Source organism: Pimephales promelas, chromosome 19 (genome assembly GCF_988280905.1).
Source record: "Pimephales promelas chromosome 19, fPimPro1.hap1.1, whole genome shotgun sequence".
In the NCBI taxonomy this organism is placed as follows: Eukaryota; Metazoa; Chordata; class Actinopteri; order Cypriniformes; family Leuciscidae; genus Pimephales; species Pimephales promelas.
In genome coordinates this window covers 25,478,533-25,709,953 of record NC_142787.1, presented here as the reverse complement: position 1 = coordinate 25,709,953, position 231,421 = coordinate 25,478,533, and the positions used below count along the sequence as shown (strand labels likewise).

The following is a 231,421-nucleotide window of genomic DNA, read 5'->3' as shown; positions in this document are numbered from 1 at the left end:
CTTTGAGAGCACTCCCCCTTTATCAAGGCTTCTGTAGTAAGTGTCAACTAACCTCAGGTTGTGCATTATTAACTCACTAAATATTTAATTCACTTGTACCTTTGTCAAAGTATTGCTGTGTGAACTTAAGGACAAATTGCATACATAGCACTTTTAACATGCGGATTTGGCTATTTATTCTCACGTATAATCCAATATAGCTTTGGCACCGTTTATTCATTAGCATTGAGATCTTCAGGATCAATTGATTTGATTACTAACAATGCTTTGTCAGGTTAATTTGACTTCTCAGAAGAGATGGATAAACCAAAAAATGCTCTTCAGACAGCTAGAAGAGGGATTCTGTCAGGAAAAAGCTGAATGTGCATTACTCTTCTGTAAATCTGGTTCATAGGTATTTGAGTGAAGATTAGGACAATCATGAAGCGTGGTGGATTTAAGCTCACTGACAGTATATTCTTAGCTGGTTTTCTAAGATGTGGAGTAACATCAAAGAGCAGCATTAATATTTGTTCCAGCACCTACACGAATATCTAGAGGACGGATCCTCTTGTAACCAGGATGTAAATGTGCTGCTCTCATTGCGTAGTGTTTACTCCACCAGGCCCAGCTTCGTGTGGCTCTGTAATGTTGCCTTGTTCCATACTCATATTTCTGTAAACCTACAGCACCTAAGACAGAAAATCAAACACACACACAATTCATATGCAGATTCACAACCTTCAGTATATTCCTACTTGCTCATACATATAGCATCTGTGTAAATCATAAAAAAATCCTATATAATTGAAAAAAATAATAATAATAAAAATAAATTTCAATGCATGTGTTTTAAAAATGACACTGAAATTGTCCCAAAGTTAATTACATTCTGAAGCCCCCCAGTTTACACACATAACATAACGTAGCAAACCACACTTATTTTATTTACAACATTAATGTTTTATTTATGGATGTTCAATAATTCATTTTTTTTTTCTTATTTTTATTTTTTGATTCAACTAACTTGATGTAACTCATGTTCCCGATTCCCGTTAGGCATTTTCTCGGCACTCGCCAGTGCGACATAAAAAAACATGAATATAGCGGAGTTTTTCTCCTTCTGTTGGTATGCCAAAGGGACTGGAGCTCCACCACACTATAATTGGTCTGTGTCATGGATGTTAATGTCATTACATCCTAAAGTTGATGAAGCCGTCTTAATTATAAAGGGCTATGTCTCTGTTAATGTGTCTAATCTGAGTGGACAGTTCTCATCTTCAGCCCAATGTTATGATTATATTAAGCACTGTAGTTTTAAGAGCATACTTGGATGACTGAATATTAGATAAAAGGTGTGTAAAAAACATGGACTCTGTATATATAAGGGCCATGTTTTTGCTTGTGCATTTCATTGGAACAGTGTAAAAAAGCCTAAATACAGAAAGTGCTGACAGATTCAGTCTGTGTATTACATGTAATATAGATGTGAATACAATATCCATTATATTTATTAATTCATGGAATGGTAAAGGCGCAATATTTTCCATTCTCTGCTGTATTTGTGTGCAATGCAATTATACGAACCTCAGATTCATTCAAGGGCTTTCATAGCATAATTTAATTTAAGTGGAGTGTTTTGTGGGCTCAGCCATGTGATTTTATCCCAAAAGAAACTGTTTTGTGAAAAGAGATGTTGGGTCAGGGTGATTATTCAATGCACTGGCTCAGAGTGATGAAATAATTGTCTTCTGTTAGTAATACTTTGGGAAAAAAGTAAAGGGGCAAGATAACTGTCTTGATGACCTACCTGATGTGGGGTTTTCCCACCAAACTCAGTGGAAAAGAACTAATTGTCTGTTTGTTTTTCTCTAGATGTAAATGTAGTTTGAGTTTAAGATTCATAATATTAATTACATTTTATTCCTGATTTTGAAATGTGCTATTGAAAGGTAGTTTTTACAGAGAGTTACAGAGATTTCAATCTTTCAATTGGACTAAATGTTGGAAATAGCTGCATAAAAATGTGGACTTGAGGGAATTTGATCAAATTGAGAGAACTTCTTTAGACCCTCCATAGTATGTCAAGGTAAATGTCATTTTACATGTCAAATTTATTAATTTTTTTTTTGTAAAAAAATAGTTTCACATTGAAAAGTATGTTAAATTGTGTAAACGCAAGTGCAATTAAAGTGTTACTTTTTTTTAACTTGATGACTTTACTTGACATTAACACAATAGTCAAAATGTTAATAAAGCTCAGACTTTGAGAGACTCAGTTGCTTTATTGGAACATTAGGCAAGGCAAGGCAAGTTTATTTATATAGCACATTTCATACACAGTGGCATGTTTGTAAAAAAAATGTTTAAATGTTTTTTTAAGAACTAGTTACTTTTAAAAAAAAGTTTTTAAAAAGAATTCCCCTCAGATACATGGCACCCTTACAAAATATGTGATGTGTTTGATTTCTTGTTGGATAACATTGTTCTGTTGCCCAGAAGCTTTTAACTGATCAGTCTCGAGGCTTCTCTACTCCCAATACATCAAGTTCAAGAGTTTTTTTTTATTGTCGTTCAATATACAATTAGTACGGTAACGAAACGAGCCAACGTTCCTCCATGACCATGCATAAAAAACAACATAGGACAATCACAAAAACACATGAGACTACAAGTTTCCATAAGTGCACGTGCAAACGTGTGCAAAAGTACAGGACAATACAATAGCCTAAATAATTACTTAGAAACCAGACAATAGGCATATAAAAGAGTGCAGCGCCAATTATGATCTGAGATGTGAGTTGATACTTTCTAAAAAATATAGGCTATATTTATATATTAAATATTTATTTAAATAAATAAATGTATTTTGTAAGCAGTTTAGATTGAAGTAACGTATAGCTAATAATCTTACATAGCTACTAAGCAACACATTTGGCAATTGGAGAAAATCGTGCTTTTATAAAATGGTACAGTCTGCGACTCTGCGCACGGATTCAAGTTTACCCAGTCATATGCTCTTCTACTCTGTAATAGACCGAGAGTAACGAGCTACCGAGAGCGCACGGTGATGTTAAGAAAGCGATCGAGAGCGCTTTTTCTTTCTTCTGCTGACACTACAGAGAGTGTTGTGTTCATTTGTAAGTAGCTGTCAGAGACGCGCTTATTCAGTCACCACCGCTATTGCCAACAGGACTGACTGGGATTCACTGCGCTCAGCTGGCTCTGTGTTACCGCTATGGGCTCAGTGTGATTGAAGAGACAAAGACTTTGGGATATACGTACATATATGTTTGGCATTTGGTCAGTTTCTCAAATGCAAACGGAAATATGCGGCAAAGCTTCGTCTTTCTCTTAACCGGTTTGCTTGGGTTGTGTTCATGTTCAAGTTTCCCAAGTAACATCAACATAGGTGAGTATAGCCTACTCGGCGGCTATTGTTAACCGTGTCCTGACAGAGATTTAAAGTTTCAGTCACACAGGGTGAGGTACAGTTAGCTATTTGGGTTTGAATATTCACATTCTGCTGTTATTTTCCCTGAATTACTTTTTTGTAATCTCGACAGGAGGTTTGTTTCCAACCGACTCCCATGAATATGACGTGTTCCGTTTCGCGCTCTCTCAACACAATGATGTTCCTAAACTGGTACCACAAGTGGACATGGTGGACACGGGGAGCAGCTTTGCCATGACATACGCCTGTAAGTTCTTTATTAATAGCCTAAATATCTTATAGGTCTGTTATTCTTCCAAAAGCCAAACCTCTGCAGTGCGCACGCGACCTGTTTCTATCAACCTTGTTGCTTAGCTAAATCTCCGACTCTGCACAGATGATTTGTGCCAGTGAAATAGTGCAGGCTTAGTCAAGTAAACGTGTCTTCACTAACAGTCTTAAACCCAGCTGGATTACTGTCAAGTGGAACTGCAAATCTGGCAAAATGTTCTAGAACACCTGAGGTTGATTTTGACACGAGACGAGCCAGTGGTGTTTGTTTGATTTCACTACTTTCATAATCCTGTGCTCTTTACGTGTTCACAAAATAGATTTATGCATTTATCATGCTTTCTTATTTTAACTGTTTTTGTATGTTACCTTAAAAATACTTTAAAACTTATATTAAAATAATAAAAATCTTTATTTATTAGTCTTTGTAACTAATTAGAAGACACTCCCAAAACTCCATACTTTAAATAGTTATGTTCCCGCTTATTTTTGTTATCATTTTTGTAAGGATAGGCATTTTATGTTGTTTAATGCATTATTTTTGGCTTTAGTTTATTTCTGTTGAAATATTGCCTGAAGCATCATCATCAGCACCACATTTTTTACAGCAAATTTCTGGCACCACAGTTGTTACATTTAACATCTTTTTTAGAGTGTACTTGACAACATATTTTCTGTAATGAATTGGAACGTATTGCAAACATGAACATTTTTAGACAAGCCAAACAGAGAAAACATCCTCATTCCTGCCTCAGCTGGCTGTCAATCACAAATGTTGCCCTTTGATGTCTGAGATTGACACATGCAACCTTTCCATGTTTGTGTTCAATCCTGCAAGCGTCGTACAATATAAAGCTTAGCATGCAGACAGCTTCTGATGAAGAGAGAGGAGATATTTCAGATGTTTGAGATACTTCGACACTAGCAGAGCAGACTGATCAGAAGTTCAGAGAAGTCTCTCCCAGATGAGTACGTGTGATAAACCTCTCTCATGTACACATCACTGGTGCCTTTTTAAGTGAGTCTCAATACCTCAAAGCAGACTATGCTGTTTACTTTAAAGCTGAGCACAGAAACTGGGGCACTGATGTTTTCCATTTTAGGGGACTCCTCAGGGCATTTTTATAGGGTGACATCGGAGAGGGTCTTGGGAGGCTATCAAAGGAAAGTTTAACGTAAGGGCTGAGTACGTACTATGTTCTTGTCACAGGGAAGTGTGAAAGTAATTATATGGAGCTAATTACATCTGCATGCAGAGAGTTGGCTCATCTGGGCCAATTGTGCGTGGCTGCTGTCTTATCCTCTAATCGCTGTATACACCATCCCAGAACTAAACCCAAGAGCACTTCAGCAGTTTGTGTGGCAGAAAGTGCAACCAAATTCAGTTTGATTGTAATTTGATCATTTTCCTCTTTTGCCGCAAGAAGAAAAACCAGGGCTATAGAGAACAATGAATGGGTCTTTGAGAAACAGAACAAAAGAAAATCAGCGTTTTTGTCCCTTGATTGATATATTCATGAAAACCTCTGGGGTAGATTTTTGTTAAAAATTACCAACCTGCAGTAATGGCAATGCAGACATGTACATTTAGGCCTATTTTGATCTGTTTCCTTCAGTGTCCATTTTTGCCCAATAATTACTGTAATAGCCATTGAAGATAGTTGAGTTCTTCAAAAACAGCATGTTTACCCTTAATGTGCTCATCTCGACAATGGTGCCGTCTTAAGTTTTGTTTACACCTGGAATTACCTTTCGTCTTGAGTGATCCAATCACAAGTGGTCAGCTGAGACTGAGAACCACAGTTTTAGTGCAATGGTTGATTGACAGGTGAGTGTGCGGTGCTTGGCTGTTGTCTGGGTTGACATCAGGACAGATTAGCGTCTATACCACAAGTGCAATGTGGTCACATACGTTGCTGCTGCAAATCAGATCAGCTAAGATTGATGTTTAATATCATGTTCACGTTATCTGTTATAGTGCAAGACTATTTTTGTACGGTCAGATAATCTGAAAAGAGCAAAGAAAAAATACAGCCTGTCATCTTTACCCAAAAAATGTTTTTTTTGTTTTTTTTTTGTATAACATGTAAGGGCTTTATATTTTATTAATAAGACATTTAGACATGTTCCTATAACTGTAAATCATTATGTGTTATCATATTTATAACACCAAAATACATGACATGCATGGCAGAAATGGCACACAGAGCAGTACAGACTCTTATTTTCTTAGATATACGCCTGAACCAGTTGCCGAAGATGCCTTAACTACAGTAACCGTTTAGCACAGCTCAAAAAGATTCATTTAATCTATTATTCATTGCATTAGCCAAAGTGATTATTTTCAGGGGGTTTGATGTATGCATGTGGGAGCAGAGCCACAAAGGGAGTTATCATGAAAAATCCACTTATGTGGGAGGGAATTGACAATATTTAACTGGACAGGTGTTCTTCTGGGGAAGGAAAATTGTTCCCCAAATTACCACATAATAGTGGGATTTATCCAAGATAAACATTGTAGAGTGTAAAATCAAGATTGCTGGAGTGTTAAGATTAGATTGCAATAGACATTTGGTAGAGTACTGTTCTGAAAATGTCTTCAGGACTGGGAAGTTGAATAGTGAAAGTGCTGATGGGAAAAGAAATTAAAGCTCAGTTATAGAGGACCCATGATGTAGTGTTTATATAGGGCAATGTGATCCTCCTGTCATCGTTTTACTCACTGTCATGTTGCTTTAAACCTGTCTGGATACACTTTTGAAAAACGTTTTGTGTACATATCCACCTTATTCTGCACCCGTTCTATTTCCCATGATTCATTGTGGTTTCAACTGACTAAACGGTTTTCCACTTCCTATTGAAGTATTGTTTACATAGAACGCTAGCACTCTAGTCCAGACCACTCATCTACGTATATACAATGATATATAAAATAGATCTGAGGTCCAGACATTAGAAAAATATCAGTCTACACATGCGTTTTATATTCACGGACATGACCGTTCTGAAAGCGACTTTAAAACTTTCACAGAGATCTTAAAGAGAAACCACAAAGAAACCTTTCTTTAAAGTGAATTATTCGTTTTTATTAATTGAATCTTAATTTAAATCAATGTTTCATCAACCAATTGACTGGTTTTAATAAATAAGAAGTATAAACACTAGATGATCATGACGGAGGCGACAGCGCGCAAACTGGACTTTGGTCTGAAACTCGGCGCAACGTTATACCTAACCTCACAGGCCTGAGTGAGAAATAGACTATGTATCTTTGAAAGCAGAAGTAGACAGTAAAGGGCTCACCAGCCTAACCTTATAGTACTGTTATTCTGCAGCAGTCGGAGTGAAAGAAACTGTCGGATGTTCATTGCTGCATTAGGGAGATCGTGCAGTCATGCATCAGCTATCCTTTGGAAGTTATGAAGAAAAGAAAAACGTTCATTTTGTTTTTATCTGTGATTTAATAAAAAATAACGTGATCACATTTGATGAATGTTTTTTTTTTCGATTTAGTTTAGCGATGTGAGGATGTCACAATCCAAAACACATGGCAAAAAAGCATAGACCAGACTCGAACCGGAAGTTGACAACCGGAGTCGTTGTCATTGCGGCGCGCATTGTTTAGAGCAGAATAAGGTGGATAATGGAAGTCATTGAATTTTACTGGAAAGACAAACACTGTTTAAACATTCCTCAAAATCATTCTTTTGACTGTGAGTAAATGATGACAGAAATATCATTTTCAGGTGAACTATCCCTTTAATATGATCTCAATTGGTTTGAATGCAAGATTTCAGCTTTCATTTGGAATGCATCACATTATTTCACAGTAAACAGTTTATCAGAATTGGCTTGGCCCTTGGATGCAGTGTTGTAGTCGAGACCAGCTCACTCGAGTCCGAGTCGAGACCGAGACCATAGAGGGTCGAGTCCGAGTCGAGACCGAGACCAGAGAGGTTAGATAACCTAAGGTTGGGTCTCAAACCAGACTTAAAGATATCTTCAAGAATATGTAAAATATTTGGTGGTAGCAATAAAATTGGCAGTAAACCAAATATACCATGGAATCATGTACACTGTAATGGTAAAAAGGCCACATAGTGGTGTAAAGGTAATTTTATTATAAATATGACTTACAATTTATACAATCAGCAAGTGCTCTTTCACAGAACATTACTGCACACGAATTCTGAGTTGCTCTCTTATGCAAACTGAATTAGGGATGATAAGGCAGACATTTTCAATACATAGTTGAGCTAGAGGCTCCACATCACATCTGACCTGGGTCCTGCTGCATTTGCGTGCCGTGAACATTATAGTCTTAAGTCATGCGCAGTTGCGCACAAGAAAGTCAGCAATCATTGGACATCTCAATCAAACTACAATTTAAAGAAATATTAACATACAGTAATAATCATGACATATTTTGAGTGGGACTTGAGTGGACTCGGGAATAAGACCGAGTCCGAGACCGAGTTCCAGTCTCGAGTGCACAACACTGCTTGGATGTTTTCAAACCGAATATCAGGCCACATGAAAATTGCCATACAACGTAAAAATTGCCATACAATTTTCATGTTCAAGAATTGCATGCACCTTTGATTTGAATTGTCAGTTGCACTGATGTATAGTGAGTTACATGCATTGCGTCGACCTCTCCAAGACAGTTGAAATAACCAGTCAACGTCTGTCATGATGGTGATGAGTTTTTCTCCTCTCGCCTCTCTAGTTGAATAAAACCGCTCATCACATCATTTTAAATCTGGCAAACAGGCTTTTGTCTGTTGTGAATAGGACAGATTCCTTTTTCTTCCATACATGAATTATTTTAAGAACCGCTTCTGCTTTTTCCATATCACAAGCCTTTATGACAGTCATTTTTTGGCATTAGTCCCAATCGGCCCCATGGTCCTCCTTTCAGCATGTATCAGTCCTTTCATCACATTGACATGCAGTCGGGCCAAATGTCCACAGCATGTCAATCAGGCGAGCTCCAAAGAGACCCATTGAATCTCATGTCACAGCGAGTTCAGGAACAAACACTGTTTTGTGTGTCTTCCCTGTGGAATTCACATAGACCTCTGAAGAGCTTTTACCTGTGTGGTTGCCTTAATCTGAAGCTACAAGTGATGGAAGACAATAAGGCAATAAGCTCCTACCCACGTTAGCATCAGCTGCATAGCCATTAGCAAGGACTTCCAGCCATTAGAAGGATTTAACACTAGAAGTGCCAGAATTCCAAAACTACTAGAACGGACACAAACGGTCATTTTGACCGTTAGATTCAAAACAGTGTTGATGAATAATTTTCGTAATTATTTTTGTCAACCACATTTTTTCAAAGACGAAAAACGAGACGATAACTAAATAAAAACTAGGTTTGAATGACAAAAACTATGACGAAAATGTTAGATAGTGACGATTTGCGACGCGGTCAAGGCTATAATAATAGGACTCGCAGAACTAGTGAACAGCCCATGCAGCAAAACAAACAGCGCAGGACAGGGCAGCAGAGCTCACCAGGATCATCCGACATAAATAGAACATCTGGATCCGCCGTGTCTGATGATAGCAGCCGTCTCTTTTTGCTTGATGTGGACTCTGAATCACTCTCTGATGAGGAGGAAATGTTAACTTGCACCCACGAAACGTCGCTGTCACTTTCCACCTCCGATTGTTCCCCTGCATCCGAATTATAGATAACTGTAGTCCGGTTTTATTTGCTTATTTCTGATCAACAACTAATGTAGAAATTATTATATAGCAAACACCGCTACAGAGGTGACCGGACGGACCATTCTGTAGACAGTTGAGAGAGAACATGATCAACCGCGGGATATTTAACAAAAAAAATACCGCAAAATTTAGTGCGGTCAATATGACCGTCTATGGCCGAAATAGGTAAATATGTTCATTTTTTTTGTTTTGCCTTACGTTTACGTAACTTAATTTATATGAAAAGCATTTTAAATGAAAATACAGACAATTTTAGGAAAAGTCAGGTACCAGCAGGATTTTATTATTTTTTTCAACAAAGTTATTATAGATATAAAATTCAAAACGGTCAAAATGACCGTTGTGGCCGTTCTAGTGTTAAAATGATGCATTGTGAAATATGAATGGCTTTTTTGATACCAGTGAGCTTTGGATGCTTGATCGTTGATTATAGATGACGGGTATGTCATTAGCTTCATTAGCCGTTAGGAACTGGATGCAGTTCAGAGGGAATGGCACTGAGGTTAGCAGTGGTGATTTCAGGATATGTGCCTGTAGGGCTACATGCTCCCCGACCTTCATTGGGCTGGAATGATACAGTGATAAAAATGTACCTTATCAGATATATCATCTTGCAAAGACTGAGGCTACAAGCCGCTTAGAGGACACCAGGGACAAAATCTAATTCTGTTAGGTGACAAAAAGAGGCCGCTTGGCTGTAATCTCTGAAATGATCTAGGTAATGTTACAGAATTCATCCACCTTTTCATTCTTTTGTAAGGAGCAGTTTATCTAAAAAATGAGAGTTTAAAAAAATTAACTTAATTTCATGACGTTTCAACCTTGTATTATGTTCTTTGTGAAACATGCAAGGAAATCTTGAAGAAGCTTGAACAAAATCTTGACATGGAAATCTCGTTTCATGTGTGTACCAGGGCCGTAACAACCATCGGCACTCCCCCCCAAAAATGTGAAATTAATTTTTTCAAAGAAATTAATACTTGTACTGAGCAAAGATGCATTAAATTGAGCAAAAGTGAAAGCAAAGACATTTATAATTTAACAAAAGATTGTAAATAATAAAAGAAACCCGATTTTTTTCCACAAAAAATATTAAGCAGCACGACTGCTTTCAACATTTATAATAATACATAATGTTTGTTGAGCTTCAAATAAGCATATTCGAATAATTTCTAAAGGATCATGTGACAATGAAGACTGGAGTATTGATGCTGAAAATACAGCTTTGCCATCACAGGAATAAATTACATTTTACAATATATTATTCTAATTTGAAATAATATTTCACAATAGTAGTGTTTTACTGTATTTTTGTTCAAATAAATGCAGCCTTGGTGGGCAGAAGAGGAGTCTTTCAAAAACCGATTAACCCAAACTAAACTTTTAATTTATTTTTAAGATCCCAAGTCTTCTGAAGATGTTTGATAGTTTTGTGTGACACTTGTTTTGGTTTGCTGATAATTTTCTCCTCTGCTCCAAATATTTCTTGGTATCATTCCCATTAAACCGGAACACAAATTCAGATATATTTTATTAAATCTGAGAGCTTTCTGTCCCTCGCAACTTTCAAGGCCCACAAAGGTAGTGAAAAACACCGTAAAATACATCAGAACGTAGGCTCTCTATTGGCCGACACTATTCATGTGTGTGATGACCCAGGAGCTAGCCAATAATGAGTCGATGGTCTGACGTTGAAGCCAGAAGCACTGCATTGTTTACACTGTCAACAGTGTAGAAGAATGACTTGGAGAGAAGAGATTGTTGAAAAAATTAAATTGAATAATATTTTGGGGTGGGTTTGCGCACAAAGTATTCTCATCGCTTCATAATATTAAGGTTGAACCACTGTAATTAAATGGGCTATTTTAATGATGTTTTACTGGGCTTTGAAAGTTGATTTGATTTTGATCCAAAATATCTTAATTTGTGTTCCGATAATCAACGAAGGTCTTATGGGGTTGGAACGACCTGAAGGAGAGTAATTAATGACAGAATTTAAATTTTTGGGTAAACTATCCCTATAAGGTAACTATTGCCTGTTACACTTTTTTGAGTAGTACTGTATGTCTTAAGAAGAGCATAGAATAATATAGCGCATGAGTCATATGGACCACTTATATGGTGCTTTATTTTTGTCTTTTTTGGGGCTTGTCAGTAAAAATAACCATCCACATTTAGGAAAACAGATGGTGAAGCTTGAACATTCTGCCTAAAATCTGCATTTTGGGTTTCATGCCATATAAAGAGAGCGTGAGAAATGAGAATGGCATGAGGGTTACTAATTTCAAAATGTAAATTTTTGGGTAAACTATACCTTCATCAGCAATGACTCATTTTAGTTCAAATATCATCAGCATAAAACCGCATCTCTGATTAACCATGGCTGGCACAAATGGCTCCTGTCTCCATTTTGGTTTATCAGCCATGTCACAGCTCCCGGCCTGCACATCAGTTCAAACACCCTTTTTTACCTCAGATTCTCAATAACCTAAGGCAAGGAGAACAGCGGCTGCTGGAACAGATTGATGCAGCAGAGCTCCTCTCATCTTCACTGCAGTGACTGAAGATCAGACGAGATCACTCATACTGGACCCACCTGTCACAAACATCTTTCAGCATCGTGGAGATCACTGCAGGCAAAAAAGTTGTTTTCTCCTCCCGAACCCCACTATACATTCATACACATGCTATGGACCCGAACACAGAGATTCAAACCCAGATGCTTCTTTGCGTTGTTCTTTTCAACCCCCAACCACAACTCCCCCAACACATAAGGCATGAAGATAGGCATAGGCATGAAGAACGCTGATAAAGAAGATGTGCACAGAAATCTTGCGTTATCTTTCCAAATGGTTGAGATCAATGCATTGTGCAGCCTCGCATTGACTCTTTATCGCCTGTTTTAAAAGATGCATATCTCGCAGTGACAATACATTTGTCAATCATCACTATCAATGCTGTGGAGGGGAGAATGAGGGTCATTATTAGTGGAGAATGAAGCTTAAATGGTGAATGCTGTTGTAGATGCATAGGCAGAGAAAGCTATCTGCCTTCTGGGTTGTGTTCTGAGGCTGATTTGAAAGTTTGCTCGCCTAAGGGGAAGATTTGGAGCTGAAGAATGTCACAACTGTGGCACATCCCTCATTCACATGCTCAAAGCCCCAGGGAACTAATGTCTTAACGCAAATGGCACGTATCTTCACTGGAATAATGGAAGGTGTTAGCTTGGAAACACTTTTGAATTGCAGCTGCTGAGATTCAAATTTATGGTAAGCGAGACTCTCATATAGTTTATAATAAATGCGCAATAATTATGTCTAAAAACGCCTGCATTATTATTAATGAATGCAGTGTACAAGGGTTTAAAAAAGACTGTGGAGCAGTGAAATGTCCCAGAGGAACATATATATATAATTACAGAATATAAGTAAAGGGAACGAAGTAGGATACAGTTTGGAGTTGAGGTGAAAATGTAGGATATTCAATACGCTCAATGTTTCCAGGGTGTTCTGGTGCTTTTCTGTTTGATAAGACCCAGATTTGTCTCTGTCCGCAACAAAAGACTCACAAGTAAATGAAACAGACCCCCTTCTGGAGTGCAATACAAATCAATTGCCATGTTCCTCTTAAGCACACAGGGTTTAGCCGGCTGTGAGGGGGCTGGAGGAGAGATGATTGGTGGGTGGAAGTTTCACTGTCACTGTAATTACAAAGAAGAATGCCGGGCAAGACACATTGAGGTCTTGTTTTTTCAGGAGGAAGTGCTTTGGGGGTGATCATGACAGAATTTTAGATAACATATTGACTTGCTTTCTTGTGTAAACCCTGGGTATTGATTGATGTTGGAAGTATGCTAATGAATGTTTCACATTTTTATATTGTCGATGTGTTTTAATTCAGATGTATATATGCAAGGTGCAATCGCAACAATTTTCATAATTTTTTTTGTTTGTTTGTAGCAAAAATATCCAAACATCCTTAAAACAAAATGCAAATTTTTTTTTTCAAAGAGGTTTTCATGTTTTGAGGCCATAAGACCAGGCTTTTTGTGAGCTAACATAAACATAACATAACCTAGACATAAAATACAAAATGAAAAACAAAATATAAATACTTATTAAAATATATTTAATTGGCTTGTATGTGGTCACTGTAAAGCCAGGCCAAGTTATTAAAATATGGTATAGAAAATATTAGCATTTTTACTTTTTTCTTCATTTTTTTTTATCACATTCACAACACATATCGTTCCAAAGCAGCATTTACAAAAAATAGTTTAAAATTAAATATCCCAAATTACCACAATAATGTTGACGGTACTAAAACTGTAAATTTTATACAACTTATTTTCACATTCTTCAAAAACGCATTTTATAATACAAATCTAATGTCCATTACATTTCTTCTGTTTTCTTCCCAGTTTGTTCCCAGTTCTCCAAAGGAGTCTACGCCATAATCGGTCTGTATGACAGGAAGACTATGAACATGCTCATGTCGTTCTGCGGCTCTCTGCACGTGTGCTTCGTCACGCCCAGCTTCCCCATCGATACCAACAACCAGTTTGTGATCCAGCTGAGGCCTGAGCTCCAGGATGCTCTGATCGCCCTTGTCGAGCACTACAAGTGGACTAAGTTCGTCTACATGTACAGCTCGGACTCAGGTTGGCTTTTTTTCTTGCTAATGTGCCGTTTCAAAAGTACAATAACGGAAACTGAAGTTTTCAGGGTGACGTAAATATTTCATTTTTTTCGTTTCATGCTTTTTTCTGTATCTGCATTACCACTGCAGTTGTGATTAAATCGTGTAATACTCTGTAAGGTTGCTCAGGATGTCATGAAGATGATTTAGTGATTTGTGATTTAGGAGCTTTAGAGGATATTGCAGGGAAAGTTTAAAAAAACGTGATGATTTGGTATAATCCTGTTGAGGTGCTCTGCTTGTCTTGTAATAGGGTTATACGTTGACATTTCCTGTGCCTCGGGTGTAGTAATTTTACTTATGGCTCCCTGATTCCTGCAGGATTGCTCTTATGCTGTAATCTGTTTGAAGTTCACTGAAAGATCTTCTATTGTGATTTAAGTATGGACGAGCGCTGGCTGCACCATATTTCTCCTGTGAGTGGAGACACGTGTGTGGTGCTTCATCATATTTGCCATATCCAATCATTATCAAATTGCCATGTTGTCATTAGAGAATAACTCTAAATCATTACTGCAATCATTTACACAACCCCACGACCAGAACAGTGCAATGCAAATAAGAGCATCAGACAATAGGAAGTGAGTGAATCCATTTAACATTTGTGCCAATGTCGTGCACAGCATCAGCACAAAAACCTGCGTCTTATCTATTAACCACCCACAATCCAGTTTAACCAGGTGCTAAATGCTTTGGAATAGCATTGCGCCATTTTTAAATTAAAAAGTCATTGTTTTTGCACAAACATGCCTCATTTCTTTGTAAATTAGGCTCATTATTGATTGTGCCCTTTTCACCAAACTCAGTGCTGTAGAACTATTCAGTCATGAAATCAATTTGTTGACAAACCTGGAAGACTAATTCACCATGGCCTCCCTTGGGAATTTCCTAAAGGGGTTTTAGAATAACAGTCTTCGATTTGTGAGCAAAATAAGGTCTGTGGTTCATGTTACTTGAAGAGACTTTAATGTTCTGTTCTACAGCATACGTTACACACAGTCGGACCTGGATCCTTAAGCCTCTATACAACAGTTGTCCATTCCCTCAAGCATGTAGCCTCACATCTTTATGGTAGTTGTAGTGATTTATGGCAGTTTTTGTTTAAGATGTAGTTTTTGGTCTTTCGATGAAAATATCCTGTACTACAATAGCATGTAATTTTAGTAAAAAAAAAAAACACATTTTAGCTGGCAAGCAGTACTGGGAAGTAATTGATTACATGTAATCTGGATTCCAAAAATGAAGTACTTAGTAAGTAATTAGATTATGTTTTAAAATACTCATAATCAGACTACAGTACAGTTACTTTTTTTTATTGATTACATGATTGTTATTCTCACAATGGCAGTAAATTGTTCCTAATTTTATATGTATCCTTTTATATGTTCAGAAGGTATTCTATGCCTTAGACCAGCCACTCGTCATGTGACTATCACTGAAAACTGAGACCCACACAGAATTTGTCCACTGGATTTACAGAAATCATCTCACTTAAAGAAGTGTTTTCTCAACAATCCAACATTGCATATACTGTATAATCAACTCCTAACACATTCAGATATATTTGAATAGTTGTTTTGCTGTCTTTGGAAAGCTTTTGTCTTTCAAACACAAATGTACAAATTATGTCACACAATTTTTTTTGTCACCTCTTTGACCTAACATATTTACTTGATTATTCTGTTCAAATCAATGATAAACAAGTTATGTCAAAAGTAACCTAAAAGTAATCAAGTGGTCAGATTATATTACCATAAATGCAATTGATTGCATTACTAACTACAATTTTTGTGACGTAATTTGGAATCAGTAACCAGCTACAATATTTTATATTCCGACAAGAATATAAAATATGTTTATCAGTTAATCTGTTATACTGTTAATCAGTTACTTACTGAGCTGTCTAACACCATATTTATTACAGAACCCAAAACACTCACACATCGGCGAGCAAACATTTTTTTGGGTACAGAAAGAGTGACACTCTTTTGTCTCATGACACGATTTTGTGTTCCAGTAGAAGTTACATGTATCTCTCTGCGCCATTGTCGTCATCTTTTTATTTTCCGTTTTATGAAGGGTGACAATACCACCACTCACTCTGTTGGAGTATCAACCAGATTAAATTATTTAGAAAATTATCAGATGTGTAGTATTAACATATCATCAATATTTCATTTTTTTCAAAAATATCTTGGTTATCGTCAATACTAGTATATCGTGACATCATTAATTCCATTTTATAAATTAATTTTTATAAACATCAACATGCAAAAGTGAAATGGACTTAAATAATAAAATGCTAATTTTAAGTGCAGACCTCGTTTTGCTAAAGTTAAATGCTAATCTACAAGTTCCCATGGGACCCCATGACTGGAAAATGCAAATCCTCTTCCCGGTTTTAAGACTACAAACTGAACAGCTCTGTTTGCATGGTGAAATTAACTTCCCATCTCATCATTACCATTCTCAGGAAGCAGTTGGTACACAGGACTTCATTTAAAACCGGTATCTATGTGCATTGTCTATTCATTATGGCAGCAATTACTTATCCAATGATGGAGAAAAACGTTATAACCGGCCATATATCCATATGTTTGGGGTATAGTCGAGCATTTTAAAGGGTAAATTCAGGTGTCTGGATTGCAGTGGTTGAGAGATGCTGCACAGTGATGTTTAGATTTTGTGGCAGCATTTGTGCCATTATCTGATTTGCATAATTCCTTTAGTGAATCAGCACTAAAACAACACAGAGAGCATGTGTAAATAACAAATTAATCCCCCCATAATGAATCCCCCCTTAATGTTACACAATATTACATTTTTCGACACTCTTGATAATATAAAGTTGAGGGAAATTAAAATCTCAATCATGAAACGCACGTTATTGAGTCACATGTTTTGCAGATGTTTGCCAGTACTGAACTAGGAACATCAAGGTCACTGAGTGTTTTATCCACACACAAATATAAGTACTACCTCTAGAAGCCCCCACTGCTCTCCTGTTGCCTAGATACAGCAGTACTCTGTCTCTAGGTTATTTTAAACCTTTTAAGTAACTCGTGTGTGTGTGTGTGTGTGTGTGAAATGTTTGTCATATGTTGAACATGGTGGATATAATCATAACTATACTTTGTTCTCCTTGTTTTAATCAAATTATTTATATGACATGCCGCTTAATTTTTTATGCATACTATATTGGTAATATATCGGTTAGCGCTAGAGATTTGTAACATTTTATTTACAATATTTAAGTGTGTTTCCTCTAAGATGTTTGCTGTCGTCTAACACTCACTTAGAATTAGTCTTTAAAGACACAAACAATTTGAATCACTGTTAAATGTAATCTTTAGTCTCAAAACGAATATCCATAGTTCATATTGTACTTTATAATGTATAATATTATTTTTTTGTCATTTATTTCTATACTATTAGACAAAATAACCTAGAATTTTAATATTGGCCATCATTGCTTATTACCCATAACATGAATATCTCTGCTCATCAGTAATCGGCTGAAATTTTAATACCACACATTCCTAATTCATCTCTCATGTAGATGTTTATTTTTTATGGTAGTGCTGTCATTAAATGCAACATGTCATGGTTAAATAGTCCAACCTTTTAGAAATGCTTCAAGTCTGTAATAGATATTTTCAACATGCAAAGGTGTTTCAGACAAGGTGTTGTGTTTTCTCTGTAAACACTGCTACAATAACCTGGTCTCCCACTAAAATGTTTACTGCATCATTTGTCAAGGTGCTCAGAGATGACATCTCAAAACCGTTGCAGATGGGACCAGCATCATCTGTAGAGCTAGCAGCAGTTTAGTGATCACAACCCCCCAAATCTGCCCTTGCCAACTCACACAGATGTCTACCAAGCTAAAGCACGATGAGTCTGGCGCATGTGCGCTATCTCCTCAAAGATAATAGAGTTAGGGCCTGTAAACACACAGCCGGCTTTGTTGAAGAAGGCAAGGAAAACGCTGCTTTAAACTCAAACGAAGATGGAGGGAAATTCAATTTGTTCCTGTATACGTGAGATATTTGAAGAAGCACAGAGAGAACAGGTGATATCAAGCCAGTTCCAAGACAATCCATACTCTCATCTCCTTCCCTTTTCCTGCCTTATCATCAATGGCGCAGTCGTGCTAGACAACACTAACAGAACGCACTGTCCATTTCTCCCTTCTTATCTGGGGGTTAGTGCTGCTCGGTGGAAGATAAAGCTGGTTTGCTCTGTGGCACGAGACAATTTCATAGCTGCCAAGATGCAGGCATCAGGAGAGGGTAGAGCGTTGGTTGGCCAAGGCTGGAGAGGCGTTTCGAAAGGCAATCTGATACAGTCTTTTAATGAATGCCAGTGAATGCAGTGGCTGTCTCACCGCTCCTTCAATGACAAACCTAATTCTGGCTTCAGTTGCATAATAATCCAAGTACTGATTCTATAATTAGAAAATCTCTTTTAATCTGTTATTATTTTACAGAGAGCTGTGGAATGAAAGATTTCTTTAGACTAATATTGACAGCAGTGAAGGGAAGAGTGTAGGTAGTATGCAAAATTATACACAATTTTTCATCCTGACAAAAGCTTTAGTGAATATCAAGAATATCTTTCTACGTTTGCTCCAATACAGTCCAGATTGTAGTCTTGTTTTAGTTAACGATATGCATTGTTAATATATTATGCTAATAGAATGCAGTGAGCCAAGATCAGTGTCTATATTTATCTGCTCATCTCTAGATATAGTTTACTCTGTGCCAAAAGCATTTTTTGCTTGCTCAAAATACATGGTGTTAACACAAACGGACAAATCTTGATACATATTTTGACAGTGAAGCAAAATGCATTATGTTTTTTTTTACACCAGCATTCCTAGTTGGAGACTGGGCCGTAATGTACGTGCAAATGTGATGACGGCACCAATTATTATCCAAACCCATGACAGAAAGTGCAACCAAGCATTCACGATAAATGCAAATAAACTGTCTTTTTAACTTTGCCTTGGATTAATTTCTTTGAGTTTATGTTGCTTTCCTGACCCATTTAAATGTGCCAGCTATATTGCATTAAAACATCTAATTTGCTGAACTTTTGCATGGCCTAATTTTCCACAGTCAGGCTTTATTAGGTGGTTGGTCGTTTGTTTTTTTGGGTTTTTCTACATTTGTGCTGCTCGAACACTGATGTGTGATTATAGGGGTCCGCATTGATCTAGCTTTTGCTTTGAAAGCAGGTTCCTTTGGATGAATTGGAGATTTGATGTCTTTGAAGTTGAAATTCTGCTGCCTGCAGAATTCGTCCTTCATATTGACCAGAAAACTTATCATAACGCTGATTGTTGTTTCAAAGGATATATATGTATATAGATGCACAGGCTTTGATCCTATTCCTCTATGTAAAGGACAGGGACAGGGAACTTATTTAATTCAGTCAGCATGATTGAATGAGATTGTCTGTTGAAGTTTGTAAGTGCAGCATGACCACCCAGATCTCTTTTTATACAGTATCACTTTGATCTGCATTTGTATTACTGATGAGATGACTTTTAAATGCTCAAATATTTTAATTTAACACTGTAACGTCACTTAGCAACATTTTGTTTTCTAGTTGTTATTAGTGGAGATTTAAAGACATTAGTCAATAAAATATATAAAAGAATCCATGCTGAAGAATCTGATATTTTGTGAGGAATTTTAAAATAGCATTTTTTTATGTTTGAATAATAATCATTTCTGAATTAAGTCATTTTGATTTTTTTTTGTGGCATAAAGTAAAACATTTCTCATTTAATGGATGAAATTCTTGAAAAAAAAACCCCTTAGGACGAAAGCAGTTTGTAATAATCTTTACTTAACACTGCTAAGGAGAAAGAAGGAGCATTGAAGCAGATTTCTTTTTAAATATTATAAATATTTGAAAAACTTCTATCTTACAAATCAAGCCATGTGGTGTGAATTATTTTTTAAAAACTATTTATTTATTTTTTAAAATTAAGTTTTTAAACTAATCATTAATCGAGATACCCCTTAATATCAATATAGTTCTGGCATTAGCATTTTGCCAGTAACCTATGTTTCCAAACTTCTGACGATGGTCATTTTTAAGCGCTAAACCACAACGCTACAAAAAGCGTAAGAGGAATCCTAGCATGTTTGGTATCTGTGGACTCGGCACCACCTCAAGGTATCGTACTGATGAGCCATGCCGAGTTTCGTAACAATTCGTTGATGCGTTCAAAATACAGCATTTTAGCATATAATTCAAAATGGCCAATCTGGGAAAATTGGATGTCAGTCGACTTGTCATGACGCCCTAAATCTAACGAGACCACTTTTATGATTTTTAGACAAACCGTTAAGAAGTTATGAGCAAAAATAGCCATTTTTTCATGAAGGAAATGATCTCATAGGGTGCAATCGAATCTGCTTGAGCCAAGGAATAAGACGACAAAGGAATTGTGAATTCTAGCCATTTTGGTTCAAAAGTTATTTGCATAAACATGAAACTTTGGACAGTTGCTACTCAAGCCGACAGTTGGTGGCGCTAGAAGGATTGAGTTGGAGACTCGAAATTTGCTATGAAGACTTTTCAGACTGTCCTCTATCAGTGTACCAAATTTCATAACTTTCCCACAAGCTGTTGTATGGGCTGCCATAGACTCCCAGTCGAAAGAAGAAGAATAATAATAGGAACAGAAACAGATACAGTAGGTGCCTCCGCACCTCCGGTGCTTGGCCCCTAACTATGAATGCAAAAACATTTCTGAAAGCTTGGGACATTTTGTATATTAAACAAATTTCCTTTATTTTATCTGGGGAACTATGATTTGTCATTGACCTCGATAATAGTCTAATAAAAGGAGGAATTTGCTTAATTCTGTTCAATTAATTGTTAAAATCAATAGATCTGAGGAGGCTAGGAAAGTACTCACCTTAAGAATACAAATGCTACTGAGGAACGATCATCTTTCATTAAACTACCTATCAATGTGTCTGAAACAGGAAAAAAGCTGTCAAATTCAAACAGTTCCTTTTTGAGGAGCAATCAGTCTTTTTCTTTTATTAGTTTCTCTCATGCAAGATGCCATTACGTGACATGCAGGCAAGCAGGTACTGATAAACAGCCTGAAAGAAAGAGTCAAATGATCTGAAATGGTACATGTTTATTCATTCATTGCATCTCTGCATGGCGAGAGACATATAGTGAAACTGGTTGTTCAGTTCTAATGAAATTCACAGCAAGCCATCCAAAAGCTGACTCTCAGCAGAGTAAAGTCCATTAATATCAAATGGTTTAATTTCCTCTAAGAAAAGCATAGCTATCCAATTTAAACAATTGGTGGTTGTGGCTTTGATCTACCGGATTACAAAAGGCAGTTCCTCAACGTGAGGTTCAGATAAGCACCGGAGGAAAAACATCCAAGGATATTGAAGCTGAGAATCAGGCGTAAGGAAGCTATAAGTAATAGTAGAGCACTGTTTAGTGAAATAAGGGAAGGTTGCGAATCTAAATACTTAATTTAACTATGATCACTCAAGGTTTTTCTAAATGTGTCCAGACTAAGCAACTTCAAACTCGTCGTCTCTATTTGTCCTCCTCCTCACAAAAACACCCAGAATTTTCTCTAAGCTGAAGAAGGAACATTTGAAGTTCAGTGTTTAGCTGTTTATAATTCTGAGTAGGAGTTTCTAAGTGATATGAAAGCAGATGTTCATCAGAGCTGGAGCAGAACAGCGGAGACCCCCTGCTGAATGTGGAGACAGAGCTTCTCCTCAGGAGTACGTGACTCAACGGAGCATGTGGGTTTTTTTCAAATCAAGACTTTACTTCACAGAATGTTACAGTATTGTACCTCACTAAAGTGATATTCATAGAACAGCATCACTGTCTTAAAACACTGATATTTTGAAGAGGTACAGATGCTTCGACATATTGTGCTGCAACAAATGTGGTATCCATGCAAGCAGCTGCCTGTTAGAAATACTTAATTATAGACATATGAGTCTTTTTATTGGGATTTTTTTTTTGAAGGTCTGACTGTGCTGCAGAAGATTTTGGACACTGCTTCTGAGAAGACCTGGCAGGTGACATCCATAAACTTTGACACCCTGACAGAGGCGACATTCTTGAAAACCATCCAAGATCTGGAAAATAAGAAGGAGTACAAGATCATTCTGGACTGTGAGCTGGAGAGACTCAATTCCATTTTAAACTTGGTAAATGCTTTATACATTTCCTAGGGTTGAACAAAGATTAGGAATTGTGTTTTGATTTTGATAATTTTTTTATCTAGTGTATTTTACAATGACCCAGACAGAATTTTTACATTTTCTGCATAGATTTTGAGGGAACTAGGTAAATAATTTTAATAAAACACACCCACACCATATAAGAGCATTCCGCACACCCTTTTCTTTCGTTTCTCTCTGTCTCAGCAAACATGAAGCTCTCTAAACGCTAAAAGTGGCATCCTCAAAACAAGTTCATATGCAATAAACCCCTTTTAGACAGGACCTCTGATTAGCAGCTGTACATACGCATATCTGCATCTTTATGCAGAGTTACATCGCTTCTTGAGCTATAACTCTATTACTTTTTTTATATATATATATGTTTGATGAAATATATTCAAAATCTTTATCTCTGTGTTTAGAATGTCATCTTTACATGCTTATAAGGCCAACAAAAGTATGTTGTTATTACATTTTTTTCCGTAAATTTAGAATCAATTTAAGAACTAAAGTTAATGATGAATCATGATTTGTTTTTGAAGTGTTTGTTTTCAATTAAAAATGTGTGCGTACACATGCTTAGTAAATGAGGCCCATTGAAATAAATTACTTGTATAAATTGAATTAAATAAATAATATTATTATTGATTTATTTATAATCCTATTATCTAATTACAATATGTTTATAATGTACTTAATGTACAAAATTACAGTACCTGTCAATTTTGGAAACATTGCAATTAAAGGTTTCTAATGCTCGCCAAGGCTGCATTTATTTAACAGTTATATTGCGAAATATTATTACAAATTAAAACCCTTTTTTAAATGTAATTTATTTATTGTGACGGCAAAGCTTCATTTTCTGCATCATTGCTACAGTCTTCAGTGTTGAAAAAAAGCAGCACATCTCTTTTCAACATTGATAATAATAATAATAATAATAATAATAATAATAATAAATGTTTCTTGAGCAGCAAATCAGCATATTAGAATTTTTTTTAAGTATCATGTGATTTATTTATTTATTTATTCATTACTTTTTTATTAAAATAATGCATTTAATAATGCATTTATAATAAAAACAAACTTTATTAGTAATCACAATCAGCGGGCAAATATCACAAGTTGAATGTGATGGAAATGCATTAGTCAAAAAGGGTGGAAACTGCTGTGGAGTTTCATCTGACCTTAAATTTTAGCAAAGAAAAAAAATATTTTTTAACATTAAAAAAACACAGACTTAACAAACATATCAATATGCTTCCTATTACAACATTGTACTGCTTTACATTTATTCCCTTGTTAAGCGTTTATTTTGTCCGCTCTATCCCCATTTAAATTCTTAGGACATGTCTATTTTTATCTTTCAGAATGCACAGTGTATTTTCTCGACTTTATTGGCTAAAAGTTAATACGTTACTCTGGGACATCTCAATTCATTTTTAGATAGTTTGAAATTTTATGTTGGGTTAATTATAGAACATTACCTGTCGTCTTAAAAAGCAGATGATATTTCTGTACACACATCTTTCTCAGAGAGGCGAGAAAATGATTTGAGAAACAATGAATTCCTCCTTCAGGCACACCAAGGCAATTACTCTTCTCACTAGTTATCACCATCCAGACTGTCAAGATCTCAAAGAAACCACTGCCAAACCAAATCATCAGAAATCAGTATCCAATACAATTAACCCTGACAGTGTGCTTCCAGAGGCCCGCTGCTGTTCACAGGTGTTCCTGTGGTCTTCATGCACATGTAGTCATTAAGTCCTATTATTGGACTTCCCATGGTGACAGATGCCAAATCTTTCTTTACTCCCTTCCATCTCGTGTAGTTCCAACTGCCCCTTCTGATCACAGATATATTCCACACTCGGTGAGCTTGGGAGAGTGTACAATTAAGTCTCGAATGATGGGACTATTCCCGAACCTATTCATTTCTATTTAGAGAGCCAGGCTAAAATTGATACTTTAACTGGCACTGAATGAAAGAGGCCTGCCATTAGCCGATGGTGAGGGAGAGGTGCTCTTTTACACTCTCATGCATGTTGCATTTGTCTTTCAGATTGCAGCGCAAAAAAAGAACATGAAGAATTATCACTACATTCTAGCAAACCTGGTAAGTGAAGCATCCTGTCTCTTTCTGCACAAATGAACTGTGAGCCTTGAGGCTGCTTAGGTTTAGATGTGTTGTCGGTTAACCACATGCACATTGACTCGAATCGCAAGGGAACGCTCAGACATTTTATTTTATTATTATAGCTTCAGTTTTTATATTTCTATTTCGGTTTCTATTTCAATATAATTAATACTCTGCATTAAGCAGTTCAGTGGAGTAACAAAATAACAGTTTAATTGGCTGACTGAAGAAACGTCTCGGGTTATGACTATAACCCTTGTTCCCTGAGAAGGGAACGAGACACTGCGTCGATAAAATCGACTCTTTGGGGACGCTCCCTAAGCGTGCGCCTCTGAAGTATGAATGAAACTAATCCAATCCTGATTGGTGTTGCGTCGTGACGTAACATGTGACGGCATACCCGGAAGTATAAAAGTGACGCTGTCACAACACACACTAGCCTCGCGATGAAGCAAGACGCTCAAGGGTCTAAAAAAGGGGCGTGGCAACACGACGCAGTGTCTCGTTCCCTTCTCAGGGAACAAGGGTTATAGTCATAACCCGAGACGTTCCCTATCGAGGGAACTCAACACTGCGTCGATAAAATCGACTCTTTGGGGAATGAGTACCCACTAGGCCACGCACCGAACAGACCCGCCCCAGAGTGAAACTGATTAGGCACTCAGCAAGGGCCGAGTACGTGTGCACCGGGCGTACTGGGAAGGTTGAGACTATAAAACCTGATGAAAGTATGCGGGGTAGCCCAGCCGGCTGCCTCACAAATCTCCTGCAGAGGTACTCCCGACAGAAGGGCCCTAGAGGAAGCCATGCCTCTAGTCGAGTGAGCCCTCAAGGCCAAAGGTGAAGGAACCCCGCGCACCTTGTAAGCCTCAGTAATAGCCTGGACAATCCAGTTACTTATAGTTTGTTTGGTCGCCGGGAGCCCCCTCTTAGGTGACCCAAAGCATACTAACAACTGGTCAGATCTTCTCCAAGAAGCAGACTTTTCCAGGTATACACTCAAAGCTCTGACGGGGCAGAGCAAGTGAAGCCTCTCTTCTTCCGCCGACACATGAGGTGGAGGATGGAATGCCTGAAGGACTACAGAGCGAGCCGTACTCGAAGGAACTTTAGGCACGTAGCCCGGACTCGGGTGCAAAAAGGCCTTTACTTTGCCAGGGGCAAACTCCAAGCAAGCTGGCGTTACCGCCAGGGCCTGGAGATCTCCCACCCTCTTAAGAGAGGTAATCGCTAAGAGAAAGACCATTTTTAGCGTTAAGTCCTTAGGCGAAGCCGACTCTAAAGGTTCGAAGGGAGCGAGGGACAACCCTTCCAGAACTATCGCCAGGTCCCAGGCAGGAACCCTGGACCTGGTCGCCGGCCTCATCCTCCAAGCACCACGGAGAAACCTAATGACCAATTGGTGCCTCCCCAGAGGTCCACCATCTACTGGCGCGTGGAAAGCCGAAACGGCAGCCACGTACACCTTAAGAGTGGACGGGGAGAGACCCGCAGAGAAACGATCCTGAAGGAATTCCAGAACTGAAGCCACTGGGCAGTTTACTGAATCCAACCTTCGTTCTTCACACCAAGTGAGAAACACCTTCCACTTGAGGCCATATAATCTCCTGGTAGATGGAGCCCTAGAGCTAAGTATGGTTTCAACCACCTCAGCTGATAAGCCAGCATTCAGGTACTGAACCCCCTCAGAGGCCAGACCCACAGCTTCCACAACTCTGGGCGAGGGTGGAAGATTGTGCCCTCCGCCTGAGACAATAGATCCCTCCTCAGAGGAATCGGCCACGGCGGAGCTATGAGGAGTGATATTATATCCGAGAACCATACTCGTGTCGGCCATCTCGGGGCAACCAGAAGTAGACTGATGCCCTCTTGACGGACCCTCTCCAGGACCCCTGGGAGCAGAGCGATCGGGGGAAAAGCATACAGGCGAAGCTTCGGCCAAGCCTGTACCATGGCATCCAACCCCAGCGGGGCTGGATGTGAGAGGGAGAACCAAAGTGGACAGTGGGACGTCTCTCGAGACGCAAACAGATCCACTTCCATCGGTCCGAACCTCTCCCATATCGACTTCACCACCTCCGGATGAAGTCTCCATTCCCCGGGCCTCAGCCCCTGCCTCGACAGGATGTCTGCTCCCCGATTCTGAACCCCTGGGATGTACATTGCCCTTATTGACAATATCTTCCCCTGGGACCAAAGGATAATCTGATGCGCCAGTCTGCACAGAGGGCGCGATCTGAGTCCCCCTTGTCGGTTCAGATAGGCCACCACTGACGTATTGTCCGTCCGTATTAGGACGTGGCGACCCTTGAGGTCTGGGAGGAAGCTCCTCAAAGCCCTGAACACAGCCATCATTTCCAGGCAATTTATATGCCAAGTGCGATGATGGTCCTGCCACAGACCCCTGGCAAAGCGGCCGTCCATGACCGCGCCCCAGCCAGTAAGGGAGGCGTCTGTCGAAACGGTTTCCCGGCGACATGACACCCCCAACACTGGCCCTTGGGATAGGAACCAAGGCTTCTTCCATATTTGCAGAGACTGAAGGCACTTGCGCGTTACTCTGATCATACGGAACGGATTCCCTTTGGGTGAGAACCCCTTGGTCTTCAACCACCACTGGAGGGGTCTCATGTGAAGGAGGCCCAGAGGAATAATGTTGGATGCCGCTGCCATGAGGCCCAGCATCCTTTGAAAGTGTTTCACAGTGACGGCCTGGCCTAGCTTCACCCTGGATACCATCGCCAGAATTGACTCGATACGTGCGGGAGACATACGTGCCTGCATTGTAATCGAGTTCCACACGACTCCCAAAAAGGTCGTGCCCTGGGACGGTACTAGCACACTCTTCTTCAAATTGAGTCTTAACCCCAATTTTTGAATATGGCCAAGAACGACATCTCGATGCCGAACTGCCATCTCCCGAGACTGGGCCAGAATAAGCCAGTCGTCGAGATAATTCAATACCCGAATCCCCTGAAGTCTCAATGGAGCAAGGGCCACGTCCATACACTTGGTAAATGTGCGGGGAGAGAGTGCTAGGCCGAACGGAAGAACCCGATATTGGTATGCTTCGCCCCCGAAAGCGAACCTCAGGTACCTCCTGTGACATGGAAGGATGGAGATGTGAAAATAGGCGTCTTTCAGATCTATCGTGACAAACCAGTCCTCGGACCTGATTTGATTCACGATTGTTGGAATGGTCAACATTCTGAATTTGAACCTTCTCAGAGACCGGTTCAACACCCTGAGATCCAAAATTGGCCTTAACCCCCCATCCTTCTTTGGAACTATAAAGTACCGGCTGTAAAACCCAGACTCCCTGTCTACCGGAAGAACACGTTCTATGGCTCCTTTCGACAGCAGAGTCTGTACTTCTTGTTCCAGCACCTGAGCCTGCTCTGGGACCACCGCAGTGAGCACCACCCCAGAAAACTTGGGGGGGCGGTGCGCGAACTGCAGTCTGTACCCAACTCGTATTATCTGCAGGACCCATGGAGATATGTTGGGAAGATGATACCATCCCTCTACAAAATCTACTAAGGGTACCAGCCTCTCGAGGCTGGCCTCTGGTGTCTTCAGGGTATTCTCTTCGACTACCTGAAGCTGAATATTGGCAGGCTGTAGTCGATTCGGTCCCTGCGACCATAGCCGATGTTTTAAAATCGTCTTTTCGCTGGAAATTGATGCGGCCCGAAACGCTGTTAACGGCGGGCCTGCATCCTTTCCTAGAGGGCCCCGCTGCGAGAACAACCTCGGTTGACTCACTGCGGAGGGGGCAGCCCTCTGAAGTCCTGCCGTGGCTAGGACCTCTTTTCCGAAGTCCTCCTAGCCTGAATGACGTCCCTCAGGTCGCCCCTCTGGCCGGAGGACTTCGGTTTTTGGGAGCGTTTCCTCTGTTGCCAAGACCCCGGAGGGGGGGCTCTAGAGGAAACGCTCTCCTTCTGCTCTGCCCTGTGGGAGGAGCTGGCTGATGGCTGGGGCTGATCGCTTTGCCCCACCCTACTAGATTTGGCCTTCGCTTTCCGGGGGAGGTACTGCTGGAACGCCGCAGATTGTTTTCTCGACTCCTGAAACCTGTCGACAACCGAATTAACGGCGTCGCCGAACAGGCCAGAAGCCGAAAGCGGCGCATCCAGCAGGAAAGACCTATCCTTTTCTTTAATTCCAGATAAGTTCAGCCACAGATGCCTCTCCGTGGCCACCATGGCCGCCATAGAGCGGCCAATAGCGCTGGCTGCTTCCCTAGTGGCCCGGAGAGACAAATCTGCGGCCTTCCTCAACTCCGCGATGTCCTCAGGAGTAGGCCCCTCCCCCTCATCCAAATCTTTCAGGAGGTCGGCCTGGTATGCCTGCAAAATCGCCATCGAGTGCAGACATGAACCAGCCCGACCCGCCGCCATGTAAGCCCTGCCCACTAATGCAGATGTTTCCCTGCAGGGCTTACTAGGCAACACCGGGGTCTTTAGGGAAGACGCCGATTCGGGAGAGAGATAGCTCGCTAAAGCCTCCTCCACCTTCGGCATCTTCCCATATCCCATATCTCGAGCCCCCACAACATTGCTGTAATCTATTATACTGGGACTCGAAATACGGGACGAATGCGGTCTTTCCCACGATCTCGCGATCTCTTTATGGAGATCGGGGAAAAACGGCAGACCCCGGCGGTGAGGCTGTGACCTGCGCTGCAGGTAACGCTCGTCCATTTTACTTGTGACTTGCGTTTCCTGCTCATGTTGTGGCCAGCTGATGTTTAGTCTGGCCACAGCGCGCGTCACAACCTCCACCAGCTCCTCATAATTCAGGCCGCGTGATGGCGCGCTGAGATCACGGTCGTCCGCATCAATGCTGAGCACGTCCACTTCCTCAGAAGCAGACAGCTCAAGCATCGGGACCTGATCGCGGGCAGGAGAAACCGCAGCGCGGGCTCCCACACCACTCTCAGAGGCCGCGGGATCAGCCGATGGAGAGCGAGAAAATGCCTCAGCATTCTCACTCTCCTCCGCCAGATCCCGCTGCGAACCCCAGGATCTCAGTCGCCGCATCGCGACATATGCGGGACCGGAACCCTGGGGAACGCGAGCCTGACCGTGCTCGTCAAAGCACGCCAGCCGGGAGCGCAGCACTCTAATAGGCATAGCCTCACACATTTCACAAGCAGCCCCCTCGAGAGCTGCCCGTGCGTGCTGCACTCCCAAACAATTCACACAAAGAGAGTGTGCGTCCCCACCCGTGATGTAACGAGGGCAGGGATGCACACACTTCTTGAACTGCTCACTGGCCATTCTTTTCAATAATAAGACAAACAACACCAAATAAGACAAACAGTTTCAACATAAAGCGCTTGCTGAAGAGCGAAAGCTAGTGTGTGTTGTGACAGCGTCACTTTTATACTTCCGGGTATGCCGTCACATGTTACGTCACGACGCAACACCAATCATGATTGGATTAGTTTCATTCATACTTCAGAGGCGCACGCTTAGGGAGCGTCCCCAAAGAGTCGATTTTATCGACGCAGTGTTGAGTTCCCTCGATAGGGAACTGTAATATAGCACTCATGAACTGTGACTTCACAGGAAGCATTGTAAATTTATAATTGGGTTCTGTGAGGGAAGAAAAGAAAATAGTCCTCACTGCAACACTCTTTTGCCAAGTGCATTATTCAGCAATGATAAAAAAAAAGATATCATCCCATAACCAATTATGATGAAAGCAGCAAGGATGCAACACTTTGCATGATAGAGTCCCCTGGGGTTCATCGCTGCATGGGACACCCAAATGAGCAAACATACACACAAACACAGATACAATTAGCTGTTATCACACCGATAATATGATATTTACCCAGCATGCTATGTATGTCTATGCATGTCAGTCACTCTATCATTAGCTCGAACACTGATTCCATGTCATATTATACTGATAACCATACAGCCCTTGGGTATGTTTCTAGGATTTAGTCTAAGAGGATGTAACTAAGTCTAAAAAGTGTTCTGACTTTAATAATAGGTTCATATTGTGTTTTTTAGCTCTATTTGGCTATTTTCTGTTAAATTTTACTTATCACTGCAGTAGATTCTAACTCACTTTACATAATACCCTGAATCCATTTCTTAACACAGTTATGATAATAAAATTATTGCATTTGCTTATTCTTTTTTCATTAGAGTACACGTATTCCTAAAACTTTCTATGTTATACAGTGGTATGTGAATAAATGGATGTTAAAAATGTGAATAAAGGGTGATTTTGATGTGTTTGTCTTCAGGGATTTCTGGATCTTAATCTCACAGAATTCAGGAAGGGAGGTGCCAATGTAACAGGCTTCCAACTCATGAACTACACAAATCCTACTGTCAGCAGGACAATACAGGACTGGCTGGAGTTTGACAGTAAAGACTTGAAAAGTCCCAAAAGGAGGCTCAAGGTAAAGCAAGGTCTTAAAAATATGAGTCATATACAAATATAACTGTAAATGTTCTCATGATGGACTTAAAAAGCTTGTCCTTCTGAAAAGACCCATTTTGATCCAGCCTAGGTACAGTAATGCATTTTAGACGTAAAGATGATTGATCAAGGGAATGTTGCTACTTATACTAAACAAACATACCAACATATGTGGGTCTTTTCAGCAGGGCAAGATACTCACTGTGAAATCCAAATGTTGTGAATAAATTTCTTTCTTTTTTCTTTCTTTTCATTTGAAACCGTGTCTGTGGAACATCTCAGTACACTGGAGCACTCACGTATGACGGGGTGACTGTCATGGCCACTGCTTTTCAGAACCTGAGAAAGCAGCGCATCGATATATCTCGCAGAGGGAACGCAGGAGAGTGTCTGGCTAACCCTCCTGCACCCTGGGGCCAGGGCATCGACATTCAGAGAGCTTTACAGCAGGTAACCAACCCCCTTTTTACACCAAAATAATGCTAGTTCTCATGCCAGAGCTGGTACTTGTTCGGTGGACCTGTAAATCTCAGAACTGGTCTTGTATTTCTACTGACTTAGGACCGAATGATGAAATAACACACTATACGCTTCTATATAACCTGCCCACAAACAAAGCATCAGGGTCATCTTAACATCCAAAGTAATTTGATTCAGCGTGTTTATGCAGTCACAAGCTGCTTTTGTTTCATCGGTTAACTGATGAAATTCTCAGCAAGCATTCAAAGATATGTTGTTTGTAAATGCAATCATTTTAGTAAGGCTAATAGATCAAATCGAGTATTATCGATAATAAAAAGTGGCGTCTGCCTGCTGTGCTCGGAAACATCAGCCAGTCTCTTGTTTTCCTCAATTTATAACTTACATTTTATGGTTGTATCCTTATCTGTTCATGTTTGAAAGTCCCGCGAGTATTTACATTTAACATATTCTGACTGCAAGCGAGTCTTGTTATACTTCACAGACTTCAATGAACGAGCGCCGGTGCGTGCATACGCATCAAACAGACGGATCGCAATAAATCTGACTAAATATGTTTTGTTAGAAATTAAGTGTAGTTTTAAAATTCTACATGTTACATAAGTAATCATATTTATGAGAGCACTAACAGTAAAGTTACAATTACAGTAAAATTACTATGTAGAGTGAATGTGTGTTCTTTATACCTCATACAAGTTAACATTTTTCATTATAATTTATTTAATAGCTTTTTATGTTGTATTTAGGTTTAGAATGTAATGTTTGTATTTTAACCCTTTTCTTGCTTATAATGTACAGCATAGCCTACATAAATTCACTATATTTGTTTTCATAGGCTTTGTATTGCACATTGTTTGGAAGACAACATTGGCCATTAAAAAAAATCTTTTAATGTATAATCATTTTTTTATTTTTTCATCCGATAAATCAATTAATTGAAAAAATAAGTGACAGATTAATCGATTATCAAAATAATCATTAGTTACAGCCCAACATTTTAGACAAACTCCTTGTCAGCATTTCTTTTCTAATTGGGATGGTGGTTCAATCAAGACCAAAAGTTTTTAGGGGCTTGAACAGAGCCTATTTGATCACCCAGATCTGGCCATTCAGCATTTAAAATGCACAAAAGAATGGGAAATGGGAAAAATATAGTTAAGTTTTTTTTTTTTAAGCTCCAAGTTGGCTGAGCTTGTGATTATTTTTAGTTGGTGCATGTTACGTTCCCAAATGCATGTTATAAGCAGCCCAAACTCAGAGGACATGCAAAGATGAGTTTGTGTGGAGCAGAATCTACTTTGTATAAATCACACGGTGCTGCGCTTCAATCTGAAACATTAAGTGCATATATATATTTAATTAAATCACAGCCTTTGCGATTTGCTAATCGCCCTAAGCCATATGGCGATTTAAATTTTATTTTGATTAATAGCGCAGCCAAAAGATAACTGTCATTTGGCTTCTTGTACAACAATGTAAATCTGATTTTACACCTAGTGAAGTTCTGTGTGTGCTAAAATGAAATTCTGAACAATCCGATTATGTGTGATTCTCTCTGTAGGTGCAGTTTGAAGGACTTACAGGACATGTTCAGTTTAATGACAAAGGACATCGGACCAATTTCACTGTCAGTGTGATGGAATTTGGCCCAAATGGACCCAAGAAAGTAAATCAAATATTTTTTTTCTCTGCTTGTACCCAAATGGGGTTCACACTAACCAATGCATGCCAATAAATGAACATTCTTACATCTCACTCAAAATTTGTAAACGCATCAGTGCTTGACATTCTCCTGACATAAATTTGTGATGTGATGATAAACCTGAGGATGTGCCTAAAACTTAGCACTGACTGTTGTGAAAGCGATTGAAGTGTTAGTCACAGGAATGCTTTAAGAGCAGTATATGCATTTCATGTGATTACAGCTCCTCTTAAGCCATCAATATGAATATTTATCATTCTAAAAATAGTGTCTCTGAAATTCCTATGCACTGCTGTGATATATTAATCCCTTCTGCATGCAGGTGGGCTACTGGAACCAACATGAGAAATATGTGAACACAGCTACTTACAGCGCAGTACTCAATGAGACGTTCGGACTGCAAAACCGGACCTACGTAGTCACTACCATCCTGGTAAGTTTTTCAATGCATCTCGAGTTGGTATGAAAAGATAGTAGAGTTACAGTTAGTTATGCTTTTTATCCATTTTTCTTTTAAACCGTAATTCAAAAGATAGTGCCATTGTGTCTCTTTAGACTTCTTACTTTTTCTGTTCTGATCTGGAAATGTGTCACATGATGAGTGTGGATTACAAGTCATCAGTGTCATCAAGATGAAATGGTGTGCGTGTTTTCATTTTTTTTGTTTGTAAGCACATCATGATCCTGAGGTGAGTAACATTAAGCTGAAGTGTGGATTTTTTTTTTTTCACCAGTTCTCATTAAACAGGATTATGAACATGATTGTTTTGGTTATCCAAAGTTTCAACCCAAATTCTTTTCATCGGTTATCTATATTGCTCTGCAAGGCTATGAATTGTTACCAGTTCATTTAAATTACAAATGAGATATAGCTCTCTTTGCATTTTATATTTGTTTCCTCAAAGTAAAAATATAAAGGGTAATTGTGAGTTTAAAATTAAAGTAAAGGATATTTAAGTCAGCATTGTGAATATAGTTAGAGATATAGAGTCTTACTCAATGCTTTTTTATTTTTATCTACATTATATAGTTTATATTAATTTTTATTTAGTTATTTCAGTAAATCAAGTTAAACAAAATAATGAGAAATGCTGCATTATAATCTAGCTGTAATAAAATAAGTTTTATAATTTATTTCAAGTAACAATAATTATTTTTATGGTTTTAGTTTCAGTTAACTATAATAACCGTGGTTAGTACCTTTTTTTTTAACTAAGATTGAAATGGGTTTCAGTTATATTTAAAATAGGTTTTGGGCTGCTCTCCTTCAGGTCCATATTCACTCCTATTTTACTCTGTAGTCACAAAGAGCATACAACAAAGACATAAAAAGCCTTAACAATACTACTGGCACAGTGTACATTGTGATATTTTTTGCCCATGGTTGGTTATTACTTGTTTAATACTAAGAAATGATGCAAATTCGACAAAAATTGTCACCACATGATCCCACTCTCAGAATAGATTGTTCTTTGCCTCTGGGGTGAATCACCATCCTCTCAGGAAGGTGAGAGGTAGTGTGAATCTTTTGAACCATGCTGGGTTCGCTGTTCTGACATATTACGGTTTGACTCAAGAGTTTTGAGTGGCTATTAATCTTATTTCATTGGAACTCCAAAAAGAAATACCCACTTCCCTTAAGGAGTCTTCTTTGACTGTGGTTAGGCAGCTGGAGTATTGATTTTTTTTTTATAGTAGCCTACAAGACTGTTATACTACTATACCTATGTTGTTCATAGTTTACAATCATGTCACACATTTCATATATGAAGAGTTCAGATGCAAAAGCCTCTAAGTGCCATTTGACATTTTCTTCTAAAATGATCATTTTCATCAAGCTTGTATATTTAAGTTCAGTAATTTCTCTTAAATTGCAATGAGGATTACCTATTAATTGTCATTTAAGTGAAATTACTGAACTTGAATATATAAGCTTGATAAAAATGATAATTTTAGAAGAAAATTTCCAATGGCACTTAGAGGCTTTTGCATCTGAATTCTTCATATGTACTTATGTATGTATATAATAGGGGTGTAACGAGATCTCTTGCCACGAGATCTCACAATATTAAAAATGACGAGATTTCTCGCCGAGGGGAAAAGCTATCTCGCGATATCGCCATGACAGAGCGTGAGGGTGAAATTAGCATAGAATATGACACCGTAACATTTTGCTTTTTTATTTTTTATATAGTAGTAAAAAACTTTAACTTAATTTCACTTGGATAACAGTCGCCTTAATTGTAAACTATTGTAAACATCTTCTTTGCTTATCCAGTACGACCTGCAGAGTCGCACACAGTGCAGCGGGAATCACAGTTCACTAATCACGTGACAAGAGCAAGGCGAGATGACTAACAAGAAAGACCATGACGGAGGATTCATTGCACAACAGAGCCTAAGTGTCTGATAAATGTCTTATCTTGTAGAATGCGTGCTCCACACCACCGCTCCACATACACAGAGTACGAGTGATCGCGAATTTGAATTTGATTCGAATTTGAAAGTGAAAGTAAAACGCAAGCTCCCTGATGCATGCAAATTAGGCTAAATACGATAACCTGTCTTCCAATATCAAACCTATCTTATGCTAGGCTGTGTACTTGTAGTTGTGCTCTTAGCCTCTTAGCACTTTGAATATTGAGAGAGTACTTATGGTTGCACTTATTGTTTGGACTAACACTGTTTTTATTTCTTTGTTCAATTTGTGGAAAGGAGGTCACACACAGCCTCAATCAGAAGTTCTAGAAGCTCATAATTGATGTAAAGTAAGGTCTGAAGAGACTCATGTGAAATCATAGAGGAGAGGAGCCAGTCAGTTGTGTTTGTGGCAAAACCCTTTACAGTGCTTGGGTATGGTTGTCTTTCAATCCATATGATAATTACTACTCCGAATGTAGATCTGAAATTACATTAAGATTAATTAAAACATTTAAAATAGCACCTGCAGACTATTTTTCCAGTCATAAATTTTGTCATTGAGGATTTCTTAAAAATTCTGTCTCGTTCTTGTGAACCCGATCTCGCGTCTCGTCTCATGAGCTTAGTGTCTCGTCGTCACACCCCTAGTATATATATACTGTACATGTACCTAAATTGTTTTTGGATGTTTTTTTCTGTTGATGTTGTTCTGTGCATTCTATATGACTGAGCTGAAATGCAACTCTTCAATAATTTATTAGCCAAGAAATATGCACAAAACATTTGATGTAGCTGATGCAAGATTTCCTTTCAAGCCTCTTCAGCTACTCTGTCTGAATCATGGAGTAACCAAACAACTAGACCTATTTGGAAAGGGAAGTAACCTGTACCTGAAACATGTTGTTCGTCATTAGGAATCCCCATATGTGATGCTGAAGAAGAATCATGAGCAGCTGGTGGGGAATGACAAATATGAGGGTTATTGCGTGGAGCTGGCTGCAGAGATCGCCAAGCACGTGGGTTATTCCTACAGGCTTGAACTCGTGGGGGACGGAAAGTATGGAGCCAGAGATGCCGAGACATTGATGTGGAATGGCATGGTTGGAGAATTAGTGTATGGCGTAAGTATCTATTGTTGTCATTTCTGGTAAGGATTTATATGTATTTGATTATTTTAACCTTTTGTGTTTGTCTGTATTTTATTTTAATTAATTATATTTTATTTTACAGACATGACATATTGAATTCATGTCTCTAGCATACAGTACATTAAGAGTCACTTTGCCTTAAAGCTGCATTTCAGGAATCTTTTCCGAAATAAGTAGAAAGCTGGCAAAGAGTGCCGTAGAAAAGAGAACAGCACACGGTGTGTCCGAACCTCAGTGCCTCAGGTTGAACAAAAGTTTTTTGTCTCATCACTTCCCTACTGTCAGAGCATGTTGGTGCAATGTCTGACTCTCTGGCAATTTTGCAACATAACAAAGTCTTATTACTGCTAACGAAGGCAAATGGCAAATTTCTAATAGCAAAACAAAAGATTCGCTTTTCTAGGCACTTCGTTTCTTATTCAGTGGATTTTTACCCTAAGGCTGCAGCGTTAGTGGCTTTGGAATGCTAAGCGGTGTCAGATGTTATATGTCTTTATTGGGCTAAATGCGAACACTCCAGCTCAGTGTTGTCGAGCAGTGTTTGTTAGATTTCTCTTTTGCTTGAAGAAAATATGGCATTATTATGAAGCGTAGTATACGAGGGATCTCTTGAGGATGCAGCATTGAGTAGAACTGACTCTGTAGTGATTCATAACACTTGAAGTTATTTATATGTTCAGCTGCTTCTAAAATGGTGGAAAATATTTTTGTTGGTTTGCACTTGATTTGTAATTCTAGTATTTTCTAAACCTACAGAGGAACACCCTTGATGTATGCAAACTGGATCACAAAGCATTGTGAAACACATTCTGAATGTTTGATTTCATCACTTTTTGAGAAGCTGTTGAAAACATGAATGTTATGCTTGTAAGTCAATGGGCACCCTATCCATGCTTAAAAATTTTATCATATTGTCTTGTAGAAAGCAGACGTAGCTGTCGCCCCTCTTACCATCACTTTGGTCAGAGAGGAGGTCATCGATTTCTCCAAGCCCTTCATGAGCTTAGGTATATCCATCATGATCAAGAAGCCCACCAAGTCCAAGCCAGGCGTCTTCTCCTTCCTGGACCCACTAGCGTATGAGATCTGGATGTGTATTGTGTTTGCCTACATTGGCGTGAGTGTGGTGCTATTCTTGGTGAGTCGATTCAGTCCTTATGAGTGGCACGCAGATGACGAAGAGGATGGAATGGAGCAGCAAAACCAGAACCAGAACCAACCATCATCACCAGAGGCCAACCAGTCACCAAATCAGCACGGTCAAAATCAGAATCAGCGAGAGGAGAAGCAGGAGAAGCAACCTGAACACAACAATGAGTTTGGGATCTTCAACAGCCTGTGGTTTTCCCTGGGAGCCTTTATGCAGCAAGGATGTGATATCTCTCCAAGGTAGGTGGAGATGAAAAAAATAGCCATTTTGATCAGCATTGTCATAATTTTTTCATCTTGCACTGCTACTTTTTCATTTGTCTCATACTCTGTGTGAGAGAAAATGGGTTGTAAAATAAATATGATCTCTTGAATCGCCTGCTGCATTACACCGTCCCTGAAATACATCTGAAATGCACATCATGATGAAAAGATTCTCAGGATATATAAAGATAGACTATTTTATTTGAAGTGAAGGTAAAGATTAGATATTGACTGATTTTTTTTTCATGACCAATACAAATACAGATTTTATGGTGTCTGATAACCTATATGCAAAACTATATTTTTTTCAGCTTTTTGACACAACGATTATAATGACATATACTAACTACTACATGATCAATGTACTACAACAATAACATTTACTACTAATGGTAGTTTGTTTATAATATAAATATGTATTTTATTTTATAATATAAATATGTCGATGTTATATATGCCATTATGTTTATCCAATATTGTTTTGTGATTTTAAATATTTGAAAATGTATTTTTAGATATTTTTGGCTGTCTAATTGTTAAGCTACACATTTAAAACATTATTTTAAAAGACAGAGCCACTAAAGGGTGGCATTAATTGGTGCACTCAATATTAAAGAACCAAAACCTGATTAATTAAGGCCTTGAAAACATATAGCTAATGCATCTAAAAAGATGAAACAAATTTTAAAAAAAGTGTATTTGTATCTCTACCTCTCAAATTTTGCTCAAGGTCTTTGTTTTGCAGTTGTAGTAAACCTTTCTCTGTTTGTCCCATGATTCTGTGGAATTGTCCGATGTAGGAATCATCCTGAGGTTCAGAATTTCCTGACTTTTCTACTCCAGGCATCTTATTTGATTCTGCCCTGTCTCTTTGACTGAACTGAAGCTTGTTCTCACAATTTTTTTTTAGCATTAGTCATGAGGAAAGCATAACCGTAACCAATGGTTAGGCTAGTGCTGACACCCCTGATAGGGTCTTCTAGCCTCATTATGTGCAGATTGGCCTTGAGCCTCTGGGTGTGCTGGCTCCTCTGCTAGTGTTTGACATTTTGGTTGGACATGTATATCCTTGGCTTGAGGGAAGGAAGCAACACACTCAAATTAGATTACACTGCCAGAGAGCGTTTCATGACAGATGTGATTGTCTGAGTCAGAGCACTCAGCTTGACAGTGTTTCTCCATGCTAGCTGAGGACTTCCATGGAAAAATTCTTCACCTCCCCTTTGAGCTAAAGGAGGAATGCTGAAGTTCTGGGTAGGAATGGGGCCATTATAAAATCATTAGAAATTCTGTGATACGTGATCAATGCGTGAGTCTTAGATTGAATTAACATGGAACTGAATCATCATGTTATTTTTTACCTAAGTGTTTTAGACCGTGATAAGGAAACATGACCAGTCTTTCATGCAGCTGAAAAAACAGCAGAAATTGAACATACATGAAAAAAACAGCTGGTTCAGAAATACAGGGGACAATGAACTCAAAATGAATAGAAGTTCAGATGAGAATGAACACAGAATGAACAAAACATACTTATTTTTAATCCAAGAGAAAGAAAGATTAAATACACGTTTGAATAATAAAGGAATCAAAATGACACAATATTCCACACAATTTTTCTGAAGTCGCCGATTTGGAAGATATTTTAAGCGCTAAATCACAACCATGTTTGTTATCGTTGGACTCGGCAGTGATTCAGGAATCTAAGGGGATCTGCCTGAAAATAAGTCAACCACACCCAGAGTTATAAGCAATTGTAAAATTAATTTTACCACTAGGTGGCGCTGGTTCAAAACCTCTCAGGCTCCTTCAGGGCATTGTATTGATGACCCATACCAATTTTTGTAACAATACGTTCATGCGTTCATAAAATACTGCATTTTAGTACAAAATTTTTAATGTCTGATATTGGAAAATTAGATAGTAGTCGACACGGCACGACACCCTGAATCTAACAAGTATCCCCTTTTATTATTTTTGGACAAATCGTTATAAGCAAAAATTTCATTGTCATATCTCCAGACCAGTAGGTGGCGCTGCACTGAAACACAGCATGTTGCCTCAGGTCATTTGATGAATATGTTAAAGCGCTGTGGAGATACAGCCTTAAGTCTGTTTTTGCAAGCGCTACATAAAATCTAACTTGAATTCCATAACTTTTTGTTTTCACTGTCTAAAGGTGATCTGTTTCCATTTTCGTGAAAATCGGAGTAACCGTCTAGGAGGAGTTCAAAACAGTAGATATTTTTCCTGGAAACATAAAATCTAAAATATCTTAAACTGTGTTCCAAAGATGAATAATGACGTCAGGTCTAACTAACCCTTCAAGTCTTGTCTATGAAACCGGCGGTTATGGTTTTACATAAAGTTGTTTGTTGTGTGTTTTTTGTAATGTGAGGCTATTTGTCAACCATCTCAGAATCCTTTATTTACAAAAAAAAAAGAAAAAAAAAAAAAGAAAGTTATTTGGCATGAGTGTTTTGGTAATGAGGATTGTGTTGGCCAGACAGAAGGCACCAGGGTGCTTACAGTATTTATCTCTGACAGAAAATGTGTTTGTCCTCGACAAATGTCAGAGCTGCCACTCTAGAGCTCTGACTGTTCACATTGTTATTCACTCCAACTCGTCTGTGCCATTGCTTCATAAAAATCCCAGTTACCTCATCTAGCCTTTCTGATTCTGATTAGTTTCTGATGAGGTGCTTATGAAGGGATTTCATTAATTCATTATTTCTTATAAAGGTGCCAAAAACAAAGTCTCTTTGACATCTCTAGAGACAGGTAGCAAATAGAGAAGCTACAGTAAGGACACGGGCAATCAAAGCAATTAACTCGGTTCGAGCTGTGTGCCGTAATCTGAACTCATGAGAAGATGGCACAGACGATTAGCAAGCGCAAAATGTGAGTAGAGAATTGCTGACGCCCAGCAGCCTGACACAGCTCCGATGGTTTATAAATGAACTCGACACACGGTATGATTGCTGCTCCTTTTTTAGTGGTTCACCCAGAAGTGGGAATTGCAGACTGTTTACTATGCATATAATTCACTGCTATCACTGTCACGTCCACTTTGCATCAACACTGTAGCATCATTTGAGTGTTGCAACAGCTAGGCTATGTAAACCGTATGCTTATGGGAACTTTTTCAGATTCTGACTGCTAAAAACCACCTGTTAATTGAAACCGCCTGTGTTCGTCTGCAGAGAGATGTGTGCTTTATTTGAACACACATCTTGTGTGCTGTAACGTATTTTGTTTTTTAACGATGTCAGTTAGACCACAGATGTCAGTTTTTTCACCAATAAAACCCAGTGCCCTCATTACTGTAGACAGAATGACCTCTACTGAACTACTACTGTGAATCTTCACTCTTAGAAGAAAAGGTTCTATATAGAACCTGAAAAGGTTCTATCAGCGCTATGTATTTGGAACCCCTAAAAGGTTCTATACACTCTTAAAAAATGGTTCCTCTGGGTTCTATATAGAACTCTGGGGTTCCATACTTGGCCAATAGAACCTTTTATAAAAGGTTCTATATAGAACCATTTTGGAGTTCCATATATGAAGTGGGGGATGGAACCATTTCTGGTTCTAAATAGAACCATTTCTTCTAAGAGTGTTGGTATGAAGAGTACTCACCATGGGGGATGGTGTAGACGTGACTTCAAAGAAAGCTGTCACATAAAGGCCCAATGAATTTTCCAATGAGTTAAATTGGCCTGAAGGCAGTGATCTGTCTGTTCACACCTGCTGAAGAATAAACCAAGAGCACTCCAGGATATGAGCACCGAGAAGTGTGTGTGTGTGTGTTGTGAGACAGAGAAATAGAGTACCCCGAGGAAGCGATACATGTTGTGTGCCTTAGGAAAATTATTTGAGATGTGGAGTGTGTCTTTGTGTCTGTGTTTATGCGGGGTCAGACCATCAGGGTTTCAGCGAGTTCAACCCAGGCGCCATGGTGCCCCCTTCCTCCCGCGGGCCTCCGACTGTCACTTCAGCTTCGTCCAGATTCCCTTTCCCCCCATACAAAAATACTCTCCGGTTTACAAACACTTCAATACACAATGACACTAGCAGGTCACATACACATTACGTTTAGGTCACAAGCACATTAGTGTAATTTCACAATACAAACACACATACACAGGAGCCTGCAGGGAGGTCTTGCTCGGGCCTTTCCCACTGTCGAGGTGACCTTGCCATTCTGAGTGTTTGGAAATGTTCTGCAGTGTTTAACGGAACTGTGACACCGAAGTACCAAGAGATGATCAGCATGTCACAACGTTCCCAACAGCGCGCTTCACAGTTTCTGTAATGGAACGGACATTTTGCTGCATTACAATGTAGAACGACAAGGAGACTATTATTTTTAGTTACAGCTCTATTGTGGATCGTCGTGTCTCCATGGAGACGTGGTTGAATGTGTTTGAAACAGTGTTTTTCCATGAGAAGAACCTTTTACTTTGCTTTCAGTGTAGGAGTGACCCATATTCTACGGATTAGATTGATAATTCATTTTGAGTGTTCATTAGGGGATTTGCATGGTATTCTTCTAATGAGCAAGTTGTGTGTGTTCAAATATTTTAAAGCCTCGTAATAGTTTCTTAAAGGTGTTATATGACATCTCGCATATGCAGATACAGATATCCTTTGGCTATTCTGCTTTTTTAAGATTTGACTTTTTCAAAAAATTACGATTTTATGGCGACAATTTTGTTTGCAAACGCAATACTGACTTTTGTTACAAAGGTGGACGTACCTCACAAAACAGCTGAGCGGATGTGCGAAAATAGGAAGACATGTCTGGTGAGAGAGAGAGAGACGAAAGATGAGCAGAGAACACCAGAAAGAGAGACGGTTTAAGCTGAAGTAGGTAGAAAGTCGAGACAGACCCATAATTTTTGAGAGGTGGAATTTGAATTTATTTGTTACACTTTTTTGTTAACTATATATATAAATATATATATTACAGTAAAGACATTTATAATGTTTCAGAATATTTCTGTTTCAAATAAATGCTGTTCTTTGTTCAACAAAAATATGAAGTAGCTGTTTTAAACAGTGATAATAAAAAAAATGTTTCAAGAAATAAGAGCAAATCAATTCAGCAAAATAAAATGATTTATGAAGGAACATATCATTTTAACATTTCACGAATATTACTGTTTAATGTATTTTTGATAAAATAATCTTTTACAAAAGTTAAGTCCCTCTCGAGTAATTTCCCTGCATTATACAATTAACCGATATCCATTTTACTTGCTAAAAGTTAAATGTTAAAGTAACTTACATGCTAAAGGTAAATGTGTGCTGTTTTTTCAAAGATAATAGAAGGCATAGTTCTGTTAATTGCAGTTAAGTGGAATGCAGACTTTTATTAGAAAGCATGAACTATAATTCTGCATGAACTCTTGGATCTATTAACATTCCAACAATGTTCCAACAACTTTGTAATGCAGGACATTTTGCTTCCCTATAAAAATTCAAAGTGCTTTATCGGCACCTTTAATATAACTGATAATATCATTGGAGGCTGTGAAGAGAATGTTGCGGAATTGTGCGCAGCAGGTATTGGAAAGCAGAACTTTAGTGCAAGCTTGGCAGAACTGGATCTTTGATTAAATTTAAGACGGAGCATAATGTTTTTAACATTTGAGGACAGTTACGTAGATTAGTAGACATCGAGGCATCGAGAGGTCACAGATTAAACCAAGTCATTTCTTGTGGAAAAAGAGCATGAGGGGTTATATCATGTTTTTAAAATATTATTATTATTATTGTTGTTGTTAGTTATACAAGCAAAAGTCAACTTTTAATTTTTAACTATTTTTTTTATTTTATTTTTTAAGTTTCATACTTTTAATTTACTCAGCATAAAAAAGCTGGCTTGTGCATTACTTGTCTGAATCCATGAAAACAAGCTGTTTTCTCAATTTCAATCATGTTTGATGTTAATGTTATTGCACAATTTAATATATTCAAAATGAAAAATACCATCTTAAAACATGTACTTTCAAAGTACTGGGAATTTTTCTTGTATACTGACTACCATAGACTGTTCAGTTTCAGGATCAGTTTTACTACAGTAGCTCCTTTTCAGGAGAGAAACACAATTATATATTACAAAGACATTTTATTATAACTTCAGCAGTCCCCCGGTCTGTTTATTAAGCTCAAAGGTGATATTTCAGACATTTTGAGCTGTGATGATAATTAAATTCTGCCATACAAAGACTGTAAATGACTTTACTTTTGTTTAAACTCTGATCCAGATCTGATTTATGACTAGATTAGCCAATAAGAAGACTTTTTCATCATTTATGCCTGCTGATAAAGTCTTTTATCTTTCCACTGTGTGCACAGCTAGAAATGGAAAGCATATTAAAATTCAGACACTTCATTATAAGTCTAATTTGATAGGGATCACTGCAATATTCCAGACAATTAAACACCTGTTTGTAAAACTGTACCCCCACCAGGTCTCTCTCTGGTCGGATAGTTGGAGGTGTATGGTGGTTCTTCACTCTGATTATCATCTCCTCGTACACAGCCAACTTGGCTGCCTTCCTCACTGTGGAAAGGATGGTGTCACCCATTGAGAGTGCCGAGGATCTAGCTAAGCAAACAGAGATTGCTTATGGAACTCTAGATGGAGGATCCACCAAAGAGTTCTTCAGGGTAAGAGAAAAAGTATGTTACTATACTCTTATTCAAAATGTGCAAAATTTTTGCTTTTATCAGTACTCTCAAAGATTGTGCCTTAGCTTTGTACCTTATCTACCACTAAAAGGTGCTTATTAATACTTCAATATACCAATATTGACCTCTAAAGTATTAATATGCACCCTTTAGAGAAGATAAGTTATAAATATGAGGGTACTACCATGGTGAGAAGCTTTTGGTGCCCTAAAGGTAAATTTTTTGCACATTTTATCCATACACCAATAATACAAACAGAATTGTTCTAAATGTCCTGAACTGACACACTGAAGGACCACAATATCAGGTACTTTGTGTATTTTAAATTCAAGTTTAGAAATGTAAAAAAAAAAAAAAGAAAGAAGGACACCTTCAGTCTATGTCTGTTTCACGTGGTAAATTTGCTACAGTAAGCCAGAAATTGATGTTTTAAGATGTTATTCAATTATATTCAACATCTTTCAAACCTTATTCATGTACACTACATTTAAAAGTTATGGAGTTAAAGATTTTTTAGTCTCTTATATTCACCAAGGCTGCACATATTTTATCAAGAATACAGTAAAAAACGTGATATATTGAAATAGTATTACAATTTAAAATAACTGTTTTTTTTAATTATTTTTATTTTAATATATTTTAAAATGCAATTTGTTCCTGTCGTGACAAAACTGAATTTTCAACATTTGCTCCTCAAGAAACATTTCTTATTATTATCAGTGTTAAAAACAGCCCTACTTAACATTATTGTGGAAATCGTGATAATTTTTTCAGAATTCTTTGAGGTATGGAAAGTTTAAAAAAGAGGCTTTTATTTAAAATAATAAACGGTATAGGTGTAAAGTTATGAAGTTATGAAAGTCTTTACTGTCACTTTTGATCAACTTAATGCATCCTTGCAGAATAAAAGTAATATATATTTTTTTTAAAATAACCCTAAACTGTAGTGTATTAAATATGGTACAAAACAGCAGTTCTTTTAAACTATAACTTTTGATCAATGCATCGTGTACACAAAACATTTTGAGGCAAACACAGAACATCTGACTTCTTAACCTGACTTCATTATAACCCCCTTCCTCAGAGATCAAAGATCGCAGTATTTGAGAAGATGTGGTCCTACATGAAGTCTGCAGAGCCTTCTGTATTTGTGAAGACGACAGATGACGGTGTCGTGCGGGTGAGGAAGTCCAAAGGGAAGTATGCTTATTTGCTGGAATCCACTATGAATGAATACATTGAACAGCGCAAACCATGTGACACCATGAAGGTGGGAGGAAACCTGGACTCAAAGGGCTATGGAGTAGCCACACCCAAAGGATCCGCCCTGAGGTACACCTGAGCCCCCTAATAATTAAAAAAAAAAAAGTCTTTTTTGACAATGATTATGAATTGTTAAAAGCATGAGAGTTTACAATGGAGAGATTTCTGAAGCTTTACAAGTGTGTAAAAGCTTTTCCTACAAATGGCTTGCTTAGCTTTAAAATGAACATATAATTTTTTAATTGTCTATTTTTAAATTAATGTAACAAAGTAGCAACAACTAAAGTTAAATTAGACTTTGTCTTATCTTAAAGGGATACTCCACCCAAAAATGAAAATTTATTTTCTTCTAACGATGATTTCTTCAAACGATCATTTTCTTCAAAATATATTAATTTGTGTTCAGCAGAAGAAATAAACTCATACAGGTTTCCAACAACTTGAGGGCGAGTAAATGATGACAGAATTTTCATTTTTGGGTGGAGTATCCCTTTAAGAGTTCTGTAGGACCAAGCTTATCATTTTTCTAAGAAGCATCTCCTCTGTAACCTCTGTGATTTTATGTGTTGACTGAAATTAGTTATAATTGTCTGTTTATGTTCTGTACCATCAACTCTCATTAACACAAAATGTATGCTCCTGCTTATTATAATTTCATCATCAAGATTGCTATTTTTAATGTTTATGTGTGAACATCACTTCTCATACTTGCATCTCTCCACTTTGACGAAATGCATTTCGATACTTCTGTTTTATTATACATAAATCAAAGAAACATTAAGAGTTGATTTTTAACATCTAGACTCCATTTAACAATACATACACTACCATTCAAAAGTTTGGGGTCGGTAAGATTTTTTAAATGTTTTTGACTGTACCAAGATTTATTTAATCGAAAACAGTAAAACAGTTACATTACAATATCAAATAATCATTTTATTTTTATATATATATATGTGTGTGTTATTTATTCTCGGATGGCAACACTGGATTTTCAGCATCAGTACACCAGTCACATGATTCTTCAGAAATCATTCTAATATGCTGATTTGCTGCTGAAGATACATTTCTGATTATTATCAATTTTGAAAACCAGTTGTGGTAACTGTGACACTTTTTTAGGATTTTTTGATAAATAGATAACATCAGTTTATTTGGAACATTTATCCATTTTAATGAATCGCATATACCTAAAATATTGTCTCAAAGACACTTAAATTGCATTCTTATGACTCATATAGGCCTTGCAAACAGTAACGCAAATGTTTCTCTCCTACAAGTCTAAAGCTGATGAACGTAATTTTTTGACCGTTAACTTCTGCCATTTTCACCATCTTTCTCTCAAATGTTCTTCTCATGTGCTCCATTTTAGATGTTGAGATGGTTTTACCAATCATTATCCTACCTGACATCCTTGTTGTCTTGTTGTCTTGTGCAGATTTCAGATTAATGTTCATGGATGAAGTCTGGCTTTGTTTTAGTCATCCATAAGCACATCGGCCTCTTTCTCCCCCTGTCTCGGGGGGTACAGAAAGAAGTCAGGGATTTTACAGAGAAAGACACTGCCACACATATGAGAATGGGCTGCATTAAGGCCACATTTACACATAGACGGATATTTCGAGAACCCCCCCCCCCCTCCCTCCGTTTTCAATAATAACATTGTGCACACAACATCGTTTTCAAAACTGTTGTCATTTACATCAACCCGCATAAATATGCCATTGATCGCCATCATAACTATACCAAACCTATGGGCGGCAGTGTAGGGAGAAGGAAAAAGCCACGCAATCCAATCAGAATCCGTGCTCTCCTTCGCCTCTCTTGTTATAGTGGAGCAGTTGTATTTGCAAATGCAAACAGGCCAGAAGCGTTTGCACATAAGTAAAAATAAGTCCCACCTTAACAGCATACATGATCAGTAGCCAAACAAACTGTAAACATAGGGCGCTCACATGACCTTAAGTATTTTATGGTGCATAATGTGAGAACCTAAAACCGCGTTTCTCCCAGTTGACACTAAAACACATAATCGGTGTTAGCAGAAATCTCCACTTTGGCTGGAGTTTTTAGAAAAAAGAATTTTCTGTAATAAAACAGGGTTTTCGTGTAAATGAGAGGCCAAACCGCAGGGAAATATCTCCGTCTTCCCGAATTCGTGTAAACGGGGCTTAAGAGCGCTCTGGGTTTGATTGCAATGTTGGGATTTCCCAAAATATGGAACGCAACCACGGCGTATTCGATTTTCCAGAGCTAATCTACAGTAATATTGACTTTATCTGGGAATCCTCTTACGCAGACCACGCTGTGACAAAGGTTTTAAATCCAGAGCATTGCTAATTCCTCCCGTTTCCTCTCCCACAATCCGAGGTCTTGCTCAGTAAAATCTCTCATTATTTGGTCACAGTACTTTTTTTATTTATTTTTTTACACTTTAGCACAACACAAGACAACTAATATTACATCAACAAGCCCAGCAGAGCCAGGCACACAGTCAGATCAGTTTTATGTTCTGTTCACTTCCTCTACGACTTAATAGACTCACTTTTATTTAACACAACCTCTGCCTCGCCGTATCATATCACCAATGCTGACCCAGCTTATTTTATTATCATTTCAAGAAACCCAGTAAACCTGGCAGTGTTAAAACTGAACGAGCAGGGCCTGTTGGACAAATTGAAAAACAAATGGTGGTACGACAAGGGAGAGTGTGGCAGCGGAGGAGGTGATTCCAAGGTCAGCCCCAATATGAGCTATCCAGCGGGTAACCACCACCTCGGGGGGGTAACCGGCAACCTCAGTTAACAAACACCTCGGCTGCAGTTGTACACCAATTGAACGTATTACAACTCGTTTTTTTGTTTAAAGCGATTGAGGCATTTAAATGATTGACAGTCAATTGTAATATTGAGTATCATACTCAAAATTGTGCAAATCCGAGTGTTTTCGATCTCTTTTGCCGGTTACCCAAAGTGATATAGTAATACACATCTTGCAGTAGGGAGAAAGGTCACAAAAGCTAGATGGAGTATTAATGCATATCACTTTGGCAGTGACAGTTTTCAAACTCTGTGACTGTGCTGTTCTTTCCCTTTTTTTCTGCTTTTGTTTTGTTTGTTTTCTTTTTCTATTTATCTGTAGACATGTAGAACACATCAAAAAAAAAAAAGTAATTATGCGTGTATGTTTGCTTAAATGCTGAATAACATAAGATAACATGGGTAATGTTATTTATGTTATTTTCCTGGTTGAAGAATCCCCGTAAACCTAGCGGTGTTGAAACTCAATGAGCAAGCCGTCTTAGACAAACTGAAAAACAAATGGTGGTACGATAAGGGAGAGTGTGGAAGCAAGGACTCCGCCAGAAAGGTCAGTTCACTCATTGGTCCTTTCCCTCACTTAGAGATACAGCTTTAGTGCTTTACTAAAGGCCCTGTCCTCCTCTCTCTCAAACACACACCACAGCCAACGCTCTGTCTCCAATCTGCCATTTACCAAGAGAATTGTGCTTACTGTCATCACGTTGCTGTCTGGCCCCTATTACTTCCCACATTACAAAATAGATGTGATGCTTGTGGTGTATTTATAGAAATAGGCAACATAGTGTTTTTTGTCTTCACTCGCTTCAGTGCTCGGTTCTGAGCTTGCCGCATTTACAAATTATTGAGCTCATTTGGTCGCATTCCCTAATCGTGTGTACGTACATATTCATGTTTAAAACTCAAACCTCTACACTCGAAAATCATGTGTTCATCAATAAATTCACTCGCTTAAAGATGAAATTGACTGTTGAAGGTAATATTATATTATATTATAACAAATATAAAATTGTATTATATAAATGTAGTACATTTTATATACAGTATCTCACAAAAGTGAGTACACCGCTCACATTTCAGCAAACATTTTAGTATATCTTCTCAAGGGACAATACTATAGAAATTAAATTTGGATATATTTTAGAGTAGTCAATGTGTTGCTTGTATAGCAGTACATTTAATGTCCTCTGAAAATGACTCAACATGCTGCCATTATTTTCAAAATAGCAGGGCTAGACAAGTTCGGTCCTAGAGAGACTTGGACCGATATCCTGCAGAGTTTGGCTCCAAAACTGAAAAAAAAAAAACCCTCTCCTGCTTATAGCCTTAGTAATCCTGAGGAAATTGATTTGCTTGTTCAGCTATGTTTGATTAGAGTGGGAGCTAAATTCTGCAGGACAGCGGTGCAGAATTGTCCAAAGTGTCAATATTTTTTTTTCTTTTTATTGCTCTAAAATATATCCTAGTTTCATTTCTATAGTATTGTCCCTTCAGAACGTATACTAAAATGTTTGCTGAAATGTGAGGGGTGTTCTCACTTTGGTGAGATACTGTGTGTATATATATATATATATGTATATATATATGTGTATATATATATATATATATATGTATGTAAATAGTATAAGCAATAAGGAATGAGAGGCTATATTGTGAATAATTAACAGCTGAAGGGCGTTGTTTGGCATGACGCAAAGCAGAGTTAAATGGACAATAAATTAAATGGACAGTACATACATGTTAAATGATAAATGATAAAATCCATAGAATTTCAATAATTAAGAAAAACCAATATGAAACACTGAGGTGCTCAGTATAATTGCTGTTTGGTATTTTTTCATTTTTTTTTAAAGGTATCTGCTTCCTCCTAAACTCCTCCTCATAACAACAGCAACAGATAAAGCCTAAAGCCACCCATTCATCTCAGCATGAGTAAATGGCAGTCTGGAGAGAAAAGCGTTGCCATGTAATGCCCTCTAACAGGATTGCTCTTCCCCTTAGAGTCCTTCAATGCTGTCTTGTCTCTGTCCAAAGACAATGTGCATGCCAATGGATGAGACCTCAATAAGGTCACCAAACAGATGCATGTCACTGATTCCCACCACCCCTGACAGGTCGTCTCTGCCACCAGAGACAGAGAGAGATGCCAAAGAGTCTCAGTTATGACCCTTGGGCAAGAAATCTTAACACAGAAGCCAAGAAATTCTATAAACAGACAAAAAAACTTGGTTTATACCTGCATGTTTTTAAATAATAAGGACTATATTTTATATCAGAGGTATAGTTCACATGTAAACAGGTAGATATCTTTGATTTTATTCATATTTTATTATCAAATATTAATATTTTTTTATTTATTTATAATTCTTTGTTAAAAATTAAACCACTATGCCAAGACAGTCAGAAAGTAATCGTTTGATTGTTTGTTCCAAGCTGACGCATGCGTTTGCATGATTTAGGAGGGTCTTTTCATTGCTGATTCATTTGAAATACTGTGACAGAATGAATACAGTTTTTATCATAATATAAATATATTGCGAATGTATAAGTATTTTAGATTTGGTTGAGGACATTAAGTGTACATTATATCCTATAGCTGTAAATATCATGTTGTGTGTTTATTGAATAGCTGTGATTAGAAAGAGATAATTTATGTTTGCTGCTGTCTTGTAGATTTGTGTGTTAACGTGTTTGTGTGACAGATCACAGTTCGAGTGTTTTATTGTCGTCTCTGCTCCGCAGGATAAGACCAGCGCTCTGAGCCTCAGTAATGTGGCTGGAGTTTTCTACATTCTGATTGGCGGGCTTGGGCTTGCCATGCTGGTGGCCCTTGTTGAGTTCTGTTACAAATCCAGAATCGAGTCTCGAAGGATGAAGGTGTGTAAAAACCATTATAACCCATTTAGCATCTACAGTCCAGTATAGTATAGTAGCTGTATTTATATCCATACACATTTAAAAGGGGTAGTTGACCCAAAAATGAAAATTCTGTCTGTAATTACGCACCCTCATGTTGTTCCAACCCCGTAAGACTTTTGTTCATCTTCGCTCGGAACACAAAGATATTTTTGATTAAATCTGAGAGTTTTTTTAAACTGAAGCCAGAACAAGAAGAGTGTTTGATAAACCTTTTAAATGGAGGTGATGTTGTGGCCCTACTCCCGACTGGTTTTGGGAAAAGTTTAATTTATCAATTGTTACCATTAGTTACGTGTGTTCCGAAGCTGAACGGAAGTCTTACAGGATTGGAAGAACATGAGGGTGAGTAATTACTGACAGAATTTTCATTTTTGGGTGAACTATCCCTTTGATTATGGGCTTTGCATTTGGCACTTTTAATGTTTTATAACTTCTATCGTATACTGACCTCACTTCCTCTGGGGGATCTGGCAGAGAAACGTGTTGGCATTTAAGAGTAATTGTGGGTGGGTGTAAACATCATACCACCCACTGAGCCTCTCTCTAATCCTGGAGCACATTGCTCTTGAATGCTTACAAAATTGAGAAGAATACACTAACTTAGATTTAATTACCCACAAACCAATGTGGTGACTCATAATTTTAATTTAAGGTCTTTCAAAGGGAAATCTGAGAGGTAATTTTAAGACATGGTTTACGAAACACACAGCGTTGCATAAATAGACTTTTCAGACAGCATGTAGGAACCACAATTTTGGTCACACTTGACATTAAGTAGCTGTAACCTCTATGTAATAACTGCTAAAGAGTTTGAGGTATGTTTAGGAGTACGGTTAGGGTTTAGGTTTTGGGGTAATGGTTGTGTTACTGTTAGGGGTAAAGTTAACAGTGCAACTACAAATGTTATTTAAATGCAAGTACATGTCATTTCAATGCAACAACATGTATGTACATAAAAAAAAAAAACTTTATCAAAGACCACCTAATATAAAGTGTGACCACAATTTTAATATGATTAGATTGCCTTGATAACTTGACTACATTCTACATACATTCTTTTCCTGTGATTATTTCTTACTGAAACAGTACATGTTGGTGGGAAATGTAAAAATAGACCTAATATGACTGTTATTTTAATTATTTTCTTCGAAAAGAGTTTAGAAAAATCTTTCGATTTTGCCCATACACTGAAAGTCAATGAAAGTCACTTTCACTGAATGGACAAAAATAATTGAAAGAATCTTCCAAATGTGTTTTCTGCAGAATAAAGAAAGTGAACAACAACGGCATGAGGGAGAGTAAACAATGACAGAATTTTAGTTTTTTTAAGCTATGCATTTCACCTTATTTTTTGTCTTCTTCCGCTATGTGACATTCTTCTTCATTCTTCAAGTGTTAAGACATTACAATCGCATAACAGCCACATTTAAAATATCACAGTAACAAATCGCTGTTGCTTGCAGGCCAATTAGTCTGCATGAGCCCAAGCAACATAATCCCCAGCAATCCACTGAAGTGTGCTGAATTTAAATCATTTATTCGTCAAGGATGTGCAAGCCAACATCCACATCATTAGCTCCAGTTTCAAGCCTACAGGGTTTCATTATGTAAAATTGCTACATGAGAGAGTGGCTTCAAGTTAGTGTGGCACTGGTCTCATCATTGCTGCACTTGATGGCTATTATTTTTCACCATTTCTTATCATGAATCATTGCCTGTGCCGACTGGAGCAAATCCTTAGATCAAATGAAATATGTTTACGCGTAATTGAGGTCAGAGCTGGTGAGTACAGTTAGCCGACTTTAAAAAAGCTCTCTCTTGTCGTTTGTGCTGCAATGCCTGTGCAATGTGCTGAGCAGCTTCTTTGTGTTTCCCCCCCCCCCAGCAAATCATTGACGCAGCCATGCTTAGCTCCACCCTGACCAGGATGGGCAGCGGAGGTGAGAACGGACGTGTGATGGCCCATGACTTCCCCAAAGCGGCACAGACTCTGCCATGCATGGGCCAGGCGGCCGCCATGGGCCTCAGCACCACTGGGATGTAAATGGCCATCAGCCTCTCTGAGATCAGAGGACATCAAGAGACCAAGAGTGGGAGAAGATGTGAGAGACACTGCAGCGTACAGCTCACCTGCCACTAGAGTACTGCCAAACGGATTCATGAACACACTTTGGGCTACAAATGAATTATAGGAAAATTACTTTTCTAATAATAAGATGTGGTTGTTTTTTTGCTTTGTTTTTTTTTTGGGGGGGGGGGGGGGGGACTTCTCCGGTGCAATAAGGAGACCATGCGTGAGGTGTTTTTGTATGAAGCATCATTTTTTGAGAAAAACGAGTTGTCCCTCAATCTCATAAATTACTGACAATTGAACTGCAAGGTTTCTTTATTGTCTCGTTTGGCCCAGATCGCAATTTTCCAGTTGTGCTCATTTTATTATTTTCCTCTGCCGTATGATATATCTTTGACACGATCTCTGTAAGAGGAACATTTTTACACAACATTTTTCTTCAACCAGAGTTACACATCATTATTTATCAAATAGTTTAGGTGAAGTGTGTAATTTCTGTGCCACTAGCTTCACCAAGCAGAATTGCAAAATTGGTCAGACAAACAGATCCCACCCCATTCAGGTGCGTCATAATAGTTGCATATTAATCTGGCAAAGGAAAAAGCATCATAAAGGTATGGCTCATCCAAAAAGAAAATTCTGTCATTATTTACTCACCCTTGTGTCGTTCCAAACCTGTATGACTTTCCATTTCTTCTTTAGAACATCTCTTTTTTTTTTCAATGTTGTAGATGCACCTATCATATTTTTAAGAGCCTGAATACAAAAACAAAAGTCTCACCATTAAATCCATGTCCCAAGCACACAATTGTAATATATGACAGACCTAACCATATTATTTCCAATCATATTTCAATCAATTCAAAACCATAATGGCAAACAGTGTGCATCTGAAGTGTCTAAGCTGAAGGAAATAATCCGTTATTTATCAGCTTTAATATATTGACGAAATTTTCTGATCGGGCTTATTACGCTAGCATTAAAAATGAACATATATTGGCCGATAAATGTAGATTTTGTTTCTCCATTAACTGTCATTGTATGGACTCAATTTGAAACATTCTTCAAAATATCTTCACTTATGTTCTACAGAAGAAAGAAAGCCATTCAGGTTTGAATCAACATGAGGTGATAATTTTCATTTTTGAGTGAAGTATCACTTTAAAAATTATACACTTCACCTTTGAATAAAAACAATGAATGAAATGAATGTTTGTTTGATGTCATCCCAGGAAAAACTAGGAAGTGTACTACATCAGTGTGTCAGCTTCATTGCACAGTCTACAAATGTCTTCCTTTCCAACTGGTTTGATTGGCAAGCCTCTCTAGGGAAGGTAAGTTCTTCCATAGGTGCGGAGAGGCTGATTTCCAGTCCTGTCATTGTTACTGCTGTAGCTCACACCTCACAGTCTCACCCTTTACTTAAGAACACTTTGGATCAATCACCGCTGCCCCATTCATGCTGCTTGATAGAGTCTGAGAGTTAAAGACGTCAGAGAGAGAAAAGTGGGTGTAGACTAAGCTTTTTGTACTTTTTGCTTATTTGTATGTTATTGTTATTGTGCCACTTCCATTCGGTCTTCCTTTCCAGGTTTACATGACATTTTTCTTTTGAAGTAGCTGATGATATGGTCAGTACATCATTCATTCCCTCACTGAACGGCTAATAAGTTGTGACAGCATTAACAGATTCAAGGGCAGCATGAGCACCCAGCAGACAGTCTCCCTAGAAACCATAAATCTTCTGTTTGTAATAATATTGTCATTGTAATAACAGTTTAAATATTGTCACGTAGACAACGATTCCATAAAAATAATTTTATGGAAATCTGCCTAATAGCGGACACAGGGACAACAACATAAATTGCTCGTGCTGTGAGATTAATAGCCTGACTCTAACAGTCCGTTTGAGAGGAACAAAGCACGCTGGCGACGGCTTGTTTGCTACAATCGTTGCTTTATGCTCCAATAAAATGAACACACTTTTGGATACAGTGACATGAGAAAATGATAATCTATAACCTATTGCATCTTAAAGGGATACTCCACCCAAAAATGGAAATTCTGTCTTCATTTACTCACCCTGAAGTTGTTGCAAACCTGTATGAGTTTCTTTCTTTTGCTGAACACAAATGAATATAATTTTGAAGAACGTTTGGGACTTTGGCACCATTGACTTCCATATTCAATGGTGCCAACATTACATTCATTTGTGTTCAGCAGACAAAATAAACTCATACAGGTTTGCAACAACTTGTGGGTGAGTAAATAATGACAGAATTTTCATTTTTGGGTGGAGTATCCCTTTAATTGGACTTTTATAATGTTGAGGTAGGCCTACATCAGGCCTTGTGTTTCTTTACCAGACTGGACGCACTGATTCAAACACAGAACAGGATTCGAGATGGATGAGATGGACCTGATTATCAGATACTATGAACGAGCACAGGTAAAACTGAATGCCAATACTCTTAAGCACAAGATCTTCATTCAGCCATACTGGAGAACTTTCTCTGAGGCTCAGTGGTGGAGCTTTTCTCTGTTTGTATCCTTCCTCAATACTTTTTTAATTTTAATTTATTTACTTTTTTATTGCATATAGAACATACAACTAAGGATCACAGAGTATTATTATCTATTACACTCTAAAAAATGCTGGGTTGTATTAACCCAACTTTGGGTCAAATATGGACTAACCCAGCCGTTGGGTTAAATTTTTACATTACATTTTTAACCCAACATTTCGGGTTTGTCCATATTTGACCCAAAATTGGGTTAAAACAACCCAGCATTTTTTAGAGTGTACATTCATAATCCTTCCTCGATACTTTGCCAGTGGACTTTCCGCAGTCCTTACATTGCCTGTCCTTTTTATTGTCGATTTGTACGAGGTTTGTACAAAGTAGAGAGGATCAACCATGACATGACTTGGAACATTTGTGCTGACAAAACGGCACTTTGTGGCCTTTGTTTTCCATTATATGGGTTATTTGTTGCGTTTATTAAATTTTGAATTCTTTCTGGTCTTGTATTTAAAGTGAAATTCTGTATTTTAGATGTTTTTTGTTGGTTTTTGCACTTCTAGTTTTAAATAGGGCTGTCAATCGATTAAACATTTTAATCGAAATGAATTACGATATGCTAATTAATAAATCGAATTAATAGCATACTGTGTATTTCCATGTGTGCTGAGAAATAAAAAGAATTTTACATTTATTTATTAATTGTTTACAAATACAGCATTGTTGTGGCATGGCAGCGTTAAATTGACTTTACCAAAAGTAATTTATATATTGTCAAGTCATCGAACATAAGCACTCAGTCCATAATTCATTTAGCAATTGATTTGTCAATCAGGAAACAGAATTTTTTTTTTCAGTGTGTTAACTTTATTATTGCTTATTTTAATCACACTAAATCAACGTATGAGTCTGACAGCCCTGGTTATACAAAACTTTTGCACATTCACCTCACAAAAAACCTTTTAAAAACAGCAGCAAGATGTAATGTCAAGAACCAACATGTTGATAAGGAGTATTCGGAAATAAACTTTTCTTACTGAATGCTTTTTTTGTATTCTATCAATTTTTTTTGTTGCTTTTTTTAATGTACACGTCTGTCTTTTCTCTTGTTTCTCTCTTCTTAGCTAGCTAATGTTTGCATTAGTTTTAACAATGAATGATCCCAGAATCTACAGCCAAGTGATCTCTCTGACCTATCTCTGTCTTTCTGCTCGACGTCATTAGATAAATTCATGTTCAGGACACAGCTGCACTGATTCAGAACATCTTATTTGAGCTCTGTTGGCTCTCAGAGTGCTGTATTGATCTCGATAAATGCCACATTTGTTCTCTTCCTTCTGTTTCCCCCATAGGCCTAGCCTTTCACTCACTCACTCCCAGCTCATGTTCAAGACATAGAAAGTGCCAGAGGCTTTTGTGCATTTGCATTTGCAAGTGTTCATAAATTCAGCACTGAGCTAATTGTGTGCGCCTACAGGTATGCATTCATCTCTGAGAGCTAAAGCAGAGAATTTTTGTATGGTTACTGAGGTGTCTAATTTCAAGACCCAGCTTGAGCTGCAGTTCTGTTAGGTGACGTTAATGCAGCTGAAACAACAAATGGCATACGAAACACTTGCAAAACTAAAGACTTGGACATATGTTTTAACGTGTTATTAACGGTGTTAACACAAACCCATTTTGACGGCTTGTCTTTTTGGGCTAGCAAACTTTGTAGTTTTTTTCACATGCTTTTGCAAGAGGATGCGGTGCTGCACTATGAAGCCTATTCATTTGCAATAGTTTGTTGTTTTCAATTAAAAAAACAAAACAATTGCACAAAGCAAGCCGATCCACTTTTCCCATGTTGATAAGCGCATTAAATTGAGAAAAAATAATGGGACAAAAAGAAATCAAGAGACATTTAGAACAGATTAAAATGTGTGATTAATCACGAGTTAACTATGACATTAATGCGATTAATCACGATTAAATATTTTAATCGTTTGACAGCACTAATATATATATATTAAACTATTAAAAAGCCAAACGCAATATTATCATTGTATACTTTTAGATTTTATTTTATCTATAATGCGATGAGTATAAAAAGCGATAGCAATATATCATGGCTTCAATACCATTTTTAAATGTCTATATTAGCTACTAAGGTTGCAACACAGGGCTGTTTTAAGCCTGACTGATGCCTCACTCAAAACTTCATCATTCTGTAAGCATCCCCCCGCCTCCCCCCAGTTCTCCTAAAACGGTTGCCATGCCAACCCATGCAATTTCCATGCCTTAACTTGGGAAAGAGACTCCGTGTTACCAACTTCTGTCCGTAAGCTGTTTTTCACATCATTTATTTCTCCCTCTCACATATTCAAACAAGCAGATTGTCTTCAAATCATTTGAGCTAAGTGAAAACAAAAACATGAATGCTAATATCAAAGGAGGGGGGGAAGGGGGGCTTGTCATTAATGATGTTAATTCATGTTGATTGACATTGCCATCTGACCTGCTAATAATAACCTCATCCAGTGCTGTTCTGTTATTGAAATGATGTTTGCCAATCTGTCCTATAAAAGAGTAGATGTCATCTGTGCATCTGTCTGTGGCAGTATATTGTTTTTCAGATCTGGTGTGGGAGTCTGCAAGCAAGAGTAGAGCTGCGTTTTGAATGATCATGGTAATTAGTGCAACGCACACACTGAACAAAAGCCAACTTGAAAATAGAGCATGCACTGACAAATTAAAGCAGTGTATCACTATGAGTGACATGTTTGACATGTTCTATCTCTGGCTAATCTGACATTTTATATTTTACTGCATGAGCATTAATAAATGGACAGGGGAGAAAGGGTATGAAGGGACCACTCCAACAACTATGTCACAGGATTGCATTGTTTGTCAAAGAGGAGAAATAAAATGACAGGTTGATCCTCAAGCATCATATCATTTGGAGTAGGCCTATTGATTTGACAGACTGTAGCCAACAGCTGAAGAATGAAACTGAACTTACGTTGGCCATTTTAACTCAAATAGCATAAACATTGCTTGTTTATCCCCTATCTGGATTCTAATGAATTTAAAATGTTTTTCAGCACCTTCTTTTATTCATGTAATCACACGAAACATTCTGGTTTAGATGAAGCCGGAGAGCAGAACAAAACCCTATTCCACCCTGTGTGACCTTTAAAATAGATGGTTTAAAGATAATCTCTCAACAAGACAATTTTATCACCTGGTTTGACTTTAGATGATTTTCTCTTTGACGGTAGTTGAATAGCAAGGCTGAAGCTGTGTTTTCTGTCCTTTAGTCTGCAGTGACATCAGCTGGGCATTTACAGAATTGACCATAATATTTAATCCTTTTTTCTTCCTTTTCTTTTTTTGGCATTTTGCAACTAGGTGTGTTGTGTTGTGTTGAAAAAACAACTTATGAAATTCAGTGGAACATGAGGTTATCATGTAGCCAGTGTCTAGAGACGTTTGTGTGAGCACACTTGCTCTAGGTAACCAGTCTCCAGGCGGTCTGTAATGGCCCCATGTGCTCTATTAAAAAAAAAAAGAAGAAGAAGAAGATTTTGACACACCTGAGAGCAACAGAAACTGCCTACAAATCTCGTTCTAACAGGTTACACCAATCGTGTTCCTGAAATAATGTAGGGACAACGAGCGTCTAAGGGTGTTTCTGCAACTATGGGCAATTTTGACTATCCCAATTAAAAAAAAAATCAACCTCTATAAATTTAGAATAGGCTAAATAGGATGTACAAAATAAAATGTAGTCGTTAAGATTTTAATCTGTAACATGTTTATTTTTTTATGTTTTTCGGGTCATTTTTTTAAAAAGTGTCCTTACCGTGACGTTACAATAACGTTCATTTTATACATTTTTCTTTAGTAATTTCTTTAAAAAAAAATGTAATATATTTAAATAGCTTTTCCACATTTGATGCAGTTTTGTAAATACTGATATATATATAAAAATATGCAAAATAGGGAATTTCATGTTTTATTTCTATGCCATGTAAAAAATTTACAGTAACCATATGTCAATTGTTTCCATACACACAAAAGATGACATATTTAACTTTTTATGACAGATGTTGCAATTTCAATGTGTTGATCATCTCAGCATAAGTGTACAATTTTTTTTTTTTTTGCAAATGGAAATGAAAATACAGCAGTGCTGCGGTAATGACATTTTGTGTCGGTAAGGACACAATGTTAATCTGCCACGACAAAAAATGGCATATTTATATATATGCTAATATATATATATATATATATATATATATATATATATATATATATATATATATATATATATATATATATATATATATATATATATATATATATATATATATATACATATATATATATATATATATATATATATATATATATATATATATATATATATATATACATATATATATATATATATACTTCAGTACTAAAAATACGGAATATTTGTAATTTAATATACAGAACACCTTGAATTTGTCTCTACCACAACACCTAAATTTGCTGCGGTAAAGACATTTTGCGGAAATTACATTATGTGCTAATATTAGCTAATTGGCAGCTAGCAAGGCCTACCACATTAGTTTTGACTCTTAGCATCTTAATATACATGAATTCAACAGTAATATACATTTATTTTTAAAATGTAGTTCAAAATACACAATTATTAAGCTGAATGGTAAGGACGCACAAAAAATAGTAGAACAGAAAAGATGATGTTTGGTATCGTTGGTTACTTTGGTGTTTGGTATTTTTTTGGTATCTTTTGAGTGAGGTTGTGTGATGACCCAGTCTGTCACCAATGTGATCAAGTGTTAATTTCTGTTTCCATAGAAACTAGACTTGTTTGTGTTCGATAAAATTTCATAATTAAAGCTTTTTTTTCATTGTTGTGGTAAGGACTCAAAAGTGTGGGGCAAGCATATTTAGTTAAAACAAATCATTAAAATGATCAGTAAATAGGCCTAATACAAAGAATTTTAAGATGCTGTAAATCAATTTGTTTGAAATAATGTTAAATTGTAGCCTAATTAAATTAGCTTATTTTATGTATCTCAACATTGTGACCACAGGTGCGGGACATTAACAAAATGGTTTTGAGCTATGCTTTATAATTATATATTCACATTAATCAGTAATTATATTTTTTGTCAAGGTGTGTAATGGCACTGTGAATATATTTATGAAACCTAGTTGGGAAAACACCCCCAAATTGATTTGCATGTAGTTCAACAACCAAGCATATCACAATCCTTCTCTAAACGGAATGGAGTTGCCAAAAAACAAGCAACATATCAAATAGCACAGAGAGAGATTAAAGTTTAATGAGTGTATAGGCCCATGCAGTGATCAAAATATGGTAAGCCTGCTAAACTGTCTCTTTTAATATATAAACAAAACTTAACTGTGAACATAACAATGTCTTTCTTCATCTCTGCTCAAACCCGTTATAAGCCAAACTGGTTCTCCAGCTTTAAGGGAGAAACTTCTTATGTCAGCCAACACCATCACCACTGTATCAGGTTTAGGCTTATGCAGAAGTGCATTAAGGGAATTATTATAACAACAACATTGAGATGAACGGTTAAATGAATGAATAAAAGAATGAATAAATGAATTCAAAACATAGACAGGAGCACTCTCAATTTAATATATCCTACAATAACACTTTACATTGGTAAATTTAGGCAGCTCGTGACAAAACATCGTGTCTTCCCCTATGTCAATACTATATGATTCAATAGTATGTTTTAGGAAGTTGTACATATTTGAGTTCCGTTTATTGTATTACAAGGAAGGTGTATTCCTATTGACAAGGCTCACACGTTATTACGTGTGCGCGAGACGAGGCGCTGCTTGGGCGTGGCAGGCTACCTGTTTTGCTCGTGTCCGTGTTTGCGTGCGCGCGGATCTCAGGTATCGTATCTTCCACGAATTTACGCACACAGATGGCACCGATGCAGAAAGTTTATTCTAGCGTGTTCAAATGAACCGAGGCGGAATACGAAAGAAATTTGTTCCTTTTTAGTTTATTCTGATACCAAATAATGGTTTTGTTTTGTTTTTAAATGGCTTCATAACCCGTCGTTTAAATGAGCAATACAATGAAAGACATACACCTGCCACCCGATTCATGTGTCAATGGTAAGAGAGTTTGTTTTTGTTTCGTAACTACCGTCAGTAGTTTAACTTAAATTGCAAAGAATATTTAAAAAATATGTACATATATAATATTGTTAGAGCTCAAAGCTGCTTTGTTGACACTTTAGAATATTGTGTTATCATTATGAATAACTACGCTGGAACAAACGAGTAGCTAATTTGCACTATTAACATAGTAAATAATTTTAGCTAACAAGAAACTCTGATTAGCAAAATGTAATATAGTGCTTAGTTCACTATTAGCTAATCAATAAGGCTACTATTTGTGTGAGACCCCGGAGAACTAGCTAGAACTACTAAATGTTTAGAAGTCCTTCAGAAGAGTTGCTTATTATTTGGATCAGTACTCTAATGTGGAAAAACATGATAAATCTCTACTGACTGAAGTCATTGTAAACTGTTGTGGTTTTTGTAAGGGTTGGGATATTAATGACTCAAGTGTTACCAAATCCATTGGAAGTTATTACTATCCAAAAACTTACAAAACAACCTTGCAATGACTTCAGTCAATATTAGGGAGTTATCACACTTTTCATTTTACAGTATACTGATCCAAATAAAATGATTCGGTAATACATGAGTCATTACTAGTGGGTTATGACCTTCACTTTAGAAAATAATTCTAATTATGCATTATTCATTTTAATTATGAACCTGTATAGTTCTTCGTAGTCCTCTGGGAGGTATGAAATTGTTATTGATCAGCTAATAGTGAACTAACTGTTCAACTAGCACTATTACATACTAATTTATTAATCAGAGTTTCTTTTTTAGTTGATAGTTACTATCGTGTAAAAATTACATTACTCATTTGTTCCTGTGTAGTTTTTGATTTATGGTGGAACAATATTCTAATGTGTTACCGCTGAATGACACCCTGTTTATTAACATATGATATATTTTGTTTGTTTAAAGATCAAACATTATTTATTGTATGTATGATGTCAGCCTTAAATGACAGATGATTGTTTATGCCTGCAAGTGTGGTTGCATTGTTACCTTAAAACACTATGTAAACAACTTGTGTGTAGGTGTATATATATATATATATATACATACACACATATATACATACACACATATATACATACATACACTTTAAAATGTAAAATAAAAACAAACAAAATGACAAACTGTTGTAAGTATATTGTCCTTTTTTGCCATGCTGTTGTTTAGCAAAGTTGATTTAGCTGTTTCATGTCACTAAAATATCTTTGTAATGTGAATGTTAATCAATTTAGCCTTGTTGTAACATTCAGTTCCTCTTTTTCTTCTTTTGATCAGGTTCAGTAATAAGGATCTTCTGTCCCACGTTTGCTTCTGTTTGTGTGTTTGACTCGGGTGTTGGCAACACGTCTTTTAGTCTTGTCAACTCCAATAAAAACTCTACAGTCAACACAGCGGTTCTCACCATTGACAAATGGAACAACTTCAATTTCTGGATGGGCTTGACACTGGCCGTGCTCTCAGCTTTCCTCATAGGTGGAAGCATTATCCTAAAAAAGAAAGCATTGCTGCGTTTGGCCGGTACTGGGGAGACGAGGGCAGGTCTGGTCATTTACATCAGTATTTACATGATGCAAAGACTTTAAAAGCTCCATTAAATTCTGACACAATAAAGTTTGATGTTTATGCTTCAGACAGTTATGTTAGACTTATGTATGTTAGGGTATTTGGTGTAGTGCCAATTATTTTGCTCGACTTAAAAGCAATTGTGAAATTGGTTGAAACCGGTTTCTTTGTTTGTGCTCAGCTAATACTCAGAGAATTACTCAGGCTCTGTTTCATGATCCTTAATGAATGTTTTCTGATGCCTGTTCAGCTGAAGGAGGTCATGGGTACCTGAAGGACTGGATGTGGTGGGGAGGCCTTTTGACCAGTAAGTCCAATGCAAAGGTTCTGTAAATCATCTTGCTTTCATGATTTCTGACAGACTCAGTTAACATCCTGCTTTTCTTTTAAAGTGGGTGGAGGTGAAGCAGCAAACTTCACAGCGTACATGTTTGCTCCAGCCACAGTGGTGACCCCTTTAGGAGCTCTCAGTGTTCTTATCAGGTGACTAATGGCACACCCTTATTTACACTTGCCAAACAAACATCCTGAATTGCAATGTTTTTTTGTGCAATTCATTCAAATTTAGCTGAGCTAGAGCCCAGCTGAGACCCCAATGCTATGCTAACACTTGTGGGATTGTGGAGTTATGACTATTAAATGTAATTTTTCAACAATTTGGGGATAAAATAAGATAGTTTCATATTTTCATATTTTCTTTTAAAAATTGCTTTTGTTTTCAATTTGGGGTCTGTAAGAATTTGTAATATATTTTTTTTAAAAAGAAGCCTCTTATGCTCATTAAATGAGTAGTTCACTTTTAAAAAAACTTTTGCTGATAATTTACTCACCCCCATGTCATCCAAGATATCCATGTCTTTCTTTCTTCAGTCAGATAAGGAACTCCCGCACACTATCATTACTTGCACTTTTCAATCTAGTTTATTCACACACAACGTTTCGGTCATTGGGAACCAAACGGTTCAAGGTCCAAAAGACAGTTTCAGTGCAAACTGTTCAAAGGGCTTTAAACGATTCCAGACAATGAATAAGGGTCTTATCAAGCGAAGCGATCGCTAATTTAAAAAAAAAAGTTTACGTTTTATAAGCTCAAATGGTCGCATTGCTCTGTTCTGTGATGCACGTTCGTGACTCTCCTGTTCGAACTCGTTTACCAAAATGAACAAATCTTTTTCATGTCATTTGGTTCATTCAGTGAATGAAATGAACATGTTGACTAGGGAAAAGATTTGTTTATTTTCATTTTCATGGAATCATTTAAAGCCCTTTGAACAGTTTGCAGTTTGTACTGAAAGTGTCTTTTGGACCTTGAACCGTTTGGTTCCCACTGAAGTCCATTATATGGAGAAATCCTGGAATGTTTTCATCAAAAAACGTTATTTCTTTTTTGACTGAAGAAAGAATGACATGGACATCTTGGATGACATGTGGGTGAGTAAATTATCAGCAAAAGTTTTTTTTAAAAAGTGAACTACTCCTTTAAGGCTGCATTTATTTAATCAAAAATACAGTAAAAAAGAAATATAGTGAATTATTAATACAATTTGAATATATTAAAAAAATAATTTGTCATGCAGCATGATCCTTCAGAAATCATTCCAATATGCTGATTTGCTGCTCAAGAAACATTTCTCATTATTATTATCAATGTTGAAAACCGTTGTGCTGCTAAAGATTCTTTAATGAATAGAAAGTTCAAAACAGCAGCATTTATTGAAATAGAAATCATTTGTGAAATAATAATTGTCTTTACTGTCGCTTTTGAAAAGAAAAAAATATATTTAAGGGGTTAACCAAGTCAGAGGTACAAATGATGGCAAATCATTTCCAATTCTCTGGCAAATGTCATTTTAACAGATACTATCTATAAGGGTCTAAAGAACATGTCAACTGACAATGTCAATAACAGTCTGTTCATCATGAGATTATCACTATCGTAAGAATATCTCATGCACTGATCTCCACCTTTTACCTACTGAAGTCACGAGACAATCCCTCGAATGTCCCTCTCTCAATGTGAGTGAATTCTAGTAATGGCCTTTTGTGTTTCTTTCTAAATGGAACTAAATGGAAAGATATTAATGTTAATGTTTATTTACTCTCTTCAGTGCAGTGCTGTCCTCCCACTTCTTCGCAGAAACCATGAATCTGCTCGGAAAACTGGGTTGCATGCTCAGCATACTGGGAAGCACTATAATGGTTATACATGCACCTGAAGAAGAAGAAGTGACGACTCTTACAGAAATGACAGAGAAACTGCTAGATCCTGGTTAGTGTTGCGATACCTTTAGTTACTGAACCGAAAAAACGTTGTCATCATGTACTGTATAACAACAGCTTTTTCTGCTTCTCCTGAAGGTTTTCTGGTGTTTGCCAGCATCCTGCTGGTCACCTGTGTGATCCTAATCTTCTACGTCTCTCCTCGCTTCGGGCAATCCAACATATTAGTCTACATCAGCATCTGCTCTCTGCTCGGAGCGTTTACCGTGTCCTCGGTCAAGGGCCTCGGCATTGCGATCCGCACCATGTTCTCCGACCTTTCGGTGGTCCGTCACCCTCTCACCTGGATTCTTTTCCTGACTTTAATCGTATCCATCATCATCCAGATCAACTATCTCAATAAGTCGCTTGACACTTTCAATACGCTCTTGGTGTATCCCATCTACTACGTCTTCTTCACCACCGTGGTCCTGAGCACCTCTGTGATTCTGTTTAAAGAGTGGGGAGCCATGTCCGGTGTGGATGTGGTGGGCACCATCGGGGGTTTCTTGGTGATCGTGGTCGGGGTGAGCATGCTGCACCTCTTCAAAGACTTGAACATATGTCTTGAAGATCTGAGGAGCAATCTCTGTCAGCCGAGCCCGTCGAAGAGGGAGGACAAGCACATCCTCATAGAGAACATAGACATCCTGCCGCCCATGAGAGAGGAAGGGCCCAGAGTCTTCATCATCAGCTGAGATTGTAAATGCATTGAACAAATCCTCACTGTTTTAATCGTTCATGTCCTCTGCTGAAGGCTGTTACACAATGACACAGTAGTTTGGATCTGCTGCTGCCGAGTACAGTGATGACGCAGACATTTTCTTCTAAAAAAAAATATTTTGCAGTCGTGATTGAACGAATTTGGAAATATTTAAAGATTGAAACAGCATAACATGATGCAGAAGGACTGCTGAGAGCTACCACATAATTTACACAATATTTAATAATTTGATCTTTTTGTCTTGGATGCATCTGTGTGGGTATTCTTTCCAGAGAAAAATCTTGAAATTCACCTGCAGTAAAACCTAAAATATATTTATTGACATAAATATTTGTATGTACAAAAAAAAAAAAAAAAGAAGCATCACAAGATTTTATTGTAGTTTGGCTTAAAAGAAGGTGTAAAGTTCAAAACATTTTTTTTAACTATTATTGAATGTTTTGGCTAATTTGATAATACTTTTTTTGCTTCTACTATAAAGCAGTATCACATTCAGCACCTGATTTTCCATATTATATTTATTCAGATTTGAAAACAGACATCCTCTGCATTGTGGGTTATTTGAGACTGTGTTGCCAGTGTGCAGTATATCGGATAGCTCCAAAAATCAAGAGGGACAAGTTGAGAAGACTGTATTTACCTTTTAGATCATTGACCTGAAGAGCACTCACTGGGTCAGGTGACTCTGTCAACAGAACTGAAGCCTGTGTGACTGTTGGTGTTGGTTTGAACTGAAAAGATCAAAGTCTTTTAGATAATTATTTTAAAAGTTTTTATTTTTAAAAACCTTTACACATAGTAATCACTGTTTTAATGAATCGTTACAATGACATTTTTCTGAGAAGCCCTAGTCAAATGCATTAAATCTATTTGCATATTAGAATTTAAAGTTCATGTTGGTATATTGTATAATCCGGAAGAAGAACATTGTAAGAAAAATATCGAAGAATGTTAAACAAATGTATCTGAAAGTAAAGTATATAGAAATCATATTATTTTGTGCTCTGGTATGCATTCACAGTCAAAGGAGTTGGAGCACCAGGCAGATTTCCCAATCTAATCTCCCAATAGGTCATTGCAAGAACAACAGCTCATAGTGCAAAATTGTTTTTCTCAGTTTCACCAGTAGATGGCAAACTCTACACACCAGTCAGTTTCACATCATCACCAAGGCATTCAGGTCTCCAAGCTGCCTGAACAACCTATTACACAGAGCTTTGCATAGGTGTGCCTGAAAGTTTGCCTCTTTTAGCCAATCAAATTGCTCGCAGATGCTTAAATGGATAGTTCACCCAAAAAGGAAAATTCTGTCTCATATTCTCAGCTCAAGTTGTTCCAACATACATTTCTTTCTTCTAACAGGGACTTATTTTGAAACATCCTACAAGGTAAAAAAAAGAGAAAAAAAAAGAAAGGGATGACATATAGTCGAGAAGACCAACTTTCATTTCCAACCAAAATCCAACGTCTGTCCGACATTGGATGTTGACGTCAAGCTGACTTTATTTTCCAACCAAAATGTAGCCTACTTTACTTTTTTCTGGAAAATTTTTACTTTGACTTCACTACATTTGAAATACAAATATTGTACTTTTTTCTCCACTATTTCTGTGTAGGTCCTTAAGTAGAAAGTTGTAACGTCAGTCAGGGGATGATTTTAGTTATTTTAGTTTGATTTAGACGCCAGAACTCGACTGATGTTGGTTTCTCATGTCAAACCGATTTTCATTTTCAACAACAATACAACGTCTGTCGAACGTTGGAAGTTAAAATCAATCTGACGTTGGATTCTGACATCAACCTGATTTTAATTTTTTAACATTAGGTTTGGTCTTCTAAATGTAAATTTTGTCATTGTTTTGGAGCGCACTAGCCTATAGATAACAGTAAGGCTAACATATTCATACTAAAACCCCAAAACTTTAAATAGGGCATTATTTGAGGGAACAGCCATTTGGGTGTCCAAAACCAATGTGGACTTTATTGAGTGCATTTATTCAATCTCACATTCAATCCCACGACCGGAAGTGTGTTTGATATTGATATGAGGCATAGATTCAGAGGCATAAGTTACTGTAAGTACTACATACAATAATGCAACAATAATAAAGCAATGCATTGACAATTACTTTTACTTTGTTTTGATACTTAAGTACTTAAGTATAAAAAAAGGTACTTCTGTACTTTTACTTAAGTAAAAATCAGTCCTTACAACTTTTACTTGTAACAGAGTAATATTAGTATCTGTACTTTCACAAGTAAGGAAGTACACACCTTGTCCACCTCTGGTGCTTTCAGACATTCATCAAAATATCTTCTTTTGTGTCCTACTGTTTTGTGTAAAACAGAAGACAGAAATTTAGACAGTTTAGGAACAACTTCAGCTGATGACAGAATTTTCCTTTTTGGGGTGAACTATCCCTTTAAATCCTAAGCGATGTCACACGTTTTTTAGGCCCAAACATTTTTTGTCACATACAGCAAACATATCCTCACTATCCGTTAGCTGCCTGTCCCCTAAACACACTATAAAAAAAAAAATAAAAAAAAAAACGCAGTATATGCAGACAACCCATTGCTCCACAAATGGCAACAAAAACAAACTGCAGCGACCCGCTCCATGAAACATAACAAACATAATGGGGGTGGGGTTTGGGGGGTCAGTGCGTAGATGAGGAGGAGGGAGGGTCTATCTAGCCTCGGTTTTGTTTGAAAATACTTTAAAAGTCAACCCGACATCGCTTAGAGCACCTTTAAGACGCTGAACTGTTTTTAATCAATTCACATACATTTAAGTTACTTCTTAAAATGTTTTGTTGTTGTTGTTATTGTTTTGCTTCATTTGTTCTCAGGAGATGCCACTTGATTTTTGCATTTTGCATCTAATGCAGAGACATTTAAACATTTATGTGGGGCTAAAGTGTTCCAGATTATGTCCAAATACTTTTGGGGCCACTTTATATGACATTGAGCACAATGTTAAGTCAAATTCATCAAACGTTTGCCAGTAAACATGAATAGAGTTATGGCAGAGTGATAATTTATCCCATATCACAACTCACACAACAAAGTGTTTTCTATATGCCATTCCTCCCTGTTGTGACAGTGTGAGTGAAGTCATTTGATCCAGCTGCAGGACAGAGGCCATTTCTTTTATTAGGGACAGCAGTCTGACTGTGAGTTTAAATGGCTTCTATTGTTCTATTGTGTTCCCACACACACACACACACACACACACACACACACACACACACTTGACACAACTGCATCACTGCAAGCACGGAGCATTTTTTCTGGATTGTGGAATACAGGGAGATGGACACAGAAAGTTCAAGGGAAAGAGATATAACCATTTCATGTTTCACTGTCCCACAGATATATCCATCATCAGCCAATCAGTGTTGAACAAACAGGTACTGTGACAGATACCACACCTATGACAGGCACCGGCACGTGGAGAAAAGAGTGAGAGGGTGGAGAATAGATACAAAGAGCCTGAGACCCGAGGAAAAAGTGGAAGAAAGCAGGCGCTGCTTCAAGAATCTGACTGCGATTCACGTGGACACTGTTGGAAAGTTTAGATCACCAAGGGAACAACATAACAAGGACTCGTTGTACGAAAAACTGAGAGCCACAAGACAAACTGTGGAGGATGGACACATGGCTGAATGAAGTCCAGAAGTATCCAGCCCTGTATGTCTTGTGCTGTTCTGTAACCTTCAGGATTCTTCACAGGTTCCTGCAGACTGTGCCCTGCCCCGCCTTAGTGGACACAGACCCCTGGAAGACGTGGAAATGGAGGAACCTCTCAGTGTCTCTCGTCCACTCACTGCTGACCGGCATCTGGGCCGTCGCCTGGTGAGCTGCACTTTTAGTTTTCATTCATTCTTTTTTCATTGAATTATTTTACAATTATGCACCACATAATTAGACTTTTTTTAAAAATATCTAATTGCCGTACGTACATATCAAAGCATATCATAGTGAAATAACTTATTTATTGTCAGACTTTCCGATTAGTTTGTACTAAGTTACTGAATGTTCATAAACAGCACTTAACCTTTAGTTGCAGATCTTTCGGTTTAGAAACAGGAAGAACCTGCTAGACCGGCATCATGGATTCAGAGAATGGTGTTGTAATTACTTTTGTGCAGAGTGTGAATCACTTCATACCACAACCCAAGCAAGACTTTCTATATGCAATGGATTTTTTCACCTGTTTCTCGACAGTTTTTTGCATCCCTCTGCCATTCTGACTCCTCTCTATTGGCTGGTTCCTATCCCAGCCAGGGATACGGGGGAGTATCTGGGTTCGAGCCAAATTACATATCGGATTTTTGTGTGAACTCATGAACCGTGTCTGTTACTGAGCAAGTCTGTTGTATCTTGATCCTTCATGAATCTGTGTGTGTGTGTGTGTGTGCCGACAGTGTTATTCAGCATCCTGTGATGGTACATGAAATCCACTCAACCTACACCCCTTCATCCTACATGCTAGTCATCGTCTCATCTGGTCAGTAAACACGTCTTATATCAGGAACATATGGCACGAACATGCAGTAAAATGTAGCTCACATCTTATTTATCTGATGCTCATGTTCTCCTGTGTGTTCAAAGCAAGCGTATAGAAAATATGTCTCGCCTCTGCTCTGATCTAATGATAAGAGTTGAAGCTGTTCTGCAACTCTTTGGAATAATGTAAATAACATGTTAAAGCTGTGCATATACAGTATATATATATATATACATACAGGGGTTGGACAATGAAACTGAAACACCGGGTTTTACAACACAATAATTTGTTAGAATGGTAAGGGCCTCATTTTGCATCCAAATACAGCACCAATTGACAGATAGAAGTCCTTCACAGTGACCAGAGGGATTATGAGCCGTTCCTCTTCCAGAACAGTGTCCAGGTCACTATATGATGCTGGTGGACTCGCTCCTCCAAAACACCTCAATAATATTTAGATCTGGTGACTGCGCAGACCATAGGAGATGTTCAATGTCACTTTCATCTTCATCAAACCCTTTTGTCACAAGTCTTGCTGTGTGTGTTGGTGCATGATCATGCTGATAGATGGTTTGAGCATCAGGTGCTCATGATCCTCCAGAAGGGTTTGGTAGTCCTCGGCAGTGTTGTGTCCATCAAATACAATCAGGATTGTCATGATATTGGAGCTCAAACCATCACTGATCCACCCGTGCTTCACTCTGAAGATTGGCCGCCAGGCATATAGATGTGAAACATCCAACATTGGCCAGTGTTTCAGTTTCATTGTCCAACCCCTGTATATATAGTGTATATGATATATACTGTACATGTGAGCATGTGAGAACAGATGCGTATGCATACATTATACATAACCATTAAAACATTTGTGATCAGTTTTTTTTTTTAAACACCAAGGCTAAAATAAAAATTCTATTCATCTATTGAATGCAAAAAAAATGTTTCTCTGATCTTGATCTTCTTGAAACTCTGGATTCTGATAGAGAGCCATGGGACTTAGACCTGAGTGCAAAAAGAGAAACTAATTTTTCCTCCCTTACGTTTTTTTTTTCGGGCGAAAAATTAATTTTCTCCAATCTTCCCAAAACTCTGGATTCTGATAGAGGGCCACAAGACTTAGACCTGAGTGCAAAAATGGAGGCTCTAGCCCCTTCCAGAGCTGAGATATTGGAACTCAAAAATTCGGCTAAAAAAAAAACGACAGTGGTACCCCTTACGTTTTTTTTTTTTCGGGCGAAAAATTACGTTTCTCCAATCTTCCCAAAACTCTGGATTCTGATAGAGGGCCATGAGACTTAGACCTGAGTGCAAAAATGGAGGCTCTAGACCCTTCCAGAGCTGAGATATCGAAACTCAAAATTTCGGCCCAAAAAAAAAAAACGACAGTGGTACCCCTTACGTTTTTTTTTTCCGGGCGAAAAATTAAGTTTCTCCAATCTTCCCAAAACTCTGGATTCTGATAGAGGGCCATGAGACTTAGACCTGAGTGCAAAAATTGAGGCTCTAGCCCCTTCCAGAGCTGAGATATCGAAACTCAAAAATTCGGCCCGAAAAAAAAAACGACAGTGGTACCCCTTACGGTTTTTTTTTCCGGGCGAAAAATTAATTTTCTCCAATCTTCCAAAAACTCTGGATTCTGATAGATGCCCATGAGACTTAGACCTGAGTGCAAAAATGGAGGCTCTAGCCCCTTCCAGAGCTGAGATATCGAAACTCAAAAATTCGGCTCGAAAAAAAAACGACAGTGGTACCCCTTACGTTTTTTTTTTCGGGCGAAAAATTAAGTTTCTCCAATCTTTCCAAAACTCTGGATTCTGATAGAGGGCCATGAGACTTAGACCTGAGTGCAAAAATGGAGGCTCTAGCCCCTTCCAGAGCTGAGATATCGAAACTCAAAAATTCGGCCCGAAAAAAAAACGACACTTACATTTTTTTTTTGGAGGAAAAATGAAGTTTCTCCAATCTTCCCAAAACTCTGGATTATGACAGAGGGCCATGAGACTTAGACCTGAGTGCAAAAATGGAGGCTCTAGACCCTTCCAGAGCTGAGATATCGAAACTCAAAAATTCGGCCTGAAAAAAAAACGACAGTGTTACCCCTTACGTTTTTTTTTTGGGGGGGGGGGGGGCAAAAAATTAAGTATCCACAATTTTCTTGAAACTCTGGATTATGATAGAGGGCCATGAGACTTAGACCTGAGTGCAAAAATGGAGGCTCTAGACCCTTCCAGAGCTGAGATATGGAAACTCAAAATTTCGACCAGAAAAAAAAACGACAGTGTTAACCCTTACGTTTTTTTTGGGGGGGGGGGGGGGGGCGAAAAATTAAGTATCCCCAATTTTCTTGAAACTCTGGATTATGATAGAGGGCCATGAGAATTAGACCTGAGTGCAAAAATGGAGGCTCTAGACCCTTCCAGAGCTGAGATATGGAAACTCAAAATTTCGACCAGAAAAAAAAAAACGACAGTGTTACCCCTTATGTTTTTTTTTTTGGGCGAAAAATTAAGTATCCCCAATTTTCTCGAAACTCTGGATTATGATAGAGGGCCATGAGACTTAGACCTGAGTGCAAAAATTGAGGATACTTAATTTTTCGCCCAAAAAAAAAACGTAAGGGGTAACACTGTCGTTTTTTTTTATGGTCGAAATTTTGAGTTTCCATATCTCAGCTCTGGAAGGGTCTAGAGCCTCCATTTTTGCACTCAGGTCTAAGTCTCATGGCCCGCTGTCATAATCCAGAGTTTCAAGATGATTGGGGATACTTAATTTTTCGCCCAAAAAAAAAAACGTAAGGGGTAACACTGTCGTTTTTTTTTCTGGTCGAAATTTTGAGTTTCGATATCTCAGCTCTGGAAGGGTCTAGAGCCTCCATTTTTGCACTCAGGTCTAAGTCTCATGGCCCTCTATCATAATCCAGAGTTTCAAGATGATTGGGGATACTTAATTTTTAGCCCCCCCAAAAAAAACATAAGGGGTAAATAACACTGTCGTTTTTTTTTCTGGTCGAAATTTTGAGTTTCCGTATCTCAGCTCTGGAAGGGTCTAGAGCCTCCATTTTTGCACTCAGGTCTAAGTCTCATGGCCCTCTATCATAATCCAGAGTTTCGAGAAAATTGGGGATACTTAATTTTTGCCCCCCCCCCCAAAAAAAAACGTAAGGGGTAACACTGTCGTTTTTTTTTCTGGTCGAAATTTTGAGTTTCCATATCTCAGCTCTGGAAGGGTCTAGAGCCTCCATTTTTGCACTCAGGTCTAAGTCTCATGGCCATCTATCATAATCCAGAGTTTCAAGAAGATTGGGGATACTTAATTTTTTGCCCAAAAAAAAAAAACGTAAGGGATAACACTGTCGTTTTTTTTCTGTTCGAAATTTTGAGTTTCCATATCTCAGCTCTGGAAGGGTCTAGAGCCTCCATTTTTGCACTCAGGTCTAAGTCTCATGGCCCTCTGTCATAATCCAGAGTTTCAAGATGATTGGGGATACTTAATTTTTCGCCCAAAAAAAAAAAACGTAAGGGGTAACACTGTCGTTTTTTTTTTCTGGTCGAAATTTTGAGTTTCGATATCTCAGCTCTGGAAGGGTCTAGAGCCTCCATTTTTGCACTCAGGTCTAAGTCTCATGGCCCTCTATCATAATCCAGAGTTTCAAGATGATTGGGGATACTTAATTTTTCGCCCAAAAAAAAAAAACATAAGGGGTAACACTGTCGTTTTTTTTCTGGTCGAAATTTTGAGTTTCGATATCTCAGCTCTGGAAGGGTCTAGAGCCTCCATTTTTGCACTCAGGTCTAAGTCTCATGGCCCTCTATCATAATCCAGAGTTTCGACAAAATTGGGGATACTTAATTTTTCGCCCAAAAAAAAAACGTAAGGGGTAACACTGTCGTTTTTTTTTCTGGTCGAAATTTTGAGTTTCGATATCTCAGCTCTGGAAGGGTCTAGAGACTCCATTTTTGCATTCAGGTCTAAGTCTCATGGCCCTCTATCATAATCCAGAGTTTCGAGAAAATTGGGGATACTTAATTTTTCGCCCCCCCCAAAAAAAACGTAAGGGGTAACACTGTCGTTTTTTTTTTCTGGTCGAAATTTTGAGTTTCGATATCTCAGCTCTGGAAGGGTCTAGAGCCTCCATTTTTGCATTCAGGTCTAAGTCTCATGGCCCTCTATCATAATCCAGAGTTTCGAGAGAATTGGGGATACTTAATTTTTCGCCCAAAAAAAAAAACATAAGGGGTAACACTGTCGTTTTTTTTTCTGGTCGAAATTTTGAGTTTCGTTATCTCAGCTCTGGAAGGGTCTAGAGCCTCCATTTTTGCACTCAGGTCTAAGTCTCATGGCCCTCTATCATAATCCAGAGTTTCAAGATGATTGGGGATACTTAATTTTTCGGCCAAAAAAAAAAACATAAGGGGTAAGTAACACTGTCGTTTTTTTTCTGGTCGAAATTTTGAGTTTCCGTATCTCAGCTCTGGAAGGGTCTAGAGCCTCCATTTTTGCACTCAGGTCTAAGTCTCATGGCCCTCTATCATAATCCAGAGTTTCGAGAAAATTGGGGATACTTAATTTTTCGCCCAAAAAAAAAAAACGTAAGGGGTAACACTGTCGTTTTTTTTTCTGGTCGAAATTTTGAGTTTCGATATCTCAGCTCTGGAAGGGTCTAGAGCCTCCATTTTTGCACTCAGGTCTAAGTCTCATGGCCCTCTATCATAATCCAGAGTTTCAAGAAAATTGGGGATACTTAATTTTTCGCCCAAAAAAAAAACGTAAGGGGGAACACTGTCGTTTTTTTTTCTGGTCGAAATTTTGAGTTTCGTTATCTCAGCTCTGGAAGGGTCTAGAGCCTCCATTTTTGCACTCAGGTCTAAGTCTCATGGCCCTCTATCATAATCCAGAGTTTCAAGAAAATTGGGGATACTTAATTTTTCGCCCAAAAAAAAAAACGTAAGGGGTAACACTGTCGTTTTTTTTTCTGGTCGAAATTTTGAGTTTCGTTATCTCAGCTCTGGAAGGGTCTAGAGCCTCCATTTTTGCACTCAGGTCTAAGTCTCATGGCCCTCTATCATAATCCAGAGTTTCAAGATGATTGGGGATACTTAATTTTTCGGCCAAAAAAAAACAACATAAGGGGTAAGTAACACTGTCGTTTTTTTTCTGGTCGAAATTTTGAGTTTCCGTATCTCAGCTCTAGAAGGGTCTAGAGCCTCCATTTTTGCACTCAGGTCTAAGTCTCATGGCCCTCTATCATAATCCAGAGTTTCGAGAAAATTGGGGATACTTAATTTTTCGCCCAAAAAAAAACGTAAGGGGTAACACTGTCGTTTTTTTTTCTGGTCGAAATTTTGAGTTTCGATATCTCAGCTCTGGAAGGGTCTAGAGCCTCCATTTTTGCATTCAGGTCTAAGTCTCATGGCCCTCTATCATAATCCAGAGTTTCAAGAAAATTGGGGATACTTAATTTTTCGCCCAAAAAAAAAACGTAAGGGGTAACACTGTCGTTTTTTTTCTGGTCGAAATTTTGAGTTTCCATATCTCAGCTCTGGAAGGGTCTAGAGCCTCCATTTTTGCACTCAGGTCTAAGTCTCATGGCCCTCTATCATAATCCAGAGTTTCAAGAAAATTGGGGATACTTAATTTTTCGCCCAAAAAACAAAACGTAAGGGGTAACACTGTCGTTTTTTTTCTGGTCGAAATTTTGAGTTTCCATATCTCAGCTCTGGAAGGGTCTAGAGCCTCAATTTTTGCACTCAGGTCTAAGTCTCATGGCCCTCTGTCATAATCCAGAGTTTCAAGATGATTGGGGATACTTAATTTTTCACCCAAAAAAAAAAAAACGTAAGGGGTAACACTGTCGTTTTTTTTTCTGGTCGAAATTTTGAGTTTCCATATCTCAGCTCTGGAAGGGTCTATAGCCTCAATTTTTGCACTCAGGTCTAAGTCTCATGGCCCTCTATCATAATCCAGAGTTTCGAGAAATTTGGGGATACTTAATTTTTCGCCCCCCCCCCCCCCCAAAAAAAACGTAAGGGGTAACACTGTCGTTTTTTTTCTGGTCGAAATTTTGAGTTTCGATATCTCAGCTCTGGAAGGGTCTAGAGCCTCCATTTTTGCACTCAGGTCTAAGTCTCATGGCCCTCTATCATAATCCAGAGTTTCAAGAAGATTGGGGATACTTAATTTTTCGCCAAAAAAAAAAAAACGTAAGGGGTATCACTGTCGTTTTTTTTTCTGGTCGAAATTTTGAGTTTCCATATCTCAGCTCTGGAAGAGTCTAGAGCCTCCATTTTTGCACTCAGGTCTAAGTCTCATGGCCCTCTATCATAATCCAGAGTTTCAAGATGATTGGGGATACTTAATTTTTCGCCCAAAAAAAAAAACATAAGGGGTAAGTAACACTGTCGTTTTTTTTTCTGGTCGAAATTTTGAGTTTCCGTATCTCAGCTCTGGAAGGGTCTAGAGCCTCCATTTTTGCACTCAGGTCTAAGTCTCATGGCCCTCTATCATAATCCAGAGTTTCGAGAAAATTGGGGATACTTAATTTTTCGCCCAAAAAAAAAACGTAAGGGGTAACACTGTCGTTTTTTTTTCTGGTCGAAATTTTGAGTTTCGATATCTCAGCTCTGGAAGGGTCTAGAGCCTCCATTTTTGCATTCAGGTCTAAGTCTCATGGCCCTCTATCATAATCCAGAGTTTCGAGAAAATTGGGGATACTTAATTTTTCGCCCCAAAAAAAAAACGTAAGGGGTAACACTGTCGTTTTTTTTTCTGTTCGAAATTTTGAGTTTCCATATTTCAGCTCTGGAAGGGTCTAGAGCCTCCATTTTTGCACTCAGGTCTAAGTCTCATGGCCCTCTATCATAATCCAGAGTTTCGAGAAAATTTTGGATACTTAATTTTTCGCCCCCCCCAAAAAAAACGTAAGGGGTAACACTGTCGTTTTTTTTCTGTTCGAAATTTTGAGTTTCCATATCTCAGCTCTGGAAGGGTCTAGAGCCTCAATTTTTGCACTCAGGTCTAAGTCTCATGGCCCTCTGTCATAATCCAGAGTTTCAAGATGATTGGGGATACTTAATTTTTCGCCCCCAAAAAAAAAAAACGTAAGGGGTAACACTGTCGTTTTTTTTTCTGGTCGAAATTTTGAGTTACCATATCTCAGCTCTGGAAGGGTCTAGAGCCTCAATTTTTGCACTCAGGTCTAAGTCTCATGGCCCTCTATCATAATCCAGAGTTTCGAGAAAATTGGGGATACTTAATTTTTCACCCAAAAAAAAAAAAACGTAAGGGGTAACACTGTCGTTTTTTTTCTGGTCGAAATTTTGAGTTTCCATATCTCAGCTCTGGAAGGGTCTAGAGCCTCCATTTTTGCACTCAGGTCTAAGTCTCATGGCCCTCTGTCATAATCCAGAGTTTCAAGACGATTGGGGATACTTAATTTTTCGCCCCAAAAAAAAAACGTAAGGGGTAACACTGTCGTTTTTTTTTCTGGTCGAAATTTTGAGTTTCGATATCTCAGCTCTGGAAGGGTCTAGAGCCTCCATTTTTGCACTCAGGTCTAAGTCTCATGGCCCTCTATCATAATCCAGAGTTTCGAGAAAATTGGGGATACTTAATTTTTCGCCCCCCCAAAAAAAACGTAAGGGGTAACACTGTTGTTTTTTTTTTCTGGTCGAAATTTTGAGTTTCCATATATCAGCTCTGGAAGGGTCTAGAGCCTCCATTTTTGCACTCAGGTCTAAGTCTTATGGCCCTCTATCATAATCCAGAGTTTCGAGAAAATTGGGGATACTTAATTTTTCGCCCCCCCAAAAAAAACGTAAGGGGTAACACTGTCGTTTTTTTTTCTGGTCGAAATTTTGAGTTTCCATATCTCAGCTCTGGAAGGGTCTAGAGCCTCCATTTTTGCACTCAGGTCTAAGTCTCATGGCCCTCTATCATAATCCAGAGTTTCAAGAAGATTGGGGATACTTAATTTTTCGCCCCCCCCCCCCCCCAAAAAAAAACGTAAGGGGTAACACTGTCGTTTTTTTTTCTGGTCGAAATTTTGAGTTTCCATATCTCAGCTCTGGAAGGGTCTAGAGCCTCCATTTTTGCACTCAGGTCTAAGTCTCATGGCCCTCTGTCATAATCCAGAGTTTCCGGAAGATTGGAGAAACGTAATTTTTCGCCCGAAAAAAAAAAACGTAAGGGGTACCACTGTCGTTTTTTTTTCGGGCCGAATTTTTGAGTTTCCATATCTCAGCTCTGGAAGGGTCTAGAGCCTCCATTTTTGCACTCAGGTCTAAGTCTCATGGCCCTCTGTCATAATCCAGAGTTTCAAGACGATTGGGGATACTTAATTTTTCGCCCCAAAAAAAAAAAACGTAAGGGGTAACACTGTCATTTTTTTTTCTGGTCGAAATTTTGAGTTTCGATATCTCAGCTTCCAGAGCTGAGATATGGAAACTCAAAATTTGAACCAGAAAAAAAAATGACAGTGTTACCCCTTACTTTTTTTTTGGGGGGCGAAAAATTAAGTATCCCCAATCGTCTTGAAACTCTGGATTATGACAGAGGGCCATGAGACTTAGACCTGAGTGCAAAAATGGAGGCTCTAGCCCCTTCTAGAGCTGAAATATTGAAACTCAAAAATTCGGCCCGAAAAAAAAACGACAGTGGTACCCCTTACGTTTTTTTTTTCGGGCGAAAAATTACGTTTCTCCAATCTTCCGGAAACTCTGGATTCTGATAGAGGGCCATGAGACTTAGACCTGAGTGCAAAAAATGGAGGCTCTAGACCCTTCCAGAGCTGAGAAATGGAAACTCAAAATTTCGACCAGAAAAAAAAACGACAGTGTTACCCCTTACGTTTTTTTTTTGGGGGCGAAAATTTAAGTATCCCCAATCGTCTTGAAACTCTGGATTATGACAGAGGGCCATGAGACTTAGACCTGAGTGCAAAAATGGAGGCTCTAGACCCTTCCAGAGCTGAGATATGGAAACTCAAAATTTCGAATAGAAAAAAAAACGACAGTGTTACCCCTTACGTTTTTTTGGGGGGGGCGAAAAATTAAGTATCCCCAATTTTCTCGAAACTCTGGATTATGATAGAAGGCCATGAGACTTAGACCTGAGTGCAAAAATGGAGGCTCTAGACCCTTCCAGAGCTGAGATATGGAAACTCAAAATTTCGACCAGAAAAAAAAAACGACAGTGTTACCCCTTATGTTTTTTTTTTGGGCGAAAAATTAAGTATCCCCAATTTTCTCGAAACTCTGGATTATGATAGAGGGCCATGAGACTTAGACCTGATTGCAAAAATGGAGGCTCTAGACCCTTCCAGAGCTGAGATATGGAAACTCAAAATTTCGACCAGAAAAAAAAACGACAGTGTTACCCCTTACGTTTTTTTTTTTGGGCGAAAAATTAAGTATCCCCAATCATCTTGAAACTCTGGATTATGACAGAGGGCCATGAGACTTAGACCTGAGTGCAAAAATGGAGGCTCTAGACCCTTCCAGAGCTGAGATATGGAACCTCAAAATTTCGAATAGAAAAAAAAACGACAGTGTTACCCCTTATGTTTTTTTTTTTTGGGCGAAAAATTAAGTATCCCCAATTTTCTCGAAACTCTGGATTATGATAGAGGGCCATGAGACTTAGACCTGAGTGCAAAAATGGAGGCTCTAGACCCTTCCAGAGCTGAGATATGGAAACTCAAAATTTCGACCAGAAAAAAAAACGACAGTGTTACCCCTTACGTTTTTTTTTGGGTGAAAAATTAAGTATCCCCAATTTTCTCGAAACTCTGGATTATGATAGAGGGCCATGAGACTTAGACCTGAGTGCAAAAATTGAGGCTCTAGACCCTTCCAGAGCTGAGATATGGAAACTCAAAATTTCGACCAGAAAAAAAAACGACAGTGTTACCCCTTATGTTTTTTTTTTGGGCGAAAAATTAAGTATCCCCAATTTTCTCGAAACTCTGGATTATGACAGAGGGCCATGAGACTTAGACCTGAGTGCAAAAATGGAGGCTCTAGACCCTTCCAGAGCTGAGATATGGAACCTCAAAATTTCGAATAGAAAAAAAAACGACAGTGTTACCCCTTATGTTTTTTTTTTTTGGGCGAAAAATTAAGTATCCCCAATTTTCTCGAAACTCTGGATTATGATAGAGGGCCATGAGACTTAGACCTGAGTGCAAAAATGGAGGCTCTAGACCCTTCCAGAGCTGAGATATGGAAACTCAAAATTTCGACCAGAAAAAAAAACGACAGTGTTACCCCTTACGTTTTTTTTTGGGTGAAAAATTAAGTATCCCCAATTTTCTCGAAACTCTGGATTATGATAGAGGGCCATGAGACTTAGACCTGAGTGCAAAAATTGAGGCTCTAGACCCTTCCAGAGCTGAGATATGGAAACTCAAAATTTCGACCAGAAAAAAAAACGACAGTGTTACCCCTTATGTTTTTTTTTTGGGCGAAAAATTAAGTATCCCCAATTTTCTCGAAACTCTGGATTATGACAGAGGGCCATGAGACTTAGACCTGAGTGCAAAAATGGAGGCTCTAGACCCTTCCAGAGCTGAGATATGGAACCTCAAAATTTCGAATAGAAAAAAAACCGACAGTGTTACCCCTTATGTTTTTTTTTTTGGGCGAAAAATTAAGTATCCCCAATTTTCTCGAAACTCTGGATTATGATAGAGGGCCATGAGACTTAGACCTGAGTGCAAAAATGGAGGCTCTAGCCCCTTCCAGAGCTGAGATATTGAAACTCAAAAATTCGGCCCGAAAAAAAAAAAACGACAGTGGTACCCCTTACGTTTTTTTTTTCGGGCGAAAAATTTCGTTTCTCAAATCTTCCCAAAACTCTGGATTCTGATAGAGGGCCATGAGACTTAGACCTGAATGCAAAAATGGAGGCTCTAGACCCTTCCAGAGCTGAGATATCGAAACTCAAAAATTCGGCCCGAAACAAAAACGACAGTGGTACCCCTTACGTTTTTTTTTCCGGGTGAAAAATTAAGTTTCTCCAATCTTCTCAAAACTCTGGATTCTGATAGAGGGCCATGAGACTTAGCCCCTTATGTTTTTTTTTCCGGGTGAAAAATTAAGTTTCTCCAATCTTCTCGAAACTCTGGATTATGATAGAGGGCCATGAGACTTAGACCTGAGTGCAAAAATGGAGGCTCTAGACCCTTCCAGAGCTGAGATATGGAAACTCAAAATTTCGACCAGAAAAAAAAACGACAGTGTTACCCTTTACGTTTTTTTTTGGGTGAAAAATTAAGTATCCCCAATTTTCTCGAAACTCTGGATTATGATAGAGGGCCATGAGACTTAGACCTGAGTGCAAAAATTGAGGCTCTAGACCCTTCCAGAGCTGAGATATGGAAACTCAAAATTTCGACCAGAAAAAAAAACGACAGTGTTACCCCTTACGTTTTTTTTTTTTTGGGGCGAAAAATCAAGTATCTCCAATCATCTAGAAACTCTGGATTATGACAGAGGGCCATGAGACTTAGACCTGAGTGCAAAAATGGAGGCTCTAGACCCTTCCAGAGCTGAGATATGGAAACTCAAAATTTCGACTAGAAAAAAAAACGACAGTGTTACCCCTTACGTTTTTTTTTTTGGGCGAAAAATTAAGTATCCCCAATCGTCTTGAAACTCTGGATTATGACAGAGGGCCATGAGACTTAGACCTGAGTGCAAAAATGGAGGCTCTAGACCCTTCCAGAGCTGAGATATCGAAATTCAAAATTTCGACCAGAAAAAAAACGACAGTGTTACCCCTTACGTTTTTTTTTTTGGGCGAAAAATTAAGTATCCCCAATCGTCTTGAAACTCTGGATTATGACAGAGGGCCATGAGACTTAGACCTGAGTGCAAAAATAGAGGCTCTAGACCCTTCCAGAGCTGAGATATGGAAACTCAAAATTTCGACTAGAAAAAAAACGACAGTTTAACCCCTTACGTTTTTTTTTTTGGGCGAAAAATTAAGTATCCCCAATCGTCTTGAAACTCTGGATTATGACAGAGGGCCATGAGACTTAGACCTGAGTGCAAAAATGGAGGCTCTAGCCCCTTCCAGAGCTGAGATATTGAAACTCAAAAATTCGGCCCGAAAAAAAAAACGACAGTGGTACCCCTTACGTTTTTTTTTTTTTGGGCGAAAAATTTCGTTTCTCCAATCTTCACAAAACTCTGGATTCTGATAGAGGGCCATGAGACTTAGACCTGAATGCAAAAATGGAGGCTCTAGACCCTTCCAGAGCTGAGATATCGAAACTCAAAAATTCGGCCCGAAAAAAAAACGACAGTGGTACCCCTTACGTTTTTTTTTCCGGGTGAAAAATTAAGTTTCTCCAATCTTCTCAAAACTCTGGATTCTGATAGAGGGCCATGAGACTTAGACCTGAGTGCAAAAATGGAGGCTCTAGCCCCTTCCAGAGCTGAGATATCGAAACTCAAAAATTCGGCCCGAAAAAAAAAAACGACAGTGGTACCCCTTACGTTTTTGTTTTTTTTCGGACGAAAAATTAAGTTTCTGCAATCTTCCCAAAACTCTGGATTCTGATAGAGGGCCATGAGACGTAGACCTGAGTGCAAAAATGGAGGCTCTAGACCCTTCCAGAGCTGAGATATCGAAACTCAAAAATTCGGCCCGAAAAAAAAAACGACAGTGGTACCCCTTACGTTTTTTTTTTCCGGGCGAAAAATTAAGTTTCTCCAATCTTCCCAAAACTCTGGATTCTGATAGAGGGCCAAGAGACTTAGACCTGAGTGCAAAAATGGAGGCTCTAGCCCCTTCCAGAGCTAAGATATCGAAACTCAAAAATTCGGCTCGAAAAAAAAACGACAGTGGTACCCCTTACGTTTTTTTATTTTTTCGGGCGAAAAATTAAGTTTCTCCAATCTTCCCGAAACTCTGGATTCTGATAGAGGGCCATGAGACTTAGACCTGAGTGCAAAAATGGAGGCTCTAGACCCTTCCAGAGCTGAGATATGGAAACTCAAAATTTCGACCAGAAAAAAAAAACGACAGTGTTACCCCTTACGTTTTTTTTGGGGGGCGAAAAATTAAGTTTCCCCAATTTTCTCGAAACTCTGGATTATGATAGAGGGCCATGAGACTTAGACCTGAGTGCAAAAATGGAGGCTCTAGACCCTTCCAGAGCTGAGATATGGAAACTCAAAATTTCGACCAGAAAAAAAAAACGACAGTGTTACCCCTTATGTTTTTTTTTTTGGGCGAAAAATTAAGTATCCCCAATTTTCTCGAAACTCTGGATTATGATAGAGGGCCATGAGACTTAGACCTGAGTGCAAAAATGGAGGCTCTAGACCCTTCCAGAGCTGAGATATGGAAACTCAAAATTTCGACCAGAAAAAAAAACGACAGTGTTACCCCTTACGTTTTTTTTTTTGGGCGAAAAATTAAGTATCCCCAATCATCTTGAAACTCTGGATTATAACAGAGGGCCATGAGACTTAGACCTGAGTGCAAAAATGGAGGCTCTAGACCCTTCCAGAGCTGAGATATGGAAACTCAAAATTTCGACCAGAAAAAAAAACGACAGTGTTACCCCTTACGTTTTTTTTTGGGTGAAAAATTAAGTATCCCCAATTTTCTCGAAACTCTGGATTATGATAGAGGGCCATGAGACTTAGACCTGAGTGCAAAAATTGAGGCTCTAGACCCTTCCAGAGCTGAGATATGGAAACTCAAAATTTCGACCAAAAAAAAAAACGACAGTGTTACCCCTTATGTTTTTTTTTTTGGGCGAAAAATTAAGTATCCCCAATTTTCTCTAAACTCTGGATTATGACAGAGGGCCATGAGACTTAGACCTGAGTGCAAAAATGGAGGCTCTAGACCCTTCCAGAGCTGAGATATGGAAACTCAAAATTTCGACCAGAAAAAAAAACGACAGTGTTACCCCTTACGTTTTTTTTTTTTGGGCAAAAAATTAAGTATCCCCAATCGTCTTGAAACTCTGGATTATGACAGAGGGCCATGAGACTTAGACCTGAGTGCAAAAATGGAGGCTCTAGACCCTTCCAGAGCTGAGATATGGAAACTCAAAATTTCGACCAGAAAAAAAAACGACAGTGTTACCCCTTACGTTTTTTTTTGGGTTAAAAATTAAGTATCCCCAATTTTCTCGAAACTCTGGATTATGATAGAGGGCCATGAGACTTAGACCTGAGTGCAAAAATTGAGGCTCTAGACCCTTCCAGAGCTGAGATATGGAAACTCAAAATTTCGACCAGAAAAAAAAACGACAGTGTTAACCCTTATGTTTTTTTTTTTGGGCGAAAAATTAAGTATCCCCAATTTTCTCGAAACTCTGGATTATGACAGAGGGCCATGAGACTTAGACCTGAGTGCAAAAATGGAGGCTCTAGACCCTTCCAGAGCTGAGATATGGAAACTCAAAATTTCGACCAGAAAAAAAAACGACAGTGTTACCCCTTACGGTTTTTTTTTGGGCGAAAAATTAAGTATCCCCAATCATCTTGAAACTCTGGATTATGACAGAGGGCCATGAGACTTAGACCTGAGTGCAAAAATGGAGGCTCTAGACCCTTCCAGAGCTGAGATATGGAAACTCAAAATTTCGACCAGAAAAAAAAACGACAGTGTTACCCCTTACGTTTTTTTTTTTGGGCGAAAAATTAAGTATCCCCAATCTTCTTGAAACTCTGGATTATGATAGAGGGCCATGAGACTTAGACCTGAGTGCAAAAATGGAGGCTCTAGACCCTTCCAGAGCTGAGATATCGAAACTCAAAATTTCGACCAGAAAAAAACGACAGTGTTACCCCTTACGTTTTTTTTGGGGGGGCGAAAAATTAAGTATCCCCAAACGTCTTGAAACTCTGGATTATGACAGAGGGCCATGAGACTTAGACCTGAGTGCAAAAATGGAGGCTCTAGACCCTTCCAGAGCTGAGATATGGAAACTCAAAATTTCGAATAGAAAAAAAAACGACAGTGTTACCCCTTATGTTTTTTTTTTTTGGGCGAAAAATTAAGTATCCCGAATTTTCTCGAAACCCTGGATTATGATAGAGGGCCATGAGACTTAGACCTGAGTGCAAAAATGGAGGCTCTAGACCCTTCCAGAGCTGAGATATGGAAACTCAAAATTTCGACCAGAAAAAAAACGACAGTGTTACCCCTTACGTTTTTTTTTGGGTGAAAAATTAAGTATCCCCAATTTTCTCGAAACTCTGGATTATGATAGAGGGCCATGAGACTTAGACCTGAGTGCAAAAATTGAGGCTCTAGACCCTTCCAGAGCTGAGATATGGAAACTCAAAATTTCGACCAGAAAAAAAAACGACAGTGTTACCCCTTACGGTTTTTTTTTTTGGGCGAAAAGTTAAGTATCCCCAATCTTCTTGAAACTCTGGATTATGATAGAGGGCCATGAGACTTAGACCTGAGTGCAAAAATGGAGGCTCTAGACCCTTCCAGAGCTGAGATATCGAATTTCAAAATTTCGACCAGAAAAAAAACGACAGTGTTACCCCTTACGTTTTTTTTTTTGGGCGAAAATTTAAGTATCCCCAATCGTCTTGAAACTCTGGATTATGACAGAGGGCCATGAGACTTAGACCTGAGTGCAAAAATGGAGGCTCTAGACCCTTCCAGAGCTGAGATATGGAAACTCAAAATTTCGAATAGAAAAAAAAACGACAGTGTTACCCCTTACGTTTTTTTTGGGGGGGCGAAAAATTAAGTATCCCCAATTTTCTCGAAACTCTGGATTATGATAGAGGGCCATGAGACTTAGACCTGAGTGCAAAAATGGAGGCTCTAGACCCTTCCAGAGCTGAGATATGGAAACTCAAAATTTCGACCAGAAAAAAAAACGACAGTGTTACCCCTTATGTTTTTTTTTTGGGCGAAAAATTAAGTATCCCCAATTTTCTCGAAACTCTGGATTATGATAGAGGGCCATGAGACTTAGACCTGATTGCAAAAATGGAGGCTCTAGACCCTTCCAGAGCTGAGATATGGAAACTCAAAATTTCGACCAGAAAAAAAAACGACAGTGTTATTCCTTACGTTTTTTTTTTTGGGCGAAAAATTAAGTATCCCCAATCATCTTGAAACTCTGGATTATGACAGAGGGCCATGAGACTTAGACCTGAGTGCAAAAATGGAGGCTCTAGACCCTTCCAGAGCTGAGATATGGAACCTCAAAATTTCGAATAGAAAAAAAAACGACAGTGTTACCCCTTATGTTTTTTTTTTTTGGGCGAAAAATTAAGTATCCCCAATTTTCTCGAAACTCTGGATTATGATAGAGGGCCATGAGACTTAGACCTGAGTGCAAAAATGGAGGCTCTAGACCCTTCCAGAGCTGAGATATGGAAACTCAAAATTTCGACCAGAAAAAAAAACGACAGTGTTACCCCTTACGTTTTTTTTTGGGTGAAAAATTAAGTATCCCCAATTTTCTCGAAACTCTGGATTATGATAGAGGGCCATGAGACTTAGACCTGAGTGCAAAAATGGAGGCTCTAGACCCTTCCAGAGCTGAGATATGGAAACTCAAAATTTCGACCAGAAAAAAAAACGACAGTGTTACCCCTTACGTTTTTTTTGGGGGGGCGAAAAATTAAGTATCCCCAATTTTCTCGAAACTCTGGATTATGATAGAGGGCCATTGGACTTAGACCTGAGTGCAAAAATGGAGGCTCTAGACCCTTCCAGAGCTGAGATATGGAAACTCAAAATTTCGACCAGAAAAAAAAACGACAGTGTTACCCCTTACGGTTTTTTTTTGGGCGAAAAATTAAGTATCCCCAATCATCTTGAAACTCTGGATTATGACAGAGGGCCATGAGACTTAGACCTGAGTGCAAAAATGGAGGCTCTAGACCCTTCCAGAGCTGAGATATGGAAACTCAAAATTTCGACCAGAAAAAAAAACGACAGTGTTACCCCTTACGTTTTTTTTTTTGGGCGAAAATTTAAGTATCCCCAATCGTCTTGAAACTCTGGATTATGACAGAGGGCCATGAGACTTAGACCTGAGTGCAAAAATGGAGGCTCTAGACCCTTCCAGAGCTGAGATATGGAAACTCAAAATTTCGAATAGAAAAAAAAACGACAGTGTTACCCCTTACGTTTTTTTTGGGGGGGCGAAAAATTAAGTATCCCCAATTTTCTCGAAACTCTGGATTATGATAGAGGGCCATGAGACTTAGACCTGAGTGCAAAAATGGAGGCTCTAGACCCTTCCAGAGCTGAGATATGGAAACTCAAAATTTCGACCAGAAAAAAAAACGACAGTGTTACCCCTTATGTTTTTTTTTTGGGCGAAAAATTAAGTATCCCCAATTTTCTCGAAACTCTGGATTATGATAGAGGGCCATGAGACTTAGACCTGATTGCAAAAATGGAGGCTCTAGACCCTTCCAGAGCTGAGATATGGAAACTCAAAATTTCGACCAGAAAAAAAAACGACAGTGTTATTCCTTACGTTTTTTTTTTTGGGCGAAAAATTAAGTATCCCCAATCATCTTGAAACTCTGGATTATGACAGAGGGCCATGAGACTTAGACCTGAGTGCAAAAATGGAGGCTCTAGACCCTTCCAGAGCTGAGATATGGAACCTCAAAATTTCGAATAGAAAAAAAAACGACAGTGTTACCCCTTATGTTTTTTTTTTTTGGGCGAAAAATTAAGTATCCCCAATTTTCTCGAAACTCTGGATTATGATAGAGGGCCATGAGACTTAGACCTGAGTGCAAAAATGGAGGCTCTAGACCCTTCCAGAGCTGAGATATGGAAACTCAAAATTTCGACCAGAAAAAAAAACGACAGTGTTACCCCTTACGTTTTTTTTTGGGTGAAAAATTAAGTATCCCCAATTTTCTCGAAACTCTGGATTATGATAGAGGGCCATGAGACTTAGACCTGAGTGCAAAAATGGAGGCTCTAGACCCTTCCAGAGCTGAGATATGGAAACTCAAAATTTCGACCAGAAAAAAAAACGACAGTGTTACCCCTTACGTTTTTTTTGGGGGGGCGAAAAATTAAGTATCCCCAATTTTCTCGAAACTCTGGATTATGATAGAGGGCCATTGGACTTAGACCTGAGTGCAAAAATGGAGGCTCTAGACCCTTCCAGAGCTGAGATATGGAAACTCAAAATTTCGACCAGAAAAAAAAACGACAGTGTTACCCCTTACGGTTTTTTTTTGGGCGAAAAATTAAGTATCCCCAATCATCTTGAAACTCTGGATTATGACAGAGGGCCATGAGACTTAGACCTGAGTGCAAAAATGGAGGCTCTAGACCCTTCCAGAGCTGAGATATGGAAACTCAAAATTTCGACCAGAAAAAAAAACGACAGTGTTACCCCTTACGTTTTTTTTTTTGGGCGAAAAATTAAGTATCCCCAATCTTCTTGAAACTCTGGATTATGATAGAGGGCCATGAGACTTAGACCTGAGTGCAAAAATGGAGGCTCTAGACCCTTCCAGAGCTGAGATATCGAAACTCAAAATTTCGACCAGAAAAAAACGACAGTGTTACCCCTTACGTTTTTTTTTTGGGGGGCGAAAAATTAAGTATCCCCAAACGTCTTGAAACTCTGGATTATGACAGAGGGCCATGAGACTTAGACCTGAGTGCAAAACTGGAGGCTCTAGACCCTTCCAGAGCTGAGATATGGAAACTCAAAATTTCGAATAGAAAAAAAAACGACAGTGTTACCCCTTATGTTTTTTTTTTTTGGGCGAAAAATTAAGTATCCCCAATTTTCTCGAAACCCTGGATTATGATAGAGGGCCATGAGACTTAGACCTGAGTGCAAAAATGGAGGCTCTAGACCCTTCCAGAGCTGAGATATGGAAACTCAAAATTTCGACCAGAAAAAAAACGACAGTGTTACCCCTTACGTTTTTTTTTGGGTGAAAAATTAAGTATCCCCAATTTTCTCGAAACTCTGGATTATGATAGAGGGCCATGAGACTTAGACCTGAGTGCAAAAATTGAGGCTCTAGACCCTTCCAGAGCTGAGATATGGAAACTCAAAATTTCGACCAGAAAAAAAAATGACAGTGTTACCCCTTACGGTTTTTTTTTTTGGGCGAAAAGTTAAGTATCCCCAATCTTCTTGAAACTCTGGATTATGATAGAGGGCCATGAGACTTAGACCTGAGTGCAAAAATGGAGGCTCTAGACCCTTCCAGAGCTGAGATATCGAATTTCAAAATTTCGACCAGAAAAAAAACGACAGTGTTACCCCTTACGTTTTTTTTTTTGGGCGAAAATTTAAGTATCCCCAATCGTCTTGAAACTCTGGATTATGACAGAGGGCCATGAGACTTAGACCTGAGTGCAAAAATGGAGGCTCTAGACCCTTCCAGAGTTGAGATATGGAAACTCAAAATTTCGAATAGAAAAAAAAACGACAGTGTTACCCCTTACGTTTTTTTTGGGGGGGCGAAAAATTAAGTATCCCCAATTTTCTCGAAACTCTGGATTATGATAGAGGGCCATTGGACTTAGACCTGAGTGCAAAAATGGAGGCTCTAGACCCTTCCAGAGCTGAGATATGGAAACTCAAAATTTCGACCAGAAAAAAAAACGACAGTGTTACCCCTTACGGTTTTTTTTTGGGCGAAAAATTAAGTATCCCCAATCATCTTGAAACTCTGGATTATGACAGAGGGCCATGAGACTTAGACCTGAGTGCAAAAATGGAGGCTCTAGACCCTTCCAGAGCTGAGATATGGAAACTCAAAATTTCGACCAGAAAAAAAAACGACAGTGTTACCCCTTACGTTTTTTTTTTTGGGCGAAAAATTAAGTATCCCCAATCTTCTTGAAACTCTGGATTATGATAGAGGGCCATGAGACTTAGACCTGAGTGCAAAAATGGAGGCTCTAGACCCTTCCAGAGCTGAGATATCGAAACTCAAAATTTCGACCAGAAAAAAACGACAGTGTTACCCCTTACGTTTTTTTTTTGGGGGGCGAAAAATTAAGTATCCCCAAACGTCTTGAAACTCTGGATTATGACAGAGGGCCATGAGACTTAGACCTGAGTGCAAAACTGGAGGCTCTAGACCCTTCCAGAGCTGAGATATGGAAACTCAAAATTTCGAATAGAAAAAAAAACGACAGTGTTACCCCTTATGTTTTTTTTTTTTTGGGCGAAAAATTAAGTATCCCCAATTTTCTCGAAACCCTGGATTATGATAGAGGGCCATGAGACTTAGACCTGAGTGCAAAAATGGAGGCTCTAGACCCTTCCAGAGCTGAGATATGGAAACTCAAAATTTCGACCAGAAAAAAAACGACAGTGTTACCCCTTACGTTTTTTTTTGGGTGAAAAATTAAGTATCCCCAATTTTCTCGAAACTCTGGATTATGATAGAGGGCCATGAGACTTAGACCTGAGTGCAAAAATTGAGGCTCTAGACCCTTCCAGAGCTGAGATATGGAAACTCAAAATTTCGACCAGAAAAAAAAATGACAGTGTTACCCCTTACGGTTTTTTTTTTTGGGCGAAAAGTTAAGTATCCCCAATCTTCTTGAAACTCTGGATTATGATAGAGGGCCATGAGACTTAGACCTGAGTGCAAAAATGGAGGCTCTAGACCCTTCCAGAGCTGAGATATCGAATTTCAAAATTTCGACCAGAAAAAAAACGACAGTGTTACCCCTTACGTTTTTTTTTTTGGGCGAAAATTTAAGTATCCCCAATCGTCTTGAAACTCTGGATTATGACAGAGGGCCATGAGACTTAGACCTGAGTGCAAAAATGGAGGCTCTAGACCCTTCCAGAGTTGAGATATGGAAACTCAAAATTTCGAATAGAAAAAAAAACGACAGTGTTACCCCTTACGTTTTTTTTGGGGGGGCGAAAAATTAAGTATCCCCAATTTTCTCGAAACTCTGGATTATGATAGAGGGCCATGAGACTTAGACCTGAGTGCAAAAATGGAGGCTCTAGACCCTTCCAGAGCTGAGATATGGAAACTCAAAATTTCGACCAGAAAAAAAAACGACAGTGTTACCCCTTATGTTTTTTTTTTGGGCGAAAAATTAAGTATCCCCAATTTTCTCGAAACTCTGGATTATGATAGAGGGCCATGAGACTTAGACCTGATTGCAAAAATGGAGGCTCTAGACCCTTCCAGAGCTGAGATATGGAAACTCAAAATTTCGACCAGAAAAAAAAACGACAGTGTTACCCCTTACGTTTTTTTTTTTGGGCGAAAAATTAAGTATCCCCAATCATCTTGAAACTCTGGATTATGACAGAGGGCCATGAGACTTAGACCTGAGTGCAAAAATGGAGGCTCTAGACCCTTCCAGAGCTGAGATATGGAACCTCAAAATTTCGAATAGAAAAAAAAACGACAGTGTTACCCCTTATGTTTTTTTTTTTTGGGCGAAAAATTAAGTATCCCCAATTTTCTCGAAACTCTGGATTATGATAGAGGGCCATGAGACTTAGACCTGAGTGCAAAAATGGAGGCTCTAGACCCTTCCAGAGCTGAGATATGGAAACTCAAAATTTCGACCAGAAAAAAAAACGACAGTGTTACCCCTTACGTTTTTTTTTGGGTGAAAAATTAAGTATCCCCAATTTTCTCGAAACTCTGGATTATGATAGAGGGCCATGAGAATTAGACCTGAGTGCAAAAATTGAAGCTCTAGACCCTTCCAGAGCTGAGATATGGAAACTCAAAATTTCGACCAGAAAAAAAAAACGACAGTGTTACCCCTTATGTTTTTTTTTTTTGGGCGAAAAATTAAGTATCCCCAATTTTCTCGAAACTCTGGATTATGATAGAGGGCCATGAGACTTAGACCTGAGTGCAAAAATGGAGGCTCTAGACCCTTCCAGAGCTGAGATATGGAAACTCAAAATTTCGACCAGAAAAAAAAACGACAGTGTTACCCCTTACGTTTTTTTTTTTTGGGCGAAAAATTAAGTATCCCCAATCATCTTGAAACTCTGGATTATGACAGAGGGCCATGAGACTTAGACCTGAGTGCAAAAATGGAGGCTCTAGACCCTTCCAGAGCTGAGATATGGAAACTCAAAATTTCGACCAGAAAAAAAAACGACAGTGTTACCCCTTACGTTTTTTTTTTGGGCGAAAAATTAAGTATCCCCAATCGTCTTGAAACTCTGGATTATGACAGAGGGCCATGAGACTTAGACCTGAGTGCAAAAATGGAGGCTCTAGACCCTTCCAGAGCTGAGATATCGAAATTCAAAATTTCGACCAGAAAAAAAACGACAGTGTTACCCCTTACGTTTTTTTTTTTGGGCGAAAAATTAAGTATCCCCAATCGTCTTGAAACTCTGGATTATGACAGAGGGCCATGAGACTTAGACCTGAGTGCAAAAATAGAGGCTCTAGACCCTTCCAGAGCTGAGATATGGAAACTCAAAATTTCGACTAGAAAAAAAACGACAGTGTAACCCCTTACGTTTTTTTTTTTTGGGCGAAAAATTAAGTATCCCCAATCGTCTTGAAACTCTGGATTATGACAGAGGGCCATGAGACTTAGACCTGAGTGCAAAAATGGAGGCTCTAGCCCCTTCCAGAGCTGAGATATTGAAACTCAAAAATTCGGCCCGAAAAAAAAAAACGACAGTGGTACCCCTTACGTTTTTTTTTTCGGGCGAAAAATTTCGTTTCTCCAATCTTTCCAAAACTCTGGATTCTGATAGAGGGCCATGAGACTTAGACCTGAATGCAAAAATGGAGGCTCTAGCCCCTTCCAGAGCTGAGATATCGAAACTCAAAAATTCGGCCCGAAAAAAAAAAACGACAGTGGTACCCCTTACGTTTTTTTTTTTTTTTTCGGACGAAAAATTAGGTTTCTGCAATCTTCCCAAAACTCTGAATTCTGATAGAGGGCCATGAGACTTAGACCTGAGTGCAAAAATGGAGGCTCTAGACCCTTCCAGAGCTGAGATATGGAAACTCAAAATTTCGACCAGAAAAAAAAACGACAGTGTTACCCCTTATGTTTTTTTTTTGGGCGAAAAATTAAGTATCCCCAATTTTCTCGAAACTCTGGATTATGATAGAGGGCCATGAGACTTAGACCTGATTGCAAAAATGGAGGCTCTAGACCCTTCCAGAGCTGAGATATGGAAACTCAAAATTTCGACCAGAAAAAAAAACGACAGTGTTATTCCTTACGTTTTTTTTTTTGGGCGAAAAATTAAGTATCCCCAATCATCTTGAAACTCTGGATTATGACAGAGGGCCATGAGACTTAGACCTGAGTGCAAAAATGGAGGCTCTAGACCCTTCCAGAGCTGAGATATGGAACCTCAAAATTTCGAATAGAAAAAAAAACGACAGTGTTACCCCTTATGTTTTTTTTTTTTGGGCGAAAAATTAAGTATCCCCAATTTTCTCGAAACTCTGGATTATGATAGAGGGCCATGAGACTTAGACCTGAGTGCAAAAATGGAGGCTCTAGACCCTTCCAGAGCTGAGATATGGAAACTCAAAATTTCGACCAGAAAAAAAAACGACAGTGTTACCCCTTACGTTTTTTTTTGGGTGAAAAATTAAGTATCCCCAATTTTCTCGAAACTCTGGATTATGATAGAGGGCCATGAGACTTAGACCTGAGTGCAAAAATGGAGGCTCTAGACCCTTCCAGAGCTGAGATATGGAAACTCAAAATTTCGACCAGAAAAAAAAACGACAGTGTTACCCCTTACGTTTTTTTTGGGGGGGCGAAAAATTAAGTATCCCCAATTTTCTCGAAACTCTGGATTATGATAGAGGGCCATTGGACTTAGACCTGAGTGCAAAAATGGAGGCTCTAGACCCTTCCAGAGCTGAGATATGGAAACTCAAAATTTCGACCAGAAAAAAAAACGACAGTGTTACCCCTTACGGTTTTTTTTTGGGCGAAAAATTAAGTATCCCCAATCATCTTGAAACTCTGGATTATGACAGAGGGCCATGAGACTTAGACCTGAGTGCAAAAATGGAGGCTCTAGACCCTTCCAGAGCTGAGATATGGAAACTCAAAATTTCGACCAGAAAAAAAAACGACAGTGTTACCCCTTACGTTTTTTTTTTTGGGCGAAAAATTAAGTATCCCCAATCTTCTTGAAACTCTGGATTATGATAGAGGGCCATGAGACTTAGACCTGAGTGCAAAAATGGAGGCTCTAGACCCTTCCAGAGCTGAGATATCGAAACTCAAAATTTCGACCAGAAAAAAACGACAGTGTTACCCCTTACGTTTTTTTTTGGGGGGCGAAAAATTAAGTATCCCCAAACGTCTTGAAACTCTGGATTATGACAGAGGGCCATGAGACTTAGACCTGAGTGCAAAAATGGAGGCTCTAGACCCTTCCAGAGCTGAGATATGGAAACTCAAAATTTCGAATAGAAAAAAAAACGACAGTGTTACCCCTTATGTTTTTTTTTTTGGGCGAAAAATTAAGTATCCCCAATTTTCTCGAAACCCTGGATTATGATAGAGGGCCATGAGACTTAGACCTGAGTGCAAAAATGGAGGCTCTAGACCCTTCCAGAGCTGAGATATGGAAACTCAAAATTTCGACCAGAAAAAAAACGACAGTGTTACCCCTTACGTTTTTTTTTGGGTGAAAAATTAAGTATCCCCAATTTTCTCGAAACTCTGGATTATGATAGAGGGCCATGAGACTTAGACCTGAGTGCAAAAATTGAGGCTCTAGACCCTTCCAGAGCTGAGATATGGAAACTCAAAATTTCGACCAGAAAAAAAAACGACAGTGTTACCCCTTACGGTTTTTTTTTTTGGGCGAAAAGTTAAGTATCCCCAATCTTCTTGAAACTCTGGATTATGATAGAGGGCCATGAGACTTAGACCTGAGTGCAAAAATGGAGGCTCTAGACCCTTCCAGAGCTGAGATATCGAATTTCAAAATTTCGACCAGAAAAAAAACGACAGTGTTACCCCTTACGTTTTTTTTTTTGGGCGAAAATTTAAGTATCCCCAATCGTCTTGAAACTCTGGATTATGACAGAGGGCCATGAGACTTAGACCTGAGTGCAAAAATGGAGGCTCTAGACCCTTCCAGAGTTGAGATATGGAAACTCAAAATTTCGAATAGAAAAAAAAACGACAGTGTTACCCCTTACGTTTTTTTTGGGGGGGCGAAAAATTAAGTATCCCCAATTTTCTCGAAACTCTGGATTATGATAGAGGGCCATGAGACTTAGACCTGAGTGCAAAAATGGAGGCTCTAGACCCTTCCAGAGCTGAGATATGGAAACTCAAAATTTCGACCAGAAAAAAAAACGACAGTGTTACCCCTTATGTTTTTTTTTTGGGCGAAAAATTAAGTATCCCCAATTTTCTCGAAACTCTGGATTATGATAGAGGGCCATGAGACTTAGACCTGATTGCAAAAATGGAGGCTCTAGACCCTTCCAGAGCTGAGATATGGAAACTCAAAATTTCGACCAGAAAAAAAAACGACAGTGTTACCCCTTACGTTTTTTTTTTTGGGCGAAAAATTAAGTATCCCCAATCATCTTGAAACTCTGGATTATGACAGAGGGCCATGAGACTTAGACCTGAGTGCAAAAATGGAGGCTCTAGACCCTTCCAGAGCTGAGATATGGAACCTCAAAATTTCGAATAGAAAAAAAAACGACAGTGTTACCCCTTATGTTTTTTTTTTTTGGGCGAAAAATTAAGTATCCCCAATTTTCTCGAAACTCTGGATTATGATAGAGGGCCATGAGACTTAGACCTGAGTGCAAAAATGGAGGCTCTAGACCCTTCCAGAGCTGAGATATGGAAACTCAAAATTTCGACCAGAAAAAAAAACGACAGTGTTACCCCTTACGTTTTTTTTTGGGTGAAAAATTAAGTATCCCCAATTTTCTCGAAACTCTGGATTATGATAGAGGGCCATGAGACTTAGACCTGAGTGCAAAAATTGAAGGTCTAGACCCTTCCAGAGCTGAGATATGGAAACTCAAAATTTCGACCAGAAAAAAAAAACGACAGTGTTACCCCTTATGTTTTTTTTTTTGGGCGAAAAATTAAGTATCCCCAATTTTCTCGAAACTCTGGATTATGATAGAGGGCCATGAGACTTAGACCTGAGTGCAAAAATGGAGGCTCTAGACCCTTCCAGAGCTGAGATATGGAAACTCAAAATTTCGACCAGAAAAAAAAACGACAGTGTTACCCCTTACGTTTTTTTTTTTTGGGCGAAAAATTAAGTATCCCCAATCATCTTGAAACTCTGGATTATGACAGAGGGCCATGAGACTTAGACCTGAGTGCAAAAATGGAGGCTCTAGACCCTTCCAGAGCTGAGATATGGAAACTCAAAATTTCGACCAGAAAAAAAAACGACAGTGTTACCCCTTACGTTTTTTTTTTGGCGAAAAATTAAGTATCCCCAATCGTCTTGAAACTCTGGATTATGACAGAGGGCCATGAGACTTAGACCTGAGTGCAAAAATGGAGGCTCTAGACCCTTCCAGAGCTGAGATATCGAAATTCAAAATTTCGACCAGAAAAAAAACGACAGTGTTACCCCTTACGTTTTTTTTTTTGGGCGAAAAATTAAGTATCCCCAATCGTCTTGAAACTCTGGATTATGACAGAGGGCCATGAGACTTAGACCTGAGTGCAAAAATAGAGGCTCTAGACCCTTCCAGAGCTGAGATATGGAAACTCAAAATTTCGACTAGAAAAAAAACGACAGTGTAACCCCTTACGTTTTTTTTTTTGGGCGAAAAATTAAGTATCCCCAATCGTCTTGAAACTCTGGATTATGACAGAGGGCCATGAGACTTAGACCTGAGTGCAAAAATGGAGGCTCTAGCCCCTTCCAGAGCTGAGATATTGAAACTCAAAAATTCGGCCCGAAAAAAAAAAACGACAGTGGTACCCCTTACGTTTTTTTTTTCGGGCGAAAAATTTCGTTTCTCCAATCTTCCCAAAACTCTGGATTCTGATAGAGGGCCATGAGACTTAGACCTGAATGCAAAAATGGAGGCTCTAGCCCCTTCCAGAGCTGAGATATCGAAACTCAAAAATTCGGCCCGAAAAAAAAAAACGACAGTGGTACCCCTTACGTTTTTTTTTTTTTTTCGGACGAAAAATTAAGTTTCTGCAATCTTCCCAAAACTCTGAATTCTGATAGAGGGCCATGAGACTTAGACCTGAGTGCAAAAATGGAGGCTCTAGACCCTTCCAGAGCTGAGATATGGAAACTCAAAATTTCGAATAGAAAAAAAAACGACAGTGTTACCCCTTATGTTTTTTTTTTTTGGGCGAAAAATTAAGTATCCCCAATTTTCTCGAAACTCTGGATTATGATAGAGGGCCATGAGACTTAGACCTGAGTGCAAAAATGGAGGCTCTAGACCCTTCCAGAGCTGAGATATGGAAACTCAAAATTTCGAATAGAAAAAAAAATGACAGTGTTACCCCTTACGTTTTTTTTTTGGGGCGAAAAATTAAGTATCCCCAATTTTCTCGAAACTCTGGATTATGATAGAGGGCCATGAGACTTAGACCTGAGTGCAAAAATGGAGGCTCTAGACCCTTCCAGAGCTGAGATATGGAAACTCAAAATTTCGACCAGAAAAAAAAACGACAGTGTTACCCCTTATGTTTTTTTTTTTGGGCGAAATATTAAGTATCCCCAATTTTCTCGAAACTCTGGATTATGATAGAGGGCCATGAGACTTAGACCTGAGTGCAAAAATGGAGGCCCTAGACCCTTCCAGAGCTGAGATATGGAAACTCAAAATTTTGACCAGAAAAAAAAACGACAGTGTTACCCCTTACGTTTTTTTTTTTGGGCGAAAAATTAAGTATCCCCAATCATCTTGAAACTCTGGATTATGACAGAGGGCCATGAGACTTAGACCTGAGTGCAAAAATGGAGGCTCTAGACCCTTCCAGAGCTGAGATATGGAACCTCAAAATTTCGAATAGAAAAAAAACGACAGTGTTACCCCTTATGTTTTTTTTTTTTGGGCGAAAAATTAAGTATTCCCAATTTTCTCGAAACTCTGGATTATGATAGAGGGCCATGAGACTTAGACCTGAGTGCAAAAATGGAGGCTCTAGACCCTTCCAGAGCTGAGATATGGAAACTCAAAATTTCGACCAGAAAAAAAAAACGACAGTGTTACCCCTTACGTTTTTTTTTTGGGTGAAAAATTAAGTATCCCCAATTTTCTCGAAACTCTGGATTATGATAGAGGGCCATGAGACTTAGACCTGAGTGCAAAAATTGAGGCTCTAGACCCTTCCAGAGCTGAGATATGGAAACTCAAAATTTCGACCAGAAAAAAAACGACAGTGTTACCCCTTACGTTTTTTTTTTTTTGGGCGAAAAATCAAGTATCCCCAATCATCTAGAAACTCTGGATTATGACAGAGGGCCATGAGACTTAGACCTGAGTGCAAAAATGGAGGCTCTAGACCCTTCCAGAGCTGAGATATGGAAACTCAAAATTTCGACCAGAAAAAAAAACGACAGTGTTACCCCTTACGTTTTTTTTTTTTTGGGCGAAAAATTAAGTATCCCCAATCGTCTTGAAACTCTGGATTATGACAGAGGGCCATGAGACTTAGACCTGAGTGCAAAAATGGAGGCTCTAGACCCTTCCAGAGCTGAGATTTCGAAATTCAAAATTTCGACCAGAAAAAAAACGACAGTGTTACCCCTTACGTTTTTTTTTTTTGGGCGAAAAATTAAGTATCCCCAATCGTCTTGAAACTCTGGATTATGACAGAGGGCCATGAGACTTAGACCTGAGTGCAAAAATAGAGGCTCTAGACCCTTCCAGAGCTGAGATATGGAAACTCAAAATTTCGACTAGAAAAAAAACGACAGTGTAACCCCTTACGTTTTTTTTTCCGGGTGAAAAATTAAGTTTCTCCAATCTTCTCAAAACTCTGGATTCTGATAGAGGGCCATGAGACTTAGACCTGAATGCAAAAATGGAGGCTCTAGCCCCTTCCAGAGCTGAGATATCGAAACTCAAAAATTCGGCCCGAAAAAAAAAAACGACAGTGGTACCCTTTACGGTTTTTTTTTTTCGGACAAAAAATTAAGTTTCTGCAATCTTCCCAAAACTCTGGATTCTGATAGAGGGCCATGAGACTTAGACCTGAGTGCAAAAATGGAGGCTCTAGACCCTTCCAGAGCTCAGATATCGAAACTCAAAAATTCGGCCCGAAAAAAAAAACGACAGTGGTACCCCTTACGTTTTTTTTTTCCGGGCGAAAAATTAAGTTTCTCCAATCTTCCCAAAACTCTGGATTCTGATAGAGGGCCAAGAGACTTAGACCTGAGTGCAAAAATGGAGGCTCTAGCCCCTTCCAGAGCTAAGATATCGAAACTCAAAAATTCGGCTCGAAAAAAAAACGACAGTGGTACCCCTTACGTTTTTTTATTTTTTCGGGCGAAAAATTAAGTTTCTCCAATCTTCCCGAAACTCTGGATTCTGATAGAGGGCCATGAGACTTAGACCTGAGTGCAAAAATTGAGGCTCTAGCCCCTTCCAGAGCTGAGATATTGAAACTCAAAAATTCGGCCCGAAAAAAAAACGACAGTGGTACCCCTTACGTTTTTTTTTTCGGGCGAAAAATGACATTTCTCCAATCTTACGGAAACTCTGGATTCTGATAGAGGGCCATGAGATTTAGACCTGAGTGCAAAAATGGAGGCTCTAGACCCTTCCAGAGCTGAGATATCGAAACTCAAAATTTCGACCAGAAAAAAAAAACGACAGTGTTACCCCTTACGTTTTTTTTGGGGGGCGAAAAATTAAGTTTCCCCAATTTTCTCGAAACTCTGGATTATGATAGAGGGCCATGAGAATTAGACCTGAGTGCAAAAATGGAGGCTCTAGACCCTTCCAGAGCTGAGATATCGAAACTCAAAATTTCGACCAGAAAAAAACGACAGTGTTACCCCTTACGTTTTTTTTTTGGGGGCGAAAAATTAAGTATCCCCAATTTTCTCGAAACTCTGGATTATGATAGAGGGCCATGAGACTTAGACCTGAGTGCAAAAATGGAGGCTCTAGACCCTTCCAGAGCTGAGATATGGAAACTCAAAATTTCGACCAGAAAAATAAACGACAGTGTTACCCCTTACGTTTTTTTTGGGTGAAAAATTAAGTATCCCCAATTTTCTCGAAACTCTGGATTATGATAGAGGGCCATGAGACTTAGACCTGAGTGCAAAAATTGAGGCTCTAGACCCTTCCAGAGCTGAGATATGGAAACTCAAAATTTCGACCAGAAAAAAAAACGACAGTGTTACCCCTTACGTTTTTCTTTTTTTTGGGCGAAAAATTAAGTATCCCCAATCTTCTTGAAACTCTGGATTATGATAGAGGGCCATGAGACTTAGACCTGAGTGCAAAAATGGAGGCTCTAGACCCTTCCAGAGCTGAGATATCGAAATTCAAAATTTCGACCAGAAAAAAAACGACAGTGTTACCCCTTACGTTTTTTTTTTTGGGGCGAAAAATTAAGTATCCCCAATCGTCTTGAAACTCTGGATTATGACAGAGGGCCATGAGACTTAGACCTGAGTGCAAAAATGGAGGCTCTAGACCCTTCCAGAGCTGAGATATGGAAACTCAAAATTTCGAATAGAAAAAAAAACGACAGTGTTACCCCTTACGTTTTTTTTTGGGGGGCGAAAAATTAAGTATCCCCAATTTTCTCGAAACTCTGGATTATGATAGAGGGCCATTGGACTTAGACCTGAGTGCAAAAATGGAGGCTCTAGACCCTTCCAGAGCTGAGATATGGAAACTCAAAATTTCGACCAGAAAAAAAAACGACAGTGTTACCCCTTACGTTTTTTTTTTTGGGCGAAAAATTAAGTATCCCCAATCATCTTGAAACTCTGGATTATGACAGAGGGCCATGAGACTTAGACCTGAGTGCAAAAATGGAGGCTCTAGACCCTTCCAGAGCTGAGATATGGAAACTCAAAATTTCGACCAGAAAAAAAAACGACAGTGTTACCCCTTACGTTTTTTTTTTTTGGGCGAAAAATTAAGTATCCCCAATCTTCTTGAAACTCTGGATTATGATAGAGGGCCATGAGACTTAGACCTGAGTGCAAAAATGGAGGCTCTAGACCCTTCCAGAGCTGAGATATCGAAATTCAAAATTTCGACCATAAAAAAAAACGACAGTGTTACCCCTTACGTTTTTTTTTTTCCGGGCGAAAAATTAAGTTTCTCCAATCTTCCCAAAACTCTGGATTCTGATAGAGGGCCTTGAGACTTAGACCTGAGTGCAAAAATTGAGGCTCTAGCCCCTTCCAGAGCTGAGATATTGAAACTCAAAAATTCGGCCCGAAAAAAAAACGACAGTGGTACCCCTTACGTTTTTTTTTTCGGGCGAAAAATTAAGTATCCCCAATTTTCTCGAAACTCTGGATTATGATAGAGGGCCATGAGACTTAGACCTGAGTGCAAAAATGGAGGCTCTAGACCCTTCCAGAGCTGAGATATGGAAACTCAAAATTTCGACCAGAAAAATAAACGACAGTGTTACCCCTTACGTTTTTTTTGGGTGAAAAATTAAGTATCCCCAATTTTCTCGAAACTCTGGATTATGATAGAGGGCCATGAGACTTAGACCTGAGTGCAAAAATTGAGGCTCTAGACCCTTCCAGAGCTGAGATATGGAAACTCAAAATTTCGACCAGAAAAAAAAACGACAGTGTTACCCCTTACGTTTTTCTTTTTTTTGGGCGAAAAATTAAGTATCCCCAATCTTCTTGAAACTCTGGATTATGATAGAGGGCCATGAGACTTAGACCTGAGTGCAAAAATGGAGGCTCTAGACCCTTCCAGAGCTGAGATATCGAAATTCAAAATTTCGACCAGAAAAAAAACGACAGTGTTACCCCTTACGTTTTTTTTTTTGGGGCGAAAAATTAAGTATCCCCAATCGTCTTGAAACTCTGGATTATGACAGAGGGCCATGAGACTTAGACCTGAGTGCAAAAATGGAGGCTCTAGACCCTTCCAGAGCTGAGATATGGAAACTCAAAATTTCGAATAGAAAAAAAAACGACAGTGTTACCCCTTACGTTTTTTTTGGGGGGGCGAAAAATTAAGTATCCCCAATTTTCTCGAAACTCTGGATTATGATAGAGGGCCATTGGACTTAGACCTGAGTGCAAAAATGGAGGCTCTAGACCCTTCCAGAGCTGAGATATGGAAACTCAAAATTTCGACCAGAAAAAAAAACGACAGTGTTACCCCTTTCGTTTTTTTTTTTGGGCGAAAAATTAAGTATCCCCAATCATCTTGAAACTCTGGATTATGACAGAGGGCCATGAGACTTAGACCTGAGTGCAAAAATGGAGGCTCTAGACCCTTCCAGAGCTGAGATATGGAAACTCAAAATTTCGACCAGAAAAAAAAACGACAGTGTTACCCCTTACGTTTTTTTTTTTGGGCTAAAAATTAAGTATCCCCAATCTTCTTGAAACTCTGGATTATGATAGAGGGCCATGAGACTTAGACCTGAGTGCAAAAATGGAGGCTCTAGACCCTTCCAGAGCTGAGATATCGAAATTCAAAATTTCGACCATAAAAAAAAACGACAGTGTTACCCCTTACGTTTTTTTTTTTCGGGCGAAAAATTAAGTTTCTCCAATCTTCCCAAAACTCTGGATTCTGATAGAGGGCCTTGAGACTTAGACCTGAGTGCAAAAATGGAGGCTCTAGCCCCTTCCAGAGCTAAGATATCGAAACTCAAAAATTCGGCTCGAAAAAAAAAACGACAGTGGTACTCCTTACGTTTTTTTATTTTTTCGGGCGAAAAATTAAGTTTCTCCAATCTTCCCGAAACTCTGGATTCTGATAGAGGGCCATGAGACTTAGACCTGAGTGCAAAAATGGAGGCTCTAGCCCCTTCCAGAGCTGAGATATTGAAACTCAAAAATTCGGCCCGAAAAAAAAAACGACAGTGGTACCCCTTACGTTTTTTTTTTCGGGCGAAAAATTTCGTTTCTCCAATCTTCCCAAAACTCTGGATTCTGATAGAGGGCCATGAGACTTAGACCTGAGTGCAAAAATGGAGGCTCTAGACCCTTCCAGAGCTGAGATATCGAAACTCAAAAATTCAGCCCGAAAAAAAAACGACAGTGGTACCCCTTACGTTTTTTTTTTCCGGGTGAAAAATTAAGTTTCTCCAATCTTCTCAAAACTCTGGATTCTGATAGAGGGCCATGAGACTTAGACCTGAGTGCAAAAATGGAGGCTCTAGCCCCTTCCAGAGCTGAGATATCGAAACTCAAAAATTCGGCCCGAAAAAAAAAAACGACAGTGGTACCCCTTACGTTTTTTTTTTTTTTTTTCGGACGAAAAATTAAGTTTCTGCAATCTTCCCAAAACTCTGGATTCTGATAGAGGGCCATGAGACTTAGACCTGAGTGAAAAAATGGAGGCTCTAGACCCTTCCAGAGCTGAGATATCGAAACTCAAAAATTCGGCCCGAAAAAAAAACGACAGTGGTACCCCTTACGTTTTTTTTTTCCGGGCGAAAAATTAAGTTTCTCCAATCTTCCCAAAACTCTGGATTCTGATAGAAGGCCAAGAGACTTAGACCTGAGTGCAAAAATGGAGGCTCTAGCCCCTTCCAGAGCTAAGATATCGAAACTCAAAAATTCGGCTCGAAAAAAAAACGACAGTGGTACCCCTTACGTTTTTTTATTTTTTCGGGCGAAAAATTAAGTTTCTCCAATCTTCCCGAAACTCTGGATTCTGATAGAGGGCCATGAGACTTAGACCTGAGTGCAAAAATGGAGGCTCTAGCCCCTTCCAGAGCTGAGATATTGAAACTCAAAAATTCGGCCCGAAAAAAACACGACAGTGTTACCCCTTACGTTTTTTTTTTTCGGGCGAAAAATTAAGTTTCTGCAATCTTCCCAAAACTCTGGATTCTGATAGAGGGCCATGAGACTTAGACCTGAGTGCAAAAATGGAGGCTCTAGCCCCTTCCAGAGCTAAGATATCGAAACTCAAAAATTCGGCTCTAAAAAAAAACGACAGTGGTACCCCTTACGTTTTTTTATTTTTTCGGGCGAAAAATTAAGTTTCTCCAATCTTCCCGAAACTCTGGATTCTGATAGAGGGCCATGAGACTTAGACCTGAGTGCAAAAATGGAGGCTCTAGCCCCTTCCAGAGCTGAGATATTGAAACTCAAAAATTCGGCCCGAAAAAAACACGACAGTGTTACCCCTTACGTTTTTTTTTTTCGGGCGAAAAATTAAGTTTCTGCAATCTTCCCAAAACTCTGGATTCTGATAGAGGGCCATGAGACTTAGACCTGAGTGCAAAAATGGAGGCTCTAGCCCCTTCCAGAGCTAAGATATCGAAACTCAAAAATTCGGCCCGAAAAAAAAACGACAGTGGTACCCCTTACGTTTTTTTTTTCCGGGTGAAAAATTAAGTTTCTCCAATCTTCCCAAAACTCTGGATTTTGATAGAGGGCCATGAGACTTAGACCTGAGTGCAAAAAGCCCTTCCAGAGCTGAGATATTGAGATCCCACGTAGCATTTATGCCATTATGAATATCTCAATATATTTGAACCTCAATATATATACGGCCCCTTGAAGCTGTAATTTACAGTGAATTTAGAACAGCTGGGGGTTTTAGGCACTACTCCGTCATACCGATCTATGCCCTGTTCTAAATTCACTGTAAATCATGGCTTCAAGGGGCTTATTGCTTTTTAAAATTTATTTCAAACTGACCCCAAACTTTTAATTAAAAGATAATGAAAAGTGTTGTACAAACAATGTTGAAAGGACTGAAACTCCTTTTTCATCTGAGATTCATCTGTGAATATAAACTGTGCCAAACGTTGACACTGATGGAGGGACACCACAGTGAACCTGATTCACACACAGGGACTGGAAATTGTAAAATTCAGTTGAAATGTAAAATGCAACCCTCTATATTTTAAGGGTTTTGTCAATTAATTCAGCATTGATCTCTTTCAACAGGGTATTTCATTCAGGACGCTGCTGACATTATTTTTAGTGGGTATGCAAAAGCATCTTGGGAGTTTTTACTTCACCATTTTATGGTAAGTCAATACACAGTTATCATACAAGGCCATGAACAATGTTTTAAGTACTAGGCAAAGTGATAAAACATCTTTTATTTAGACCTGAATAATGTCACAACTTAATGATCCAGATAAAAAAACAAAAAAACTTGAGATTCAAAACAAAGCAATGGAGTTATTGATTGTGAACACAGATTAGAGGGGGCTCAAACTCAATCCTGAAGGTGTGTGTGTGCGCTCAGACACAATGATTGATTACACATCATTCCCAGTATACTCCAAGGAAAGGGGCCTTTTGTACATACTGTATACAGTATGTGTGCGTGGGTTTCTTTTACTTTTTGTACTTGATTCCTTATTTGGCAAGGCCTCATCCTGAAAAAATAAATCCATACAATTCTAGCAAGTTGAAACAATGTTCAAAAAAGACAAAGAACCCTGCCAGAAAGACACCATAAGCAACAAATAAGAGTTTAAAACACTTGGAAAGTGTTACTCAGTTATTACTAAGAGTGGCTTAATTAATTCATACATGTGTAGCTATATATTAACTACAGCAAACTAGACGGACAGACACTACAGGCAAACACATTGTTTTTCATGTACTTGTACATTTTGACCTATGTGGCTTTCCACAACATGTTGTTTCAGACTACGGAAAGAAAACACCTAAAATACACTCCCTCTACTTAAATACCAAAAAATACTACATTAAATACATTCCCTCATGTATATACTTTATGGCTTTATACCCAATGTTCAGATTTCTGTTGTAGAAATATATTCAAATAAGTTTGTATTTAATTTGATAATTGCATATTTCAACATTTCCACACATTTTTTGATTTTTCACTCTTCTTAATGTAATTGATTTTTACCCATATTCACCTGGGGTGTCCCTTGTATCTTTTCCTGTAGGTGATCTGGTGTTTCTTGTACGCCGTGTTCACACATCAGTATGTGGCGGGTGCAGTGGTGGCTTTATTTGTGGAGGTGAACAGCGTGTTCCTGCATACACGTTTACTGCTCAAACTGGCTAAGGTGGCCCAAAACTCTTTCCTCTACACTGTTAACAAACTGTTGAATGTGATGACCTACATGAGCTTCCGGCTTGGAGCACAGTTTTACCTCACCTGGTACCTCATACATCACTACTCGTCGTTGGATCATGCTCTCTACTTCCTGATGACCATGATGCTCATGAACATTATGATTCTCATCTATTTCTACCGCCTCCTCCGGACAGACTTCTTCAACAAGAAGCGTCCTCACAAAAGCGTTCCTAAATTTGCTGAGGACTAAACGAACAGATGCTGATGTCTATCGGTCCATAAACCATAGGCTGCATTCAACGTTTATCCGTAGGATATCTGTACTGAACAGCCAGACACAATCTGTTGCCAATCAGGGACATTTAAAACATGTTAGAATAAAACATTTATATTTAGAATTAAAAAAAAAAAAGTTTAAATCAAACTACTTTAAACTCAAAAAGGTTCATGGTAGCCAATTGTTTAAGATTCTGTTAAAGATTAGTTTTACACTGCAAAAAAAGTGATTTTCTTTTTTTCCAGTACAAAAATTGCAACAAAAAAAATCATTTACTTGATTCACAAAATGACGTTAAGACAATTCTAAAATTTTCTTGCAAAATAAATTATAAATTGTATGTGTATGCATACAAGAAAGAAAAATTCTGCCAATGGGTTAAAGCGGCTTTCCATATCTGTAGCTTTTTTGGGTTAAAATTATGCAAAATACATAACCAGTCAGTGTTCAACTATCTGCTTGCCTTAGCTCCATTCAAAGCAGTGCAATTGTAATGTTTTTAATTTGAGTGGTACTGGTGGATTTCCACGGAAGATTCGAGCATGTCTTTGCGTCATTACGTCACATCTGTACACATAAAGAAGAGTCAATTGGCTTGTTTGAGATGCGCCTAACCTCACCTAAAATGTATGCGAGAGTAGGCAGCTGCAGTGAGAGGAGGAGTGAAAAAAAAGCACAGGCAAGCTGGACAAATCTCGCTTCTCGCAGTGGATCAGACACCTGTGGGATCAAAGACTGATATCGCGGGATTCACGCTTGTGCACAGTGTTGTTAATAAACTGTATGTAATTTAAGTTCTGTTGCTTTTATATGAAAATAAATATAATGAACAAGACACCCAGTCTTGAACACAAGGTGGTAGGAATGTTAATTCAGTCAAATTGAAATAACAGATACACATTCATTTTTTTTCTTTCAAGAATGTAACCTGCCAAAACAAAATGTTGAAAATGCTTTACATTAAAAAAAAGTTAACCTTTCCCAGGCTGTTATGAATAGATTTAAGAAAATGCTAAAAATGTTCCAACAATAAAAGAGTTTGGAATGGGCCAGTGAATTACTATTTGCAAAAATCTTTTGGTTTTGCATTTCATTTTTAATTAGCTTTATGCACAGTTGCGCTACTTCCTGAACTTCAGCCAGCACCTTGTTTCCTGTCTGCCATTATTGGCCAAACTTGATTAATTCAGGTGTGTCTGATTATTGTTGCCATGACTACTGAGGTCAGTCACACCTGAATTAATCAATTTGTCCAATAATGGCAGACAGGAAACAAGGAGCTGGCTTAAGTTCAGGAAGTAGTGCAGCTGTGCATTAAGCCAATTCAGGAGTCGACCATTTTCAGGCTTCTTGCATTGATATAACTGGAAACTATTTTGTAACCTCCATTTCCCCTCGCATCAAGGTAAATCAGGGTGCCATTTTTAATTTATCCCACCTAAAAACAATTTATCGACCTAAAAACAATGACCTGCACTCAATGGGCCGCACCGATAGTTCTGAACCTAACTGGGCAGGATGAATGGAACAGGAAAATGGAATTAACTCAATCTAGAAATCCATGGTCATGATGCACAAACTTCAATTCTTATGTATTACAGTAATTCTGACATTTAACACATCTTGAATGATGATTAAATTATGATGGCAGAATATTAACCTGCTGATGCTCTAGCTTACATAAATGTAAATGTTTTGAGAAAAAAATTAATAAAACAAAACCACACAGCTTCATTCTAAACTAGCTTAAAATGCAAACAAAATGAAGCCACAACAAAAATAGTTTACAAACATTTATTCTTCTGTACATCTGACCAAGAGCACTTTAGATGATGCCGATCTATAAGAAAAGAAGATGACAATCAGCACAGTTCAGAGCACAAACATTTCACAAAAGAAAGATGACAAAGCATCAGTGGTTCCTTTGAATGCATCAGAATCATTCAGGCAAAAACAAAGTTTACATCATTTGCAGAGATTGACAGTTCCCTCAACATGTATCCCTTTATACGTGTGAATGTCACATTTACAAATTTACCTTGTTAGCAACATCCAAAGCATCGTAATCTGGTGCAAGACGAACGTATGCCTTCTTTTCGCCATCAGGCCTGAAGCGAGCAATAAAGCATTTAGAACATTTCATCACATCTTCACAAATCTGACAAGTCTATTCCTGTGCATCAGAGGTTCCTTTGATAACATCAAATGTCAGAGTAATGATTATCTTTACATCATTGCACAGCAGGGCTTCTCCCACAAAGACCATCATTCTAGCAGACTTCATTAGCCAGAAAAGTACTGATTTAAAACAGTGGTTTTCAAACTTTTTTGACTCAAAGCCCCCTCTATTAGCAACAATATTCAAAGGCTTCCAGATATTGGCTATTTCCAGTATTGCTGCTGTAATTTAACTTTCGTTTTTAAAAATTTATTCCCAGAAATTGGGAGCATTGATATTTTAACCCCTGGTTTCACAGAAAAGGCTTAAGCTAGTAAGCTAGCAATTTGTCATCTTGAGGTTGCCTTGGAAGTTCACGGAGGTCCCCAGACCCCTGGTTGAGAACCACTGCTTTAAAAGACTTGAAAAACAAAGCAAGTTCTACCTGATCAGTGTGTTGACTTTAGCCACATCGATGTCGTACAGTTTCTTGACGGCGTGTTTAATCTGATGCTTGTTAGCCTTGACGTCAACAATGAACACCAGAGTGTTGTTGTCCTCAATCTTCTTCATGGCGGACTCGGTGGTCAGGGGGAACTTGATGATGGCATAATGGTCCAGCCTGGCAGAATGAGAGAGATGTCAAACTCAAGCAAGCTCTAAGTTGTATTTATGCTTAAATTTCAACTTTTTCAACGTTGAAATGAGGATGCATCAGCGTTTTAAATATTGTAATCACATAATTTCATGCTTTGATCGCAATTCCCATCATTTGCATCCTAAAACAACATGGTTTTAAGACAATCTGACATTCGTTAACTATACTTCATCACAGCAAAGTAACAAATGCACTCTGGACTAAAGGAAGTCAGAAAGCACAAAATAGCATGCGGGTCTCACTTGTTTCTGCGTGGAGCACTCTTCCTAGGGTACTTAGGCTGCCTCCTCAGACGCAGGGTCTTGGGCCGGCGGAAGGTTGGGGTGGTCCTTATCTTCTTCTTCCTCTGGCTGTGGACACCCTTCAGCACAGCTTTCTTGGCTTTGAGGGCCTTGGACTTGGCCTCAGTCTTGGCCGGGACAGCTGTAGAAAGAATTATAAATTAAGACCATACAATACTATCAAAGCAGTCTATATGATGCAGGAATAATTTAATTCAATACCTTTTATTATAAAGGTAAATGGACTTTCAGAGTCACATCAGTGTAACGTTACATGAATATTAAGGTAGCAGCTATAAAATTAATCACACATAAAATTGCTGATATTTAACAATATTATCGTTTTCGAGGCTGAGTGTATGACTCTTTAAATCATTAAACTAACCGATAATAAGAAATGGATAGATATGGGTAGCCACGTGTGTTTACTAGCTAACGATGACAAGCTAATGAAGTGTCATACTTGTGTTTTACTCCTTTCAATTCAAATGATAGGTAAAAAGCCAGTTTATGCCAACTGGTAAATAGTTTTAACACACAGACAGATAGACAGAATGACGCACTGAGAGCGCATGCAGCTCAATTATGTTAGCTTGCTGCTAACCGCCAACCCGACTAAGGACGTCTCACACCGGCACTTATTGAAATAAAATCAATGTTATTTCACTCCATTCTCCCAATTAAACCACTAGACACAAACATAACTATATCAACTACATCTAAGCGAAAATGTAGAGGTATATATCAGAATAAACTTCATTTTTATAATATAAAACCTATAAAACGAACGCACCTTCCTTCTTCGCCTTCGGGGCCATGTTGGGAAAGGAAGAACGAGAGGGGTTTCCTTCAGTATATCACAGGGGTTCACGTTAACAGATACAGTCATCGCGAGAACACCGCTAGGCATTATGGGTTCTGTAGTTTAATTGCGCACTGTAAATATCGAGCGCCGCGAGAGTGCTGCTTGTGTTGAGCTGAGCACAGTCACGCAGTAAAACTTTAATACGACTAGCCTATTTGTTTATGTATTTCATACATTTTCGGCAAAATAACCTACAAAATAATAGTTGCATTAACAACAAAAATGTGTCGACTAAATAGTAGCCTAATGCGAATTTAGAAATTAAAAGTCTAAAATAGCCTATTTGTAGAATGTGAAAAAGCCTTCTGCCTTTAGGTAAGTTGTAATTTTTTTTATTGTATTTTCATTTATTAATATGTTTATGTTTTATATTTGTTTATCCCACTAGTAACAGGACAGAATGGTTCAGTGTTTGCATTGGTGTGGTCTTGTTAAAGCTCTCACATGATGAGCTCTCTACCCCCTGTGAAAGGAGACAGGATCATCTGTGAACTCCCTTTGGTAACACTTTGTTTGTTTTAAATTTTGTCTCAATGCACATACTTTCACATCTTTATACTTCTTAGTAGGCTATTTTCTCTCTCTCTCAGAATTACGACACTTAACAAGTAGAGGATTATTGTGTTGAATTACCCACTGAGTGTAATTCTATAAACCTGACTCAGCTGGACCAGATTTATTATGTAAAACGATATTTTTTTGTTGTTGTTTTGTTTACACTTTTTAAAGCCTAACTAATTTATATTGGTTTATTTATTCAGTACTTTACAAGGGATGCTGCAGTGCACACCAAAGATGGCTTTAATATTACTGTGAGAGAGGCATGTCAAGGACAGAAATCAGGGTAAGTAACTCTTTTTCTCTTTCTTTCCATTTTCCATGTTGTTTTGATATTTTCCGTTATCATTTATTAGGCCCTTTTCCCCACAATATAGGCAAAACTTCACACGCAAACCCTCTAGATTGGTTTAGATTGTATATGTGAAATGTGCAGTGCAGCATGAATGAACATCATTTTATTGTAAATGTTCACCATATTTTCAGACTGAATGTAGCCAAGGTCATTGTAGTTGGTGATGTAGGAGTTGGGAAGACCTGTTTAATAAATAGGTAAGAGTCTGTAATGGTAATTTACTATTCTCTATTAGGTAAGAACTCATAGTGCCTTCCTTTACTGATACATGTCACTTTTATGAAATGAATCCCAATGATTAACTGTATGATGTTGATTAACTGTAATTGTTAATATTTCTGACCTGAAGATTCTGCAAAGACACATTTGACAAGACGTACAAGGCGACTATTGGAGTGGATTTTGAGATGGAGAGATTTGAGGTCCTCGGGGTGCCCTTCAGTTTGCAGTTGTGAGTTTTGTGGGGTTTTTTTATAGGTTTAACATCATTCGTATGGTTGCATCCTTCGATCACGGACCTCTTTCCCTTTGCAGGTGGGACACAGCAGGTCAAGAAAGATTTAGATGTATTGCATCCACATACTACAGAGGTGCTCAAGGTAATAAAACAGACTATATTAAGCATACGCTTGCTGTGGATTGAGCATAAACAATTTGTCTTTTGTTTCCAGCCATCATCGTTGTGTTTGACCTGAGCAATTATCACTCTTTGGATAATGCGAGGTACAGTGTGATCACTTATTTGGTTTGAAACACTAGTCTGAATAGTCATGAACCATGTCTGTTTTCTCTGTTTATTCAGAGAGTGGCTTGAAGATGCCATGAGAGACAACGACCCTTCTAGTGTTATCCTCTTCCTCGTGGGAACCAAGAAGGATCTTAGTGTGAGTTATCAAATGATCACCTGTAAGATATTAAAAAGCCATGGCCACATGATCTCATTCATTTTTAAAAGAACAAAATGATATGGATGCATATGGATGAAATTGTACTGATAATCCCAAAACAATGTTTCCTTGAGATAACTGAGCATTTCTCTCCATAGCACCCAGATCATTTGGCCCAAATGGAGCAAGAGGCTGTTAGACTCTCTGAAGAGATCAGAGCAGAATACTGGGCCGTCTCTGCCCTGTCAGGTCAGTAAATTGTTAAAGACTTTTAACAGCGGGGGTTTTAGTGCCATCAAACTAGTTGGTATGTCTGAGCTGATGCCAGAAATATGTGAGGTTGCAACACTATCTATCTACATAAAGTGTTATTTCAATGCTGAAAACAGTAGATAGATAGATAGATAGATAGATAGAGAGATAGATAGATAGATAGATAGATAGATAGATAGATAGAGAGATAGATAGATAGATAGATAGATAGATAGATAGATAGATAGATAGATAGATAGATAGAGAGAGAGAGAGATAGATAGAGAGATAGATAGATAGATAGATAGATAGATAGATAGATAGATAGATAGATAGATAGATAGATAGATAGATAGATAGATAGATAGATAGATAGATAGATAGATAGATAGATAGATAGATAGATTTCAAATGACTCCATACTTTTGATGTCATCAGATGTATAACTTCTGTCATCCTCCATAGGGGAAAGTGTGAGAGACTTCTTCCTCCGGGTTGCATCACTTACATTTGAGGCGACTGTATTATCTGAACTGGAAAGGAACAATTCTAGACAAGTTGGTGATATTGTCAGTAAGTTCTTTTTCAATAAAGTCCAAGTAATGTATCACAAATGTCTTAAAATGCTGTTAACATTTACTCACCCTGGCCCTCATGTCATTTCAAACATTTTTTTTTCTGAAATATATTTCTGAGATGATATTTTGAATAATGTTGGTAACCAAACAATTTCGGTTCCCATTGACTTCCATTATCTATTTTTTTTTTTTTTTACCATATAATGGAATTCAATTGGAAATTTGTTTGCTTGCCAGTTCCTCAAAATATGATCTATTATTTTTCCACAAAAGTGAGAAAGTCATACATGTTTGGAAAGGCATGATGGTGAGGTTGACATTTTTGGGTTGCCTATTCCTTTAATACGTTTACATTCACCATTTGGGCTTATTTCAAACGTTTTATTTCATATTGTCTTACAGTTGAAAATATTTTGTTCACTCCACAGAAATTTCTAATAATTGTGATGGAAATTTTAAGAAGAGGCAATCAAACTGCTGTCATTGACTGAACATATGCAACATGTTTCAATGGATCTGATCAAATGGGAATTGAAGTGACCATTGAATACAGACTTCAGGATGATGTCCCGTAATGCCCTGACACAAATCCCTGGGTGAAAAAAGAAAATAATACAATCAGAAGACTTGGCCAGTCAGATAATGGGGAAATCTCAATAAGAATCCATCTGAAAGAAAAGTTTAGACTGTATTTAGAGGTGTATTAATGAATGCAAATGATGTTTCTGCATCATATATTACATGATTATTTGGATACACGTGAGTTTTTCAGACTCTCAATTAACCATGATTGATTGATGAGGATTAGTTTGTCTATAAATGTGTTCATTTTTTCACCCAAACAGTGCCATATAGTTTTCTCACATCTAGAATCTATAAATACTTGTCAGTATTACTGCAAATCCCTGTAATTTGATGGAAATCATTTTTGTTCAGGCAAACAGCAGTCTTTAGTGCAGTGTACTTAAGAGGTCACTAAATGCCCTCCTGGTGGTTCTGAATGTTTTTTTTGTAAATGCAGGCCTTGTTTTCATTGCATCATGTGTTAATATGATACATATGCCAAGACTCATGACCACGGGCTCTGCTGCCGTCTGCTTGGACACAAGACTCCCACTGTGAGCTAAATGGAAGGATTGTTAGACGTAAACGGAGACGTATCAAAAATTGCGAAGCAAAAATGAGCAACTTGACAAACATGTATACAGTCTTGATTCAGAGACAATAAAGGCTAAAATATTATTATAAGTATGGATTATGTCAGAAACAAATTAGAAATTTTTGGTAGTACCTTAAGCATCAGAGGCATTAAAATTCCAACAAATGTCACATGGAATTGGGAATAATGCCATCTATTTAGCAATCACCGTAAATTCACAGCTGTCTGAAATTAATTATTTAAGGTCTGAAGAGTGAATACAAACACTCAAACATCTTCTTTACTAACTGAAATCAATATAGACGGATAAGAAACCGACTACTTAAATAAAAACACTTGAATCCGAAGTTTAATTTTGACAACTTTATCAAAGAAAGAAATGAAATGGATGTCAGCAGTGAAAAACACTGAACAGAGACAATTCCTGACCTAAAGGCATAATGCAGCCTCAGTGCTAAAAGAACACATGATCAGGTCAGAAACTCTTCCCAGAGCTTGGAAGAGTCACTAAATGGGTTGTGGGGGTTTGGGAAGTCATAATATGAATAACTGTTTGGTGTGTGAAAATATAGTCACAGTATAAGGAGCCTGTTTATAAAGTTCTCTTTGCTTAAATGTCTCACTTGTCATCTATAATGATACATAGGATTCTACATAAAAGGAAAGAGGACGAAGCATGTGTGCAAACACCTTCAGGACATCTGGCCAGCAAAAGATTCATTAACATACACACAAACAGCATCCAAACTGAAAAAGCTCAATACCTTATAGCACAATAGTTCCATTTACTTGTATAAGCACATTATTAGCCGTGGCTTCAACAATAAACAGCAGAATTAATGGGTTGAGCAAACCTTAAAAACATCATTTTTCAAAGTTTAGAATTTAAAATGCATATGTTTGATCACTGTAATGGTCCACAAAAACATGGCATTTACAAGATGTCTTTTGAAGTCACTTGCTTCATTTTAGCAACAGCTCAACAGAACACCAACGTTAAATCATTACAGCGCTCTGGTTCATACTGAAACAGGGTTTTATTTAGATGTTTGAGCCAGATACAGAAAGAAACGGTCTCTGAGAGGGCCTGAACTAATCTTACTATGAATTGATTACCAACTCCCATGGGCACAACCATGCAGCGTATCATGTTTTAAGCCTTTCCTTTTAAATTTAGTTAAAAAACAAAATGAAAAAGGGGTGCATTCTGCACACGCTTAAAAGAAAAAGAAAACCCTTGTGACAAACTTATATCGTAGGTCCATTTCCTAAATCCGTTTGTCATCATGTTTCAAGTGTTTGTCATTGTATCAGTAGCACTGAATGACTCAAAGAAATACTTCTAGCAGCGAAAGAGCAAGACGTAGGGTGTGAGATGGGACGTGGATGGATTGGGTTTTATATTTAGATGTCTGGGCACCTTCCTTCTCTCCTCCTATCGGTCCATCTCGTCCAAGAGGGGAGTGGCGTCTCCGGCGATGGACATGGGCGTGCTTTCGATCATGGGACTGGGCGAAGGTCGGGGTGTCATGCGGGGCGTCTTTTGCTTTCGCCGCTCGGCTTCTTTCTCCTGCAGCCACTGTTCAGCCATCTTACCCCAATCCACGGCAGTGTGGGAACTTGTCCTGCAGGGAACACAAATGGAGTTTTAGTACATAGTACCCCATATTACTATAATTAAACACAAAAAAGAAGTGGAAAACATCTTGTGGAATGCCCATTGTCAATTGCGTAGCAATGTATGAAGTACTGCTTACACAGAAATCTCTTTCAAACCCAACAGCTTTCTGTTGGTCAGCATAGCAAATACGACATCAGGCTTAAACAGAAGCAAAATCGGTGTAGGAAATGTTTTTGAGCAAAAACCACCAACACGCAGATTCCTATTGAAAAGAAATTTCCAATGCGCAAAATCCGTCCCAGGCTTAAAGAAGATGCTAATTTATACTCTTGACAGCTTATGGAAATGTAGTAATATTTCACCTTTCAAATGCCATTTGGATTTTTTTATTCAATATGGTGTTTATCAAACCACACCAAATACAAGAGTACAGAGACAAGAGAGCCGGTTCCAGATTCTTTCTGTCATTCATTATCACTTAGCCAAATACATACTGTAAAACCTCAAAATACTCATACTCATAGACTGCAAATACTCATACACTGCAAATACTCATAGACTGCCAAATACTCAGACTGCAAATACTCATAGACTGTAAATACTCATAGAATACTCATAGACTGTAAATACTCAGACTGCCAAATACACATAGACAGCAAATTCTCATACAGCAAATACTCATAGACTGTAAATACTCATAGACTGCCAAGACTCAGACTGCCAAGACTCATAGACTAGACAGCAAATACTCATAGACTGCCAAATACTCATATACTGCAAAATACTCAAGACTGCAAATACTCATATACTGCAAAATACTCATAGACTGCAAATTCTCATACTGCAAATACTCATAGACTGCAAATACTCAGACTGCAAATACTCATATACTGCAAGTAACAGCAGCAGCAGCACTGCATAGCACAGGTTTTGTCATGTGACAAAACCTGAATCTTATTGGTTGGCCAATTTTCTTTGAAGTGCAATGGAAGAGAGATTGGAACACCACAAAAAATAAACTGTGTGAGAAACGTGTGTGATGTGCCTAACATGGTTCTGTGTATTGAAGAAAGCAGTAGGACTCACTTGGGCTGTGGCGTCCGTACTCTCGATGATGAGGACGATGGTGTGGAGGACGAATGCTGATGGTGTGAGGACTGTGGTGTACTGCTGGGATACTGGGGCGTGGTCATGGCCTGCTGTTGGCCAGGTGTGGTGTAAGAGTAGCTGGGCGTCATCAAGGGAGTGGCCATTGGCTGCTGGGGCGTTGCGAATACCTTGAAAATATGGAAAGGCAAGGAAAGTATATTAAACATTAGCATGCTCTGTTTTGACTCAGTAGGATGTAGCAGCAAATAGGTGGAGGTCTCGTACATAAGCGCTGCTGCTGCCACCTCCTCCTGCACTGCTGCCGCCGCTGTAACCATACTGACTGGAGGCCCACTGGGCCGGCGTTGTGTTGGGATTCTGGCCCTGCCCTGTAACCGCCGCTATGGCGTTGAACATCTGGGATGTCATGTTTCGCGGAAGAGCGTTGACGGCTCGAGTTAAGTCTGAGAGTGAGGGGACAGGTATGCGTTTTAAAATACATTCATGAGAAGAATCATTTGAGAAGCTTTAGAAAGCCCCGTTGTTTTCAGGTGAGAAGTCAGCATGTCTGACATACCCGCAATGTTAATGTTGGCAGGTGTGGCGTTCACTGATGCTGGAGTTCGCGTTCTGCTGCTGGTTGGTGTGACACCTTTATATAGACAACAATACAGCATTAAAAGGAATAATAATGATGCTAGGCCAGAGCAGGAGTTTAGATTCAGATATTCAGATTTAGAGAATACTAACCTGGCACAGGATCCTGGTAGTGGTCCTTGAACCACCGGAAGAGACCATTGACCGTAGAGAATACCTGAGACCGATACCTAAAGCCATCTGGAGTGATGGTTACATATTCTATCCTGCAAAACAAAAGCAAAGAGCTATTAAAAAAAATTGGCGAGTCCAGTGCTCTGCTCTGGTTGGGTAGTGAGCGTTACCTCGGCTTCCCTCTAGGCTGGTAACCCAGGAGAAATTTGCCCGGTAGGTCTCTACAAGCTGAAACGTAGTAGGGGATGAATGTCGGCTTCTCTTTCTTGGACCTTATGAGAAGCTCCTCCATTTTCTGTACAAATGCAAGAAAGGATAAATGCAATATAAATATCAATGTAAATAGTATAAATCAAGATGAAGAGAACAGAAAAATGGTAGTTCCTCAGAATTATAACATACCTTCCTATCACCTCCATTGCAGTCGTGGAAGTACTTGTGGCCGAGCAGATCTCGTGCAAATGCAGCCATGGGCTGGACATATCTGGCTGTTATTTCATCCAGATCCTCAAATTCCTGCAGATAACCACGACTACCATTAGATTTCAGATATACTGCATGAACGAATTGTGCGTCTCTAAGACTAAAAAATAAAATAAAAACCTTCTATACTTCTATTTAACAAGGATGCAGTATAATTATCAAAAGAGGCAATAATGACGTTTATAGTATTAAAAATGTTTTCTGTTCTTTAGAAATTTCAATGCATCTACTCATCCTGAAAATAATGTATCAGTTTCCACAAAAAGCTTCCTGAGCTTGAACGGACATATTCACACAAAATTATTCACAATCAGTCTTGTCGAGTATTATCGTAAACATAGTCGGATATGTCTTAAGTGAACATAAATACGTGAGAAATAAAATGCATGTGTAACAGAGGATTGGATTTGTCCAACTCTTAAAGTGACAGCAGCCTAATATTCCTGACGCTGTCTATTTTTATATTTTAAATCAAACAACAGAAAGGGGAGAAAAAAAACACTGCTCTTGACAGAATAATTTTAATAAGGGTTAATCTATATTTATACAGATATTTTACATTTGATTATTATTTCTGTACCTGAAAATCTAGTTTAGACGCCAAACTTTTCAATGGTGATGCATGTGCGAGATGTAGCAACAGTTCACCTCATTGTTGATCCAAAGAGTATGTCCAAGGCTGAAGGCATTCTCTTTGCCCTCCTCACGTACATCCACATGCTGATAGATCCCATCAGCCACCTTCCACGTGACCGTCAGGTGGTTCTCCCCTTTACTGCTGGGTCGAATAACTACGTCCCCCTGGTCCATGGATTCCATCATCTTCTCCGCTTGTTTGAAGTTGATGTTGTGGAAGGACGGGTGAGCGATCACACGCTTAATGTAAGCTAGTGAAAAGAAAACAAAAGTCATACTTGCATCACTTAAAAATATGGTAAATGCCCTCAAAAAGAGATTGTCAATACTGACTGGTTCTCTGCTGTTTCTTTTTAAGCTCTTCTTCCTGCTTGACATCATCTGTCTCAGCATCAAAGTCATAGTAGGTGTCTTTGGGGAGCTTCCATTCATTGTTCTTGTCGCTCAGATCAGATGTTCTACAAGTGAGGTCTACATTGAACTTCTCAATGTCAATCTTCATGATGCGGCAGTGCACGGTCATGCCAACCTATAAATGGAGAGCCAGGCATAAGCACGTATGTCAAAATGAGATTCAGACTTCGAGAACTTTTGCAGGGCGACATATTTGATGTATATTGTATATAAATGAATGACAGATGAGGTAAACAAAGGAAATATGAGATTAGCTCACCTTGACCCTCTCCTCAGGGTGTTTGACCACCTTGTCACTAAGAAACTTGGTTGGGATAAAGCCCATGACAGCGTTATCTAACCTGGTTCTCACTCCAATGGCTTGACCAGGACAGGAGCCACTGTCAAAGTGATTCCACACCTGAAAAACAACATCATGTCATGAGTATTTGGCAAAATGTGCAAAAGCTAAAATCTCATTTCATTGAAAGGTAACAGAAATTATTCCCACCTCACTGAGCTCAGGAAAGTTGTCTTGCTGGCAAAAAGGACACTGCCAGAGTCCCGTCTCATCATTACGAATGGCCTGGTCGTAACTCTCACCCTGTGGCCTTCTGTGAGCGATGCCAGTCACCACGCAGGTGATGAGTTTACCTATATGTGCAATAAGATTTCCAACATTGAGGACAGAGACCACATACATCACAGAGCACTATAAAATATGTAAATCTGTAGGTTTATAATTATATATTACTCTATGATGAAAATGTTCAGGTAGTATTTACCAATATAGAAGGTCTCAGGCGTCTCCTTGGTAAGCATGTTATAGACCTCTTCAGTGTTGGGAGGTCTGTAAGGGGCTCTCAAATCTTTATATCTACAACTGAGCTCCGCTCGGATGTCATACAGCGTAATTCCCTTATTTCCATAACCCTGAAAGACAGAAAAAAAAATTATATGGTTACAGTAAAATGGTTAAGTACATTTCTCAACTGTCGCTTTGGATAAATGTGCCTGCTAACAGAACAAACATAAGCATACCATCCAAAATTAAGACCAAAACAAAGCTCACCTGTCTCTCCAGCTCCTCAGCAAAGGCATCCAGATCCAGGTCTTTCAGTCTCTCTGGGTTCTCAAGGATCTCCTCTAGCGCTCCGGCTGGGTTGGCATCTTCTGCCGACTCGTCGTACTCTAGAGCATCCACTGCCATTTTACGCGCCCACTCATACGTTTCAGGGTGCACTCGGGAACCGTCCAGAACTTCAATGTAGGAGTCAGTGCTGCAGAGTGAAAAAACATTTTTCCATCTCTTCTGGCAGTATGCAGCATAATTCAGAGTGAGCTGGTGGTCATTCACACACATTAAGTTTAGGATCTTACCTGTCACCAAGAGAGGCAGTGTCGATCTTGATAAAGCCAGCACAGTTTATAAAGACTTTGGGTCCCATATGGCACATGGTGACCAACTGGGTACGGTTCTCTAACCTAGTGTTGTTCTGTTTAAGAATCTGAGGAACATCGGGAAGGTGCAGAAGATGATTTAAACATTTAGTTCTAGCAAAATATCCTAACCCATTAGCTAGACAAATAGAGAACAGCTTGAATACCAAAAGTGAGAATAGAGATTTTTGAAGAACGTCTCACCTTGAGCAGGTGTGAGCCTTTCCTAGATCCAAGGCCACAGATGTACTGGACTAGGCTCTGGGTGTAAGGGTGAGCAATGGCACGATTCACATCCACACCAACCTCGTTCACCCGGTTTATAAACTCACAGTAGAGAGCGCCCAGAAGCTCCTCTTTCACAACATGCTCCTGAAAAACATTTAAATAATACATGAGAATTGATCCACAAATAGCCTTCAGCTCAAACCTGATGACAAAGATCAAAGAAAACCCTAAATATAGGGTTATTCTGTGTCAATTCAACCAGAAGCCAAAAAAAAATTTTTGAAGACAGACTTCCATTGATAGGTCTTTTAGTAAAACTGTAGGGTTGGGCCGATCATCCGATGTTTATAGCGCGAAAGCACGCAATTTGAATCTGGCAGTTATGTATAGCTCAGCTGCTGCAGAGCGTGCCGAAATCGAAATTGCAGATGAGATATAGAGAAAAATATCTAGTAGAAAATGAGAATATTACAAAAATAATCTTAGGACCTTAGAAATCAACATAAAATAAATGTTTTGATAAGAACCAGAATCTAAAAGTTATCAAGTACTTAAATGAAAATACATTAAAATTACATAGACATTTTTTTGGTTTAATCTTTAGTCATGTTTTTAAAGATAAATGGCAGAAAGTAAGATGAAAGAATAGGCTGGTACCTGTAGGGGATGCAGTTTCAAACACAGGATGTCCTCATCGGTGCTGCAGACTTGGGCAAACTCCACTAGGGGGTCCTGAATCTTGCGAGCCACAGACACAGCCTGCCGAAGCAGAGGTGGGTAGTCTCTGAAGTCCGCCTATGAGAAGAGCAGCATGTGAAAGTAACATTAGGAAAAAACCTTCAACAATGATTTATCTGTAAAATGTGTTTGTCACATTGCACTGACCTCAGACTTCTTGCTGTTCATATAAAGCACAGCCAGCTCATTGTCGACCAGCTCCACTCCCACCGCCGGCAGAGAGGAGTCCTGCTCCAGCTCACTGATGGTGCGCTTGATGTCCTCCAACACCATATGAGCATCACTACACACATCCCAGAAACAGGATTAACATGCGGCCCAATAAATATTTATGACATTTTTAAAGCAAAAGGAGCAACAATAAACATACCGATTCTCCCCAGCAACTGCAACAACATGTGGCTTCTTACTAAGCAGGAATTTCTTGAGGTTTTCAATGTCTTGAAGCTATGGAAAAAAAACAAAATATGTTTTAAAAGCCACAATACTGAAATAGTAATGGTAATTAGTAAATGGTTTGCAGGGCTTCTGTTTCTTTACCTTTTTCTCTCTTTCATCCTCTCTCCATGCATTTCTCCTCTTAAGGAAATAAGGTAGCCTGAGGAAGTCCACAACCTCTCCTTCACCATTGATGAGGGAACAGAACACTGGCGTGTCTCTATAGAAACACAAGAACATAGCAACAAATTATTAAACAAATTAGTGAACCTTCAAGCAAATTAAATCCCAAATATTTGCCAACAACTGATATGGTGCTGATGCATCCCTATTCAAAATCAAGTGACGTTTTCTCTCACTTAATACAAATATGTACCTGCCAGAAGCAAAGGCCACCCCGAGTACTCGGATACCCTTTCCTTGTGACTCATCCATAAGGTCATCATCCTCCTCTACCTGCTGATCAGGCCGATAAGGAGCCACCTTCAGGCAGTTATACAGCTTCTTGCAGCAAGACTGTACCACAGACGCAAGAAACACAAATCAATGTTTTAAGCCACAATTCAGCACAGAAACGGTCGGTTAGCTTTTAAAGGAAATGTTAATGTGGCACCTTAACAATATTGTCCTTGGCTTCAGCAATTAGCTTATTTTTCAGTTCCTTGGCCATCTGTGGATACAGGAACTGCTGAAGGGAACGTTCAATGGCAAGTGTTCTCTGCTTGTTCCATTCCTGCACCTGGTGACTGAACTCATCCCTGTAGTAGAACTGCTTAATCTCATCAAAGTATGTCTGATCTCCATAACTGTAGAGATGACAAAAAAACAACAACAACTTAGTACCTCTTGTATATAATCCTTAACAACTCATGAATTGTTTCCAGGTTTTTAATCAAGCTAAAATTTTCAGGACACATCTATACCCTTTGACTCCCACAAGGTCAATGCAGATGTCTATGGCGAGCAGGCCTTCCTCCTCAGCCAGGCACATCTTCAAGAACTGATCTCCACTGAGCTCTTTCACAGGCTTGTTCTTCAGGTACTTGAATGAATAAGCATAGTGCGCCTCATCCACATCCTGGGAAACATGACAGACATTAGCTGATGTGGAATTACTGACAAAAGAGCAAACAATGCAGTCACTGGCACATCAGTTCAGTCTGGGTTTGAATAGGAGTTCACTACGGTAACACTGTAGCAAAGCAATAACAATACATCAACAGAATTCATTCTAGCTAAAGCTCTACCACAACAGAACTCTGCTGGGATGGGAAAGTTGCTATTTTGCTAATACCCTTTCCTTGATGAATATGGTTAAGCAAAAGAGTAGAAGATAAACAAACACACAACAGTTAATAAAATGCTGGTAGGAAACTGACACTTTCTGCATAATATAAGGTAGGTCAGTAAAATCCTAAGTACCAACCTTCTTTCCCTTCTTCGTTGGCTTGATGTTAATCTTGGCCCTCTCCTGGAAGGTCTGTCTGAGCACGTGCCTGACCAGTGGTTCACGGGCAATCTGCATGGCCACCATGTAGCGAGCGCCTTCCAGAACAGCCTCCGGGGTGTTAAATTGACTATGAAAACATGAATAAATGTATGATTTATGAATAAATATGCAAATTACAAACTTATTCAGAAAGCAGTGGGTAAAAGAGTTGAGCGTCACAGATTTTTATTTAATAAGATAGAATTTCAAGTTTTCATTGATCCATTACCTGCACACATAGTCCTTGGCCAGTTCTAAAGGCTCTGCAGGGAACTGCTCAGTTTCGTGCCTCTGATAACTGTCTCGCAAATTTTCTCCAAACTGCTCTGGGGTCAGACCAAACTTCTTGGCAAGACCATCTAATAAAAAGAAAAGTGAGAAAAAAGTTTGTATGAATTTAAACTTTCAAAGAGTTGCATTGTCATTATATAAAATGCATATAAATTACATAAAATTCATACCTTAACTTTTCCCCCAATTGCATAACATATTTCTGACGCATAAAATATGTCGCTTTACATTTTTTATGAAATGAATTATATAAACACACTTATTTTTGAAGTAGGTCAGGGATTTGTTTTTGTTAAAAAATGCATTTATTGTTGAGTCTTATTTATATTTGCATTATGTACACACCAAGGCCTGCGCTCTGGCAGATGCTGTACATATCTCTACGGGATGCTTGTTTCAAATCTGGCCCTTTCTGCTCCTCTTCTTCCTCTTCCTCTTCCACCTCTGCTTCTTCCCCTAGCAGGACAAAAAACCAGGTGTTAGTCTTTAATAATGCATGGTTGAACACCATAATTGGCTCAGTTCAATGAAAACACAGCTGTACCATCTTCCTCTGACACTTCCTTGATCTTCTTCAGTTTCTTTTTGTTGACCTTGGTTGCATTCTGCATCTTAGGAATGTCTCGGCCATAGTAGAGCAGAAAGTGGTTGTAGACGTCTCCCAGCTCATCAAGAGACTGGACATCTTTAAGTCTGTCAAAGCAGAAGAAACAGGTGATTGCTGTGGACACAGCATAATACGTTAGAAGGTTTGTTAGGTAGGTACTCATACCTCTCCATATCAGCAGTGTCTAGGGGACGAGTCGAGTCAGCCAGTGGCTTGTCAGGGTCAGCTGAGATCTGCTCAAATTGATAAGACTGCATTCGCTGGAAAAGACGCGTCAGGTTCTGCTTTCTGGTCTTCAGCTGGGTCCACTATAGAGAGGACAGCATAAACAGACACATTTAACTGTTAAATTAAAGCAAAAAGCAGCAACCACGATGCATTCTGAGAACATTTTGACTGGGCCCTTACCTTCTCATCCCACTGCCACACCTTCCACAGATCATTAATGTTCAGCTCTGGCTCCACATACTCCTTCCTGTAGAATGCAATGAAGGGAACCTGTAGGATGGAAGAGAGAAGGGACAAGTTAATAGCAGATGACCTGTCTACCAAGTAATGCGTCGGCTGCATCTGGAACAAAAATCTGTGCTTGAACACACTAAAAGGACTACAGGCAACGGTCAACCGTGTTCTGCACCTGTGTGCTTGTATGGAAATAACAGATACATCAGCAGGTATCAAGTGTGTATATTTGTCACTCAAACAGAGAAATCAAAACTAGGACTGCATGCATACAAACCATTAACAAAGCAGCGCTAGATTATTTTGAATAACAATCATTGATCACTTTCTTTCTTCTATGTGGTTATGAAAATATTTGCATATTGAAACACTCTGGGATGACATTTAGAACAGCCTTCTGTTCTGTTTGCTCCTTTTCATCGCTTTCGCTTTTATTTTCACATACTGACTAACTAAACTGAACAGCCAATCAGAGTGATCTCTCTCACAGGTCGCCCGACATGCTGAATAGGGCAAATTGCCACTGACGTGAAAACATCACTGCATAAATTGGCTGGACAGACGTTCACTGATGGCTTGGTATGTCACGGCTCTAATACACCATATTCTCCCCCATGACTATACCTCAAAGTGTTGATTCCTCATAAAGTTCAGGGCTTCTTTGATTTTAGCAATAGTACTGGGGCCCTTTCTGCTGAAATTGGTGGTTGTTCCACGATCCAGGTAGTCTGTGCTCTCCTACAGTGCAAACCAAAACAAAATAAGTAAAGAAGTTAGCTTAGTACCATAAGATAAGAATCATGATGTACAAACATTCAATTCCTACCTGCATGGAGATGGTTGGTGTAGAGAAGGCATTCCTGTAAATCCATTCAGCTTCTTCCTCCAGCTCATCATCCTCAGCAGGCTTTACAGGGATGGCCCTCAACTGCAAATGACAGTAGGTTATAAAATATCCTTATTCCCAACAATTAAAGGAAACACATTTATACACAGCCTAACGCTGATCCACACCTGGAATCTTTCTGGCATGTCTGTAGAGCGGATCTCATTGTCCTGATCGGTCATGTGGCTGCTCTCCAGCTCACTGGGCTCATAGATCTCAAAGATGCTACGACGGCCAACTCTTCTCTTGGTCTGCTTCTTCGGTCGATCCCATGACTCATCATCCTGATCCTCCTCTTCCTCTTCCGCATGATCATACGCCTCAGTGTCGAACTCAGCAAAGTCAAAATCACCCCCGAAAATCTCTTGAGCTTCTTGCAAAGCACTAGAATATCAGAAAAGAGAGTAACGCTACGGATAAGAAAGTCATATGGTTGAATGCCAGGGATTTAGTCCATCATCCTAAGGAGAGAAGTCTAAATTTACATAACCAAAATAACTGTTTACTGAACTTACGCATCAGTATAGCCAGAGAATTTCTTTCCCTTCTTTTTAGTGATGGGCTGTCCATCATCATCCACAATGAAATCATCAATGTCTGCAAAGATTGAAGAAAAAAACACAAATCACTAAAATTCCACAGAATAGCACTACAAGAATTAAAATCCATGATGAATAAGAGTAAATGTCTTTTCTACCAGATTCCTCATCATCTTCCTCCTCTTCATCATCTCTTGGGTGAAGTGTGTCCACAGCCTCTCCTTCCTCCACCTCTCCATCTCCGTCTCCATCCCCAGTGAAGATCTCATCAGCAATCAGGTCTTTCTCATCATCTTCCCCCTCATCATCCATGGTTTTTACACGAGAGTACTTCTTTTTCTGAACACACACACGTTTTTTTTATGAATTCAAAATTTAAGTGGTTAACTGGTGTCAGCTAAATTAGTGAAGAACTTGCAACCTAGAACAGGCAAAAAGATTGGTGACTCACCCTCCTCTTTACTTTCACTCCTAAATTCTCCTCAATGAGGTCCAGATCATCATCATCAAGATAGTCATCATAACCTGACAGATGCACACACTCATTAATGAGAACTAATGTTGAGCTAAATTGAAAAACAATATTACATTTTTCCTTTGGTCAATAATAATAATAATAATAAAAAAAACCTAATTAGAACAACCATAATTGTGGCACAATTGATTCAAAACAATAAGCAAAAAGTACAAAGTACAAAAATCTAGTTTAAGTAATAATAATCAAGACATGTTTTTCCTAAATGAACATTCAATGCAACCATCTAATAATAAAAAAAGTATTTCCAGAACAAATCTGTGTGATGATGCACTGATTCAGACTACTGAATCAGATTTGTCAATAAATTAATTAAAAAAAGTACTTTGAACAGTTTTCCAAAAGCTTTCAGAGCCTGGTTTTTGCTACTAAAATATAAATCATAGACACCTTTACTGTTTTATTGCGCTCATACCCACATGTCTTGAAACAAGGAATCATCACGACTAGGGTTGGGTATCGTTTGAATTTTCTTTCCGATTCCAGTAAAGCAAAAACATTTAGTCAAACATTTATATCAACCATATTTATTCTGTCTTTTGACAAAACCGTTTGTTGCAGCTGATTTCCATGACCTAAAAACAGCAGCCTAAAAAGAACACTAACAGTTTAAAAAAAAAAATACCATAGCAATAAACAACTGGACAATCTAATATAAATTTGAAATATTATTAAAGAGTAATAAAATAAGAAACAAATTAGCAATGGCACAAATAAATACAACTAAATGTTCAGGTACAGAAATTGTAAACAAATATAAAATAACACTGCATATTTATTTTTATAAATAAAATATAGATTACTTTATTTGTTGACCTTAAAGGGTTAGTTCCCACAAAAATTAAAATGATCACCCTCATGTCATGAACACAAAATTCAGATATTTTGATATTCCAAAAAATCTTAAAAAGGCTTTAATTGTTGGGTGAACCAACTAACCCTTTAAATATCGATTTTCGATACCCAACCCTAATCACAACAATAATATAATGACATGTTGGGAAATGTTTGAGCAAAATAGCAGTGATCATATTGAGAATATTTGATTTTACCCAGCCCTAATAAGAACAACATTAGCTTAGCAATTAACAGTTGCATCACATCCATGGAAACATTTGGATTCTTGACGAACGAGAGAGTTGTGTGTGAGCCAATAAATTTAAGCTTTGTCGGCTTTATTCTTTTTTGCGATCTTGAGATCTGATTATCAGCGAATTTAACAATATTACATTAGTTATTCTACTAGACAAGGAAACTCTTATTTCTTTTCCCAAATCTTCACTAACATCTAACCCATTCTTTACTGTAGTAAAGTAGAAAAACACTATAGGAAAGATAGCCTAAATATTTTATCACTAATGAACTGACAAAACACAGAAATACAGAAGGATTTACTAATGTAGCTTAATCAAGGTAACCTACTTCGTTTCCTGCGGCGATGACGGACCTCTTCGCCAGAGTCACTGTCCTCTTTCTCACTCGCCACTTCCGCCACATCTTCCTCTTCCACGTCATCATCGATGAGTCCTCTCAGGTTTCCATGCTCATCCTGATCTTCAGTATTCTCTTCTTCCTCTTCCTCTTCTGGAGAAATTAAGCAATTAATTAATAAGCAACACACTAAAATGTGGTTTCTGGAAGTAATATTGCTGCCCTGGATGTGTCTTTAAGTAGGAGACATCTTACCATCATCTTCCATAAATCTCTGTGTCTTCTTGGGCTTCAGGTCTTTCTCTTCGAACTCCTCCTCCGACTCCTCAGCCTCGCTCTCGATGAAGTCAGACATGTTTGCAAGGCCTATGTGAAAATCCAAACAAGATTTTTTTTTCTTTCTTTTTTTACCAGGGATATGTGACAAATATGGCATAGCATTCAATGGGGTTTGGGGTATTGACAGTATTAAAGTATGATATGTTTAATTGAAACAATATTATATGAAAATACCTTTGTCATAACCAGTATACTTCTATTTAAAAATAATAAAAGTGTTTAAAGGTCATAAATCAAATCTGACATCACTTGCAGTAGTAAACAAAAGACTAACTGGATCGCATGACAAATAATCTTCACTAGTGGCTTAAACTGATTATTCTTCCACTAGTAATTCAAAACAGCACGTTATTAGGTAACCTAATTATATATGTTAAGACACACATTTCAAAATTAATTTAGTACATCCAGGGGAAAACACATATATCGAGATGAACTTGACATGCATGCAACTAACTAGATAATTTAGCTTAGCCAAGGAATATGGACCGTATAATCACCAAGTTTATACCTATTAAGAAATACTCTAAAAGATAGCGATGAATCAAGCGTAAACGGTAAACGACATGTTCTTTTTTTTATCTTTTCTTTTTTTCACGTATCACGTTATCACGTAACGACTGTCCGCGATGCTGAGGGAAGATCAAGGCCCACATGCTAACAGCTAACCTGGGCAATAAGAAAAACCCTAAGAATTATACGCCGCTTTTCAAAACACCTGACTGAAACTAAACATCGAGCACTTACTTTCCCTTGCGAGGAAGCTCGATTAAAGACTTGAAAATATGCGACGAGGTGAAGAACGAGGCGTCAGGTTAAAAGAAGCTTGATAGTGACAACAAAAAAACGGCAGAGGGTTAGTGTTGGGATTCCCGTTCCGGTAAACACAAATGCAACTTCCGGTCTGGATAAATTCATTTGCTTGCGTTACTTCATAGACATATACATAGTGTATATGTCCATGACGTTACTTGACCGTTTATGCCAACTGCTATCGTCCTTTTTTAAAGTTATAATTTAAATATTTACCATTTTTAATTCAAGTTTACCACATAATCTATTATCATAAACGAACTAAATCTTGTTTTTAGCCGACGAATTAATTGTGTCTCCGAACCTGAAGACGGCGCGCTAACTTTTAGTGATTCACACGCTCCATGTGACGTCACTTAGGGGTTTTAAAGATTATATTTTTTCCCATGGTTTTTCCATTGGACTCAATAAGCTATGGAGATTTCGAGGTTCTTGCGGGCCCAGTTGTTCATATCAGTGTTATTGTCATGTATGTTTACACTGTCCACTGGCAGTGAAATGAGTTTTGTTACGTGCGGGTCGGTGGTGAAGCTGCTTAATGTGAAACACAACGTCAGATTACACTCTCATGATGTCCGCTATGGATCTGGTGAGTGACTTTCATTCAGAAATGCTGTTCGTCTCATTGAGAGGGGATTTAAACTTTGATGTAAAATATAATTTAACAACCGTAGGTCTATTATATTAGGGTAAATAAAAGTATGAAAAGTGTATTTTATTGTTAAGTACATGTTTAATTATGCCTTCAGAAAGCTAACGGTGTTTGAAAATTTGACATCGGTAAAACTTACACTCAAGGTCTGTGTCTTTCTCTTTCTCGTGGAAACATAAACAAAAGTTTGTAGATATTCTGGAGGGTTTAAAAGCATATACTCTAGTTGTGTCCAACTGACGCACTATGCAGTGTGTAACAGTACGATGTACCCAACCGCGTAATTATGGTTGTAGGGTTATTTCATAATCCAACATCAAAGTCTGTGAGCCCTAGGCTATGTTATTAAAGCTGAGACAGTTGAATGGATGAACTGTCCAACATTCCTCACTTGATTTTTTTTAGTGCATCAGTGCGAACACATTCATACTACTAAATTCATAACCCATTTTCTCTAAGATCTGTTAATATGATGATTTAATTCCAGGTAGTGGGCAGCAGTCAGTGACCGGTGTAACCGCAGTGGAGGACAGTAACAGTTATTGGAGTGTGCGGGGAACCAGTGACACTGCATGTCATAGAGGGAATCCGGTACAGTGTGGACAGAACATTCGATTGACCCATGTGAACACAGGCCGCAATCTACACAGCCACTACTTTACTTCCCCGCTGTCTTCAAATCAGGTTTTAATAAGTCATATTTTTTATCACACACTGTAATTTAAAGGTACTGTATGTAGAGTTTGATGGTTTTACTTATACTATTCCTGTTTAGGAGGTCAGTGCCTTTGGCGAGAACGGCGAGGGTGACCATCTGGACGAGTGGACCGTTCTGTGTGCAGGCTCCGTGTGGAAGCGCGATGATTCTGTTCGGTTCCGTCACACGGCCACTGACGCTCTGCTCTCTGTGACGGGCGAGCAGTACGGCAGGCCCATCCACGGCCAGAGAGAAGTGCACGGCATGATGATCAGCGGCTCACACAGCGACTGGAAAACGATGGAGGGCATCTTCATGAAACCCAGTGAGACTGGATCCAGGGATTTCAGCAGTCCAATACACACTGAGTTTTAGAGAAATGCTTCATAAAAGCTGACCTGTATTAACCAACCGGCCCAGAAAAGGAACATTGAGCTGTTCTGAAAAACAGTTTGATAAATTAAATTGTGCCTCATGCTCATTTTTAACACTTGAAGCATTTCATTTTATGTTGCACTGCGTACACTACTGTTCAAAAGTTTGGAGTCAGTTTTTGTCCTTTAAGAAATCAATACTTTTTTTTAAAGGACACATTAAAAATTAATCAAATAATCCTGAAAAAAATGTTTCACGGTTTACATAAAAATATTAAGCAGCACTATTTTCAACTGATTCTTGTGCATCAAATCAGCATATTAGAATGGTTTCTGAAAGATCATGTGAGTGAAGACTGGAGTATTGATGCTGAAAATGTAGCTTTCCAATTACAGGAACAATATGATGTTGTTTACTGTATTTTTTATGTATAGACTTGATGAGCATAAGAGAATTTTTCAAAAACATAAATATAACTGACCCCCTAAATTTTTGAAAGGTAGTGTATGATAACTTTGGAAGGCAGAAAGAATCCACTTTTATCCTTTCAAACAAATGTTAAGAAATTAATGCAACAATTTTACAGATTTCATAATTATAAGGCACATTTTCATTAAGTGTTTTAACTTGCGTCATTAATGTTTTGTGCTCACAGAAAATTTAATGGCCATTAATATATAAAAATCATGGCCACCTGTTTGCATCACAAAATTGGCCCACAACTGTTCTAAAACAACAACAACTTCAACTGATATAAATATAATATAAATGAATTGTACACAGAACAAACTTGAATTGCTTTCTGCTGACCTCAGCAGTAGTGCTACATTAAACTGCCACAGTATTACCATTAATCTCATTGAGAGACTTATGTGGTGCTATGTATTGATGTTATAGGTTATTTTCCTAAAGGAAGCCATAAGTCACTTCTGATAAAAGCTCTTATACAGCCATTAGTATCACACTTGCTCATTTGAACATTACCACCCTGGGAAAGCAAGTAACTAATAAGGCAATTTCAAAGTTTACATTAAGTAGGTTATCATTTTTAAAGTGCCATCTAAATTCCTTAATTACATTTGAAACAAGTGCCTTTGTCATTTTTATTAATTTACCTTGATTACATATAGATGCTGTAAGATTTAAGTTGTGATCTGTAAATGTTTTTTTGTTTGTTTACATGGTTGGGGTCACAGCTGTATATCTAAGAATATCTCAGAACACATTTTGAAGTATTCCTCATTAAACAGACTATCTAGAGTTTAATACCTCAGACTATCACTTTCTATGTCAGATCTCGGAAAACAGTATTTAAAAAAAACCAATTGAAAATGTATGTGCTTTGATGGTTGTGTAGATTTTTTAAATTAAACAAATCAAGACTGGCTTATTTATTCATTCATGGTCCTTCTTTTATCATATCTAGATGTGCACAGCTTGAGAAGAGAAGCAATTATTTTGTATGTATTATTTAATTCATTTATTTTAGTCTTATTTTTAGAAAATCCAATTGTGCCCCCTTTTGGCTAAAAACAACAATAATAACCAAAAATGATGATGATAACAAATATTGGATGCAAAGATATGTTTATTGTCATGTTCAATAAATAATTTTATTTTATCCATATTCTTTACATGTAAGTATACCTTTTTGTTTAGAAACCATATTGCTGTAATCTGACTGTCAATCCACATCCTGCATGCAATATGTATATGTATTTGCATATTAATAGTCCTTCTTTTGATATAGTCCATAAAAATACATACATATAAAATTTGATTTGGCATGCTTCAAATTCAGATGAAGTTAGGATCTGGATTGAGAGTAAATTAATTTAAAAATTCCATCAACCTTTGCAATATTAAAAAATAAATTAAATACCAATATAAAACATAAATATCATTAATCAACAAAATATAAAATACAGTGTCAAATAAAACCTGGACCGATTTACATTTTCAAAATGCCCATAAACTAGAGTTTTTTAATTTTATTTTTAGATTGTATATTCTAACAACAAAATGGCAACAAGCAGAGGAATACACAAAATAATGGCTGATCCAGGACATTTTTTAACTTTAGTCCACCAATCTAGTCCACCAATTTAGGATAATTGAAAAAACAAACAAAAAAACAAACAAAAAAAAAGCAAATATTCTTATAACATAATACAATAGCAAGGCGCAACACTTTAAATTGATACTGTACCTGTCAATTTTTTTAACGTTATAAAAAGAAGACACTTATGCTAATTAATGTTGCATTAATCTAATCAAAAATACAGTAAACACATTTATTATTTATGTAATTTATGGCAAAGCTGAATTTTCAGCGTCATTATTTCAGTATTCAGTGTCACATGATCCACATTTATGTTGAAAACAATTTTTGCTGCTAAATATATATTTATTTTGTTTGAATGATGATACTTTTGTCCTGAAAAAGTTCAATGAACAGCATTTATTTGCACTTTTTCAATTTCATAGCATTATGTCTTTACTGTCACCTTTGATCAATTTAATGCATCCTGCATGAATAAAAGTTAATTATTATTTTTTTTTTTTATCTTAACACAAATGTTTGAATGGTGTCATGGTTTCCATAAAAATGTAAGCAGCAAAAATTTATTAAAATAGAAAACAATTATTTTAAATGGTACAATTTTCTTTTACAATGTTACTGTTTTAACGTGTTTGTGATTAAATAAATGCAGTCTTGGTGAGCAGAAGAGACTTCTTTCAAAAACATTAAAAAAAAAAAAGGATTCTAAACTTTTGGCAGGTAGTGTCTATATGGAATCGACACTGAAGTACACTCCTGTTTCCAGCTTATTTTTGGTAAAAGTTACTTTGTTTCTTTACCACTGTCCCATTACAAGGATTTCCCTCAAATCTTGAACCCCACTAGATGGCGCTATTGATCCAAAAGTTTCCTCATTCCAAAGCAAATACTGACAGATTACAAAGCACCAGTCTTTAATCAAGCAAGCCATTCTGTAAAATTCTGGAAAACTGACAGGAACTTTGTCCAGTAAACCGTTCCTGATAATTCGCTTTTCCTTTGTAGTGTATTTTTCGCACAGAATGCTGGTACTGTTTCAGATATGATTTGCTCACAAGAAGGAAACAAAGGGAGTTCAGACATTTAGACTGATGCTCTCCGCAAATGCCTATAAGCAGTACAGACCTTGAAAAAGCACTGCATTAGTGTTCTGAACATGCAAACATGACAGTCAAACAGACGACTCTTTTGTGTGGCACTATATGCATAAATACACATGCAATATAGGGGGAGTGACAAACAGCTGTAAATATACACAATAATAAGGAACACAGGGAAGGAGACTGATGTGCTCACACATTATAAATATATAGACAAACAGGTAGACAAATACTTATATTACACACATAGACTCTAACTGTAAAAGAAAAAGTGCTATTTTAGAGATTGACCAGTTTACTTCTGGTTGATTCAGAGCAATATTTGTTGCATTCATTGACTCTCTGAACCTGAGAGTGAATAAAAACTCAAAATGGACCAAAAAGTCCAACTATGTAGGAGACTCTTCCGCAGAAGTTCAGTGTCATATAGTTCAACCAGACAATATTATGCAAACATTGAGAAGACCTTGAGACGATATCAAAGAGAGTATTATACCATCTTCTTCAGTTTAGACAAACAAAACGAGATTATATGAAATTAATGAAATAGACTTCTAAAAAGACAACTCACACAGAAGGCGCACCACATAGCGTGGAATTTAATTCATCCCACTTGCTTTGCAAAATATGAACCTTGTTAATGTCCAGCCACAAAGCACAACTCATGACAACAATGAGAAATCAGCCTGCTTCTACTCACACTGAGTACTATAAACTACCATTTAAAAGTTTGGGGTCAAAGATGTTTTCGGAAGAAGTCTCTTCTGTTCACCAAAGCTGCATTTATTTGATCAGAAATAGTATAAAACAGCAATATTGTGATACACTGTATTATAATCATTTAAAAATAACGGTTTTATTATGTTTTAGAATGTAATTTATTCCTAAATTTCACCATTCATCAGCCATTGCTCCAGTCTTCTTCAGTGTCACTGATCCTTCATTCTAATTTGCTGATTCATGAAACATTTCCTATTATTATCAATGTTAAAACAGTTGTGCTGCTTAATATTTTTGTGGAAGTTGTGATAATTTTTTTTCAGGATTCCTTGACAACAGAATTTATTTGAAACAGAAATGTTTAGTAACAAATGCTTTCACTGACACAATGATAGTAGAAAGAGAGATGGCTGAGAGACAGAAAAGCTCAGAGCAATATCACTGGATGAAAAAGGGTTATGATCAATTCAGGCAAGAGCTTTAGGGGTCGCATTAATATTAGAAAAGCTCTCCAGCACAAGCGGGAAGGCCTGAAAACGGACCCCAAGGTTGTGTTGTTTCTGCTTAATACGCGAGTAGCGTTTGTTTTGAGTGTCATTAGCCCCTTTCTCACAGCAATCCTCGTAAATTACCGTAAAATTACCAAAAATGACTTTACCGGTAAATTCACAAATATGCTGTTCACACAAGCAACGGCGTTCTGGATTTTTACCGGTAAGAGACCATTCACACATCAGCACTAAAATACTGTAAATTCTGTGATGTCAGTCATTCGAAATGATCTTTAAAGGGATACTTCACCTCTGGAAAGATGAATGTGTATTTAAAATGGGTCATTATGTAGAACAAAAGTGAAATTATATTTCAATTCGGAGCTTTCTAGACTGAGAAAAGTCATGTGGATGAAAGACAACAACTCCCAGAATGCACTTGCTTCACTGTCCTAGGAGGCCACGCCTACCGGTAACACAACAAGTCTAGGCTACTAGTGAGTCTCAGTGATGAGTCTGCCCGAAAATCGAGTTTTGAGATCACCCAAAATGTCTGAAATTCGGCTTTTGCGATCTACAGTCGCCATTCATTATGTTTACTGTGGCGAGAAGCACGAGAGATGGCCACAGGAAACCGGTGCGAGGTCGGTGGCGTGACTACTGATGAGCGACACCTGTGAGACACGAATCAACCGATCACTTAGCGTTTATTCAGATTTACCAATCGGAATGAATTCAGTTAGATTGAAACAAAAAGTGTGCATGTAAACAATGAATGGCGACTGCAGAATCCCGGACATCGATGGCCGGACATGTCCGGGAAAAAGAGGATGGTAACCCCTACTACTCAGCTTTCTCCACAGAACAAGAGCCTGCTAGCTTAGCTTCCAAAAAAAAGATGGCTGACACTATGTATGTGTACATTTTGCAAGTGAGATCCCACCCTCTATGGGCATGCGGGACAGCTACTACTACTACTAGCTATAGTCTTTAGCCTCAGGCCAAAAAATCCTCAGATGACGCAAAATGACGATTTTTGTGTCATCTGAGAATTTTTTCCAGATGAAAAGTACATAAATTTCTCGTCTCAGGGGGATATGAGGGTGGAAATACTGCAGGTTTTCTACTAATACAAAGCTTAATGCTAAATCCTGAAGTATCCCTTTAAATACTGCGCTCTGTGCACACATGAGAAGAAGCACTTTAGTTTTCACTCACTCACATCTTTTCCATTTGACAACATTTTGACGTCTGAGTGAAAGGTATAAGGGATGATCAAACAGAACGCGCTTTTGCTCTTAAAACACGAGACGCACATAATGGTATCCAACTACAGTGCCACATAGTATTAATTTCTTTCCAAAACAAAACATATTGACCCCAAACTTTTGAGCAGTTGTGTACGTCTTAATATTTTTTTGATGCTGTTGTCATTTAATCTTACCACACTACATGTTTAGTTCAGCGATTGCTATCCAATTATAATTTCAAACTTTTATTTGGTGTTTGTTTCTTTCTTTTCTCAAAATAAAGTCCTCCTCCTCTCTCCCCCTCTCTCAATTATGCTAATGTGAAGGACTTTAAATTATCATTAGTTGCAATACAAATAAACCTTGGAAATAAGGTGTAGTTATTTTGCATTTAGTGACAGTCCAACCAAAGGAGGAGATGTTAAAAATCAGCTGCTCGTTCATCATATCAGATTCATCAGATGCATTGTGGGATACAGTATTCTATGCAGGTTGTATCCTGCATATTTTGGTTATAAGGGTTTTCTTTGCATACTGCACACAATATACTGCATAGGGTAAAAGTAATAGTATGGTCGTAAGCTATTCCGAAATACCCAACAGTCCCTTTAACAATAAACGACATCTTCAAAGATTTCCATAAATGAACTTCAACACAGTAAGCCTCAAAACAAATCGGACAGTGCATTTGAGATGAACATGCACGCACTCTTCATGCCAGACATCCTGCGGTGGCTCTGTTGGACAGGCTGCCAGTCACTCCTCGTCGTTCCCATCTGACATAGCTTGAAATGAGATAAAGTACAAAGTCGTGGACTTTTAAAGACACGGAATGAGAAAGACACGCAGCGCAGAGGGAGACGGATGTTATTGCATTAAATGGTATTCAGTGAGGAGCCCTTGCATGTCCCTGTCAAGCTGCTGATGGTGGACATTCCTCACTGTTGTTTCACAGTCAGTCACAATCACAATCGACATAATAAATATAAAAGAAAAAACTCAGGGATTCACATCCTCTGCACTGTGCGCTCCCCAACACTCTTCAAAGCTAAAAGAAAGTGGAGTTTTTAAAGCATGTTTCTCAAGCAGAGGTCAGATCAATGGGGGTTCACAGTGGGCGGGGCTATTCCATGCCATTCCGCAACATCTGATTGGCTGCAATGAGCATGACGCTGATGATGAAGGCCATTGCAAAAGCACAGATGAGGCTCTTGCGGACACACGTCTGACGATTCTTCTTTTTCGAATGCACTGATGGAGTAGAACAGAGCATATATGAAAGACACATAGAGGAGATGCTAGCGGTTACTGCTATGGAGCATTAGACATCAATGACGGCACACGTTGAGCATAAGCCATCCGAACAATAATCCAGCAGTGCTGTTGATCTCTGTGCATAATGAGGCTTTGGATATGCACAATAGTGAAACAAAACGTGTGGCATGCTGAGCTGCCTTACTGGACTCGACACAAGTCGCACACTAATGATCGCAGCCAAACACGCACAGATAGCAGAACATATTCGGTTGGAGCTGTTTAAGGGCACAATGTGGGCCAATAAAGGATAGATTTTAAAACAATGTGACAGACTGATTGGATTTTGAGGCATGAAATTGTTCGATTTTATTCACCTTTTTCTCTGCCCAGCAGATTCGATTCCATTCAATTTGTGTTGTTATTCTGTGCTTCATATTGAGATTAAATATTGAACTGCTGTAATATAATTACGATATATTTCCCTGTTTCTGAATTCCATTCATTCCCTTTGCTTTTGTTAGCCGATGAAAACATCTGGTTCGATAATGTTTCAAAAGGGGGATATTTCAAAATACTGGGAGTAAAGAAAATATGAAAAACCTACAAGGCACTGATAGCACAGAACTCTCAATAGGCAGTTTTTAGGCAAACACAGCAGCCTTTAGATATCAATAGTCTGGTTCCAGAAGTAAAAATCCATAAAGAAATGGATTTTTAATGATAACATATTATTCTCTGAAGACCGGCAATAAGCTCTGAGATAGTGATATATGCTCCTGCAGAAGCAAAAAGTCAATGTGGTTTCAGCTTCATTTAAAAAAACAAGCTTCTAGTTGGATACACCGATAAGAGAAGTTGTTGTTCCCATGACTAATCAATAATCAAGTCAATAATTTTATATTGTACCATCATTTTTGATCCAATTCATTCCATGTCATGGGAGGAGTACTTCAGTTCATTGCCTAATACATTAAGTACATTCATTTGAATTACAGAAGTATTTGATAAAGTTTTTGTGTTGGCCTAAAACTCTTTATTGAAATGACTGATTAGAAAAAAATAAATAATAATTTTATCTAGGCTTCTGAAAATCGGAGATGGTCCTCACTGCAGAACACGAAATCCAGGGGGAGGAGTCCACCTTACATATACCTAAACCTACCCATCTCCACCCCTTAGATCTGGATCCAACTCCGCCCCCTGGATCTTGTGTACTGCAATGAGGTGCTTCTGGAGAAACTGGCCAGTCACTGCCGCACTACTGTCATATGAAGGTGGAAATACAGTATTTTCATTGGCATACATACAGATCTGGGGCTGTATTAGGAGTACTACTAGAAGTACTCCTAAATCACAACTTCTCTTAAAAGTTATTCACAACACCTTTCAGACCTACTCTTAGTAAGGAAAAATGACAACTCTTAAACTAAGAGTGAGTCTTCATTGCTATGGGTGACGTCAATTCTCATGCACAAGCTGATTGGTTGTTAGATCCATCATGCGGAACATAACACAGACGCAACTAATCATGCGAAATATGACATCTAAATATGTCTGTCCTACACAAAATAATAATAGTAATGCCATCGAAATGCATATAATGACATGTTTGTGCAAGCCCCAGTGAAGTGTAATTCAATTAAATTAAATCAAGGTAGCCTAATAAACACCGCTTGTGTCAAAGACCCTGGGCGACTGCTAGAGGCAGTGGTATGCGCTACAATTCTTTGTGAATAGGTCTTAGTGAGTTAGGAGTCCTCTCGACTTCTTTTAATCTGTCCCAGACTTAGGTGATACATTTAGGGCTAAAATGCGTCGTGAATTCTCTTAGTGAAAAAAATTAGGAGTCCTAATGTTAGAAGTGACGCCTATTATTTTTAGGAGTTGCTCCAAAATTCACCAGTTAGGAGCTACTTTTAGCCTAAAAAAATTCTTTGCGAATACGGACCCTGAATTCTCGATCACCTCATTGAAGCTTCGCAAAATTTCCAGTGTCTGTGAACAACTGTTGCATGATCTGTCAATTAATATGAAATTGTTCTCTTTGCCATTTACCTCCCTGATATTCGGCCTGGCAGTTTCCTGAGTTCTCCTTCAAGCTCTCTTCCTCTGTGACGATAATATTCTCGATGTCCTTCATGGTGAGATGATCTCTGAAGGCGTGGAACAGGACGTGTTTGAGCTCCTCCAGGGACATCTGTTGCATGTCAAACTGCAGGGTGGAAACACAAGAGGCCTGTTGTCAAATCTCAGCACGAATGGGCTGTCAATGCTTCTCAGTGGGGCAGTGCTCAAATCCTAGAGATTTTTTTTTTTATTATCGAGAATTTCCTTTGACAAAACGTTTAGAGAAGTGAAGCTAAGAGAGGAAAATGAGATGAGCTGGTCACTGCCCAGTGGCTATGCGCTAATCAGTTCACTTGCTCAATCAATCTTGTGCTTGCTCTGATGCTCTGATTCACATTGAAAAGAAGCACAGCACACATTAAAATTGATCTGGCAATCGTTCTGACGCAAACTGAGATATGAATCAACATTGATGCTGAAGTGTGTAATAGTTCAACATCTTTACTGTCATTCAAAAAAAAAAAAACAATAGAAACACACTTCAGCTAAGAAATGTTGTTTTCGACATCCAATTAGCACAGTAGCTCTGTTCTCATTGAACTGCAATCCTTGTAGTGACAGCATTGAACTTGTGACCACAAGCTGGATGAGAGCGGAATAAAAAGAAAAGAAGAGGCAAATTTGGGCTGGTTCAATAATTCAGAATCACTGAGAGACAGATTTGAACTTTTCCAATTTCCCAGCAAACTCTGTGTCAAGGGTTTTCTCAGAGACCTTGAATGAGCTTTGGTGGTGGGGGTGTTATCCTGTCTTGGCAGAGTCAATAAATTATTGAACTGTATGAGAAAATATGTATCACATTTCTGAGAGTGTCCTTCTTCATGATTCCATCCACTCAAACATCTTTTTTTTTTCTAGAGTCTTGAAATTGCGTTCCAAAGTGTTTTCATTGATGCTGCTCAAGCATATAAAATGTGCATCATGTAAATGCAGTGATTACATAACCACTTATTAACTAAACAAACCAAAAAAGATGGTCAAAACGTATGCACATTACTTATACGGTTTCACTTTATTTTGATAGTCCACTTCATTCTACTAACTTTAAGTAACTTTAGGTATTTGTGGACTGTTATAGGTTAGGTTTACTAGAATAAATTGATTTACCTGCAAAGTTACTTACAATTAGTAGAATGTTTGTTGGGGGACCATCAAAATAAAGTGTTAGCAGAGATTAAGGATAGTCTACTAATTCTAATGATGGTAATCGACAAGTAGTTTAAAAGTTACTTATAGTTAGTTAAATGTCTAAAGTGGACAATCGAAATAAAGTGTTACCGTTACTGCTTAAAGGTCCCCCAAGAGTTCCCCTAGCCTGTATGGTCCCCCTGTGGCTAGAAATTTCAATCAGTGTTAAGTTAGCTTTGGCAATCTTTCTCTGCATTTGAGAAAATGAAATTTCGCCCATGAGAAAGTGAGCTAGGAAGAACGAACGCGCCAATGCTATTTGAGTTTTTTATTGAGAGATACCACTTACAATCGAGCGAAGCGTGGCACTTGATCGGTGTTCGGATGTCCAAATGAACTCTAAAGTATTTTTTAGCTCCTTCATCCGAGCCTTTGAAGAAATAATGAGTTAATTTTATATTCTCTGGAAATGCGCCGACACAACAAGTTTTGTATGGTCCAAACATTTCACCGATAACTGTTTCTTTAACTTGGGCCAATACAGAGCTGGCCTCGATGAATGTCCGAAAATAAATCGATCGAGCTACCAAGCAACAATTTATGACGTGTAGCCTAATTGTTCAAGTTCAGACAGGTAATCTTTCTCTCGAAATCGTTCAATACTGTTTTTGCATAAGTCAAGCCAGTGACTAAAATATCAACTTCACATTGTTTCTTTCAGTAGGATGAAAATAATCGTATTTAAATTGTGAACAAAATTATACAGAGAGCGATGAAAGAACAATCTTTCCACACCGCGCAAATTTATCTGGTCAACTCGTAATGAAATCAATGACGCACGTTACACTGCACAACGAAGCTCTTACTGTATGTACACCATTGTGTCTGCATTGGTGAAAGCATTAGAGAGAGTGCAGAAACTGCGTTGCAATGATAAAATCTTCATTCTCTCAATCAGACTGTCATCTGCTTTCTCAATGCTCATCACGGCAACATTTTGTGATGGGAATAGATATAAATACTTTACTTAAACTTCTCACGATTAGCTAATCTCGATAGCTGTAATAGTAAAAACGTATGATAGCTGAAGTAAACGTATTCGAGAATATTTCACATGTAATATGTAGCTATTTCATATGCACGCATGTCAGCCAATCACAGCAGTGGCCGGTTACACTAAATCCCACAGCAGACACGCCCCTTCAAACAGAGCGTTCAAAACAGAGGCTAAAATCAAGCTAGGATTTCTAAAGTTACGTTGATTGTTTGCCGGGTTCTGCCTCCTCCTTCCCTAAGGCTTTAAATCATTTTACCGAAGACTGTTTCCTCAACTTGGGCCAATACAGAACTGGCCTCAATGAATGTCATTTTCCTTGTTTCATACTGTAATATAATGAAATTATATTTATATCATTTTCATAAGAATACACAGCAACCTTTGAATGGACATTCAAGCAGCTTTTTGCCCTCAGATGGTGTGGTTATGGCACCAGTAGTAACTGGACCATGCTAACCAGCCAAACCTTGACACCTTGCAAACACATGGTTTTTGTGCCCTTTTGAAGCACCTGGGGATTCAATTCAGATGCAGAACCAATGGTTATCTGATGTTAGCACTGAGACCTGTCAGAGGATGGCACTTAAACAAAGCCATGCGTAAAGCCTCAATGAGACATTATCAGCTGAGATTGTCTCTTCTGAGGATCGAGATGACACTGACAGCACTAAGCGTGTATCTCTGTCATTCAGCTATTCACACCCACCGTGACATATACTCTCATGGGATCCCTTCAACTCCAAATTCAGTTCTTTTCCAGCACTGTCTGTTCTCTCACTCTTGAAAGAAAACGAGAGCTATTGATGTCTTGATGACGTTTATAGCATTCCTATTTTTCTCTTATTTGCTACGAGTAAGCTGCTACCCCTATGCTGCTATGATTTTCTTTTTCTTGCATTTTCCGTTTGACTTTATTGATGACATCAATAAAGGAGCGATCTTGTAGGAGGTCTGCAGTGCGTGAGTAAATGCTAATGTTTGTGTGTGTGTGTGTGTGTGTGTGACTGCTGGCTGTAATCCACACAGTCTGTTTGATTTGACAGGCATTTGAGAGGCCTCTGATTATTCCAGATTTACACTTACTGCTTATTTTCACCGTGAAAGCTTGTATTGATTCTCACCGTTGACCATCAATCCTGAAGTACCGCTCAGAGAAGGTGATTAACGTTTCAACTACTTGAACGCTCTCATTTACATGGCAGGTACATGATTAATGCGAGAATGAAAATAATTATTTGGGAGAGACAGAACAAACAAATTCATAATATTGAACTAATTCGGAGAAGTAAATGCCTGTTGCCAAATTCTTGTGAATTTACACATTGATCATCTTGCATACAAATGTTTTATTCATTACATGCCTAAGAAGATTTAAAATGCTGTCTCTGTAGGCAGCTCATTAGGTTTTGGAACACAGCAATTGTGTCTTAATATTTCAAGCTCATTATTTGCTATTTCCTTCCCCTCCAAAACCAGACCTGGTGTTAAGCGCCTGGTTTGTGGCCAGCTCTCATGTCACACGGCTAAACGGATCTGCACGTTGGGGGAGATGGGCTATGGAGAAATCTGTCAGAGGCTGATGTCTTTGGTTGACCCACTGAGCAAGGGATGAGGCAGTAAATGTCGTGTTGAAGGTATCCAGACACATTTGTCACAATGAAATAGGAGCTCTCTTTTTCCTTTCCATTCCTGTCTACTTGCTCCCTTCTATAACTCACAGCCATTTTAATGCTGATATGGAGAGATAAGCTTCACTGATGTGAGGAGAGAAGGGTGAAGGACCTTATCAGCTGACTACAGATGCAGCATCGAAATGAAATTTCATTAACAAAGTTCAGGAGGGGCACGTTTAGACAATTAACCAAATTAGCAAGGGAGGAACACATTCAGTTAAAGGGTTAGTTCACCCAAAAATGAAAATTCTGTCAGTATTTACTCACCCTCATGTTGTTCCAAGACCTTCGTTCATCTTCGGAACACGAATTAAGATATTTTTGATGAAATCTGTGAGCTGGATCACTCCTCCATACTAGTCCAATGCCTTCTTGAGGGATTGAAACTTGCTGGCCTCGAAAAGTTATTAAAGATATTGATAAAATAGTCCAAGTGACTACTATTTTAACAAAAGTTATTACTACTAATAACTTTTTGAGGCCGGAAAGTTTCAATCCCTCAAGAAGCCTATGGACTAGTATGGAGGAGTGATCCAGCTCTCAGATTTCATCAAAAATATCTTAATTCGTCTTCCGAAGATGAACGAAGGTCTTATGGGGTTGGTGAGGGTGAGTAAATACTGACAGAATTTTCATTTTTGGGTGAACTATCCCTTTAACCAACTCAATTAGCAAGATAAGAAGTATATATGTGTTTCACTTCTAACTAAGGCCCTGTTTACACGAGAACGCTCGCGGGTGAAAACGCAAAAATATTTTATCGGATGTGCCTTTTGTTTACACGGCGACGGCGTTTTGAAGGCTTAAAAACGCAAAAAAGTGAAACCACCCTCCAGAGTGAAAATCTTAAAAACGCTCCACCGCGCGTTCCCGTGTAAACGGTAAAAACGCAAAAGTCTGCTTGACAGAGAAGGTTGTACGCAGGCACGTGGACTTGGTGTTGTTGTAGTATGTACTCCTAGCCGCTTGAAGTGCAGACTACATTGAATTTCACACACTTTTGCGTCACCATTTGCACGCGGATTTCCCACACAAAACGCTCGTCTAAACGCAGAATAAAAAGTGATGACGCAACACCACTTTTGCGTTTTCTCTTCAGAATCGTTTCCATGTAAACATAGCCTAACTGAGTTTTGGTGGCATGATGTCATCACACCTGTTCCAAATTACACTCTCACGTACCCTCGTGGACTCAAGGCCAGCAAAGTCTGGTTTAAACTTTAGGTCTGCACTTCCTGACGTCACCAAGTCTGAACTCAAAGGAGGTCCACAAGGCCAGAGTGTAACATTTGGAATCCAGCCGAAGTAGTAAGAAACTTCTTTTATATCCTGGTATTAATTAGAAAATTAGATGGGAAAAATTATGTTTAATAACTTCACTTCTGTTTGTACTTCAGCTCAGCAAAAATTGCTTATAATGTATGTGAGGATTTTTTTCTCATTTCTCCCTATTTCTCAACCTGGAATATAGATAAAATGTGTTAATTTTTTAAATAACTAACTGTGTTAAATTAACATGTTAATTTGACAGGTCTACTTTTTTTATCTGGGTATTTTTTTTCAATGGCCCCTCAAAGCCACAGAAGTATCCAAGTAAGCTGATGCTTAATCAAGACAAGATGATTCACAATATCTCAAACAGTCTGCCAATCGATACTATATCACTCCTTCAAGACACCAGCGGGGACCGTCTGGGGTGTCTCATCAGAGACTCCAACATCTTATTAATGTGTGCCAAAAAAGCACTGAAAAATTGTTTGAGGAACTGCAGTGATATGCCTCTATTATAACTTGATGTATACCCTTGAACTACTAGTTCATACACAAACACATACATTTAATGGTCTTCTGTGAAATTATTCCCAAGGCACTAACAGCCTGTAATTCAGCTGCCAGTTCTGCAACTGTCTCTTTGGGAAGTGTGAACTGAACAGATGGCATTTGGGCGTGAATGGTGCGTTTGGGAGCAGGGTGATTGTAACAGAGGGTCTGGGGTTCATCAACCATCCATTACTTCACATGAACTCATTTTCATTCAACTCCACAAACCTTGAGGCAATATAATCTACTTACTCTATTAGCAGTAGTAGATTAATTACTTGCACCATGACCTGTCTAAATATTGGTTTAAATGTCACTGCTCAGAGTCTAGTATGATTATAGCACACATGTATTTGCAGATTTGCATGTATGCATACAGTACTCATCATTCATAAACCAAAAACACTCGCACAGTCAAAACCGACAAGAGTGACGAGCGGATTACGAGGTCTAAGACATAACTAATGCAGTGTCTCCACAAGTGACATTTGACATAGTTAGGGCCCATCTGCTCGTGGGCCTGATTGTTATCGCATCATGTTAATGACTGCCAGTGTGAACGAAGTAATGCATCTGTCCAACTTTCATCCTCTTCCCATTAGCTGAAAGATCCTAGAGGATAGAAGGCAATCAACAGGATAACTGCCGACCAGCAGCCGAGAGTTGCAGAAAGCAGAAAACAGGTACCATTAACCAATGTATATTCACATTTCTCTTCTCAAAGAGTTGTGTCTTGACATACATCCATATGCAGTGATACAATAATCAGAACTTTGTGATTTATGGCATCCCGAAGCAATCATGGGCATGTCCAGCAATGCATCAAAGTTGAGAAAAGTTTCACTTTATGCAAATGAGCAGCGACTGCCAGTGCCAATGGGAGTGAAGAAATGGAAGCACATGTGCGAGTTGCTGTTGTTTAGTGAATGCAAGATGAAGATCATATTGCCATGAGCGATTTCTGTCCACATGCAGCTATATGATAGAAAAAACTAAGCATTGGCAGTCATTAATCTTAATCATGAAATTATATGTTATGCCCTGATGCATTTTATATTCAAATGCTTTCCTCTCCAGAATGTTATTTTTAGCCACAAAAAGCAGATTCCTTGTTGAATTAAAATTTTTGTATTTTACCAGCAATGCATTTCTTCTGTAATCAGATTTTGAAAAGCTATGACCAGTTGAGCAGCCCATCAGGTTTATCCAGCTTTAGAAACAACACCCACCCCATCTATCTATAAAACAATATAGTTTATAGTACACTTACCAGCCCCTTTATTAGGTACCTGGTTGGACCCACTTTTGCCTTTAAAACTGCCTTAATTATTTGTGACATAGATACAACAAGGTGCTGGAAACATTCCTCGGATATTTTGGTCCTTATTACCACGATAGCATCACGCAGTTGCTGCTGATTTGTTGGGTGCACACCCATAATGTTTCCATTCCACCACATCCCAAAGGTGCTCTATTGGATTGAGATCTGGTGACTGTGGAGGCCATTTGAGTATAATGAAGTCATTACCGTGTTCAAGAAACCAGTTTCAGGTGATTTGAGCTTTTTACTGCTGAACGAATTCATCAGAAGACAGTTACACTGTGGTCATAAAGGGATGAACATGGCCAGCAACAGTACTCAGGTAGACCGTGGCGTTTAAACGATGCTCAATTGGTACTAAAAGGCCCCAAGTGTGCCAAGAAAACATCCCCCACACCATTAAAACACCAGCCTGAACCGTTTACACAAGGATCTATGCTTTCATGTTTTTTTACACAAAGTTTTGAACCTACCAAATTAATGTTGCAGCAGAAATAGAGATTCATCAGACCAGGCAATGTTTTTCCAGTCTTCTATTGTCAAATTTTAATGAGCCTGTGTGATTTCCATTATACAAGAGTACGGTAGATGTTAAAAACTTCATGCTGATTTGTACTCGGCTTTCGCCAAGACTAAGACGCAGCTTTACAGTAACCTTTACAGTAACGACATCAAACATTTTTTTATCATATACAGTGCATCCGGAAAGTATTCACATATTATATATAAATTGGTGGCTAATGTGTGTCATTAATGTGTGACAGCTTGCAGTATTTTAAATTCACTGCCTATTGTGGTAATCTACCTTGTCAGCAACATATGGCTTTTTAAAAGTGAATATTTGTGATTCCAGTCCTGCTGAGTTTGTCATGCTGCCTTGTCTAAATGCCTTCACAGAGGGGTTTAGTTTACTAGCAGACAACTATGGCTCGATAGCATTAATGCCGCTGGCTATACAAGCAGACAATAGTAGATAGATGCTGGTGTCATTCATCTGGGCTGGACATGGAGGAGGACAGTACCGGGCTGATTTACGGCTTAATTGAGTTGTCAGCTTTGGCGAGTTGGAAAGAAAGACACTAACGCTGTGGTGACTGTTGGGGATACTCCCGAAAGCTCATTTAATTTGGGCTCACTGCATTTTTCATATTTCTCTTAGTTTCACTCTCAATCTATTTCTGTTCTGTCACTGTTTATACACCCACTCCCTCAACTTTCTGTCATCTTATCTGTCTAAAAAAATCTCTCCCAGATTTCAGAACAGAAGAGAGACAGGAGTATCGTCCATTACTCAGATGAATACTAAGGCAAAATAACACTAAACAAACCAATTAATCCACGAGGACACCATGCTTTCAGGACATTATAGCCCAATCAACTTATAGACCAAATACTATCCACTTAAGGTGTTTTATTTGGACATGTTTACCAGCTCAAAGTCTAGGGAGAAAAGACCATGAATAATAATTCGCTTGGTCTGAAATTACCTAATAAATATTCATGAACCATAGAAGTTCCATGATTTTTGGGAATTACATACATACAACATCAAGTAAGTTTTACATTTGCTCTGATATTTGTATCTTCTGCTCAGATAATGTTGTTATCAGATATTAATAGATTGAGATGTCAAAACTGAATTATACAAGATACAATTGGAAACCATATGTGATTGGAAATGTGAACTGCGTGACACTTACTCATTCAGTTAATTAATCACAATTGAACAAAAACATAAATAAAAGAATATAAATATTGTAATCATTTTTCACAATATTACTTTTTTTTACTGTATTTTAATCAAATAAATGCAGCTTGATGTGCATAAGAGATTTCAAAAACATTAAAAGAATATGCTGTTACTATCCTCAAACATTTGAATGGTAGAGTATATAAAAAAGACACCTACACATGTTTAATATTTAAATGCACAAATATTTAAATGCACTTGTAATAAATGGAGGTTGGAGCAGGCTTCACTCAAAGTTTATATCTCAAATTGTTTTAAGAGTGCTGGCCTAATAATGACAATGCATGTATGGAAGAGAGAGGCCGCACTTTGCATATACAGTTTTATTACACAAATAAATAAAACTGTAATAAAACTGTATATGCAAAGTGCGGCCTCTCTCTTCCATAAATGCACTTGTAATGCAATGCAAGACAATAGAGGTAAACTACATAATTTAAAGCAACTGATGTTGATGACTGACCAGCATCCATGGAGTAGGGATGTTTGGCAAATATACATGTAAATTATACATCACAGACGGCTAGAATGTGTTGCTAGTGAGATTGGTTAATGCTGACTGCCGTGTTTGTCTCAAATCATTTCCACTGTCAAAATTGGGCTGTTGGCAGCAACTCTACAGTACAATCCTCAGGTTTGTACTCCTCAGGGTAGGGAAAACAAGCTTGTTTATGCCAATGTGTTTCTAATAATCCATTATAGCCTGTAGTTCTTGTCTCTGATGTCCCCATTGACAATTTAAGAAAATTTGTAAACATCTCCCACTAATAAGTGATCAGTCTTTCATGAATCATGTTACACAAAGGCCTCGAGGTTCTTGGCATGCAAATTCGAACTGAGATGACACCCTGATGAGCACATATACAATTTCTTTTTGCTGACAGATAAGAGCTAACTTTCTTCTGACTGCTGCATGACTTCACATCTACAGCTTAGATTTAGATTTAAAAAGAAATCGCTTTTGGGATAGGTCTGGCTGCAATGCACTTTGTGTGACACTTTACATAGAGACCAGCACAACCATACCTCAATGTCAAAGACATTGACAATGTCAAAGGTGTGTTAATATTTATTAGAGCAGGTTATGATACACATAACTTGTAATGTATTTGACATGAGTCTTACAAGTAATGCCTGCAAAGATGCACTTGACATTTAAAGCATGAACTTGACATTTCATAAGATAAAAGTAGACCTGTTGAAATGTTGTACTCTAAATTGAGAAATGCTTACTTAAATCTTTAATGTATCTATTGTCTTAAGTTATTTATTATTAATACTTTGTATTACTACAATTAGTAAACATAATTATTCTTTTTGTAGTAGTTTTTTATATATTTTAAATACATTTTATTAAAAAAATGTATTGTAATGGGTAGCTGTAGTAAAGCACATTATGGCAAAGGATATATCAGCAAAACAGTCTAATGATCAAGTCCAAAAACGTAAGATCACTTGAATAAAAAAAAATTGAATCACACAACAACTTCAACATAAACGACAAACAATTAATACAAATAAAGGGAGGTGGAAACGCATATGCCAAATAAATTCTGACATAGCGAACATTAAACCCTCAAGATTGATCGGCTGTTTCCTCATGATGGGATTTCCGTCACTTCTTACTAGCTCAGCTCAGCTAATATAAATCCATAAAACACTATTACAGGTATATTGAACATTTTATTTAAATCAAACTATCCAAAATAAAACCATTCCAAGCAAATGAGAGCTTTACTTTCTGTCTTTATGTTGTCTCGGTTATTAAAATGCACCCAAATGCTACTTTGTAGGATGATCTTTTCATCACACTGCTCGACCACACGCACTCCATGCAGTGACTGTATGTTATGCTAATGTGTAGCATATTGTATACGTGCGACGAATCGAGAGAAGCGGGGTAATGTCATCACACATGATCGCACAAAATAATGCACATACACATAAAATAACGTTCAGCTAGTGACTATTTGACGTGTGTCTGAGCAGTGTAACGAAAGGATAATCATGTTATTCTGTCTTGTATTAAAATACAAAAAGGGAAAAACGGCTCTCGGAAGGGAACCAACTCTCACCGCGTTCACTTCAGGAGCCTGCTAATATGTTTACGTTAATGGCATTTCATTTACTGTAGGTTACCTGGTTGGCAATATCACCATCATCCGCTCGGACAACGTGATGGACACACACTTAATTCGCATTTGTTTTTTGTTGTTGAATACAGTCGCTATTTTTGTTTTTGTTCGTTTTGTTTTTGTCAGAAAGTATTCTCGTTCATTCGTAAAATTAAGTTTTAACCACTGTGGTCACATGGACTATTTTAATGGTGTCTTTACTACCTTTCTATAATTAATTGTAATCATTCTTTGGTGACTAGAAAGTTTAAAATGATTCAACTTTATTTGAATTGTTTAACAATGCAAAAGACATGTGAAATGATCTCGATAACAGCCGCTCTGTCAAAACACAATATTTCCCAGGAGGTTTTGTCATTGTGCCATTATTAGACTTGTATACTTGGCCTCATAATAACATCAGAGAGGGAGAGAGTGTTTGGTATGCTGGTGTGATGACATGGATTATCATTGCAGTTATGAGTCACTGTATCCCACTAAAGGTGTGTTGAGATGAGCATTTAAATCACCTTCTAGACAACCAGTGTCTGTGACCTTGCTGTTACTCACTCCTACACACACCGCTCTGCTTCCTCTGTGAGGGAAAGACGCTACACATACATAAACATGCAAATATAAACTCAACACTGCTCCTTCAAGGCAGGAAGTCAGCTATTTTGAAGGTCTAAATTCTTATTTAATAAAGGCAGAGATGAAGTCCTACGGAGAGAAAGTGAAAAAAGATGCCCAAATCCCTGTGATGACTAAGATCTATACTTCCCTTTTAAGTGGCAAATCTTTCAATTAATATGCCTTCCTCGACGCTCACAGAAATCTCTTGGAAGTGAAACTGAACTAATGTTCACTTTGAAATGAACAGATCTGGATGCTCACTTTGAAGCCCGCAATCTGGGAAGAATCACATTTACCAGTCGTCACGGGACCGAGGAAGCAATCGGAGAGGGAAGAGCGTGACCCGTAATCTTATCCATACGCTCAGAACACAAATGCATGAGCAAACAATAAAGAAGAGAACACCCAAATCTAGAAAGAAATGTTTTCCATACCTGCCAGAATATGCTGTCTATAGTGCTGCCTAAGAAGCCCTCTCTGGTTTCAGAAGAAACGAGTTTAGGTCCCAATATTGTCATAAATTCATCAAAGTCCACCTGTCCATCACCTGCATCAAGAAGAGAACATTCGGATTAGAATTAGAGAGAATTAAAAAAAAAAAAAGAATCTAAATAAGTAGGGTTATAAGTAAAACAAAGGGATCTTCGTTCATTGTCTGTCCCATATTGCTTTTCAGTTGAAATATATATTTTATCATATTTGCCCATATTTAAAAATATATATAGAGATGCAGGATATTCAATTGTGCATTATCATTCCCTTTATTTTTACAACTGTATTGCTTTTGCTGTCATCTCGCGCTCACTTAAAGGTCTTAGAATGAATATCCATTTTTCATACTTTAGTGATGCATTAAAGGAGTAGTTCACTTTTCAAAAAAACTTTTGCTGATAATTTACTCACTCCCATGTCATCCAAGATATCCATGTCTTTCTTTCTTCAGTTGAAAAGAAATCAAGGTTTTTTATGAAAACATTCCAGCATTTTTCTCCATATAATGGACTTCAGTGGGAACCAAACGGTCCAAAAGACAGTTTCATTGCAAACTGCAAACTGTTCAAAGGGCTTTAAACGATTCCAGACGTTGAATAAGGGTCTTATCAAGCGAAACGATCGCTTAATTAAAAAAAAAAAAATTAGTTTTATAAGCTCAAATGCTTGCCTTGCTCTTTACTGTGATGCACGTTTGTGACTCTCCTGTTCGAACTCGTTCATCCAAATGAACAAATCTTTTTCCAAGTCATTTGGCTCATTCAACGGAAAAGATTTGTTCATTTTGATGAACAAGTTCGAATAAGAGAGTCACGAACGTGCACCCTTATTCATCATCTGGATTCGTTTAAAACCCTTTGAACAGTTTGCAGTTTGTACTGAAACTGTCTTTTTGACCTTGAACCGTTTGGTTCTCACTGAAGTCCATTATATGGAAAAAATGCTGGAATGTTTTCACCAAAAACCTTCTTTTCGGCTGAAGAAAGAATGACATGGATATCTTGGATGGCATGGGAGTGAGTAAATTATCAGCAAAAGTTTTTCCGAAAGTGAACAACTCCTTTAATTCACATTAGCATTTAAAGTGACTCATTTTAGTTTTAGTATTATATAAATACATTTCTAGATCACTGAAGCAGTTTTGAATGCAACACAAACAGAAACCGTCTTCTAATCCTCTGACTAGTTGAAATTGTGTCACGTTGCAAAGCAATTTCACGTTCAAGTTAAGTCAGGACAAGACAAATTGCTTGTCGCTGGAAACTTTTTACATTGAGGCTGGTGAGGAACAAAGTTCAAGAATAGAGTATTACAGAACAGAATAGTAATTTAATTGTAATCTAATAGGATCTACACTGCTATGAGATTGATTTATTATGTGGTTTTTATTGGGGCTGCTCAGCTAAATGAAACCATGAAATCAGGGTCTTTGAACTAAGTAACAGCCTACAGATCTGGGTCTGTATCTATAAAGCCACTCAGGATTTTTAAAAGACTTCAGACTAAAATTTTACTCTATAAAAGACCTAATTTTACTCTTAATCCTAAGTGTGATTCATAAAGGTTCCTAAGTTACATAGACTTGGTCTCAGCTCCTAAATTATGTAACCTAGTTAGGAGTAACAAAATGGCAGCAGAGATGAGGAGGCCGCGCACTTTTCAATGAAAATACGATGTATTGGGGTTAAATGATGACGGAGTCAAGGTATTTTTTTTGTAACTGACCTATAGCATTTAAATGAAAGGAAAGTAATAATTACATTGCTGTTGACTGGAGAAAAGCAGCAGTGCACCTGTGATGACTTGAGCTCATCAGTCCACAAAGCTGGGTCTTAATACCACTATTATATGGTCCATTATATGAAGAAAAATGCTGGAATTTTTCATCAAAAACCTTAATTTCTTTTCGACTAAAGAAAGAAAGACATGGACATCTTGGATGACATGGGGGTGAGTAAATTATCAGCAAAAGTTTTTGGAAAAGTAAACTACTCCTTTAATATATGCATTCTGTACAGCACTGGATACTACACAACTTTTTTTGGGCTGTTCTCAAGGGAGCACTTGCTTGGGACTCGCGGCACACTTATCCTACAAGCTGTCGTCATCACTTTCCTCCTGAGCTGATTTTTTCTCAAACATGGTAGATGATGATATTTTTTTATTTTATTAACATTAATGATACAGACAAAAGCAGGAATATTAGGCTGCTTTCACTTTAGGACCGAATGCACCGACACATCTGATTTCTTTCTCAATTGTTCACTTATGACATAATTGAGAGAATACTTGCCGAGACAGGTATTTTGACATAATTTTGTGTGTATGTGTATGTTCAAGTGCAAGTAAACGCAAAAGAGGAATTAATTCGTTGTCCGAGCGCTGTTGTTATTCGAGCCCATCTTTCTCTCTCTCTCTGCGTGTGCACACTTAGGGTGTGTGAGGCTTTGCACAGATAACAACACGTGAGTCCTGATTTCCGCCTCTTCTTCCATGTATAAAATTCGTTGAATGTGTAAATTGGCGAGACAAAACATGTCCAAATGATGCTTCCACTTTATGATAGTTAAACTCAGCAGTTAATCTGTGAATCACATGCGTGCCGAACTGTAGGAGCTGGTCCATGCGGATCACGGATCAAATGCGATCCGTTGCACCCCTAATAAGTAATGAACACACTTGTCATCATAATTGCTATCTTACCAGAGATGAACCGACTCCAGTAATTAAACGTGTCCCTGTCCCCAAAAATGTTGGTACGCTTCCCTCCACGTTTTCTGCTGCACATCGTTTATTTTTACCACGCATGTGCATCAGTTAAATGCGTCAAAAAGCTTAAATGTGCCCAACTAGTCATATAATTGTGATTAAAGCTGACCCAGGAAAACTATGTGGAAGTCATTAATAGGGTTGGGTATCGTTTGAATTTGAACAATTCTGATTCCGATTCCGATTCCTTGTTTCGATTCCGGTTCCTAACGATTCCGATTCTTTTAAGAGGCAGGGTCAAAAAAGTTTAGCTAACCTTGCTAACCAACGGCCTTTCTGAAGGAAATACTCCTTCTGTAAAAATACTCCTTTTGTCACAAATTTTGCATTTTGCCGAGATTTCGTTATTTTTAGAAAAGTGAAGCCACACTTTGGATCGCCGACGTAAGGTACTCATGTTCGATTCGCGTGGTTATGCCAACACTTCCGGTAGACGCTTCTTCGTTGGTGTTGTTCAGCGGGTTCTTCTTCCGCTCGGCCCACTGTGAATATCGAAACTAGGAATCGAAATTTTAACTTTTGAACGATTCCGGGAAAAACGAAAAGTTAGTCTCGGTTCCAATCAATACTCGATTCTCGATACCCAACCCTAGTCATTAAGGTAAAATATTTTTTTTTTTACTTTATCTTAGAATTTTATTATAGATGTGACGTCTATAATGTGACCTTAAACTAATAAAATTAATATTATGAGGTGTAAAAGATATCCCCAGACCACTTCATAGTGTGAGGTTTATTTAACACCATACTTGCACAAAAATATAGGGATCAAGAACAATACTCTCATGCTAATTTATTAGCTGGATCAATGCATGTTCTCAACTGGTCTGACCTTGAGGGACTCCCGGAGCCAGACACACACACACACACACACACACACACACACACACAGTAAGACAAAGGTTTCTCAGAATTCACCTCACAGGATTCATCAATTTACAGCTCCATGTGCAGGACAAATTCTTCAATTCTATGATTGCTTCAGCATGAACTGTTCAGAAGGTCCTATATGTCTCAAGTGCAAGGATTGGAAGGGGTCTGTGACAGATTGTAAAGCCGTTTTTACAGATGATCAGAAGGCAGACGCTCTTTTGTTTGTGTGAATGGTGCTAGCTCAGAATGAAGCATAGAATAAGATAGATGTAGAAAGAGAGTGACTCACCATCCATATCCAGTCTCTGCATGATAATAGCCAGCTCCACCTCACTGGGCATGTACCCCAGAGACCGCATGGCCATACCCAGCTCCTGTTTCGAGATGAATCCATTCCCATCCCTGTCTAGAACTCGGAATGCCTCACGAATCTCTGCGGAGGGAAAAAGAAAAACCGACATGGGGTGCAGAACGTTAAATAATCACAAATAACTCAACCGACGTTCAGAATTCAAGCGATTCAAGTCAATCAGCTGAACGTGTGCATTTCATCAGTGATCATTAGACTATTTATTATACGATGCATGTTTTTCTCAGCAGTAAGATCCTTTGAGTCCTATCAGACAAACAGCAGACATACTAAATGCAGCTCATTCGGTTTTCAAAGGCGCATATTTAGTGTCCTGTGAATGTTTATCCACCGTTTCAAAGGGCATCAGTGCTGGTTTTTCAGTTCGGCTCAGGTTAAGTAACCCACGCCAAGTTGCAAATGGCAACAACAAAAATAACACACGCATCTCAGATCATTTCTGAGGAGTGTTACACTTTTTCTGCCATCTTAAAGACCCACCTTGGTGTTATTCTGGGATAAAAAGGCTGAGGTGCTGTGTGTCTTGTAATATGCTGAACTGAGCGCTTCCTACATTTCACAAATCCTGAATGTTTTTTCACTGCTTTAGATCAAATATCCTTAACCCTCACAGTAGGGGCCCTTGCTATGTTTCATTCGTTTCACTTGCAACAGAAGGGACCTCCGTATGCTTGTGCTCAAAAAAGAGCCCCACACCCTCCCATCACAGAAATCAACGGGGCAAAAATGCCACCAAAAATAATTAAAATGCCCCCCAAAATCATTAAATATGTGCCAGAAATGTCTCTGTATGAGTTCTTGTTTTTAAGACTGCTTACAGAATATATTCTGCTGTTTTCCCGTATATAGACCATTTCACAAGATGTGAACAACACTGGTCCAGAAGCACTTCCTGTTTCAGTTTTTTAACACTACATAAAAGCTGGGATAAAATACAACCAACAGAACATATAAAACTGAATCAAAAAGTTAAACAAACATCTTTAAGATGTTTTCTTTACATGTGAAATAAAGAAAACAGTTACAAACTGAAACAGGAAGTGTTTCTGGACCAGTGTTGTTTACATCTTGATTTTATACAACAGTTGAATAAACAAGAAGTTAATGTTATGTGACTTTCATTTTAGACTGAGCTCCTTGTCTAGTTTTGCTCAATTTCGCAGCAAATCCACAGTCGAGCCATTGTGCTTTTCCGATCAACTGAATGAGATCTGATGTTTTGAAGAAATCCTTTGACTGAATGATTAAAGTTTAAAACCTAAAACCTTTCTTTTTTGTATTAATCTTGGGCTTAATCTTGTGAGAACTGATTATAAACAAAAATTAACAATATGCTTCAAATGTTACAGAAGCCCATTTCACACAAAAAATCCAGAAAATACACTAATAATGTGTCCCAGGATCATTTGATTTTGGTTCATTCACACTGCCAGTACTTTTCTGAAATCTTTGCATGCATTCACACACATCCCATACAGATCCCTTAAAGACACGTGACATCAGGATGTGACGTGTTTCCAGGCATTTTCATTCTTCCTTTGCTCTAAGACAAACATAAACTTTTACTAAGTTAATATGCAACGTGAATGTTGATCTGCATTTAAAACAACCGGTCAAAGAGTCAAACTAAGAGATAACTACTTCATTGTGACGACACATGCGCCATCACTTCGATACACCCCTTAAGGCATTGGTCCTGCCTTTTGTTCACACAGGAAGCATTCCAGGACTGATCCCAGCAATGTTACAACGTAATGACCAATCCCGGGACGTGATTGTGTTCACACAGAAGGCACTCTTCTGTTTGTTTGTTTTTTTAGTGAACATAAAAAATTAAAATAATAAAAAAAAAATAAAACAATATTTTGTCTAATTGCTGTAAAAGAAAAATCCTGTATTATTTATAATGATTTTTTTATAATGTATTTTTACATGACAATGATTTACTAAAAATGAAAAAAAGAAAACGTGATTTTGTGTTTTTCTGCATACAGACATGAACGTTGTCAAAACGATCCCGTTCACACGGATCCATGAAAAAACCATCTCAACGACTAAAAAAAGCTGTATTATCCATGCCAGGCAAGTAGTTGGTGATGTTACATTGTAAAGAAACACTACACGCCTATAGACTGAACATGTAATACGCATGCGCATGACATCATCGTCAGCTTTTTCCATTTACCATTTACCATCATCGTTTTCACAAATTCGGGTTTTTGTAGTTTACACAGACAATTACAATATCATTTTCAAAAAGTTTTCAGGTCCCCAAAATGCTGTTGTCGTCTAATTGAACGTCCAAAACACATAAAAAGTTTTACGTTTTTAGTTGAAAACGGTGTGCCGTAAACGGCCCTAAAATGACATGGAATTATAAACAGAGAAATAATATACAGAGATAACGAGGAAACTCAAAACAGCAAAACCGGAACAGGGAAACCGAAAACAAAACGAAAAGTACATAATAATTTGGGAATTAAGAAATATTAAGAGGTTCATTTTTGATATTTTTAAACGTATACCATTGGGGGTCTCTGGGACCCCAAACACTGGAATGTAAAGTCAAACTCAACAGATCATGTGGGTTAATTCCTCTGCCATTAGCAAAACCTCACTCTTTCCTACAAGGTTATATGTCTATGAATTCATTACTTGCGACTTAGTACCAGATTTAGTACCAAATACCAAATTCCAAAGGTTCTAGATTTCATTTAATATGAGTTAACAGATAAGTTGATCAAGTCATTGGCTCATTACTCCACTGAATTGCCACTTACAGTTCTTACCCGTCATCTCATGTATATTCAAAATGTTGAACCTTCCATTGTGGACATCTCTCAGTTAATTTTAAAAGAAGGTGCTGCAAGCTTTCTGAGAGTCGATCTGAGAGTTTCACAGCTCAAACATCATTACAAATCAACCACTGTACTGTCAACACCCTCAAATCCACCAGTCAGACCATCAATTTTCTTCTTGTGTGCCCTAAGGCAGTGTCTTAACACATGCGATACAAGACAAGACGAGGAAGTGAAACTTACAGCTGCATTCGACTGTATGGGGCAGAATCTGTAATGGGTTTGTAATGTTCATCAGAAGACACAAGAGAGAGTAAACCCTCAGGTTCATTTGTTTAGCTTTATTAACTGACCACATTAAAAACAGTGAGGAAGTAGTTTATCAGAAAAAGCTTATAATGAAGATAAATTGATGTTTTACAATCAATCTGCAGGGTTTTTTTTTTCTTATAAAACAGCAGTTAATAATGACCAGGGGGAGTCAAACTCCCCAAAAATTCAAAAACAATATACACTGTAAAAACGAATATGCTTTATCTAATCAAAAAAATTGTGGCAACAGATTACAAGCAATATTATTAATTAAATGTAAACAAATTAGAATTGAGTAATAATCAAATTAATTACTTAAAAGTTAACCATTTAAAATGAGTAAAACTTACAACAACAACCAAAAAAACATAAACTGAAGTCACCATTATGGTGATCGATGTTTGTTTTAGGTTATGTTGGCAATATAAAATAAATAGTTTTTAATTAATCTCAATTAATCTTTGACGTCTGTCTGTTAGTGAGATTTTTTTTTTTTTTGGTGTAAACTTTACTCATTTTAAATGGTTAACTTTTAAGGAATAATTTGATTAATTATTACTCAATTCTAATTTGTTAAATTTAATTAACAATATTGCTTGTAAACACAATTCTATTGATTAGATAAAGCATATTCATTTTTACAGTGTACTCCAAGTTTTCTGAAGCCATAGTTACATGGTTCTAATCTTCCTTAAGAATGATCACATTCAGATTCAAAAATCAACTAGATGCCTTGTGCCAAAAAAATGACATCACTGATGCCAAAATGGCATTTGGTTATTTCATGTGTCATAAGCAGAATTCATGCTAGAAATATGCAGAATGAAAAATAAGATTTGAGATCGGGAGAGAAATAGATTTTTGTTCTGCACAAACTTGACACATTTTTCCTTGTGTGTTTAATAAAATAACAACAGCATGCATGTTTGGAATGAAATGAAAGAGTTCAGAATTTAACATTCAGAACTGATGCAAATAGCAGCCATCCAAACAAAACACACACTCACTCACTCACCACCAAGCTCTTCAGTGGAGATGTTGGCAAGCTGTTCTTCACTGGTTTCAGAGAGAGAGGTTGTCAGGAAGTTGTCTGTGTAGAGCAGCCCTGCTTTCACATGGTGAAAAGGCATCTTCACCCTTCAAAGGAACAACAAACAACTGAGATGAATCGATGAACATGCAACCCCTGTGCCTGCAGCCACACAAACCCTCCTAAAGTGAGTTATGATCTCGTCTGTTGTTGAAAGAAAGTGACTAGACCTAGAAAGAATGATAGAGCACATCGTGAACAGGCTCCTCAGGGAATAATACACAGTGGTGTGAATGGAGACTAAATTTACAACTGAGGTTTTTTTTTTCAATCAAGTTTATTTTTTAGGGATAACATTCAAATACATAAATGTCCACATGTACAAACACTGTGTGTACACACTTTATATGAGCATTTACCTCAAGCTACTTGTGATGAGCTTTGAGTCATTCAATTTTTCGATAACACTTTACTTGAAGGGGTTTGCATAGGACTGACATGACACATTCATAACCATGAAATGACATATGTCTTAAGGTTTATGCATGTTTTCATTTCAATTATTATGTTGGTTGGTTTAAATTAATACATATTTCTAAATTGAAGCATTTTTTTGTGTTATTTTTTAAAGTGGTCTTTTATCTTTGGGCTCCACTGAAAATGTGTGTCTGAGGGCTAATTCGTTTAAGCCATTGATTTTTTTTTCTTATTCTTTTCTTTCCTGTGAGCACAATAAGTCTTTATTTTATTAAAACAATGACAGTGCCAACATCGATAAGTTGTCCATATAATTTTGTGGAACGAACGTTTATGAACTGAAAGCTATGGATCTGTTTCCAAGAGCCTGTCAAAAGATGAGACATTTCCCACAGGATTTAGTTTTTTGTTTTCTTAAAGGAGTAGTTCACTTTAAAAAAAAACTTTTGCTGATAATTTACTCACCCCCATGTCATCCAAGATATCCATGTCTTTCTTTCTTCAGTCGAAAAAGAAATTAAGGTTTTTGATGAAAACATTCCAGGATTTTTCTCCATATAATGGACTTCAGTGGGAACCAAACAGTTCAAGGTCCAAAAGACAGTTTCAGTACAAACTGCAAACTGTTCAAAGGGCTTTAAATGATTCCAGTTGATGAATAAGGGTGTTATCAAGCGAAACAATCGCTAGTTTAGAGTTTAAGTTTTATAAGCTCAAATGGTCGCCTTGCTCTGTTCTGTGAGGCGCGTTCGTGACTCTCCTGTTCGAACTCGTTTATCAAAATCAAAGAATCTTTTTTCGTGTCATTTGGCTCATTCAAGGAATGAAATGAACGAAATGACTCGGTAAAGATTCATTCATTTTGATGAACGAGTTCGAACAGGAGAGTCACGGTCAAGGCGACCATTTGAGCTTATAAAACTTAATTTTTTTTTTGAACATGGGCGATCGTTTCGCTTGATAAGACCCTTATTCATCATCTGGAATCGTTTGTAGTTTGCGCTGAAACTGTCTTTTAGACCTTGAACCGTTTGGTTACCAGTAAAGTGCATTATATGGAGAAAAATTATGTGAGTAAGGGTGAGTAAATTATCAGCAAAAGTTTATTTAAAAGTGAACGACTCCTTAAGTGTTTTAATTCACCGTCAGTGCATCAAGCAAACGGTCGAATGCATCTCGAGTGTCTGGTCTGTTTCAATCATTTTAGCCCCTGTGATGCTAATAAAATGAAGCACTGACCTGCATGAGAGAGTTTTTGTAAATCTATAGACACATCTAAAATACCAGCCAACTTACGCTTTTCTAAAATTATAATAGGGAATCCTCTGAGACACGCAGAGACCCTTTGTCAAGAGAGTTTGATGTAAATGAACTAGGGTAAATTATGAGTTGGCAGAGGGGTTGAAGCAGCTAATTTGTGTTGATGCTCACCAAGGGCGAATCCTATCTGTGCAATTGGGTTCTTCTGTGCTCCTGTAATTTACATAGATATTAAAAGGGCTGTAGCTAAAGGCAGGTTTGGGTGCAGTTTGATTGATACTAGGCTCAGATAAGGTCAGCAACACATGAATATTTTAAGGAGCCATTGATGAGTCATTTAGTTGGCTTTTAAAATTTGACCTGTGTGGTGGATTCTAACATACACTACCATTCAAAAGTTGCATCAAATTATTCAAAATTGACAGTAACAACATTTACATTGTTACAAAAAACAGTCTATTAAATAATGTTGTTCTTTTGAACTTTCCATTCATCAAAGAATCCTGGAAACACAAAAAAATATTAAACCGCACAACTATATTTCAACATATAAGAAATATCACTTGAGCACCAAATCAACATATTAAAATGATTTCTGATGGATCATGTGACACTGAAAATTCAGCATATTTATTTTAAAATATATAAAAAATGGAATACAGTTGATATAAATTTTACACACACACACACACACACACACACACACACATATATATATATATATACTGTATATATATATATGAAGAGTTCAGATGCAAAAGCCTCTAAATGCCATTTGAAATTTTCTTTTTTAATGATGATTTGTATCAAACTTGTATATGTAAGTTCAGTAATTTCACTTAAATGGCAATGATAATTACCTATTAATTGTTATTTAAGTGAAATTACTGAACTTAAGTATACAAGTTTGATAAAAAATCATCATTAAAGAAGAAAATTTCAAATGGCATTTAGAGGCTTTTGTATCTGAACTCTTCATATATATACACACACCGTACATATATATGTGTACGGTGCATATACTGTATTCCATTTTTTATATATTTTCAAATAAATATGCTGAATTTTCATTTGTAATATATATATATATATATATATATATATATATATATATATATATAATATATATTACAAATGTACTGCATTTTTGATCAAATAAATATCTTGGTAAGCATAACATACTTCGTTCCAAAAAAATTTTTTTTTTATCTTACAGACGCCAAACTACTGAACAGTGCATTATTCATTTATTCCAATTCAGCAATAATCTTCCAAGTGTCTTCTTTTAAAAGAGACCAACCGTAAGTCTTTAGTCCAAAGGGTTTATGAATTACAACCATTTAAGTTTGGGTAGTGCATTTTTATGTCAACGCTCAAAAAAGGGTGGTGACACTTATGGGGTTAAGCTAAATATAAATGCAAAATAGAAGTACATGGAATATTTTAACAATGCATTTTTAAAATCCAACATAAAGTCATTTGAAAAAATGTTGTCAGTTCAAATGACCCTCAATTTCTTGCCATTTACTTGCTAAAACATGCAAATTACAAATAACCAAGGCCAAATTGTACCATATGTTGTTGCTTTGGTAACAGATTCTGAAGTACGTTATTCTGAGGTTGCAAGAGTAACCTTGACAAACCTAAATCCTAATCTGACCCATATCTAATTCACAGGCAGTGTGTGAATGCTGATGCAAATTGATATTGAGTGAAAATGCAGTCAATGCCTTCAGTGTGGCAAGGACTATAGTCATATAATAGTTTCAAAAAGAAAGTAGATAAAGAAAGAGTGAGATACTGAAAGGAAGTGACAGCCATTGTTGGCATGACAAATAACATATGATGCTATATTAATGGATTCTTCCAAGACACCTTTTAGCTAGTTTGACTCGTGGGACCGACACATCGGCCGGTACAGGAAAAGGTGTGAGGCTTTCATATGTCATGAGTGGCAGGTGCTATTTGGCTTTTTGGTTTTGCACATCTGCTCCTGGAACTGTTCCAGGACCTCTTAAATATGGTTCATTGCCATTTCAGTGACAGACCGCACCAACCTAGGACACATGTTAGCCAGTTCCTTAAACGTCCGCAAACAGAAACACATGGGACTGTGACGATAATGAGCCACAACAAGAATGCACCTTCACAAGGTCAACTGTTGTACTCGTCCTCAAAGCAATAAAAGAGATTCAGTCTAGTTCAGGGTCAGGGAGTGAAAATCTGACAGTCAAAGACACGATGGCATCCAAGACACAATTATACGACCTTCACAAGGTCACTGAGAATGCAGATGGAAGCTGATTTTGACAGAAATGTAAAAACATTATGAATGGTCTTCAAAAGATGTAGAAGAGATACAGAGGGAGGATAAGATCTGACATTGTGGATGCATTTGAGAAATGTCAGAGCTGCTCCAGGGAGCCTTTGCACTTAACACAGAGTCTCCACAACAACACATCAAAAATACAGTTTAACCCTTCCGTCATGGTTCACATACCTTAACATAAAACATGTGCATGTGAAGTCAAGGGTAAGAAAGACCCACTTAAAGAGACAATGAAGATAACTAAAGCAAAATGATGCACCATGAAGTGTGTAATATCTTTAGAATGACAACTGCATTATAAGATCCTGATTATGACTGTATAGGCTATATTAAACATTAAACAAAGTGGAAATATGCAGTTTGTGACTTCACAAAATCAGTTGAATGAAACCTAATAGTCTGGTTGATTCAGTCATACCAAAAAATATGTTTTAAAATATTTTATATTTTCATAAATACACTCACTGTTAGTGTTACCACAATGAAGCATTTTAAGTATACTTGACAAAACAGTGTTGATTCAGGTGATTCAGTGTCAAGCTAAGAAACAAAATGCAATATTATTGCAATAGCCTATCAACTCAGCTATCTTTCACAGCTAGAAAAAGCTTCAGATTTGGTTTCTTGTGATTTCTTTGATGCCTGTGAAAACTAAACTCTCAATGGCACTCAATAATGATTCAAATACACCAGAGATGAACTGAGCTTTCAGAGTGACAGTTCACCATCTGCAGAAAACTTCACTTGCCTCAATACCAGCCAAACAGATTCTGATCAAGAACAAACCCCTTGTTTTTAAGTAACGTTATACCGGACAGTCTTGTTAAGCTATGAACGCAAAACGCCTCGCCGTTACCTCCACGGATCGCACTCAGCCTTTGGGTAACCTTCTACGAACAGCTCCCTCTCTTCTGCTCCGTTGGTTGGAGACGGACCGGACACATTCGCCGTGCGCAAAGGCATTTCTAAACCATACTTTCCGGACCCATTATCGTTTATTATAGTATCGGTAGGTCAGAAAAAATGGATCAAGGCATTTTAGGCTGACTGACGTCCCCGCAAAACTCCAGCCGCTTGCGTTCCCACGGACACCCAGGCGAACAGCTCGGAGTGCGGGCTTGTAGCCTGCCATCTGCCCCATGGAGACTGGAGTGACAAGTCATAACTCACATGGGCCATACTATTCACAAGTAGTACTTCAAATATCACATTGCTCTTACCGTAAATGAACGCCTCGGGACACCACAACAATTTAAACAGATTTAGCATTCCTGTGTGGCATTTATAAACATTTTATTAATAATGATTATAGCCTATATATATACAAAGTAGGTCAAAAAAATCTACTAGCCAAACTTTTTTATGATTTATAAAATTCCAAAGAACGGATATCTATTTACGACATAGCTTTCACAACAGGTGCCATAGCTAACCGATTTTTCTTGGTACTTGAAGACGGCTGCCTAAAATCTTTATGGCTATACCATAAGGATTTTAAAAACATTGCTATATGAAATACACTCACCTCCTCAAAGCTTGTTTTTTTTGTTGTTGTTGTTGTTGTTGTTGTTGGTGGTAATTTACGTCCCTAGGCGCTTAATGCCAATGTTGTGATTTTTTTCTCGGTTGGAGTTGTGGTTGTCGTTGGTCTCATATGTAGTATGCTGAGCACTAATTCTTACGAAAAACAATTAGATTTTCAGTTGCCCCAGTTATCTCCTCTCGGTCCCATTGGCATGAGACAGCCCCATTGCCACCGCAGCAGAGTTTTCTTGAAGATCCATCAGGTGAATAGGTCCCAAAAGCCACGGTCGTTTATATTCTTCTAAGTTTAACAATTTAACTGATTTGATCAGAAATGCCCCGGTCTCGCGCTCGCCTCGTGCGTAACAGGCGTTCTCCGCCGCGCGCCCAAGGGTGTGTAGCATTTAAAGTCCTTTCCGAAAGCAGCCGGGGAAATTTACAATCGTCTTAAAAATGGTTTCCCCCTTCACTCGAGTCTCTCTTGCCGAAATGTTTTTTTTTTTCGGTCGCAATAAATCTATCGAGATGGTATTGACCTGAGGTGGCCCTGCAGCCATCGAACGGTTGGACTGATCCAGCCGATCTGCTCCAGAATGTTTTCCCTCCTTTAGAGATCTGGCAGGTGTGTGAGAGAGAGTGGTGTAGGGTGGAGTTAAAAATAGATCAGTAATGTATCACTATTAGCAGACAGAGACATAATGCACACATTTCTGCAGCTCATTTCTTGATTTAGCCTATATTATCTGATGGAAAGAACAGGTAAAAAAAACACCAGGAGTGTTTTTGTCTCAGCTGTGTGTATTTCTCTAGCCTATTTTTGCGAATTCGATTTAATTTTCCATATTTATCAGCTATAAACTGCAAGTAAATTCAACTAATTGATTCTCCCTATTATTTCCTTCTTATAAATGCTCCTTTCCTTATTTTATTTTTATTTTTTTAAAGCCCTAAATTCAGAAGGTCTTCACTAAAATCAGGCCCACACAGTATTTGACCACTGGATTTACAAAAACTTCGCATTTAATCAACTCCTGACAAACAATTATAATTTGAATTAAAAATAAAAAGTATTTTGTCTTAACTTAAACATTTTATTAACTGAACTGAACTCATGTGTAGTTTATTGAAAAAGGACTTGAAAAAACGACTTGAAACAGTCATTTGAAATAACATGAAACATAACACTCACCAATAATGGGTTACACAACCAATAGACAAGACCAGATATATAGCCTAATAGGAACATGAGGGCTATGGACTAATCACTAAACACAAGGAACACCTAATGATCAAGACAACGTAGGATGCATGACAAGGGGAGCACATGACAATTTAGACTGCTCTATATTGATAGTATCCCATTTCTATCACAGCATAGAGTCAATACCTGTTTTGGAATGAAAGGTACAAGGCAACCAGTTCCCTATTTACTTACATTATGCTTTGGTTGGAAACTTCTGCTAAATGGCAGTTCAGAAGCAAACATCTCTAAATGATGATATTGCATTGTCCGGTTGCTGGATTCACTACTTTACCTGCAAGGTCTATGGGCGCCTGTCAGACATACGATGAGCCACCTCATTTTTCATATTACTGAATGATTGATATCAGTATTAGAGACATAGTGAGAATTTGATGCTGCATTATCTTGCTTTTGAAAGTGGCAGAATTGCATCATCATAACTCTTTTATTCTCAATAGACTGGCTGCATTGCCCAAAGGTCTAATGTTCATGCATTTTCAACTGTGTTGTATTCTTACCCATTAAATATAAGATCATTAACACTGTCTCAAAGGGTAAATTTGCACTGCCTAATAGTTTGTGACAAAAAAACAGAAGTGTGAATGAATATCAATGATAATTATAATTATTTTAGTTATTTCATTTGAAGTTTATTTGGTCCTCATCTATGAAGAAAGCGACAAATGCATGAAATATTTAGCTTTTGTCTGTTTAATTAGCAACTGAAGTCATGTTGGCATGAAGAATTCTGTTTGACAGCAGCTCCACAAATGACCTTGAGATGGCATCGAAGCGCTTATGGTACTGCAGGCGAAATGATAAACCAATGCTACAGTCTTCACACAACTATCGACAGAACAAGGCGAGCACACAAACCTCATAAAGTGTGGCCTAATCTTGGAGATTGAAAACAAAAGTTTCAAGTTTATTAAGATAAAATCAATAATAAATGTCTCATAGATGTGACCACAGTTATTGATTCATATTCATTTATCATTCACAACAACAGTCAAGCTTCCATCAAGGAGCTTCAAGTTTCAATAGAGAATCTATCTCGCATATTGAATTAAATGATATGGTCCCATGACATTCCACAACTGTCACAACTCCATAAACACTAAGTGTCAGTTTGAGTTGGAGAATGGGATGCATAAAACAAGATGTCACATATGGATGCTGTCATTACCTCAGATCAGATCGCGTCTAATTCGATTCATCCAGCCTTCATTAAAATGCTTCAAGGCCTTTGGAATGGAAATAACCCAACCAGAAAATCTTTCAATAATTTATTAAAATGAAAAATGTCATTTTTAATCCTTGAGCAGAAAATTACATCTCAATCCTCAAATATAGTATTCAAACATAACAGTTTCTAATGTGTACTCCTTTTAAATTAAAAAAAGATCCTAACAGAAGAAAAGAAGCATCTTTCTGCAGCAACAAAATTATTAATCATATTCAAACGATATACGAAGACAAGAAGACAACTGTCACCATTTATTTATTCTGTATCCATCTCTGCGGGTAAAGACATCACCCCAAAAACGAAACAGCACATAAAAACTATATTTGCTATAATCTTATAAAAGTAGGTCATCTTAAGTCACTTAATAAAAATGACACACGCTCACTGCAAGATAAAGTGACAAAATTTAAGAAATCTCCAGAGATTTCCATGGGCAACGTGGAGAAAAAAAAAAAGAACAAATCTTTTTTCGAGTCATTTTGATCATTCAACGAACAAAATGAACGAATTGACTCGGAAAAAGATTCGTTCATTTCGATGAAGGAGTTCGAACAGGAGAGTCACATAGAACAGAGCAAGGCGAGCATTTGAGCTTATAAAACTTAAAATCGTTTTTTTTTTTTTTTTTTTTTAAATGACTGATTGTTTCACTTGATAAGACTCTTATTTATCGTCTGGAATGCAATGTGGAGCAATTTTAGTGACTAATACTTTATCAAACAAGCTCAATGTTTGTGAAAAACAACAATAATTGCTACATTACCTATATGAACCTTTCAACAATAGTATAATCTAGCAGATAGGAGACCTATCATTATGTTGGGGGTGAATTTCATAAACTAATTAGATGAGCTTTTGAATGTAAATTACTGTTGATGAGACACTTTTTGGCACAGTCACAAAAAGTGTAAGTCTGATTGCATTCCAATACTTGAACTACCCTATTTATATATTTACTTATTTATTTATTTTTGCTTTGTTTGCTTTTAAGAAACTGGGCCAGGGTCCAAATCTTCCTTCTGGGGGCAATAACGGGAAGTTTTCTTAAAAAATTTTGCTTAAATATACAGAAAGTTATTCCACATTATTGGCCTGCACGCCCCTTGACAACTTCTCCTTACTCAATAACCAACTGTGAAGGCCACTTTCCCCTTGTTATTACTCAACTCACGATCACCACCAACATCCCTCTGTTTATTTACTTTTACTACCATCACAGAAATGAATTTGCTTGGATTTAGCACAGAAGAACGTCTTATGAGCCTTTGCCCTTGAGCCAGAAAATTCAACACATATACGTGTCGAATACATGAATTATTTATCAAATGACTAACAAAGTGCGGCAGGATGTACTGAGGGTAAAAACAGCAAACTAATAAATACATAAATAGAGTCATAAGGGAAATGAATTATTCTAAGATGAAAGATCTATTCCCATTGAACGAAACATTTATCCTTACACAAGCAACTTTCTAAGGATAAAGATGAAACAAAACCACAGTTAAAGTCACCATGAAATCAAAATTGACATCTTATTTTTATAAAATATTGTAGTATTTATTATAAATGATTTATCAATGCATATTATTATTATTTAATTCATATAAATTAACTAACAAAATAACTTCCCTCCCTCTTGAAACATGTTTACTAAGTTTAGCTGAAAGATATGGAAGCTTGTTTCCACCAGAATAAAACATTTTAAAAGATAATTGCGACTTTTTACCTCACAATTGCGAGTTCAGTTTTTACAGTTTTATCTCTAAGAATTGCGTGATATAAAGTCACAATTGCGTGACAAACTCATAATTGCAAGAAATAAACTCACAATCTTGACTTCATAACACGCAATAGCAAGTTATAAAGTCCAATTCTAATGAAAAAAAATTGTGAGAAGTTTATATCTCACAATTCTGACATTAACTCGATAAAATCTTGGTTACATATTATGAATATTGTTTATTGAAGCGTTCTATAAAAGCAACACCGCTTTGATTAATTATACCATACATCGAGGGATGTATTTGCTTTCCTTCATGTTTACCTGCATCTCACTCAAGGACTATTTGAAAATGTGAAATGTAAACCACCGCTAGTTTAAGGTCCTATTATGTCATACCCTAACTGCAAAATGCCTCTATTCTGTACTTGTTTTTCGGGTAATCCATTATAATGCTGGCACAGATACCCCATTAGCATTAAAGATCGATGCTGATCTAAACGACCATGTTATGATGCTAAATTAAATCCATAAAAGGCCCCACTGGTTTTGAAAGAATGAATCAGCCACAATATTCTCATATAATTTGGGTCATAATGTTGTGAACAAGTGACACAGTATTCCAGACTCCACATGAGAATCACTATTGAGATGCTGTATGACCTAGAAAAGTGGGTCACTCTTTCTAGGCCTTCAGAATGTAAATGTCGTGCATTTAAGGGGCCGAAGAAATGCATTGAAAGTGATGGGGGGGGAAAGGGTTTAAAATGATTTAAACTGGAAATGTTGAAATAGCAATAAAGATTTATACGAACATTGTTTAAAAACTATTAGAAACCCTCAGTTTTATCATTGACCTTTTTTTAAAACGATTTACGATTTACTAAAAATATAATATCGCTAATCAAATGTAGAGTAATGAGATATTTGTCAATACTCGCACTTGTAAAAGTCCTCAAACCTTTCATCAGATGTAGTTACACTTCACTACCTCCTTCATTTAAAGCTTGTAAATCCCTGAGGGGGAAAACTCCCACAGAGAACTTTAATTGGAAAACTGAATTAATTATCTACTGCACATTTATACTCATAGCTTGCTTCTGCCCAAAACATTTTTCATTGCTAACATGGAAAAACAATGCCTCATCACACTTTCTCGCTAATACTTTTGCCGTATGCAGTGAATTATTATGGAACGGCCAGAAGTTTAAACGCGTTAGATAAAGTCTTTTAAATGCTAAATGATAGACAGAATCTGCGATAATTGAAAAAGCAAACGCAGTTTCATGAATCTTTCTGAAATATAAATGATCACATTTATTTGGATTAGAGAGATCCGTCAAAAAACGGAAGTGACTCACTAAATCATTAAGACCAATCATGTTTAGCACAAAAAAGCATGTAAAATTATTATTGTAAAATTATTTTTAATTCTACATTGAGCCAGTCCTATAGCAGACACGACTTAGAGCTGTAAGAAATCAAAGCAGTTTGCTTTTACATTTAAAACCGCTCGAGATATAAAGCTTTTTGAATAAATAATGGACCTCCCTCACTGTTTGTTCACTTTGAGGCAGATGAAGACAAACGTTGATGACAAAATGGCTTTGCTTGTCAGGCAAACATTTCTATATCCGCTCCGAGCTGTCTTGTGTCACGCCTCCTACAGAAATGAGGAAGATTACAAATTAGTGCACTAAGTGAATACCACCCATGTGGTCATGTCGAGCTTTTAATTGTAAGGGGCCGTTTTGGGACTGACCATCTGATCATGGGTAAATAGCGGCATTAATATTCTGTCATGCTGCTTTTTTTGCGAAAGGTAAAAAATAAAAAGTCAATGGTAATATTGTGAGCGGACTCAGTTGTCCACCTCAAGGTCTTAGAGGATTATTCCGGATTCAGTACAAGTTAAGCTCAGCACTTCTGGCACATTGTTGAGTTTCACAAAAAATAGGCAAATTTCAGCTCGCTAATTTTAGAAAAAGAAAAGAAGGGGTGGGGAACGGGGGACGCGGACAGTTACAGTGTGGCTAATAATTTTATAAAAGCACTTACATTTCTTTGTTAATTATTATTTACGCATTATTTGAGCTGTTTGTCTCTTTTATGGTCACTGTATTTTTTTTTTAGTTGTTATGTTAATATCATTTCTTTGCAACTTTTCACAGAAATGGTTAGTAAGCAATTGTTTTTACACTAAAATCATGTCAACATGAATATTGTTTACGCTTTATGGCTTTACTAAAAAACAAACAAACAGTATTTTAACATTTATGGATTGTCCCAATTCACTTCCATTGCAAGTACTTCACTATAACCTAAAAAAGGAAGGACGAGTCAAAATTATTTTTGTGGTGGTAATCATTATGCCTGAGCTTAACTGACTGAATCCAGAATATTTCTGGATATTAGGGGATATTTCTGGATATTAAGATATTAGGGGAATATTAGGGGTGGTGATAGTGCAGTCAGTGGATAAGACACATGCCTTTGGTGTGAGAGACTCGGGTTTGAATCCACTGTGAGACACCAATGTGTCCCTGAGCAAGACACTTAACCCCTAGTTGCTCCAGAGGCGTGTGACCTCTGACATATATAGCAATTGTAAGGTGCTTTGGATAAAAGCGTCAGCTAAATGAATAAATGTAAATTTCTTTAAAGGTGCCGTATGCAAGATTGTGGCCAAAACTGGTACTGCAATTACTTTCAAATTACAGTAGAGCAGTGTATATCCTGGCCAGACTACTGTTGTCAGTGATTTAAGTATTTGAAATGAACATGATGACATCTAAGGGAAAATGTATGATTAATTGAAATAAATTTCTTGCATACAGCACAACCTCAATTTCTGTCCTTGCAAACGTCTTGCTGTCAGATGTCCCAGCAATCTATGACAGCATTTTTGCACCCGATGTGGCAGGTTAAAGCAATAGCTTGTGCAGTGGGGATGTACGTCATACATGCCCGTGGTCCTATGAGGCTCTTCTTGTTGCCGAGGCAGTGGAAATGGGACCAAACCTGCCTTCATGATCATTCTCTAATCTATAAGCGTATGAGCCTCGGGATTGATCATGATGTTCCTTATCAGCTGCAGGAGGAGCCCGGCAGAATAATGATCACCCACAAAGGTTCCCTGATAAATCAATTTTGACTAGGCAAAGGGAGAGCTATCTGATTGTGTGAGCGGGGTACAAGTATAAGGAGTCAAAAAATATGACTGCCAGAGAGGCGATGTTCGCCTGCATCCCGTGTACCAGCTTGTCTTTCTAACCGAGGCACCCCACCACTGCACTCCTCTTTCAGAATGAGAATGAGGATGGAGGCTCAGGCCAAATGTAGAGGAGGAAATGAGGAAATGGTGAGGAAAATATGAGACCCAAAAAAGCAAAGAAAAAAGCAGACTCAAAGAGAAACTTACTAAGACAGTAAGTTTAGGCTACTAAAAAATAAGCTTACAAAAAAAAAGACAATTAGATAGACAAAAAAGAGACAAATAAGACAAAAGAGTTTGCAAAGTGAGGATCTTGGAGTCCCAGGGGGCCACACAGGGAAAAAAACTAAATATATTTCAACATTAACATGAAAACGAAGGGTATGTTTACATGACAACGATGTGGTTTTTCTTGCATAAAGACGACAACATTGTCAAAACGATCCCTGTTCACACAGATCTGCGAAAACGCTAAAAACACTGTATTATTCATGCTAGCCCATAGTTGGCAAGGTCACTTTGTAAAGAAAAACTACGCTCCAATAGACTAAACATTTAATACCAATGAGCATGACGTCACCGTTATCACACACGCAAAAACAAAAACAGTTTTTTTAAACGGTGTTGTGAAAATGTTCCCTATATATACATGTATTATATATTATGTATTTTATGGAAAGTTCCAATAAAATATAAAATCTGAATATGTTTGTATGTGTGCCAAACTAAAAAGTAAATATATGTGTGTAGTGTATGTAAATAAACAATATACATGAGTATAAAGGAACGATGTGCTGTATATTTAGTGATTTCTCCAAAGCTTAGTCTCCTTTACTTTACTCTCATTAGGAATGGTATTAGTGGAAAGGTTTTTAGTGTGCTGAAATTTATGTATTCTAAACTTAAATCATGTGTGAAAGGAATTGACAGTTTAACTAAATATTTTGGCTGTACCACTGGTGTACAACAGGGCTATATGATGAGTCCTCTTTTGTTTATTCTTTTCCTAAATGAATAACTATATTACAGGGAAACTGTAAAGGTAAAGGTATTCAAATTGACGGTATCAAATAAGTGCAGACCCTGATGATATGGCTAATGTGTCAGATACAACTGTACAATTGATGGATTGCAGAAGGAAATTGAACAGCTCAAAATATTATATATATATATATATATATATATATATATATATAAGATATAAGAATATATATATAAGATATATAAGAATATATATATATATATATATATATATATATATATAATAAGAATATATGTATATATAAGAATATATATATATATATATATATAAGAATCCGTAATTATGTAATTGAACTAATACCTCTGTGATTGAAGACGGGAAGTGATTGTTCTTTGTACATGGATCTGCGTAAGAAATATTTGGGTGATCTCACACTAGTTGGTGATGTTTGTATTGATATACCACAGGTTTGTGAGTCGAAGCACTGTATATACATCATGACATGGATTGTGACTTGGACTGTGGAACTACAGTATGGGCAGAGTGACCATTTATTCATGTATTGATTGAGTATATGCACCTGACCAGATTTCATACTTTAGGATGGGGTATTTCTTTCCGGGAATTATCATTATGGACAGTCCTTGGCATTAAAAAGTGAAAACCTTAAAATATCTCATGGAGAGATGAGTGGAGTGATGCTTCTGTGTCTCTCTTTGTCCTTATGGTACTCTCTATCTGTGTTTGATTTATGGCGGATGCAATGATAAGCATATGCTCCACACACCATGTCAGAGCAGAGGCAGACAAAATGCATTGCTTGGTCGATTGTAAATCAAAAAATAAATTTCCTGCCACGGCGAAATGACAGATGTAACAGAATTATAGTATAGAGAAGAAAATAATGAATTTTGGAGATCTTGTGGTGTTGGTAAAAACAAACTGTTCCACTATTGAAGGTTTTCTTTGGAAACAGACTTTGATAGATGTTTTTCTTCTTTTTTTTTTTTTGCATTGGATCGATGAATACTATGTTTCATAATGCTTTAAGATACAGTTTAAGTGGTTAGCGACACACGCGCACACAATATATAGTTAAGAAAAAATCTAAAGCCAATGCATTCTTTCTGATCTACATCATCAATCAAACATAAGCACATTGTGTCTCTGGGACACTGTCCACACCGCAGCACCATGCACACACACACTTTAATACATATTACTACCATAACCGTCCTAACACAATCCTGTATTCGCTGTCTGTTGAAGTAGAACACCTGTTATGAATCATTGATGTGAGCTTCCCAGCCCCCTCTTCTCCTGTAAGAACACACAACACATCCATTAACTGAGGCACTGATGGGACAAATCTGAGTTAACCTCTTCCCCAAGTGTAGGTGAAGGAGAAGGCCAGAAAGGGGAGAGCAGTTTCTGTCCCTGTGGGAGGAATAGCCTGTACATAATACGAGCCAGAATACCACACTCTAATTTAAAGCAATACAGTGTTGTATCGATTGAGCTGCTTTAATTCACTTCAGTGCTCAGTGAAGTAAAGGTGGTTTTTAAAAGTAAAATGTATCTTTTAGATTTATGTCTCGTATATTTCTGCTGCGTTTAAAACAGATGTGTGACCCTGGATCACAAAATTAGTCACAATAGCACTGGTATATTTGTGGCAATAGCCAAAAATACATTGCATGGGCAAAATGCACTGTAAAAAAAACATTTTTTCTTTTGTCAAATCAACTTAAATAATTTATGTGGTTCAGATAACATAATATTTGGAGTTTCTGATGATTAAATCAATCTCCTTCATTGTATTAAATGAACTTAAAATGTTAAATGCAACCAGGTTACTTCACTTTTTAAGTTAAACCAACAATATTTTTTTTACAGTGTGATCAATTTTTCTTTTATGCCAAAAATCCTTAGGATATTAAGTACAGATCATGAAGATGAAGATATTTTAAATTAATATATAAAGCATTTATTTTTGTAAGTGAATGCAGCAAAATGGCAAACATAAATGGACAATTTTAAAGGCGATTTTCTCAATGTTTTGATTTTTTTGCACCTTCAGATTTCAGATTTTCAAATAGTTGTAAATAGTTGCCAAATATTGTTATATCCCAACAAACCATGCATCAATGGAAAGCTTACTTATTCAGCTTTCATGTGATGTATAAATTTCAATGTCATTAAATTGACCCATATGACTGGTTTTGTGATCCAGCGTCACATATATAATGATTTATAAGGCAAATCTCATTACTAATACAATTGCAAGATAAAGTTAAAAATATGAAATATATATATTGTAAATATTGTAAGAAATAAAGTTGCAATTATGAGAAATACAGTAAAGCCAATGTAAGAAAAAAAAGAGTCAAAACTGTGATATAAATTTGCAAATGTTTTATCAGATTAAAAGATATTTCTTATATGGTATAATGCTATTTATATTTCAGAATTGTTTAGGCATCAACATTTAACACTAGTTAAATACCATTAGTTATATTTCTGGACAAACAATTAGGGAACTGAAGTATTTAGCTGTCTTCAAGACCGTTTCTTGCGCACAGCATGACTCACAGCATGAGTGGCTAAAAGTAAGATAAAATGTGGATCCTTGATTTACCATCACCCCAATTACAAGGTCAGAAAAGCCATTGGCAATCTGTTTGAATCATGATCATCTTTGGTTGAAAATCTATTATGGATTGCATAAATCAGGCTGGGGAAGGTATTGGCGAAATTAATCCCTCTTTAAAGTATAGTTAGTGTGCGTGTGTTTCACCTCTTTCTATCATCTCTGTCCATCTTTTTTTTTTTCATGCTGTTGTGAGGCTTTGATTCAGATCTATGAATGAAGACTAAGAGGGATCAAAGCTTGTGCGCTGAGAGAGGGAAGAGAAAACGGCCTTGAAAAGGAGCAAAAGACAAAGAGAGTGCAGTCATCTAATCAGACAAGATTGGATTGAAAGATACAAAGAGATGATCAGGAGAGACAATTTAGAAGGAAAACAACAAACTTTCAAACAGGTTTGACGAACACCATCTCCATCTACCATTGGTCACACTGTAAAAAGATATTGTTGGTTTAACTTAAAAAAGTAAGTAACCTGGTTGCCTTAAAATTTTAAGTTGATTGAACTGGAAAAAGTGAGTTAATACAATGGAGATTACTTTAATCATCAGAAACTCAAAATAATATGTTTTCTCAACTAAATAAATCATTTAAGTTGATTTGACAAAAGAAAAAATCTTGAAAATATTTTTTTTACAGTGAACAGATATCCTCCGGACATCCAATCACCTAATTCATCCATAATGTCATGTAATATAACATAACGTATTTTCAATTTAAATGTATTTTAAAAATAATAATAATAAACTGCATTTATATAGTGCCTTTCTAAAACTCAAGGTCAAGTTACAAAGGCAAAAACATGAACACGACAAATCAGAAACAGAATTATAGACAGATAATAAATGCAGGGAAATTTCAAGCACATACTGAATGAATGTCAATGAAGAAAGATGATCAACTTATTGTCTCACTCTTGTAAGAAAGAATTTGAACATTGAAAAACAGATGAAGGATAGATAATGTATCTGTAGATGTCAAGAGAAACAAAAGAGGGATGTGAGGCAGATAAACCGGATGATGGGATGTGAAGGTGGGAGATAAAGACAGACAAAGAGAAAATATGAGAGAGAGGGAGAGGGATAGAGACACTGTTGCTGAGGGCAGGATTTGATTCATTGCAGCATTAGTGGAAGAGTGAAATCAAGGACAAGCTTAATATGGAGGAGAGAGTCCCTTTTGCATGACACTTAGAAGATAGGCAATTTCATTCACCAACAAACACCTAGCAGCAGGTGTTAATAGCATACATTAATATATCTTAGCACCTACACAAAAACTCAAAAACAGATATATTTGGATGATGGATTGAAATTTCTCAGTCTTGACTACATCTTTCAGTCATTCATTTTGGATCGCTCAAGTAAATGCTGATGTTAGTATTATGCAAATCATCAAAAGCTTTCCCGTTCTGCCCCTACGTGCACTAGCTCTACACACACATCCACGTACGTCCCCCCCAGCTATGTTCACTAATTAAAGAGAATGGAGACCTAATATGAAGTGGAAAACATAGAGATACCTCAGGGTTTTGAGGGACCTGTGGGTCTCCAGATTTAATCAATGCTGCTGCTGGCTGCCCACGTGGTCCATCTGGAAATAGGCCACGGGTAGAAAAGGGCACCTCAGGGTTCAGCTCTAAATACAGTAACTGAAAAATGAGTGAAAAATGGTGAGCGTATGCGTGTGAAGGAGTGGGGCCACAAATTATCATGGGTGGGTTTTTCAGAACATTTGTATTTTGAGTTCATATGTTTCTGTTGAAATTTGGGTTGGGGGGTGTGCTTATTTTGCGCAAGCTTGTTTTGTCCATTAAATCGAAATATCTGAAAAAGCCCGTACATTTACCCACCTATACCCTCCACAAGAAGAAATCAGGGTAGTATATATAGAATATAGAAGCATAACTCAGCTCTAAATACAGTACCTGAGTGAAAAACGGTGAGTGTAAATGTGTGAATGAGTGGGGCCACAAATTATCATGGGTGGGTTTTTCAGAAGATTTGTATTTTGAGGTCATATGTTTCTAGAGCCAGACCGATAAAGGATTTTAAAGGCCGATACCGATACAAATATTTGTTGGTTTTAAAATCCGATATTCCGATATATCGGCCGATATTATTATTATTCTTATTTCATAAACGCACATCAAAATATTAACAGATTTCCCTAACATTAGTTATTTGTAGTTATTTATGAGTTTTAACTAAAATAATATGATAATGCATTTTAAAAAGAAACTTGTTTCTATAGTCTCAACAGAACAGAGGAACATCAAAATATATGAAAGTTCTGATAAATAAAATAATAATTAGTCCCTACATTGCCTTATAGTTATAAGCTACCTTATAATTACAATGTCAGCTTGCTTATCCCTTTACCTGCACTTTTTGACAACACTCATGACATGGTTGAAGCGTGATTCGTCCGTTTTTATTTTATTTTTGAAATATTCATTTATCGGCCATTATAACTGCCGATACCGATATTTTAGAAAATGCCCAATATCGGCCGATAATATCGGCCTGCCGATATATCGGTCTGGCTCTATATGTTTCTGTTGAGAAAGTATCTCGTGGGAGCTTAGGTTTTTCAATGAAAATTCCTTTAAAGCAGCAGATTCAACTTATGTAGACCTTCATTTCTTTAAATATCAGAAAATATCACTTTCTGATGAACACAAGATGTAGTTTTTTGTGATTGTGTTTCAGCGGAACTGGCTAAACAGAATGAAGATCCGTTACATTTCTCACAATTAATACTAATTCAGGAATGATTGATTACCTGATAAAGCAGTATGAGCAGGAGCTAAAACACAAGTCCCAGGTCAGGTGATTTTGCTGTCAAGTTCAACTACAACTCTCAATGTATAATCAATGTCACCATTATCAAGAGGGTGCTTCTCATTTTTTTAATTGTCCATCCTCATCTGCCTTCGCTCGCGGAAAGAACACAAGCTGCGATGCAAGCATTGAGTAATGGATGCAAGACAGTGTCTATGCATAATGTGTGACATTCTTGCTTGTGTTCACTTTACTTGTATTACTATAGCGATATACTGTATATATTATAATACAATTTTTAAGAATGTAGAAAATTGGTCTAAGTACATGTCAATAGCAATACAAATCAAACACAAAAAACAAGCATGCAAAGAAACATATTAAGTCAAGATCACACCATATGATTTACACTCCACCGCATTTCAGAGATATAAGCAAAATTCTAAATTCGCATTTCAGAAATATAAGCATTCAAAACTTAGTCTCTCACTTCTGCTGAAATGGATCACAGATTTGTATGACATCACGGCGGACTTCATCTTCTGTCCAATTAAATGCTCTCTAGAATCTAAAGCTTCCCGTGACTTTTATTCCATTTTCGAACTGTACGGTGGTTAAAAATTAAATGGCTAGAATTTATTCACACCTCTACTATTAAATCCAACGTATCATCAGTGCTCGGATTGACATGTCAGACTTGCAGTCTGTGAGTTAAACTAAATGCTCCTGCTATGTGAAAAGGGGGAGGAGCCATTTAACATGTCCCGCCTTAGCTTCCTGTTTCAGTGGAAATTAACTTCATACGCATCATACAAAGTTGTGCATTCCAAGGCACTTAAGTGGGCCTTAAGATCCTTGTTTACTCGGTTGTTTGGGTATCATGCACATTGTTACTTCATCTTGGATTATCATATTTATTATTTTATTAAAAATCTTCGTCTTTGGAACCTCAAGAACTATGACATTTTGGTGTGTCATATGATCGCTTAGGGATTAAATAACAGCAAGAAATCTGACAAACCTTCAAGTTAATTGGTCATCTGAGACATGCGGTCAACGGTCCACCAGTGACAGGGCCATGACCTGGAAATTAAGATCAATATTTAAATCAATAAACTGGCTCTTCATCAAGGTTGTAACATGAATCAAGCTTTGAGAAGGAAATTGAAAGGGCACACAACATTCATCACTACAAGTATATGTCTTTTAAGTCTTTTAGTGCAACGTTTTACATTTGTCAAGGTAGAAACAACAAATAAAAACATATTTGAGGCAATGGAATATGTTCTGAGTAAATTAAATGGAGAGAAAAAAACATACAATATGGATATGGACTAGATTAAGATTTGTTTCACATTAAAAGAAACTTAATTATCATTGAGTCATTGGATCAAAATTTGCCTGAACTGATGTCCTTTACATCATAAATCATTCATAAACCCAACCTGTCTGCAACTTATGCATGCATAGGACTCCATTTATGCCAAATATGGGATCTAGGTTCCTCCAGGTGAGTAATCTGCTATGCATTTTACATAAGAGAGAAAGTTTTATCTGAGGGCTCAATCTCCCATCATATTTTGCATAATATATTCTTAATTTTTAGCATATTTCATAATCAGAATAGCAGTGACTGAATATACTTTTATTATTTCAAACTAAAGTCAATGTTTCTGGTTGGCACTCTATTAAACATGCATTCAACTAAACTTCTTGGCTTGAATTGGAAAATAATCAAAAAAAATAAGACTTCAGCCAGAATCTGAAGGCATAGAGACACTAATGAAGGGGCCATTATGAACATCTCTAAAGCCCCACACAGGAGATCAGCTAGACTAGTGTTCATTAAATGATCACCAGCAGATGGAGAAAAACCCATTTGATAAGTTGTTTACATTCAGAACAATCCAAAGCCATAGAAGAGACTAATGTGCATGTCAAAGACATCTCATCCTAAGTAAACCAAACAGTAAATGAAGAATAAGTTTAGTATTTGTTTTAGTTTTAGTTTGTTCAGAATAGCCGTCATATTGCTTTCATTTACATTTATTCATTTTTTTAGCTGACGCTTTTATCCAAAGCGACTTACAATTGCTATATATGTCAGATGTTGCACACCTCTGGAGCAACTAGGGGTTAAGTGTCTTGCTCAGGGACACACTGGTGTCTCACAGTGGATTCGAACCCAGCTGGCAGGTCACTGAATTGGGGTTCACCACAGATCTGGCCCTCCCTAAACAGACAGCAGCTACTATAGGTCATTCGATGGCAGCAATGGCGGTTATGGAGAAGCATTTGATGCTAAACCTCTCAGACATCCAATATAGAGAGAAAACCTTCCTTCTCGATGCTCCCTGACTCTTCAGCACTTCCGTTGCACTATATACTGATTCACAACCTAGAGAGCTGATTGAGATGCACCATGTCTATCAACACTATTGGAATGCTGCTCAAACAACTAGATTCGAGGACTCACAGTTGTGCAAAGACACATGTAATTTAGGGAGACTGAGCACTCATTTGGATATGCTTGGAAGCAAGTACAAACCTAGACACTTTTCCCTTGACCTACCACCTACAACAGTAGTACATTACTCCCATCACAATTCTCGCCAAGGCACCACAATGACATTCACACACTTAATTCAATCCTATTTTCTCTGAGGCAGACACAAAGGTCAAATAAATGTGTGCTTCCAAATCCATTTAATTGTATTCAGTGAAACACAAAGGAGAAGTTAAAGAATGCACTTCCCACTTCTTCGAGTATAACTTGTGCACTGTATTCTGAATTTTGTAATAGAGTCAAATAGGTTAATTTTCTGATACCTATACGTTTGTAGTTTTTTGAATAAGTGAACGCTGCCATCTGAACCAAACAAGCGGATTGAGAGACACTTTTTCAGGAGGTCACTATCTCCTTCAATACAAACTCTGGTGTGGTTCGACTGAAATATGAATGATGAACAAACCAAAAACAAGTGATGTTAACCCTAAAAAAGGGCAGAATGCTCAAGCATATCTAGTTCTCTCCATAGGAGCTCTGTTGCCAGTTACATTTTGGTACAGGTCTAAAACATCATCTCCTTGCAGAAAATCCTCATTGTGGCAGTGTTTTTTCTCATTTTATTAGTTTTCCGCACTTTATAAGCTCTGTGTGTGAACACCCTTATAGTCATACAGGTTTGGAACAATGTGAGGGTGAGTAGTCTAAGTGATGAGAGAATTTTAATTCATCTGGTGTTTTGAGCAGGCTTTGTGTGAACCCTTTTAGGAGGCTTTTTTTTTCAGTGGTGGAGATTCTCCATCCACTGACAATTCAAAGACCCTCAAAACCCTTACATCCCCTTACTCTCGCAGGCTATTCATCACTGTCAGACCGGTGCTCCTATACCATCATACTAATGTATCTGGTGGCTCTGGTATCTCTCCCAGCATAAAGAGAATAAGGAAGTCATAGCACTGCCCAGTCTGATGGACACTGAAGGTTCATGGGTGAATCTTTAGTGACAGAAGGCCTGTACATGATGGATGTCCTCTTACTGACATCCATCCAGTTTTTAGAGATAAAACTCTTTACATTCGATTATCATGAAAATTAATCTCAGAGAACGATTGACTAGGTACCGATGTGTTATTAGACCAAAGGTTCATTTTGCGCCGGAGTTCTCCTTTAAACAGGATCAAAAATGGACATTTTTGGAACAAGAAAATGTGCCCAACAGTTGTTTGCTTTCATATACTGTACATCTAACAAGTGAAAAACCCAGCTGACAGCAGCAAGTTAGGGAAAAAAGGACCACATATCCTTTGTTTTAACAATATTATAAGGTTAATATCTTCCCACGCAGACAGACTACAAATCTGACAAAGCTGGCAGTATCACACAATGCGTTTACCTGGAAGATTAGAGTGAACGGTTTGAGTTCTGAATTAAAAACTGACAGGACAAACTTGAAGGCCATTGGTCAATGAAAAACAATTGTGAACAGGCCCTGCGTATTGAAACATTTGTACACATCAAATGTCCCATACCCAATCATGAAATGTACCATAAGAACAAAGGAAGTGGTGGAATTCTGCAAGGAAACAGACACAAATATTATTGAATTAGCTATAGTGGCATGTGCCAGAAAACATTTTGATTTCTTTTCAAGGACATGCCATTGTAATGTTGTATTGTTCTATGACGTTACAACAAAGTTTGAATGGATGTCATGTTGAGCTTCTAAAGCAGTATTCGTGACTCATTTTAGACTGCAGTCATGCAGCTGTCAGATTAAATCAAATATAAAAAAAACATGAATAATTCAATAATTAAATCTTAAATCCAAAGGGATATTGTTTTTTAAGAAGACCTTATTTGAACTTGTCTGGCCAGAGTGACCTAGTAGTCTTCCAAGAAAATTATTACAGCTCGTAATATAAATCCAAATTGGCAAGGGCCACTGTAAAAAGAACTTGATATAAAAAAAAAAATAATGGAGTGCAATATTAGGATGTTATACATAGTGACAACAAATAAATATAACTCATTTTTTGACAATTGCATTAAATTAAAAGCCATTCAAATTCTACTCGCATCTCCAAAGACTGTTTTAAAAGTGCAAATGTATGAACTTATCTAATATATTAAAGATGCATGAATAATTGATATGTACCTATCAGGCTAAAATAAAAGGCATACATTATTCATGCCTAAATTGGTAGAACCCTGAGTGAGCTTGTTGGGTCAAGTGCCAGCCAGTCTAAATCAGCCTGAAATGCAACTTATATTATTATTTATAATAATGCATTGGGTTGTAATTGCACGATTCCATTATTGGAACCGTCTTTTTTATTACAGCCTACAATTATAACTCTACAAATGCATTATTTCAGAGCAGTTAAAATGCAAATCATTTCAAATAAAAAATTACATTTCTACCAAAAATACAAAGAAATATCAGTCTTAAATGTGCCAGAAATTAATGTTTGACCGAATCAAGATCAAGATTCAGCCTTAAGGTTGATTGTTGGATTAATTCTGTTACTTTGAGGCTTATACAGTGATTTTCCAAGTCAGCCCTTTTGAGAGAGATCTTGATTTGCATTACAATGACAGATAAGTTGCTGCCAAAGTGCCTCTTGTTTATAGCGGCTTACGGGAACATCTCGGCATTTGTCAAGTATTTATTATCCAAAGCAAATGTTTTCTGAGTATTGAGAGATCATTTTCTTGCCCCGGTGACATGTGGCCAAAATATATAATATCAGCAAATAATATGGATGTAAAAAAAAAAAAAAAAAAAAAAGCTTAAGCAAACAACAGTGTAATATGCATGGCTGTAGAGAAATAGCATTGTTTAATTTGATTGGCTGGAGACAAACTCACTGCAGTAAGCTGATTGAGCTTCCAACAAGCAGCCAGAGGCCTCTGGAAGTTCAGCAGGACTTATCAGCACACAACAGTAGGGTAATACTGTCCTTTCAGCTCGGCAAAAGCACATCCACTGGCTCTATTCTCACAACATTGAGATGACATTGGGAAGTTTCATCATGCTCTGAAAGGGGTGATGTTCACAGTTGCATGATGTTTACATTATATCTGTCCATATAAAAGATTTTCTTTCAACCTGACACAAAGTAATGAACATTTACTCACCCTTATGTCATTCAAAGCCACGTGATTCTTTTTATATCATAATTATGGCATAAAAAAATCATATTTATGAAATTTTGAATGTTTTAACCGTTTTGACTTTTCATGTCATAATTATAAATGGGCTTGTTTCCATCATGGAAGTTTAAAAAAGAAGGTTGCAACTCACGGGAGCTTTGTGGCTGTGGTTACAAGAGGTAAAAACGATATAAATACTGTTCGTTTTCGCACACAAACCGCTCGTTTCATGTCTTAGGCCATCAATGTGTACTTACATTTATGAGTCATTAAATCATGTTTAATTTAGACTTCTCTGACACCTACATCGTTCATGCCCTTGAGGTAAGCTAAAACATATTTAAAAAATAATTTCAAAGTGAACTATCCCTTTAAGCAACAATTTGTCAAAACATAAAATAGTAACAAAATGCCATGAGAGAGCCTTGGCTTCAAGTTACCACCTGAGTTAAAGCATGCTTTAAAATCCAATTGCTTTCATGATAAAAAAAAAAAATTACATAATCTGCAAGAAGGATGATGATTGCCACCGAGACTTTTAGAAAAAAAAAAGGGGAAGGGAAGAGTGAGAATATGACCTTCGGCTGGGTTGCCTTGCAGGAAAACTTAGCAAATCTGGATGATGGCCAGTAAAAACAGGTAGTTTTGAGCATGCCAATTTACTAATGTCTTTCACACTGCATTTCTTTTTCATTAAGATACATATTTTCATACCTTGGAGTGATCGCCTACCTTAATTTTTGAACAGTCTAGAGTACATGAAACTATTAGCAAATAATTATCATGTTTCTCTCAAGGGAAAAAAATAGTGACAGTGCGCAGATGAAGACACCAGGATAATTGCTTGTTTATATGCGTAAGTGGGCTAAATCAGCAATCTTGCTTCTAAATACTCCATTAAGGGAAATGTGAGTACAGAGCTATCATATTAACAACTGTCGCTATAATGGAAAAAACTTCTAAAACTCAAATATTAACTCAATTGTTGTACTTGTTTTTGGGAGTAATACATTTGGGATGGGGAGCAAAACAATCTCTCTGGTTTAAAAATGTGTGCATTTTACGGCGTCATTAATTTAATGACTTTTGGTCTGAGTTGACTGATAGTCTTAATTAGTTACAAAAACAGAGGAAATGTTGTCAAGTGGGACGTGCCTGAAGATGCAAGGTCTCGCTTTACAAACAGAGCCCATTAAGTCTTGTTCAAGGCACCAAAAAGAGGGGAATGAGCAAATAACAGTTAGTACAAATGAGTTGTGAGTAAAGCCATCTAGTCATTTGGCTCTGTCGAGTACAAGCTTGATGTGAAAAAAATGCACAGATATAAAATAAAACAAACAGCTTTCCAAGTTTAAATATAAAGGCTAATGTATCAAATAAAAGTGTTTTCAAAAACATGAATGTGTTCATTCTGAAAGATACGTGCTATGACACAGTAGATATGAGTGTCGTGAATATAAAACATTTCCCGTTCTGCCTCGAGGGAAAGCAATGTGCCGCCACTTTCCCAGAGTGCTTCTTGAAGCCAGTAATGTCTTCCACTGCAGACAAACAAACAAACATTCAAAAAATACCTGGAATGGCAAGTTCTATTTAAAACAGCTTTTCGAACTTTTTGAGCAGAACACTGCCAGAGGCAACACTGGATGTGAAACACATCAGTGGTGGAGATGGGACCGTAAAAATCAGCATATGTTTTTTAAGCTGGCACGCCATGAAGGATGGGAAACAATGCCACTGTGCCTGCAGGACGAGGTACAAAACACTCTGGTGGTGACTCATCGCTTAAACACTGAAGTATACTGGAATAAAAGACCAGAGGAAGAGACCCAACCCCCACCGCAAACACACAAAATGTGACCTTCACAGTTCGATGCTTGGCTTGTGTCTAAAGAAGCACTCAGTCCTTGTCCAGTGAACAATGCAACATAGTGAATCTATGTCAATCAGTTTTTCTTTGGAAAAATGTTACCAGTGATTTAGGAAATAATCAATAAATGAGTGACCACAATTATTTATGTTAAAATACATAATAAATAAAAGCTACCAGCTTATTGAAATGAATTACACTGTTCAAAGCAGATTTATACTCAAGAAAACATCTGTTGCATAGGCTGGGTCTATATTTCTTTTAGGGCTGTCAAACGATTAATAGCATCCAAAATAAAAGTTTGTCTTTACATAATATATGTGGGTGCACTGTGTATAGTTATTTTTGTATATAAAACACACACATGCATGTAAATAAATAAAAAAATATATTATTTATTTATAAAATATTTATATTTATATATAATATAAATTATATATAAATCTATATCAAGTATATACATGAAAATATTTCTTAAATATATATACAAGCATGTTGTGTGTATTTTTATATATATATATATATATATATATATATATATATATATATATAAAATAATTATACACAGTGCACCCATATTATGTAAACACAAACTTTTATTTTGGATGCGATTAATCGCAATTAATCGTTTGACAGCCCTAATTTCTTTAACTTGTATAATATATAACATATTTACACATATATTGCCTATTTATAATCATAATAATGTAATGAATATATACATTTATATTTAAAGTTATTTACTTAAATATATTATATAAAATGTGTAACAGCCTATATATTTTTAATAATAACTCAAATATTTATAAAATACCTTATAGACTAATGTATATAGTAGGTCTATCTCTTTATAATATTTTCTAAACAAAATGTGTGTTTATATAAAAAATGTCAAACTAAAAACTACTATTATTTCATAAATATTCAAAATCTTGTCTGTCTTTGCCATGGATGATGACATTGACATATCATAACACTGATAACATTGACACTGATTTTATCCATTAAACCAAACTCTAAAGATAACTGTAATGCTTGTTAAAAAATGAGCACGTTTACAACCACTGAATATTTCACTACATACATTTATTGGACTGATTTGATGTGTTTTATGATAATATCTGGATCACATTATACACAAGGTAGGCCTAATCATATGCTGTTCTGGAGTGTCTGTTCAAAAACTTTCCTTCAAGCAATTTGCATCAATAACTCACATATAATGGAATTTCAGAAAGTAATATAATTAGTTCTAATCCTCATCAACACCAGATTGGATTTTCCACAAGATTTCCGACTTCTCCAAACTACTTGCCAGATGGCCTTGTATGTGTAATATATGATAATGCATGATAAAATATACAGCCTTGGACACATCCATATTTCACTGTAGACTACATTAAATATTTGTGGGTGGATTTGATTGTTGTTGTAGCCACCAGAAAAAATATGACAGGCCTCAGATGCATCATTACAAATTTCTTATAGGCTAACTACCCATAACTTCTGTATCTGAGGAGGGAATGTCTTTTATCACAAAGTCCCTGAGAAAATAAAAATATACTAAACAATAAAATGTAATAAAAACTACATCCTAAGTCCTCTATATTTGAAATGTTACGGTATTGTCAATGTCTAACGTTACAACTCGTTGTAAAAGTAGGAGGACGTTTGTGTAATTTACTTTTGATTGACCTTATTATCACGTCATGCATTTTCGCTGGTCTTTAGAACTTGTGTAAGAATGAATAATTAAACGCTTTTTGACCCTCACATCCACTTTTTGACAACTAGTTACTAACCTTTGTCTTGCTGATGTTTATTTACGCGACGTTTTCATTATCCCAGAAGACATTATCAAACGATAATGACCCGATATACTTTCACCAGTCCACTATGAAACCCTCCTATGGGCCTTGAGGCTTGCACGTAAAAAAGCAAGCGTCAAATCCACGAGGTCACTGAGGCAAAGACGTACGTCTACAAAGAGAAAATTATTCAAAGAAACAGGCTAATATTCTTATTAAATGTTATTTGATATTAAAACGTTTAACAAGCTCAATAAAGTGTGATTTATCTGTAGGCAGGATTAAAAGAGATATTTAGCTGCATAATGTAGTTTATTACGCCCTCTTTTGGCAGTGACTGGAACTTTTTCATATTGTCAGAGACGCTGAGACTCTTTTCACTTTGTAGGCTACTTTAAACGCAAGAGATAACCACTGAAGCATTGGATATTGCTGATAAACATAAGTTTGAGATAAATGGTCTCAAATACAAGTTGGATTTTTGTGTTTTGGTCTCTTGTTTTTTAAACACAAAGCACAAATACAACCCAAGCACCATTTGTGGATGATTAGCGATTAGCATAAGATGATAGCGATCTTATGATGAGGTTTTTAGAGCAAAGTCCTTGAATCTTCACTGATATTTAGGGTTTGATGAAACAGGTTAGAGTATCACAAAAGGGGCAACAACATGATACAATTTTTTAATGCAAAACAGAAAACTTTTTATGCGTTTTGACCATACTCGACATTGGCGTTTTGGGTGTCTGAAAATGCGAAAGGGATTCAAAGTGCAAGTTTTTGAAAATATTACTAATATGACTAATTAAAATACCAAATTATTAATAATAATAATGTGAATTTGTGAAAACTGTGACGTCAAGGGCATGCGTTTTATGTTGCATATTCAGTATCGAAGTTATGAAGTCACTTTGTAGGACAACTCGGAAGTTAGCAGAGCATGGGTTCCCTCGATCGAAAAGCTATGCATGTTCCCCATAGACTTTTGGAAAATTGCAAAAAATAAGATCTGTGTGAACAAAGAGTTGTGACCCTTACACTTTTTGTCTATCAAGATATGTTAGGATGTTTATAAAAGAAGATGCATACCTAGAAGATAAGGTTATTTGTTAACTTTGATGCGACTTGGGATCTGTGTATCAAATTTCATTAAGTTTGGACATTATGCTTGGCAGTTTGTCACCAGACAAATTAATTTGCTTACATCATAACAACACTTCAACATATCCAACTTCAATTTTACCCACCACTGCCCCTAGCTGCTGTGTGCAAAACTTAGTCAAGATCAGACCAACGGCCTAGGAGCAGATAGAGAAATATACATTTACAGTGAGTTCAAAACAGCCAATAGGATTCCAGGGTTCAGAACCAAAGAGCAAATTGCCTAATTATAGCGCCACCTAGTGCCACACAGACGTGTCTTTCTTTGCGACTGAGTGGGGGCGCACAATTAGGACCATCCTCCCGAGTTTTGAGGCCAGAAAAAAAGAATAAAATCAGTAAACACAATAGAGTTCTAGCACCCTTTAAAACTCTTAAATGCATCTTTGCAGTTTATTTGTACATCAGTTTACAATTCACTGCACGAGCTTGCTGTACGTCCAATTCATATGGACAATCTGGGTCTGACTCTGAATCAATGGCACACATCATTAAAGGCAGCTTGAGCTCTGAAAGGAAGTCAAAGCCATACATGTTGATTGTGACATTGTGAAATTCATGCCCAAAACAAATGATGTATGTGGTGCAGCCGGATAAAGACAAAACAAATAAAAAACCAAAAAGTTAAACCGGGCACTTAGTGGCATTCATTAAAACATGAACAATTGCCTTGTGAAATCACTCTCTCTTAAGACATCTCAAGCTAGTGTGCACAGTCATGCTGACGTTAACAGGAATGTCTTCCACTATTTAACTACGACTTAGCAATGCATGTAGTAGTGTATTTACAAAAGATATTGCTCTGTAATCCATTTTAATGCATGTATTTTGCTGGTATCTTATTGATGCAAAATATCATGCTGATAAATATACAATCAGCTGTAACATAATGAGGCATTTCAACCTAAAAACTCCACTATCATAACAACTCATCCCTTTATATACGAGCGCACAGGTTCATTTGTCTCAAACCAACATTTCTGCAACAAATTCACCGTCTTTACACTCAAGAGCATTCAAAACATTCAAAAAATGAGTGCATGTGTCCTGTGTAAATTGCATCCATGGAATTTTGAAACAAAGGACACTTTGACATTCTCAAAACAAATCCTCATAATATTTGAAGGGGGGAAAAAACAAGATCTGAAATGTTACTCAGATGTAAATGTGCTGAAATGTCAACATGGCTCACAACCATAACACTAAATCCAAGTTTCAGTTGATTTAGGAACAGAAAAAGGTAGATAAACCAATAAATCAGCCGGTGTATCACTATTTTAAAAACTGTCACAGATTCAAAAAAACACTCAGAGTGTGAGTCTCCTGCCAAAATGGATGAGCACAGCACATTTCTAAACAGAAAGGCCATCAATCTACCTCAGTTCCTAAATATGATGCGAGTAGTTACAGCTGACACGCTCACCAAGCAAGTTATATGACCGTATAACCCAAAACGTGAGAAAGAGTGCATGGGTGGAGAATCATCCAGCCCAATGAGTAGTGCAAGCCTTTTCAAAAGGCACTGGAGTGTACTGGAAAATAGAAATCATCCAAATGTTCAAAAACACACACAAAAAAAGAGCACAATCCAAACATGCAATTACTTAAAAATCTATTGAAATCTACTGCTGTTGTAGTTAAAGCCACTATTTGTGGCATGTGTAAAAGGCACCTAGTGTTAAACCGATAATAGCAATGCTTATTAAGTCCTTGTATTTCTGCTGGCATTACAACCTTATTACATAATTTAATCATTCTGAAGGCACTATCTGTATCTGAAATATCCCTTAATACCTTGCATTTCTGGCACATATTTTTGGCATGTGAACAAACAAACTCAGTTTCATATGCTTGAAAGAGCCAAACAATGTGTGGTGTTAGTAAAACACGACTTGAGGTGTAACACAAAGCCAAACTGGCTGACTCAAAAACAAGAAAGAAATATATTAATTTTAGAAGTACACTATATGAGGTTTGGTGTACATGCATGCTTCAGTGAGAGCTGCAAACTGTTCCTCCAGAGCCTCCTGCTCCTGAAACAGAGGCTGGATTGTTCTTTCACACTTCCTCGTAGAAGGCCATCTGAGCCATGTAGGCAGAATTTCTCTGCAACCGACAGACACGAAAGAATAAGAACATTGTTACATTCTTTTGGTGAATGTGAACTATTTCATGAAAAGTATTGGGGAAATCACATCATCCTTCAGAAATCATTATAATATGCTGATTTGGTGCTCAAATAACATTTCTTATTATCATCAATGTTGATAACAGCTGTGATGCTTTAAGGAGTAGTTCACTTTTAAAAAAAACTTTTGCGGGTAATTTACTGACCCCCATGTCATCCAAAATATCCATGTGATTCTTTCTTCAGTTGAAAAGAAATTAAAGTTTTTGATGAAAACATTCCAGAATTTTTCATATAATGGACTTCAATGGGAACCAAACGGTTCAAGGTCCAAAAGACTGTTTCAGTGCAAACTGCAAAATGCAAACTGTTCAAAGGGCTTTATGAATAAGGGTCATATCAAGCGAAACGATAGCTCATTAAAAAGCTCAAATGGGTGATTTGATGGGTGCGTGAGTGTTTCTTACATTGCTGTGGGGAATATAAGGAGGTTCTGCGTAACTCCTGAGGTTGTAGATTCCAGCCTGTTGCTGCTCTTCCAGCTTAAGGGATTCAATCTCTGATTTGAGCTCCTTCAGCTGGTCTTGAAGATGTTTACTCTTCTCCATGTACTCTAGCCTGAGACACACAAGAGGAGACAGCAGCTCAAATCCACCTTCGTTTTTCAGTAGTTTTTCAGACATAACATGATAAAAGTGCGCACCTTTCTCTCTCAATCTCCATGGAAAGTCTCTTCATATCAGAGTCTTTGAAGTCCATTCGGATGGAGCCGCCCATGTCTAGAGCCAAATCTGGATTCTCTGGCCCAGTGGGTGGAGGCGGGCTAGAGTATGCTGCTATTAACTGAGCACATGACAACAAATGACATGTTTTAAAAGCATTCAATAAACAGCAGAATACTTTTGATTCACGTCGTAGCATTATTACAGGATATGTTGTTTTGGTGATTTCCACGAGTTTCTGCTTTGCCCTCCGTTCTGCGTCTTTAGCTTCATTCAGATCCTGTTTCAGGTGGTCTGCCTCCTTCAGTCTGACAGCCACAAAAACAAGACAAGAATTCAACTTCTTTAACTAAAAGGCTCTCAGTGAAACTGGATTCTGATTGGTCACAGAGAGGTCAAATATTTGAGTATAATAACTGAGCATTTTTCAAATGTATTATTTCTCGGTGTAAAACCTTTTTTAATGAAGAAAAATTGAGAGCAACTTTAAATATAAAAAGTCTTTATTTACTTAAATAATTAGTTGAAAACTTGAAACAATGTTAATTATGAGAGAATAACTGAAACCATTGTTTTCATTTATTTTGTTAATATAGTTGCACTTATGTGTATTTTCCAAAGAAAGTATTGAGTAATGTAAGGTAACTACATGGGTTAAGGTTAGGTTTAGGGGTAGTACCTAAAACCTAACCTTTATAATTACTATAACAAATACTTGGGGAAAAGGACTGTAAAATAAAGTGCTACTGTTAATATTTATATAAATATTCAACTTTTGAATTAAAAAGTGTGTTCATTAACATAGTTTTTGCAAATAAGTGATGAAACTTCACTGGTACTGGTATCAACAACTGACAAATGGCCCACCTCCTCTCTGATTGCTCAACAAGCTTAACCGCCAGTTGTTCTGCTTCTCTCATCTTCTGCTCCATCAGTCTCTTCTCTTCTTTGGTTTTGAGGGCTGTGACCTCCAGCCTCTGCCTGTCCTGTTCTGCCTCAGCAGCTTTGTGAGCCAGTAGTTTGGCCTCCTCCTCTGCGATCTGGGCTTTCTCCGCCAGAAGGTCGGCCGTCTCCTCGGAGCGCAGCTGCAGAGAGGGAGACCAATAAGAGAGGCTTACGGGATCAAGCTCAGGGAGTCTCAATCAGAGCATGGAATTCTAATGGGAGTCCAGGACAATCTGCAGTTCAGCACAAATTTACATCTGGACCACATGCTTTTATACTGCTGGGGCTCTGAGGACATATATTACAAGCTGGCAGGGAAAAGAGAGTGAACTACTTGACATCACTCCATTTCTAGCTTAGCAAAACCCTCACTAGAGCTTCATTGGCCATTCGAGCCTCGTCCTGTAGCTGGAACAGACGACGCTCCATCTCTTCTTTCGCCCGCTCCGCTTCCTCCCTCATCTGCTTCTCCCGTGCAAGAATTTGACGCTCAACCTAAATATACACACACATAATAGCCAATGTGGAAGCGATCTGGCACAAGATAATACAAGACGAGGCAAACATTTTAATATAGATTATAAATGATACAAACACAAATGACAGACCTTTTTCCTGGCCTTCTCCTCTTTGGCCTGAGCCTTCATCTGTTGCACCTCTATGGAATCCACCTTCCTCCTCCTCATGAACAGGTCGTGGTTCCCGATACACAACTGTAATATCTAACATATACAAATGACATGAGCAACTATTTTGATAGGCTATTACAGAAACACATTTATAAAAGCAACTCACCAGTTTGTTAACTCTAAGCTGAGATGAGTAGAATTTAAAAACTTCCTTTTTCTTGTCCAATGGTTTGATAGTAAACTGAGAAGAGAGAAAAATAAGGTATGTTTGAACAATCATTTTGTCCCAATTTTGGATTTGATTTTAATTTATGTTTTTGGCTCTCCCAACCTCCTTCTCGCTGTACGAAATGTTTCGGATTCCACTCCATGGGAAGGATTTGTTGGGGCTGAGCTTGCTGTTGGGACAGTAGATGTGAAGACCCTGAGCATCAACTCCAAGAAGCAGCTCTGTGTCCCTCTTATTTTGCTGTGTAACACAAAAGTAGCAGAGATTTAAAGGTATAGTTCACCCAAAAATGAAAATGATCCCATACTTTACTCACCCTCAAGCCATCATAAGTGTTTGTGACTTTTCTTCTTTCAGCCAAACATAATCATTGTTAAATGAAATAACATCCTGGCTCTTCCCAGCTTTGTCATGCCATTGAATAGTGAATGAGTAGTGATGCACACGATGTGAAAATTTGTGGCTGATACCGATAATCAATATTAATATTACTGTTATGGCCGATACCCATATTTACCGATGTCGATATCTCTGTATAGAAAACACATAGCGAGGATTAGGGCCGCACTATATTGGTTAAAAAAAAAATCATATTGGGAAAAAAAATTTTTCTGCGATTATAAAAAAAAAAAAAAAAATTCACACTTTACAATAAGGTACCATTTATTAAAGTGTAGTTAACCACATTACTTAAAATTATTTTATCAATTAATATTAGTCAAGCGTTTCATGATGTGATCAATTTTATTTCATGAAAACGATATACATCACAAACTATTTTTGTTATTTTCTTTACGACATGTGGACAAATACAATATAGCGAAGATGTGAATTAAACAGGTACAATAGGTTTATTTAACATGTAGTTAGAAATAGTACAGAAATTAAACAATCAATGTAAAAAAACAAATACTACACAGTCTTCACTCCATGAATTAAATATACATTATTTTCCTTTAGGAGCAGTAAGTTACTTTCCCTTTTGTTTGATTAACATTAATGGCACAGAAATCAGCAGGTTTATTAGGCTTCTGTCAATTTAAGACTGAAAGCACAGATCCAATATAGTGATACTCATCCACACCTAACTGTTTACTTTCACATAAGACATAATCTGCTGTGAATACTCCACAAGGCATTTTGATATATTTATGTGTATCCATATTTGTAAATAAAGAAGCTGCTTTCTGTGCGCACTTCAGCAGCGTGTCCGTCTGTGTGAGCACCACATTGAGTTCTGATTGTGTTCGGCTGAAAGAAGAAAGCCATACACCTAGGAATGGCTTGAGGGTGAGTAAATAATGGGATCATTTTCAAAATCCCAAAATCTACGAAAATATACCAAGAGGAAATTGTTCCTTCAAAATTGATTTCAAAGTCTCAGTTTTGAGAAGCATTCATTTTCAAAATCCCAAATGTAGTGAACAATCAGTTAGTGAGAGGTTAGCTTTCTTCTTCCAAGCAGTGTACAAATGGAGAAATCTTTTAATAAAGGGAAAAAAAGAGACTTACTGTAATAGAAAAGTAGCTAACTCCATACATCTCTAGATCCTGTGCTATTTTTAGATATTCCATCTCAGCCTCGTCCCTACAAAAACAAAATAAATGTAGCGTGTATTTCATGTTGAAGAGAATTTACATGAACGCAACAGGATATGCACAGTCTTACCTTGTGATGCTTCTGTGTTCAGCATACCAAGCGGTTATCTTCTCTTCCCACATGTCAGGTGTCATCTGATACTGCATCAGCACCTGGAAAATAAAACACATAAATCAAAAGCAGAAGTCATTTTAATGAATGGAAATGTTGGTTGATTCTCAAGTAGTGCAGCCTTTACTCACTCTTTTAGGCAAGAGTTCATCTTGAGCTAAGAAACCTGGCTTGTGAAAGTTTGGATCATAGTCCCCATACTACAGAAAAAAGACAAACAAATATTAACATTTAATAAACACTATAAAGCATTTTTGCATTAAACAATAATATAGAGACCTACCTTGGCTTGCACAGCATATGATGCCAAAAGAACAGAGGCTTCTGGAGAGCAAAATATCTCCTCATCTAGTATCTGCTTTTTGACCTTTGTAAAGAAACTTCATTTTAACTCTACATTAGAAAAACTCTGCTAAAAATAAACTAGATTAACGTGTAAATTGCAGGTTAACCACCACAACCAACTAATGTGTAAATTAAAGTGCTCAATATGTATATATTTAAAAATTTCTGTCTCAAATCAGTCGTTTGTCCTTGGAGAACTTGTGTAGCCTCACACCGTTTTTGATGTATTCGTACATCCCGCACAAAAACACAACAATAGTTAACCATTTTTGCTAGCTAGGTCTCCAATATAACGGCTAGCCTACTTGCCGTGGAGCATAGACCACCAGGCATAGACAGTAAAAGCTTGGAGTCCCTTTTATGACATCACGCCCAACCAAGTGGACGAGAGGGGCGTGCTTAAAACCACTGTAAAACGCAACAACTTTTCATATTATATGCAGCAATTTGGTATTAAAAAACATTTTAAAAAAACAATTGTGGCCGGTTCTTATCTTTATGTTTAGTAAGCACATTGCATTATCTTTGTAAAAAAATTTACCTGCAATTTACACTTTTTTACCCAATTATTGCAACACCAAAAGAGGATTCTGTAACAAAAAAAGAGAAATCATGCTCAATTCACAAGAACAAGTCCCACATACTTGTAAGAAGAAGAGGTGCTGAGTAATTTCCTGAACAAGCTCATCCTCAACTTTCTCAGGGAAGAATTTGGCAAGAAAATGAAATGTTATCGGAGAGTCCTTTGGAACTTCTTGATCCAGAACCTAGATGGATTTAAAAAAACAACAAACTCATCAGGGTATTCCTCCTATATTACTGAGAACTTGTTCACACTGCTCTGCCACCACATCTCACCCGTTTATCAGGCTTCAGCCAGGCATAAGTGTCTTTCACTGTGTATCGAAGGCCAAAAAACCAGGTTTCCCTCAGACCGATGGTTCGGCACACCAGGTCAAACAAATCTTTCCCTTTCCATTTGACCTATAAGATGGAGATAAACATAAAAACGTTATGGTCACAAAATGGTAATAAAGGCCACAGAATTAAAAACACATAGGTATGCATGTTTACCTCACAACTGAACTCCATTTCAGCATCCATAGTGCTGACTTTGACTTTAAAAGTCTTTGGTTGCTTCTTTTTTAGACCCAAAATCGACATTGTGACTTCCTAGGCACCTGCAAACATCCAACCAACTGTCAAATAGTCACGTAAAAAATATCCCCTAAGACCCCGTCATAGACAGTTTATCAGGCATTTGGGGGAGACACAATAAATTATAATATGTTCCTATGAAATATGAAAATGTTACCAAGTTGTTGCCTAACTCCCATTGATACACTCATTACAAGTAGCCCCAAGAACACATTAATATGCAAAATTAGATACAATGCATTTTCCCCAATTTGTTTCGCTCCAAACTATGTACAAAAAAGAAACATAAATAAAAATAATTTAAAAAAAAAGTTTATAGTTCTCAGAACAATATTTTACATTTTGAAAATTTTAAAGTTAAGGACGTTATTATTCATAAAGCACATTTATATATATAGGTAGGCCTATTATTAATTAACTTATTGCATGCACTATCAAGAGAGCAGAGCTACTTTCACAAGGCAGATGCATGAGACCGCAGGTAAGTCTCTAACACACGCTAATAAATTGTTTGTTTACATACAATACTACGTAGATTAATTACTTCTATTCATTTTCACGGTTCATATTGTTAGTCTTCACCCTTTTTGAGTCAGATTTTACACAGTCTGCCATGTTATAGCGAGCTAGCATGAAGAATACGACTTCACAGAGTTTGTGTTTCTTTCTTATATCCTGACATACAAAGTTACCTAACGTTACTCTTCTCCGTGTGCAGCTGCACAATTGTACTTTAAACGGTACAGAAATCATTTGCGAACGTTTTTTAAAGATTTAGGAATGAAACCAGCTAAATAACAATAAGTTAACGTTACCTTGAATAGTTTGTGTTGAAACAGGCCCAATCCACGTCTTGGAGTTTCCAGTCTTTTCGATAACCCACAACAATGCAAACCGTATTTGCTTCGTTCCCCTAACGTACATGGAAATCACTATAAATGAAACGGAAAGGGTATAAAACTCTTAAAAATCGTCCATTTTTCTTATTGAACCAAAAGTTGGGCGGTTCTGGAATATAAATCAGATTTTTTCTTGAGTAACGTTAACTTAGAATGTGTTGGATAGGGAGTTAGCACTTAGCAGCACTTTGTTGTTTATTCTCTTTGCCGCCCTCTACCGGTACCTAGAATAACAGTTTAAAGAGATTGGATTACAGTGATTTGATTTCTGTCCACTCTCTCAATGAATAAACTGCATTTGAACGAGGAACTGAGGCTTTTTTTTTTCATTAAGTTTATTAAAGGAGTTGTTCACTTTAAAAAAAAAAAAAAAACTTTTGCTGATAATTTACTCACCCCCATGTCATCCAAGATGTCCATGTATTTCTTTCTTCAGTCGAAAAGAAAATAAGGTTTTTGATGAAAACATTCCAGGATTTTCTCCATATAATGGACTTCATTGGGAACCAAACGGTTCAAGGTCCAAATGAGAGTTTCAGTGCAGCTTCAAAAAGCTTTAAACGACACCAGACGGTGAATAAGGGTCTAATAGAAAAGTCTTTTATACATTTTATGATCAAATATTCTGTCAGAATCTCAGTTTGCGTACGTTGGCAGATCGATATGTAGATTACATATTATTGACATTACAATTTTGCGTTTTAGAAGAAGATTTTATCCAAATGTAAAGAGACATTTTAACCGTTATATAAATGTCTCATGAAATGTTTATAGTAGCCTATCTCTTGAGGACATGCATCTGTATCATTTTCTCTAAAGGAATGGCGAACAGCCGTCGAACCTTTTCTGATGTGAGGAATAAGATCCTGTCGGCTCATAAAAACACAGGAGCCCAGGATAAGGTTGGCTTCTATGATATCTGGGCTGAGAACTATGAGCAGGTAAACTAAAGGGGGCAGTAGGCTAATTTTTCTAGTACTTTTTTGAAAACAATCTCATCTGTAATAATGTTGCTTTCTCAGGATGTAGCGCTACTGGATTACCGTGCCCCTTTGTTAGCGGCTGAGTGTGTGAGCTCATTTTTCACAGGTGACAGAGAGAAGGCCACTGTCCTGGATGTGGCCTGTGGAACAGGCCTGGTCTCTGCACATGTAAGCATTGCTTTATTTGAATGCTGGTGGGCACAACAGAATGTGATAAGCTTGCTAATGCACAGAGTGATGTCATTTATTTTCTTAATCCCATTTGTTTGTGAAAAGTTAAAGAAAATGGGGTTCCATCACTTTGTTGGAGTAGATGGAAGTATGACGATGCTGGAGTTGGCAAAGAAAACTGGACTTTATCAGGAACTTAAGCAGTGCCTGCTTGGTCATGATGAAATTTCAGTTGAAGCTGGTAATGAATCATTATGTTTTGGGCTTTTACTGTCTAAATATAACTGATTCATTTGTATTTCCTCATTGGTAATGTTTGTTTTAATGTAATTTTTATGTTTCAGACTTTTGTATAAAAAATATATAAATACAAACCATACACATTAATGTATATTGTGTAATACTGTATACTGCAATGTTATTAAAACCAGAACTTTAATTGTTAACATTAATCTGCTCAATATACTGCTGGTTTAATCTATAAGACAATCTCCACATAAAGAATCCACATTTTGATTTCCCAAGTTTAGCTGTCATAACTAATCATCTGAATCATAAAACATGCTTGAGTCTTTTGTTGATAATGATATTGATATTTAAATTGATTAGCTCTGTTGCATTTTTGACTTGATTCTCTCCTTTTGTCTCAGAAATATATGATATTGTTATAATTGTTGGAGCTCTAAGTGTTGGGCATGTGCCTTTTACAGTCATCAGAGAGCTCTGCGATGTTACAAAACCAGGTAACTAGTTGTGCATTTCACATTAATAACCGGAAATACATGTAGTTAAACGCATGTTAAGTGTTGTTGTTGTTGTTATTAAAGGGATCGGTCACCCAAAAATGAATATTTACTGTTTATTTACTCACCCTCAGACCATGCAATATATAGATGACTCTTCAGTAGTACAGTAGAAGATTTTTAGCTGAAACCGTGGTCCTCTGTGATTCATATTATTGAAAGTCAATGGGTGCCATCTCAGTAATTTTTTATTTTTTTTTAAATACCCATGACTCCTGACAATACATTGAGATCTTAGGAAGTGAAACGATCAGCAAAAACAATTTAACAGCAAATTTTCATTTTTGGTGAACTATCCCTTTAAGCAACTTTTAAGCAAGTGTTTTAAGTTGGTCTAATTCAATATGATGGTTTAATTGATCTGATGTCATTGTTGTAGATTTTGTATGCATATAAAACGTGTACATTTCAGAGATTCTTCCTCAACTCCTTCATTCTGTGTAACAGGCGGCTATGTGTGCATGACTACTAGAGGGAACGCTGATAACTGGCAGTACAAGGCTGAGCTGGAGAAAATGATCAGAGCACTTGAGGAAGAGCAGAAATGGAGCCGTGTGACTGTTGTTCAGGTGGAGGAATGGGAGAGAGCTGTTTCAGAAGAGGACAGCGGGTACATTCCTGGTGCCATTTATCTGTATCAGAAAAGTTTATAAGGTCACACAAGGGCAACCCAGTGCTAGACCAAATCTGCACAGTAATCCACACACAGCTATTGTACTACAGAATTCTTATTCCACCAGCAGGTGGCAGCATTTTTTTATAAATTATAAATTGTTTGAATAGTGCTTTTGTTCCCCAGAGAAGCACCTGGAACGAAGAGAAGTGCCAAAAACATGATCCATCTATGTATTTTGGCACTAATTTTTTTCACCTGGAACTTGTACACAGTGCAGTCACTTTAAGGTTTTTGTTCAAGTAAAGTCCATGAAGCTAAAGGATTTCGTGAGAAAATGTCTGAGGTGTATCGTTTCAAATCTACCATTCCCCAGTTACATCTAACCTTTCAGTTTGCCACTCCTCGATACTTCGACCGCTAGACTTTTGAAGCTGCCATTTCCGTGACATAAACAAAACAGAAAACACACTATGTAGCCTACGGTTTAGATTTTTTGAGGACACATTCCAGTTTAAAAGGTTGTTGTTATGGTGTTATGATGTTGAAATTGCATTATTCTATATGTGCATACGGTATATCAATACCAAACAGAGACCCATTTTATTTTATGTCATTAAGACAATATTTCAATCACAGATAGAAATAAATGTAGGCTACATATGTAAGCAAATAAACACATGAAAAAACTCCACTGTTTATTTATTAACTTGCATTCTAGAAAAGTGTAGAACTGTCTTAAATCACAGTGTTTTGACTGGACAAATATTTTAAGGGCATACTTGAAGGCATTCGGGAAGTGTTGACTTTATAGGCATACTTCATGACTTGTAACAGCTTATACTTAGGTTTTAAGCAATAACAGAAGAATATTGAGATTTTTGGTTGTTGTTTTTATATGGTAAGCGTCACTAGCACACTCCACCGTCTTTTTAAACATACTGTGTCCCGACAACATGCAAAGCGTTATTCAAAACAGATACTTTCTGTTGAACCGGTTTGGCCGTTTCATTCAGGGCTTGAGCTGACACAAGAATAGCTAACAATGAGGAGAGTGTTCCCTCTCTTGTAAACCAAACCATTGTACTTCTCTGTAAGACCACCTGTGTAGCCAAGGTCATAGCAGGACTTTTATATGACTTGGTTTCAACCAAAAATATGTTCATTTTAGATTCTTAGTTAGCAGGTTAAAACACACTGCATGAAACGGAATACTTTCCACAAGTTCGTTGAAGCTGCGTCAGTTATTTTTTTTTTCATTACAAATGAGAACACTCATTACTGACAGCCATTTTATTCATACATGATGTAAATAACATAATGAAAACATTTTCGCACATATTTATACATTATTTATTGCAAATATATAAATGTATCAAAGCTATTCAAATGAACTATAAAACAATAATAATCTTGACTGCTGAGGTCTGTGTAATCACAGTGCAAATCTTCATCTCAATTAGCTGTACTTACTAAAGTGCCTCAAATTCTCAAAAAAACAACAACTCTAAACAAGCTGCATTATCAATTTTATATAACAATATTCAGCCACTAAATTCATAACTTCATTTCTTCATTTGACCAGTAATTGCTCATTCACAGTGCTATGGTAGGTATATGACTGTCCGATTGTATGTAAGTCCATCAGTCAACACAGATCTTGCACTTTCAGTGTCTCCTTAATCAAATGTATGACTTTGGAGCACTTTCAGATGTCTAACTAAGTTCAGAGGGGCCCAGCAGAATCTGATCCATTCCATCACCAATCAGCTGGGACTGTCCACATGCTCCTGCCCTGCTCAGACTCTGGCATTGATTCGGCTCTGGCAAGCTGGGACTTTGTAGTTGATGGCCTGCTCTGGTGGGAGTCTGCAGAGAGTGGTCTGTCCAGATTCAGTGGAGCTTTCTGACTCCATTGGGACCTCACAGATGGAGTGGCACTCTGCCGTGACCTCACAGAGATGGGCTGCATCCTGTGCGAGCCCGCCCTGCTGGATCCTGCCTGCGAAGAGCGCACGATCAGGTACTTCACTGAAGGACCTCTGTCATCCTCTGTTTTGTCTTTGCATATAGTGGTGCATAACATTCCTCCACTCAACATGAGGACAACAGATGCACCCCAACCAACATAAATGGCGGCGCCAATCTCCCTGCGCTGGGAATCGCTCAACAGCGGGTCGTAAAACGCTTTAACCACAATGCCAGCCGACCAGGAGACAGGGACGATGCAGAGAATTCCGGCGACGATCAACGTCACGCCGGCCGCCGTGGCAACTCTGGCTTTGGATCTTTTGGAACTGTTCATGAAGATGGTGCACTTTCCTCCGATGAAGGCCAAAACAAGGCCCACCGCTCCTAAAAGGACAGACATCACCGTGATTGCCCGAGCGGCCTGCAGATCTGTGCCAAGCGCGAGCGTGGACTCGTACGGTTTGCACTGCATTTGGCCAGTGCTTTGTATAACGCAGCTCATCCAAATCCCCTCCCACATGATCTCTGAAGTGACAATGGTGGTTCCAATGAAGGCTGTCACACGCCACATTGGCATCATGCAGGACAGGAGGGCTCCCGTCCATCCCAGTAAGGCCAAGGCACTCGCCAACATGTGCATGCCAAGGGAAGCCATCTCGCTGGGGTTAAATGATACACGTCCACAGCTATACTGAGGCTTCTTCGTTCCTCTCACCGGTTAAAGCCTTTTTGAAGGCCTTGTTTCCTTCTTCACTCATTCCTGTCTGCAGCTCAGCTTTCACTCTGGTGACAGTGATGAGGAGTTTGTATGCTAAAGAGAAAAGAGAATGACTGAGGAGGCGTGTGCAGTTCAGACCATGCCTCCATTAGTCCGCTTGCTACCAGACTAACCAGATTCCTTGGACAATGGGCGGGTCATGTAAAAAGAGGTAGATGGGCAACTGTTTAGATGGAAATTTGCATTGGACTCCTCCTGAAAAGGGCTCAGGTGTTCGTGCGTCACTTGTATACACCACAGGGATCCAGAGGCAGTTTCGATCTCACGCTTTTTGAGCTTTTTCTGACCGCAGAGGCCGCCCATATATCTCAAAAAAAGTTCATAATTGATGCCATAATTATTCTTTTATGTTAAAAAGACCATGTCAAACCAAAAGTTCAGCCAAAAATGAACATTCGGCAATCATTTACCCTAATATCCTTTTGAACTCGAATGACTTTCTTTTGTCCATGGTACATGAAGAATGTTCTGACTATTCATTTGCATTGTGGACAAAAAAACAAAAACAAAACACTGATACATTTTTCAAAATATGTTCTTCAGAAGAAAGTCAGTCATATAAGTTTGAAATAACATGACTAAATGATGAAAACTATAACCTTTAAGAATGATTTCACTACTTTACTGCCATTTACGTATTTAGGTTGTAAAGCCTTTCTTTAAAGTGAATTTAGTTTTTCATTAATTGAATCTTAATTTTAATCAATCTTTCATCAACCAATTGCCTGGATTTAATAAATAAGAAGTAAATATAGTATAAAATAGATCATAACGAAACAGAGGCGCCGGCGGTTGAACTGGACTCTCGTCTAATAAATGAACTGAAACTCAGCGTATAGCCCAAGTTACTTGCCTCACAGACCTGATAAATATATAGAAAGCTTGAAATGTCTACTTTTTTTTGAACAGATCAATTCAAAACGAAAGAAAACAGACTGCATATGTAATCCATATGAAATGTGCATTTCTCTCTGGCTCGTTCACTTCTGCGAAGATCGCGAGTCAGCATCGTCACCTTCATATTTGCAGCCGACACTGACAAAGAAAGACTTGTTTTTTAATAAACAATTAAAATGTCTTCTTGCTACAGTATATTTTCATATTCATAATCATTATTATATTTTTGCTACATATTCATAACCATTACTTTTGCCACTTCTTTGTGGCAATTTTAGATACTTTATACTTTACCCTTACATGTTACATGAACACCACTGCACCAGCACCGAAAACATGATTTTTTTTTTCAAATCAAAAATTGTGATACGAACCAAATTGTAGGTTTGGTCTATCGTTACCTCCCTAGTAAGATGAGAAAGCAGGAGTTTAGTCGTTTGTCATGGTTGTAAAAAAATAGCCAAAAAACCAAACAAACAATGACTGTCTGAACATCTTTGCCAAGTGCAAACCAGTACAGAAGTAATCAATAAATTATCAGGCAGGGTCATGCATTTTTTCAGAATCATTTTTGAGGGTCATAAAAAAAAATATTGCTGGTGAAGGGAGGGTCAAGTCTTTTTTGACTACAGATCTCAAATCTCCTCTGGTAGCCCCTTAAATAAAACACGAACAGTCTCCTACTGGAAATAAATATGAGGTCGGTCTCTTCCTGTTGCAAAAAAACTTTAGAAACTCAAGCATATATTTATAAACAGAACATGTTTATGTTGACAAAAAACTTTACTATTTACATTTATTGATTATTTCTGAATATTTATAAATATATTATATTTTATAACACTTATATAACTTTATATTATGAATTTAATATTTTATTTAGGGAAAAACACATTCACCATGTTTGCACAGTAATATTTTTTATTAAGTACACATTGCTACATGTCATATGGATAAAAGTTACCAATTATAATATGAGGTAAAACTATGAAAATAACTTTCTGGATAATGACATAGTTTGATGACTGCATATAAAGAACAGATTAGCTACAAGCATGCTCGACATATATATTTTAATATATAGAAGAGAATGAACAGACAACACAAGTTAGATGAACTGGTATGTAATTTGTTTTCCAATGAAAATAAACAGAATCAGAAAAGTTAATTATGTCAGTCAATTATACACACAGTTCAAACATGAAAAAATGTCACTCTTCTTTTACCCCAAAACATACACAGATAATTGCAATGACAATAAAATAAAATGAATAAAATAATGAATAATGGAGTGGTGTCTTTTTCCCCCTTTTTTCTCAAACACTCTACTCTCAAAATATCACAAATGTCAATCGTTTGATTGAACAAGAACCTCAATATTAATCAAATTTACCAAACAATTTTGGCTATGGGTAACCATACACCATCACGAGTATTCAATGCTTTTCAGTGTTGATACAGTTTCTTATCAGTCTCTGTATTCATCTGTCAGTCTTGAGGAAAAGAAAAAAACTCAATAGTCTCTAAATGTGAATTGTCTCGCTACAGCAAGACTGGAGAAGAAAAGAAAGGATATTGTCCCCTTAAGATGCATTAAATTGATCAAAAGAGACTGTAAAGACTTTCACACTGTTGCAAAAAAATCCATTTAAAATAAATGCAATTCTTTTCATCACAGAATGCTGGAAAAATGATCATGGTTTCCACAAAAATATTGAACACATCATCAGTTTTCAAAATAGATTTATAGAAAACGGTTATTTGCGGTTAATGCAATGATATTTCGCAATATTACTGTTTTACTGCATTTTTATATAAATTTTGCCTTTGTGTGCATAACCCTAATGGTTTCCACATGCATTTCTTGAATTAATATACAATGAAAAAATATGAACACGTACAGTATGATGCATTAATATTTTGTGGCAATTGATGTTCCAATACTTCATTAAGCTTCATTTATTTGAAGAAATTACATTTGAAATTTGTAAGTAAATTAGTTCCTCTTCAACATTTTTTGTTTAGTTGATCTCAAACTTTTTAAACATAAGCTTTGCTGCTGTCCACAGACCTAGCTTGAGAATACTTCACATTCCTGGGAACATCCTCACTCGGTGGGCAAGAGCTGCAGAGGAGACCTCCACCCAGGAAAAGCAAGGCGGCTGAAGCCCAGCCGATGTAAAGTGATTCCCCGAGCTCCCTCCTCTGGCTGTCCATCAATATAGGGTTGTAGAAGTCCCTGATTATGGTGTTCGCGGTCCAGCAGACGGGAATGAGGACAAGAATTCCAGCGACGATGAAGATAACACCGCTGGCGATGGCGACCTTCGCTTTAGACGCCTCGTCTTCCACGAAGTTGGTGCACTTTCCTCCCACGATGCACAGGAGGACTCCAAACACCCCAGCGATGATGGCGATGATCACCAAGGCTCTGGCACCCTGCAGATCTTGAGGAAGTGCCAGCAGAGAATCATAGACCTTACACTGCATCTGTCCTGTGCTCTGAACCACACAGTTCATCCATAAACCTTCCCAGATGGTCTGCGAAGTCACAATGTTGGCTCCAATGAACGCTGTCACCTTCCAGTTGGGCAAGCCACAGATGACGATGCTTCCCAAGAAGCCGAGCATAGCCAGGCATATGCCCAAGATTTGAAGTCCTGCGGACGCCATGTTTCTTTACCTCTTGCTTTGGAGGAATGAATGTAAGATGAAGTTGGTGTTATAGCAGCCGTTAGATATGTGTCTCGGCCGTATGTAACACGCACTTTTGTCTAGGGGACGGCCTTTCCAGCTTGACTGGTTTCCTTCTACTGGTCATGCATTTGTTAAAAGAAAGCTGTAGAACCAGTTTTGTTTAAATGGACCCACATCAAATGCTGGAAATTGTTTTGCTTCAAAACTTTTTAACGCCTGTGTTAGGCCTTTGTAACTGGTGTCTGTATTTAACAATTAATTGTTGTTGGCGCAGATAGATTTAGCAGATTTTTTTTTAAGTTCATAAAAGAGGTAGCGGATTGTGGTGAGAAAGAACAGACAACACAAGTTAGATATGAACTGGTATGTAATTTGTTTTCCAATTAAAATAAGCAGAATAAGAAAGGGTCATTACAATGTCAGTCAATTATACACACAGTTCAAACATGAAAATTTCACCCAGAGTGCACTCTTCTTTTACACCGAAACACAGATAATTGCAATGACAATAAAATAAAATGAATAAAATAATGAATAATGGAGTGGTGTCTTTTTTCCTTTTTTTTTCTTAAACACTCTTCCCTTTAAAAATATCACAAATGTCAATCGTTTGATTGAACAAGAACTTCAATATTAATCAAATTTACCAAACAATTTTGTCTATGGGTAACCATAAACTATCACGAGTATTCAATGCTTTTCAAAGTGTAGGCCTATATCAGTTTCTAATCAGTCTCTGTATTCATCTGTCAATCTTGAGGAAAAGAAAAAAACTCAATAGTCTCTAAATGTGAATTGTCTCGCTAGAGCAAGACTGAAGAAGAAAAGAAAGGATATTGTCCTCTTCCTTAGGAGTTGTTGCCCTTTCACTGTAGTAGATTCTTTTGCCGTTGTAGATTCGAGTGGCTTGCCAACAAACTTGAAATTTCTCACAGGATATCACAATCCTCAAGAAATACAAAGAAAAAGAAAGATAAAACAAAAAACCTGGCCTGATCATGCACAGACCAGAACATGATTTCAGAAATAATTTCACATCACAGGTCAAAACAATCAAAGATTTTAGGCTAATGCAAATTACACAAATTAATCATCCCCATATACACCAATTGGCTTCATCACTGTCTCCTCTCACCAGTAAGCTGGTGTGTGGTGAGCGTTCTGGCGCAATATGGCTGCCGTCGCATCATCCAGGTGGATGCTGCACACTGGTGGTGGTTGAGGAGATCCCCCCCTTCTATGTGAAGCGCTTTGAGTGTCCAGAAAAGCGCTATATAAATGTAACGAATTATTATTATTATTATTATTATTACACATGTACCTTAATTCCAAGTAAAATAACCATTGAAACTAAACAAGATACCACACATATTATGCAGGATACCACTAACCACACTGAGCAGAAAACGGAAAAAAAAAAAAATAGACTATGTCTAGGCCACAAAATAATAATGTATAAAAGTAAACTAAATGTCTGGTCTGAGTAGAACGCATGAATTATGAGTATGTATTATGAGGAGGGCCTATTTATTATATTAAAATATGCAATAGGCAAAAATAATAAAATAACCATAAAATAATAATCATACGCATATTTGAATATTTTTCTTATACACCCTTTTTTAACAAGATTTCATTTGAATGAGTGAATTAATAATTTTTACTTTTAATTTGTTCGGTTCTTTGTTTAATCTCAAACAATTATTTTATTTTTATTATTAAGAGGTTTGTACACAAATGAACAAACTGCAAACATTAAACTTTGCAAACATTAAACTGCAAACATTAAACTCATAGTCTCCTAATCATCCCTATATACTGATTGACTTCATCACTGTCTCCTCTCCACCTAAGCTAGTGTGTGGTGGGCGTTCAGGTGCAATATGGCTGCCGTCACACATTGCACATTGGTGGTGGTTGTGGAGATTCCCCCTTCAATGTAATGCGATTTGGGGTCCCATAAAAAGCGCTATATAAATGTAACAAATTCTTCTTATTATTATTATGTTTAAAATATGATATATTTGGTGTACATGATGTACTAAGACAGGCGTCTATCTCTTTCCTGTGTGTGTGTGTTCATGCAAATAACTTAGCTTGGTATATGTCTTACCACAAAAGATATAATCAGCTCAGTGGTAGAGAACTTCTTGCCATATTTGGCTGTGTAAATGTTTTATTGGACAATATTACAGCCAGTGAGTTTTACCCACCTTCATGGGATGTAATCTTTTGATTTTTCTACACTTACAGCCAAATATTATTTTATGTATTCTATCCAATAGTCTCCTGTTTTATATAATTTTTCAGCTAAACCTGTTTTAAAAAAATATATATTATTTAATAAGTGCGGATTCTCTCTGTGGTCTCTGCATCATAAAAGTACATCACAAATAAAAAATATTGTATAAAAAGAGTTCAAAATCACATTCATTTTCATAATTTTATTTTACATACTATTTATTTGACATTTTCACTTTTCTGGTCACCTTTATATGAATTAAGATAAAATATTATAACACTAGTTGGTTACTATGGTAATATCTTGAAATAAAAAAGGTTGACATAACTGAAACATTGTCGCTTTATAGCTATAAACATCTCTGAACAAAAAACAGAACAATGCAAATCAGAAAACAGATTTAAGACAATTAAACCAATCTTGAATTCTTTCATTTGCATTTTCACATTTGCAAATGAATATAATTTATTTTTTCAGGATTATTGCAAAGTGAATAAAGTTATCATATTATTCATTTGCACAGACATTCAGGTGTTCTTTAAGGGTGATACTGCTCTGAATAGAGCCAGTGAGACTTTTCATCTTCCAGGAAAGAGAGTCATGTCACTTAAGTTCACGTAAGGCTTAATACGCACATCTGGTCAACATCTGTTGGAGTATGTGTTAATGAGCAGCCCTCCACCTACAATCAGCAGAACACCAGCCACCCATCCAACATAGATAGAAGCTCCCAGCTCTCCTTTACTCCCTGCTATTGCTTGCGGATTATAGAAGTCCACAATAGTGACATACGCCGACCAGCTGACAGCCACAAGGCAGGTTACACCTGCAACTATATAGACAGCACCAGCTGCTATTCCAATGTTGGTCTTTTTAAGCCGCTCTTCTCTGTAGAAGGTTGTGCAATCGGCCCCAACAACCGACAGTCCGATGGCGAACACACTGACAGCGATGGAGGCACAAATCAAAGCTCGAGCTGCCTGAAGATCTTGAGTCAGAGCCAGGACGGAGTCAAATGCTTTGCACTGCATGTGACCGGTGCTCTGCAGGACGCAGTCCATCCACAAACCTTTCCAGAAAACCTGTGCTGTCACGATGTTTGCTCCCACGAAGGCCGTCACTTTCCACATAGGCAATGCACATACTAGGATAGTACCACATAGGCCTAACACAGCCAGACATTCAGCCAAGATCTGTCGACTCCTCATCTTGTACGGAACACAGGCGATTCATGTGCAATGAAAAGAAGGAAAGCAACGTAGTTGAGAGCAAATGACTATTGACAAAATGAAAGCTCTTCCTTGTGCCTTAGGTATTGGTGTATTTGAACAAAGAGAAAGCAAAGCAAGGGGAGGAAACCTGTATCGAGTTTCCTGCTCGACTTGATTTTTTTACTCAGTCCACATTCATGGAAGAAGTACACAATTAACTATAGCCGTGGCTGCCCTTAACTCAAAACACTGCAATCACTAACTGTTTTTATTGATGACGTAGCCAATTTCAATCACAAATTTGAAATTCCGTCTTTAATTTCTCACCCTATATCATTCCAAACCTAATGCTGTTTATTTTTTTTAATGTATTGTTTCCATAAAGCAATAGTTTGTTGTCGTTGTCGAGCGTTACTCTTTTGGCGTAAGTTGACTTGCGTAAGGCCGTCTGCCGGAAGCTAGTTATTGTAGTCGTTAAAGTTTTAAATATTTTTCTTACACAAACGCATAACTTCACTTCAGACGGCTTTTATTAGCTCAGATGAGTGTGGAGAACTTTTATCATGGATGGATGCAATTTATGGACTTCAAAAAATATATACAGCCATAAGGCTGGGAAGAAACAGGACATTTTTAATATTACTCTGATTACATTGGTCTGGAAGAAGAATGTCATATACACCTGATGAGTTGAGGGTGTGTAAATCACAGGCTAATTTTCAGTTTTGGGTGAACGGTCCCTTTAACAAGACTATGCTTAAAAATGACAACAAAAAAGCTCCATGAAAGTATAGGCCTACAACTCTTATACACTCGCTGCCTCAAATTAAAAAGCCTACAACTTAAATTGACTTAAAAAACATAGTTAAATCTAGTAAAACTTATTAAAAAAGTTGAAAATTGCTTAAATTATTTTGATGAGTAAAAACAGAGTAAAAACAAATGTTGTCATAACTTCTTGATCATATCATTTTTCACAGTGGGTTTGAGACCACAGTCATTCTAGAGTGCTGAAATGACTTTTTTTTTGTGTGTAGGCCAACCCGGAAGTGAGCATCACCCTGGGTCTCTCGACAAAAAACCCAGAAGAATTTTTTCCACTGTTCTTTTGGATTAATCGCAAAAAAAAAAAGCTCTGTGACCAACGTTTATGATTCTACAGGTTTTGTTCGTCATGATAATCTTCACAAATTAGCCACTTTTATGAATTTTAAAGCCTAAATGAAATTGGCAGAAGTAAAAAGTCTTACTGTGTGTTGTGTGCAAAGCCAGCAACAGTGTCTTGCCACAAAAGATGTATTAAGCGCAATATGCCGAAACCACACTGACCACATTTCCATGGCATGTGACCAACTAAAGTTTGATTCCTCGCTTTGATAAACTTAACAGATGTAAAAACATTACACGAATTGAGACTGATTCCAGTCAGCAGAAATAAAGAGCAAATTAGGCCTAACACTCAAGTTATTGATTTCAGCGTCACACTTCTGAAGTTTTTAATGTTTTTATTTGGTAACGGATTAAAAATTTTCCTTGAAGAGTAATTTAAATAGTTTGCAAGTAAGCAACGCGATTATAAACGAGGCCGTAAAGCAGCAGACCAGCGATAGAGTTTAGTGATGGCCGGTTCGTGAACGAATCGTTCTTTTGAACCGGTTCTTTTTAGTGAACCGGTCGAACCAGTACACTAAATCGGACTGAATCGTTCGAAACAGTTCGCGTCTTGCGTCAGCGCTAAACCACAAGTTACTAAAGTTACTCACTTTCAGACATGCCTGACAGTCCCTCCGAATCGAAATAAACCAATATCCATTAGTACATTTTATTCAGTAACTCAAAAAGTTCACTAAACGGAGACATATGCTGGTACTGAGAGAAGTGATGAGCACGAGCAGCTGATACTGCGCATGCGTGTACTACCGAACGTACAGGTACAGCGGTCGGATACCCAGTACAGAACCGAGAACTGTTTCTTTCGGACACGTTCGACATATTGAGAACTGATGAGTTGATGAGCTGAGCATGCGTGCATTTTTTTCTGAGGGACGAAATGTACGTTTCCATGTCTTTAGTTGAACATCAGTAAGTGTAACAAAATAAAACATTTTGGAAACATGTTTATCACATTACTGTATCACTGTATTATTTTAACGATTGGAAATAATGATTGGATTCTAAAACTGTCAAACTACTAAACATTTATTATTATACTAAAAAAATATTTTCAGGAACAGCTCATTTAATTTCTAAGTAACAATATAAATCATTGATGTAAACTCTTGCCAATGTTTGGTGCACTGCTTAGTAAATGTTTATAATGTGTTAACATGACGAATTAAACATGTTTAATTCGTTATGTTAACACATTATAAACATGTATATACTGTATAGGCTACAGAAGGCTATATTGGAGACAGACATGCATCGATTTTTTAGTTTTGTCGACTGTATATTCAGGTTTCAGCTCAGCACACAGCTATGCTATGGTTCTCGAGTCGAGAACTGGTTGTTGCAGTTCTTGAATCACTAGTACAGAACCGAGAACTGTTTCTTTCGGACACGTTCGATACGGAGAACCGACGAGCTGGAGATACTGCGCATGCGTGATAGCACCGTCTCTGAACAGAACTTTCTTTCGGCCGGTGTCGTGCCAAGGTACTTACCCCTGAAAGGAAGTGTATCCCCGGTCGCGGGAGCGCGCACGCATTCAGCAGGAGGTGTGTCATTACTTTGTCCAAGATGAATTAAACTATAACACGTGAATTGTTTAAGTCATCGTTTTACTGTTGTTGTTGTTTTGTTTTTTTTTATCGACGAGGTTTAGCAAAGACAGATATCATGTGGCCCATCAAAAACTAATTATTTTGTGGGCAAACGATCTAGCTTCATGCACGGAATGGATCAATTCTCACGAGAATGTACTGAAAAACTAAGACGACCATATCGTTTCACAAGCAAACAGCCCGTGGATATAAAATTGTTCTTACCCCCCCCCCCTCCTCCTCCTTCCATGGTGAATTATTACCAAAATCATTCAATAATGCATTGCACTTATACATAGGCAAACAACGATTTTACCGATGATGGCCTATCATCAAGTGTTTTATTTTATGAATACTGTACATCATGTCTAATAACAGCAGTGAATATGAACACATTTCCTATTTCCTGACTAAAGTTATAGTGGGATACAGATTTTTTCAGACCGTATTTTCGACCTGCCAAAATATGTACCCCCCCCCTAAAATCTACAGGTGATGGCCTATCATCTAGTGTTTTATTTTATGAATACTGTACATCATGTCTAATAACAGCAGTGAATATGAACACATTTCTTGTTTTCTGACAAAAGTTATAGTGGGATACAGATTTTTTCAGACCGTATTTTCGACCTGCCAAAATATGTATCCCCCCCCCTAAAATCTACAGGTGATGGCCTATCATCTAGTGTTTTATTTTATGAATACTGTACATCATGTCTAATAACAGCAGTGAATATGAACACATTTCCTATTTCCTGACTAAAGTTATAGTGGGATACAGATTTTTTCAGACCGTATTTTCGACCTGCCAAAATATGTATCCCCCCCCCTAAAATCTACAGGTGATGGCCTATAATCTAGTGTTTTATTTTATGAATACTGTACATCATGTCAAATAACAGCAGTGAATATGAACACATTTCCTATTTCCTGACTAAAGTTATAGTGGGATACAGATTTTTTCAGACCGTATTTTCGACCTGCCAAAATATGTATCCCCCCCCCTAAAATCTACAGGTGATGGCCTATAATCTAGTGTTTTATTTTATGAATACTGTACATCATGTCTAATAACAGCAGTGAATATGAACACATTTCCTATTTCCTGACTAAAGTTATAGTGGGATACAGATTTTTTCAGACCGTATTTTCGACCTGCCAAAATATGTATCCCCCCCCCTAAAATCTACAGGTGATGGCCTATAATCTAGTGTTTTATTTTATGAATACTGTACATCATGTCTAATAACAGCAGTGAATATGAACACATTTCTTGTTTTCTGACAAAAGTTATAGTGGGATACAGATTTTTTCAGACCGTATTTTCGACCTGCCAAAATATGTACCCCCCCCCTAAAATCTACAGGTGATGGCCTATCATCTAGTGTTTTATTTTATGAATACTGTACATCATGTCTAATAACAGCAGTGAATATGAACACATTTCTTGTTTTCTGACAAAAGTTATAGTGGGATACAGATTTTTTCAGACCGTATTTTCGACCTGCCAAAATATGTATCCCCCCCCCTAAAATCTACAGGTGATGGCCTATAATCTAGTGTTTTATTTTATGAATACTGTACATCATGTCTAATAACAGCAGTGAATATGAACACATTTCCTATTTCCTGACTAAAGTTATAGTGGGATACAGATTTTTTCAGACCGTATTTTCGACCTGCCAAAATATGTATCCCCCCCCCAAAATCTACAGGTGATGGCCTATCATCTAGTGTTTTATTTTATGAATACTGTACATCATGTCTAATAACAGCAGTGAATATGAACACATTTCTTGTTTTCTGACAAAAGTTATAGTGGGATACAGATTTTTTCAGACCGTATTTTCGACCTGCCAAAATATGTACCCCCCCCCTAAAATCTACAGGTGATGGCCTATAATCTAGTGTTTTATTTTATGAATACTGTACATCATGTCTAATAACAGCAGTGAATATGAACACATTTCTTGTTTTCTGACAAAAGTTATAGTGGGATACAGATTTTTTCAGACCGTATTTTCGACCTGCCAAAATATGTACCCCCCCCCTAAAATCTACAGGTGATGGCCTATCATCTAGTGTTTTATTTTATGAATACTGTACATCATGTCTAATAACAGCAGTGAATATGAACACATTTCCTATTTCCTGACTAAAGTTATAGTGGGATACAGATTTTTTCAGACCGTATTTTCGACCTGCCAAAATATGTATCCCCCCCCTAAAATCTACAGGTGATGGCCTATAATCTAGTGTTTTATTTTATGAATACTGTACATCATGTCAAATAACAGCAGTGAATATGAACACATTTCTTGTTTTCTGACTAAAGTTATAGTGGGATACAGATTTTTTCAGACCGTATTTTCGACCTGCCAAAATATGTATCCCCCCCCCAAAATCTACAGGTGATGGCCTATCATCTAGTGTTTTATTTTATGAATACTGTACATCATGTCTAATAACAGCAGTGAATATGAACACATTTCCTATTTCCTGACTAAAGTTATAGTGGGATACAGATTTTTTCAGACCGTATTTTCGACCTGCCAAAATATGTATCCCCCCCCTAAAATCTACAGGTGATGGCCTATCATCTAGTGTTTTATTTTATGAATACTGTACATCATGTCTAATAACAGCAGTGAATATGAACACATTTCTTGTTTTCTGACAAAAGTTATAGTGGGATACAGATTTTTTCAGACCGTATTTTCGACCTGCCAAAATATGTATCCCCCCCCCTAAAATCTACAGGTGATGGCTTATCATCTAGTGTTTTATTTTATGAATACTGTACATCATGTCTAATAACAGCAGTGAATATGAACACATTTCCTATTTCCTGACTAAAGTTATAGTGGGATACAGATTTTTTCAGACCGTATTTTCGACCTGCTATAAAAGGTATCCCCCTCTCCATATTCCACAGATGATGGACTATCAACGTCTCCACTTCCTGTGGCGCCAAGAAAGCAAGATAAGACCCCCGCCATCCATCTTGAGCAGCACCCGTCCCACTTTGTGCTGGACCGCACGTCGCATATTGAGATAATGTCCCGCATCAGTCTGTTGGTTTTTAATAATTTTAAGATGATAAGACACATACTTGGAAGGTGTAATAATACAACAAGATTTAATCAATAAATTCCTCCGGAACAATAATGTACACAAAATTAAGGAGTACAAGCAGTACACAGGAAGGCCTCCTCCGTTGGTGGGCTTTTAACACACATATGGTGGAACCACCGCAAACAAACGTCACACTGAATCTGGAAAACAAATTATTTGGATTCAGTAAGAGGTTGCAAATTTTCATTCCTGTGTAATTGATATTTGTAATATACTGTACAGTAATTATTGTGGAGATAAAATAATTATGTAATGTTTGTAAGTCCTGGGCAAAATAGAAGAAATATAATATAAATATCCAACATAACACTACAATAAAATTCTTAATAACTTTATATCAAAACATATTTCATTTCACATTTCTTAAGTTTGATTTACCCAGCTCAAATCTTCCTTGGGTCCTTCTGATCCACAGAAGTGACATATGTCAGTCAGGTCATCTTAGAAACAAAACAAAACACAGAGCATGAATCTATAATTCTTAGTTTTTCCACACAAATATTTTTTAGGTTAGTATGGAATAATTCTGATGGCTCCATAAAATTAAAAATTCAAATAGTATGAATAATGAACAAATAAAATATACACCACCATTAATTTAGATCATTGACAGTTTTATACATTGAGAATTTATTAAACCAAAAACGTTCACTGCTGTTATTAGACATGATGTACAGTATTCACAAAATAAAACACTTGATGATAGGCCATCACATGTAGATTTTAGGGGGGGGATACATATTTTGGCAGGTCGAAAATACGGTCTGAAAAAATCTGTATCCCACTATAACTTTAGTCAGGAAATAGGAAATGTGTTCATATTCACTGCTGTTATTAGACATGATGTACAGTATTCATAAAATAAAACACTAGATGATAAGCCATCACCTGTAGATTTTAGGGGGGGGGATACATATTTTGGCAGGTCGAAAATACGGTCTGAAAAAATCTGTATCCCACTATAACTTTTGTCAGAAAACAAGAAATGTGTTCATATTCACTGCTGTTATTAGACATGATGTACAGTATTCATAAAATAAAACTCTAGATGATAGGCCATCACCTGTAGATTTTGGGGGGGGGGGGGTACATATTTTGGCAGGTCGAAAATACGGTCTGAAAAAATCTGTATCCCACTATAACTTTAGTCAGGAAATAGGAAATGTGTTCATATTCACTGCTGTTATTAGACATGATGTACAGTATTCATAAAATAAAACACTAGATGATAGGCCATCACCTGTAGATTTTAGGGGGGGGGGGGTACATATTTTGGCAGGTCGAAAATACGGTCTGAAAAAATCTGTATCCCACTATAACTTTTGTCAGAAAACAAGAAATGTGTTCATATTCACTGCTGTTATTAGACATGATGTACAGTATTCATAAAATAAAACACTAGATGATAGGCCATCACCTGTAGATTTTGGGGGGGGGGATACATATTTTGGCAGGTCGAAAATACGGTCTGAAAAAATCTGTATCCCACTATAACTTTAGTCAGAAAACAAGAAATGTGTTCATATTCACTGCTGTTATTAGACATGATGTACAGTATTCATAAAATAAAACTCTAGATGATAGGCCATCACCTGTAGATTTTGGGGGGGGGGGGGTACATATTTTGGCAGGTCGAAAATACGGTCTGAAAAAATCTGTATCCCACTATAACTTTAGTCAGGAAATAGGAAATGTGTTCATATTCACTGCTGTTATTTGACATGATGTACAGTATTCATAAAATAAAACACTAGATGATAGGCCATCACCTGTAGATTTTAGGGGGGGGGGGGTACATATTTTGGCAGGTCGAAAATACGGTCTGAAAAAATCTGTATCCCACTATAACTTTTGTCAGAAAACAAGAAATGTGTTCATATTCACTGCTGTTATTAGACATGATGTACAGTATTCATAAAATAAAACACTAGATGATAGGCCATCACCTGTAGATTTTGGGGGGGGGGATACATATTTTGGCAGGTCGAAAATACGGTCTGAAAAAATCTGTATCCCACTATAACTTTAGTCAGAAAACAAGAAATGTGTTCATATTCACTGCTGTTATTAGACATGATGTACAGTATTCATAAAATAAAACACTAGATGATAGGCCATCACCTGTAGATTTTAGGGGGGGGGGATACATATTTTGGCAGGTCGAAAATACGGTCTGAAAAAATCTGTATCCCACTATAACTTTTGTCAGAAAACAAGAAATGTGTTCATATTCACTGCTGTTATTAGACATGATGTACAGTATTCATAAAATAAAACACTAGATGATAGGCCATCACCTGTAGATTTTAGGGGGGGGGATACATATTTTGGCAGGTCGAAAATACGGTCTGAAAAAATCTGTATCCCACTATAACTTTTGTCAGAAAACAAGAAATGTGTTCATATTCACTGCTGTTATTAGACATGATGTACAGTATTCATAAAATAAAACACTAGATGATAGGCCATCACCTGTAGATTTTAGGGGGGGGGATACATATTTTGGCAGGTCGAAAATACGGTCTGAAAAAATCTGTATCCCACTATAACTTTAGTCAGGAAATAGGAAATGTGTTCATATTCACTGCTGTTATTAGACATGATGTACAGTATTCATAAAATAAAACACTAGATGATAGGCCATCACCTGTAGATTTTAGGGGGGGGGTACATATTTTGGCAGGTCGAAAATACGGTCTGAAAAAATCTGTATCCCACTATAACTTTAGTCAGGAAATAGGAAATGTGTTCATATTCACTGCTGTTATTAGACATGATGTACAGTATTCATAAAATAAAACACTAGATGATAGGCCATCACCTGTAGATTTTAGGGGGGGGGGGGATACATATTTTGGCAGGTCGAAAATACGGTCTGAAAAAATCTGTATCCCACTATAACTTTAGTCAGGAAATAGGAAATGTGTTCATATTCACTGCTGTTATTAGACATGATGTACAGTATTCATAAAATAAAACACTAGATGATAGGCCATCACCTGTAGATTTTAGGGGGGGGGGATACATATTTTGGCAGGTCGAAAATACGGTCTGAAAAAATCTGTATCCCACTATAACTTTTGTCAGAAAACAAGAAATGTGTTCATATTCACTGCTGTTATTAGACATGATGTACAGTATTCATAAAATAAAACACTAGATGATAGGCCATCACCTGTAGATTTTGGGGGGGGGGATACATATTTTGGCAGGTCGAAAATACGGTCTGAAAAAATCTGTATCCCACTATAACTTTAGTCAGAAAACAAGAAATGTGTTCATATTCACTGCTGTTATTAGACATGATGTACAGTATTCATAAAATAAAACACTAGATGATAGGCCATCACCTGTAGATTTTAGGGGGGGGGGATACATATTTTGGCAGGTCGAAAATACGGTCTGAAAAAATCTGTATCCCACTATAACTTTTGTCAGAAAACAAGAAATGTGTTCATATTCACTGCTGTTATTAGACATGATGTACAGTATTCATAAAATAAAACACTAGATGATAGGCCATCACCTGTAGATTTTAGGGGGGGGGATACATATTTTGGCAGGTCGAAAATACGGTCTGAAAAAATCTGTATCCCACTATAACTTTTGTCAGAAAACAAGAAATGTGTTCATATTCACTGCTGTTATTAGACATGATGTACAGTATTCATAAAATAAAACACTAGATGATAGGCCATCACCTGTAGATTTTAGGGGGGGGGATACATATTTTGGCAGGTCGAAAATACGGTCTGAAAAAATCTGTATCCCACTATAACTTTAGTCAGGAAATAGGAAATGTGTTCATATTCACTGCTGTTATTAGACATGATGTACAGTATTCATAAAATAAAACACTAGATGATAGGCCATCACCTGTAGATTTTAGGGGGGGGGTACATATTTTGGCAGGTCGAAAATACGGTCTGAAAAAATCTGTATCCCACTATAACTTTAGTCAGGAAATAGGAAATGTGTTCATATTCACTGCTGTTATTAGACATGATGTACAGTATTCATAAAATAAAACACTAGATGATAGGCCATCACCTGTAGATTTTAGGGGGGGGGGGATACATATTTTGGCAGGTCGAAAATACGGTCTGAAAAAATCTGTATCCCACTATAACTTTAGTCAGGAAATAGGAAATGTGTTCATATTCACTGCTGTTATTAGACATGATGTACAGTATTCATAAAATAAAACACTAGATGATAGGCCATCACCTGTAGATTTTAGGGGGGGGGATACATATTTTGGCAGGTCGAAAATACGGTCTGAAAAAATCTGTATCCCACTATAACTTTTGTCAGAAAACAAGAAATGTGTTCATATTCACTGCTGTTATTAGACATGATGTACAGTATTCATAAAATAAAACACTAGATGATAGGCCATCACCTGTAGATTTTGGGGGGGGGGATACATATTTTGGCAGGTCGAAAATACGGTCTGAAAAAATCTGTATCCCACTATAACTTTAGTCAGGAAAAAGGAAATGTGTTCATATTCACTGCTGTTATTAGACATGATGTACAGTATTCATAAAATAAAACACTAGATTATAGGCCATCACCTGTAGATTTTAGGGGGGGGGATACATATTTTGGCAGGTCGAAAATACGGTCTGAAAAAATCTGTATCCCACTATAACTTTAGTCAGGAAATAGGAAATGTGTTCATATTCACTGCTGTTATTAGACATGATGTACAGTATTCATAAAATAAAACACTAGATGATAGGCCATCACCTGTAGATTTTAGGGGGGGGGTACATATTTTGGCAGGTCGAAAATACGGTCTGAAAAAATCTGTATCCCACTATAACTTTTGTCAGAAAACAAGAAATGTGTTCATATTCACTGCTGTTATTAGACATGATGTACAGTATTCATAAAATAAAACACTAGATGATAGGCCATCACCTGTAGATTTTGGGGGGGGGGATACATATTTTGGCAGGTCGAAAATACGGTCTGAAAAAATCTGTATCCCACTATAACTTTAGTCAGGAAATAGGAAATGTGTTCATATTCACTGCTGTTATTTGACATGATGTACAGTATTCATAAAATAAAACACTAGATGATAGGCCATCACCTGTAGATTTTAGGGGGGGGGTACATATTTTGGCAGGTCGAAAATACGGTCTGAAAAAATCTGTATCCCACTATAACTTTTGTCAGAAAACAAGAAATGTGTTCATATTCACTGCTGTTATTAGACATGATGTACAGTATTCATAAAATAAAACACTAGATTATAGGCCATCACCTGTAGATTTTAGGGGGGGGGGTACATATTTTGGCAGGTCGAAAATACGGTCTGAAAAAATCTGTATCCCACTATAACTTTTGTCAGAAAACAAGAAATGTGTTCATATTCACTGCTGTTATTAGACATGATGTACAGTATTCATAAAATAAAACACTAGATGATAGGCCATCACCTGTAGATTTTGGGGGGGGGATACATATTTTGGCAGGTCGAAAATACGGTCTGAAAAAATCTGTATCCCACTATAACTTTAGTCAGGAAATAGGAAATGTGTTCATATTCACTGCTGTTATTAGACATGATGTACAGTATTCATAAAATAAAACACTAGATTATAGGCCATCACCTGTAGATTTTAGGGGGGGGGATACATATTTTGGCAGGTCGAAAATACGGTCTGAAAAAATCTGTATCCCACTATAACTTTTGTCAGAAAACAAGAAATGTGTTCATATTCACTGCTGTTATTAGACATGATGTACAGTATTCATAAAATAAAACACTAGATGATAGGCCATCACCTGTAGATTTTAGGGGGGGGGTACATATTTTGGCAGGTCGAAAATACGGTCTGAAAAAATCTGTATCCCACTATAACTTTTGTCAGAAAACAAGAAATGTGTTCATATTCACTGCTGTTATTAGACATGATGTACAGTATTCATAAAATAAAACACTAGATGATAGGCCATCACCTGTAGATTTTAGGGGGGGGGTACATATTTTGGCAGGTCGAAAATACGGTCTGAAAAAATCTGTATCCCACTATAACTTTAGTCAGGAAATAGGAAATGTGTTCATATTCACTGCTGTTATTAGACATGATGTACAGTATTCATAAAATAAAACACTTGATGATAGGCCATCATCGGTAAAATCGTTGTTTGCCTATGTATAAGTGCAATGCATTATTGAATGATTTTGGTAATAATTCACCATGGAAGGAGGAGGAGGGGGGGGGGGGTAAGAACAATTTTATATCCACGGGCTGTTTGCTTGTGAAACGATATGGTCGTCTTAGTTTTTCAGTACATTCTCGTGAGAATTGATCCATTCCGTGCATGAAGCTAGATCGTTTGCCCACAAAATAATTAGTTTTTGATGGGCCACATGATATCTGTCTTTGCTAAACCTCGTCGATAAAAAAAAACAAAACAACAACAACAGTAAAACGATGACTTAAACAATTCACGTGTTATAGTTTAATTCATCTTGGACAAAGTAATGACACACCTCCTGCTGAATGCGTGCGCGCTCCCGCGACCGGGGATACACTTCCTTTCAGGGGTAAGTACCTTGGCACGACACCGGCTGATCCTGTGATGATACATGAGCACGCACGGGTGAACCCAGGACTTAAATGAGAGGGCGAATCGGCGAAATGTAAGTTTATTTAATAACAAATAAAATGATGAAGACCATTTATGCATTTTATATATTTAAAACATGTAAAACATCCGCGTTAGCACTTCGCCTAGGCTGCAGCAGGGTTCGTTTTCAAAATGTAAATGTAAGAAACTTATCCAAGATGATTCTGACAATGCATGCTTTTATTTAACTGAAGTTGTGATTACAAATGCCTTTAATTTGAAGTATTTTTAAACGCCGGGATGAAAGAATTGACGTCATTACGTGATGACGTAAAAGAACTGGTGAACCGGTTTTTTGAACCGGTTCATTAAAACGAACTGTCCGAAAGAACCGGTTCGCGGAAAAGAACCGGACTTCCCATCACTAATAGAGTTTCTTCTTGGTGAACCTGAGCTCAACTGAGCATGCGCATAAGTTGCGCTATACAAATTGAGTCATTTAGACAGGCTATAAAAAAACACATAAAATTTATTGAGTTAAAAAACTGGCATGCAAGACAATAAAGTGCATCTCTCTTCCCTTACAAACAGGAGAGTCATTAGTCCATAAAGTCTGAGTTTCACACATAAGCCCCTGGAGCAGATCTAGGCGCGGAGTACTTGACGGAATAACCACGACCTTCACTCTTTGGGCACTGGCAACAGAGAAGCGAGCCCCCAATGAGCAGCAGACCAGACGCGCCCCATCCGATGAACAGCGACGCTCCCAGCTCCCGCTTCTGGGCCTCAGACACAATTGGGTTGTAGAAGTCGCGGATGACGGTGTGCGCGCACCAGCAGACGGGGATCAGGCAGAGAACACCACCAACCAGAAAGAACACCCCGGCCGCGATCCCAACTTTAGTCTTTGCCTCCCGGTCTTCAATGCAGTTGGTGCACTTGCCTCCAGCGACGGCCAGAATAATTCCCAGGAAGGTCACGAGGATGGAGATGACAACCAGAGCTCGAGCGGCCTGGAGATCTTGCGGTAGCGCCAGCATGGAGTCGTAGACCTTGCACTGCATCTGACCCGTGCTCTGCTGCACGCAGTTCATCCAAATGCCTTCCCAGAAGGCCTGTGCGGTCACGATGTTGTTGCCAATAAACGCAGACACCTTCCACATGGGGAGCGCGCAGATAATGATTTCTCCCAACCATCCGATAACAGCAAGGCCAATGGCCAAAATCTGAAGCCCAGCAGAAGCCATTGCGTTCTTGTGTGTAAAGTATCAGAGTCTATCACACGAATGAAAGATACAATTATTTATAGTGGCTTTTAGAGGCGCGGTTGGGTTCTAGACAATGTGATTTGATCCAGCTGATGAGGATTTTCCGTCTTTCCTCCTAATTGCTTTCAGACCAGGGGTGGATCTGGGAGTGGCGAATTGAAAATACAGTAGGATATGCACAAACACGTCAATTTCGCAAAAACTCTCGTTTAACGCAAAAAAAAAGTTTTTATGCTCACATGAGGTTTTTCAGGCAATTCGAAAAAGGAATATTTCGCAAAACTGCAATGGAAACAGTTTTTACACAATTACAGTCACCTGACTTAATTAATTAGAAGACGCGTATATGTTTGGGGTCCATATACGCAAATAATAAGAGGGGCTTAATAATAATCATCAACATTATAACATTTATTAGGCTACATAATTAGAAGACACTTTTATCAAAAAAAGGAACAAAGCAATTTGTCAAATGTCATTCATAATACATGTTAAACAACAATAATACAGGGCTAAGATTATCACAAATAAACACAAGATTTTGACGCATAGTGTTTGTGCAGAGTGTGGACCCCGCATGGCAGGGACCGTGAACACTTGCATTCAGTGGAAACAACACATTCTTAAATAGGCCTAGGCCTACTTTATCATTTCTGGTCATACAGAAAATAATAATATATTATTCGCAACTACTTTTGTGTAAACTTAACTCACAAGAAAACGTTGTAGCCTACTTTAGTAAAATAAAATAAAACATCAGTCACGGTTTCATGATCTCCGTGAACTGGAGCGCAAGAACTGAAACAAAATATTGCCTATAGTCTATTGTAGGCTAAAGCTTGAAATGTCCACTTTAAAACGAACAAATTCGAATCGAAAGCTGCTACCTTCTGATTATTAATCCGTATGGAATGTGCATTTGTCTCTAAAGGTGCACATGCCTTACAGTGGAGATGGAGATATGTTTTTAGCCGACACTGACTTAGAAAACACTATTAATAAACAATTAAAATACCACACATGTATAACCATGAGCCTATAACTCTCAAATCACCTTTCTGTAGGCTGGTTCCGGAGACAATTGGCTCTTCTCATTCAGCACTACAGGAAAAATAGCCTATCGCTTCCAGGTTCTAATTTAGCTTTAGAAAACCTGTAAAATCTACATTTTCTTTTTTTCCATATTTATTTGTGAATATTTTCAATGTTTAATAAAGGGGCAAAAATGCATAAACAAATCCGACAATATTTATTTTATGCAGAATTTGGTGTAGGCTACAGTTCAAATTAAAAGTTTGGTGTAAAAACATTACGAATTAAGACTGGTTACAGTCAGCAGAAAGAGCAAATTAACCTCTCAAGTTGCATGATTTTAACAGCATTACACTTTTGAATATTTTCAGTCTAGATTTGGGAAAGAAAATTAAATGTTTCCCTTAAAGATTAACTTGCAAGTATGCGATTATAAACGAGGCCGTAAGGGAATTCGTACGAATTTTACGAGGTGGCTAATTCGTAACAATTCATACAACCTCACTCGTACAAATTACTACGATTTGTGCAAAATCGTACATATTTTACGAATTGGCCAATTAATATGAATTCGTACGAATGGCCTACCCCCGCCCCTAAACCTAACCATCACGTGGGTTTAGACAAATCGTACGAATTCGTATGAGTGAGAAGTGAGAACGTATGAATTAGGACGAATTAGTCACTTTTTAATCATTCGTACGAATTGGTCGTGAGAGTGTAGGACCAGCGATAAAAGTTTCTTCTTGGTGAACCTGAGCAACCCTGCGCGAGCTCGAGCATAAGCATAGGTTGCGCTGTAGGAAGAGTCATTTAGACAATAGGCCTATAAAAACATAAAAATTTATTGAGTTAAAAATTGGCATGCAAGACAATAAATTGCATCTCTCTTCCCTTACAAACAGGAGAGTCATTAGTCCATAAAGTCTGAGTTTCACACATAAGCCCCTGGAGCAGATCTTGGCGCGGAGTACTTGACGGAATAACCACGACCTTCACTCTTTGGGCACTGGCAACAGAGAAGCGAGCCCCCAATGAGCAGCAGACCAGACGCGCCCCATCCGATGAACAGCGACGCTCCCAGCTCCCGCTTCTGGGCCTCAGACACAATTGGGTTGTAGAAGTCTCGGATGACGGTGTGCGCGCACCAGCAGACCGGGATCAGGCAGAGAACACCACCAACCAGAAAGAACACCCCGGCCGCGATCCCAACTTTAGTCTTTGCCTCCCGGTCTTCAATGCAGTTGGTGCACTTGCCTCCAGCGACGGCCAGAATAATTCCCAGGAAGGTCACGAGGATGGAGATGATAACCAGAGCTCGAGCGGCCTGGAGATCTTGCGGTAGCGCCAGCATGGAGTCGTAGACCTTGCACTGCATCTGACCCGTGCTCTGCTGCACGCAGTTCATCCAAATGCCTTCCCAGAAGGCCTGTGCGGTCACGATGTTGTTGCCAATAAACGCAGACACCTTCCACATGGGGAGCGCGCAGATAATGATTTCTCCCAACCAGCCAATAACAGCAAGGCCAATGGCCAAAATCTGAAGCCCAGCAGAAGCCATTGCGTTCTTGTGTGTAAAGTATCAGAGTCTATCACACGAATGAAAGATACATTTATAGTGGCTTTTAGAGGCGCGGTTGGGTTCTAAACAATGTGATTTGATTCAGCTGATGAGGATTTTCCTTCTTTCCTCCTAATTGCTTTCAGACCAGGGGCGGGGCGGATCTGAGGGGTGGTTCGCTGTCACCCCGGTCGTAATTGCGCACTATTATAACGGCCATTTCACACTACAAGCGCAAACGGACAGCCTGGTCTCACGCAAATGCGTCTTTTCAGGGGCGTCACTAGGCCCTTTTTAGGGGGTCTTCAGCCTTTTTAGTTCTTCCCCTAAATTTATACCTAACCCCCCTAAAAATCTGTGATTAATATGCTACACAAATTCGTGTTCGCTTCAGTCGAATCTTTTAATCAGATTCAGCGCGTTCTACATCTTAAATCCGCAGTGGCGCCGAGCAGAGAGCGCATCAAAAAGAGAGGAAATTGTGCGTGTGTTCATCCATTGGTCTGTCACTGCTGGTCAATGTCAGAATATTTGAGATGACCAATCAAATCAAAGTAGGCGGGCTTTACAGTAGGGTAGACTGGGTACAGTTGAGACACTTTTTGTGTTTTAATTTTTCACACAAAAATAGATACTGAAAAGACGTGAATTTCCTCATGACATTGCCACATGACATTTCATTAGCTTGTAGACTAAGATATTACCAATCAATATTACTCATAAGTAGTTTATATTTTCCACAATTAGCTCATAAAAATAAGTTGTTTTTTGTCTCAACTTTGTCTCAACTGTACCCATACCATGGTACAGTTGAGACACCCATTTTTAATGATGTAAAGGTAACTAATCGTTCATTGAAAATATAATAAATAAAGTCAAATAAAAAAATAACAATTGGGCAACATGTTTGTTTATTCATCCATTCAAATTCATTAATTTTATTTTAATTGGGACTGGTTAAATTTGATAAAACAGAAACAATTTATTTTATATATTCATTAATAATAGTTTAATTATCACAAATACCAAATTTTTATTTCATTTGCGGCTTATGCTGGCTAATTATGATATTTAACCTGTTATCATAGCACTGAACAACCAAACAGTGTGTTTCCTAATTGAACTCTATTGCGGGTACAGTTGAGACAGTAGTGTCTCAACTGTACCCCGCTTCGAACATTTCTCTAGATTTTGCAGTGACCATGACACAATGCCATGAAATATGCCCCTTTTTAGGGACAGAATAACGTTTGTGATTATACCAGTTACGTTTAACAGTCACACAGTGATGAGCTATTCATCGTGGAGTGTGCATGGTGAAGTGAACGTCTTAGAAAAAAAACTTTTGCCAATATCTTTGGATCAGAGATCATTGATCAAATTTCCCACGATCAAAGAGGATACTAATACGCATGTGCACAGCAAAAATCACAACTTTTGCTGGCTGCGCACGCAAGTTATTTAAGGTGTCTCAACTGTACCCGTCCTACCCTACATTCACAGAAGCTGAGCACGAATTTTAGCAGCAAGACTCGACTTCAGTGCACGGGCAAGTGGCAAGTGCGAGATGTAAGTAGCTAAACTTATAACGTTATATATTTGACAGTTTTTTGAGGTCATAAATGTTAAACGAATGATAAACAAAAAATAATCAGGAAAACTAATATATAGTTTCATCTAATTTCGCCCTTTTGAACTGAAATTAGGCATGTGACGTCAGCCTAATGTAATAATTCGTTTAATATCATTGACAAGAAACGTTAACAAATCCGTTTTCATCATGTAAGGTACATGATTAATAATGAATGTGTACATATTGAAAATATAATACAAATTGTAGCCTTTAGTAAATAAAAAAGCTCAGCTTTAGGATGGGGAGAGAAAGGGCACGATGAGGAGACAAGCGAGATGAGGAGAGAGCAGCAGGTATTGACAAATAGGGGAAGAGACAGGGCAAGAGAAAAACAAAGAGACAAAGAGCGTGATGCTGATGAGGGGAGAAAAATAATCAGCTGCCCACTGACATGGTTTTATCAAAAAAAAAAAAAAATGCCTTCAAAACATCTTAAAATGGACATATAG

The 231,421-nt window shown here is 37.7% G+C and overlaps 15 protein-coding genes, 1 long non-coding RNA gene and 3 other non-coding genes across 27 annotated transcripts; 6 read left to right on the top strand and 13 right to left on the bottom strand.

Annotated features, from left to right (window-relative positions):
- Positions 1-3,005: 3,005 nt before the first annotated feature.
- On the top strand, positions 3,006-54,195 carry gria1b (glutamate receptor, ionotropic, AMPA 1b). 3 transcript variants are annotated; one of them, XR_016147856.1, is made up of 16 exons: positions 3,006-3,391; positions 3,546-3,680; positions 13,860-14,099; positions 22,175-22,359; positions 24,440-24,493; positions 30,780-30,938; positions 31,241-31,408; positions 33,000-33,104; positions 33,463-33,573; positions 36,476-36,682; positions 37,632-38,098; positions 44,602-44,800; positions 45,906-46,153; positions 48,706-48,820; positions 49,339-49,453; positions 51,646-51,780. XR_016147856.1 is itself a non-coding variant. In XM_039693883.2 (16 exons), the coding sequence occupies exons 1-16, from the start codon at positions 3,310-3,312 to the stop codon at positions 53,864-53,866; spliced, it is 2,769 nt and encodes a 922-aa protein (XP_039549817.2). In that variant the 5' UTR covers positions 3,006-3,309; the 3' UTR covers positions 53,867-54,195. The 3 variants fall into 3 exon arrangements, 2 of the variants coding, with proteins under 2 accessions (XP_039549817.2, XP_039549819.2); XM_039693883.2 differs by lacking the exon at positions 49,339-49,453 and adding an exon at positions 53,708-54,195; XM_039693885.2 differs by lacking the exon at positions 48,706-48,820 and adding an exon at positions 53,708-53,925.
- A 7,493-nt stretch (positions 54,196-61,688) lies between these two features.
- On the top strand, positions 61,689-67,475 carry nipal4 (NIPA like domain containing 4). 2 transcript variants are annotated; one of them, XM_039693853.2, is made up of 6 exons: positions 61,689-61,789; positions 63,877-64,140; positions 64,415-64,471; positions 64,557-64,647; positions 66,273-66,433; positions 66,523-67,475. In XM_039693853.2, exons 2-6 carry the CDS (start codon positions 64,035-64,037, stop codon positions 67,119-67,121), a joined length of 1,014 nt encoding a protein of 337 aa, XP_039549787.2. In that variant the 5' UTR covers positions 61,689-61,789; positions 63,877-64,034; the 3' UTR covers positions 67,122-67,475. The 2 variants fall into 2 exon arrangements, with proteins under 2 accessions (XP_039549787.2, XP_039549786.2); XM_039693852.2 differs by lacking the exon at positions 61,689-61,789 and adding an exon at positions 62,288-62,574.
- Positions 67,476-70,398: 2,923 nt separating this feature from the next.
- Positions 70,399-109,133, top strand: tlcd1 (TLC domain containing 1). Its single transcript, XM_039693854.2, has 4 exons — positions 70,399-71,005; positions 71,578-71,660; positions 106,693-106,775; positions 107,676-109,133. The coding sequence occupies exons 1-4, from the start codon at positions 70,800-70,802 to the stop codon at positions 108,057-108,059; spliced, it is 756 nt and encodes a 251-aa protein (XP_039549788.2). The 5' UTR covers positions 70,399-70,799; the 3' UTR covers positions 108,060-109,133.
- A 736-nt stretch (positions 109,134-109,869) lies between these two features.
- rpl23a (ribosomal protein L23a) lies at positions 109,870-112,093 on the bottom strand. Its single transcript, XM_039693855.2, has 5 exons — positions 111,977-112,093; positions 111,145-111,325; positions 110,690-110,866; positions 110,125-110,194; positions 109,870-109,926 (listed from the first exon to the last, which is right to left on the bottom strand). The coding sequence occupies exons 1-5, from the start codon at positions 111,999-112,001 to the stop codon at positions 109,912-109,914; spliced, it is 468 nt and encodes a 155-aa protein (XP_039549789.1). The 5' UTR covers positions 112,002-112,093; the 3' UTR covers positions 109,870-109,911.
- Positions 109,994-110,061, bottom strand: LOC120494758 (small nucleolar RNA SNORD42). Its single transcript, XR_005625885.1, has one exon. It is a non-coding gene; the product is annotated as a small nucleolar RNA SNORD42 (small nucleolar RNA).
- Positions 110,262-110,326, bottom strand: LOC120494757 (small nucleolar RNA SNORD42). Its single transcript, XR_005625884.1, has one exon. It is a non-coding gene; the product is annotated as a small nucleolar RNA SNORD42 (small nucleolar RNA).
- LOC120494753 (small nucleolar RNA Z17) lies at positions 110,953-111,023 on the bottom strand. The gene has a single exon (XR_005625880.1). It is a non-coding gene; the product is annotated as a small nucleolar RNA Z17 (small nucleolar RNA).
- A 7-nt stretch (positions 112,094-112,100) lies between the features above and the next one.
- Positions 112,101-116,646, top strand: rab34b (RAB34, member RAS oncogene family b). Of its 4 annotated transcripts, none has more exons than XM_089123696.1 (11): positions 112,106-112,363; positions 112,443-112,549; positions 112,810-112,892; positions 113,093-113,158; positions 113,311-113,412; positions 113,496-113,560; positions 113,633-113,684; positions 113,764-113,845; positions 114,007-114,097; positions 114,566-114,673; positions 115,107-116,646. In XM_089123696.1, the coding sequence occupies exons 2-11, from the start codon at positions 112,493-112,495 to the stop codon at positions 115,163-115,165; spliced, it is 765 nt and encodes a 254-aa protein (XP_088979822.1). In that variant the 5' UTR covers positions 112,106-112,363; positions 112,443-112,492; the 3' UTR covers positions 115,166-116,646. The 4 variants fall into 4 exon arrangements, with proteins under 4 accessions (XP_088979823.1, XP_039549999.1, XP_088979822.1 ...); XM_039694063.2 differs by having other exon boundaries at positions 112,107-112,363; positions 112,437-112,549; XM_039694065.2 differs by lacking the exon at positions 113,093-113,158 and having other exon boundaries at positions 112,104-112,363; positions 112,437-112,549.
- On the bottom strand, positions 116,186-131,147 carry supt6h (SPT6 homolog, histone chaperone and transcription elongation factor). 2 transcript variants are annotated; one of them, XM_039694061.2, is made up of 37 exons: positions 131,001-131,147; positions 130,170-130,280; positions 129,906-130,067; positions 128,400-128,473; positions 128,107-128,287; positions 127,925-128,006; positions 127,538-127,793; positions 127,350-127,451; positions 127,148-127,261; positions 126,470-126,559; positions 126,227-126,369; positions 125,999-126,147; positions 125,800-125,910; positions 125,393-125,522; positions 125,101-125,251; positions 124,598-124,752; positions 124,288-124,480; positions 124,051-124,190; positions 123,777-123,894; positions 123,607-123,683; positions 123,384-123,519; positions 123,156-123,293; positions 122,475-122,642; positions 122,211-122,338; positions 121,903-122,110; positions 121,616-121,763; positions 121,342-121,484; positions 121,111-121,251; positions 120,771-120,966; positions 120,450-120,688; positions 119,721-119,834; positions 119,489-119,613; positions 119,298-119,410; positions 119,125-119,199; positions 118,833-119,011; positions 118,545-118,735; positions 116,186-117,462 (listed from the first exon to the last, which is right to left on the bottom strand). In XM_039694061.2, the coding sequence occupies exons 2-37, from the start codon at positions 130,267-130,269 to the stop codon at positions 117,273-117,275; spliced, it is 5,160 nt and encodes a 1,719-aa protein (XP_039549995.2). In that variant the 5' UTR covers positions 130,270-130,280; positions 131,001-131,147; the 3' UTR covers positions 116,186-117,272. The 2 variants fall into 2 exon arrangements, with proteins under 2 accessions (XP_039549995.2, XP_039549996.2); XM_039694062.2 differs by having other exon boundaries at positions 129,906-130,064.
- Positions 131,148-131,392: 245 nt separating this feature from the next.
- Positions 131,393-134,180, top strand: sdf2 (stromal cell-derived factor 2). Its single transcript, XM_039694066.2, has 3 exons — positions 131,393-131,655; positions 132,206-132,402; positions 132,494-134,180. The coding sequence occupies exons 1-3, from the start codon at positions 131,481-131,483 to the stop codon at positions 132,788-132,790; spliced, it is 669 nt and encodes a 222-aa protein (XP_039550000.1). The 5' UTR covers positions 131,393-131,480; the 3' UTR covers positions 132,791-134,180.
- Positions 134,181-135,881: 1,701 nt separating this feature from the next.
- On the bottom strand, positions 135,882-168,135 carry caln2 (calneuron 2). Of its 2 annotated transcripts, none has more exons than XM_039693624.2 (6): positions 167,530-168,135; positions 161,924-162,045; positions 157,718-157,861; positions 153,729-153,841; positions 141,726-141,882; positions 135,882-139,664 (listed from the first exon to the last, which is right to left on the bottom strand). In XM_039693624.2, the coding sequence occupies exons 2-6, from the start codon at positions 162,036-162,038 to the stop codon at positions 139,537-139,539; spliced, it is 657 nt and encodes a 218-aa protein (XP_039549558.1). In that variant the 5' UTR covers positions 162,039-162,045; positions 167,530-168,135; the 3' UTR covers positions 135,882-139,536. The 2 variants fall into 2 exon arrangements, with proteins under 2 accessions (XP_039549558.1, XP_039549560.2); XM_039693626.2 differs by lacking the exon at positions 167,530-168,135 and adding an exon at positions 166,861-167,087.
- A 25,645-nt stretch (positions 168,136-193,780) lies between these two features.
- nf2b (NF2, moesin-ezrin-radixin like (MERLIN) tumor suppressor b) lies at positions 193,781-200,817 on the bottom strand. Its single transcript, XM_039693621.2, has 17 exons — positions 200,544-200,817; positions 199,645-199,751; positions 199,429-199,554; positions 199,215-199,337; positions 198,509-198,592; positions 198,357-198,425; positions 198,184-198,266; positions 198,027-198,102; positions 196,617-196,754; positions 196,452-196,526; positions 196,265-196,378; positions 196,029-196,151; positions 195,579-195,796; positions 194,917-195,019; positions 194,693-194,832; positions 194,457-194,607; positions 193,781-193,967 (listed from the first exon to the last, which is right to left on the bottom strand). The coding sequence occupies exons 2-17, from the start codon at positions 199,732-199,734 to the stop codon at positions 193,920-193,922; spliced, it is 1,761 nt and encodes a 586-aa protein (XP_039549555.1). The 5' UTR covers positions 199,735-199,751; positions 200,544-200,817; the 3' UTR covers positions 193,781-193,919.
- On the top strand, positions 200,138-203,406 carry mettl27 (methyltransferase like 27). The gene is made up of 6 exons (XM_039693623.2): positions 200,138-200,209; positions 201,447-201,568; positions 201,650-201,778; positions 201,887-202,022; positions 202,432-202,524; positions 203,032-203,406. The coding sequence occupies exons 1-6, from the start codon at positions 200,155-200,157 to the stop codon at positions 203,235-203,237; spliced, it is 741 nt and encodes a 246-aa protein (XP_039549557.2). The 5' UTR covers positions 200,138-200,154; the 3' UTR covers positions 203,238-203,406.
- A 1,035-nt stretch (positions 203,407-204,441) lies between these two features.
- On the bottom strand, positions 204,442-205,964 carry cldn30 (claudin 30). The gene has a single exon (XM_039693622.2). The coding sequence runs from the start codon at positions 205,821-205,823 to the stop codon at positions 204,957-204,959; it is 867 nt and encodes a 288-aa protein (XP_039549556.1). The 5' UTR covers positions 205,824-205,964; the 3' UTR covers positions 204,442-204,956.
- Positions 205,965-208,876: 2,912 nt separating this feature from the next.
- LOC120494465 (claudin-4-like) lies at positions 208,877-209,636 on the bottom strand. The gene has a single exon (XM_039693630.2). It carries the CDS (start codon positions 209,514-209,516, stop codon positions 208,884-208,886), a length of 633 nt encoding a protein of 210 aa, XP_039549564.1. The 5' UTR covers positions 209,517-209,636; the 3' UTR covers positions 208,877-208,883.
- Positions 209,637-212,337: 2,701 nt separating this feature from the next.
- On the bottom strand, positions 212,338-213,089 carry cldn28 (claudin 28). The gene has a single exon (XM_039693993.2). It carries the CDS (start codon positions 212,988-212,990, stop codon positions 212,424-212,426), a length of 567 nt encoding a protein of 188 aa, XP_039549927.1. The 5' UTR covers positions 212,991-213,089; the 3' UTR covers positions 212,338-212,423.
- A 5,452-nt stretch (positions 213,090-218,541) lies between these two features.
- Positions 218,542-225,474, bottom strand: LOC120490974 (uncharacterized). The gene is made up of 3 exons (XR_016147793.1): positions 225,402-225,474; positions 219,269-219,330; positions 218,542-219,030 (listed from the first exon to the last, which is right to left on the bottom strand). It is a non-coding gene; the product is annotated as an uncharacterized LOC120490974 (long non-coding RNA).
- Positions 225,475-225,987: 513 nt separating this feature from the next.
- On the bottom strand, positions 225,988-226,775 carry LOC120494488 (claudin-like protein ZF-A89). The gene has a single exon (XM_039693651.2). It carries the CDS (start codon positions 226,723-226,725, stop codon positions 226,099-226,101), a length of 627 nt encoding a protein of 208 aa, XP_039549585.1. The 5' UTR covers positions 226,726-226,775; the 3' UTR covers positions 225,988-226,098.
- A 1,830-nt stretch (positions 226,776-228,605) lies between these two features.
- On the bottom strand, positions 228,606-229,382 carry LOC120494486 (claudin-like protein ZF-A89). Its single transcript, XM_039693649.2, has one exon. The coding sequence runs from the start codon at positions 229,337-229,339 to the stop codon at positions 228,713-228,715; it is 627 nt and encodes a 208-aa protein (XP_039549583.2). The 5' UTR covers positions 229,340-229,382; the 3' UTR covers positions 228,606-228,712.
- Between the last annotated feature and the right edge of the window lie 2,039 nt (positions 229,383-231,421).

Coding starts and splice junctions, on each gene's coding strand:
- gria1b (XM_039693883.2), top strand. CDS start 3,310: ATGCGGCAAAGCTTCGTCTTTCTCTTAACCGGTTTGCTTGGGTTGTGT. Junction 44,801..45,905: donor CCACCAAAGAGTTCTTCAGG/GTAAGAGAAAAA, acceptor CCCCTTCCTCAG/AGATCAAAGATCGCAGTATT. Junction 51,781..53,707: donor TCGAGTCTCGAAGGATGAAG/GTGTGTAAAAAC, acceptor CCCCCCCCCCAG/CAAATCATTGACGCAGCCAT.
- nipal4 (XM_039693852.2), top strand. CDS start 62,523: ATGAGCAATACAATGAAAGACATACACCTGCCACCCGATTCATGTGTC. Junction 62,575..63,876: donor ACCCGATTCATGTGTCAATG/GTAAGAGAGTTT, acceptor TCTTTTGATCAG/GTTCAGTAATAAGGATCTTC. Junction 64,141..64,414: donor TACTGGGGAGACGAGGGCAG/GTCTGGTCATTT, acceptor ATGCCTGTTCAG/CTGAAGGAGGTCATGGGTAC.
- tlcd1 (XM_039693854.2), top strand. CDS start 70,800: ATGGACACATGGCTGAATGAAGTCCAGAAGTATCCAGCCCTGTATGTC. Junction 71,006..71,577: donor GGCATCTGGGCCGTCGCCTG/GTGAGCTGCACT, acceptor GTGTGCCGACAG/TGTTATTCAGCATCCTGTGA. Junction 71,661..106,692: donor GCTAGTCATCGTCTCATCTG/GTCAGTAAACAC, acceptor CTCTTTCAACAG/GGTATTTCATTCAGGACGCT.
- rpl23a (XM_039693855.2), bottom strand. CDS start 112,001: ATGGCCCCGAAGGCGAAGAAGGAAG. Junction 111,326..111,976: donor CCCGAAGGCGAAGAAGGAAG/GTGCGTTCGTTT, acceptor TTCTTTCTACAG/CTGTCCCGGCCAAGACTGAG. Junction 110,195..110,689: donor AAAGTCAACACACTGATCAG/GTAGAACTTGCT, acceptor TGCTCGCTTCAG/GCCTGATGGCGAAAAGAAGG.
- rab34b (XM_089123696.1), top strand. CDS start 112,493: ATGATGAGCTCTCTACCCCCTGTGAAAGGAGACAGGATCATCTGTGAA. Junction 113,846..114,006: donor GAACCAAGAAGGATCTTAGT/GTGAGTTATCAA, acceptor TTCTCTCCATAG/CACCCAGATCATTTGGCCCA. Junction 114,098..114,565: donor GGCCGTCTCTGCCCTGTCAG/GTCAGTAAATTG, acceptor CATCCTCCATAG/GGGAAAGTGTGAGAGACTTC.
- supt6h (XM_039694061.2), bottom strand. CDS start 130,269: ATGTCTGACTTCATCGAGAGCGAGGCTGAGGAGTCGGAGGAGGAGTTC. Junction 121,252..121,341: donor ACTTTCCTGAGCTCAGTGAG/GTGGGAATAATT, acceptor GTTGTTTTTCAG/GTGTGGAATCACTTTGACAG. Junction 119,411..119,488: donor CAGCCTAGAGGGAAGCCGAG/GTAACGCTCACT, acceptor TTTGTTTTGCAG/GATAGAATATGTAACCATCA.
- sdf2 (XM_039694066.2), top strand. CDS start 131,481: ATGGAGATTTCGAGGTTCTTGCGGGCCCAGTTGTTCATATCAGTGTTA. Junction 131,656..132,205: donor TGATGTCCGCTATGGATCTG/GTGAGTGACTTT, acceptor ATTTAATTCCAG/GTAGTGGGCAGCAGTCAGTG. Junction 132,403..132,493: donor CCCCGCTGTCTTCAAATCAG/GTTTTAATAAGT, acceptor ATTCCTGTTTAG/GAGGTCAGTGCCTTTGGCGA.
- caln2 (XM_039693626.2), bottom strand. CDS start 166,967: ATGCCTTTGCGCACGGCGAATGTGTCCGGTCCGTCTCCAACCAACGGA. Junction 153,842..157,717: donor GCAGAGACTGGATATGGATG/GTGAGTCACTCT, acceptor TTCTTGATGCAG/GTGATGGACAGGTGGACTTT. Junction 139,665..141,725: donor CCAGGCCGAATATCAGGGAG/GTAAATGGCAAA, acceptor CTACTCCATCAG/TGCATTCGAAAAAGAAGAAT.
- nf2b (XM_039693621.2), bottom strand. CDS start 199,734: ATGTCGATTTTGGGTCTAAAAAAGAAGCAACCAAAGACTTTTAAAGTC. Junction 196,527..196,616: donor TTTCGTACAGCGAGAAGGAG/GTTGGGAGAGCC, acceptor CTCTCTTCTCAG/TTTACTATCAAACCATTGGA. Junction 196,152..196,264: donor AGGAGAAGGCCAGGAAAAAG/GTCTGTCATTTG, acceptor GTGTATATTTAG/GTTGAGCGTCAAATTCTTGC.
- mettl27 (XM_039693623.2), top strand. CDS start 200,155: ATGCACTATCAAGAGAGCAGAGCTACTTTCACAAGGCAGATGCATGAG. Junction 200,210..201,446: donor GCAGATGCATGAGACCGCAG/GTAAGTCTCTAA, acceptor TTTTCTCTAAAG/GAATGGCGAACAGCCGTCGA. Junction 201,569..201,649: donor GGGCTGAGAACTATGAGCAG/GTAAACTAAAGG, acceptor TTGCTTTCTCAG/GATGTAGCGCTACTGGATTA.
- cldn30 (XM_039693622.2), bottom strand. CDS start 205,823: ATGGCTTCCCTTGGCATGCACATGTTGGCGAGTGCCTTGGCCTTACTG.
- LOC120494465 (XM_039693630.2), bottom strand. CDS start 209,516: ATGGCGTCCGCAGGACTTCAAATCTTGGGCATATGCCTGGCTATGCTC.
- cldn28 (XM_039693993.2), bottom strand. CDS start 212,990: ATGAGGAGTCGACAGATCTTGGCTGAATGTCTGGCTGTGTTAGGCCTA.
- LOC120494488 (XM_039693651.2), bottom strand. CDS start 226,725: ATGGCTTCTGCTGGGCTTCAGATTTTGGCCATTGGCCTTGCTGTTATC.
- LOC120494486 (XM_039693649.2), bottom strand. CDS start 229,339: ATGGCTTCTGCTGGGCTTCAGATTTTGGCCATTGGCCTTGCTGTTATT.